The 242,037-nt window shown below is 40.3% G+C and overlaps 5 protein-coding genes across 11 annotated transcripts; 1 reads left to right on the top strand and 4 right to left on the bottom strand.

Annotated features, from left to right (window-relative positions):
• Positions 1–63,839: 63,839 nt before the first annotated feature.
• CD24 (CD24 molecule) lies at positions 63,840–68,722 on the bottom strand. The gene is made up of 2 exons (XM_040060690.2): positions 68,591–68,722; positions 63,840–65,905 (listed from the first exon to the last, which is right to left on the bottom strand). The coding sequence occupies exons 1-2, from the start codon at positions 68,657–68,659 to the stop codon at positions 65,720–65,722; spliced, it is 255 nt and encodes an 84-aa protein (XP_039916624.1). The 5' UTR covers positions 68,660–68,722; the 3' UTR covers positions 63,840–65,719.
• A 12,215-nt stretch (positions 68,723–80,937) lies between these two features.
• Positions 80,938–85,263, top strand: MTRES1 (mitochondrial transcription rescue factor 1). Of its 5 annotated transcripts, none has more exons than XM_040060682.2 (4): positions 80,938–80,997; positions 82,469–82,898; positions 83,725–83,797; positions 84,811–85,263. In XM_040060682.2, exons 2-4 carry the CDS (start codon positions 82,477–82,479, stop codon positions 84,985–84,987), a joined length of 672 nt encoding a protein of 223 aa, XP_039916616.1. In that variant the 5' UTR covers positions 80,938–80,997; positions 82,469–82,476; the 3' UTR covers positions 84,988–85,263. The 5 variants fall into 5 exon arrangements, with proteins under 5 accessions (XP_039916616.1, XP_039916619.1, XP_039916621.1 ...); XM_040060685.1 differs by lacking the exon at positions 80,938–80,997 and adding an exon at positions 81,196–81,309; XM_040060687.1 differs by lacking the exon at positions 80,938–80,997 and adding an exon at positions 81,689–81,857.
• Positions 85,264–92,092: 6,829 nt separating this feature from the next.
• BEND3 (BEN domain containing 3) lies at positions 92,093–111,896 on the bottom strand. Of its 2 annotated transcripts, none has more exons than XM_040059375.2 (4): positions 111,828–111,896; positions 102,547–102,591; positions 101,880–102,100; positions 92,093–96,962 (listed from the first exon to the last, which is right to left on the bottom strand). In XM_040059375.2, exons 2-4 carry the CDS (start codon positions 102,578–102,580, stop codon positions 94,689–94,691), a joined length of 2,529 nt encoding a protein of 842 aa, XP_039915309.1. In that variant the 5' UTR covers positions 102,581–102,591; positions 111,828–111,896; the 3' UTR covers positions 92,093–94,688. The 2 variants fall into 2 exon arrangements, with proteins under 2 accessions (XP_039915309.1, XP_039915308.1); XM_040059374.1 differs by lacking the exon at positions 111,828–111,896 and adding an exon at positions 111,029–111,180.
• Positions 110,027–111,886, bottom strand: LOC120750032 (collagen alpha-1(III) chain-like). The gene has a single exon (XM_040058148.1). The coding sequence runs from the start codon at positions 111,884–111,886 to the stop codon at positions 110,027–110,029; it is 1,860 nt and encodes a 619-aa protein (XP_039914082.1).
• Positions 111,897–123,489: 11,593 nt separating the features above from the next.
• PDSS2 (decaprenyl diphosphate synthase subunit 2) lies at positions 123,490–237,443 on the bottom strand. Of its 2 annotated transcripts, none has more exons than XM_040059624.2 (8): positions 237,217–237,443; positions 187,915–188,046; positions 164,864–165,062; positions 148,424–148,498; positions 140,261–140,434; positions 138,060–138,191; positions 134,475–134,510; positions 123,490–126,260 (listed from the first exon to the last, which is right to left on the bottom strand). In XM_040059624.2, exons 1-8 carry the CDS (start codon positions 237,441–237,443, stop codon positions 126,102–126,104), a joined length of 1,134 nt encoding a protein of 377 aa, XP_039915558.1. In that variant the 3' UTR covers positions 123,490–126,101. The 2 variants fall into 2 exon arrangements, with proteins under 2 accessions (XP_039915558.1, XP_039915559.1); XM_040059625.2 differs by lacking the exon at positions 237,217–237,443 and adding an exon at positions 192,560–192,710 and having other exon boundaries at positions 123,504–126,260.
• Between the last annotated feature and the right edge of the window lie 4,594 nt (positions 237,444–242,037).

Here is a 242,037-nt window from a genome sequence, read left to right as displayed (position 1 = left end):
ATCTATTCTGCTTTGCCTGCTATTTTACATCTGACATTACCCCATCAGTCAAAGAAATATTTTCTGCATGTGCTGATAAGCCTTATGTCCACGCACCTGAACTGATCTGTGCAAAGTCATTGCTCCTCTCAGGAAGGTGAGAAAGAGCATTTCTTCCAACACAGGCAAGAGCAGATATATTGGGGGAAATGCTACCTTTGTACTCATGGTCCTGATCCATGGACACCAGTCTAACCAATAACATATCACTAGTATTTCAAACTGGTCTCATTTCACCACCAGCCATGGATATACTCTATTTAGTTAGTATTTAAGCTATGAAATTTTGAATTAAAGATACCCCGAAATCACAGAAGATTGAGCAGTTAAGCATAATCATGTGTTCTAGTGTTTTACACAGGTTATAGGTGTTTTAGAAATGAAAGTAGATGTAAAGTGTATTTCAGTGTGGAACTAATGATGTTAAGATCCTTTCCAATGTAAACTCTTGTTTGATCAAATTCAAAAGACTTGGTGTTTCAAAAAGTAGTGGGCAACCAACCTTCTGGCATTGTCTGTGACAAGAACTCAGAGAACCTTTCTGGAGGACCAAAATCCTTCTCTGTTGTTCCTTCAGCTGGGCTCTCCAGCCATCAAACAAAAGCCTTCAGACACCCATGGAGCCTCCACTCCTGCTCTTCTGAAGGCATTCTGCTCCTCATGTCTTTCCTGAGCTCCCGCTCAGTTCTCCTCCTCAGTTCTGAATGCAATGCTTTTCTCTTTCCAGTTCCACAACCAAGTTCCACAACCACCAACCTCATTTTATTACTTCCCTGCCTGCCCAGAAAGTGGCAGCGACCTAGTAACCTTTTGCAGGGCTGGTGGTCTCACCTATTTACAGGCTGCGAAATGAACATTTCCAGAGGGCCTGGTTATGACTTGTGCACAGAAATTTCCAGGCCATGCCAGAGTGAAATGGCATTCCATCACCCTCTAGTACAACAAACTTTGTGAAATCCTGGACTGATTTTCCCAATAAAGCATATTATATTTACATAGTCACTACCACTAAGTTTTCAGAAGTTCTCCTCCTCACCTCTTTACCTGGGGTAGAGGTAGAGCACTTAATGCATTGTGCAATACAGTGATTTCATGGGTAAAGTCTGTCATCCTCAGCTGTGGCTTAACACCTTTTTCTTTAGAAGATGGATTTTCTTGTTCTTATCCAAAGCTCCTCACACTACAGACAAGTGCCCACAGAGAGAAGACATCCTGCTGAAAACAGATCCTTAAATTTTAACTGCGACACGCACACCACAATGCAAGTGGAGCAAGGGATGCTCCTGAAAACAAGCAGTAGCTGATCACACCCCCTCAGTGCACAGGAGTACGGACCTTGGCCCTTCCGGACACCTTCTCCTGATCTGCTCCCTCCACCACAGCAACAACCCTGTCCATGTCCTCAGCACCGCACCCACCTTTGCTCAGCAACGCTGTTTCCGTGAGCAAAGAGAAAATGGTGCTACACGAGGAAAGAAAAAGACAGAAGAAGAAAAATTAATCCGTTTTTCAGAAGTTATGAGAAAGTGAGACGCCAGGTTTTCAAAGTTTTTAAATTTTTGATTATTTCTGAAAAGCACAGCTGAACTCTTTTATAAGAGTCGTGCAGATTCTAAAGAACATATTTGATTACCTTAATTCAACGAAGTGTTAATCTAAGAGTTAATTTATCAGGGTATTAGGGACCCTTGAAAGTAGAAGGATCTGGATTTTAAGACCCGTTATTTGGAACATTAAACCAATGTACATCAGACCCTATGAGTCAATGTCAGTAACATTTACCACAAGTAATTATTCACAATACTTTTTAATAGATTTTAAGTCCCAAAGCAACCTTTACATGAATTCCAGCCTTTCCTAAACAGCAGATATTTTACTAAATTAAAGGCTTTTTATAACCGAATAACCACACACGCTTGTGTAAGCATTTTCAATGACCTTATGCATTTTATTTCTGGTATAATTCTTCTAGTTTCAGCACTAAACTTTCTTATGACCACCTTCTAAGATGACAAACTGTAATACAACTATTCATGTCTCCACAAGGTAATGGAAGTTTCTGAACAGTACACTTGTTTAAACCAGCATGCCAGGTGCAATACCACCAGTAGCGTTGCCGGTAATAATGAATTACTAGGTTTTGACCAACTTTAATAACATTATATTCTAGTTTCATTCAATTTTTGTTTCACTGCCCCTATTCTCCAAGAATGGTGGTCCTGTTACACTGCGGAATCTGTGACTATTCTGAGAAAGAAGGTACTGAATATATACGTGTGTGTGTGTGTGTGTGTGTATATATATATATATATATATATAAAAAGAAACCTCCACAGATGAGTAGAATGGTCTAATAATTGCAGAGCAATCTTCAAAATGTCTGTGCACAAGGTAGAAAACAGGGTTAAAAATGTATCACACCAATGTACCCTGTAGGTATGAAAAGATCCAGCTTTGTAAGAAAGTCCTCAGTAACTGAGGACATATATAAAAAGTTAATACAGGTTTGGTATTACTTAGTCATCTCCTTTTCAAGCTTAAAATAAGATTCATAACACTGAACAAACATTTTCCTGACATCTTGGCACATAAGACAAACTATTCTAAGAGAAAAATACATTATGAACAAAGTGAAAAAATACAGATATAATCAATCATGCTCAGTTATAATTTAATTCTCTAGCACTCAGTCTTCTTCTTTCCCTCTCCCCCAATGTTGGGATGATTATAAAAATCTCCAGCACATTTAAAATCAACAGGAGATACTCCGGGTTGTATCTGACCAGTTTAGGGTCAAGGAACAAACCTAATGCACAGAATATTGTTGTTGAAATTCTAACTACTAATTCTAACTCCTGCTTTCTCAGGCAATGTTGGATGTCTAATAGAAAAGAGATTGGGGATTTGATGGGTAAGACAGAGTTCTTGCCCATCAAAATCACCTTAATTTTCCTGTGATTCCTTACTCTCTCCTGGCCAACTGATTTGAAATCAACAAGTGTTTCAGAGAGTATACAAAACCCTAAATAATAGGGATATATATCAAGAATTGGAAAAAGGAATTGACAAAAACAAAAAATTAAGACCACATTTTATGGAAAAAATCGAATTAGGAGACTAATGCATTTTCTTAGGTTGCATCATTTAGTGGATTTAAGCACAGATTGAAAGCACAGTTCTTTCTGCAATTCTTTACAAGATTTCAGTAATTTTACCCCAAAACTCATACATTTTCCAGATTTCAAAATGTGAATATCTAATCTTTTGAATTACTGCCACCAGTGAGTGACTCAAAGATAAAATCATCTTCTGCTGGCCTAATTTGTGATATACTACTTCCTTCATATAGAAGTCGTATGCTCCCATATGACCACAGTGTGGGAGACCCACTGCCCTGCTGGCACGACACAGGAAGGCTCTCAAGTATTTCAAACACTCTTCAGTAATGAAGAGATTAAGACGTGTCATAATTTTGCTTCCAGCCATTTCATGGCAAACTGGTTTTCCATTCAATTCTTTGCCCCGAAGTGCATTCTTCAAGAAGGTTTTGAGAAGATGACTATGTACTGAACTTTCCTCTTCCTGCTTCAGAGAGATAACAAGGGAAGAAGAGGGGTGACAGAGGGTACCAGAAAAGTCCGTAAGATTTTCCAAATCTTGCTGAAATTATTTTTCCCTGAAGAGAGTTTCCAAACTCATTTCACCACCCTTCCAGTTTCCTACAACACTATGTCAGCTAAGTAGAATTGCCTATTTTGCACAGGAACCACCTTTATATCTCCATTTCTGGCACTTTTTGAGTCTGCCTTTTCATGCACTTTCAGTCAAAATATCGTTTTAATTACAAAACGGTCTGAGACATCTTGGGAGATCAGACCCCTCTGTGCAGAAAACTTGAGCCTTTTGAAACAGCTTGTCCCCAGCACAATTCAAATCTCTATCAGTATAAAAAAATATTTAGCATCTCCACCAAAGAACCTTTGCTTGGCCAAGTGCCCCAGAGATGTGGGGCTTGGAAACTCTCAAGGTGCAACACTGGGCTCCTGGCAGAGGAACCAGTGAAACAAATTGTCTAGAGCCAAAATAAAGACAAAAGCAAAGCTGGTTTGCAGACACCCAAGTGTCACAGGCACCCAGGCTTCTGGGTGTTCTCTCCAAGTTCAGCCATGCAGGGGGAAGAGGACACTGTTGCCCAGGATTTTCCTTCCCAAGCACTCCCTCATTCCTTTAAACAGCCAAGATCATTATGCCCCATCCACCCCTTTGATTTACCAGGATTGATTTTGCAGGATGGGCCTTAGGGAGCACTTGATCAGGAGCTCAGCTGGGGTAGCAGCCTCTGGCAGAGGAGCTGCATCAACCCCTTTAATCAAGTACAGTGGTCCCAGGAGAAAATATCTATTTGTGGCTTCCACTGAATCAGAACCATCTCTGCATAACATTTTAGTTTTGACTAAAAATCAATAAATTCTGCTGAGTAGGTGTTGTATTGATTATTTTTTCCCTAACCAGATGTACAATTGCTTAGAAACTGATGCACTATCAGACATTTTGGTGACTAAGTAATGAATAATTGGCGTTTAATTCAAGCAACTGTCACACCAGACAGTCTCTGAAAGCCTGTTCACAGTAAATACTGGGTTTGAGTGGGAAGTTGCAGGTACAAATATTCCCAGTGTGAGTTTCTTGATTCTTTCTGCTTCAATTGCTGCCTCCAAAAAGCTCACCTCTCCTTTACCTACATTGCAGGGTTTCAGTGCTGTGACATTTAAATCCTGTGAGATTTTCAGCCTAAAATTTTAAATCCCACCTGCAGAGGTCTTTATAACAATACTTAAATATTTGATTCTACCTAGAGAAACATGCAGTAATAAGCTTATCATGTGATAAATGACTACCTGTCAGCTCTCCTCAGGTCAAGTTCCATATGCTATAGCCACTGATTTTTTTCCACAGCTATTGCCCACAACCAAATTTGTGGCATCATTTGAAACGCCAAAGAAGAGCAAAGAGACACAGAATTAGTTTTGGCTCTCTGAAGCCTTCAAATTCACTTTCCCAGGAATATATTGTTTTTAATATTCCTTTCCCTGGGTGCACCAGAAAAACTCTTCCAGGACAAAAAAAAAGTAGTATTGTATTGAAATATGAGTCCAAGTAATTATGTGAATTATCTCTCCAGCTATGCCTTGCATGAAGGAAGATATGGAGTAGTAAAAAAAAAACCACCAAAAATCAAACCTAGCCAACCTATCTCTTGGTTGGAATGATCAATAGTTCATATTCATGTGAAAGATTTTGAATTAAATAGTCCCTGTATGCAACAGAGCCAACTTGGTAAGGAAGAAGACTCTCCAAGTTTCTTAACCTCAGACAGCTGTCTGCCGCATATCTCCAATGTATCTTACAACAAAAAGTTTGCCTCTCTCCAGTTTCTCTAAGAATGCACAAACCTCGCTACTTGGAGCAAGACACTGCTCTCACTCCACGCACACCTCCTCATCTCCATTATTTTTACTGCCTATGTTTGCAGCAGTTCATTGTAGGAAAAGCTATTAAGGAACAACTGCTCATTTCCTTTTAGCTTGTAAGGTAATTAGACTAGCAAAGCAGTTACAGTGTTAATTTATCCCTGGCAGATAAATTAACTTGTTCTTTGCAGACACTGGAGGAATGACTCACATCATGAACACAAGTTTATTAACCCGAGTCTTTCCCTCTTTCCTGCCTCCCACCTTCTCCTTTGGGCATAAAAGTGAGACTGGAAGGTCAGTTTCGCTGTGTTTCACAGCGTTTTCACTGATTGTCTCTGTTTTCTATCCCTAGTCCCAGAGTTCAGCCTCACCAACCTGGGGGAGCAACGTCTGCTCCCAGTGCAATTGGATCAGCTCCACCGAGAGCCTTAATCTGTTCATCATTTTCCAGTCATAGCCATCAGCTAAATATCAGCAATACCTTCTACACCACAGCAGCCGGTCTGCCAGGAATGTTATTAGTATCTGATTTTTAGGTGTTTTTACACAAAACACAGCTAGGAAAGTTCCCTACAGACTGAAATTAGAGGGCTGGGTCCTTCCAGCAGTCGTTCACACAAGCAGCCCTTACCTGCAAGCTCTATCAATGGCACTATTCACGTGAGATTTTATGGTTTAGAGGATTAGACACTGTATGTAATGTCTCAGGCTGAGACAGCCCCATAGCCACATAAGGCTGAAAACAGGCCACACAGCACAGTTCTTCTACCTGCTCTCCATCAGCAGCTGAGAGATTCAGAAATGCAAATATATTTTTGAAAGTTGCCCTTTAAATCCTCAATTTCATCATTGCTCAGAAAAATCCAACTGCTTGGGATATGTATGCAGACTCCCTTTATGCCCACCATGATGAATTCAGCCATCAAACAGGCCTGTGTTGTAAATTGTGGTAAATTATTTGCTGCCGGCCCTATATAACCAGTGAATTCATTTTCTAGGCTTGCCAATATGACCTGTTCCAACAAGACTTACATTCAGTTTTTACAGGTATCGTGTTAATATGTTTGTATAATTTTTTTTCTTATACAGTTCCCAGCATATTTAAGGACCTCCATCACTGCAAATTGCCTCTTTATCTTTGTCACGGGATCCCTCTTTATCTACAGGCCCTTTGGCTCAGGAAAATTAACCTCTTGCCACATCAAGAAAATTTGAGGTTCTGTTGTTTTTTAGTTTAAACAAGATGCCATGGCAACCCCGAGTAGAACCTGTTATGCTGGGTCAGGTCTGCTGGCAAGATATGCAAGTTTCAGGTGCTCACTTAAATTAACAGGGATGATGAAGGAGGCACTTGTACCTTAACTCTCTCTAATCCTTGTGGGAATAAAACTCTTAGAGCCTGCATTTTGCTGGTGCTGCTACCATGGAATAAATATTAATTCTCAGTAAGTTAAAATCTTGATTACCGTGTCTGTTGAATGGTGTCTGCACCTCACCTACTCTTGGACAAGCTTCTGTAATAAAGACACTGCAGTGGGATTTTCTCAATCCATACGCTACTCACTGACACCAGTGCCATGCCAGGTGCAGCAGATGTCTCACCAAGCTGCCACACCCTAAATTAGGCCAAGGGAAGGGAACATAAAATCCCCTTCATTATCCACAGAAGGGCACAGAGTGCTGGTGTGGGCAGTATCCTTACCGAGAGAGCCCTTTCCAGACCACTCCTGGGCTCTCTGGGGTGCAGCAGCAAACCAATCGCTTCAACACAAAACAGCCTGATTGTAAATCCAAACTTCCTAACACTCTCATCGCTGCCCAGAGACACTGGTACAAAATTCTCAAAGACAAAGCTTTCTGCCTTACTCTGACACCTAATTCCACCTGCAAGTTCTTATTCTGTTGACCTGGAATGCTAAACAACCCCAACCCTTAGTCCCTGCTGTTAGCCTAACCTGACTGCTAACTCAGCCTGCATTTGCTTTTTATTTGCTCAATAGCATCAACAAGGGAATTGGCAACAAATGAGAAAAGAAATGACACTGACTATAATGACCTACAATTCAATTAAGAAAAAAAAACCCCAAGCCATTAAGCAACAGGCTCCAAAAAGTCACAGTCATTTGGCATACCAAATCATGCTGGGGTAACTGGATTACTGCTTGCACTGAGATTAGGGATAGGTTAGGATTTATTATTTAGGAAAGCAGAGAGTGAAGGGTTTGATTTGTACTGAAGAGAAGTTCATACAAATATGGCATGGGGTAGAAGGTTTTACTTTAGCTTTTAGGTTGAGAAGGGTTTAAGGTTACTTTCTGCCAGTAAGGTCCAAACTTTGCAGGTGGCTCTGGAAATTGCAAGGACTAGTGCTAGACCTGTGTGTGAGGACTAAAGCTTAACTCAGGTGTAAGCAGGTCTCATTGTGCTGGCAGGAGGTAACAGGGGCTGGACAGCAGAGACAAAGACAGGATGAGAAGTATGGGGAATCCTCTTGCTGTTCCCAGGAGGGATGAGAGAGCTCCCAGCTGGCTAATGAATTAGCAAAGGTTCAAAACCTAGTGTGGAAATGGGTCAGGTGGTGTGTTGCCAGGTGCCCTAAAGTAACAGGAATATCAGGGCAGAGGATTGTTGATATTTGTGTTGGTCCGAGTGGGACTTACTGGAGTAGTTCTAAGGATACCACTGTGTAATTCTACAACAGCTTCTTAAATCTGAGCTACAACATGCTTTTAAAATCCAGCCAGTACTCATTCCCACATACCACGCACTGAGCCGAACTGTAGGCAGCTGTGGTGCACGCAAACAGACTCCTTTCAGTCGAAACAGACCTGGAAGTCCCTCTCCAAGTGTACTCCCCCCCCTAAAGGGGCTTTTGGGTCTGTAAATCTGTTTTGCTAATGCCCCAAGGTCTGCAGGACAGTCTGTTCTTGGAGATCCCTAAGCAGGTTTTAGCAGCTGGTTGCCAGCCGCAATGGGAGGCATTGTTATTCACGCGGTATTGTGGGTCCCAAAACAACCTGGCTAGATAGACTGCTCTGCAAGGACCTGAGAAAAAGCTGACCTTGTAGGAGAAAAGGTCTTACTTGTATTTAATCTAGCTCAATAAGAACATAAACTGGACCGAGGCAGTTCAGAGACTGTAGCAAGTTAAAAGGAAAAAAAAAGAGTAAGATATGCATAGTAGATGCGATAAAACCTCTGACCAGACATGAAAAACAAATTTTCGTAGAACAAAGGAACTTGTAAAGGTAAATTGATGGGAAAAGATGGGTGGTTAGGAAAACTAAAGAGAGATTATCAGCATCCAACTTCATGGAGCACTGCCAGAGACTGAGAAACAGCACCAGAACCTGTGATACTCCGTGACCATGCAAAAAATCTGATCAGCCCTCATTTATCTGCGGTTTGTCTGGTTTCTAACAGATACAGAATTAATCTAACATGTCTCCTAGTTGTTGGCAATAAAATTACCCCTGGGGTGACGGATGGCTGTATGATGCTGTATTTGCTCTTTGAAGCATGAGGGAACTGCACCAGCTCTTCTTCCTCCTTCTAGGGATCCTCTTGCCCCCTCTCCAAAGAGCTGGCAGCTCTTGGTTCATCTGCCTGGCCCAGCTGGTGGGGTACAGAAGCTACAGCACGCAGATGCTGATGTAGCTCTGCTTGCCCCTAGCCAGGCACCAGTTGGATTGGATCCCGTGAAAAGCGCCTTTATTTTCCAAGAACTCAAGGAAAGCAAATACCCGCGTAAGTTCTCACCCATTTTCCACTCTCATTTCCCAGAACTAGAGAGTTTGAACAATAGCTTCAGAGATCTTTAACACAAAGACTACCAGGAACTCATTGTCCTTGTCTTCTTCCTGAAACAAAAGGATGTCCAGGAGGTCTGTGAGCAGTTTGTCTTGAGTGTTTTCCTGCGACAGCTGCTGTGTTTAAAGGATTGAGTCCACCATTCTCTCACACATCTTTGGCCCAAGAAAAACTCAGGGATAGGAAAACAACCATGGTGTCACTTGTAGGGCAGGAAAAGAATGAGCTGGAACAGAGATAAGGCATGAACACATGCAGCAATAGAGGCAAGGCTCATTTCTGCATGGTCCACTGATATGGAAAACAAATGTGGTCAAGCAAGGAACAGAGCAACTTACACGTTTGATTTTTTTTCTTGTCCAGGTAGATATTTCTGCATTATTAGGTTTACATCTAGAACTAGTGCTGCAGAGATGGTTGTAAAGTGCAGGCAACGAATTGTTAAAGTAAACTAGAAGGCACTCTGAGTTGGAATAAGGGTGAATATTGAAATTAGATTGTTGTTGCTGTAGCAGGAATCTATCTGGCCCTAAACAAGTCTAAGTTCAGGACAGGCTTAGGTGTAGAGCTCTGAACTGGAAGGATCAAATTGCTAGGACATTTGCTGGGTCCTGCTTGGTTTTTCCTTTATTTTCCAATTTCTAGAACATTTGTGAAAAAAGGTTAGGCTACTTTGTATGGTTACAGTTACTGAGAGCAGGAGCAGCTTTGTCGTGTCACATGCAGAGGAGTGGGATAGAATTCACCTTGGAAAGAAATTGGCTTAAGGTTAGTCAGAAGTTCATCTCTGTCGCTAACATGATCATTATATCTTTAAAAAATATTTACACCTAAGATTAAGACTGGAGAGGGGGTGAGAGTTATGGAAAAGGGACTGAAGATCCCAAGTTTATGATGCAAGGGCCGCTGCTGAGGATGAGACTGGTGGTTTCTTTGTTACTCCAAGTTCAAGGGAGAACTGCAGAGAAGAGGCAGCTCTGGGCTGTATAATTAAGACAAGATTCAACTAAAGAGCTAGTTGGCTTCACAGATACTGAAATGCCTGTGGACTGGACTGCTACCAATAGGAAAGTAAGACCTTTTTTCTTGTTTGGATATGTTGTTTATTATTATTAAGCTTGTGGCTAGGATTTGTGGTTAAGGTTCGTTTGCCGCGTCCTCGTTTACTGAAGGGCTAGGATCTTGTCAGGCCTAGCAGATTAGGATGAGGACTGATACCAAAAAGAAGCAAACTCCTTATACTCCTTATCCATCTGCTACTGGGATGTGTCTCTTGGTACAACTACTCAGGAGTGTGGTTACTGCACAACAGTGGAGGGGAAATTATTCCTCTCTGCAATTCACTGTAAAAGACTCACTGACAAGACTTTGTCTTAGACTAGTCCTGCATACTAAATGTATAGAATTTGATAGATCAAAACTTTTGACTTTATTCCCAATGTATAAAATTAGGGTTTAGTCTTAACACAGAGAGGCTTAGCTGGAAACAAACAAGATATTCCTCCCTTCTAGCAGTGGTTCCTGCTGTAAGAGATTAAGCCTTGAACACTGTAGCCATAAAACGTGAAATCTTCAGGACCTGCTGTTAATAACTGCACCAGTCCTAGCACAAAGTAGATTATTAACCCTTTCCACAAACACAGAAAATCAATTGATTAAGTATACACACACACATGCATCACTTATATATATGTGTATGGCCTTCTGAAGAGGTCAAAGTAATATGAAGACCATCCAAAACCACCAAGGTTTTGCACAACCCTTTGTCCTAGACAGAGTCTTTGTGTTCTCAGATTAAGCCAAACTTGTAAAGGCCTGGTAGCCAAAAATCCAAAATCCAGTTGGAACAGTTATAGACTGGATTATGAGGCTATGAAGGCAATATCTGCTTGATTCCTAGACATGGTGCCTCTAAGGTGTCAAATAGTCAAACTACTATTTCAGGATCTGCTGTTTCCAACTGTAAAATTGATCATATCTTTGAAACCCTTCTATGGACTGTAGAGAAGCATGAAATATCCTTGCCTCCTGGCACAAGCCCGTATCTTAGTCCCCAGTGCTTTCTGTATTGCACCTTTAAACACTGGTCTTCTGGCCCTGCTGTCTATTTCCCTAACATAATGCCTGGCCATAGGTAGAGTTAGGTTCTTATCGTAGCTTGAAAAGAGAGTGAGCTCTTACCCTCTGGCTACCAGACCCAACCCTAAACTGCCAGGAAAATATCTACTTTCCATCAGGCCCTGCTAGCCATAACCTCTGCCTTAGCTGAAGGCCACAAAAAGACACAAAACAGGCTTCTCTTTTGCAACCAGCCCATAACCAAGGCCAGAGCGACATTCCTTCTACAGATTAAAGCCTGTCCAACCCAGCTGTCCATCGCCTTAAGGGGAAGCTAAACTTAACTATAACCCCTGAAACTGCTGTTGCAGCCCCACCCCAGTCTCCCTTCAAATGTAGTTTTTGATACCCAGAAGTACCTAGCATTTGTATCTCTGGCAGATCTGAACTGTAAACAAAGCCAAAGCAAAGTCTCAACTACACTCCGAGTAAACGCAACCCCACAGAAACTTTACATCATTAATATGTCCTTTTCAGGCACCATTCCTTACCTCCAAACATGAGAACTTGGCCAGTCCTAGTGACAAAATAACATCTTCAGCACTCATCTTCCAATCCCAGACCCTGGTCTCAGTTCCAACACTGGCACCAAACAAAGCTCAGTGACTGCCAACATCTTCACAAGGGCTTTTTGTATCTGCTGCCTCCTAGAACCAGCCTTTTATACATCACTGTAAGCCTTGAAAAGTCTATCAGTGGAAACAAAATATTCTGCCTCATACATCCAGAGCCACAGACTGGCAGGATTTTTGGATTATGAAGACGCTATAAACTATTTTATGAAAGCCAGCAGATTCTAACTTGCACCAAAACCAAGGGTAAATCTGTGATTCTCTCAACACCGATGCCTGGTAGAGGGATTCTTTGCACTTAAATATGGTTGACATTGACTTGGCATATGAGGGAGAAGGGGTGTTGCAGGGCTTCACAAACTGGCTTTGCTTCTCTTGAGTTTGCAGTGAAATATAGGCAGTATCAGGGGGCATCTCAGCATTATCACAGTTTAGGTTGTTTTGGTATTTGAACCCAGAGTGATTCCCAAACGTTTTTGTTACTGTGGTTGCAGGCAAAAATTTGAAGTCACAAATGATGAGGCACAATTCACTTTGAGTCAGATCTAGATAATTATGCAGATGTCTAAATACTCTGGAACTCCTTTGTATCTGATAGAGGGCAACAGGTAGTCAGAAGGAGAAATTCCTCTTAAGCTAAATTTAAAAATCTACTCCGAGATGGCATGAGTCATACTCATCAGGAGCCTATTACATTTTCAACTGTATCTCTGTGAAGGCAGCTGAAGGTAAGTAATTCATATGTAGACATCTACATTTAGTCAGATAAATCTTTTAAACTTTCTTACTAACCTGGAAGATCAGGATCTTGAATAGTCGGCAAATTTCCATACATGCTGCCTTTATGACATTATGATTTATTGCTTCATGAAAAGGACTTCAAAGGGTATAGCATGACATGGGACTTCTTGTATCTGTTCTAAGGAATTTTTTTATTATTATTATCTTCACTTCAGACTTAAATCTACCTGTGAACTGAAGGAGAATTCCGTCTATCTGTTTGCAATAGTTTAAAAATTTGTTTAGGTCCACTGGTCAGGTGGCAAAGACTGGCCTAGCAATGCTAAAACCCAGCAGAACATGTAAACTTATGGTGTGTGAGCATCTGGCCTGGCTCTGTTTCCTCTCACCTCTCAAGAAACAGAGGTATGAAACTAGGAGATCACCACTACCAGGAGTGGTTACGTTTCTTAAAGTCACCTTTGGGGAATGCTCCGGCATCTGGGAATTGTAAAATTGTTCCTCTACTCTTCACTAGGGTTTAGTCAACTGCTGTATGTAATACACACTTCTTCCACATTATACTTAATTACTTAGCTGACAAGAGCCATCTGCAACACCAAGATCAGGGCTTCTCAGCTGATTACAGAAAGTAATTTCTTTATGCTCATCCTTTCCCAGACATGGTTGATTAAATGATGAGATTCAACATAATGTATGGGGGGAGCACTGACTGCTCCTCCTTGCAGAGTGTCTGATTACAGGATATGCAGCTGTAAGAGAGAGCAGTTTCTGAATATAAACTTGGTGCCTATTCATTTGCCATGGACCATTCAAGAGGCTGATTCACAGAAATAAGTACAAGCCACACAGAGATATTTCAATTCCATTATTCTACCAATGGCATGTAATTTCACTGCCAGTGACAATTAAGCTAGCCAACTGTATTTTTATTTAGTCTTTAGTACCCCAGCACAGCAGTTTGCTTACTTTGCCACCAATTTAAAATCTACATCCTCTCCAAAGATTATATTAACATTGTCATACACAACACTCCGAGCCATATTATCTTACTGAATATTCAAGGGGGGAGGGTGTTTGTGTGAGTGATTGCCTGTCACTGAAGCCAAGACTCACATTACATTTAATATCCAGGAAGCAGAATTAGCTCCCAATGAATATTCAAAATGCTACCCATAAAACAAATGCTATGACTATGTGAGTTGCTCATGTGCAGCTTGAGTAGATGAGCCTAAGGTGGCTGGATCAGGCAGGTGCCACGTGTAAAACCTCTGAAGTAATATTGAGGACAGCACAGGCTGCAAAGCCTTCTTAGGCCAGGGATAAATTACCTTACTTCAATTCCATGCTGCTTCAGTCATATTATCAGCTATGCTCAATTAGCTACCTTGAAGCTGAATTTATCTTATTTCTGCCTTCCCATTCCAACCTTTTTTTTTTTTTTTCCTAGTTTAAATTGATTAACTGAAAAAAAAAAAAAAGTGAACTAAAATAGTTGTACCATTGCACTGTTAAATCAGGGCCAATGGTAATTGAGGAACTGATGTCCTCTATTCTAAACACCCATGTTTTTACCTTCAGAGGAAAAATCAATCTATTAAGAAAAAATTTTAAGTACCCTTGAAGATAAGATGAGCTTCTCCATGTTTGCTACCTATGAGAGAACTTTTCTGGCTGACAATGATAAGCAGGAAACATTTCCTATTCCCAAACCCTTATTAACCAATTTCAAACTACTCTCCAAAAGTAGGTAAAAACAGACCCACTTTAAGATAACCTGTGGAGTACAGTACAGAGCTCGTGGACCTGATAAACAGCCATTGTCTTAGCTTTTAAGATTTCCAGAAGGATTTTAAATGATAATTACTTTAAAATCACCCTAAGGAAAGCGAGGTTAAAAATAAAAGCAAACAAAATCAAATAAAATAATCTGTACAAAATACAAACAAACAGTACAGGTGAACAATTTGCAGGAGAAAGTACAAAGGAAGAAAATAATGTAAATATCCACCTCGAGTCTGGATGATGCTTAAGGATGCCAGGCCCTTCTAGAGCTGAATGACAACAATCAGCGATGGGTGAGGAGAGGAGCCAGGGCACTTCTTCTACGGGCCAGAGAATGAAGTGTAAACAAAGAGAGGAAAAGGCTAGAACACAAGGAGCTGGCAAAGGTCTGGGCTGCAGAGGGGAGTCTTGCTTCCCTTCTATAAATGGATACTGAATGGTGTCAGACTACTGAGTTCCCCTCAGATGGAGCTGCTGTGAAGCAACCTCCAGATTGTCGACCATGTCACAGAGGCTGTGAGACCTTTAGAGTTAAATCTAAGTAGACTGAGATGTTGCACTAAATATTTAGACTGGGATTTTTCTCTGTGTTCAAGACCCATTAGCAAACCACTTCTCTGTTTTGTTCTGTGTATAATGGAAATTAAATTAACATAATCAGGTCATGGTAACAAACATTTTGGTTTACAGTAAGTGCTGAGGTAGCAGGTTATTACCTTCTCCAAGACAGAGTTCCACAAACATTTATTTATAACGTATTGATTATAATTTTTCAAGGAAGTGCTGATTACAGGTTCAGCAGGTTCCCTTTATTTAATGTTGTGCTCTGAAGAGACACCTTCTATTAAAACTCCATGCACCCAGCTTTCAAACAGTCTGCCAACCTCTTTACTGAATACATCCCATTTCAGTTTCCCTGCTTCGGGGAAAAGCATTGAATTACCAGGGCCCTTGTGTGGTTCAGAGATTATCATAATAACCATGAAATAAATTAATGTTAACTAATATCTCAAAATCACTCTTAGTGCTTGCCAGGAAAAATGCTTTCATTTTCTTTTATGATTATTTGCAGAAGCCAAAAGCAAGAGGGCAGTTCAAAGGTTTTTTTAAAGTCAGAAATGAAAGAAACACATGCTTAACTTGATTAATGTCTATACATCTATCAGATGAGCTGTACATTGAATATTTGTCATTCTCTTGCATCCAGCAAGATAGGAACTCAAGAGGGACTCTCAGGTTCTTGAGCCTATTACTCCTTTTCCTTTCAATTTCCAGGTCCCTTCTTGAAGTTCCCCTGAAATTCTGTATGCAAATCTCTCCCTTTCCCTGGAATGACACTATTCTGCACTTCATTCAGGAGGTAGCTTTGGTAATGTGTCTCCCAAACCCTCGCCTTGATGACAATCAGAGAAACAGCTATTCACAGCCTGACTCCAGACAAGTTTTTGCAGTCATATGAGGGGACACCATTACTGGATCATTGTGTACCCACTTATCCTGCAATGCCTCTACTGCCAGTAACCTGGATAAGCACAGCAGCCCATCTCCTCACATCAGTCAGGACCATTTCTGCTGGGCCACGCTTCAGGTCCCTTACTCATGTTTTCCTTTGGCCTAAGCAGCCATGGAAGGATCTTCTTTCATGTAAAAGTGTTTCCCCCTCTTTACTACGAGCTTTATCATAGCTATTCATCTAGGTATTTTTTATATCTAATTTTAATAAATAAAACAACTTAGTGAGTAGTATAATTTTAAAATTCAAGCAGGGTGTTGATAGAGAAAAAGCAGTGCTTAAAGGCAAAGTGGCAAACTGCCATTAAAAGTTCGAATTTGCATTTACTTTCTAGAGAATTTAATTTTTTAACTATAGGGTTTTAGATCCTACTTTAAAATCCCTTCAAAGTGTGTTGGCTTTTAAATTCTCTCTATGCTTCATTGTCTTATTTGAAGTTTAAAAACTGATAGTATTTGAATTTGTGGAAACACTAATGATATTAATTTTCTTTTTTTCCCCTTTGTACTACTACATTCACATTTAAATATGAGTTTTAAACAAAAATGCATTAGAAGTGAAACACAGCTGAGCATTCACCCTTGAAAACAGAACAGAACTGCTTATAGATAATTTAAAAGTGCATGCATATTATGTTTGGCTTCCTTGGGAGTTATCAGAGAGATGCCAGCTCGTTTGCCAACTATTTCAAAGTAATTTAATACATAATGCATTCTGAATGTATGACACTGTGTGTGGGAAAATTGGCATTTCTGTAGTAAGTTACTATCTAAAGGAAGAGGAAAAAGAAATTATGACAACTGCTTGTCAAGACATTTATTCCAGTGGCATCTGCCAATGTGGAAATGAAAAAAGAGCAGCATCAATGGGGTGTTCTTAAGATGTGATTTAGAGTGTGGGAAGGGATGACAAGTAGTAGAAGAAATTTGCTGCCATTAATATTCCTAATAATTTTTTAAGACCCATGATGCACTAACTTTTACTTTAAGCTTCAATACATTTTATTGAAAAAAGCCTTCTAGAGGCTTCAGATGAGACTTTCAGTCATTCACGCTGACCACCAAATTGTCCTGACCAGCTGCCCTGAGTTACTCCACAGAGATTTCTTGATAGGAATTTTCCAGCATGAGGCAAAAAGTAATGCAAATATTTCTGCACCATTAAGGAAAACACACGGTTCCACAGTATCGCCTGCCTTGTCCCTGCTTGGTGTCTGTGCTGGTCCTGATGATGGCAGTGACAGTGAAGAAGACTCTACCTGAAGAGGTGGCCAGGAAGTGACTGGAATAACTTGTCAAAACCTAGAATATTCAACAGTGAAAGTAAAGAGCAAATGGAATATATCAGCCTCTGCATGGCAGATACAGGAACTGACCTCTAGGAAATGATAGATGGCTGAGAGCTTTGGAAGAAGTGATTGGCAGGTATGAAGAGTGCAGCAGTCCCTGGTAAGTCTTGATGCACAAAGACAAATCTGGCACTAGCTATGCTGTTTATTGTGTGAGAGTCAGCAGATAAAATGTCAAGGTAGAGGGAAATGAGAAAAATTGGACCTGTTCCTATTTCTTACTCTGTGCAAGTTCATCAGCCTTTGTGCCACAATTTCTTTTTATAACAAAATGTAGGGAGAAAAAAAAAAATCTTCCCTTATGCTTCTTTATAAACTGATGAGATTTAGGTAGGATCTTAGCAGTCATCTCAGGGTAAGAATCAACTCATGTAAAATATTAGGAAAAAAAAAGAAAGAAAGGCAGGAAAAAAGGAAAAACACATCTCAGATGGATCTGTAACAAGCTGTTTTTCCAGCACAGCCTGTAACTATCATTTACAGATGACAGCTTTGTATCAAAATTCAAAATCCCCATTCTCAGTTGTTTTCTTCAATCCTCCTAGGTTTCTAGAAATTATGAAAACATTTGTAGTGAAAACCCTTTTTGCTTTTGCAAGGGAAACTGCACTTACCACCTAACTCGGACTCCTCTCTTTTGTAACTCCAACAGGAAAATGAGCCAGACCTCCAGTCCTGCTGTACTGTACCAAGAATCCTCCTTTTTACTCTGCAGCAATGGTCTGATCCATCTGCCACAGGCTCTGAAAATTGTGGCCCTGGTCATGGACCGGGATTTTAATCCCAGGCTGCTATTCCTGCAGCAAAGCTTGGCTGTACATGAGGACACTCAAGGGGAAAGCCTGCAGTTTTCCTCAGGATATGGCTTTCATTTACAGTTATGGGGTGCTCTTTTCAGGTTTGTTTTTCAGCCTCTGTTTCAGGCTTTCAATAAACAGACGCCCAAGGAAGTGATATGAATGTAGTGTTCAGTTTGGTGTAGCTTGTGTGTACAGGGAGTCACTTCGGTGAACTTCATGCTGCTGCCCTCAGAGAGTGTCTGCTGAAGAGGAAATGCACACTTAGGAACTTGTAAACAGCTACCTCAGCTGTAGAGGCTGCTCCACAGGAAGAACTCTCACAGGTAGGATGGTGGCATGTCAATTTGAAGTGCAGCTTGAGTATTGGTTGCTGCAGCTCAAAACTGGTTTCATGTAAAACACAGGTCTGAAGTTTTTAAAGAACAGCTGAATTTTTCCCTCTTCCACACCTGAAAGTATGAAAAGGCAGACCACTACAGATTTGGTGGGTAAGGATAAGGTAAGGAGGGGGAAGGGGAAAAAACCTTTATAACATTTCTTTATTACTCAGCTTCACATCTTATTTTCTTGTACACTTTCCCATAAGCCACTTATTAGTTGAATTTTTATGCTGTGACCTTTTAGCTTTAGCAGGGAGAAAAACAAAAGCTCTGGGCTTCCTCGGCTCAGCCTGTGAAAACTGGTGGACATTTAAGCTTAATAAATAAAATTTCAGTTCCAGAGACACGCTGCACAGTACTTGCCAAATAGAATGCCAAGACAGTCACAGGGAAATTGTCTTTTTGACAGCACACCGTGTAATGCCTGCTGGGGTGACTCCAGTTCCAGCAAGTCATAACTAGAGGTCACACGGTCTGGATGCACTCTTGTGTCCAACGTCTGTTTTCCACCAGGTCTAATCTCCAATGAGAAACAAAGGCAAAACACATTCATTGTTTTGGCATTTTTCATTATCTGAAGACTGGAAGAATGTTAATATAGGAACAGAAAAACAGTCACACTTGGGGACCTCACAGGTTCATATTTTCCTTGTTCTCTCAATCAGTGGCTCACACTGATGTCCAAGAGCAGCTGTGTTAGCATTGAGTTACCTTGGTGCATATACCAGTCCACAATGCAAGGGTCTCTGGGGTCAAACCTGGCACCTCTGAATCTTTTTTTTCAAGAATTTATCCAGTTGCATTTTGAAGAGTTATAAACCTCAGACTCACACAAATTCCTTTGTCAGAAGTTCCCCGGTTTATTTGCATACTTCCTAAAAGTTATCTCTTTTGTTTGTTTAGAATGTGCTGAGTACAAGTTTTGATTGTGGACTTCCAGCTATAGTGCTGCAAGGTACAATGATCATTCTAGACTTGTTCTTCATATCCACTAGAAATATTATAATATCTGCCATACTCAGTCACCTTGCTTGCAGGTTGAAAAGTGGGTATTTAGTCATTCTTTGTCTGCTTTCAGCCCTTCGCTCCCTCTTCTATGCTTGTCCCAGTTCTATTATACCTTTTCTAGGGGCTGGTAAGGGGTTGGTGGAGTACAACAGGAGTGTGCAACAAAAGATGATGGCAAAAAAGTCCCCTAACCTCTTTAGTTCCCCCTTCCTAAGTTTCCTGTCAATGTCTACAATAACCCCAATGTCTCTTTTCAGAAGGGGCAGCTCAGATTCCAACACTGTAAAATTAAAAGTGGGTTTTGCCTCCCTTGATATTTATCTGTGTTGAATTCTGCCTGCTATTTAACCACACGGAATTTGGAGATCCTTCACATTTAGCCCTTACCTTTGCTATCCTGAATGTCTTACTGCTCATTTGATCACTTTGTTTGGATCTTTCTCTGACCTTGAACATCCCTCTCTCCCAATATAAAGCTATATTAATCTCTGCTGGCTGGAATTCAAAGTGAAAACTCTCCAGGACTCCTAATTTCACTTTCCTCTTCATCTAGCTAGTCGTATATCTCAAAGATGAATGTCCACAGCAGCCTGGTTTAAAACCTTGTTGCATGCCTTTTGTTGGCTGAGCAGCTGGATCTCCTAGATCAATATCCCTGCTGAACTCTTCAGGAAAGCAGCTCTGATGTTTCTGAGGAAGAAGCTTTGGCAGTGTTAGCTCATCCCCTATATATCAAATTTACCCATGTGTATTCTTTTCTTTGGTGCAGGTCCTAATGATTTGCCTGCTACAGACATAGCAGATGTATTTATCTATTTATCCATCATATCCCGGATCTTTTCTGAAGCACCTTCAAAAATTGGTGTTATAGTTGAAACCTTCAGCTCTCCAAATACATAAACAAGAGGTCATGAATCACAGTTAATTCAGTTCTGAGCTCCTCCAGAAAACACAGTGTGTTATTAATAAACATAAGCTCCCAAGTTCCTGAGATTTCTTGCAGCACTTCAAAGAAATTTTAAGTTTCTGCTTTGTGCCTTATTGAACACTATTTCTATCACTGTAGATGCCTTTCATTTGTTGTTCTTCACTCTCTGCCACTTTCACATTGGACTGCTTCAAGCTCCTACTTGCCCAGAGTATTTTTCCTAAGAAATTCACCTGCATTAGGGGAATTTGAATACTGGTACTTCCGTCTTGTGCTGCCTCATGCTTTTAGTTTCTTTTCTGTTTTCCTCTTTTTTTTTGGCTAAAACTCAATTAAAACATTAAAAAATATTTAGTGGTTTTGAAAACTGTCTGGCTAAGAACACTCACAATATTTATCCACCAACAAAGACTGCATGGGCAGCACCAGTAAATCACAACTTGACCTGAAGGAACCTGGAGTGGAAAATGAAATCCATCAAGATTTTTAGAGCCAGCATTTTAAGTATCAAGTCGAACTCCTAGCATAACTGATGTTAGCTGGGGTTCTGATTCACTGCAATCTTTTAATCTGAGTTTCTGCATTTAAATGACACTTTGCAGCACCAGGATGATGCCAATCAATCTGCCCTTCCTGTTCTGTGTAGTTCTTGCTCTGACTCAGCAGTCACACTTACAAGTGGGACTGTGTATTTCCCCATCTAAAGGACAGATATCGTAACATGCTTTTTTAAAGGACCCTTTTTCAGTCCTATTTCTCATTTCCTGACCTCAGGGGATTATCTGGTATTCAGGGTTGGTGTCTGGGTTGTTACAACCTTAAAATAAAAAGCAAGGTGTAATTCCAGTAAGACCAGTGGAGCTGACAACCCTACAGGGCAGCTGTAAGTGTGCACAGACTACGTTGCCCAAACTAGATCCACACTCCTCATCCCAAGAAATTCTGTGATTTCCCTCTTCCAAGGTTCAAACCTACTGGCTACTTTTTCTGTACACCTGATCAATAGGAGTAGATCCTGAAAATACCATTAGAGAAAAACAAATGTCAACAATAGAGTTAGGACGCTTTAATTTCTCCCCAGAAAATAGAAAACAAACATTGCAAATTGTCCATCAATCACTGAAATGCTAATGTTTGAAATTCTTTTCCCTGTTGCAATTATAAAAGCTGTTCCATGCAATAAAAGGTTATTAAGGCAGTAGTTAATGGCCTTATTCATAATTCTAAGCAAGCTTCATTTAAAATTTAAACCTACCAGGCTGTTTGAATGTAAATCACAATGCTCTAGAGTAAAAAAAAAAAAAAAAAAAAAAAAAGTGAGAACACCATAAATTTCAAGTATTTTTCAGTCATGTCTCTTCCCATCAATTCTGTTACATCAGCTTTACCGCTCACTCTTTCTCTCTCAATTAGACCATTCAATATTCTTCTTGCAATGCTCTCTGTGTGTTTTTCCCATTCTTGGTTGAATAACTCTCCAAACACTGCCGTAGCAGTGGAGGAGGGGTTGCCTTCCTGGAATCTGCTTACTTATCAGAATGGACATCTAAATGGTCTCAGAGCAAAAATTAATGCTATCAGGCCATTACAAGGGAGCCTTCTGAGATCATCAGGCAAAGCCTGACCGCAGCTCTGCATGCACAGGAGCTCTTGGTTGTACCGCCGCTCTCAGTACAAGCGCCCTTAATCCTTTCCTGTTGAAACTTTGGTCGGAATTACAAAAGAGGTTGAGGTGTTTTTGTTGATTTTGGGTTGTTTTATTTTTTTAATGCTGTTGTGAAAGGGAGAACTCAGTTCATGATTAACTTAGCCAGGCTATACACCTTATCTCAGCTCATAATTAGCATGGCTATTTTTTGGAATACCGCCTGGTAGCAAACCTGCACACACAAGTAAATCATTTCTCCCACTCTGAAGACTTTGCCAACTTCACTTGAGAAGCATCTAAATTATTTGGGTTAAGAGATACCACCATGTGAAAAGGACGTGAAAATAATATACCCCTTAATTGTTTCTTTTGGTCTCAGGAGCAGAAAGGTTTCCAGGAATAGTGCACGATAGGGTTCGCCAGTTCCAGTCTCACATACAGCACATCTATAGTTGGAAAAGGACTTCTGATAGGTTCCATGACAAATCAATAAGAATTGCTCCACGGGGGTTCAGCAAGTACTGGAATAAATCCAATTATTTGCTAGGTAAATGCATTTATCTCTGTCTTCTAAATCAGTTTTTTTCTTTCCTGAATGAACTTTTTGGACAATGAGCAACGTGAATAAACAAATGAATGCTATTGCAGCCAAGGCAATCTTTTGATTAAGGTAAGTGTGGTCTTCTTCTCACCTCTGCTGCTACATACTGGTGAGATGAACTGTGGTGTAAATATCTGTTCAAAATTACTTTTTGTCTCTGCTGTCCATTTCAAATGAAATGCAGAAACTGGAGACTGGCTGCAGAGTATCTCTAGTGTGCACATGAAGAGAACAATTAAGCTATTTTACTGAGGGACCCCATGTTCAGGGCTCAGCCTCTGAAAGAAAGGCCTCGAGGATCCTGAGATGTGTTTTTTCTTCCCTATTTATTAAGCAGCAGAAACATACAGGCAAACAGACAGGGGACAAAAACTATACCCCACTAAGAAACAAAAAAGGACTGCATTATTTTTTACTACTTATAGTTATTATGCTGTAACACAGAAAAAATACTATTTTTACAAGTTAGCTGAGAAGTACCATGTAGGACCTGAATTAATTTAGTTTATCTCTAGACCAAGAACAATAGCTTAAGAAAGTTATTCTAATTCCCCAAGCAAGTACCATGAAGTTGGGTTTGGGAACAGTGATAAATATCTGCTCCTTTCAAATCATTGTACACTGAATGACAAAAGGGATATGGATTGCAGGGGGCTTTTTGCCTGCTATAGTACTGCTACTGCAATCACATTATTCCTTTTGAAAAACCAAGAACTTAATTCAGTTTCTATGAAGAAGGTACAACTGGAAGCAAGCACTAATGAACAAGAGCGTATTTTGCATAGGATTTTTATTTTTCCCCTTAATAATCCATGAGATCCACACAGGTATCCAAACAATTTTAAAAACTAATTGAAATCAGTTGTCCAGCAAGGGCCATAGATCATGTGGGGTCTGGATCATCTCTTATCAGGAGATACCATGGGAGCCAGGCCTGTTTAGTCTGGAGAAGACAGGCAGAGGATCCCACTAATGCATGCAAATATTTCCAAGGCAGGTGTCAAGAGGATGGTGCCAGATTCTTTTTGGCTGTGCCCAGTGACAGGACAAGGAACTCAAGGAGCTCTACCTCAACATGAGGAGGAACTTCTTTACACTGAGGGTGGCAGAGCACTGAAACAGGCTGCTCAGGGAGGTTCTGCATTCTCCCTCTTTGGAGATATTCAAAATCCTACCTGGATGCATTCCTGCATCACCTGCTCTAGGAGACCCTGCCATGGACTAGATGATGTCCAGATGTCTCTCACAACCCTAAGTGTTCTGTGATTCTGTGTTTCTGTAAAATGAGGGAAGTTCTTCAAAAAAATATCCTATGGAAGAGGAAAAGAACTTTCTTTCCTTTGCAGGATGCTACAGCCACTGTACTGCAAACGTTATGTCTTACCTTTAAGAATTTAAAAAGCCATTTTTCAGATGCAAAATTAATGGATATTTGACTCTATAGAGGGATTAGGAGCATTATACAGAGAGCTTTTCTAGTAAGTCATTTTACATTTCACAAAGGAAGACCTCTAAGCACTACGTTCAATTTGCCGGTTGAAATGCAGCCCCAGAGATGTGTGAGGCATTGTCCAGCACATCTGTGACGTAGCCTCACTCCTCTCAATTCTTTCTAAGATCCAGCCAAATTTCAGAACTCTGTGATTCACTGTCCTCAGAGAGGCATGTTTATGTCACGCCACTCCCTGACTCCTTCAAAGGACATTGCCACATGGGCATTGGTTTCAAAACTCTCATTTTCAAACCCCTCCACATCCACTTCAAGCACCACCTCCATCTCACCTTGTGAGATGACAGCATTATGAGAAACAGAGCCAAAAGATGGAAAATAGAGTGACGCTCTTCCTTCCTGTGATGCTCCCGCTCCCAACTGCTACGTACAGTGGGCGAACCCGAGAGACCTGCATGGTGAAAGTGTGGGGATGATGTTTCTGGGAAGGTAATGTTCTCTAAAGTACCAGAAATGGATTTCACTTTATTACACATGCATTGGGAGATGTTACAAACCAGACACCCTAGACACAGGTTTTAAATCATGGTTTATATTGGATGTGACAGCAAAGCTGAAGATTAAGGCAGCTTTCACACCTGACGTATTTGCTGACTTGTGACAGTGAGAGAGGAGGAAGAGGACTCCAGGACATAACATGATACCTATCTCATGCCAGGTTGTTTCAGTATGGATTTTCCTCTTGATTGTAGTGAAAATCCTCCTGTTAACTTGTCAGAGACACATGATACCTATGTGGGGTTGGTCAGAGCAGAGTTTGCCTCCTCTGATTGCACCAGAAGCATCTTCAAGATTTAGCAATAAGGGTATCCTTGCTGTCATTTATCCCAATTATAGGACTACCTGTCCAAAGGGTAGCGTATCTGGCAAGCTAGGTATCAGTCTCACTGCCATCAGCATGGGCTGCATTTTGGAAAGAGTGCTGTACTACATCATTCATGACAATTTGAAGGTCTGGTGGGCTCACTACACACACCAGGACAGAGGAAAGAAATGCAAATGGCTCCTCCACTTCTGTGTCCCTGGACATGGGTAGGTAAGCCCTGGAAGTTTCCTTGTTTACAGGAGAAATCTTACCAGAACTTGCTCCAACTATTACTTACGCCACAGCTTTAATTACTCAGTTTTGCCATTAAGCCATGGGCCATCAAGTTTTAATGCAATCTCACATTGTTGATTAAAACATTGTGTTATTTCCTGAATGTCAAACAACATATGACAATAAAGTAGGCATAAAAGATCAGGAAAACAAATGTTCAGCTACTTCAGTACTGAATGCAAAGCATAAATGACTGATCTTTAAATGCTTTTGTATTTGCTCAAAGCTTTATAACAATAAAATTGACAATAGTAATTAGTTTGCCTTCCAGAAAAATGAAATTTGAATATTCCCGAATTCTCCTGAGCCCAACAGCCTGTAGCTAATGCATATTAACTTGCTTTCATTGGCTCTCCTATTACTATTGGTAATGTATTTTTTTTTTAAATCAAAGACTGAAATAGCCCCAAAACTCTTAGTATTTCTTAAAGCAAGTTCAGACATGCTGATGAACAGTTGTTTTATCTAACATGAACATCTTGAGGTAATCCACATCATCCTAATCTCACATACACGCAGTAGAGAGCTACAGATAGCTCAAGAGAATGACTCACAAAGTGATGTAAATTAAGTGGGTCTGATGAATTACCTTCTCGAGGGGCCTATTTCTCTAGACTGATGTAAATAAAGCTTAGGGTGACTAGCTTGGATTTAGCAAGGTGATGTTGCTCAGATAGACATATTAAATTACATCTATTTTCCAATTTTCTTAAAGTATGTAGGGTTTATACATTAGAGCACTTCAAATTAGAAAACATCTTCAAAAGCATAGGAGAGCTATCTGACTTCAAATTTATTATCTGTCTCTTTAAATATTTTAAGTATATAGTTATCTTTGCTCCTGATACTCTTGCAGTCATGTCTGCCCCCAGCTGAATCCCTAGGTCTAGGAGGAAACAGAGGCCCAGAGGAAACACAAATGCCATTGGTTTCTTTGACTTTGATGAATTTCTGGTTACCATCTCTAACCAGGATTGAGAAAATAACCCCCTAGAGAGCAGAGCAACTCAGGTCTTCCTAAATGAAAACATTTCTGGAAAGGGAAGCTTATGTCATACCTCTCATTTTGTGCCTGCAAGTGGCAGAGCGAAAAGAAAGACTACTAGAAAGGCTCAGCATCTCAGAGAAGCAGCTTTTTTAAAGTTGTGCTATATAGCATGCTACGATCAGCTGCCATTACGAAGCCAAATTCTCCCCTCCTCACTTCTCACATCCCTGAGGTTATTTCTCGTCTACAGCTGGGTTATTTACTCTGAGCAACCACTGACCTTCCCAGAACTGAGGAAGACCTGTCAACTGTTGAAACTCTACAAGACCCTGTCTGAGACATCACCCAACATTTCCCCAGGCTGCTGGTTTTACATGAACATATTTCATTATAATATACCATGGCAACAAAACCTCAAATCACCACCAGTTATTTTCAATACTGTGTGGAAGAGAGGAGAAGTCTGAAGAAGGCAGATTTGATACAAAGAAGGACATGGGAATGCCAGGACAGACTGACTGGTATCCCAGGAAAACAAAGGAACAATCAGTCCACTTGTGCCCACAAGATGACAAAGGGATCAAGCAAAAACCCCAAATAGTTCTACTTTGCAAAAACTTACACCAGATGAATCTAGTGTCCTTTTCTGGCAAGGTAGCCAGCCTGGTGGCTGAGGGAAGAGCTATATACACAACTTACAACCATCTCACATGACATCCTCATAAACAAGATTTAGCAACATGGTCTAGCTCTAACCAGCCCTAGATATGGACAAAAGGAGTTGAAAACCTGCTTTCAGCACAGGGGCTATTGGTAGGTCACTGTCAGATGGGGAGAGAGAGGCTGTCAGCTCTCTTTCGCTCAATGTTTTTATCAACAGCTAAACGATGGTACACAGAGTGCATAACAACAAACTGTAAGTTGCAAATGCCTTGAAGGGCAAGGTTAGAGCTAAAAGTGATCAATAATAGCTTGGAGGGAGGGTATGAAATCACCAGGAAGAAATTCAGCAAGGACAAGTTCTAATGCTACACTGCAGAAGAAGAGAAATCAAGTTCAAAACAAGGACTGACAAAAGACCTGGGCTGTAAAATGGGTCTAGACTTTCTCATGTATGAGTAGCATGGAGCTGTGCCTGGGGCACTCTGAGAGGGTGCCACTTGTGAGAGACAGGAGGAGACATAATTTCATTCTTTCCAGCACTCTATTAAGTCCGTTTTGGAGTATTGCACTTAAAGGCTAAAGGGGAAACCAGTCTGGAGAGATTTAAGAGGGTAATAACTAGTGCTGAGAACGTCTGATCCATGAGGAGGGTGAATGGTGAGGCTCCTTTGGCCCTGGAGAGCACTGTCCCAGGCTGCTCTAGCTGCTTGTACCCTCAGGGACTGTCTTCTTCCACAAGGCTTGGGCTCTTTCTTTACAATTCACCTTTCTACACTGTTCCCGATTTTAAATTGTTCCTTTTTCTCATTTGGCAAGGAAGGACACACTGTATCTACCTCCGGAATAAGGATTTCTAGCCTCATTTGGTGTTCTCTTCTCTGGGCTTCCCACCGGCCTTTCCTTGCTCTTCTCACGCTTTGCTGGAGCACCCCACTGCCCAGAGGGAGCTCAGGTCAGCTTTCATCATGTTCTTGCATCTCTACTTCTAGGTCACCCACCACTTCTCATGTTTCCATGCCCCCCTTCATCTGTCTTGGTATATGAAAAAAAGGATCAGCCAGCCTGTGGCAAAAGCTGGGTAAGGAAAAACATCAGCCTAAGTAACTGATCACCTGAACTGCTTAAGAATTTTTTTCAGTATTTGTGTGGGCATGACTCCAACAGCATCCATAAGAGCTATTAGGAAAAGGGATAAATCTTCCCACTCAAGAGAGTGCACAGAGGACTTTTGCCTCTCAAGTGACCTATATGCTTTTGGATATTACATCTTTCTGGTCAACTTCACAAATATTTTCACGTTTCTAAACTGTGTGGTATGGAGTTTGCTCACATGTGGTGGTGTGGATCCGTAGCTCATGGACACTGTTTCCTGCACCACCTCAGGGCCAAGGGGATGACAAGGGGCACCACCCTGAGCAACAGCTGGCTCACAGCCATGTTCCTCCCTCACCTGGCCCCAAAGGAGACCCAAAGAGAGCCCTGGGAAGCCCTGTGCCAAGGACATATTGGGGACATGGGAATTCATCCTGCTTGTGTAGAACGCTGCCTAGGGATCACTGCTTGCTGTCGTGCCGCCAACGTTTTGGCATTCCTTGACAAGGAGAGCCTGGCATTAGAGGTCCCTGAATGTGGCTGCAGAATGTTGTTTGCGCTCCACAGCCAAAACCACCGCAGCTCCTGCACTCCACACGGGCTGCATATGAGGCAGATTCCCACACCTTTCCCCCAGCGCTGACACCTCTGTGCCATCCCGAGTAGCCAGGGCGCTGCACTTAGTGGAATCCTGCCTGTGATGGCTGTGCCAGGATAGAGATGTTGGGGCTGCAGGAGGCATGGCACAAAGCAGAGGCAGCAAGAGGGTGACATGTAAGGGTCAGTTTTCCTTAATGAATGCCGCCGTTTTCTTTTTGTCACCTTGTACTTTCAGAAATTCAGAGTTTCCTCATTTCCAAGGCCAATTTACCTTGGGGGTAGGACAGAAGTGAAAACAGACTCACGTGTTTGTCACTAAAAGGCACCTTTACAATGTTCCTCATACTCAGTGCATGCGTCAAGTGTTGCTCCTCGGCTGGAGCCTGAACCTCCTGTTCACGCAGCGGAGCAGGGAAATGGCATCCGAGTGGGGAAGGAAAGAATGAATCATCATTCACTACACGAGTCCTGACCCCACCACCTCCCTGGCAAATGAATGCAATGCTTTCCAGGGCTCTTACAGTGATACTTTTGTGAGCCATCAATTATTTACCTACCTGGTCAATAATTTAAATGTCCTGGAATGTGCATATCACAAAATAACTGCCTTCGTTCTTTAAATTCACAAGGATACCCTGCTGGCACTAGCACAATTAATGACTTAATAAAGTCTTAACAGCAACATTGAAATACTGGATTTTACTGCTTCGATGGTAACTAAGCTGAATTCTACACTTTGGAAAACTTATCCTTGAAAGAACATATTAGGCATGCACAGAAGTTTTAGTAAATTGGAGGTAAGGTACCCAAGGGTTTGAATGAAGCTGCTACATCAAAATATATTAAAAAAAAAAAAAAAAAAAAAAAAAAAAAAAGCCACTTTCCCTTAAATAAGTTACACAGAGAGTATAATTTTAATGGAGCTCTTGCTAACATAGCCATTTGTATGAACCTCAGTGACAGTGGAGATGCAATGAGTGCGTTGTGACCAAAGATGATGCTATTCCAATGAGGTAGCATCTGCAGTGGTGCAGGATTGCAGTAGGCTTGGGCTCAGCCCTGAGAGGGGCACAGCCCTTGTGAAGGGTTCCTGCAGCCCCCTCTTTCCTCCTCTCACATCCCCAGCTGGATATGGGAGGTGTGCATGTGATATTGGTAATTCACACCAGTTCACTGCCTGTAAAAAGGTGTCCAGGTGACCCTGCTTTCATTTTAACAAGGCACCTGGACAAAGGCTGGATTGTGTTTGCTCACAAGTCTTCTAGAACTGTTCCATTATGATGTATTACAAATCAGAGTTTCAATGTAATTGAAGAATTAAACCTAGATAAACATTTGCCCTAGAAAACAAATCAGTTTTTCTTCATGAGGGTGTTTGGGACTGTGATTCCTGTGATCTGAACTCCCTTTTCTTCTCAAGGATGCTAATGAATACTAGAAAAGGATCTGTAAACCATTTGTAACACCATCTTTTTTAAATCTTGCAGATGGTAGATCAGCTTTTGATCAGTAAAAACAACCCTCCCCCATTTCTTCCCAGAAAAGGTTATCAATGGAGCAGATGAGTGACCAACCCACCTCCCCAGGGGCATTTCAGGGTACAGTGCTGTAGCATGAGTATCAACAAGCACCAAAAATGTTTACAGACAAACTTAACTAAACTCGTTCAGAAATATTTATCAACAAAATTTCTTCTGTAATGAAAAAGGGTCAGTACAATTTTATGTTCAGGCCCAGGTAATGATGTAAATTAAGGAACAAACAGGAAATTGTTCCATCATTAATGTTTTGATTAAGAACCATAGGATGTGGAATAAACAGAGAAAGAGGCAGGAGTTCTGTGAGGCACATGGGAACCCAATGTACTGTGCTTCACATCATGAAGGTAAACAACAACATGGGCTCTGATGGCTAACAAGCACTGTGCCTGTGCTGCAGCTTCCATCAGACCTGGGATGGCTGCTCACAGCAACTCTTTTGACAAAGTCAGCAGGAGCCTAATTCCTCAAATCTTCCTGTCAGACAAGGTTGGAATTGGTCAATATGTTTAAATTAGCTGGGGCAAGAGGAGGAAAGGGCTGGTTTCCAGGAGAACTGTAATTTCCTGTTTTCTGAATTTCTTTGTAAAACCATTTTTATTACAAAACCAAATTTACCTTAGGCTGCAGAGCTTTATTCCACTAGCATGCTGTTCCTCGGTAGAAAGCACAAAATTACTCTGTTCTCTGTTTTGTTGCCTCAGTAAGGAAGATGAGGTGCCATATGAGGAAGACAACAAGCCACAAAGGATCCTCTTTCTCTCCTTCTCTTCCTCACCATCTATTTATCCCTCCAAACTGTACGCTAGACCTACAAGAAACACATCCAAGGGCTTGGGAGAGAGACCTGCAGAGTGACATTATTCCCCTCCAGGTGCTGCATGATTTCATTTTTGTGTGTTTATCACAATGGATACGTGACAGTAGCACAGTTCCTACCCTGCTGATCCAAAGAACTGCAGGCTGCAGTGCACCCTGAGGGGCTTCTTGGTACTTGCAACACCATTATTCACCTTCCATTGCAAACCTGGTGGTTCAGGTCACCTGCCCCTCAGTGGGAAGCCAACCACCAGGTTGGAGTATTTCCTAATCTCCTCTCCTTCCTGCCCTTCAGTGCTGGGTTGGTTCCCCAGGAGTCCTTTCCCTTCCCGGCAGGAAACACTGAAGCTTCTAAACTCAGGTGCAAACCCTTCCACCCTTGCCTCCTGCTGGCACTTTTCTCTCTCTCTCTCTCATTGGGAACAGTATCCCACAGCAAATAATCTCTCTGCCTTAATCCACATTTGTTATAAAGCAAGTGGCGTATTTTGTACTTCCCGTAATGAGGATCTTTCTGACGTATAAGGTTATATTTAAATCTTTTTTAAGGATACACAAGCAGATTTCTACTAGATGACTTTGAAAGTACAGGACTTTTGGACTCCCATTATCCCTCTGTGAGCTTATACAAATATTCTGTTTCTGTCTTCTATTCAGGTAACTTTGACTTACATCTCAATTTTTTGTCTTGGTTTTAAAATATTTTGTATCTTTTATTTAGGAAGTTAGAGTACAAAAGCTCCTTGCTGAGTTTCCATTTGAAAAAAAAAAAAGAAGCCAGATGGTACAGTTAAACCAGAGGGTGGTGAGAAACTTTTTATTTCATCTGTAACTGAGAAGGATAACAAATAGTTAACTCTAAATAAAATGTGTTTTAAAAAAAATACTAAACCTGAAGTAATTTATCCAAATATTAAAAAGCGTTGGTCAAGAAATTATACAAATCAGACAATATGTCAGTTATCAATAGCTCATTGAATATTAGAGAAGTTCAAAAGGTTGGAAAGAATCCTAATATTGTGCCAAGACTTACCTAAGAAATTTAAAATAAATAAATACTGCATCAGCTGGGCAATAATCCAAGACAGTATAACTGATAACCTGACAGAAAAGACAGTTGTTAGGATGTAAAAGTAGATGAAACAAGTAATGCAGTAATACAGATTTATGGGAAATCAATTTTACCAAATAAATTTGATGACTTTTTTGTACTATTACAAGTTTGGTTGTTAAATTAATAGCACTGATATATTAACTTCAGGTATATGTAAGGTATTTTAATATAGGAAAAAGAATAGGAGGAAAACAGAGTCAACACTGAACACCAGGAAGAAAATTAAAAGCACAGGTTCTATAAACAAGATAGCATAATTGAAGAGGCGGGTTTCTAACAGGTTCATGAAGACATTAAATCTCAAAAATTTTCAGTGGTGAAATGGAGGTATAAAAACTGATACTGACCCAAGGATGTAAATGACTGAAGAACAGAGAAAGAGGGAAACTGGGGGGACAGGGCAGAAGGGTAGAGAGGATAAGATACAAATATTAAGATAATAAAACTTGACATCCTAAATGCTGTGTACAAAGCACACAGCAAGCTGCTCTTCACAGAGAATTTGACAGAAGTATTTTCTTCCTCTCCTCACACACACACACAGAGAAAAATAGTGAGCTCTGCTGAACTATGCTTGCAGTCTCATCAAATTGCTTAATTGGGTTTTCTAAAACTAACTACTGCCAGTCTCCTAGCTCTGTGATTAGTAATGTATCTAAATCCTCTTTGGAACTTTGTGAATCTATTAATCTTCCTAAGAAAGTATATCAAGCTGATTAAATGACATTGAAGTGTTCTGTGAAAAACATGGCAGTAAGACAAAAAACCCTCTGAAAAATTATGATATGTATATACTCACATGTTCAGCCTCCTAGAGCAGAGAGCTAATTCTGGTACACTGAATATCTTAAGAGATTATTTCTCTCTAAAGTTCCTTTTTCATCACAGCATTTTTGTTAAACTAGTTAAGATAAAACCTATCAGTCATGGAAGAGCAGAATGGAAACAGCTTCATTAAGACGAACCCTCTGATAGTTCCCTTATTTCTGAAAGTTAAATTCTCTTGAAAAATTAATCACAGTGAATCTGGCAGAACTAATTTTAAAATGTGAGAACATGAGAGATGCTCTACTTCTAGCCTGGAGTGAGATGAGATCAATATGTTAAATTAAGTCTACATAAAACCATACAGGGGAATTTGTATAGGCAACATTTATTCCCATTCAGGAGAGTAACTGCAATTTAGAGAGTGAAGAGAAATGCAGTGAAGAGAGATCTTGGTGAAAATATCACTGGCTAAAACTAATGACAGAAAAAAACTGCACTGAACTAATTCATTGTCAGTCAGAAGTCAGTATCAGTTGTATTCATTTTTAATCTTCTGAAAAGATCCAAAAAAACAGAGCTGTGAAATGTGAGCTGGCAAGTACGTGAAGAAAAGTTCCCCAGACTGTGATGCTGATTCTGATTCCTAAAAAATTTCTTCCTACATCCAAAAGGAAAATAATAAAAGCCACAGATATTTGGGAAAATAATTACGAAATTGATCATGAATCCTTTAAATTTGATTTGGTTAACATCCCCTTTGTATACAAATTTTATAATTTAATATTTACAAACACACAAAGTGTATACAAATGCACTATTTGGGCTTTCAAATCATCAAGGAGGAATTAATGGCTTGCATTATTTTTTTTGTTGGGAGTGGGAAAAGCAAGCAGACTCATTATTATGTTTTTCCCTACTGCAGTTTTACCCACATTAATTAACTATTAATTGAGCACAAGTGCCATCAACAGCAAAAATGGCAGCAAAAATAGCTCACAACGTTGCAGAAAGCAGCGGTGTTGAGGCTTCCAGGAATTTCTCTTATATCAGCAGTCCAGATATGTTGACGCTTTAACCTCTTTCCAACTGCAATGTCTGGACAAAATTTCCAAGCTTCCTGTTTAGCTCACTTTTCCTCCCTGAATCCAAGTTCCCCGAACAAATTGGAGACTATGCCATGATCTGTGCCCCCTGGGTAGCTAACACAGGAATCACACAGAATAACCCTCCCCGGGTTATTAACTCTTCTGTGCATCCCATCCTGTGCCAAGGGCAGGTTTATGCAGGTGAGGGAATTGCTGCATTATAGCTCCAACCAGATTGGATCCGTACTGACAGGGCAAAAACTCACTTAACCTGGGGCAGCAGAACACCCCAGCTTCACACAGGACTGTGTGTACACTGCCCTGGTCACTGACAGAAGACCCCAGAAGGATGCTACTAATGATTTGTAGTTTGTAAAATGTAGTTTTGAGAGGAGTTTTTATGTGCTACCAACAGATCTTGATTTCATCAAATAGTTCATCATTCTGTTAGCTATATTTGCAATATTCAAATCACTGTAAATAGAATTGGTCATTGTCTGGATACAAAACATTTAAATGGAAGTCAATACAGGAAACAAGCTGTTCACCAGTGAACGTCTGCTGCTGCTGGTGATACGGCATTAAAAAATAGTAACAGCAGAATAAGTTGGCCACAGTTATTCTTCCTTCATTAACTCCATGGAAGAAGTTAATTACATTTCATAGACTACTTTTTCTCTAAAGGTCTGGTATTTTTAGTAATACCATTCGTTAAAAACCACTCCCTCTCTGGTTTCTAGCAAACAAACCTTAACTGCGTCTCCATTGTGTCTCCACTGAGCACCATGCCAAGAGGGCTGTTGCTGCCCATGCCACCACAAGTGCAGCATTTCCGCAGCCTGCAGCCACCTGTGCCAGCAGCCTTCAGCTACCAAAAAATCTAGCTACAAAATCCCTGCCAGTGCCTTCATGGCACTCACTTAGAAAAGTAAGTCCACGTATGCCATGTAGTAGTCCACGTATGCCATGTAGTAGTCCACGTGCAAAGCATTTCCAGCTGATTTTGCACCTCAGAAGGCTTTAGGGGATCTAAGCAAACCAAAACACAGGTGGGAAAAGTGAGTTACCAGGCATCAAGTCCTTACTTTGCAAGAGATTTTTCTTAGAGAAATGTTCTTTAAAAGGAAAGACAGCTTTGTTTTGAGAGAAAGTTGGAATGTAAACACTCTCTTTAGAAGTAGCATCTGCTCTTTTTGGTTTTTAGCATATGCTCTTTCATTTACAAAAGGATTTGTAAAACTTTTCCAGGCTTTTAAAATTTGTATATTCAAAACTTTCAAGACAACCATCAAAATCAGAACAGTTTATTTTTTGTTTCCTTTTTGATTGCTTTGGGCTTTTTTCACAGAAAAAGTTTTTTTTTTTTCTTTTATTCTAGACAATTCAGTAACAAATAGCAGGTTTGGGAACCCTGGGAATTTCTCGTAAGAGGAATAATCAAACTCCTGCCTAGATCTAGTCGTTACCAAAGAGTACAGCCTTCAGCACAGGCACAGGGGATATGAAGGACTGAAAAGATGTTTGGTACTCATGGTTTCAGGCTTCATTCTGGGCTGACAGGTGATACCTGTACTTTCATGACGCAAACCTTCACTTGCAACTGGATGTAAAGACAACACAGAGGGAGGGCCCCGTAGTCAATCATGTATCTCCTTGTAAAAAAAAAAAAAAAAAATAGCAGCCCCCCTAAAATAACACGAATTTCTGTGCTCAGTGAAGTCGGTGAGAGCACTGGCTTTTATTTTGGTGATGAGTAACAGCACAAAACCGTGACGATATGCCTGGCGTTGCTCTTGAGGAGGAGGCCTGGCGCAGGAAGGCGGCAGGCAGCGCACCGGCTGAGCTCCCAGGCAGGCGGGACAGCGGGGGCCAGGCCCACTGCTCTCGGGAGAACAAGAACTCTCCTTCCCCACGTGAAGAAAATCAATTCAGGAGGAGGGGCAGGGCGAAGCAGAACATGCCGAGTATGATTTAATCCATCCAACAGTTACCAAGGGCTGACCAAGGCACTGCGCTCACCCAGGCCCTGTCTTTCAGCCCTTCAGAGCGGTAGGGGTTGCGCTGGGAGACAGTGCGGCAGCAGGGCCTCTACCCGTGTTACATTTATAACAGGTGTTCCAGAAATCTCCATGCTTTCTCTGCGGAAAAAGCTTGGGGCCCTTTTTCACTCCTGATGCCCATAGATGTTTATGGCTTCCTAGCACCATGTCTAGCTGTATGTTCATGGGTAAAATTTACACATGATGCCACAGGAGGAGTTTTCTGACAGAGTAGCTCAGTCCTCTGGTGTTTGCAGGCTGCTTGAAATGGCTGGAAGGAAAAAAAAAAATCTCTTTGCTTTATAAAATGCAGCTGTTCCAGGGAGAGGAGCAATATTTACTGCTCACATGAGAGCAGATGCCACAGTAGGAACTGGTAGCTTGTTTTCAAAAATATATTGATAAAATACAGATAGTTCGGTGAAAAGCAACAAAAACTGTGTAATGCCCTAGAGAGGCTGATTTAACAGGAAAAAAAAAAGAGGAAAAACTCTTAGGAGTATATGAGCAAGGACTGGTAACACTACAAATATGGCAGCAAAATAACCTTTGCCAACACTTAGGCCCTAGTTGAGGAAAGATTATTTACATGCACACAAACATACAAGCAAGCAGCTCTGACTTACTGCTGTTGGCATTTTCCTAACATTTGATCATCTGGTTGCTAAGCGCACTGCTACATTACCACTTGACATTTATGTTTTATTTTCAGTTTATTACTAAAGGTAGGAAATGAAGCACTCTCCTACTCTCTTAAATTATAGTCATCTTGCTAATAATACTGCTAAAAGCCCCATTCCATTTCATTTAATGAATTTAGAATACCTGATAAACATTCAGATACTGACAGGCAAACCTATTGTCTTCTGCCTGAAGAGGCAGGGCCTGCTGAGAGCATTTTCTCATCAGAGAAAAGGGTTCCTGAAGTAAGCCTGCTCTTGTAATCTGCATGGAAACTCACTGGAGCCTTCCAGAAGAGTTAAAACCAGAGAGTAAGCCAAACCCACAAGAGCCTCAAGTCACAACATCAAAGAACTCAGCTACTGTAATCCTAAAGAACTCATAGGGTGTTGTGCAACTAGAGGAAACCAAAGCAGAAATCACCATGTGTTCTCTCTGCCCTCAGCCAGCAGGGCAGTAAATAGCAGAAGCAGTTTAATGCAATGCACTCCTGAGCACCCGGCTGTGAGGCCAGCCTTCCCTGCAAAGGTAGTTTATCCGTCTGATGAAGGATCAAAAGTAAATTTTTGCCAAACTCGTCATCTCTGGAGGACTTTGACTCACTGGTGGCTGCAGTATAAGTCACTTAAGAGCTGAGCCACCTGGGTCTTCTGTGCCAGAGGAAAACATGTGAAACGAGAGTTTTATCTTATGTATAAATAAGTGACTAGGGTGACCAGCTCAGTTTCAGATGTCTGACTTCCAGACTGCCTCGTTACGCATCCCACACCTCAGGGTCCACCCACTAACTCCTGCTGATTACAAGGGCAACTACAACTTTCCAGCCACTGCCAGCAGTGAGAAAAACATTGTACTCTGATAAAGGCCTCAGAAATACAGCTGAGATCTAATTTTGACTCCAAGCAGACAGTGGGGGTGGCAAGGACTAGTCTTGTACCCTGGGAAACTCCAACTGATGTGGGCAGCCAAAGCTAGAATATGAGCATGTGTCCATCTCCAGGAGAACACGAAGGCACCAACTCTTCCCCACGTTTGAGTGGGAAACAGGCAGCAGGGGCAGCCCAAGGGCCATGGAGACTCCCGTAGCCCTCCCCTTGCCTGGCAGAGGTGATGACACAGCTGTAGGGATGGGTGCAGGAGACTGGGGGGCAGTCGTGGTGTGGTTCGAGCCTTCTTCCAAGCACACAGGAGGAGATGTAGGAGCAGGGTCAGTTTGGCAGGGCTGGAAATTATATTGTAGAACAGTGAGTTTGCCTGTCCTCTGTTCCCCTTTAGTCTCTCCACGCTGATTTATCCAAATCAACACATAACTTTTCTAACCCCCTCTTTATCTGTCCCACAAAGCCTCACAAGTCCTGCATGTCCCGGGTGCACAACCACAGCCCTCATTCATCCTTGCCCACCCCCTTCTCTCCCCTGACAGCCTCTGGTTCTCACAGGTCTGACTCTCACCCTGTTTCTGCAGGCAGGGCCCAGCCTAGGAGCAGCCTAGCAGGGAAAGCTCAGGAACAGCTCTCTTTCTTGCAGATAAACAAGTTACCACCTGCCAGCTGCTCTGCTGTGACACACGCAGCAGCCCACACACAGGTTCTTCTCCTCTGCAGAGGAAAAACAGAGTTTACCCCTACACAGGAAAATAAACCTGCAGGGAAAAAGCCTACAGATGGGGCACGCTCCTGCTGCAGCTGGGGCTTGGCACTGCCACTGTGCTGTGGGAACTGGAGCATGAGGAACTGCTGGGTCACAAATGTTCCCTTGGATGGCAAGGAGTGACCAGAGATGTTTAGAAGAGGAGAAGCAGGAGCATCAGCTGAAAACAACAGCACAGACAAGGATTTCTCTGAGTGGGTGGACTATTCTGGAGGGAAATATTCACATATTTTCCAAAATAATTAGAGTTCTCTTGAAAAACAGTTACTTTTCTGGTAGAAAATGTCACTTCTATTTAGTATTAGTGTGCCTTGCTGTGGATCTGCCTGGTTTAGCTCTTCCAGCTTTACAATGTGCAAGCAGCTTAAGCTGTGAGGAGGCCTTGGAAAGTAGAACAACAGGTCTGTGCTCAGAACCGTGGCAGAGTGAGCCATTGCCATGAGCACGGCGAGCCAGGGAGGCTGCCCTGATACCACTCAGGTGTACATAACCAGCATTCACAGGTTTCAGCAGGTAAAGCTGCACACCACCCCAAGTTGAAGACCTGCAGTGATCTGAAAATTGTCGTGTCGCTTCTCCTGCCTGTGTTGCTCAGTGTACAAGCACAGTGTGAAGCACTCGTGTGAGCTGTGCAGAGCTGTAAGCACAGTTCAGTACCTCGTGGTCCCAAAGAGGTGCTGCAGCCATTCTGATTTTCCTGGTATTCACGTGAATTACAACAATGGCCTAAAAACCAATTTAAAAATGAGTTATTGAAAGAATGAACATTACATCAGTTCCTAAACTGCCAAAAACTTCTGTATGTCTATAAATGGGGCGATGTCAAGATCTCTAATTTTCTCTTTTGGAGTTGTAACAAAAAACAAAAAACAAAACAAAACCAAAAAAATCCTTCTTTATTATATGAAGTGGTTTTATTGTTCGGGAAGGGACAGGTGTCAATCAGCTGCAGCTTTGATCTGTATGGAAATGCCTGGTAATACTCAAATGTGCAACTCTGATTATTTATCCTCTAATAATCCAATATGTGTTGCAGTTAGTCCTCATAAACACTGGGTTTTAAGAAATAAAGAAATAGTGTAAAGTTCCAGTATCAGTGTGTATCAATAATGTTGCCTTTGCCTGTGTGAAAAACTGATACCTGAAAATTTCCTATCTAAAGCAAAGAAATTAAATATTCAAAGTCGAGGGTTTTTTCTTAGATTTTTATCTCATGTGGCATGAAATACAGATGGCAAAGGTGACAGTGATTTCCATCCTTCATCCTTTCCATCTAGGGCTTTCTAAATATCTCTTAATTATACGGCACACTTTGGATCGTCAGATTTAAAGAAAAGATTTTGTTCATGATTTTTTCTGCATTTCTGCCTAATTAGATTTGCATGCCAGAGGAATCCCCGCACTTTGCCACTGCAGTAAAGCCAACAACAAAACCCAGATCAAATCCCTGAAGAACTGTGAAGAAGATGTACTTGTGTCACAGCTTTCCAAGGGCTTCAACATGCCTGTGAGGCTCCTGGCTCCTGTCAAGGAGTGGCACTTGGCAGGCCCCTCCAGACTGCACTTTGCTAAGTGAAGCCAGGGTATTGATTCCTACAACAGCAGCCCAGCTTTTCTCCAGTAAATGTTTAATCTGAGAAGAATGCACTGTATCGTACCATGGCAGGTGCAGGAAGCCTCCCCTGCACTCCCACAGGTTTCACCAGTCCAGCTACCGCCGTGAAAGGCAGCAGAGCACTGGGCAGTGCCTTACAGCCCACTTGCTCACCCATGCTGGGGAAACACAACTTAGACACATGAGAAGGGAGCATATCTAGCACCTGTTTGAAGAAAATAACAGATAATTAGGGAAGAAAGTGAAACTTCACTGAAGCCAGGAAGTTTAGCTCCACATATACTGACTCCCCAGGCAAAAGGTTTCTAATTAAAAATTTTGTTGTGGGAATGCATCGCCAGGCACCAGCTGGAGGGAGGAGAGAGTCCCTGCGTGTTCAGTGAGCTCTCATTACTCTTCAGCCTTCCCTCACCACATCCCAAAATAATCAAGGGTGGTGGGTGTGGGGCCCCCTGGGAGCAGGGCTCCAGTACACACATAGGATCCGCAGTCAAATGGAAAGTGGTACCACTTGCACAGCTATTTTTGCCCAGTGATTGCCCACGGGCAACTTGGAAAGCAGTGTTTTTCTAAATTAAGGTCTCATTTCCATTGCAAGTTTGCATTTTCCAAATGGAAGTATTTTACATCAGGGGAACGTGGTGGTGCACTACGTTAGGGATAGCTTCCTTCATTTCCACACTGTCTCCATCTCAAGGGCAGGAACACGCTGTGTGAGTGTCACGCCCCAGCAGTTGTGTCTATCGTGTATCATCTACAGCTTCAACCAGACCATGACTGAACTGTGGTCAGGTGTGGTACAAACATAAATGAGATCCAACATTCCTGGAATGCCCTAAACAGTGACTCTGGAACAGAGGCAGTCTAAAACCCTTGTTTAACATAATGCAGAGAGGCAGAACTAGGTCTAAAGGAACAGGAACACAGTTGGCAGAAGCCAAGTAAATATACAAAGGTTTTGCATTATCCTTGGTTTTGCCTTACCCACTTCTTCCTCATTCTCTTGTTCCCTGGGGTAGCAGAGGAACAGGTGGAGGTAAAAAGAGTCAGCAGAGACTCGCACATAATCTAATGCACACAAATTTGACAGCAGTGTTGTTAGGAACAGACTGAATATTTCAAGCTTGTGTTTAAGACGCATAAGGAAGAAATTACCTTAACAAACCTGTTATTTATGAGTAAGAAAATCTTCTAGATGTGTTCAAGGACATTTCTGGGCAGCAATAGCATTTTTGGGCAGCACCAACAGAACCCCTAAGCAGGCAGCAGGAATGTGTCAAAGGAGGGGACAGTTACTTCTCTTACAAAAAGGTAAGTGCCTGCAGTTTTAGGAGAGGTGATCGCATCCATGGAACAGTGTTCAGAGAAGACCTAAAATGAAATTGATCTCTCAACTGCAATAACAGGTGGACTTTTCATCCACAGAACTAAAAGACAGAGTGCTTGCTGACTTTCCATGACAGTGTATTCAGGGAAGGAGGACAACAGAGAGCACTGCTGTGTGTGGCACAGGAATGGTAGTCAGCATGTCACAAAATACAGAGCTCTTGAATTCTACCAGCTCTCCGTTGTTACAACACATCCTGGTCAGCATGGATCCTCTCACCTGCCCAACACCCACATCTGAAACCTGCACAACACGTCATCACATCACATCATCACAAGCTTTATCAAACCATGCTGCCTCTTGCAGTCTCTCCAGGATATGATCCCATGATCGAGGCACCAAAATCTTCTCACCCAAGACGAGTTTCTATTCGTGAAAACTCTTACACACACAAATAAAGGCACACACTCACTCTTTCCTGTTTCAGTAGAGTCTTGGTTCCTCCTTCAGGTCAGCCATGGACATCTGAGCCATTGAAGCAGCCCAGGTGAAGAAGGCGGCTGTGAAAATTCTCGTGTTCCATTGACTGAGATTTTTGCTTACATTTCCACTTCTAAAATTTCAGACATTTCATTTTCATAGCATGGTTTTAGTTGAAATGGACCATAAAGATTGTCTAGTTCTAACCCTGCTGCCATGCACAGGGCCACCTTCCATTAGACCATGTTGCTCAAAGCCCTGTCCAAACTCAACAGTTTGAACACGTCTGTGTCCAGATTTCTTTTAGGCCCCCTTTAAGTGCTGGAAGGCTGCTGTGAGGTCTCCCAGGAGCCTTTTCTTCTCCAGGATGAAGAACCCCATGTCTCCCAGGCTGACTTCAGATTAGAACCTCCTGATCATCTTCATGGTGTTCCTCTAAACCCTCTTGTTCAAGTACTCTTAGATTTTACTCTTCTGGATTTCATGTTGGGGGCTTCAGCTCCCTATAACCCCACAGAAATCTCATTCTTTCTCAATCTAGCTGTCCTTTGTCACTGAGACTGCCAAGCACTCACATCAATTGTTGGTGATGTTTTCTCTTCACAAACTCAGCATAACTTTGGATCTTGGATGGGAACTATGTGTCCTCTTCACCCAGCGTCATGGCTTCCCTCCTCTATCACCAACCTTTTGTTTGTTTTAGTGATTGTATTTCAAGATCAATCTACACCATTAAAAGATAAGTTCCTCTTTTTTGGATGGTCATCCTCCTCATTAAACACTTCATGCTCTAGGTGGGCTTTTTTGGCAAATTTTGATCAGCCCATGCAGCTGCTCTTCCCTTTCCTTCAGAAAATCTACATATCTCTCTCTGCCCTCCACACTTGCCTCCAGCGTCATGTCCCTAATCCTCTGATCCTTGTTTTCAAGACATGCAGAAGGCCACATTTTATCAGCAGGTAGAGCTTGGCAGAGACTCACTCTAAGGCAGTACGTGGCAGAACATCTGCTTACACGAGTACCTCTGACTGCTTCTGGTCACTGTCTCCCATTAGAGTCTGCTATGCCTAGCCCCTGGCCCTGAAAAAGAAGAGGACAGAAATCCCACCAGACTCTCCTAGGTTTCCCTCTTCCTGTCTCAGAAGAGATGTAGGCACACACAAAAAAAAAAAAAAAAAAAAAAAAAAAAAAAAAAAAAAAAAAAAAAAAAAAAAAAAAAAAAAGTGGCTTACTTATCTGAGTGTGCATCATATTACAGAAACCTAATAAGAAACACTGTCCCAGGCTTCCCTGATCGCTGACATATGAGCCTGGCACAAGAAAGGTGTCAACATTACCTTTTCCCCCTGTTGCCTAAAGGATACTGCCACCTTTGGAGTCCTTTTTGTAACCATCTTCTTTGCAGAGTCTTGCTCAGACCTGGCTTTAAGGTAACTAGAACATTGCCAGCGTAAAGAGATATAATTTTAAGAAGCAGAATAAAAATTAAATTGTTGGTCATGCTTTCTTGTTTAATACTAGCCTAAAACCAACCAAACAAATCAACTACAACTACAACAACAAATCCCAAACAAATTATCCTCAAAATTTTAACAATAGCTTTTTAATCCTACCTTTCAGAATGTGCTTTTTTGGCCGTTTTCACATGCAGCAACTTCATTTAGTTTAGTTTTAAATTGGCAGCCAAGGTTGCTTGTAAATTCCTGTTTGAGAAATCCTGAGCTGTGCTACCAAAACAACAGACTGACTGATGTGTCCCTCTATCCTAGCACCTGGATCTCTTCTTCCTCTTTACAGCTGGCTTAGAATTATTTTCAATCCCATATTATAACAATGAGCTAACAATGTGTTTTGGTGTCTTTGGTTCTTTTTTATTAAAAAAAAAAAAATTTTTTTTGAAATTTGGAGGCTGGGAAGAAAGGATATTATCATTTTACTTCCAGGTTGTTCTCATTCTTCCACCTGAGACTCCCCTATTGACCAGATTAGATTGTATTGAATACCCTGAGCAATACTGTTCAGCAAGGCCTCAAAAATATGGTTTATAGACACTTTCCTTTGCTAACAATTGCTAACAATTGTCTTGCTAACAATTTTCTCCTTTAACTTTCCTCAACGGCTCAGATCTAATCCCTCATTATTTCTGATGCAACTAACATACTCTGTCATACTTCCATAATTTTTGTCTCCTCTCCCATTTTTTGCAAATGAAATTTTAATTCAAGTAGAAAATGGGCACTGAGTATTCCCTTCCCTCTTCGTTTTTCCATTTACTTTTCTGGGTAGTGCTTTAGAGAAAACGTAGAAATCTATTTATGTTTAGGAGCGATGGCCTGTTCAAAGTACTGGAATAGTCTGCCCGGGGAGGTGGTGGAGTCACCATCCCTGGATGTGTTAAAAAAAAGACTGCATGTGGCACTCATGCCATGGTTTAGTTGAGGTGTTAGGGCTGGGTTGGACTTGATGATCCTGGAGGTCTCTCCCAACCTAGTGATTCTGTGTGATTCTGTGTGTGATTCCAGGCACAACTACTTTCATCTCCCTTTGCAGCACTCAAACCTTCATATTCCCTGTCTGCCTTATCAATTCTCCAGCCTGGATGATGGACGGGGCATATTCTGACAAATCTTGCCCCAAGTAGCCACCACACCTCAGAGTACCCTTCTCATCCATTAAAACAAACAAACAAAAAGAGGTAAGCCCTCAGACTTTTTGCATATCAAAATAAATCTTCAGTGCCACTCTCCTTCTGAAATTGAATTTTCAGTCCTTAATTCAATCAGTGGAGGAAATGGACTGTCCTCCTCTGGACAGATGAGAGGGAGGGCAAATGGAAGAGCTGAATATCTGCTCTCTTTCGATATTAGTTAAGGGCATTCCAGTAAGAGTTGTTGCACAATAGCAAGTGGCATTTTGTTTTTCAGATGCTGACAGTTTTCCAGATATTTTGATTAAATTGGGAAGGCATAGTAGTTCTGTACAGCAGCACGGGGCTTGAAAGTTTATTTTGGTTTTGCAGCAGGCTGTTAACTAAAGTCATAAGTGAAGCAGTAATAATATTTCAATTATTTAGCTGGAATGATACTTATTGCACAGACATATCAAAATAGCAGTGACAGAGGCCTGGTTTACAGGCACCATTTGAGATAACACATTCTGAAGGGATGTTGTCAACATCTCGCTCCTTACAGAGAGACTGAGTAAAAAGGCTTAGCCATTTCAATGAGGCTGTGAAAAGATTTTCTTTGAAGAAATGAAGAAAGTCCCATTAGCTCTTTGCAATACCTGTGGCGTCTCAGTCTTTCTTTAAGCCTCCCTTAATCTTCTGCTGCACTCCACGGATACACTGACAACCAGGATAACAGCAAGTTGTTTGGAAACTCTTTCAGTGACAAAGAAAATGCCATGTAAGGGTGGCAAACAGAAAATCTGTGCCATGGCTACTGGTAGCTACAACAAGGTTTTCTACACACACCCATGTGCTGGGATTATCCTCAGAACCCCCCCAGGTGCCATTCCCTCTTTTGTCATTCTGAAATGCTGGCATGAAAACGAGGAGTCTGCTCAATCAACCCCTTGCAGGCATCTCCATGGAGCACAAACAGACACTATTGGAGAGCGAATTCTGGTCCTGAATCAGGCCTTTGCTGAGAGTCCTGCAGGGAGCAGAGCTGGAGATAACTCAATTTCACCCCCAAAAATCTTCCAGTTCTTTCAGAGACTTCAGGTGGGTTCCAGGGTCTTTGATACTCCCGGAGATGTTCAACAATTCTTAAAGCATGTTCCACTGCCTTTTGAGGAGGTCACTGGCGAGGACAAACATGTCCCACTGCCCCACAAAAAATTCCCCGGATCTGAAGTCCTGGCAAGAGCCTGGAGGAGACCCCCGAGGGCAGGCAGCCAAATGTCCCACCGCAATTGTATCAGCGGTTGCACACTGGCAACAAAGGTACATCTACACAGCAGTTTGAATGCACAGAGCTTTTTTTGGACTGTCAATACGCGTTGATAAATAATAATAATAAAATCAATCAAACAGAAACAGACAATCAAACCAAAACAAGATGAAAAACCCAACAGGAACACTTAGAGAAAGATTTTTGCAGACAGCCACCAAGCTTGTTAGGATAAGGGCTGAGAAAAGGCAGACACGGCCGATTCTCAGAAAGAGCTCTAATCAAAATCTTTGGAGCTGCATTCTGCCCCTCTCCACTCTCAGCTTGGATGGTTTAGTCTCTTTTCCCTTTCTCAAAGTGCAACTTTCTTTTTCCTTAGACTGGCTTTAAAAATGCCCTTTTCGACCAGAAGCTATCCACGTGTTTTCACAGTCATAGAAAACCCTGTTCTAGTAATTCAAGAGAACTAACCTTCATGGGTTTACAGTTTTGGGTTTTTTCCATTCAGATTTCACCTGCTCTCTTTGTTGTTTTTTAGTTTACATCATCACCTTTTCCAGTTTTACTTTTCTTCCCCTCTTCATCCTCAGCAAGACAGTAGTCCAAATGTTTTCTTCCTTAAAAAAACCCAGAGTGCTCAGAAACAGGCACTCTGGACTTTCTTTTCTTACTTTAAATGAGTAATTATTTGCCAGGACACTCACCGAACTTTCAGACAGAAAGAGAGCAATCAGCAATGTGCAGGAGAGCTTGTTTCCCTTCTTGCAGCAGAGCACTCCCAGGCAAGTAGATGCAACATTTGCATCTCCATCCTGCCCTGAAACACGTTAATCTGCCCGTTCCCAAGGCACCATTTGCATAAAGAGCAATCTACAGGAGAGCCACCCAAACAATCTTGCCTCTGCATCAGCAGTATAGCTTTTTTTTTCCTCAAATGAGCAAAGCACCTTTATGTGTTAAACCATTTCAAGTAGGAGGTATCCCAATAAAACATTAAAGGTATTTTAATGGGAGGGCAGCCCACTGGAATTTTAACTACTATTCACAGAGCAAAGTGTGTGCAGAGAAGCAAAATATACAGAAGCAGGGCAGAACATTCAGTCAGCTTTTTAAGCGGCGCCTGTATCAATGAGACCTGAAAACCTTACATGACCTGCTCTTATGATAATAGACTAAAAAATAAGAACAGAAGCACGAGCAAAACATCATCAGAAGACTTAAACAAAACACTGTGCATAAAAAAGTACTGTTGCTGTATGTTTTATTTTTACTCTTTGTTTTGTTGGGTTTTTTTTTTAGCTGTTGCTCCCCCTTAGCTCTTTGACAGTCTCTGCCCATCTGCTTCCCACTCTTCCTTTTACTTGTTCAGGAGCAAACCCTGGGTGGTGCAGTAAATCCTTTTCACATTTACTTCATCAGACCAGAGATCAGAAACTGACCCCAGAGCACCAGCCTTAAAAACACTGGCTGTGGTTAAACGGGGAGGAATTTGGAACACCCTGATACAGCCACGGCACTAACGGCATGTAGAAACACAAATAAAGGGTGGGATAAAACTCGCAGGGGAAATACCCCTTTGCATATTTTCTAACAGCCAAACAACTGTCTCAGTGCCCTTGATACAACCTTGGTAATATTTATAAAAGATGAACTGGGGCTTTCTTCTCTCTGGCAATCTACCCTGTGCTTAGGATACAGTTTCTGAACTGACTGCAGCAATCAAGCAAAACATTAATGGGGCCAAAGTAAGTCCAGCCCCAAATACTTCCTCAAACTGTCCACTATTTCTTTATTTATTCTGTTTACAGCCAAGAAAACTTTGAAATCCATTCTCATTTGTGGTTTTGGATGGCTACTCTGCATCACCAGTGGCAATTTCAAAATCCAGTGTTATTTCCTGCAGTTCAGACCTTGACCTGTGTGAACAATCCATACTTGTGGTGTTGTTTTCCTGTATGAAACTTAGGAAGTGTGTGAACAAGAAGTTATTTCTTCTTGGTGGGGGCAAATGTTAGGACTTGTGTCTACTATACATGAAGCGCTTTGACCCATTTCAGCTGAATAACTGTGCAACAAAAATTGCCTTGCCGTGCATTCCGTGATAATACTTCAGCCATCTGAACTTTGTTGTACCCTGAGCTGCAAAATTAAGGGCACGTAGGAATTACCTGTCGCGGCACACAAGTAGCATCTGCCTTTATTAACTTCAGGACCGTACACCTCTGCAAACTGCCCTTCCGCGACACCTCATCATTTCTCTTGGCACAGTAACCTGTATAAACTTGCACAGAGCCCGGTTTACCTCCCCCCAGCCAAACCTCCCTCAATGAAGAATAAACACTTCCCGCTCTCTCCTGCTACTGAGATCAAGTGAAACATCTCCTTGGTTTTCCAAACGGTGCCAGCGCCTCTTTTCGCACGTTTTCTTGGTGAATTTACTTCCGAGGAGCTGAGATTTATTTTTTTTTTTCTCTCCGCGCTGCGCTCAGCGCTGGCCGCAGCCCTGTGTCGGGCAGGGCGTCGCGGTGCCCCTGCCTGCCACCTGGCAGCCCTCCGCACGGCTCCGTCCGCACCGAGCTGCTCCTTCCCACCGCGGGGAACAAAGGAGCCTTTGTGCGGCACCGAGCAGCGGCGTTTGTTTTCGAGCCCTCCGTCCCCCGGGCAATGCAGCCGGTCCCTCCCGGCTCCACACGCACGGCTCGTTTCGCTCCCTGCTCCCCCGGGGCCTCCCGGCGCATCCCACCGCACGGTCGCTGGGATTTGGCTCTGCGCTGGCGGCTGTCCAAGGGGCATGGGCTGCTCTGGATGCCGGTGGTTTGCCCGCACACCTGAGAACGCGATTCCCTGCTTGTGAGCACACCACGTGTCTAGGCTGTAGCACCTGCACTAAAGCAGGGAAATACAGGAGAAGAAGCAGTGACGGCAAGGTATTCTCTTGAATAATGATATTTCTCCCTTCCAAACATTATCACCCCTAGATATGTCTAGGTATGAAGGGATTTCCTTTTTTACAAAATGTTTTCTGTCTAGGTTTTGTTCCTGACTGATTATAAGATTGCAAGGAGTTTGTCAGGCATCAGTGTAGCTTCAGCCTCCTATCTGCACCACAGTGAGGATGCACAGCAGTGTGCTGGAGCAAGAACGTTTTTTTCTGATGAAATATAACTGCTGGAGCGCTTCAGCCAAGGACAGGCCCTTTGATACAACCCCGTGTACTCCTCTGGGCTGGCCAGAAGCCCATGTCTCTGGGTACAGCAGGTGATTCTTTGCTCCTTGCTCTTGGTTTCTATTGATGCTGCTCAAATGCTTTCTCTCTTGCATATATTTTCTTAGACCATATTTCCAATTTTACTGTTCTGTGCCTCTCTCTCTCACCTGCTGTTTGCTCACTGCAGAACTCTGTGTGTACACGGTTAAACAACACCCTGGGAAATTCCACCAAAGCTCCATGCTTTCAACTCCTCTGTGAGCAGCTCAAATCCAGGGCTCACATACTGAACAAGTCCTTTTTTCATTCTTTTTCTTTAATCTGCCTAGCTCTGTGTTTGTTGCATTTATTCATAACAGAAGGGCAGCCACTTCATTCACCAGTTCCAGTCAGTTTAACCCAACCCATAATACCATCATTGTAGTCAGCTTGCTGAGAGCTGGAAAATTTAGACATACCTGTTTGTAATGAATGCTGGTAATTACACAACAAACAAACAACAAAGCAGTCTGCTAGCTCCAATCACTTCCTCAATTTGGAGACATTAACATTGATAATTGCATACTGTGGAAGCTCAGAGGCACTAAACAAGATTGCATCCACCATACTCATCATAAAATACATCACCAGAGCAGAGAAACTTACACTCTAGGAGGGAAAAGACACATGACGCTGCCCCTGCAGATGAGGAACAGAGTACAGAACCAACCACCCAGCCAAAGATGTAACACAGGGAGAGCTGGAACCAAGTTAAATGAGTGCCGTAAACACCTGCCACTAGCTTTGGCATCAAGCCAGCTAAGACAAACTCCTAGACAAAACTGGAAGATCTCATGAGAATGTACAGGATCCACAAATTCCCTATCTATGTGTAATTCTTTTGGAAAAATGGTCTTTTTTAAAAAAAGTCCTATTTTTCTATATATGAACCTTCAAGGGTAATGGAGCTTTTATATTTGACTGTTCATGTGATGAAAATTAAACATTTTTAATCTCTGTGGGAAAGGATGCACCATAGACAGTGACATCTACATCCAGATGCTCCGTTTGTGTGCGTGAGTGGTGCAAAATCTTCAATAAGCTTATTTCTGCATTCCTGATTTTCTATTATCATCAGTGCCTGAAAATGTGATCCACAGAGAGAAGCTTTGCTATTTAGATTATCATACCTGGAACAGAGCCAGGAATTTCCAAACCTTACCAGCTTTGACCCTCTTTTTTTTTTTTTTCTTTTTTTTCCTATTCCGTAATACTGAATTATTGTAATTGCACTAGATCAGAATATGAAAATTCTCCTCTCCAGCTTTTAATTCCTATGAAGACAGACTGATAGAGCAGGGGTTGCTGAGCCTACAGAGGAGACAGAGGTCTTCTAGTACCAAATGGGGGCTTTCAAGGAGGTTGGAGAGGGACTTTTCATGAGGACATTTATGATAGGACAAGGGGGAATGGCCTCAAACTGAAAGAGGGCAGGTTTAGTATAGATTTTAGGAAAAAATTCCTGACTGTGAGGGTGGTGAGGTACTGGAACAGGTAGCCCAGAGAGTTTGTAGACTCCTTGTCCCAGGAGATACTCAAGACCAGGCCGGATGGGGTTGTGAGTAACCTGATCTAGTAGAAGATGATCCTTAAGGTCCTTTCCAACACAAACCATTCTACGATTCCATGATTAACTTGATTTATACCTCCATTTCCATAAGACTGTACTCTCTCAAGTCCTCTTTACTCATGTAATACAAAAATAATGCAATCTACACAAATACAGATACCTTTTAAAGCAATCTCTGCTTTCCACAGCCTGCACTTGCAGCAGGTGAGGTCTCCGTTGCAGTGCGTATCACATCAGCTGCAATTATGAAGACACATCAGCATGTTTGCAAGGCAGCAGCATACAAAAAGCCTGATCTTACAACCACTGATGCTGGGGGCTGAATAATACAGGAACAGATTTGTAATAAAGGGCTCTAATAAAGACCTGACTTCAGTGCTCATTTTACACACTGTCATGAAAAAATCCCATGTGCTTTAGATTCCTCAGCAGGACACTGTCAGACTCACCACGTGCCCAGGAAATCTTCCGGCACAGAATAGGGGTACCTTTCAGCACAAGAAGCAGACAGTCTGAGCCTTAGGCTTTGTGTTCCTAAGACTCAATTTAAGCAGGCTGGGTCCTGCACAGAGCTAGCACCTTATTATATGTTCATGTTCCTTTTCCAGGTCTTTCATAATTCCTCACCTATCAGCTCTCCCCACTTAAGTTCCTCCCATCCTAGCACATTGGGCACCAAAAAGCACAGACCTACTCTTAACATTTTTAAAGTGGTATTTAGCCAAATATCCCACTACATCAAAGATGAAACATCTCAGAAGAACATGAACGTTTCAAGAGAATTTTGCTTGTGACCAAAATGAAACCTTCCAACTGGATACCTGAAGGCTTTGATCTCAAACTAGGCAGGTCAATGGAGCTCTTTCACAGAGGCATTTGAAAGGCTCTGCTTTGTATTTTGTTCGCACAAAAGATACAGAAAGACTTCAGAAACCTCAAGAACTTTCCATGGGATGGAATGACAGTTCTTAATCCATTTCTGCTGTTGCACTTCACAGGGGAGGGAGCGGCTCAGGTAAGGATGCTCATGTCAACCATGTTGGTCATCCAAAAAAAGAGTAACTGGGAACATGCTGCAGGTTCTCCTCAGTTTTCTGGGGAAAAAAACAAAACAAAACAAAATAAGGCAAAAACAAAAACAAAAACAAAAAAACCCACCCACTAAAATTATGTAAGAAATCACTGAACGTTTTGCCTCATTCTCCTAAAAAAGGCCAAATGAAGAAAGAATTCACCGTATTTAAGTAAGGTTCATGATTACAATGTATCTGGGAACCTCTTGTATCAGTTTTTTCTTTCTACACTGCGTCCAGTTAGTCCTTAGTTTGCTTCTAGCTTTTATATAAGGAATAGGGTAGCTTGGTTCATGTCTTTTTAAAAGACACTTAGTAGACATTTTGTGCAAGTAATTACTGAAGTTACAATAGAAGAAAAAAAAAAGGCTATTTCCTACTCCATTACTGTACATTAATATATCTTCACTGACATTTACTGTCAGGACTCAGTTTTTCTTACCATCAATCTACTTCACACAATTTAGTCCCTTATTGGATGGAAAAATTTCAGACTAAGAATATACCACAGTCCTTCTGTTGCATGATGATTCCTACCACTTTAGGTGTCTTTTTTATCAATCACAAGAACTAGAGACTTTTCTGAACAATACAGTCAAAAGTGTGAATAAGATTTGGAAAATGTTGCCTTTGCAAGACGTGCCCTCTCAGGAACAAAGGATTTCCATTGTCTGTCTACCTTTTGGCCTTTCACGTTTCTTGAGTGTAAATTGAGTTTGAAATCAGGACAGAATACAGGTTGAGGCCACGATCTTTTTCATTTTAAAGAGATTACATGTTATTCTTCTGCCAGGTGGACTCATGTATTACTCTCCCAATTCCTCATTACATTGCAACCAGTTTATATGGTCACATGAAATTACTGTCAGGATTAAAAAAAAAAAAAAGGTGTTTCATTCCAAGTCTCCTGAACTTACTCATCAATAGTTTTCTGCTTTGCTTGCATCCAAATGACTCTCTAATGGGAATGAAGCACAAGATGGATTATTTCAGCCCAGAAGGGTGAAGCCAGATTACAGGAGAAAAGCATTGCAGACAGAAGAGTGTCAGTCATGCAGCTCAGGCACCACTGCAGTGGTCCAGGGAGGCCTCTGAGCCTGCTGGACAGACTCAGACCAAGCTGCAGGAATGGCTCTCACACTTACTAGGGTTCCAACCCCGCACCTGGAGCTCTGCCAGTGCAGAAGAATCATTTCTATATCCTCCTTCAGCTCAGATAGCATATTTATGTATCTGCACACAACCAAAAGGGATTACAGTGAATGATGCTCAGAAAACACCTGAGAAGAGCTGTCAGATAAAGGCTCTGTCATTTTTAGCATCCTCAGTTTTCATTGAAGAAAGAAATGGATGCTTGTCACTGGTTGAAGGGTTTACTTCCAGCAGTGAAATATAAGAAGACAGCAACTGAGAGGGTGCTGAAAGTTTCTGATCTTTTTATGTCACCCAAAGATAAGAAGTCACAGTTTTCAAAGCAAAGGGATAATTCTTATTCACAGTATCAAGAAAAATCAAGAATACCCATTTGATAATTCTGACAGAATAATCTGTCACATGTGTGGGATTGAGATTAAAACTGAAGAGTGGAAATGAACAATGAGGTGCAAAAATGCAGGGATCTGCCCCAAAGCAGCAACAGCAAAAGGCAGCTTCTTCAGGTGTAAGGTCTTTGCAGCAGGGGCATCTTGCTTGTTGCTTATGCAAGAGGCGACAGGGTTCTAATCCATGTGTAGTGCTGCTTGTGCCACTTGCCGCATGGACCAGTGACAGAATGGGCTGCACAACTGGCAAGTTTGGAAGGTAAAAGAAATTGCTAGGTTCAGCAAAAGATTGTCCAATTCCTGTAAAACACCACTTCCAAGCCCCTGAGAAATGCTGCTGTTATCTCACCTGATCAAAGGACCTTGCATTCCTCAGGAAATAGCAGGTGAATAATCATACCCCACCTGAAGAGTAGGGACCCCATCAGCAACCATGAAATTTCTCCTCCTTCAACAGATGCAAAGTGGGATTCCTGTGAGGAAATGAGCTTAAAGGTTGTGATATATCCTATACTTAACCTCCAGCATCAGAGGCAAGCTGCTCTGTGATGAATTTTTGAAAAACAAACAAACACAAAAACTCAAACCAAACAAGCAACCAAAAAACCACCCACCCCAATGTTCCAGTTTAGAAGGTGCAAAAAGGAACTGCACCAAATGAAGAATTTTATATCCTTGATTCAGGTCCCAGTGCCTGACTTCTTGGTGTCATTCAGGATATCTCTCACCACCACTTTCCTCCTCCCCCACACAATCTACCCCCCCAAAAAGGCCAGAAAAAGTCTCTGCACTGCAAGGAAATACTATGGACAGAAGCTTAATCAGTCCATTAGTGTGGTGCAATATCTAATAACTGGTAACCTGGCCTTCCCTCATACTCCCATGGATCAATGCAAACTTCTGGTTATTGGTAAGATAAAATACCCTGCCATTAGCAGAAGCCACTCATGACAAACAGCTCAGGCATTTCACTTCCACAGAAGAGTAGATGTTGATTTTTGCTCTAGCTCCAACAAAATAGTGATTAATTGGAAGCTATTCAGCGTTCCAGCACCAGTGTGGGTAAAAAGCACCAAACAACATCTTGTGAACATCTTTGCTCTCTGTTCTTAAAAGCAAAAATTGCACATCCAAGATAGCTGTCACAGTCAGTTCTGGTGACTTCATTTCTGTCTCTCTTTTCTAGGCACAGGCTAGAGGTATTTGACATAGCACCACAGTGCATGTTTCTCTACTCAAGAGTGTCAGAGAGTGCTGCCAAAGCAGAGATAGATATATCATGGGCTTAAACTCAGAAGAAAATTCAGGTGCATGTTCAAGTAGAGCTGTCTCAACTTCTAGCAGTTGTTCCTTGAGGAGAGGAGCAAAAGGAGCCCCAGAGCACTGCCCCATGCTAAGCACAAGCCTCTGTGAGCCCAGGAGCAGCTGGTTGGGGTCTGACCAGAGAAATCCCCACTTTTCCTGTTCTCCAGCTGTCTCATTCTCCCCTGGGCAAAGCTTGTGACACAGAGAGATGTAGATAAAGCTCTTTCAGAATTGCACTAAGAAAAAAAAAAAATCATATGGTTGGAACATACAGGGGGGAAAAGGAGTCAGGCCACATTAGAATTATTCTGTCTTCTGACCTGGCCCACAGCTCCTGTCTTGTGAGCAGCCTTCACTTACAGCTCCCCTTGCACACATTTAGACAAGCCAGAGGACTCATTTGTCTTCCAGGGATGTCTTAAGCCGTAATGAATGTTTTACTATATAGCACCATAAGTCTTTGGGATGAAAGGAGCAACGTAAACTCAAATAATTTACTAATGAAAGTCATTAATAATAAATGTAATTACAGAGCTTTCGTAATGATTCAAGATCTTCAGAATATTTCAACATCTGCATTATACATTTCTGATTTTAAAACAGAGGAAGATAATAGAATTTTAATAGAAATCTTTAGAAGGGATTAATTCTACACAATTGTTAAAAAAAATAAAAAGTAAGAGTTTCTCCTGGAGGAGAAAAAATCCAGGGAATGGAGAAAAAAGGAAGGGGAACAAGTCTTTAAAAACGGTCTCACTTTCTAGGCCACAGAAGTATATTCACAATTTAAGACTGGATGGGAGGAGGACTATGGCTACCTTGAATAGAGTCAAGACCAACCATAGATTATGGCACTGAATATCACCGGGGGAAAAAAATCATCAACATTTAAAACAAAAAAGTAGCTAAGAAAATGAATAAAAAATAAAAGGAGGTTTTTTCCCAAGGAAAATAAAAAGAAAATAAGAAAGGTCACATAAACCAAATAACATATAATCAGAGAATTTTACATCCCATTATGTCATCACATTTTTCCTTACATATGTTGAATGTTCAGCAATATAAACATGTGCAGTGGTGTCGCTCCTCATTAGACAACTTGCAGGACTTTTCAAAATTATTTCTTCTTTTGAGATGAAGAGGTTTGCATTTGTTTTAACCACTGCACACATCATGAGTAAAGACTTATTAAGTAAGCATCCAGCAGTACCAGATGCCAGAACTGAACAATTCACCAGTCCATTTCTTTTCTCCATCACCTTTTCTAGCACTACAGTCTTTACTTATTGCCTGATAAATCAGAGCTTTTTGGAGAGTAAGAGCCACCCCTCAAACAGAGTCTCCTCACAATAAACTTTTATGACACCAGGTTTTTATGGTATCTTCCCTGCCTTTCTTGTCAGGACCCAGCACATATTCTAGGTAGACTTTTCATCTCTGTTGAAGCATTCTAAAAGTGTTAGTAAAATGTAAGCAAGAACAAGATGAATGGGAGGAGTCACAAAAGGTTTGATCAACCCCTACGCATTGCAAATAATTAAACAATTGCTTCAAACAGAAATCAGTGCTGCAATCTTTGACTTCAACCAAAACCTGAGTAAAAATTACAAAACCAGGCCTCAGTAATACAAAATCTTCAGCAATGTTATTTACCACCAGAAATCCAACAGGTATTATTTTAGTTTGAAAAAAACAAACAACCCCAAAACAAACAAACAGACAAAAACCACAAACCAAAACACCCCAAAATGATTTTGCCCTATTTCATTTTTGGAAGGTTTTAAAATTACCACTAGCATATGATGATTGCCACAGGATTTTACAAAAAGTCATGATCTGTTGCTTGTATTCAACACAAGTATTTTCTAGAGAAACTCAAGTTGATATGCCAGCTTGATGTTCACAAATCATTTTGAAGATGAAAAGTAAGGAGTGCTAAACATTAAGCTAGTCTGACCATCTTCTCATTACAATACAGATAGACAATCTCTCAGAACAAGAAAAGCGAGACACAAAGCTGGTCTGGTGAGGATCGTGTTTTGCCTTTGAAAAATGTTAAAGTAATTGATAGTTTCAATAATACATAGTTTCAAAGTATTAAGCATTCCTTTGCTCAGCGCTTCAAAGGGGTCCCCAAATGCCTAGAAATGCAACTATTTTCCTTTTCATGTTTGATAGGAAAAAGTATTAAAAAGACTCTTAAAAATACAAATAAAGAGATCTATCCACATTTTGATCCACCTTTATCTGAAATTAAAAAAGAAATTCGAGTGCTTTACATGTTCCCCTGTAATGAAAAGCCTCACAAAAAGACTCTGATGTGGAACTAATTTGCATTCTGAATGTGCTGAATGGACTACAGAGGCTATAGTAACCTTTAGAGAATCTTTGCTGTGTTAAAAAAAGCAATTCGTATTCTACCTCCTTCTACGGAAAATGAAAGGTTGAAAGACGTAAATTAGACAAAATAAACAAACCTTTCATAGTATATTATGAGTTCCAGGTTTCCTGTGTACTTACTAAAATTTCAGTAACTCCTCTTCCAATTTTGAGCAGAGTAAATTTGAGCTATTTGACAAATGCCTTATCACCATTTGATTTAAGTGTTGCTACATACAGAAGCATATTTCAAGGAATAAACATTAAGAAACAACTTCTTTGAACTTCCTTACTGTCTCACTCATGCCATCAAAGGGATGATAGCTTTTTTATTATTTAAAGCTGACATAATTTCTAGCCTAACTGGCTTTAAGCTTCCATGACCACGTGGTGCATGTACATCTTCACGTTTCTTTAATTCAAGTGTTGGGACCCACTGACCCATGTCAACAGATTTTAACAGGGCAGTCAAAGCCATAAACAGAATTAAATTTCTTCTCATCCCATGAAAAAAGAGGGTTAGGGAAAAGAAAAGAATCCTCTAAAAACCTTAATTAATAGATTAGAAACAACAAACACTCGTCCCATGTGAGAGACAGTGAGCCTTTTTAAAGACTCAGCTCACTCAGAAAGTGTCTGTTAGACACCAGGGTTCCCTTGGCTTCAGTCTTCGTGGGGTTGTCCACTAAGGGGCAATCAAGTTAACTTCAAAAGCAGTGAAATAGTGATCTGATAGCAATTCCTTATCCCCACCATGCAGCATCATTAAAATTATCTTTCATCCATACAAGCTGTCTGTCCTTCCTTATTTACCCTTGTCCTTATAGCAACTCTGTTGTGTCCTATGCAACAAAGCCACATTGCTTCTCCAGATGCCCCAAATCCTTGAATCAACACCATTATCTTGGAACCAGATGGGAAAGAAGGGCTGTGAGAGGCCCTCCAGCCTTCCTCTCGCCCAAAGGTAAGATCAGCTAGATCTGAATCATTTCGAAATGGTGTTTATCTAACCTGCTTTCAGAAACATCCTCAACCTTCCCCAGTAACTTCGGTCAATGGTTATGAACATGACTTGTTATCTTCACAGCACACAGGAAGGATAGGCTCTGTCCCTACATCTCAGCAACTGTCTTTTACCTACAGGTTTCGATATGCTTCTTACTTTTCTTTTTGTGGCTAAATACGCTCTACTCTTTCTACTTTATTTCCATCTACGGCTGTTGTGATCTTCATTGCTCTACTCTGAATTTTACCAGCTGATATCTGTTAACTGCAGTGTCCGAAACTGGACACAGCGCTTCTTATTTGTAGCTTGTAAGACTTCTTTTTAAGGTTTTGCCTTAAGCATTTTTCAGAAGTTTCTTTATTTTTTGCAGTGTCCTTTTCCCCAGCAAATCCACTGCCTGCTGAGCCAAGCCCTGCCCTCTCTCTGTCAGTCGCCCTGACGCCTCACCCTGTCGTGTGCAGGACAGCAATTAAACTACACTTTCCCCAGATGGAACAAACCCAGCAAGACTGCAGGATCTTCAGGGCTGAAAACATATTAAAAGGCACTTAGCTATAAACTATTAGCTGTAATTTGCTATACTATCTATATAAAAATATAATAATATGGATATATCATGTCTATATTAACTATAATTAGTTATACTCAGCTGATAATTAAGAGCAAATAGAGTATTTCAGTGACTCTGGAAATCAAGTTTGAAGGGTCTGGAAAATGATGCAGTTCCCCATATTGCCTGTTCATCAGCCTTTCTCTCAGCCCCTCCTTCCTTCTTGTCAGAGATGGAGCCAAACCCATCATTCTGCTCTTCAGCGCAATGATTGGCTCAGGCACAAAACCGGGGCTGGACTGGGGCCCTCGGCTGTCCCTGGGTTGAAGCACCAAAGCAGTGTGGCTGCTCTGGGAGGGTGCTGATCCCCAGTGCGACACCTGGGACAGGAGTGCGGGCGGACTGCGGACACCAGGCAGCTCCGAGCTCGTTAAATCCCCCGGTCCGGCTGCAGCAGAGATGAGAGACACCGCGTTGGTATTACTGAAGGTATACTCCTTCGGCCATAGCAATCAGAGGTTCTAGAGTATAGGAAGAAAAACAAGCAGGCACACAAAACAGAAGAGAAAAATAAGCAGTGATCCCACAAAGATCTCATAAGAGCTTTCAACATTATACACTGATTTTACACGATTTTACACAGAAGGTCGCCAGACTACAACCCACAATGACGCTGATCCGAACAGGAGTTCAAGTCAGGCACCAAATTACCTTTGACAGACCTGGGGTTTAATGACTGCTGTTACAGAAACTGGTGTAAAACCTGCTGACGAATGGCTAATGTCTACCAGGAGTTTTGCAAGCTACCAGCACACACTGCCTCTGCTCTGAAGAACACTTCATATCAGACTGGAGGGAAACAAAAAAGAACTAAGCAGAAGTTGAACAGTGTCAGCCTGCACTGCTGAGTAAGAACAGACCTGCTAAATGTAAACACATTGAAATACAAATTAAAGTCACAGACCCCCATTAGCTGCCTAGCAAAATCCACCAAATCCCTAGTGGAATGAATCACACATTTTGGGATCAAAGCTGACATCTCAGTCAGGTCACAGGAGTACGTGTGGCTGCTTTACCTCTCATCCTGTTCCTTCACCATGCTGGCCAATGTGCTTTTGCTTACAGTAAAACTGTGTCAGAGGCCTCAGACCAGTGCCAGATGAACAGGGCTAAATTACTGTGGAGTTTGTCTTCTGAAAATGTTCTTTTGATATTTTAATTTCAGTAAAAACACAAACTAGCACGGAAGAAAATACCTTGTCTGTCATCCCAGTAATACTTCCTGTTGGCTCATTTACTGATGGCACTTTGCAAGAGGGCACACCTTAGAGATGCCTGAGAATTTTGGAATGGAGGCTAATTCCAATGTGAAAAATTTGCTGTGTTGCATGTAATTTTGTGTTAGTTTCCTGAAACAGGAAAGACAACAAAATCAGAGTAGTGACAGCAGCCTTAAAAAAATTAAGTTGAAGTTATTGTTGGAAATATGAAAAGACACAAAATGCCAGCAAGTTTTAGAAAGTACGTTTTTAAAAACGTGGATAGCAGATATGTCAATACAAATGTCGTTGTGTCTCAGAATAATGATGCCATCTCTTCTTTGCATTACTCGCACAACCCTGCCAAAAGACTTCCTCATCGTTCAAAAACTTTTTTGTACTTAAGCACTAGAACACTGAAACTGCCATGTTTGAGCAAAGACTCCATCAAATCTATATTCTACATCATGTTTTATGATTCAATGAAGTCCATTTTCATTCTACTAACCTGCCTCAGACCGTCTTTGTAACTGAACAGTTACCAGATAATCTGCTTTCAGAGGAAATTCTTCCTGATTCCAAAACAAGGAAGGTTCTCACAACACGTTTTCTACCCATTTAATTTTTTTTTTTTAATTCTTGCTATTGTGGTTTTAATTGCTATAATAAACTGTATGTACTCAGTTTTGAATCCTGTTAGTCCAAGCAATCACTCAATATGCATTTGTTATTGTACTTGGGTGTATATATCCCTCTGAACACAAGGTTCAGTCTTGTGCCTCAAAAACCATCTGTGCTTTATACAGCTCAGTAAAAAAAACATAGAGAGTTTTTGTCACGTGAAGTTTACATATTCCAGCATAGTGAGCATGGACTTTAAGTCCTGGTTATGCACACTAAGCGATCTGAAAAAAGTCCACGCCGTGCTTTCAGCGAGAGTGGTTGAAAAGCGGGAAACAGAACAATTGCTTCACAGAGCCGTTGCTTCCTTTAATAATTTGTGCCACATAAAGAATACTTTTCACGCTAGGTCATTCAAGAGAGATTTTGGTGGAATGCGATCATTCAGTTTATGCAGCAGAACCAAGCTACCACGATTTAATTCTGCTGTGTGATCAAATTTTATATTGTACACCCATCAGTTGTTGAAGCATAGCTCCTGCTAAGCTGAAAGCATAAAAGAAAGAGTCTCGTTTCACTTCTGAAAAGCCTGAAAATGTTTTATTCATGTATTTGTAGCACATACATTGCAGGGAGTATTACTGGATTCGAGAGAGAATTGAATGGCCCTTCACAGATGAGATTCTCTTAGTTTAGGATTTTGATCGGGCAGTAAAGAATCTATCAGGTTTTTTCTTCAGCTCCAGGTCATTCATTCTGGACATTTTGATGAAGTCTAAACCAGAGCAATTATGCATTCATGAGCAGGATGCTGAGGGTTTCACTTGGAAAACTGAAGGCTGATAACCAAAGTAAGGATCAAGTATCTTTCCTGAGGCTACTGCATAATGATGAAAAGACCACGTCTCAAAGCACGTATTGCAGAAAGCCTAGTGCTGCTGTTCGAGCTGCTGTAGATAAACTGATGGATTTAAAATAACCAGCCCCTTCATCTGTCGGGGCTCAGTAGGGTTGTATCAAACAAACATAATGTGCGTTCTAGAATGAAGAGCTTTGTGCTGCTACGAGGCAGAGCTGACAGCTCCTGTTTCAAAGTTATCTTTAATGCAAAAACAAGAAACGTTCCCAATTGTATCCATTACAATAAAGATGCTGGATGATAAAGTCTGCTGCCTAAATCATTTCAGTCATGTATGGGAAATCAAATCTCTATAAGCCCGAATGCACACAAAATGCAAATCACTCTGAACTGCCTCTGATACAAGCACGTTCACATCCATCCTCAGTTTCAGATACAAGGTGTTATTGTGAGCTCACTGCAGAGCCCGGTGTAACCCGAGTCCAGGGAAATGCTGACTTGGAAAAATGTGTGACAAAGAGCCCAGCCCTGCAAGTGTTTGCTCCCATGAGCCCTTCCAGAGGCCAACAGGCTGCATAAGAACAACTCTGGGGAGAAATTACTCCATATTAAACTATGTACTAACAACATTAGAGAGCAGGCGCTGTCTCCAGCTTGAGAGTGTTTGTGCTGTACAGGCAAACCCTAATTTGATGGATTTGGCTAAGAGTTAGGAATGGTTTGTCAAAATAACCCCGAGTTCATTTATTGAGACATTAACAACGTCCCACGCCCACGTGGACAAAGGGGGACTACCCTTGGTACAACACAGCATTGCCTGTACGCCGTTCTTGTGTGGAGAAAGGCTCAGGGGACAGGGCTACATCATGCTGGAAACAAGGAGGCCACTAGCAGTGGTGTTGGACCTGGCCCAAAATACTTCACCTTGTAGAGATGTTTGCTGAATGGAAGTTGTTCATTCAGAGTCCCTGTGGATTTCTAAACTAGCTGAAGACTGCAATTTGGAAAAATTTAAGGGCTATTCAGAGTATGATGTTGAGAAGGAAGGAATAGTAAGCTGCACACAAACTGCGAGTGCTCACTTTAGGTATTTTCATTCAAATAGTAACACTATACTTTATTCAGGACATATGTGGCTATACCATATGTTTACAACGAAAACAGTGCCACGCATCAAACAGAGCGGTATTGTTTCAGAGTCATTGCAATGTACACTATCCAGACACACTTCAGCTGGACAGATCAGTGAAAGCAAGAGGCACAGGTAAGAGCTGGCTCTAGTTATTGTAGGTGCCGTTTAAAAAAATTAAATAGTTGTGAAGTGCGTAAGCTCCATCCTTCTCCCTCCCCTCCAGCCCCCCCTGCTTTGTTAAATACATCCATCACACCCTCTTTCCCTGGGTGGATTTCTTCATCACTGATTCCATTGTCCTGTGATGGAATGGAACAGAACAAAGGTTACCAGATCATTTTTCTAAATCACTCATCTGGTCTGATGAAAACTCTAAAACTCAAGAGAACTTAAATAGCTTAAATGTTATTAAAAGAGCAATTTGGATCTATTTCTCAAAAAAAAAAAAAAAAAAAAAATTGAAAAAAAGCATGGTACCAATTAAGCCAAGCATCCCCTTTTGTCTGAATATTTCACAAAAACTTCAAACACATTCCTTTACTTCTTTTATTGTACTGGCAAATTATAGAATTAAGGCTCACCGTTGCAGCCTTTTTCCTTGCCTGTCTTTGGAGAGAGGTTATTTTTAGTTTTGTGTTTAAAAAAAAAAAGGTACACAGCTGGGTTTGGTTGGTTTATCTTCCTGCTTTCTCCTGGAGCATTTGGAGACAAGCTAAACAAAGGAACAATGTGCTTTGATACTCCCTGCACGTTCCAAGACTTACTTGAACAGCGAGCTTTGATAAACTTATCCTGCTCCTTGGGTTTGTTCAGCCTACTGGAAAAGGAAAGGAACAGGAGCAAAGGAACAGGAGCAAAGGAACAGGAGCAAAGGCCTGCCACGCCACATTCCCTCTGGAGCCTTGGGAAGCCTCTCCAGGGGCCTCTTCCCCACTGACAAATGCAGATCCATGTGCAGCGTGCCTAAGTGCTTAGGCACTTGTGAATGTGTTTCTCCATGTGTAGGGAGTGAAAATAACCACACGCAGCAACCTTGGGGCTTTAAGGGGTATTAGAAAGCAACATATCTGAAAAACTACACAGACACAGTTTTGGAATGTCATGAACTACGACTATTTGTTTCTGAATGCTCATCTGCGTTAATTTTTGCTTTAAAGCAAAGTTTTGCATAAATTCCTACCTCTTCCAGCCTCTGTCCTTCATCAAGCATGGTTCAGCTTGTATTATTGGGATATACCTGCTGCTGTGTTAGTGTAGTCTGTGGGAGTCAGAAACCTTAAGCAGTTAATTCACATTGCTTGATAGCCAGAAGTTGAGGAACAGGGTTTGCCATTGTAGGAAAATTGCTCATTGCCACCAAAAGAAAGAAAGGAAAACTGTCTAAGCACTGTTTGTCTAACACGGAAACATGGTTATACTTTGAAAGGGAAGAGGCTGTAATAATTATGGAAAACTTACTACATTTAGTAGAGATGCTAATCAAATCTCACTCCCTGGTTTCAAAGTAAAATCCAGATTCACAGTGGCACAAAACCTTCCAGAGAAATAAAACTAATTACACTTCAGCATTTCTAGACCTTGAGGTTTTTAATCACATATACCATCTTGCTTAACAGTTCATTCACTTAACACAGGCAAGGTACAAGTTTTTGTAGAAGTATCTGGAAGTGCATCTAGAATGCATTGCCTGTCCACTGTTTTATTTACAGGTTTTTTCAATGAAAATCAGTAGCTAATAAACCAAAGCATTATTACACAAACACAAAATACAATCATTAACAACATTTTACTGGATACAAATGATAAGCATAAGGAAATGTCCATGTACGCTCACTGATATGAATTTGTGTTAGCTTGCTACTAATATATGATACTGTGAACTGGTGAAAGACAGATGTGTATTAAAAAAAAAATTAGAGAGCCACTCATGTTTGACATGATCTTATACTGAGGTAAATATCTACAGACAGTGGTATGATCATGTACACTCACATGTGATCATATCAACACAGTTAATTTTTTTCCGACAAGGTATCATCATCAAGGTAGTTGAACCTCCTCAACAAAGCTTGCTTTGAACAAGTACCAGATACTATTTTCTAAAGTGTTGGATGATACAGAAACAATCTGTGCAAGTGTAGCAATTTTGATTCGGAAAAAAAATTTAAAAAGTTGTATTTACAAAGGTAACTTTTAAATTCAGTGATTAAATTAAGACTCCAGTCTTCATATTCCAAACACCTGTTCATTTAATTTCTTTTGGGGGTTTTTTTGGCGGTTTGCTCTCCTCTCCCCATTCCTTCTCCCCACCACAAATATTAGCCCAGGTTTAAAGTAGACTATCACAATTAAAACTCTTCAAAAAGCAGTAAGTTATTCACCTTGTGCCAAAAAAAAGAAAAAAAAAAAAAAAAAGGGAAAAAAATGCAGCACTATAACATTACTCACAAGATTTCATAAATCCTTCATAATTAAGGAAAGTTCCAGGAGCAAAAAAACTTACACAGCTTGTAGAACTCAGGAGGAGAAATAAAGGAAAGAGGAGGCATACATCTGTTGACTTTGTTTGTTTGTTCTTTTCTGAATTTCATTTATAAAAAGCTCCTGGTACTTTTTCTAATGTTTCCACACCTCTTTTTGCTGGCACATATGGTTTAATATACAAACAATTTAAATAAAATGTCAAATTCAAATTCCCACCATAAATAATTCCACTCTTATGAAAACTGGTGGGGTTTTAGCTATTTCAAAACTAGCCCTGCCTGGCAAACCATTTGGTTAGGAATCAGGCGTTAAATAAGAGGCTTCTTACAAAAATTCATTATACTATTTTAGCCTTGTAACAATTTCATACAAATGAAATCTAGACTAAACCCTTTTCACTGATGTTGTTTCTTTTTCATACATCCTAATACCCAGAAGTGGTAACCATACAGGCTGTGCAAGAGACAGAACTATTTGAGCTTTTCTGTGTTTTCTAGGGGTTCTCTGAGCCTGCTGATGTTTTTGAATTTAAACAAAAAATAAAAACTCTTAAAGACCTTATTCTAAATGGCAGATAAACTCTCTAGATTTTTTTTCTTCATGGAGTGTTATTATCCATCCTTATTATAAGATGCTTTGTTTCTTCCCAGCTTTAAATTAGGTTTGTCAGTACGGTCTCTTTCTGTTTCCATCTTGTGTTTCAGATTCCAACTCATTTGGTGAAAGAGCTCACAATTTTACCTCTTTGCTGAAGCTGATCTTTTCACACTGGTCAGCTTTGAAAGTCAGAATATTGAGTGCTTCTCTAGGTCAAACTGGTGCTAATTTGAGTATGGAGTGGAACCAAGCTGATTTTATGTGGAGTTTGGATTGATTTCTTCTCATGCTGGGTTGGAGATTGAGCCATCTCAGGTGGTTCAGGAAACAGGGTGGGGAGTGGTAGCCATTTCCATGCCAGAGTCTCTTAACAGCAAAAATACACAAGAGAAATGGAGAGAATGAAAAAAAGGCTTGTGGTTGAGTGAAGAGAATTCCCATGTCCGTGAGTGGTGGTATTGTTCACTGAATTCGTGACAGCTGACAGAGAAGTGGAACTTGCTGAAGAATTGTTTGAAGGTGTTGGACTTGTTTCATTGGCATTACAGTAGATCTAGAATGTGGAGAAGAGGGGAAGTAACAACAAAAAAAAGGTTATATTGTCACTTTATAAAAATCAGAATGTGTGTTAGTAGCAATGAACACTGCGCAGCCCCACTCAGTCACAGCACTCAAGTGATATATACAAATGCACACGCCTTTCATTGTGCAGTTAAGGACAAAGACATTTTGAGTTGCATGTGTGGGATTTATTAAAGAAATAAATCTAATATTTTTCTAAATGCATTTTCATAACTATTACTTTATGGAAATCCTTCACCAATTTAGAAGATATATAGGTTTCAAAAAATCCTCACCAAAAAAAAAAAAAAAAAAAAAAAAAAAAGGAAACGTAGATCTATGTAAAGGCAAATCTTAGGATAAGAAAGACTTTCAAACAACTGCATGAATTGCAGTCTGTGTTTGCAGACTAAGCCGCAAACAAAAATATGAGGAAACAATGATCAAGAATCTATTGATACTGTTTCTGGGATGGGCTTGCTGCTTCCTTTGAAGCAATGGTGGGGCTTTATGTGAGTGGATTTAATACTTCAGCCATCTCTTATCTTGCTGTAGTAGCACTGAACTGCAGAAGTTAGAACAAAGAAACCATACTGATTAAATCACAACCTATTGGCACTCCAGAACATAATAGAACCAAATGAAATAAAAGTGCAGTGAAAAGACTACGTATTAACAAATTTTAAAAATGTTCACAGAAAGAAAACAAACAAACAAACAAAAAACCCCACACCTTTTCCTCTCATAACTCTGCATTATAGGGACAGAACAAAAACTTGCACTCTGTGCAACCTCAATATCAAGTTATTCCCTACACAGGCACAGGAAAACTTTCAAAGATATCCTCAAGTATTTTTATTCTGGTGAAAAAAGAACAAGTGAAACACAGGGATGAAAACAAGAGCAAGAATCACATTATCTCATCCCCAAAAATGAGCATAATACAGAAAGCTTGGCTTCAACTCAATGGTAGCAAACTTGTATTCTACCAGAGCATCCGGGCAAGCTCTTAAAAATTAACTCAAGTAAAACCGTATATTTTTTAAAGAGGTTAGTTAGTTTAGTAAGTAATTCTGTCCACAAAAGGTGTCCTCACTTTCTCATGTTTCTAGTGCTACTGAGAAAATAGATTAGCAGAAAAAAATAAAAACATCGAGCCCTCAATACTGAAGCAATGAAGTCTATGTTAAATTAATTGGAAAACTGCAGAAGCACTTTCTATCAGTGCTTCCTACTAAAAAAAGCATACAATAGAAAAACGTAAGAATGGTGTAAGACTTCTGGTAGTTAGCATTTTTGGCAATCGGCACCATGCTGGAAGCAATTTAGGATGCAGGATAAAAATCGCTGTGTTGAAGTTTCTGTTAAAACTGGTCTGAAAGTGATCAATAGTGAATTGCCGGGTTAATAACATACAAGTCAAGTCCCAGCCTGCCCTGGAATTTTTTTCAGTCTTCATACAAAGACTCCACCACCACTCCACTCTTGGTTTTGTATTTTTTAAGTTTTCTTGGTTAAAAAAAAAAAAAAAAAAAAAAAAAACCACCAAAAAACAAACAAACAAAACCAACAAACCACCACACCCCACGAGTTTCTCCTTTTTTTTTTTTTTTGGGGGGGGGGGGTGGGGAGAGAGTGGGCTTATGTCCAAATTCCCCAACGTCACAATAGATGGGACTCCAGAGATTTTTTTCAGCGTGAATGTGATAAATACCGGTAACCCGAAGAGTCTCTGATCCCGCTCTCATCACTGCCAAGGGCAAGACTCCCCTGAACACAAAGGAGGAGGGATAATGCCCTTCCTTGCAAACAAAGAGAGGAGGAGGGAACACGATCCAGCAATGCCGTTGCTGTTTATTTTTCTGATACTGTGTTATTCGCCCTTTGGAAGAGGTGGTCTCTAGGAACAACGCACCGATGCGGAACCTGGGAGCCCCGCTCGGCTTGGCCGCTTAAAGAGAAGCGGAGAAGCGGGTCGCTCCTGCATCCATTACCTTTGCGCCAAGGGCAAGGCTCTGCCAGCGCAGCAGCCCCAGGCTGGCGCCTTTGCTTCCAGCCCCTAAACCTCCCGCTCCTGCCGGGAACCGAGCCCAGGACGGGACCCAAAGCCCGGCAGCCTCGGTGGGGGGAGGGTCAGACCCGGGTCCCGCTGCAAAACTCCTGCCTTCCCGGAGCTCTCTCGGGTTCGGAGGGATCGCTCCCTCTAATCGGCGGGGGAATGAACGCTGAGCTGCCGCTCACACCACGGGTCCGCGCCTTTCCCTCGAGGATCCCACGGGGGGAAAAAAAAAAAAAAAAAAAAAAAAAAAAAAAAAAAAAAAAAAAGAAGGGCGAACTCCAACTTCATCTTTTTTGATTTGACCGGGATGATCCACGGCACAACCTCCGCCGTCCCAGGGCTCCGGGCTCGGCCCGCCGCCCGTCCGCGCCCACCCCATCCCATCCCCGCCCCGTGCGCGGCCGGGGCTGCCCGGGCTCGCTCGTCTGGCCCGCCGCCGCCGCCCCGGGGCCGAGGAGCCGCCCGCCACCCACGGCCGGGCTCCGGGACGGCGCGTACGGGCCGGAGTTGCTCCAGGGAGAAACGCGCCCCTCCGCCGCTCCCGGGGCGGCCGCCGCGGCGGGGAGGGTCTCGCCCTGGGCCGGCGGAGGGAAAGCGCCCGGCCCCTCCGTGGCTCACCTGCGTGGGAAGGAGGAGGGCGAGGAGCAGGAGCCCCAAGCCGAGCCGCGCCGCCAGCGCCGTCCCCATGCCCGTCTGATGCTGTCCCGCCGCGATGCCGGTGCTGCTCCTGCCGCTGTGGCTGCGGGCGAGAGGGATGCGCGGCTCCGCCGCACCCGGCTCTTTTATAGCAGCGCGGGCTCCCGTGACGCCCCGCCGCCGCCTTCCCCCTCCTCCGCCCCGCACCTCCGCTCCCGCCCTCCGCTCCCGCCCTCCGTGCCCGCCCGGGCCCCGCAGGGCGCTGCCGCCCCCTCGCCCCGCGCCGCTGCGGGCTCCGCTCCCCCGGCAGCGATGTCCCGCGGGACCGGGCGCGCTCGGGTCCTGCCGGCCCCTCTGCGACGGACCCGAGAGCTCTGCCTGCGCCCTTACGGGCCCCTCTCTAGCGCCGGCGTCGTGTTCTCCTATGGACGGACTGGCACACTGGCGCTTGAGCTGTAGTTACTCCAGAGAAACGCTTATGTTTATAAAAAACACCAAGCTTTTTCTATTTAAAAAAAGAAAATTAAATCATGAGTGAGAGAAGGAAAGTTAAAAGCGGCTGTAAATATTTCTAAATGGCGGGAGCAGTGGAAGAAAAGCTGGGCAGTTAAGATCCCATCTTGTTCGGAGCTGCCTCACCATTATTGCTCCGGCTTCAGACCACAGGTTGCAATTTCAAGCACTCTTTGGATCTAAATATTTTATTATTACCATTATTCTTTAAAGAAACCTGTGTAACAAGTGGAACACAAAGTTCTTCCAGCTGTAGGCTCTGTATAGGTGAGGTTTTACCTTCTGGCACAGTAAATGCCGTACTTACATCATATCACCCTCCTTGACTGACTGAAGATTGATTTGGTGAGGCCCAAGCACAACCTTTCAGAGGTCTCAGTGTATGGACAACTGAACAAAAATAGTCTGCATCCACTTTATAAGCTACAAAAAAGAGACACCAGTGTGCTGATCCTATTGTCACAAAGCAGTTATTTCTATTTAAAGAAGAGCAACTTTTTCTGTTGGTTCAGGCAAATCAACAGGTATCAAAATTGGATAGATTTTTGTTTATCTCAGAACAAAGTGTGAGGAGATACCCAGGTCCAGCACTACATAACTCACTGGCCATCTTGAAGGGCTGGACTGCTTTTGAAGAGCTTCCAAGGGCATTGCTAGAACTCAGTCCAAAAGCACAGAATATGTGGAGAGATGCACTATAGAACCGGGTGCTGGGACTTGCTTTGGACAAGAATATTTTGTTCCAAACTATGTCTTACATTCATTCCTTCAGAATGCCTGACGAAGCTATAGTTATTTCATTTTTCCAGAAATAAAGGCAATTTGTAGGCTGTACCACACAATATATCAATCCTTATTCTACATCAGGACGAAAGAGCTTTTGAGAGCTACGCTGTCTGAAGCACTTTTGAAGCAACATTTCCTTCGTTCTGATCACAGTCACAGTCCAGTAAGAGACACAGTCTATCAAGAGAGTAACTATGGCAACAGTCATCAAATTGATGGTCTTATGTCTCTGAATATTCACTGGTTGTCTGCTGAAAGCTGGGTGCCAGAAGATGGGTTTTCATGATTATGGAGATATAAGGAGAGAGAAAAGAGGACTGTGGTGGACTTAAAACAACATAGGAGTGACAAAGTTGAAAACATTTCTGTCGCTACTTTCCCTTGCCAAGAGTTACATTTGGTTGTCATAATTAGATGAATCACAAATGGGGGGGGGGGGGGGGGGGGGGGGGGGGGCGGGAAGGTCACTTTCCATTCAGTAGATGAGCCCAACACTACAGAAAAGTGAAATTCCCTGTGAGAGAAGTCACGTGAATCACAACAATAAAGACAAGGCTCACATGATTCTGACACCATATTCCCTAGAGGAGATGAAAAATGAAGGGAATCCAGTCAGGGCTCTACAATAGCTAAAGCAAAGAATATTCTAGTGTAAAGCTGACAGAGATGGTTCCCATTATTATCTCTTCCATCTTGTTTGGGAGAAAAGGAAGTGATGCAGCTGTTGCACGATTCCATAGGGATCATAACTGGCTGTTCCAGGTTGAAGCAGCAGCTGGGACACTTAAATGTCAACACCAGGACAGATGAGAATGAGAGAATAACAGTCACATGGCCTTTCCCATTCTCCCTACCTGTGCATCTTGCCTGAGGTCTGTAACTGGAAAAAAAGAGGATGATGTACAGTTCTTGTAAGATGACGTGAATCAATAAAGCATTATACAATTGACTTATTATTATTATTATTATTATTATTATTATTATTATTCAGTGTATTGCACTTCTGGTGTTTTAACAAATTTCAGTGAAAATTAGGGTATCTTTCTTTTTGCTAAAAATATTGTAAAGTCTGTTCCTCTGTTTAAAAACAAAGAAAAATGCCAAGGTTTAAAAACATTTGGCAGAAATTGTAAATTTCAGAAATAGTAAAACTCTGTAAAGTTTATGTTTGGAGGGCAAAAAAATGCCTTTCTGAAATATTCCTGAAATACTAACATAAATAAGGAAATGTACTGTCAGCAAGGGAGAAATGCTAAAAATATATTAAGCCCAAGCTTTTCATTGAAACTTCTGTCACTGGAAATTACAATGCCTAACAACCCATTAGAATTAGACAACCAACTTTCCCCATTCAGGAAAGCTGCAATGTTCTTGGTTCCTTCTGAACACATAAATCACCTGCACTCCTAATTCCAAAATCTTTTTGTTACAGCTGAAGTCTGTCATGAAGTTTACAAAAAGATATATCAGAGCAAGAGTCCAGAATCCAATATATGGATTTTTCGACAAGGCAAGGAATGCTGTGAGCTGAGAACCGTACGAAGTGAAGTACTGCTATCTGGTGGCCAAAAGGAGCTTCAGATATTTTTCTTTCAGAAAAGACAACATGCTCCCTCAATCAAACACCCTTTGATAGCAGAGTTATCTTGTTGAGATACATTGTTAAATATTATTAAATCCCCATTGTTCTGCTTCCTTTAGTTTTTTCCATTAGTCAGCACTTCTTGCAGTTGAATGCATAATATTTGATAAGAAAGGTTAGCAAAGAGAAGGGAAAAAATTACCTTGATCTTTTGAGTTAACTGTAGGTTCATACGTATATTCCACCACTGACTTTTAAGCTGATTGAACTTTGCAATAGGCATAGCTCCCAGTTCAGTGAGCAGAAGCAAAATTGTGCTGCTTTGCATAATGCATTGGAAAACAAGATCGGCTAAAACGGCTGGTAGAAAACCCCAACAGTTGCCTATAAAAGGAGGCAGAGAAGTCTACAAGACTTCATAATTAATTTATTAAAAGACATTACATTTAAATAAAAAGCTTTAGCAAAGTAAGTGTATACAGAGCATTAAATGGAATTAAAGAAAATTAATTTTGACTTAAACCATTTATTTACTCTTACCTTTTAGATGCTAACCTCGATCCATCTAAAATATTTTAGGAGCATCAATTGCCAATGAGAATCACTGGATCCTGTGCTCCCCCAACCAGCTCTTCACTCTCCTAGGTTGTGCATAGACTAGAACTTACTACTTATATATTAGGACTTACTACACCTTGTAGATCCTCTCAGTGTCTTCATCCCTTTCAAGCTCAGGCTCCTGCAGCTCTCAGCACTCACCAGAGTCATATTATGAGTTATTTTATTTAATACCCAACTGTGAACTTGTGTATTTATGTGTTAGAACCTGATGTTTTTTCAAAAGACATATTTGGAGAAACCCATTTCTGCGGTGTTCATCAACTAGCACACATATGCTGATCTAAGCTGACATCATCTGGTAATATGTTTCCTTGATATCCATTTTTAGCATATGGTTATGCCTTGAGAAATTCACAGGTCAATATTTCATAATGTTTCCTAATATTTCCCAATATTTCCTAATATTCCCTAATATTCCCTAATATTTCATTGGTTAGGCTGGTCCTTCTCTTGCTGCTTGTTTAGTGGAAAGAACCTGTGCTGCAGCATCTCCAGCCATATAATCAAAATTTGCCAGATATTTTGAAGCCTCCTTCCTTACAGCTGCATCTTCACTATCATTGCAGAACTAGACTGAAATACTGATGGGACTGGTTGAAACTGATTTTAGACAACTAGACAAAGCAGTTTGGCGTGTGTCTTGGATAAGAACTTGGAATATATATTGAGGATTGCATTTCCTCTTCCAGTGGAGGGTTCATATTAAACTTTTATTAGTAAAGCTTTTAATGGAAGGTATGATTGGTGGTAGTGTAAATCTCTGTTTATTGGTAGTAAATGTTGATTAGTTTCAACTCTGCATGTCTTCAGACATGGGCCTTCATATTAAATTTTTATTAGTAAAACTTTTAATGGAAGGTATGATTGGTGGTTTTGTAAATCGCTGTTTATTGGCAGTAAATGTTGATTAGCTTCAATTCTGCATGTCTTCAGACATGGGCCTTGCTGCCACAATACAGAGCCAGGATTCCAGCAGTGGCACTGTTTCCCTCCTGTGTTGATCTGAGACAAAGGTATTGGGCTGGTTAGTTAGAAGTATATGGAAGTAAGCAAAACCATGATTTCCAGACCTGGAACTGTAAGCCTGGAAGTTTGAGCAGAAGGGGAATTGTGATTCCAGAAATAGCCTCAAGAAGAAAAGTATAAGGGTTGCTACTTTAATGTCCATGGATCTTTTGACTTCAAGGGATGGTGTCAGCCTACACAATTAGGTGTGGCTTCAGATCTGCTTGAAAGCACACCTTTCTCCCTAAGTCAAACAAACTCTTGGGTGACATCAATACAAACAAATTAAATGGTAGCAGAGCCTGTTCTTTGGCCTTCAGGCCAAGTGACATGTCTAACCCTGTCCACATTATTAAACTTTCCCAGTCCCCAGAAAATGGAGGCTAAGTGTAAACTGCCTATAGGTAGGTAGCTGTCCCTGGCCTGAGCCAACCCCTGAATCACAGTCAGGAATTGTTTGGGATCATGCTACTTGGAACAGGACAAAACCAAGACAGAGCTTTCCTTCACTGATGAGGCATAATGTCAGATAATAGATCTACAGATACAAAGAAGTAAAAATTATCAAAGGTCATTTGTTCCATCTTCTGATTTGAGAGAATTTTCAATATTATACTCAGGAAAAAAAAAAAAAAAAAAAAAATCAGTGAAAGGTATTCCACAGCCCGTAGACCTTCTGTTTGTTTGCCAAACTATCTTTGCATAATATTTCTCTTAAGTCTTCTTTGCTGCAAGTTTGTATTGCATTGCAACCATTTATTGCATTGCATAGTAAAGTGCACAGATAATAATGATGACCAGATTTGTAACAAAGTGTTTACTGGTTGAAAACATATCAGACACTTTGCACTGAGAGAAGGAAGGGTGGCATGACAGCAGCCATCTACATCTAAGTGAGTCTCCCTGGAAACCCTTGATGGGTGATGAAAGGAAACAAGTGCTTCTATGACGTAATTAATCTCATTTCAACACACATCTGAAATAGATTAATCACTTCCTGGAGATGCTGACATCTCCTCACTGACTCCTAAAAGAGTATAGATGATTCACTCTGACATTTGCCACTATATTCTCCTATAGTTTAGGAACTAATTCAGTTCCTTCAAGCTTTCTTCACAGGATTTTTATGCTTTTTTTGTCACTTTCCTTTGTACTCTCTCAAATCTGTCTTAGTTAGATCATGTTTTCCAAAGCAGCACACTCTGCTCAAGAGGAAGCTTCAGCATGCAACAACTCCATTGATGCAGCTAAGAAAGAATGATTTTTCCCAACTGTTTTGTTTGTGGTTTGATGCAATTTTGAGATTATCTCACTCCAGTTCTTGAGCAATAGTGCAATGTTAGCACTTTTCCCATCTCCCTGAATTTTCCTTCTATGATAAGAATTATTAGTGATTGCAATTATTGCAGCCAAGTTATTCTTATATTATCTTGAGCACTAGCTGTGATTTCTTCCACTGGATTTGATATTCCACATTACCTCTCTTACCTGAGAATGAGAAGTTACTTATCCTCACAATATACTGCTACTTCACTGTGCTTCTTTCCAAACAAATGAAAATATATACACTGAAAATCTCACATTCTTATTAGTCATTTTAATCATCATCATTAGTTTATGACTGCTGGGATTTCTTCTACCCCTGACACTTCACAAGACCCATGTTTTCAACCCTGCATATGAAGCATTTTTCTGATAGCAGTGGAAGTCTTTATCCTCTTTCGAGAAATGTTGAACATTTGTACCTTGCAATTTGAAGCTTATATTCTTCTGCTTCCATTTTGTTTGTTTGCTGTTGTTTCCTTGGTTTTGTGGTTTGGTTTCTTGTTGTCGCTGTTTATTCCCTGCCTTCTCTTTGCCAGTTATCTGGGCAGATTTTTACCCACAGTAATCAAGAAGACAGTCTGTATGAAAAGAGTGTTGTCTTATGGGGTAGCCAGGTTCAGAATTCATTCCTAGTCATGACTGCTGCATGGCATCTTGAAGGGGTTATTCTTTTGTAACCTTTTCTGAGTAATTTCTAGTTTGAGCAGGGGACAGGCAGAGATAACAAAGAAATGAGAATGAACCATGGAGAAATCTGATAAACAGGAAGACCTAAAGTTGGACGGGAAGACACAAAATTATAAACCAAAATAAGAACAAATAGGATTAAAACTTGTGTAAAGTAGATCAGCTCTTCTTCCCATTTCATAATAGGAAAAGGGACTAGTCTGGGATTTGGAAAGAGGAACTGCTGAAAGGAAACATGTATCATGTATCACCAGGAGTGTTAAGACTTCATGTATCTTTTAAATGGTGAATACTTTATCACAGGGTATCATTATGCAAGGTGCAGAGAAGGAGTGGTCACACAGTGATGAGAACACCCAGAGTTTAAACAGCTAGTGTTGCAAGGACACGCTTCCCTGGGAGATAAATCGTCCCTGTTCTTCCTACAGTGTGATTTACACATCTTTTACACCTCTGGAGCTGGACATGGTGAAAGGGCAGGACAGCCTGGACACCATGTAATATTATTCTGACATTCTAGCCCTCGTTATTGCAGGTTTATTGATATTATTTCTTTTTTTTGTGTGTGTACCTCAAAAGCGCATTGAAACAGATAAATTTTTCTGTTTATGAATGCTAATCAAGAAAACTTGGTCCCTGAGTCACACTGGAAGCTGAAGTACTTTGCTTAGCCATTTTTCTGCTTTTAAAAGCAAACCTGACACAAAACATTGTTGGTTTGGTTTTCTTTGGGGCTTTTAGTTTACTTGTTTTAAGGAAACTAATTATACACAGATGGAGGAACAATTGAAATGTACCTGCTGGGAATTAATAATGCTAAATTTGTATGCGTATATCTTGAATTAGTTGCTATCAATTAGAAAAGAGAACATTATTTTCTAGTAACTAAAGACATTAATCTGAGCAGAATACAGAGGAAATACAGAGGTAAACAAATAATTCAAACTACTTAACATTTGCTCATGGACTATGTTGTTTTATGGCTAATAAATAAGGTTCAAATAATGAATGCTTAATGGATCGGTTTTGGTTTTTATTGCATTTGCCACCCACTGTTAGCGTAGCTAGATAAATCCTGGACCAGCAACCAACACTAGCAGGACCTGAACACTGATTCACTATAAAATGAATGAAAGTGTCAAGGCCTGTCTTAGGAAACAGCACAATAATTTTCCTGCCAAAAAATGTGCTTTAGACACAAACAAGTTAGCAAACAAGAAAGTGAGGGTGAAAGAATGAAACAAATCTCATTGCAAACCTCTCTTTAAACTGGAAAATTAAAGAATTAGCAGTGAAACTGCAGAGCTTTTAATCTTGGTGTAGCTGGATTTAATACCAGACTGGCTGAAGGAAGTTACTCACTGTTTTTCTCCCATTTGCTTAACCACTGATGTAACACCACTTTTCACTGGCAAGGCAGCAGTGTATTTCTGGTTTAGGTGGTTCACCACGTTCTGACTGACGGAGTGGCCTCACATCAGTTCTTCAGTGCTGGTCAGAGCAATCTGCACTATCCACCTCCATCTTCCTTCTTATTATGGCTCAAAGTGGCCTCCTACTTTAAAAGACAATAGGAAGACAAAAACCAAATTAGTCAGGTAGTGAACAGGATGGGGGGGAAAGAGAGAATGCTACATTAATAAGTGGCTGTATCTCCATCACTTAAAGAAATACAAAACCACGCCTGAAACTCCTCCCCCTTCCCCTACTCTCCTAATTATCCATCTTTAATGTCTAAGATGGGTTTTCAAGGAATAAGTAAACTGCAAGTAAAGGTGCTTTGTGAAACCTTGCTCACTTCTGGAAAGGGATTCTCTGTGCAGGATGCCAATATGGCTGCAGGAAAAAATGGACAGAAGTTCATAATGCAGTTGTTACTACAACAGATGAAATGGCAACAAAAAGGCTTGGTAAATTGAGAGAAACAGAAGTTCAGTGTACTGGGATAGGAGCTGAACATATTAAAGGTGTCCTAAAGAGAATAAACACAATGTTTTCTAATAAAAGATAGCACAGTAGATTATACGGGCAAATGCATGAGAAAGGGAAGTTTAGAGCAGCGTGTCAATAGAAAAGGCAGCACTGGAAGAGCTAGAAAGGGAGCTTCTGCTTCATGAAAGATTATTTTTCAGAGAGGGGCTTTAGAGAAAGAGATGACAGGATTGTCTGGTCACAGATTGAATGCAAGTAACCAGCTAGAGGAATTGTCTCTGGGCTATGGACTAAGTGAAAAGAACACCTAAGCAGTTACAATATGTGTGACACTGGAAGAGGTAAATTAGCAGTCAGGAAGCTCATTATTCAAATGAATATGGACAAACTTAAAGGTGATGCTCATATAGGAACACTCTGTTCGGCCAGGCAGCATAAATATGCATAGAACACTGTCCAGTCACCTTCTCACCTTGAAATAAGCAGTGTAACTTAAAAGCGTGTAGCCTCCACAACGCAATGCTGAAGCTAAATCTGCAGAGACGAGTAATCTGGTGAGATGTGCATTGCAGAATGTTAGCCAGAGCTGCTCACAGCTTTCGAATGGCAGCATGGGGATCTTTATTTTGAGATGCAAAGAGTGTCAGCAAACCCAGCGCTTTCACTTGACTGACCTTGCAGGAAAACAAAGGTAACAAAAAACTCCTAGGCAGTGGGAATTCCCAGTTACAGATTCAAACATACAGGTCAAAAGCTACTGAGAATTTTCTCTTTGAGCTACCAAACCTAAAAGACTAATCTCCTTGTAAGTAAATGGCATAGGGAGTATATTGAAATACACAAAATGAAAATCAAACAACAGAGGAATTACCCTTCTTGGAGAGGAGATGATTCCACTGGGGAGGGGGGTGGGGCAGGGAATCAATTCTATGAGAACAGCCATGGGAAGAACATGTCTTGGTCAGACTAATTAAAATAAATATACAAATAAATTTAGACCACCATGAATCTGCCAGAGATGAAAATTATTACTGTTTCTTAACAAAACCGAAACTTCTGACTGTATGTTGCTGAGGTGTCATATTTAAAAAGAAAAAAAAAAAAAAAAAGAAAACAAAAACAAAAACAAACAAAAAAAAACCCCACAACATCCTGCTCAGAGATAGACAGGCCTGATCTGTGCTCGAGAAAGCCTCTCGTGCGGGAAGCCCGAGCCCGTGGCAGCTTTGAGAGGAGCTTTCCACTGCCATCTAATGGTAAACTGGGAGAAGAGAAAAAAATCACACGGTGGTCTTCACCCCCTCTGAATATTTTGGTTATAATTACAGCTCCATATAATTAAAGAAGGATTGCTCACTCTAAACTTGATTTTTGCATTTTTTTTTTAATTAAAAAATGCACATACTGACCCAGGCTGGGAGTTCCCTTTCATGGCCCTTGAACTCTGTGGCACGGAGGGAGCCTGACGACAAGAAGAGACCAAGGAGACATTGAAGTTCCTCTACAGTCAAGGGCTGAATGAATCCTGGGGTGGGGGAAATCCCCAAAAACCTTGGCAGGCATCTGCTTTCATGACTGGGCTGTAATAATGACATGATGTACCTTCCAACTAGTACAACTGGAACAGTTGCCCTCATAGCTGGACTAGGAAATTAAGCAAGTGTAACAGAGGTGATGTCTCTGCTTGGGGTTGCGAAATGATGAGATAAATCAGATTCGTGATGCCTGCTCATGACAACCAAGTCACATTTCCTCTGCATCTGATTAATTTCTGCTTCTTTGCGAGATGCAATCGTATCATCATATTTTAAAATATAAAAGACAAGGTGACTTGAGGCACACTCTTTAACCCGCCGTTCAATATGAAGGTGTAATAAGGACGTGTGATGCCTGAATAACACAAAAAGCACTAATACTTATATTTTTGTTTACTAAGAGTAAGTAACTTCACTCTCAGCAGTGTTAGATCATGACTTTAATCCTACATGAGACAAATCAAATTCCAAAAGATTTGAAGAGAATGGGGTGTACGGAAACATAGGTTTGAGGTGGTTTTTGTTGGGTTTTGGGCGTGAGATTTTTTTTTCCTCTTTAGAGAAGGTATCATTTCTGCTCAGGGAATCCACACTGCTCTTGACACTCTTTTCTGTTCTGACTCACTATGTGCCACTATGAATGCAAGAAAGTCACTCTTACCATCCTTTTTCCCCCCTCAGTATGTATGTATGTATGTATGTATATCTTATGATATATAGGGGGAAAGTGCTAAAAGAGTTAGAGGCCATTATTCTCAACTGAAATTGGTCAGAATCTCACAGAACTTGGTGCTGGAACATTCAAAATACATAAAGACACAAAGGTGTTCAGAGATTTCTTCTTAGAGAAGTTTCTAAGGAGGGGAAATAGTTTCGCCCAGGGAAATAGAACTGCTCCATTACCAAATATTCCTGACATAAAAACCTCAAACATTTTATGACAAAGTTTATACAGGTGTCAAATTAAGCAAACACTTATAATGCCCATGCTAATTGCACAGCTGCTCTTCAACAGTAGTTCTGCAGTTAAATCACTTTTCAGATTTGCCACTATTTTTCCAAGGGACGACTGGCCTGTCAGGCGAGGTGGCCGGCATTTTGAAGTTGAGGAGCTTTGCCATCTGCCAAAATTACCCCGAACCTTGTGCAGCCACTTAAATCGGGGCAACATGCTACCAATCTGGTTGCATTCTGTGCCTGTTCTGTATGGATACAGAGAATTGCCCAAATGCTGAGAAATCGGAGCATTCAGAAGCACCAAGAGATTGGTGCACAGCATAGAGAAATCTGGGAGAAGGCAGAAGAGTGGATGGACCTCTCCTAGTTTCTGAGCTCCAAAGAGAAGGAATTGTGAATTTCCACCAGTAATGGAGATGCGGAGTAGAAGAGGGAGGTGTGAAGGAAAGTAAGACAGATAAGGGGAAACGTAGGCCACAGAGGGGTTTGGACTAGATTGTCATGGTGACCAAGCCTTTCAAATCAATCTGTGGTTGGAAAACTTTCGCATCTGCTGGCGGGATTTCCCCAGCAAGAGATTTTCATGTTTTTCTGGTTTGGGCATGTGGTCAGAGCATGAGGGGCTGAAAACACAGAAAAAACTTCCCTAGAAAGCTGGGAAGATTACAATGGGAAACAGCTGCAGCATATCTCGGCGGGGTGGGAGTCCATCGGTGGCTGGGCCAATCTTGCAGCAGAGCAGAGGGCAGAGGTTGGCCCAAGCACAGAGGGTTCTTGCCGTGGAACCTCCCCGTTTGCTGAGGAGGGAGGGATCGGCAATAACACCCGCTTTAGCCGGCTGCCCTGCTGCCTCTCCCAGCTCCCTGCAGCGCCTGCTCCCGAAGCGGCGGGCACAGCGTGCAGAAGGGGACAGGCAGCTCCAAATACCTAGAGGGAGGACGCCAAGAGGACGGAGCCAGGCTTTTCTCGGCGGTGCCAACTATTAGGACACGAAGCAACAGGCAGAAAATGATGCACAGGAAGTTTCACCGGCACATGAGGAAGAACTTCTTTACTGCTCGGGTAACCGAGCACTGGAACAGGCTGCGGAGAGCTAGTGGAGTCTCCTTCATTGGAGATACTCAAAAACTGTCTGGACACAACCCCGTGCTCTGGGACGACCCTGCTTGAGCAGGGAGGTTGGACCAGATGAGCCACTGACCCACTATGGTGCCTTCCAACCTTGCCCGTTCCGTGATTCTGCCAGAGGCGCCTCGGCTCCCGGACCGGCGGGCTCGGGGCGGAGAGCGAGCGGCGGCCGCTGCCCGTCCCTCCGCGGGGCGCGGAGCGGGTGCGCCGGGCCCCGGCAGAGGGCGCCGAGCCGGGCCTGCGGCGGCTCCGGCTCCGCCTCCGGCGGCGAGCGGCGGCGCGGGGACGGCGGCGCGGCCCGGGCCCGAGGCTCCCAGGTAACGCCGCCCCCGCGGGCCGCCCCCGCGCCGGGGCCGGGGCCGGGGATCCCAGGTGGCGGGGCCGGGTCGCGGCGGCGGGCGGAGGGCGGGCCCCTGCGGCCTCCCGGGGCAGCCGCCAGGGAAGGCGGGGCCGGTCCCGCCGGCGCCCAGCGGCCCAGCGGCGGGTCGGGGGCCGGGGGTGCCGGGCCGGGCTGTGCCGTGCCCGCCGCGGGGCTCCAGCGAGGCGGAGAGGGCGCGCTGCCTGTGCGGGCCGGGCTCACGGCCCTCCCGGCCCGCTCGTACCCGCTGGCCAGCGCGGAGCGAACTAAGGTCGAGTGCTAAAAAGAAGCAATAATATTTGTTTACGCGTTCAAATAACTGTTGGAATTTGGCCCCGAACTGAGTAGAGGCCTGTGTCTTCTGCGATCGCTCTACCGTCCTGCAGTTCAAACTATATGTCATATATTTTAAGTTCACATATTTAGAGACAAGAAAAAAAGCCAGCGGAGGTTTGGTTGTTTTTATTTGGCCAGAAATGGCCCTCCTTGTTCAGGTTTTTGTTTGTTTGTTTTTGTGGGGGGTTTTTTTGCTTTGTTTTTTGTTTTTTTCTCAATCGCAAATACCGTCTCATTTCATGTTTCGTCAGGGGTCACTTGTGTGCGGGGAAAGCAAACTAATCTCATAAGGAAGCACGTGTTTCCGTGGATATAAGATGACAAAAGGCAGCGCAGCACTCAGCCAGTAGGGACTGTAAATCAGTCTCTGAGAGCGTCGAAAGACATCTGGGGTGTTTTTCGGGTGTTTCCACCTACTCGTCCCCGGCTGGAGAGAGGAGCAGCAGCTCCGGAGAGCTTTCATACGAGCCTGCTGATGCCGGTGTCACTCCCGCTGTCGCTCCTGTCGCGGTACATAGAGCCGGGTTATTTCTCCCGGGCGCTGCCACGGCGCCAGTTCCCGTTTGGAGAAACAGGGGGGGACATTGCGCAGCGTTTTGCCATGCAGGAGTGTTGTGGTCCAAGCAGAAACTGAGGTTACGCGGCTTTCGGCTTTTCTGGATCTGCTTGCTTGCAGTGTTCAGCAACTTTCTTGTATTGACAATGACTCACGATAAATAGAGACCTGCCTGTGTTTTTTATGACACAGATAGCGGCGTTTCTGTGTATTTTGTGAATTGTGTTTCAGATACAGGGAGGAAAGTGCCACGGATATGTTTGAACAGTTAATGTTGAACACCAGAAAAGGAATTACAAACAGAGTATTCTGCTGGGCTTTTCTGTGCTTGTTTCTCATCTGGTGTCTCAGCTCTTTGTGGTGTTGGCCAGTGTATGAGAAGGTCAGATCACAAAGCCACCTAAAGCCTTGTGCATCGCTGTATGGGGGACTGGATACTCGTCTTTTTGTAATAACTGTTATGCTGTATATTGGGAAATCCTTCCAATCTGTCAAAGCAGTTGCTCATTTTTATGTATGAATGTTTGTTTTATTTTAGGTTGTGCTATGACTGGCTTCAGACTCCCCATCAGCACTTTCAGAAAACTAAATGTCTGGTTCGGACTGTGGGAGAAATTTCCCTCAAATAAACTGTATCCCACTTGGAGGAGAAGCTTACTCTGTAGCTGTCAAGCAAGCACAGTAAACTACAGATGTTTCATTTTTTCCCCAGTCAGACTCAGTGCACTAAGACTCTCACCAGACTACATCTCAGTACTTTCTCTGCGAAACAAAAGCAGCAAAAGCTCTAAAAAGAGCAGACAAAACGTACAAGAAGAGGAGGAAGAAGAGGAGGAAGATGAAAGTAATTTGGAAGATGAATTTGAAGATGACCCCCACGTAGTAAAAGATTACAAGGATCTTGAAAAAGTCGTGCAGTCTCTTCGATATGACGTGATCTTGAAAGCTGGTCTAGACATGGCAAGAAAGTAAGTACAGAAGAAACAGCTTGCTAGTGAGAAAGATGCCATCATCTAAAATTTGGCTTTTGATAACCTTTTATTGCTGGAATAACTCAGTATTTGTGGGGTTTTTTTTGGTGTAGCTTTTTGTGAGTCTATAAATAATATGTTTTGGATGTATGGATGTTCCTGTTTATTTTACCCTATCTCCCTTGAAATAGCCTGAGTTTGCTTTTCCCTGTCTGCAGTATTTCTAAGATTGCTGAGGAGGCATTTTGTATCACTTACTATTTCTTTAAAATTAAGAAAATGCAAAATACTGTACTGAGTAGTATGAAAAGGTCTAATTTGGGTTTGAGAGAGTGAAATAATGCCCTATTTAATGAATGGAGAAGTAGGGGATGGTAAGTATGAGTTTCACAGGTCCACCAGGTAAATGTGCAGTCTAAAAATGTATCACAGTGTTTGATCTAGTGCAACCTGCAGAAGGTTATCCTGATATCACTATGTTGTTAGAACAGAATATTTGTATAACTTGATCACTTACAATTTTTTAAACTGGCTGGTGCAGGAAAGGGGACATTATCCATTGGATATTCAGGAGACAAATCTCTAAAAACAGCGTTTCTGGCACAGAGCAGCTATATGCTATTATTTCATTTAATATGAAAGACCTTTTCTTTACTTCCAGTTCAAGTCTATCCTGACCTTAAGTGAAGGTGTCCTTTACACACAAATTAGAGTTGTGGAAATGTGCCTTGCCCATGAATGGTGGTGTTGTGTTTCTGCAAAGAAAAAATTGCGTTTCATTTGCTGCCCACTGTAACTGCAATAAAATCTTATTTTTCTTCAGTAAAGTAGAAGATGCATTCTACAATAATGAACTCAGGCTGAATGGAGAAAAACTATGGAAGAAAAGTAGAACTGTAAGACTTTTAATTTTTATTTTTTTTTTTACTGTACAAGAAAATAGCTAAGTCATGATCTCTCCCCTCTAGATCACTGCAAAGGTGAATGCACAGCATTGGTAATACCACTTCCACCTTGGGGGGGTTGGTGTGATTATGGTTCCCTGGGTAAAACATTATTCCCTAAGGCAGACAGGAAACTGGTGTGGTTGAAGAGTCAAATCTAAGGCTGAAAGTCAGGAGAAGGCAGCAAGGACAGAACATTTTAAGTTGCTGAAGGAAGCAATGATAATGTATGCAAGGTTGATGGAGTAGGAATGATTAAATCTGAGGTATTGGTGGAGCAGGCACATGATTAAAGAGAAAGTTTGATGATAGAAAGGCATTGAAACTGGGGTAGCTGAGGGAAGGTTGTTGTACCTATAATAGAGCACACAGGACCACAGTAAGAGAGAGCCAGAAGGGTCACCAGACACATCTACCAACCCTTTCTTTATGTGATGGTGATCGTCGGTGGTGACTGCTGTCATCAAAGGGCAATATGATGAGAAGTTTTGATTCCTGATCCCATAGAGTTACGCCTGGTTTACGAGAGGTGTACTGCATCTGTGACCTTTGAGAGGAGCACAGGCAGTTGCTGAGCACTCTGTCCTTTGAAACGCTTTAAACCGTTCTAAAGGCACGAGGAGGAACTTTGCATTTTGCTGTTTTGTGCCTGTGCTGACAGAGTTTGGTGGGAAGCACGCTTCAGGAAAAAGAGACCTACATGAAACCTTTCTCAGAGAGTTGGGTGTTGGTTGTATAACATGGATGGTGAAGCTCTTGGCAGGGAAGGTCATGAGACAAGTCATTGCATATTGCCACGACTTTCCTGGAAGTTCATAGCTGGAGGATCTATAATAGGTCTGGTATTGGCTGCCTTCCTCCTCTCCTGTGAGATAAGAATATTAAGTGGAAAGAAAGGAAGATTGCGGGCATTTGTTTTCCCCAGGGAATGTTCATAATCTCTCATCTTCTCTTTCTGTTTCCAGGTAAAACTTGGTGACACGCTGGATCTCATAATAGGTGAAGATAAAGAAACAGGAACTGCTGTAGTTATGCGGGTAGTCTTAAAAAAATTATCTGACAAAACAGAAAGTGAAAAATACAAAGTGATTTTGAGACGCTGGAAAAACTTAAAAGTGCCCAAACAGGATGTACTTAAGTAACACGAGGTTGCATGTGGCAGCATAAGACTTTTGCAGAAAACCTTATTTTTTTGTTAAACGTGAATTTTGGTTGAACAAAATTACAGTACCCTTTTTTAAGGGCTTGTGTCAGAATGTTATCTCGCTCTGCTGCGTACATCAATAATCATGCAATAAAGCCTGTCACTTTTTGCTGTTAGCTTTGTTTTGTGGTACTGTAAGTTAAAAGATCCAACACTTATATTTCCAAGAAGTTTCTTATAAATAATGAGCCAATAAAGACTGATTTGATCACTATTTAATTGCTGTCTAATTTTGTTAATCAGAAAGGTTACATTAAAGCTGACATCATGTCAAGCAAAAAGGCTTTATCTCTATATTCATAAAATAGGGCTAAAGCCCTCAATTATGTAAAACTGCTTCCTTTTTCATTATTTAATCTTAATTAAAGGTTAACAGTACCAACACTATGCTTACATATGCTGCTGCTATACCAAGAATACAGCAGAATACTGATTGCAGTGGCATATTTCTAAGCAGGAAAACTTCATGGTGACAGAGAATCATAGCATAGTTCATGTTGAAAAGACAAGATCATTGAGTCCAGCTATTAACCCAGCACTGCCAAGCCCGTCACTCAATCCTGTCTCTAAGTGCCACATGTTCGTGCCATTTAAATACCTCCAGGGATGGTGACTCCACCACTTCCCTGGGCAGCGTGGTCAATTGCTTGACAACCCTTTCAGTGAAAAAATCTTCCCAATGTCCCATCTAAAACTCACCTGTTGCAACTTGAGGCTATTTCCTCTTGTCAAATCAGTTGTTGCCTGGGAGAGGAGACCATCCCCATTCCCCATCACTCTCTGGACCCAGACATCCAGACAGGCTTTTACTCAGTGAACAGTGCCCCTGTCCAGCCCGTAAGTAGCCAGTTTCTTGAAGAGAATGCTGTGGAAAATGTTGTCAAAAGCTTTACTAAAGTCCAAGTAGACAACATCCACAGCCTTTCCCTCATCCATTGAGGAGGTTGCTTTATCACAGAGAGTTCCAGCCAAAGCTCTCTGTTTAGCCAGGCCAGTCTCACCAGGTGTGTCAGGAAGTTATGAGTAAATCATGGCAGTGATACTCTGCTCTCATGGAGAAGACAGATCAGTGAGGAGCTCTTCGTAGTACCGCTGATTTTTACTGTTCAACTAACAATGCAGAGGAAGATGAAATCTCAGATTGTCATGTATTAATTTCATTGTGGCATTTAGGTGTTTATTTAATACTTAGGCATTTTAAGGAGCTGAGTAAAGGTCAGACCATACTGGTGTGAGAAGCTCACGTCTGTATTAATTCAGGAAAATACAGTCACTTAGGACAGGCATCTCAGGAATAACCACTTGCACTGGTGACGTGCATTAAACACGTGCTTCCTCCAACAGAACTTGTTGGAAGAACTGTGAAGCGTGCAGATTTTTTGTTGTTTATATATGTTTAGACAGCCACACCCAGGTGTGTGTCTGCAGTAAAGCTGGCCAGTAGGAGAAATTAGCTACTGTTCATCCAGTCTGGGTCTGCTCCGAGTCTAGTCTGGAGATCCCAGAAGGACAGATAGCCCTGAAGAGGCAGCAGGATTTTCCAGGACACTTTTTCATTCATGCCAACAGCTACTCAATAGCTGTGTTTAAGCAGGGTGTACCTCTCCATAGCCTCAAAGTGATGGCTGCTGTGTGAAGGATTTAAAATAATTTCTTGCTTTCTTCAGGCATAGCTGAAATGTGTGCTGTTTTGGTTTTGTTTTGTTGGTTTGGGTTTTGTTGGTATTTTGTTGTTGTTGTTGCTGTTGTTTGTTTTCTGTTTAGTTTTGTTTTTAGTTGGGTTGGATTTTAGCTTTTCATTTTGTTTTGCATGGTTTGGTGTTGTTTCTTTTTTTTTTTCCTGATTGTGTAGATGTTTAAAGATGCAGATACATGTCTAGCTGTTGATTTACAGTCATAGTGACCTTTTAAAAAAAATGGTTCTTAAGAGGACATGATCTTGGAAAGCTTCCCTAGGGGATTTTGGTGATCCTTACTCTGCAGAAGTGAAGGGACTCTGCAGAGCAAGCACCCAGACGAAGACAGCAGGCAGCAGGCCTGTACTTTCATTGTGGGCATTGCTGTCACCACTCTGTTGGAGCTTGCACCAACTGCTATGGAATTAAATAAGATACATCCTCTGTTCCCCAATTCCACTTATTCTTGCTATTCTAAGTGGCTGCCATAATCTCCAGGGGTGCTGAGAGAAACAAGTAGAGAGGTGTGTTGTAATGTGTCAGTGAGCTCCAGCTGCTGGTCAGCAACCTGTCAAATGCTTGTCAGCATGTACACACCACCTGTCACCTCCACCAGTAGCAGCTTACACCAGAGCATGCAGGAACAGAGGAAGACCCCGCTCAAAAAATGCCAGGAATACGCTGGGGCTTGGGAATAGCTAAGGTATGGATGTGAAGAAATTAACTTTCTGAAAGGATCTGGTCTGTGCAGGATAAAAACTCTAACAACAACAAAAAAGTCAACACCATCCTGGCATCCAAGATGAGCAGAGCATCCTGGCATCCCAGAGAGCTATTAACATAAGAAATAGCACTTAGCAGGGTAATTTATTGAATTGGACAGAATATAAATACAGTATTACATCAAAAAGTTAAATTTTTGACTTCTGGAAAAGCCTTTTGGAAACTAAAGAAGATAAGAGCACAAGCAATCAAAACAGCCTGTTCCTAATGATGACAGTGACTTTTCACTAGAGCCTGTAGTGACAGGACAAGGGACACTGGTTTTAAACTGAAAGAGGATAGATTTACATTGGATATATTAATTTTTATAGGATTTTTTTTTTTTTTTTTTTTAATGTTGAAGGTGGTGAGACACTGAAACAAGTTGTCCAAAGAAATTGGGGTTCCCTCATCCCTGGAAGTCTTCAAGACCAGGTTGGATGGGGTTTTTAGCATCTAGTCTGGTGGAAGGTGTCCCTGCCCATGGCAAGGAGCTGGAACTAGATGATCTTTAGAGGTCCTGTCCAGCTCAAATCATTCTGTGATTCTATGGCTGCCACCAAAACCAGGTCAACTGACAGTGGAAGGTAGAAACAGGCTTTCGTAAGTTTTAGGTGTTAATCCACCAGTGGTACGAGCTAAGGAAAAGAAAGGCAGACTTCCTAAGGAGTCTTGTGATGCGTGAGACAGCCCTCTGTGGTTTCAGGATTGAAATGGTTGGAGAGGGAACTGTACCCATGTGCTTCAAAATAGAAAGCTTCAGTCACAAGGCAGGGTGATCTCAGAGGAAAACTATGACAGCAGGAAGGTGAGTAGCGGTTCCGCTTGGCTACATTGATCTGTCCTGGACAAATGCTTCTCTACTGATCAGACCTTTTTATTGGGGTCAGACACTGCTAACCAGGTTGCACTTGTTTCTGCAGCCTTTAAACATCATGTGAGCTAAAACTATGACCCAAAGAATGGTAGGCAGGGGCAGCATGTGTTTTGGGAATGTAGGAAGAGGCAAGCCACATCCAGTTTTTGTTGGCCTTTCAGGGGCCATGCAAAGCACACATAAACTGATCTGGGAATCGACCACTCTGTGTGGTGGAGGAACTATATGAAAGGGCTTCTTCATGGAGATACTGCTGAGAGGTGGAAAGGGGAGGTGTGGACATCTTGAGAAGTGACTGACAAGTTCATAGGAGGTTGCCCAGATGACTGTGCTGTGCAAGCCACCTCTGCATTAATCACAGGCAAACCCAACCATGCTGGATGTCAAGGCATGGACCTGGAATGTCCAGCCTGCCCGCCCTTGCACAGACGGATGATCCGATGCAGATGACTTTGCCTGGTCCCATAAGAGGCAGGCATTGTCAGACTGTGGGTGGAGGATCCCATTGTCCCTGGCACAGCCTGCAGCATTACCTGGCAGCTTTGTGTGTCTTACCTGCTGCAGGAGCAGTGCTACACAGCTGCAGAATCTGCTGCACGTGGGCCAGTCTGCATTATGGAGCAGGGCATAGGATAGAGAGCCCTGTGAGGAATAGCGGGGAACTGCTCCCACAGGAGTTGGACGCGGGTCTGGCAGAAGAGAGCCTTGGCAACTAAAGCAGGCACATACTGACACTCCTAAATAGGTTCTGAGTAGTGCTGCCTACAGAGAGAGGCAGGGTGTATTCCCCAACCCCTCTGGTCACAGAAAATAAGCTATATATATATAAAAAAAAGAAGAGAAAAGCACCAAAAGGTTTCTGGTGGGGAGTTGGGTTTGGGGTTTTGTTGGTTGATTGGTTTGGTTTTTTCGTATCTTGGGGTTGGTTGTTTTTTTCCTGTAATGGCGTGTCAGGACAGTCTGCCTTCAGCACCTACCAAATTACAGTGCTCAGCATGGAAGGGGAAGGAATGCAAAGGGATGCATGTGAGCCATGCACATCTGAGCACTACTCAAGCTCAAATCTATTGGTTTACAGTGCTTCTTCATACAGACAAGGATTACAGGAAGCGAGACCCTCCTTCGTTTGAACTCTTGTAATAAAGAGAAATAGGGAGCAAGAGACGAGGGACATCATTACATGATGTAACACCAAACTCTTGGTTTTATACAAGGGGTCAGATTTCAAATGTATGATGCAATCCTACCAAGTGACTTATTCCCAGTGCTGACAGTTACCTTAGGATTTTCTTCTCACAGGAAACATTTGCAGACCTCGCTAACACGCCACCATATGAGCTAACCTAAGCGGGACATTCCTCAAAGTGTAACGATTAAAGGAATGTTTTGCCTTCCAGAAAAGTGAGCACTAACAAACAAGACTACAAAATGCCTCTGGAAACAAGGACAAACAGTTGCTTTGCTATAATGAAATTTGTGAAGGAAATTGGGAGTGATTACTTGACATTTGTGTGTGTTCTGCGTGTATAGATATAAATTAGTTGATCTTCCTCCAATATCCGGTAATAATTTATTTCCATCTATTAACATCAATTCTAGTGTGATTGGACATGTAGTGATTTCACCTGTTTTATGACTGGGAAGTCAGTTTCACTAAATTCTAAAACAGAAATTAAGGAAAACATAGCTAAAAATTGCTCTATTAAGTTTCATCTTGAGGTATGGGTAAGAAAGGGGAGAACTGGGAAAAGAACAGCTTTATTTCTCTTCTATTATAGTTTTTCCTTTCGCACAGGAATTGAAGTTCTTCCTTCTGAATTGCAATCAGAGAAAAATGCTCAGTGGGGACCACAGTCCCACGACAGAACAGACCAGGAAATAGAGAAAGCAAGTGGTCTGCTCATGTCACAGGCTTTCATGGCCATTAGCTAGAAATTACAGCATCCAGAAGATGGCAAAAATGAAAAGGAATATAGTGGGTAAAAATAATACAGTGTAAGGGCTAATCTCCTGACAGTCAGATGAAGTACAAGGAAAACATGAATGTGATGGAAGTCTGGTTTTGTTAGAAGTCACCTGCTTCCAGCCCTGGTACTGGCAAAACCAGGGCAGCTCCTTCAGCTCGCACTCTGCTGCAGGAGAAATGACCTCTCAGAACAAGATTTATGTGAGCTCTGACAAAGACAGGTATTATGTATTCTGTGAGACACTTCTATATGAAATTAAGACTATTACTACCAGTGAGAAGTTTAGATGAATGAATTTTAGAGCAAAATGAGGATTTGAAAGAACTATTACCACTAAAAATGTATCTGTCTTAACATTTACTACAACAAAAAATAGGTAAGAAAGAATGAAGACAAATGTGTATTTCTTGCTTGTTCTGCCTTTTTTAGCGAAGTCAATTTTAAGAGAGAATTAAGAGGAAACTAAACCATAACTTCATCTATTTGTTTTTATCAGCTTCAGGCACATTAAAAAGGATACCTTCAGAATGTTTCTGAGGAAAAATCTGTAATTTCACTGGTGCTGACTTGCAGTAATAATGGAAAAAAAAAACCAGAAAGTCAAACCAAAGCAGTAAAGAAATGTTTGCAACGACAGCGATGGAGTTTGTTTCATTTACTCAGAAAAACCTGCTACATTTGTTCTTCCATAAATTTTAAGTGCAATCAACTAAAATGTACTTTTGTAAGTAAGAACACTTGTCAATTTATGCCCTGTCCTCAAGGCAAATTTAAGACATTGAATTTTCCAGCTGTTCCACATCACTTTAATCAGCAAAACAAAATCTGAATGAAAATAAATTATAAATAAACCCTGTACATTATTTTCTGGGCTTCTTGGGGGTGTGGAATTCATCTTAGCCCGTTCCAGTATGCAAGTAGACCTGGTGTGCCTTTGTAGAGCTTTGAGCACACAATTCTGTTTCTCACTGCTACAACATAAACTTCAAACTAATTGAAAAGAGGCAAATGACAGGTTTTAAAAATGTACCTAGAAATACATTCCATGCACGCTGAAGATAATTTAGCAAGTCACAAACATTTCTTAGAACATGAAACACTGTTGGCTGTACTGCATCAGCCTAACACAGTGATTTCAAGTAAAGATTTTTCTCATTTGCCAACACATTTGTTGTTGATTCTGTCACCTGAATACACTTAACAGGCAATAAACTGAGGTATACTTCACCTCCCTTTTGATGTGCTGTTTTACATTTTTTTTTACAGAACTTCTATAAGGAAATTTTTAAGTTGTAGAAAATGCATAAGATACAAAAATAAAGAATTATGATACATACTACACTGCTTCTTTTAGAAAGCTTAGAAATGGGCTATTCAATACTTATTGAAAGCTGATCTATTTACACTGTAAGAAGCAGAGACACTTGATACCCACCGTCACTCGGTAGGTAGAAAGTAATGCTTATCCATAGGAAGTCAGTGTGCACGACTATGTATGTGCCCAACACTTCAATAAATACGTAGCAACTCTCCTATCACAGTTTCACTTTCAAAATTATACATTTATTCCTTTAAACAGGAGAAGGCTGAAAGACGGAAAAATCTTTTTAAATGGCTGCAGCAAACTGTATTTGTCTGAATGTATTGAATTTTTATGTATTTGTCTGAATAGCTAAGGTTATCTCAGACCTCAGCAAGAGATTTTACAGGAAAAAAATCCTGCTTGTACCTGAACAATCACCAGACAACATTCCTCTTGTATGAAAATAATATACCTTTAATATATTTACAAGACTGACCAACTGGATGAAGTGGCTGTACTTCAGATGCACTGCCAAGAGCTTTTGTTAGTGAACTATGCCACTATTTATAAGTCTGTATTTTCTTGATATGAGTTATAAATCATACAATCAAATGAATCATGAAAGGGTTGTGAAGAGTTGGACAAAAGGAATGTACACAGCAATAAGAGAAAAAAACACAACAAAAATATTTTTATACCCAGTTTCAAAAATTATCATTTTTATGGTCAAAGTTGTCAAACTGGTTTTTTCACTACTTTTTAGATAACATCAATTGACTGATTTTTTGACTTAATATCAACATCTACAGTAAAAGCCAGTATGTCTCAAACTTGAATGCTAGCTAGTAACACCTATCCCTTGTAAAAAAGTTCAATACATATTGAATTCTTCTGGGAGCTTTGACATCACTAAGTGGTGAAATGCATGACATTAAGATAAGAAAATAAAATTGTATTTCTTACCTTTTGGCCAGCCATTTGCAACCACAAATTAAACAGCCGTTAAGATCTTCTGTTATTTTATATATCCCATAAAAGTGCATGTAAAAAAAAAAAAAATTCACAGAGTTTCTAGGTAGCATACAATGACAAGTGAGTCTTGGTTTCTGATACATTCAATTTGACAAATTTATGCAGTAAAATGAACAGATGCAGACATTGTGGTATCAGTTCTTTATCTTTGGTAAAATGATTTCAATTTATTATAGCCGTATTTGCTCTGATATCCATTTTGAGTATGGTCTGGTATTACTTAAACCAACAGGAAACATTTAAATGGATATAAACAGTATCAATGTGTTATTTATTACATTCATTACTTACTTCATACATTCTCTGAGAATGTTTCTAGCATATGGGCAAAATGAGCAAATGCTACTAACTAAGATTTACTCCCAGTTTAACACAATACGTTTACTAGTTCTTGCCATCAGGAAAAAACATAGTTTTCCTTTTAAAGGGATCAATATGAGTCTAAGAACAATAAATTCTAAAAACCTGAAGTAAAAGTATCAAATATTTTGTACTTCCTTACAAATGCTAAAATAGAAAATTACACTGGAACCGACTTAAAATTTGCTATGACCCATCTAAGTAAACAACAGAAAAGGACCACAGAGAACATCAACAATTGCTCCAAGGTGTTCCAGTGATGCTCTGTAGGCAACCACTGTCTTTACTGTATTAAGAATCCATATTTGACTCTCTCTCACCATTTCTATCAGTATTGAATTTTTTTAAAAAGAAAGAGAAAACTAGTTTTAAAGTAGCACTCTCCAGTGACAAGTCATACAGCAAATTGATACTGGGTTCTGGGATGTCTTTGTTACACCTGAACATATTAATGATGCAAACTTGACCATACGAACCTAAGTTATACATACACAGTTATGTCTCCAAATAGCTACTAATTACATGAAAACAATTTGGCAAAGTGAGGGAGGTCCGTATCCCTACACCCAAAATATCCAGATGCTGCTGCATTCATGGAAAGAATGAGTTACATTACCACAGCTCACATGCCGGGACCCTGAAACACTGGATTTCACCACAAAACCAATCTTTGCACATACCTTTTATGTATGCAATTCAGCATCAATGCTGGAAACCTTTGGAATCATGATTTTGATGGAAAGTAAAGTCTAAAAATTTTTAACTTCTTGTTTCAGGTCTTTTTGATGCTGATGCTGCTTTTGCTGTTTTACAAACAGGGTGGCAAGCAGGTGACAGGAAGACATTCCATGGGTATAGGCTTGGGTCTGTTCTGCTGCCTTTACTCAAAATGAGCAATCCTCAGTCACTCCAGCAGTTACACTGGACAAAACAATAACAGAACTCACAGGGGCAGAATAAAGCTTGTGGTGTCAATACGGGAAAAGAACCCCAAAACATTCACATGGTGTCTATGCCCACATCTCAAATCTTCAACAGGAAATTCTTGATTTTAGAAAAAAAACCAATGCCTCAATCAAAAATGCAAATGACACCATTCTTAGCCACTCTTTGACACAGTATTGTAACTTTCAGTACCTCAATATCATGAAGAACAAAACAAGTGTGAAGCTGCAGTTACTGTAGAAGCAAAGCCTAATATTCCAATGATTTCCAATGAAAATGGCACTTCCAAATTTAAATTAAACTTAGTCTACGTATTTCAAAATCCAAATGAATTAAAAATACTGTTTATAACGGTATAATGAAAAACTGCTCTTGAAGAGCACAACCATTAAAAAAAGAATTCTTTATTATTAGAAAGTGATAGAAAAGAAAGATGCAGAAATGGGGAGTGGAGCAATAGTTTCAATACATGTACTTGCACCAGTGAATATCATGCTCTTAGCGAGTCATTGATAGCTGTCACTGATGGTCCTTACCCATGTACAAATGTAGTCAGCCACTTCCCACTGCTGCGGTGCCAACAGAAATACAACACACACACTGAAACGCTACAGATTTAGTGCCTGACTGTCCCACGTGCTGAGAACCCTCAGCTCCCGACAGGCCCTTCAGTCTAAACCAAAGCATACCCTTGACAATAACTTAGTGGTCAAAGTCTTAGCAGTTTAAAGAGCCTGTCACTTTTTTTGCTTTCTTAGCTTTTTTCAGTATATCACACTTTTTTCTGTTAGGACGCCGGCACCTTTCATCAATGCTTGGTATACATTCATAATGCCACACTTCTTCCATTTTCTCCACAGGATAAACTGCCTCCACATAATGACGGATCAGTCGCAGTCTGATGGGATCAAGCTGTTTTTTATTACAAGCACCTGAATGGTTGTACTGCAGTCTCAGATTCTCCGGAGTAAAGAGTTCAGGAAAGAGTCTTACGAGAAGCCTGGCAGCAAAGTTGCCGACCGACAGGCTCTGCTGCACTATCTCTCTTATCTCCTTATCAGACAGCAAATACAGAGAAGGCACAGGGAAGTCTGGATTAGGAACAACAAGTTCATCAAGTGGTATCTTGCAAAAATCCTTGCTACTTCTTTCTGGTGGCAGTGGCGGCCCTTCAAATTCTTCACGAAATCTCTCAGGGTTTATTGCATAGGTGAGAAATTCCCTCCTGTCGGGCCCTGGCACGTGGATTTTCCGTTGCTGTTGGTACGAGCGCCTTTGCTCCGTGTCTCTTCGTCGACACCTCTCATCAAGCTTCCCAACAAACTCCAATGTCCACACTCTGTCATTCTTTGCTCTAGGGTACAGTATCTGCACATAATGCCGAATTAATTTAATTCTAGTGGGGTCGAGCTGTTTCTTGCCTAAAGATCCGCTACAGTTGTATTGCTTCCGTAAGTTTTCATGAGTAAATAGTTCAGGAAATAAGAGAACAAGCAATCGAGAGGCAAAGTTGCCTATAGAAAGACTGCTTTCATATATGCTTTTAATCTGTTCTTTGTTCAATAGGTAATCTGGGACAGGGACATCAAAATCAGGAGGAGGAAAGTCAAGTTTGTCAAAATCTATGGGTACAAGCCAAATTTTTTTTGACCTTCTGCCAGGCTTTTCATATTCAAAACTGTCCTCCACTTTTATGATTGATACATCATCTGGTAAACTAGAAGAATCGTAACAGTCGTCTCTCATCTGGTCACATTCGCTTCCATCCATATACGTACTTTCAAGCTCATCATTTATTCGCTGAACACACTGCTGCAACCAGGCTTCTTCTTCTTGCACGTCTGGAAAGTAAATTTCAGTGTACCTACGGATTATTTGAAGCCTATGAGGATCCAGCAGTTGTTTTCCAGAGTCTCCAAAGCAGCTGTACCTTTCAGCTAATTTTCTGTGGTCAAAGAGTTCTGGAAACAGTCTGTGTAACAAAAAAACAGAAAACTCCCCCGGTGAAGAAGCTTCATCTAAAAATTCATTGAGATCCTGAGCATCCAGCATGTAATCTGAGGCAATGACATTACTCCTGTCCAAGGACAAAGCTTCTTCCTGCTCTTTATCCTCCATAAAATGAGAGGATTCAACCTGCTCAGTCTCATAAAAACTGGATGATTGCACATTCTGCTGACTGTTTTCCATTTCCCTTTGAGCCCAAAATCTATTGAAAAAATCATTGACTTGAGGCAAACACTCCAACTGCCACACAGCTGTATTCTTCACAGAAGGATAACAAACTTCCACATAGTTACGAATAAGCTGCAGATGAAGAGATTCAAGTTTCCTTTTGTTGAGAAAGCCACACGCACTGCAGCTCCTGCCGAACTCATCATCACTGAAGAGCTCTGGAAAGAGCTGCACGAGCAACCGGCAAGCCAGGTCTCCGCCCGATGTGCTTTGATCCATGATTTGTTTGAGTTCCGTAGAAGTCAGCTGGTACTCCGGGGGAGGCTTGAAGTCAGCAACAGACTCTGCTGGACTGACTTGCTTTTTAATTCTGCTAACCTCCAGAGACAACAGGTCAACTTTGCTGTGAAGCTGAGTCATATTGGTATTGAGGGTGTTCAGCGTGTAAAACATTTTCTGTATCAAAGAATATATATTTGGTTCTGAATCTGCTGTGGCTGCTGCTACTGCAATGGCTGTGGCCGAGTCTCTCTTGCGTTGATCGTTCAAAGTCCGAATTTGCGAGGGACTGTTGGGGTTGATTTTTTCAAACAACTCGTAAGAAGCAAACTGCTCTGCTCCTGGTGGGTTCTTCTTCTCTGTGATTTTGTGTGAGATGCCATAGAGGGGTTTTTTATAAGACGGAGTGATTACATCACTGAAGGATTCTTCTTCGCAGAGCCATGTCACATTGGAATTCTTGTTCTTGTTTGGCTGCTCTGCATTTACCTGAGTGGGTGAGCCAGCATCTCTGTTCCTCATGTTTGAAAGGGAGCCCTTCAAATGAATAAATACTGTATTAGTAAGACTGCCTTAAAGATATTAGCTATAAATATGTGCTCCTTAAGCAGGCATTGTTACATAAATATGCAAAGTAAAATTTTCTCCAGGGGACTTGTGTTAAATAATAACAATTAATAAATCCACTAAGAAAAATAAAAATACAGTAAAGTATTATTTAGGTTTCCTTTTTATTTTCCTTTTTTTGGCTCACGGTTTTCTCCATTAAATAGAAATGCAGCAATAATTCCTAGTACTCTCTGCCCACAGAGCTCTAATTACTCCCCCAAATTAAGTATCATTAGGCTTCACCTTGCCTATGAGGATCTTGGGCTGTAGAGAATTTGGGTGGCAACAAGTCAGCAACAGAGCCAAGAATAGCATCTAGATTTTCTGACTCCTAGTCCTGTGACCTTGCCATTGCCTCCAACAACTGCATTTAACATTCCAGCACTCACTTTAGGTTAGCTTTTGAAAATGTCACAAAGGCTATAAACCACAAAAAATATGCTTATTCTCTTTTTTCTGATATGAAAGGTTTATATACATATTTTAAAAAAATCTTTATAATGGTGTAGAATTGCTAAACAAATCTAGAAATTACTTGATTTTTAAAAGGTATTTAATTTAAATTATAAGAAAAGTGTAAAGTACCTTGGCACTATATCTTTTTAAAAAGGAAGCCTAACAGAAGATTTCTTTATTTCTGAAAGGCAAGGAAGATTAGACTCATGGATTTCTAACTTTCTAAATTATTTAAACTATATAAATGAATATAATTTATAAATAATATAAAACCAGTAATGAATTCTTAAGGACTTCATGTTCTCAATTATTTGTAATTATTCCTTATTGCTTGAAATTGGCACCAAGTATTTGCATCATCCCACAGCAGACATGCAGGGCCCAGGTAATCTGGGGGTTTTTTTTGCAAACACGTGGATATTGCAAATAATTTTTTTAAGTTAAGCAGATACAACAGAATCAAAATCTAACACACAGAATTCAAACATGAGAAAACACTCCCAGATTTGTAAATGCTTCCATACTGAAACAATTTTCTTGGGTTGTTCTATAAAACACTAATTAGATAAAAAACTACAGAATTCGTATTCAAGTATTAAAACAAATGAAACACAGACTTCAGGTCTGAGCTGAGAACCACAAGAAATTTGAAATTCTAGTGAAGACTCCACTATGTCCTACAGTGAAGAACTTGAATTAAGATTTCTTTCTTAAGAAACAGAACCGTAACTCATGAAATCAATGCGGTCCCTATGTGTACTCACACTTGGAATCTGCTTACTGCAGTGACAAATTAAATCTAATTATTTTTTAATTTCTAATGCAATATATACTCAAAGGAGACTCAGAAAGAACAAGTTGGTTTCCACTCCAAGTTTAGAAACCAGCATTCAATTAAACTTCTGGAAGCTGCTTCCAAGTTCTGCTCTCTCTCACATCACTTTACCCTACACACAAAACCTTGTGTTTGCACATCCAAAGCTGTGTGGAGAGATGATCAAATGCAAACGTGATGCCAAGGCGATGTATTTCAGTATGCAGAACCCCTGGCTGTTATGGTGCCTAGGACACCTGACTTCCAGGTCCCTTTTAGAAGACTGACCCACTCCAGTCCTACTCATAATAAAGCCAGAACAGCGACTGCGACAGAACTGCAAGCAGACTGAAATCCACATTGCCCCCACCTAAGTGCAGGCTCCTAAGCTGGAACTGAAGTTGTCATACATCTGTCAGCAACTCCACCTGGACTTGTCAGTGAAGAAACAGAGTAGTTCCAGGTGGTAACAGAGCTCTCTGTCACACAGACATCACCTGAAAACAGGCCATGAAAATCTACACTGACAATAAGCACAATACTGCTCCCCAGTCAGGCAGCCAAAGTGAATAACAAAGCTTTTTACTGTTTTAGTTCTAAACAACAAAGCAAAGCCTTTCTTACACAAGCGGTGAGACCCACCACCTAAGTGACTCTTTCATTAACACTCCTGTTAACTGAGCATACCAAATATTCCTTCAGAAACAGCAGCTGACTCTTTCAATTTCTTCTCTACTACTAAATACCTTGCTACTAAATAGCTTGCCACGGGCCACCAGGTATCTGTCAGTTCTCATTTGACCTCCTGCTGTTTATTTTCCCTAATTAATTATATAATAAAACTTGGCAATACAAGGGTAGCATCTATTACCGCGCACCTCACACACAAAGTCGGGTGAAATCAATGTTAGAATGTGTATAATAGAACATTAATTCCTTATTTTGACAGAAAGATCATCAAGGTTTGCAGTCTCAGTTTTGGACACAGTGCTCTGGAGCTCATGCTAAGAACTACAGCAGATCTTTACTACAATGGCAGCTGAACTTCTGCCTTTACTAATGCAGCTCCCAGTGGCTGGATCTGGATGCGGGATGGATTTGCATTTCAGAAACACATAGCCAGTGCTCTCCTAGCAGATGACAAAACATTTGGGCCTTAAAAATATTGAAGGATATTTTAGTTCAGATACATACTCATTTTCTTTTATTTTGCTTTTAATTATCTTGTCTGTAGTTTCCATCTGGGAACGGCACTATCCACACCATAAATACATGGCTTTTGTAAATTCTCCAATTTAACTAATTAGTTTTCTGTAACACTGATCTTTAAATGTCCGTGAATTTCAGATAATACTGCAGCCATTTAAGATGTACTTTTTAAGTTTCAATGTGCTATCAAAAAAGAAGCATAGATGTTGTTCTATGAGCCTCAATGTATATAAGATAGAGCTGCTTTTTATACTACAGTTGCACAGCAAGTTATGTTCTAAACATTTTATGAACATTTGCAAAGTGCAGTATTTTGCAAAACATGGACTGATACAAGAAATTGTGAAATAGTCTCACATTCTCTCTTGGAATCCTAGGCCAAGTTTTAAAAGTCGCTTAGTTATTGTTGTTAAATGCTTGAGTCCATTTATGACCTTTGTTATGCTTAATAAACAAAGTCTAAATATCTGCAAGAATATAGTGCATAATATTCAAACACAAGAGTCAAGAATACATAAATACATGAGCAAGAGACAGATTCTTTCAGACACATAGGAATATGGAAAAGTCCTGCACATAACTCTTTAAAACTTACCATCTTCTACACTTTGTTTTTTTAAAGAAAATCACGGAAAATTAATTCCTGATTATGAAGTGGCATTCAAAATTTAAAAAAAAAAAAGTGAAGTCTTCAGATAAAAAGTATTTTAGTAATATAATTGCCAGCCCAAAAGAAGTACAGCTTTGTTTATATCATAGATAGATGCCTAGGTGACGTGCAGTAAAAACATACTACAAGCACAACATTCTTTAAAATAATTAAGATTTTCCCACTGTTTAAATAGGAATAGTTAATAAAGTCATCAATTAAAACAACATATTGGTTGTTTTAGAGAAGTAATTAATTTAAAAAATGCTGTTAAGATTGAGGACTATTTCTGGTTGGTTATTTAACTAAACATGCTGATTCATTGAGGTCAGCCAAGAATGAATTTTCATTGTTATTACTGGGTCAACTTCTGATATTATAAATCCAAAGTTATAATTAATTTCAAATTATATTTTAAAATTTAATAATGACAAACAGGAAAATGCAAAGCAAGCACAGTTCAGAGCCCATTATAAAGCTCTTTTAAAAATCTGAATGTAAGGAAAACAATTGTAAAAAGAAAAAGAGAAAGGAAAAGAAAGAAACCGTGTAATAAGATTAAAACCTACCTACCACAGGCATTCAGGGGGAAAAAGCAGCCCTATGAAGTCAGAGAGATGATAGTCAAGAGAAAGAATCACAGAGAACTATGGCTATAAAGGAGACATGAAATGTGCAAATACAACATGGAATAACTGGCTAGGTAGCAGAAGAGCAGAAAAGGATACGTGCATAAGGATAGGTCACAAACTAAATATAACCCAGGGCCTGAAGTTATTCAAAAGAGGATGAATTTGAATCTAGGTTATTTTAATAAAGTGCTGAGTGTGAAAAACAGGAGGTCATTATACTGCCTTAGAGGGTGGCAGGAGAGATGTGACTATCCAACACCAGACACTAGTCTTTCTGGACTCTCAAGTTGAACAAAAATATAAGGTGACTCCTGAAGAAGACCTGAAAAGAAGAATTTTAATCTCGGAAAGGAAGGACCAAGGGTGGACAACATCACATGAATTTTCCCACATGCAGAAGATTTTTATAGGAAGAAATGATCATTGCTCTCCCTACTGAAAAGAACAAGGACAAAAAGAAACTTGCTCAATTTCAGCACAGATTAATTAAAGATCTGCCACTGCTAGAGAGCCAAAACACAAGGTCAGGATAATGGAACAGACTGGGCATCTCCTTCACAGGCTAGAGAAACCTCTGGATTGTCCCAAGTGAGATGCCACAGCAGACGCTGTAATACATTCCAGTCCTGATATGGCTGAAATCTTCTGCATCCCTGTGTTTTTATCCTTCAAATAATGCACTAATTTATACTAGTCTCACTGACATTAAATCTTTATCACAGAAGACAGAATTACAGCCCTGATCCTGCCACTCAGGATCCAGCTGAAGGATTGTGTGACATGAGAGGGACTGTAATCAGTCATGCCCAGTTACTCCATATCACTGCCCCTTCCTATGCTATCTGCTGAACAGCAAAAATATAGTTCACATAAATGAATTAACCTATAACTTTACTTCATAAATAGGATCACTCCCATGTTATTTAGAGAATACCCAGCTGTGTGCAAACTGGCTTAAGATTAGCCACAACAAACTCATTACCAATGCAAATTTACTTGAAAGACTTGCATTCTACTTATAGCAGCAGTGAATTTAGCTTAGGAAATATGAACCAAAAAATCACAGTCACGTATAGAGAAGTCACCTCTTGCGTAAAGCGTCTCTTCTTCACGCTGGGTAAGGCATCCTGCTGGCCTCCTGAGCCATCACAGCCAAGGGAGGTCTGTTTCCGTTTGTTGGAATCCTGTAGGCAAGTCACTGCACCATCCAGTGAGTGTTTCTCAGCAGATCTGGAAGTTACTGAGCAGTCTAGAGCTTCATCTTCATTTTCTGTTTCTACTTTCACATTTTTTTTAGGAATTTTTACTGAAAAAAATAGAAGGATTAGAAAGATAAAGCACCCTCTCCAGAAAACCATGACATCCTTACTGTAATGTTCTGTGGTTTGTTTCTTTTTATGAAAACGTGTTTTGAAGAAGTTCATTATTTTTTATGACTTCTACGGTAAGTGCATATTGGGGCCACCTCAAAGTCAAATCATTCAGTTTTCCAGCAAACCATAGTTTCTTCTCCAAAGAAGACTCTAAAGTATAAACAATGTCGCAGGAGGAAGAAATTTTTTTGGAGGGGAGGAAGGATGTAGAACAGAAATAATAATGACTAACAAAGATAATGCCCAATTTAGTTAAGTTTTTTTAAAAACATTAGTGTAATTTGTCTTGATCCAACTGCATTCTTTATTAGGTGACAAATGCTTTAAATCAACAAGTATTTTTGCCTGATCAAAAATTATACAAAGTATGATATTTTACCTTCTTCATCATCAGTGATTTCAGCTGAATTCATCTTCTATCTCACTAAAGAACAAAACAAAAATACAAAAATAAATATCAGCATCTTCTGGAATCAGGGAATATCTCCTCCTGTAATTACTTTCAATCTAGAAATATTGAGTTAACAGCCCACAGGTAACTCCCAGTCTCTCCAGGCTGTATGTTTGTAGTAACTAGTTATTTTCAACAACCTTCATGGCCATCTATAAACCCGTCAACATGCAAACTATATTGTTGATAACATACAGCAGGTAGAGAACCATTTAAAACCCTATGTCTTTTTCTGGTACAGAAAAAAGTAAGAATCGTTCTAATCTTCTCTGTAAAGTGTCTTGGCAGTATATAAATGGAAATTAGCTGTATTAAAGTCTTTGCCCTGTACAAAATCACTATTATTACAGCCAAATGTTTTCATATTGTCCTTGTGGTTGACACAAAGTCGTCACAGAAAGAAAACTCATCACAAATAGTAACATACATGCTGGAATAAGTTTTTATTTTAAAATCTTTGATCTTTTGATATAAATTGCATCAATTCAAGCAGAAAAATGCACATAGATCTATAGTAAATCCTTTTTCTTTGTCAGCCGCCAAATAATGTGTTTTCTGTAGGGAAAAGCAAATATATGCATTATGCTGGCATGATTCTAGTGTTATTTCTCACATGAAAAACTCAGCTATATTTCCGTTTACTTGAAAACTAACTTTGCAAATTACTTGGGGGCAAACATCAATCTCTGGATATGTTCCTAAACGATATTCTAAATCTTTGGAGATCTACAAAGCAAACAACTTTATCAGATATCACTAACCCTTACAAGGCACAAAGCTGCAAACTGACACTCTGAACTGGTGAGCGGGTGACTGGCAAACTGTCACGCTCTGCTCATGCTCCTCTACACACAGCATTATGCTCACCTGGCCCCAGAACATTATTGCTTTACAAGTGCAAGTCAATAAAACCAGTCAATAAAAAAGTGTACATACAGCCCAGGAGTGGGGATTATAAGGAAATTAATAAGAAAGATAGGGAGAAAAAGAGAATCACTTGTGGGGGGAAAAATAGTCTGTATCTCTCTCCTAAATAATAATATTTTTTTTACATCTCAAAATACTGTTTAAAAACTCTGTAAACACTTGAATGCTGTGTAAATATGAATTTTAATTTGTAGGCAATTTGATGATTGTAATGGTAACTATGAGGTTCCATTCTGGATTACAGTTTTTATGATTTACAATGGGTGGCACTCAAACAAAAGATGCACAGATTTATAAAATCAGCTTATACTGGGCCACCCCTGAAGCCAAGGTACTCTTTGATATGCTGATCTTCCACATGGCCCCTTACATACAGCCTTGTAAAGGGCATCCTCAAGGGGACAACATGAGATTGTCTTCATCATCACATATAAAAATAAGTCTCTGTCACTTGGATATAGAGCTATTACAAACCCCTCAGATACCTACTCCTTTTACCCACCGCAATTCCCTATTTCAGGACTTGCATTTATGAATTGATCCATATATCAATTATGCCAGCGTAACAGTACTATAATCATGTCACTTAAACTTTTGCAAACTCTCTAGAGACATAACAGCATGAAACCAAGTGGCCCACCCCAACTTCTAAGCCACTTGATACGGGTTAATTCCAGGTCTTACTAACTCAACAGTATTTATAGATTTAGACAAAGCCACTACAGCTCTTCATGAAAAATCCTACAGCAGCCTACTTCTCACAGCACCATCAAAAAGCTCTCCTGGACTAACAGTCATATTTTGCTCTGATATCCCACATACATTGCTAATCACTGCCTGGATCTTCCTTGCACTTCTCCATCTGCACTAGGCTTGGCTCTGGGGGCTGTGCTACAAGACCAACACGTGCCAGCGCCCAAGGAGTGTGAGACGGAGTGTTTTTGCGAAGGCCTGAGGCGACAGTAAGCAAATCTACCAATACCGCTACAGAATATTCTAAAATGGAAATCAAAATGATTTTTCAGGTAATCCTAAGCCGCTGTATCAGAGCACAAAGGCAGAAGAGAAGACTAAAAGGTGGCAGTGGATGGAACAATACGAAACATTTAGGAGGAAATATACGAGGAGGGAATTTCTAATTCCTGCTATTACTACTATTCAAATAGGAAGCATGCTTTAGAAGAATTCCTATCAGAGAATAAAATCAAACTGAAGGGAGAAGATAAATGAGATAATATCTGAAGAGCCACTCTAACAGTGGGAAAAAAAATGAAAATTAAAGCAAAGCAACAGTTAACTTTCTGAAGGAAACAACATCGGGAAGGCCAAAGCTACCCTGAATTCAGGTCAATATTGAGTCAAAATATCGTTTCACAAATTTGAAGTAGAGATAGAGTGCAAAGTTTTGATATTTTTTTTTTTAATTTGAAAACTGCCAGAATACAATTAGAAGTGAATAGTCAAAACCAGTGTCAGAACCAATGAGGCCTAGAAAGACTGTGTTCCATACTTGAGCTCTCTGGTGCCAAAAAAAGCATGAGCTCCAACTTTTTTCATTTTTGGGCACCTTAGTAATAATCTCTTTCCTTACCTAGCTTTCTGTCTTCTTTGTAAGATTTGAAAAAAATTAAAATGACGCACATCTAATGTATAACAGCTTCTGTTGAGAGACAGGATTCAATTGCCCCTTTGATTTCCTGCCTCAAAGCCCCAGCTGCTCCCTCAGTCAAGCATGGGCGCCCACCTTAACCTTCCATCTTGATAAACCGTCAGAAAACAACTCACTTCTTTTTTTTTCCGGGTTACTTCCTTGTAATTCAGAGGTAAAGGGCCCAGCTCAGGAGTATGCACAAGGTTTGGGCTGGAAAGGAGGAATTAAAATCAGGATTTATGGAAAGGGGGAAAGTCTGTATCTGTTCCTGAGAGTGTCTGTGCATGTATGCCGGTATATGTGAGATTAACTAGAATTTTGTTATTTGTTTCAAGTCCACTAAAGATGAAACATTTCATAATCGTTAAAATACTATTTGCTGTGCATCAGTACTTATGAATAGTAATTATTTCCTCTTTAAAAGAGGTAGCAGTGTCAAAGTCTGATTTGAGGTACCATTCTGGCCCAGACTGTGAGAATAAGCAAAGCTGGAGTGAAAAAAAAAAGTCTAAAATATCTTGGGGCAAATTACTGGAAAAAGTAATTGAGTAAGAAACACATACAGTAAAGCACACATCCAACAGTTGTTCCTTGTCATGTTGAGTAAGAAAAATGTATTTCAATCTTATATGTACAGTTTTCAAAATGTAAGATAAATATACTTATCATCCTCAGCCTAATAATAGCTGTTAGCAAGTTCTAGGAAAGAGTGAACACCCTGTGCTGAAGCTGGGAGCCCACACCTGCAACTGCGACTGGCAGAGCAACCAGCCTTGGCAGCTTTATCTTGCTGGGATACAGACAGATGCTGCACTACATCCTGTTTTCTGGTGAATCCTCTGGAAGAAAGATTCCAAAACAAACCAAACACCTACAGCAGCAGCCACGTCAACAGCCAGATCCAAGGGAGTAGGGAAAGAAGAGGGGGTCCTGGCACACCTTGTCTGTCACTCTTGGACAAATTCCCTTCCCACAGATGCAGATGCACTGCTCTCCCTTCTCAGCAGACTAGGCAATGAACAAGACAGTTCAATGAAGGGACTTAACACTCCCTACTTAGACTACTCTCACTTAGACATCTGCCTCCATTCCAAAAATGTACCAGGTCATGACACTTAACTGCACTGTTGTATCACTTTGGTAATGACATTCCACACTGAAACGGTATTACCCATGGTTAACAGAGAAACTCAATGCATAGGGCAGTGCTGGCAGTTCCAAAGTATGAAAGAACACCTTAAAAACAGGGTTGTGCAATGTTTCTCTCTGTGCATTTAGTATTAACAACCACCCTGATGCTGCTTTTGCATGTTGAATGAAGCATGCAATCCATTTACCAAAAATGCACCTACCCAAAATACGTGCTGAAGCCTTACGGATTTAAAGCATGGGGGTACCACAGATTTTGTAAGTAACAGAGGAAATTGCAACTCATACTCGGAATGTATTTCACTCTCCTATCGTCTAGTATAACACATATTGCTACTTAAAAGTAGCATACAGGTGTATCCAGTTATTGATACACAAACCAAAACTGAATCCTAAGTGACTTGTAAGTTTAATCTTCCCACAATGTGCATTCTCCTCCTGTTTACCACCTAACAATTACTTACATGTGTTTGCCTTGGAGGATGCTTTCCTGATCCCTCTAATGATTTTGACCATTATAAAAGCAAAATGCCAGGAGAAAAGATCCTGCTCATAATGTAAGATAAAGGCAGTTATCTGCCTTTGCAATCATTCTTAAGAAAGCCTGACTGATCACTTTCACATCCTGACTTAAAAATGGAACGAAAAAATTCCACCAGAAAAAAATACTGCTATTCTGCTGTTTGTAACTAAAGAAGTAACTGTACTCTTTGAACACCCATATCAAATATACTAAGTTCTGACAAATGAAAAAAATATCGTGTGAAAACCACATAGGAAAGTATAAAGCTGTACACACGCTGCATGTGGAAAGCAATTCGGATTTCATCACACTTGTTAATGGTAATCATAAATGAAAATTAATCACTACCTTAAACAAGATACTAAATAACAACAACAACAATAATGATGATTATCAGTTTTATAGAAGCTTGCTGTTTAGAATTTAACTCCTCACATAACACTGTACTGTTCAGTTCACTAATGCGTGGTAAATTGGTAGAAGTTGATTCTTGGATGCGCATCGTCCCACTAAGTGTTTTAGCTTCTTCATGTAAGTTGGCAGGAATGTCCCTAATTCTTCATTACTGACTACAAGATTGTCATTAAAAACACACGGATTGAGACATTGTGTATTAAGTTTATTCCCTTTAAAGCCTCACGGTGGTACATTGCTTCATATATAAAACTCAGGTCATAATGAAAAGTGTTTTTGAGTGCTGTTTCTCAAGAGATCAACTGTTCTTTTACATTTTGGGCAAACATTAAGACATACATGTTTGCTAGTAACAATAAATATGTGTTTGATAACATATGTGGAATAAACTGCTCATTTTCCTCAGCTTTCAGCATGTGGTGAAAGATACAACACCCTCTTACAGCATAGGTATCCTAATAAAGTTAAATAAATGAGAGGAATGCCAAAAAATTGTTCATTTTTTAAGGAGATGATACTAGCAAAATTTTACAAGATGTGTATATTGAACTGCTGTTTAACAGCCAAAATTAGCACCTCCTCTTACACATACCATCCTGTAACAGGAATTTACCAAAAAATTGCAATGGTATTACACTATGAGCCAATCAAAACCACTGTATATGTATTCTCAGCAAGAGACAATGATTAATTAGTCTCAGCAAATACTTGAGTGTCTGAGATCCTGCTACCTGTGTCCGAGTCTCTCCCTATATTTCATAACATGCACTGGGTGAAACACAGAAAGCAGCCAATGCTTCCCATGGGAAGTCCAGAGCCCTGAAAGCTGGTGAAGGTAGGTGGAAGTCCCGTTCCACGCAGCAGATGAGCAGAGGGCTGCTCTAAGTGCCTGGCAGCAGTGAGGAACTCTGCTCCTCGTGACATTTTAGAGGACTGATTCCTACAGAACAGTTGGAAATAATGAGAGGAAACAACAATTCTCAACACCCAGCCATACAGTCCCAGAGTCAAAAAGGACTTGGAGGCGTGTGCCCTCTGCTCAGGCTGCCCAGGAGCTGCCTCCTGTTCAGGGTGTGTGCTCCTTTCCATGCTGTCTCTTGTAAAGTTCTCCTGCTGGGCTGAGAAACAAACCTAGAGAACTGAGAGTTCTGCATTCTGCTTTGGGTGCCAAGTAATCTGCATCTTTTATTTCCTAGCTGTAGCACTGGGTTCAATAATTTCAATATTGCAATTATCCTCAGGGTAGATTTGATTCCTCCAATTTGTAAAAAAACAATGCAATTCAAATTCAATTCAACTAAATTAGACATAAATACCACTCTAAGACTGAGCCGGAAAATGTATTTCTTTTTCTCAATGTTTGCCTTTTGTTCAGATCTACGGGCCAGTGATTTGACTTTAGGTTTTACATCATTTTGACAAGGCCTTATAAATTTTGAAGAAGCGGAGGGTTGAATAAGTCAAATACCTGAAACCCCCTTAATAAAAAACTCCTACCAAACAAAAACCAGGCAACTTATTTGAAACTGACCACCCATCTTAAAGAAACTAATATCTGAATGCTGCCTCATTTGACTCAGCAAAGAGCAAAATGCAAGCAGACAGTATATCAAAGACTAAAAGGCAATGCTTTCTATTCTATTCATTTTGAGGTATTAGGGTGCTGCAGCATTATTTCTCAATAAAATTTGTTCTTGATATCCAGTACCGACACTTGTAGTGTTAAGTACTGTAGAAAACAGTACTCCAACATTACAAGCATTCTGTCTACAAATACATGAATAGTGAGTTCTAAAACTACAAAGAAAAAGATTTTAAGGAACCAGCAGATGTTGTTGAAAGTACTGTTCTTATGGACATTGAAAATCCCTATCCTTAACATAGTTTGAAAACCTCTTCTGCTGCCCTGTGGAGGACATGAAGCCTCAAGTCTCCACTGAAGCCAGCCTGCAACAAGGATATTTTTCCAGTAGGACTTAGAGGGCATGTTCTTAATTTGGGTCTTTCATATTTTGTTTTAATTAAGTTGAATATGCAGATTAAATAAATTTTTTAAAAATAAACCCAAATCACTCTTCTCAGTTTTCTCACAATTTGCCTAAAACGGAAGTTTTTTCAATCTGTCCTCTGTACTTTTACCAAACAGCGATTTAATCTTGCAGGGGTCAGCAAAACACTAACCTGGTTTATTTCCAGCAGTAATGTGTGAATTTGTCTTTTCTTCAATCACGTGTTTTCCACTGGTCTATTAAAAACATTTTGCTTTCCTCTCTCCCCTCTCACTCTGCTTTTATTTTAAAATACTGTTCCATCTCAACTTTGTGCAGACAGTTTAAATTCTCCTCCAAAATGCATTCAACTAACATTTATTTTTATCCACTGAACTTACCCAAACTATGAAAATACTTAGCAAAGATAAAAAATCAGTTGGTCCAATGCCGAGTTTGATTTAGCAGGAGAGGGGGGAAAAAAAAAAAAAAGTACCAGCATATATAGGCAATTATTTGTTTTATGAGATGTAAATATTTCAAGCTAGAAAGAGGGAAAAGGTTTCTCTTCTCCTGCTTAGATGTCTCTGCCCCGTGGGTCAGGCATATACCCATGATCATAGGTGGCAGCGACAAACCCTACTCACACTTCAACCCAAAAAAACTCTGGGACTGCGTCAAGGCTATGTGGGAGCCGTCACATGGCTGCTGGCCTGACGCCGGCTCGCATTCTGCTGGTTCAGAGTTTGTTCCCTTCTATTTACAAAGGGCTGTGTGGACACACCGCAGGGAAAAGTAGGGTAGAGGCAGCGGGCGACCGGGGCAGGGGAAGCGGGCGGTGATGGGGGCAGGGGCAGCGGGCGGTGATCTGGGCGGAGGCAGCGCAGGAAAGCCGCGGGTGACCTGGGGGGAGATGATCGGGCCAGGGGCGGCCCGTTCCCCCGCAGTGCCCTTCACCGGGCCCCTCAGGGCGCGACCCGGCAAGGACCGCCACGAATTCCAGCGCAACCGCCCGACCGGCCGCCCGCAGCTCCTCCCGCCGCGTACGATAGGACGGGCGGGACCCTGGCTCCCGGGGAACGCGTGGCCCCGGGAAGCCGCGGGGCGGTGCCGGTACCGGTGCCGGGCAGCGCGCTCACGGCCGGAGCTCCCCCCCCGCGCCCACCGAGGGGCGGCGGAGCGGCCGCCACGTGGGAGCGGCGCGCGCGGCGGCGGCGGCGCGAGGCCCCGCCCGGGGGCGGGCGCTGCGGCGAGGGACGCCCCGCGCGCCCCGCACGCGGCGCGGCCGCGGCCGCTTCCGCGGTCAGACCCACGAGCCCGAGGCGGAGGCGGCGGTTGGTGCTTCCGGTCCGAACGCTGCCCGGGCGGATCTATGTGGCCGGCGCGCGGGGGAGGCGGGGGGGGGAAGGGGTTAAGGTGAGGCTGGAGGTGACGGCGGCGTGACCGTTCCGCTGCCCCCCCCCCCCCTTCCCCCGCTCCCCGTTGTCCCCCTCCCCCCGCCCCGCGGATGGAGGCACCCGGGTCGGGCGCGCGCGACCCGCGCCGCCGCAGCACCGTTCGGAGCGGCGAACAAAGAGCCCCCCGCCCGCGCGGCCCCGGCCCGCGGGCGGCCGGGGGAGGGGCCGGCCCCGCGCCTCCCCCGCTCGCGCCCCCCCCCCCCGCCCCGTTCCTCCCCCACCCGCCGGGGCGGCGCTCCCCGCTCGCCGTGGGGTGCGTGGAACGGCGCCCGTCCCCGCCGGCGGCGGCAGCGAGACTTACCTCTGCTCCGCGCGGGGCCACGGGAGCCCCGGGGCGACGGGGGCGGCTGCAGCGGCCGCCGCTGGAGCCCGCGCTTCCCCCCCCGCTCTTTGTGTGCGAGGGTCCGCGCGCTGCGCTCTCGCGTGACGTGACGGGACCGTGTGTCATTTCCGCACAAGGACACCGAGCCCCGACCCGCCGCGGCCAGCGCCACCCGCCGCCCCGGGGCAGGGGCAGGGGAGGGAGGGAGCGGGGGTGGGGGGGGAGAGCGGCCCGCTCCTCCCCCGTCCCCTGGCTCCCCACCCCCCGCCCTCCCCGGCGCTGCCACTGGGAACGCGCGCGGTTCCCACTGGAGACCCCGCGCGCCCCCGCTCCGCGCGCGCCCCGCCGCTCGCTCGGTGCCGCGCGGGCAGAGGCCCCGCTGCCGGGGGGGGGGGGGGGCACGCGCCCGCCCCGCGACACACCCTCCCCGGGACCCCGCGCCCGCACGCGGGTCCGCCGCCGCTCGGGGACACGGCCCCGCGTGACGGGCCCGGGGACCGGCGGGGACGGGGCGCTCCTCGCCGCCGGCGGCCACCGCCGCGTAGGAAACGCGCTTCCCCCCCCCCCGCCGCCCGCCTCGGCCCTCGCGCGGCCGGGCCGCTCCGCGCGGTCTCGCGTGGACGCGGCGCCCGCGTGCCCCGCAGAGTCAGGCGGCGGGCCGCGCACGTGCGCGCGCGGGGCGGGGGAGGGCGCGTGTCCACGGCAGGTGGCGGCGAGCACGTGGCCGCGCGCGGGCACACGGTCCCGCATCCCCCCCGCGCGCCTTCCCAACACCCACCCGCCACTCGCGTCCCGCCGCCGCCGGGCTGCGACAGAACCGGGGGGGATCCGGGTCATGCCCAGGCGGAGCCGGGCTCCGGCCGGGGCGGCGGAGGGACCGCCCGGCAGTTCCCGGGACCCCGGGCGCACCGATCCCGTAAATCCGTCCCCACGCCGGCGCGCTCGCGGGTCAGCCCGGGGCAGCCCCGCGGGCGGAGCCGGGGAACGCGCCCGGAGCTCCTCGCACGCACGGGCTGCGACACCCGCATGCAGCCCCTGCCCGGCCCGGCAGGCTCCGGCCCCTGGCGCTGCCCGGAGCCGGCGGCACCCGTGGGAGCGCTGCCCGCCCGCCTTTATGTGACCTTAACGCGGGTTTCTGTGCATAGCGCCAAGTAGGAAACGCCGGTGTTTGGTGCTGCGTTAGGCTTAAGCCTGTACTTAAAAGAAGAAGAAGAAGAAGAAAAAAAAAGTTGTTTCAGTAAGTTGGTTTAATTCAGATCCAGGCTTTTTCCCACGCTGGTTAAACACAAGACCGCTTCCATGCTCCGCGTTTGGGGGGCAGATGGCAGCAGTGATTTATAAAACAGACATCGCATTCTTTTTTAATTAAGTATCCTTGTAGATTTTATCTTCCCTGAAATTGACAGGAGCACATAAGACATTACATTAGTAATGTCTGCCAAATCATACGTGCCCTTTCGACTAACAGCTTGTAGAAAACCAAACCGTTTCCCAAAGATTAGAAAATAAAATGTGGGAGAGTGAAGTCTGGTTTTGTAACCTATGGCCAGTTCTGGCAGTTATGTTTTTTGGCTATATGTAACATACCTTTGGAACTTGGCAGCTTTGTGTAAAATGTTTAACTTACACAATGAACTCGGCCAGTGCTGCTGTTCCTAATAAATAGATTAATCTTGCTGTTAATATAAGCACACAGCCAAGTGCTCTAATTATACTGTAATTGCTTTTTTTTTTTTTTTTTTCTTTTTTTCCCTCCAGAGTAGAAGTTCTATCTAAAGATGTTTGTGAAAGGTGTTTATTATAAAGTAAGTAGGTGAGGGCTGATACTGCCATGAAAGATGATGGATTCTGTGTAGCACGGAGGATGTATCGGATAGAAGTTACAAGGCAAGTACACACCATCAAGTGGCAAAGTCAACCTGAAGGTAGAACTCGAGCTCTGAGCAGTGCTGTGAATGTAACAGATAAATAAACCTTTCGTTTGTTATTTCAAACTTTTTTTAAATTCAAAAGCAATACAAAGACATGTAAATCAACTGAGAAATAACTGGGAAAAAAATCTCAGATAAATCTTCTGCCCCATAAATAGCTCAGCACTTTCCTAGTCACATGCTGTTTCCTCCAAACTGAACAATACAAAGAGTGCCTCTTAAAATAAAAAAATCCTCACCATTTCAGATTTTTGGCGCTTTCTTTAGAAGCAGTTCTCTAAAATTCTGTTCTTCCACTTGTGTCGCTCTTCTAAATTTAGTATTTGGGACTTTTGGTATGTTTACAGTGTCATATTCCATGAATAATCCTAAGAGATAATAGTTTGTTGATTTTAACTTTGACTGCTCCTTTTATTATTGCTGTTGATAGACAGCTGTTAAAAGGAGCCCTTAAAAGCGGGAACTACCAGCATTGTAACTCCTCCGATGAATCACTCCGGCTCCAAAGGATGCATTTATTAACAAGTGTTCTGCCCTTAGCGCATCATTCTCTCTTTGGAGATAAAGAGCACTTCCCGCTAACTTTTTTGAGCCTGTTAGCCCTCTGAACAGGAAGTTTACAGTATAGTTTGCCCCCTCCCTAAGAATAATTGAGGCTTTTCTTCAAGTGTTTTACCACCCGGCCCAGCTGCTAAGTAGTGCTAAAGCTCAGCTGGATTTTACTTGCATGCTTTACTTAGTGGGACTCAGGAAAGGCAACCATAAGGCAAGAGCAAGCCAGTGGAATCCCAAACTCAAATTCAGAGCCCTTGAGAAAATACCTTGCCAGTTTGAACTCCACCTCATTTCTGCTCTATAGTGCTGGCCTGAGGCATTGTAGCTACTAGGGACTCAAGCCCAGGAGGAGACCTGAAGGCCCTCAGCTAAGCATAAAGTAGTAGCATGAGCATATTGTTGCAATAACAGTATTCAATGGAAAGGGAGCGAGCCAAGTTGTCTCGAGGCAATGCAGGTAGCGAGCTTAGATTGGCTTCCCAGCCAGACAAGTCCCATTTCTTTTCACCATTTGAACTTGTGCTACACACGTCATTTACTGAAATGTTCATCTTCCCCCCACTTTGTGCCTTTGGCTCAAAAGCCACTCTGTGACACTGCGGCAAATCTCTGAAAAATTCCAGGTCACCGGGGAGGGGAGTGGTGGTGCTCTAGCAAGAGAACTCTTCAGTAAAAAAATCACCACTGCTCTCAAATACAATGGGCCATTATAGACTTGACCAAACTGCAGTGAGACTTCAGTCATGCCACCAACACCGACGTGCTCAGAAACCCAGGGAAGCTGGAAGCACTGCTGGCACTTGTATGGAGTTCTCTATGGGTGGACTGTAGCAGGTCCCTAGACCTTTACTTGTGGAAACTCTAAGGTGCCAGCCCTCCCCAAAGAATGCCTTCTCTGAGTTAGTTCAAAGGATCTGGTCAGCTAGAGGTTCCCCTGGGCAGGGGTGAGGAACCACGGGGGCTGGCAGGGAGGTGGCAGAGCTGGCAGTGCTTGTCCCTGAGCTGGGACTCAGAACAGCTCCGTGTGCCTGGTGCTTGGTATGACAACAGGGAGCAGAAGAATGAATCTAAATTTAGAAGCCTTTTTGTTTCCTGTGCTGCAAACATTTGGGATAAGCAAGAATCCAACTCAAAACCTTCAGCAAGGCCTCTTTCTTGTAGATCTTTGCAATAGCCTACAGCACCCAGTAGGCAGAGATGTGGCATGAGATGTCAAAAGCACTTTCAGCAGGAAATAATTTTGGCAGTTTCATTCTGTAAAAAGTTATTGCTATGGTACTAGTACATCGTCTATCACTTCACCACATCTTGAAACTAGGCCACCTTTCAGCCAGACACAAGAGTCATGGAGCCCGGAAAGAAAGGAGATGAGAAACAGGGGGGTGTGAAGCCAGTTCCTTGAAACGTATATTCATTTTGTGTTGAGACTGTAATCGGAAAACAAGCCCCTTGTGCAAAAAGACAAGCCACACTGGTAACCAGACTTCTTTCTGCTGCTCTTGAGCTGACTTTCATGGATTCCTGCGTTGCTGGCCACACTGTGTGCAGCCGGCAGGGGAGGTGCCCCTTCTTGCAAGGCAGCCCAGAGCCGACCGGCTGTCTTCTGGAATACAGTGCAATTTCTTAACCCGAGTGTGGTTCCAGCCTTTGCTGGAAGGGCGCTTGTCCCTGGGGACAGCCGGGTGGATGGAGTCTCGTATTTACTGCGGGCTGGCTCGGGCTCAGCCGGGCTGGATGGAACGGGCAGGATTGCCCTCTAGAGGGACCGCCGGCTGGACTCGGACTCCAGCGGTGTCAGGAGTCAGGCACTGACTCACCCAAATCGGGCAGAAACTTAAGTTAGGCAGCTTGGAATTCACCTTAAATTATTTAGGAATGTATTTGATATAAATAAACTTCAAAGAGACTGAATGTATTAGGGGAAGGGGGGAAAAAAAAGAGAAAAATAAAGAAAAAGGAAAGGAAAAAGAAAAAGAAAGAAAAAGAAAAAAAGAAAAAGAGAAAAATGCAGGTTCCAATATCTTCTGCCTTGAATTAAAAGGGTCTGAAAGGCACTATTAAAATTCAGTCCTACTAACTCATCTGATTTGCAGTAAAATGTGTTCTGCAATTCAAAATTTATAAAACTAAAATATTTAATGGCAAATAAAGCAACTTGATAACAAACTTTGCATACCTCCATGCTCTTCACAGCCAGTCCAACTGAAAGGACATGTATGGACACATTGCACAGGAATATTTGGAGCCTCTGTGGGCCCACAAGCAACAATACTGAACAAGTAACATGCTGTGGGCAATATCCATATACATTGCTGTAACCCAGGCAGAGATAAACAGTAGCAGTCATCTGAACTTTATTTTTAAACTTCCTGTGGCTGCAAGCAGTGTTGGAGGGTTCTGCCAGCAAAATACTACAGTAGTTGGGAAACACTGGTTTAGAGTGCCAGTTAATATAATTGCCTTTTTAAATTATTTTTTTTCCCCCTCAAGAAACAGAACATGATACTCAGTGGGGTTTTGTTTGTTTGTTTTTGTTTTATTTTTTATTTTATAGCAACACTGTTTCTTGTTCTTGCCTATAATGATGGATGTCTGTCCTAGTTTACAATGTAAGATGTGCCCAAAGTATGTATTCTATCACCATCTACATGAGCTGTTGAAACTAGGTTGGGCAGTGTTTCCCCTGCCCCCTCCCTCCAGACTATCTTCTGTTAATGGCCCATCAATGCCCTGCTGCATGACTCATAGATAACTCCCTCCAGGAGCTATCTCTGTTTAATGGGCAATCAAGGACCCATTGCAAGACTGATAAATTGATATCAGCCCATTGTGAGATGCTCCACCCAGGGGGAGGAGCCAAGCATTCCCACCTGAATATAATCTGGCATTTGGGACCAATTCTTACCCACTGGATTCCCATAGGACAAGAGCTACCAGACCTTTCTGTGGGAACACTGCTTCAACAAGACCACTTCATCTGGACTGCTACCACCACGGTTTCAGGTCACATTCTGACTCTGTCAGTGATCTTTTGTACTATTGCATGTGTTTTATTTTATTTTACCTTTTTTTTTCTCTCCTATTAAATTGTTTTTTCTGATTTGGAGTCTCTCACTGGTTTTGCCTTCAAGCCAGCACAATGTCACTGGAAACTTCAAAATTTTCTGTTTAGCTAGACTTTGCAGAGATGGGCAGAATGTGTAATTGTGTTGCTCGCTGAATCAAGGATATCAAAATAGAGAATATAAATGGCATCTGTGGATTTTAAAAACAAGCTGGTTTATCTCCAAGTGCGTGTGGGTTGGAATTCTTAAGAGTTTACCTCACAGAGAAAAAGTTTCAAAAAAATGAATACTCATTATAAGAAAACCCTTTTCTAGCCTGAAGTAGTACCAGAGTGTACTGGCAAGACAGCAGATACAGAACATTTGAGCACTAAAAGAAGAAGAATTTTATATTAAAAGCTTAAAATAAAAACCAGATCGAAGCCAAAGTGGAAGAGCAGAACAGAAATGTGAAGGAGCTTCAAGAATAGAGTACCTCAACCCAGTGAGCAACCTAAATTCTTCTGTGCTGCAGCAGTTTACTTAGGCATCAGTTGCACCCATAACTGTTTAAAAACTGACAAATCTGAGCAACTTCACTCTTGGAAGCATAAGCCTCTTTTAATCTCTTGGAAATGAAATCACAGTTCTCTTTACTCAATGTCAGTTCAGCCAAGAACTGTGCCATGGTGCGCTATTTCACAGCTTTGCATTTAAAAAGAAGTAATGCCCACTTAATGCACTAACTCTGAATGATCATTTATCCCATAAAGGTCTGTTTGACATCCAGAAGGGGTAAATACAGCCTGGAAAGTCCCTTCTCCCAAAGACGACTTCTTCTTCTTTTTTTCCCTTTTTTTTTTTTTTTTTTTTTTTTTTTTTTTTTTTTTTTTTTTTTTAATCAAAGTTGCAATATTCAGATTGTAGGAATCCTCTTTGTTTCAGGTCCCAAAACTGAAACAGCCTTTCTAGGTTTTTTGAGGTCCAGCTGCTTCTGTCAAGGCAAATGTGTTATACAGTCCTTTCACAAAAAAAAAAAAAAAAAAAGGCACTGTCTTAGAAACAGCTTGGGATCCTCCCTTCTCAGTCTTTATCCTCACTGCTCTTGGGAAGCTACTCCTGAACCTTGCTCTTTGGGTGGCTAGGAATCTTCTCTTCTGAATTTGCATTAACATGGATCTCTGGCTCATGGCTACTCGATGCCCTAATGCACCTAGTTATAACCCATCTAGTATAACCTAGTCATGTCCTACAGTAGTGCCCTAGAGAACAATCATGAATTTAAAAGGTGAATGTATTTTATCCAACAGGAATATCCCTTTGATATTGGTGAAAATTCAATCTGGGTTGAATTTTTAATAAAAACTGTAGGCGTGGGGAGCTGGGTTTACAAGAAGAAAAAACCCACCTGCTCACTGGTCATTACTACAATAGAAAGTGATTGAAAGCAATTACTTTTCATAAAAGTTTATGTAAGAAATACTTCTAATCATTACTAATGTGACCACTTTTAGCAGCAGCAGCTATCTTTAAGTAATACTAGATGTTTAAATCCTATTTATTTTTCTGCAAAGATATCTTGGCATATTCCATCTAAAAGCCACGTATACTGCTTGTGGTCTTACATAATGTGAGCAGAGGTAGAGACATTCACAGTTTTTATACTTTGGATATAAATAAAATTGTTTGATTAAAAATAAATCTTACTAATGCAGACATTTTTTCTGTAATGGTCTACTGCTAAACCCGTTTTTATGAAAATAATGATGCAAGCAACTAAGTGTAATTGTAGAAAATTATTGCTAGTGATTTGCATATGAAATACACACCTTTTACAGCCTCTAGTAGCATTGTTCAACGAGCTTATAAATAGTACAGCTGAAATGCTGCAAACAGAAAACAGTTTTCAATGGGCACATGCTATGAATGAAGAAATGTTCAGACACAATGTGCAACTTGGAGAGCTTTCATCAAAACTAGCCAAGAGGGAAAAATGCCTCATTTCCTAACCACGCTGCGCTTCGGATAAACTGGTCACATAGAAAAACCATCATGCTCCTCTGCAGAGAGTAAAGCTTTTTAAAATAAGGTGGTTTTTTTTTTTTTTTTTTTCCCTGGGGGTGGGGGGGGTGGAAATAATCTATTTTAATCTATTTGTACTTGTTGAAATTTTTCTAATGGCTTCTGCATAACTTTTAATTTCGATAATTTGGCATTTAATAACTGCTAAGATTTGAACTTTGCTGTTGAGGCTGGCCATTTGCTGTATCATTGAAGGCATAGAAAAGTCTAGCTTTAAGGTATTGTTTCTGTTGCAAGTAAAATATTCACTTTTGTGTACAATTTTCAAACTAAAAATGATGAGCATTGTTCTGATAATAAGGGAGAGTATTTTCAGTCTTTGATATTTGGGGTAAGGGGTGAAGGGAAGAAGACAAAGTGTAAGAGGGTAGAGAAGGAAATATCAAAATAAGATTTTTTTATAATGTTGCTGCAAAATTGCAGTTCTCCGACACAATGTATCAAAATATGCCTCAAATGAAATATAGAAATTTCTTAAAAACCAGATCTGAGAACTACTGGTTTAGTTATCAGTGGGACACCTGCCTGTCACTCTTAGCCAAGAGGAGTGTTCTTGTATGATGTGATCCCTCTTTTCACCTGCAGACAGACTTGCAATGTGAAATCGGTAGAACATTGCTTTCCAGTTTAGTAGGGAAACAGTCTTGTTGCTCTTTCTGTCTTGGAGGAAAAGGTTGTCTTTCCTCAAGAGATGCACACTGACTAAAGCATTTTGCAAATAGGCATGAATTTAAGCCAATTCCCGCACTGCAGAGAAGGAATCTCCTACACAGGGGGGAGCCCGAGCATTCTCCGGCTGCGGCCGGGGGCTGGGAACACGGCAGCGACGCCAGGAGCTGCGGGCAGAGTCACGCACAAGTGCCAGTGCATGAAGGGCTGGACAAAGGGGACTGCACGAGGCTTTGGTGTATCGATGCCAATTTGTTTGTCGCCCTCTTCTCCCCTTCAGAACTCAGAGCAAGCTCTGTACTTTATCTTTCTGTTTATTTTAAGAGCATTTGCCAAAAGAATTTTAGCTTAATGGCCACTTTCTCTTAGCTTTAGAAAACCGGGCTTAGCCTAAAAGAGAAACATGTGAATGCTAATTAAGTGAATAATTAATGCATTTTAGGGATTTGTTTCTGAAAGGTGAAAAAAAAGGATCATTTAATTCAAAGACCGTCAGAACGGATGACTTACAGAACTGGAAATATTCTTTCCTTTGAACTGCTTTGAGAGACTGAAAAGCCTTAGCTCTTTATTTTTTGTAAGACGCTGTACAGGTAAAAGACTTTGAAGACTATAAAGAATAAAGAAAGTTTGAAGCCTCACTCTTCTGTGAGATTGAAGTAGCTGATGAGAGTAGTGACAGCCAGTCCTCTGACCCAGCAGCCACTTCCTTGACAAACCTGCAGCATGGCACAGTTGCCTGAGTTAGCCTTTTATGCTGATGAAAATTCAAATACTGCTCAGAAGAAAATGCCACGGGGAGATCTCACCAGCAGGTGTACCCCTGAGAACACTGGTCTGGGATCCTTAGCACCGCTTGGGGCAAGAAGCACTCCTCATCAGCTCCAGAGAATGCTTCCTTAATGTTTCCATTAGGCCAAGAGGAGCTTTTCAATCTTTCAGCTACTTCTGTCAAGTTCAACACTAAGTCAAATATGGGCCACGTGTGCATGCTTTCTTGCCAATAAAGCAAGGCACATGGAGGGTTACATTAAGAGAAGCACAGCCAGCTGATCAGGTGTGCCAGGCCATCAAATCCATGCAGTCAAATAAACTTGGTAATCCTTTCTCTTCTCCTGGCCAGAGGCAGGGCCCCTCAATTCCTGGATGGTGTATTCATTACCTGATCCTTTTTCTGCTAACCAGAAGTTCCACACTGGGGTCGAAGGCAGTATCAGTCCTTCTGCACTGTCTGGGGAACTGCTCAATAGCACCCAGAGAGGAAATTCTCCTGTAGGGGCCCTTTTTGGCCACCAAATTCCTTGCAATTCACATACCGCAGCTTCTCCATTTGAGGCATCCCACTGCCCCGTGCTCTCCTCTTGGTAATGCAGACAGAACCACAGGGTGGCTCACAAACGTGTACACGTTTCCTTCCCCCCCAAGCAGAAACCAGCTCCCTTGTTAGACTAGATGGTGGATGGCAGGGAGGAGCAGGAAGACACACGGTCTTTGAATAGCTGCAACTGTTGGGACAGTCTCTCCCCAGCTGAGGCACAGGCCTGCAGGGGTGGGTGGGAGAGAAATTCTGTTTGAATTGCTGCAGCAGACTGCACAGCTGGGGCCTTGGTGCCTGGCCAAGTCACCAGCACCAGGTGCTGGCATATGATGACTGTGCTCCATACAAACTTCCACTGCATGGACTGGATTTCATCCGAGTCTTTAGATGCCTAGTTGTTGTCCAGTCTGTTGTAGATAGATAGATAACCTCTATCAATGCTAATTCCCTCAGAGAATGGATACTCTCAGTGGTTTTCCACTCTTACCTTAATAATTTACAAGACCTTCTTCAAGGGGATACTTCACATTCAACACAAGCTGCCTCCAGAGGCTGCTGATTTTTGCTACTTTTCCAATCCTTTTGTTGATGCCCCCTTGCCTTGTGAGGGATCCCAGCTGCTGGGCTTCTTTGCTCTCTAATTCCTGACTGTTGGCTCCAGTACCACAGCACTGCAGCAGCCAGCTGATAATTACCTCACCAGGTTGATGGCTCTATTTATGTGTATCTTGACGATTTTTGCCTTGTTCATGATTTGTGTCTCTTTCCCCTCCTGTTCTTGTGACTGTTCAGCTGCACAACAGGCTGCCTCTCCAAATCCTCCTCCTGCTCCCACTTGGGAGAAGCTTTCTCCCTGACTGAGGCAATTGCCTTCTGCCTCCATTGTTTCTTCCTGACTGTAGGGGTAACTGACAGAGTTGAGAGGTGGGTGTCTGGCTTAGCCATGGTGCTTTTTGTGTGACTTCAGAGAGAGAGAGACCATCTCTGCCCCTAAGGGTGCTGAAGGCCAGGCCCAGCACAGTGTGAGAAGCTGCGTTCCTTTAGCGCAGCCAGGGCATCCTTTTCTCGAGTGTACTGTCACTTTTTCAGGATCCTGCACATGTTTGGCAGTTGGGTCCCACACCATCAGAGGGAAAAACTGTTCTAGATACCTTGCCACTCATGACCACACAACCTCAGGGCACATCCCTGTGTGATATTCCTAAATACTCAGTTAATCCTAGGAAAAGCTGGATACAGATTCTTGCGACACATTGATGTGAACATTCTGATTACCCAGGTGTCTTCAAAATACTGAAGTCATTGTAACAAGATGGAAAGCAAATACCCTGCAGGAGGCGAAGGGGAAGGTGCTGTTGTTTCCTCCACAAACTGTCTCTCAGATGAAAAGAGAGAAAAGGTGTAATTGTTAATTATTTCCACGAGATGGTTCCCAAAGTACTGGGACAGCAGCAACGCAGAGCCCAAATACCAGATTAGGCTCAGGGCTAGTGCTTTCATCATAGTTCTCCAAGGGAAAACACAACCCAAGTGCTACATAGCACAACAAACTGTGTAAGACAAACCAGCCTTCAACAAGAACTCAAACTCATGTTTACTCTTCAGTAAACATGACAGGGAGTGGGTAAGGGAACAAATAAACCTGCGTGGAGACTGAGTAAGTCAACATCACAACCAGCAACAACTAAACAGGCATAAAAGGTTCCCTCTAGCACACTCTGGTAAAACACCTTCTTATCTTGAGCCCTATGTGTCCCATCCTGGGTACCAAAAAGTATTGTGCTAAACACCTCTGAGCTGCTCAATCAGTGCCCCCCACCATGGGATGTAGGGTGGGGTTTTAGTTCTGTATAGAAAAAGGACGTATACAGTCTCTCATAGAGGTATTTTCTGGGCTGAGATAAAGCATATCTGGGGTTAGACATGCCCAATCAAGTTCATTGCTGCTCCCAAGTTCTTACAGCACAGAGGAACAGGGAAAAGCATTCCTCTTTATCCAGCTGAGGCAGTGTGAGGCTAGAGGCAGGCAAACAAGGGGTTTTTGTATTTGCATGACTTGCTCCTTTACTAAAAGTAAATGCAAAATCATTCAGAAAGTGTTTACAAGCAGGTGATGGGGATCTGAGGAGTATAAAGGCAGTCTACTAAAGTGCCTTATGATGTCGGCCTATTTCCCCTTGGTATTTAATGGTGCTTCAGCTCAGTGGGCATGAGTGGGGGCAAGGAGACTCTCAGACCAGAAGAGAGCTTTTTACTGAACTTACTCCCATTTCTGGAACAATTTGAGGCTACAATCCTAAAGGGTCAAAAATATTGTAGGAAACTGAAACTGATGCCACCAATAAAAGATACAATTTTAGTAGATTCTTCTAAAAATCCCTAACCATTAACAGAGAAGTGTCTCCACACTCTACCCCAGAGAAGGGCAGCAGTGAGAAAATTTGTGGGTTGAGTTAAACACAGCTTCATAGATAAAAGGGGAAAAAAATGGAAACAAAACCATGAAAAACAAGCAAGGAAAAAGCAATCACTACCAGTCGACTGATGCCCAGACAGTCCTCAAGCAACAGGCCCCTGGAACATCCCCCCTCCCCATCCCATTTTTGTTGCTGAGCGCGATCTTGTACAGCACAGATTATCTCTGAGGTCAGCTGTGCCCCCTCCTGCCCCTTGCCCACAACCAACCCCTCACTGGGTGTCGGAGTGAGGAGCAGAGGAAGCCCTGGCACCATGCAAGCACTGCTGAGCAAAGAGGGTGAGCAATGCTGTTTTAGTTACACATCCAAAATGTGGGACTGTATAGGAAACAACGACGAAAATTAACTCCATCACAAGCGGGATGCAGTAGATCAGGGTAACTTTTTTATTTTAATTTGGTTTAAAAAGCAGCTGGGACCTTATCCTGTACTTTGTGCATCTGTGGAATGCTGCAGCAATTCCATACTGGTGATAAGTTCAGAGGAGCAGCCACCAGGAATGTCTGGTTGAATAGCTGGGCGACCAAAGTAAATGGTGTGAATACCTTCCTCAGACCACAGGCCTCCTTCTCCCTGACCTGCTTTAGAGGTAGGTGGGGACAAGGAACCAAGGAAACAAAAATAAAGACTATGACCAGACCAGAACAGCCCTAAGGCTACACGTTGCTCAGAAACTGTATGAAGCATGAGGAGTACATCAGTACACAGCAATGACTAATTCACCCAGAGTCTGACAGAGGGGTACAATACCTTGCTCGTAGTTTAACTGGAGGACACAAGACAATAAAAAATTCTGAAGAATTACAGGCAAAGACCTTAAACGTAAGATTACTTGACAATATTGATAAGGGACAACTCACATTGCTTGTTTGGTATTTTTTTTAATTAAGGTTGAATTACTTAAGAGCAATCAGAACATTCTAGTGATTATAATAAAAAGTAATTTTTGGTGATTCCCCCTTTATTGGTAACAAGTACAAATAAAAACTTGTACTTTTGTGAAAAAATGAATGTGTACATAGTTTTGCAGTATGTTTGGTATTTCTTTCACACAGCTGAGGTGAAGTGATTCAGAATATCTCCAGCAACCCTAAATATTTTTGCAGCCCTATATCATTATGAACCAATTAACATAGATGTAAGACAAAGAAAAGATGATGAATGGCTCTTACTTTATGTAATATGTAAAAACAAGAGCCAAAGAAAGCTGAAATATGACTCTGGTTGAACTTTGGTAGTTCTCTCAAGCACATTTTTTATTAGGAGAACTTCAGGGAACTTGATGGGTAACTGCCTGGAATAAACCACGCTTCTCAGTGCTTCTCTTCTGTCTTCAGCCTTCCTGCTGCAGTAACAGAAACTCAGGGAGAAGTGCAAGAGTCTTGGGAAGAAAGAAAATACCAGGAGAGGCAAGAGAGGAAGTGCAAGTAAGAAGGGGTCTGCTGTTGAAGCCATTCTCCAGAACAAAGTGAGTCCTGAGTTCTGGATGCTGCTTCTAAACAAAGATTGTGACTCAAGCTTGCTTATTGTACATTGAAGATCATGGTATAGTGTGGGCAGAACGTACACAGAATATTATGTACGTTACACACGATGTATTTTCAGTATATTTTTAGAGGATAGAGTTTTTATTTATATTTTGCATTTGGTGGAATGCAACACGCTGATCTATGACAAACAAGCTGTGCGACGGGGACAGAGTGCAGGGGGAAAAGGAGGGAGGAGAGAATTTAACAGAAATAACTCCACTTAGTGTTTGAGTGAGGGATGTAATGAAATCTGTTTGCTGTGCTAGCTGTCTCCAGATTGGGCTGTAATTACACCACAGAAGGAAGAAAGGTAGCTGAGTCTCAATCTAGATCATTTATGTAAACTCAGCCTTCTTGTCAACGGCATTCTCAGATTGCACGCGTGCAAACCACAAAAATCATCTCCTATGAACAAAACAGAGACGGTCTCAAATTGCAGGCTCCTGATACACCTTATAAGCTGTCTATAATTGGACTTGAAAATCCAACACACTGAGGTTCAAAACTTCTCCAGTATTTTCTGCACTTTATTCAGTGCAGTGACTACTCACAGAGGAGCATTCCTGCGACCTTTCTGCCAAAGGCTGATGTTTAGCCTTACAAATTAACATTTATTTGGCTTAAATTAACACGAGTGTCACAAACATAGGAAATTCTTTTGTGTAGGACTGTTGAAACAAACTGCTGGATCTGAGGGAGGGATATTCCCTCCCCCAGAAGAGCTGGAAAAACCTCTCTCTTTGACCCAGAGCAACATTTTACATAGGCACAGTATAAACTCCGGGCACTCAGTTCCCTTAACAGAGCCAAATTAATATTTGATTAAATATTTTAAAGCTCCTACTAACCATGCTTAACACATTTTCTCAGCAAGTTTCTCAAATACAGAACTCATTAGGCACAGGGTAATTTTACATTTGAATACATAAAAGTGTGAGGAGACATAACTGCATGCAGACAGAGAGGGATTTTCCCCCATTAATCCCCCAAACTGCCCTTCCCTTTGGATGAGGGTATGCTAACTCTCGGCTTCGGCAGCTCACTCTCTCTGGGCAGGTTTGAGCGTGTTTCTTGTGACACCTGGATCTTCACACCCTTCCATCCCTCCCTCCCTCTGGCAGGAAAACCACCGGCCTCCGCCCTGGCGCCGTCCCCGCTGGTGCCCAATCAATACCGACTTATTTCCTGTCCATTTGCTGAGGTCACGGAAACGGGACTCATTAATTATTTCTGCCGGTGCAGCCTCAAGTGCGCTTCTGGCACGACAAGCGAAAACCGTCTGTGACCTTTTTTCTTTCCTCTCCCGAATTTTGCTGGTGGCGGCGGCGGCGAGCGCGCGTTCCTCTGCCGGGACGGGATGAGGTGCTCAGAGGTGCGAGGCAGCGCTGTGTCCCCGCCGCGTTGCTTCCACCTGTGGAGGGAGAGAAGCTCCTCCCGGAGCGGCAGGTCAGGGAAACCTGGTCACGGCGTAGACAATGTTGGCCAAGGCGTCCCTGGCCTCCGAGGGAGGGAATCGCTCCAGGGCTGCCAGCGCTCTGTTTCCGTGGCAGCGGCAGAGGTCGATGGCAGAAGTCACACCTTTGCCAGCCTTGATTGCTTCCTGCAGCTGTTGGAAAACACAGGCACATCGGTGTGGGGAGGGTTTCAGCCTTGCACAATTATCTCTGGGAGCACGGGCTTCTACCGCCTCTTCCCGAGGTTAAGGCAAAGCCATCAGACAAAGCCCTTAAACCCTCTCAGCTGCTCCGCTTAGCTCCCCACTGCAGTGAAACTGTGTGTAACGTAACCCACACCACCCGTTACTTCATCACCTGAAAGATGCTGGCTTTCCAAAGGGCACACTTAAACTAAAAAAAAAAAAATAAAATTAGATTTTTACATATCTGAACATTTCATACCTCAGCCACTGCCTGAGAGCTTTTGTTCAGAACTGGCAAACCAGCCGTTCGCTCACACGCCTGTTTTCTGCAGTGAAAACCTGCATTTTATGAACAGCCATTCCAACTCCTGCTTTCGGAAACCCGCATAGGACGACACAGGTGGAACAACTGCATTTTGTAATAGGGGTTTCTATTTGTTGACCATGTGATTACATTGGTCACAGAGGACAAAAGCAACTTTTGTCAGTAAAATGGCAAACTATCATACTGAACTCATGCAAACTCCATCATATCAGTAAGGCTACTGAATTTGACAAAGGTTTGGTGATACACCATATGAGAAAGAAAATACTTTTATGGAACAACTGACATTTCACAGCAAGTTGCTGGAAAGATTTGAAACCTAAAAAACTTGGGTAAATGATGGGTTAAAATTTCCTATGAAACAATACAAACAAAACTGACAAAATAAAACATGTTATTTTACTCATACCTGAACTTAGCAGAAGCTCTAAACAGCTTTTAGTAAGGGCTTTTTTATTTTAATTAGTTGTTTGGGTTTTTTTAACAGCATCATGAGACTGTCATGAAACACTATTATGTTTTCTACTCTAAAATACAGATGTTCCCAGACCAACTCCAGCCTGATGCCTCATGCCAGAGCCTGGGAACAAAGGCCAGGTGGATCTTTGGGATTTGATTTTTCCAAAAGCATTACAGCACTTCATGATCTTTACCATGCCCCACATGGCTTTCATACCTGTCTTACATCACTGCACCAGCTTTTTAAAAAAATGGCTTTTCTTGGATACAGGCAATAACAAATTATAGAGAGCTTCCTAGGTCATGTTTTTCATCAATACACAGCTCAGTGCCCAAATTATTAAAAAAAATATATCAGTATGACCTTACATATCCAGTTCAAATCGTAGCTTAAAAAAAAATTCCTAGATATGACCAAATTGTAAGTCACACACTTTCTATACATACTTGCATTCACACAGCATGAATGATGGTTCTTATCTCAAAATGGATTCATTATCTGTAGTTAAAGATGAAATTAGCTGAAAGCATATTACAGCACTTGAGTGTTCAAGTCCCAGTTCATAAAAATTTTATTCTCCTCTTCAGCTGGAATCCTCCTGCACTGTGTGCTGGAAAGGAACTTGCCCTGAGGCATAAATGCATCACATAGCTAATTCAACATGTCTTCTAATGAGTGGGAATCAGCCATATTTCCAGAGCTCTGCAGTAAAGGTGAGGATAGGTGAGATGAGGGACTCTAGCAGCATGCAAAGGTGTCCCTTCCTCTTCTTTGAGACACAACCTTGTGGGACTGCAGAACCCACACATCTTGAACTAAACTCTGCCGATTTTCTAAAGCTTATTAAAAAGGATTAGCATAACTCTTAACACTCATGGAAGTACATACTGGGATGTAAACAGGAAAGAAAATAGCTCCTAGAAAGTCTTCAAATTGGTCAAAAGCCAGAGAAGCTTAGCCTAGGCGTATATATGCTCACATATATGTACCATGACTGAGTTGAAAGAGCAGAGGCTGGAAAGGGGGAGAGCCTAACACAAGGACACAATCCATTTACACGCCTGTCTTGTGTAAGCCCTCAGACACATGCACTGCTTTGAAGCCAATACAATCGCAAAGCTCGTGTCAAACCATAGGCAGAGCAATCAGTACACAAAAATCAGACTAATCCGCTGTTGAATGGTTCCCAGCAAAGTTCAAGGAACGTCAAAATGGAAAATGCCTGCTTATATGGCAAACTTTTCAGTTAGAGATGAGCAGTTTATAGTGCTCAAAAACTTACCTCTTTTATATTCATTTGCAGAAGCAGCCGGTCAACTCAAATAAGCACACACAGAGGCAAAGAAGTCTGAACTAACCAGACTGCATGCTAGCTCTATCTCAACTGGGGTTGTAAAAGGGAAGTACAAATATGGATTTTTGTAGTGGGATAGTTCTTAAAGAAATACAGGAAATAACTCCATAACAAACCAGGCTTCAGTAGACCTGCTGTATGTAAAAGCCCCCTAATTTAGGACTTCAGTTGTACTCTTGGTTATATTACAATTACATTTTCAGACTCTCTCTCAAATTTTGAGCTTCAATAATTTTATGTAATGAGCTTCGCAAACTAAGGACACAGAAGAAAAAACCCCAATGTATCCAGTATAGATGAATTATTTTTAAAGTTGGATAGAAGCTGCTAATTTTTGCAGCAAATGAACAGAAGAGGAAAATTAACTGCTTTTATTTTTTACTTTATAAACTTTATATAAGCTGCCTCATTAATTTATTCTAAATATAAGAATCTGCTCTTTTAGTCTCTACTTATACGGCATATTTAATTTTGTGCGCATTTTCACTTGTAGGAACAATTTAATCCACACAACCTTCTTCAGAATGATATTCAGTAATTAAAACTGAATACAAGTCAAAACACAGATTGCTTAGCTACACTTTTCTCCAGTTGAACTGCTAGATATGCTGGAATACTGCATTTTCACTTTTAAGCTTTTGTTCAGACCACTGGCATTAAAGCCTTACTTCATTCTAGAGGTGCCAAGACTCTGCAAAAATCACCAACTGGGTTTTGGTTATTTAAATTCAGCTTAAAGAATAGTCTTGCAGTAGCACAGCCAAGTTGAGGCTCAGATGAGACGTGATCTCCTCCACAAGGTATCTGCACCATTCTGCAATCTGTGCCGTTGCAGATACTCAAAACTTAACTGAGCAAACCCATACTGGCTCTGCTTTGAGTGAGAGGCTGGACCAGACATCCCCCAGAGGTCCCTTCCAACTTCCATTACTGTATGATTCTGTGAATAGAGTTTAAAAGTACCATGTTTCTCCGTCTGTTTGTTTCAAAAAGGCAAAGAGAGGATTTCTCATCCATACCACAGAAGTGAAGGATTTGCCTTTCAGACCAACTGCTCTGGATTGCTGTTGGACAGAACAGCTGGTCTGAAGCAGCAAGAGGTCAAAGAAGAAAGCTAGGAAAGTACTGACGAACTAAAGGAGTCAAAAACTAAGCAGGTGTTCAAGTACAAAGTCTACCAATTTCAGATCTTCTCTGCTGAGACGTTTCTGCTTCATGAACCAAAGGAAAGAAGATTTCTTTCACACAGTGCTACCTGTAGGGAGCAACACATCAGGGGTGGGGTGGGGTGGGAAGGCTCACTGAATATGTGGTGAATATTTAGGCTGTAATAGACTTTATATGCAAAGGCAGAAAGCGAGCACTGAAATTCCTGATTTTTTTTTTCCATAGTCCAACCTAGGATTAATTATTTAAAATATCAAAAGTAACTTCAGATTGTTTTGTTTTGTTTTAGAAGGATTATCCTAAACGAGATAATTTGTTATCTATTGAAATCTTTGAATGGCACGCATTCTCTCTGATCCTGAAGTGAGCTAAAATATTCCACATTTCTGAATTGCACAGTACTTGCTGAAACAAAGAGAAACCCCCAAACCCAAAAATCTAAATTGATCTGCAACTGAGTGACGGAATAATGCTCAAAATGTCTGTGGCAGCTTTCCTTAATTTTCTGCACTGGCTTTCCTAAATTTGTTTTCCTTTTAGTGGGAACAGCATGCTTAATAAACACTGGTGGTTTAGACTGCTGAAATGTTAACCTTAAAATGTATCAACATTCTTCCTAGGTAGTAGATAAATTCTGTCAACTTTTTCCTTTATTTTCTAAAGAAGTACTTTGGAATGTTTCAGCATCCATTCTTGTGGCTGGATATAGGGTTGAGCTCTTCCTTCTCCAAAAAGCCCTAGACAATCACTTATTTGCATCACATCATAATATCTTTTTTTTTAAAGTTTTTGTTGGCTAAATGCAACAGGATATGCCAGCTGAAACTGGGGCAGTATTTATCAAATATTCTCTGAGAAACATTTTCTCTACAAAAGCTAAAGAAATGCATCTTCAAAGGACCCAAACACCCTGCAGAAGCTTCTATCAGTAGAGTAGAATATATTTTCTTTATTCATCTGACAAACAGAAAAATTTTCTTTTTACTTCAAACTGAAACCCACACTATATACAGTATGAGAACAAACGTGGGGAGGGTCATTCCCAACAGGAGAGGAAAGATGGACTGCTTACAGGAAACACTGCTGTTACACAGCTCTTATAACACTCTGCCAAAAAATTACAAGCCACCCCAAGACACTGATTGATTGTACAGATTCATTATTACCTTAGAAGGGACACCAAAGCCTTTCTATGTCTTTCACAATGAACTTAACAAGACCCACTAGCTTTTAAATCTAAACAATGGAAGTTGTGAACACTCTTTACCCAAAAGCATAATTTTCTTAAATCCCACTAATGCAAACAGTGATTGTTAATTATCATCTTAGCACACAGAAGCAATCAACTTCATATTTATGTTAAAACATGTGATGATTATTTGCTTTAATGAAACAAAAGTTATGCTGGATCCTCACCCCAAAGAAGTGGGAAAATACCCACTGATTACAAACAAAGATGCAACTGATTGTTGGTACTGGATGTATACCTTGATAATTCAGATATTAAATTCACAAAATAAGAAAATTGCTTCATCTGAATGGTGTGGATGCTTTTGTAATACTACTAACACATCTAAAAAGCTCCATCTTCATTAAATCACTGACTATGCTGTGTTTTTCATCACACATAACAAAAAGAACTAATGGCAGTGGTTGCTCCAAAACAAACAAGACAAATCTCCATGCAAAACCAACAGGGGTCAGAAGCATCTACAAACAACAACCCTCTGTTTTTAACTCTTTGCTGCATTTCAGGAGCAAGAGGGTGAACAGCCTGTGGCCTACAGTCCCATGACACATGTCATGACAACTCCCTAGCACGTTAACAAAGCCATGGAGTGACTGTCCCTTACACCAAGGGGCTGCAGACCTGCACAGGCTGGCTGCGCTCACCGTGGCAGCCAGCAGTGGGGTGGGCAAGGGCAGCCTGCACCTCTGGCTGGCGCTGTGCTATTGTTATTTATTAGGGACATGGCAGTAGGCCACCACTGAGAAACCTCCTTGAAGCCAAATGTCACCTTTCCCATTTTTCTTCTCTCTTTCCTACCATATGGGAAGTAAAGATTTTAGTGCCATGCCGTGTATGAACAGCTGGATCTACCCCATCCTGACTCATCCCTTCCAATACTGTACATACTCAGCTCCTGGTGTTGATGCAGTGCACAATATTTCATATACAAACCAAGAAAGTATGTCACAGCGTACTATGCCAGACTATGCCACGCTTTCCATGCCAGTTTGGGTGAAAAACCTCTATAACAGACAGCAGAGCAAATGGACAGGGCTACAGTAAAAAAAAAAAAAAAAAAAAAAAAAAAAAAAAAAAAAAAAAAAAAAAATTTTGCTATGTCCTCTCTCACTTGACTTATCTTTTCTGAATATTGCATTTAGAAAAGTAACAAATCATTGTCATTGGCTGCAAAATACAAGATTTATTTCTTCATTTAGTATTATATTATAATTTTTCTAGAGCCTTGGACAGAAAACAAGAATTATTCCCAGCTTGCTCATTTCTGCTGCTAGTTGGGTCTTTGTTACACTCCTTTAACAAGCCCGTATAATGCCAAGCACCATTAAGGCCTCAACTTTAGCAGAGAGTTTTTAATCAATATTGTCAAGTGGTAACAATCAAATTGAGAATCCCAATTTGTTGTTTGAGAATTACAGAGCTTATCTTGCCTGCAAGGTATATGGACAAAAGCTTCTTGATTTTAAGAAGTCTGAAATTTTTGCCACATACAAATGAGGGGGACAGGAAGGTTCATGTTTCTTTCAATGGCAGTCATGAAATTTGTCCCTCACATGCACTGGTACTTTCCCTTTTGTTATCTGAGAAACACCACAAAAACAGCTGGAACAATTCTTTCATCTCTGGGAGAGACTTTCAAGCACCACAATGATGGATCAATAATTTGTCTTGATGAGGTGTGATAGCATAGGAAAAAACAGAGTGAAACACTCAGATACTAATGTGAGAAAATGTATTCAGAACACAGAGCTTAATGCTTTTGTGATCAGAAGGAAAAATCCTTCTGATAAAAAGATTGAGCAAAGCTGGGATGAAAAACCCCTAAAAAATTTTGCAGAAATTCACATGACCTTATTGACATGGCAGTCTCAGACCTATACAAATTAACAGAAAGCATTTCACTACTATAAGTGTGTCAGAGACCTCACTAAACTTGCTAGTACAATGCAAGTATTTTTTTTGTCAGTGAAGAAAATCAGGGGTACTATTTTAATATAACATGCATCAAAACAACAATTCCAAATTCTTAAGCAGTCTCAAAATTGAAATAAGACTTTTGCCTTTTAAAGAGGCAAGTGTGTGGATCTCATTTCTTGAATTTACCTTGAATTTTTCACTATAATTCACCTCATAATATCTGTGCTTGTGCAAGAGATAATTACCCAAAGCCAGCAGAAATCATGTGCCTTCTGGCAGAAGTCAATTGTTCAAAATACAAAACCTGAAGGGCTTTCTCTTCTTCTTTACCTTTTATTCAAGTGCCCAAGCTGCCTAAGCATAATGTAAGTTTTAAAATTTCATGTGAAGGATCCAAGATCTGAAATAATTTCTGTCAAAATACAGAATACTCTGACAAATGTTTGATCTAGTAAAACAAATTTAGATACTTTGCTTTGCCTTTTTTTTCCAAAGTATGGAAATGACACTTTGTGGATCACAATTGTAACAATTAAAAGGAAAAAACTCATTCTGGACTTGCCAAAGTAACTAACTTAGCTTAAACATTCACAGGAGTGTCCCCGAGACACATCTGAAGAATAAATTTTTTGATCTTACTGGTGATTTAGAAGAAAGAAAACTGATACATCTGTGACTGGTGTAGAGAACAACCTAAAAGCACAGTGATTTTAAATAGCAAAGTAAGTTGAGATCCTTCTGACGTTCTAAGAGGAAGGAAGGGCAAAGAGGTTTTTTAATAATCCAAATTGCAATTTTTCATAATACAGAATAATTACAATAATCTGACCTGTACTTGTGTGTTAGCCTTCCATATGAGCAGCAATCAGAGCTGTAACACTCTTCAGGCCCCACTTCAAGAAGCAATTCTCAATCATGCATGTGCCTCAGTAATTTATATATTATTTCCCACTGATGGTGGAGATAACTGACTGGACTTCATGATCTGCTTAAGACTCAGAACAAGTCAGGCTCATGCTCAGCAAGCTGGGGACACAGTGTCATCTCTCTCCACCACAAGCATGCTATGCTCCAATATTTAACCAGAGGAACCTTGCCAGCCATCTCCTGCAGCCCTTTAAGAGTTTAAAGGTGTCCCAGCTACTTCCAGTAAAGCCACTTAGTTCAGGTCTGCCTTTATTATAGAGAAGTAGCAAAGACAGTGCTGTGAAGCTAAAAGTTGTAATGGGGACTGGAAGAAACCAAATTATTGTATGTGTACATTTTTTAAGAGATGGCATGGAAATAAAGAGAGATTAAAAAAAAAAATTAGCAGTGTACTTTACCAATAGAGAAAGACCACTGACAGGATCTAACCTGCAAATGACTCCAGGAAAAAAAAGACAGCCAAAGCTATCAGAAGCCTGGTTTGAAAATCGAGTTTGGGGAAGTAAATGGGAGAAATGACAGTAAAAATGATTATTCAATAACCATGTTATTAAATTACTATTATTAGATACATTATTAAAATGTTGTTATTAAACAGCTACATTGTATAGTTACAGTACAGCTATCTATTAGTAGCTTTTTAACATCAATAAATTCCCTTCATATACACAGACACAACTTACAACCTAGCTTTAATAAGAAAGTTTCTCTCAACTGTCAGGAATATTCTTGAAAATATTTAAAAAGATATTAAAAATTAGATATAAATGTAATTTACCAACCTTCTTATAGTCCACAATGTTTCCTTTTCCTTGTGCCTTAAAAAGAAAGAGATTTTATATCAGACGCTACATACTACAAACTAGAGTTGCAAAAATAAAGAATGCAATTAAATGAGCTCCTACTTTAAACATAACTTACTTTCTTTAGGAATCTTATACAGAAAACCCTAAAATACAACCAAATGTGTTACCAGCTTACACTACATGGTTCTGTTTCAGATGAGAGCTGCAGATACTCAGTGTAATTTTTAGGCTTTTTTATTATGACATGTAGTTAAAACATTTGGTGAATCCAAAATGTTTTGGTCTTAAGAAATCTTGCTGTTTGCATTAACTAATCTCTCCCATAAGATTCTGAAATAAACTATGCTTCCTATCAACAATAACAGGATTTACTTTCTTTAAAGAGAACTCTGTATACTTACACTGACTTGCATGAGGCAATAGTCTAGAGCTCCCAAAAGGAGCTGTGGGATACTGTCAGAGCTGTTACACCCAGGCTAGAGGTGCTCTTGATTTAAGCATCGGCATCACCTTTTGAGTAAGCAATAGATAAATACAGCCTGTAACTCCTAATACATTCAGAAAGAAACACAAATAAATTTAAAATTTCTTCTTGCCCAGATGCAGGCAAATATGTAGTCCAACTTCCTGAATTTTGTCACAAAATGATGTAGATGTCTTTCTCACTTGGTGGCAGTGCTCTGGCAGAACCAGAGCATTAGCACTTAACCAACCTGAAAACCCTTCCCTGAGAGCTGATCCAGATGTGCCATTATCACTTCATCCCACTCCAGCTCTTCTCTTTCCAGATTCATTGAGGAAAAAAAAAAAATCTCCTGTTTCTTTCTCTCTAGCTTCCTCAAGGGAAGACCTCAAACCTCAGTTCTTCTGCAATGTGTCTCCTGAAAAGATGTAGATCAGGACCACAACCTGTCCGTGTCCTCTGGGGACTTCAGAGATCAGCCCAAAGGAACAGACCAACTGGGATAATGAGAAGAGCTGAGACCTGCACTGAAGAGGAACACTATGTAGCAAGCACAACAAAGAGATGTTGCCAAGATGGCACTGACTTGAAAAATGAGTTAATTTTTGTAATGGAGGAAAAATGAAATAGAAAAAAGAACTGATGAGAGACTAAACAAACTGAACATGAAGGAGAACAGTAGATAACAGAACTGATTCCTCTAAAGGAGAAAGGGGATTGATCCACAAAACCCTTTTGCTTCTCCCTTTAGTCTTCTCAGAGCCAGCTTTTCTGGAATGCAGAAGAAAGAAGACAGCCTGATAGCATTTGGGAGTAGCAAAACCACTGCCAGTTACTGCTTCCTTATTCGTATATTCTCATCTTCTTTGATTTGTCAGCTTTTATTCACCTGATTGGATCTTACAGCTTCTTCAAAATATATCTAGTAGTTGTATGGTATATTAGAACACCAGAAACATGTTCCTTAACCAGGGATTGCCTATATGCAGATTCACACTGCAGCAGAGAATCTGACGTGTCTGAGGAAGATGCTTTTCAGCCGTAGCAATACCAGGAGAGGTGTGCTCAGTGTGCCTCCTCCTGCGCTTGTTCTCATTACCAACAGCAAGAATATTTACTCATGATCAGGTCCTGTCAAGCATTCAAGTCAATAGCTGTTGTGCTCCTCCAGGAAGCAATCTCATCCAATCTGTCTCCTAAGCCTTCTTTACTACAGCTGCACCATTGCTCTTTTTCTTTTATCCTCACAGTAGTACTTTGGCTCTCTAACTTGTTCTGACCCCCATCTCAGACACACAGATGGTTTTTTTACCTTTTACATCAGACTTGCTCAACTGGTTAAGCTGCTGACAGGGTGTGAGTGCACTGTGAGTGCTTTAGCTATCAAAACCATACAAATGACACTGCACGAGGGGGTGGCTTTCGAGTGCACCCTTACGAGCACTGCCAGCTGAGGAAATCTCTGCTTGAGTGCTTGGCCTACACTGAATGTCACATGGTGAATGTGACTGTGGATAATGTCTCAAAGAGCTTGTAGTTAATCAAAGACAACTTTCCTCTCTAAACCAACGTAAGTCAAGAAAGGTCACTGGACTTAGTGTTCCATATTGTAGTTGGTACTAGTGGTAGCATAGTAAATATCACGTATAAAGTATGTGTATAATAAATGAATGTATGAGGTACAGTAGTACCAGCAGATAGCAAATACTTTTGCATAATACATGTCACTTGGCACCCCCACCTTTTTCCCACAGAACTGCTTCATTGTTCCTATAATGCCCATTTTTGGTATGAAAATTTAGAAAGCAGACAGACGGCACTCCTGGAGTCCTGCAACCTCCTCTAGATTCTGCAGATGGGAAATAGTTTCAAAGCTTTTATACACTGTGCCATGGAAATGCCATTATTGTCCAACTGCAATATCCAAATCCATTTACATTCAACTTGCATATGAGCCTTGTGTTGTGACTGTTGAGTTCCAAAAAGCCTCATCATGCTTTATGAACTACCAGTCCCTAATTCCAAAGTGACAAGAGGTTTGCTTCATTTTAAGCACATGAAGCTTATACCCCCACTCTATACCACTGTAGGACAGTAGATTCTGCATACACCTCCCAAAATTTCATGGCTGAAGAGACCATGCCTCTCACTTGCAGTATGTGAAGGCAGGTGAGAGTGCAGAACTAGGCAGAGGTTTAGACTCCACATCCTGTATCTGATGCCTGCTTTCAAACCAGCAAAGAAAGGAGTCACCAGCAAGCACAATATTCTTGAACGAATATTCTTGCACAGAGCCAGCTTCTTATTGAAAGCAGCAGCCTTTCTAACAAACTGAACAACAACAAGCGTCAATTTCCAAACAGCAGTCACCACTGTTGTTTAGACAGACAAAACATGTCCAATTGATGCAGGAACTCAACAGAATGCTTAATTTTGGCCATTTTCGTGTTTCCCCCTCCCCTTTTCCCTTCTTGTTGTTTTCTACAGTTATCTACTTGTGCTTCATCAACACCCAGGAAGCTATTAATGGACCTGAATCCTGCTGTGGTGACAGTTACCATGTAGTTATTTTATTCTTATTGCCTTCCTCATGTAAAAATTAGAGGAAAAAAATAGGTAAATAAGAGAGTTAAGAACAAAGGTATCAGGCAGCTAGATCTCAAAACTATTTTGTGGTGGTCAAAAAGTCAAGCCCCACAGATCTTTTCCCTTCCATTGAAAATTACTACTCCCAGCGTGGTGTTGGCAGAAGGAAATGTGTGCCTACCTTTCAACCACTGTGATGGCTGAAGTTCTCTGCTTTCAGCTGACAGTGAAAGTAGCTTTACTAAGATGTGGGACCGCACAAGCAGCGCAGAGGAACACGTGCTCCACGCAAATGAATCTGCCTGTTACAGATATACAAAAGTCTGACAGAGCTTGACTGTCAGGTCCCTAAAATTCCCCTTGTTCAAGTGTGGATGAGAAAGGTATTAAGCACTGGAGAGCACAGGGAAACTGCCTGTTAATTTTTAAGTTCCTTTGCAAATTCAAAGTATAGACAGGAAGAAATAAACACATGGCAAAACCAGAAAATCCTAAACAGTGCTTTATTTTACCTCTCTAATCTGTTTAAGCCATGCCTCCCTTCCACGGAATTCCTGATGAAGGATTGCAGGAGCAGAATTCAAACTGAAGGCTATGGTGTCACTAGAACTTTCTCTAACAAATGGCTGCAGGTCCGAATGTAGCTGAAAAAGAAGAACACACACACATTCAGTCCCCAGGAAAAGTTGATACATATCCACCCACTCCTCAAATTGAGGTCCACGTCCTGATTCTACACCTACACAACACTTCCTACTGCAACACTTGTACTCTAGTTGCACTTTTTCAAGTTTTGGGGGAGGGATAGAAAGATGCTGAAAGCCTTGCAGTGGTGGAAAGATGTGGTAAAGAGAAGCATGTAAAGATTCTGCAGATAGACAGAGATAAAGGACAGCTTGCAGAGCTGGGCAAGCCATGGGACACAGCCAGGTAGGAGACTGTGGAGTGGCAAGAAAAAGAGAAAATATAAAGGAGAGAATGATCCAGTCTTTGGTGGGAAGAAGATCAGGTTTTAATCTGTGCAGGTACTACATTCTACTTTTGAGTACCTGAGGAAGCAGATACAGTGTGACCTTCCTTCTCACAAAGCTAATGCTACATAGCTAAGAGCTTTCTATGAAAATTATGCAATCCTTAATACACAACTATGTGTCAATGGTGAATATATTAATACTAAAGCATACACAAAATATTAAGGATATAACTGCACTTGAAGTAATTTACTGGTAGAATTGTACCTAGTAATAGCATATAGTGGCATTTCTGTGGCAGTAAAACTGTGCTTTATAAAACCACTTCCTTCTCCTGTAGGAACTAGAAACTCCATAGATCAACTCAGCTGAAGCAGATGGGAGATCTGTCTGCCTGTCTCAAGCTACCTCTAACCTCACAAGTGATGCAATACAGCAGAAAGCACATCTGTGTTTTCCTCTGGACTAACTCTAGCTGCAGACCCAATGTCTTCTAGTGGAGGTCAGAGACGTTGTCCAGGAAATGCTACTGCTGTAGAGGTGCAGGATGCTCCTGTCCAGATGTGGTGACCTCCCTCCTTATCCTCTAGCTGCCCTCCACAGCAGGTTATTCAGAGGGGATACGGCTCAGCCCATGCTGCTGTGGACAACCGAGCCGCACAGTACAAATCTGAGCATGGCGGCAGGGGAGACCCAACACATCACGTACAGACTGGGGAACGAAATGCTGCAAAGCAGTGCTGCAGAAAGGGACCTGGGGTCCTGGCTGATGACAAGTTGAATGTGAGTCAGCAGTGCCCTGGCAAACAGGAGGGCCAGTGGTGTCCTGGGGGGCACCAGGCACAGCATTGCCAGCTGGGGAAAGGAAGGGATTGTCCCACTCTGCTCTGCACTGGGTCAGCCTAACCTCAAATGCTGGGGGCAGTTTTGGGCACCACTACATAAGAAAGGAATTAAACCATTAGAGAGTGCCCAAAGGAGGCTACAAAGATGATGAAGGGTCTTGAGGGGAAGCTGTACACCAGTGTACTGAGGTCACTTGGTCTGTTCAGCCTGGAGGAGACTGAGAGGAGACCTCATTGCAGTCAATGACATCCTTGTGAGAAGAGGAGCAGCAGGCACTGATCTCTTCTCTGTGGTGCCCAGTGAGGGAACGGCCTGAAGTTGCACCAGGGGAGGTTTAGGTTGGATTTTAGAAAAAGGTTCTTCACCCAGGGAGTGGTTTGGCACTGGCACAGGCTCCCCAGGGAAGTGGTCACAGCACCAGGCCTGACAGAATTTAGAAGTGTTTGGACAATGTTCTCAGACACAGGGTGTGACTGTTGGGGATGGTTCTGTGTAGGGCTAATAGTTGGACTAGATGATCCTTGTGGATCCCTTCCAATTCAACATATTCTGTGACATGTTTCCTCCTGCAACTCCTGGGTTTAGAAATAATGTAGGAGTAGAGAAGGTAAAGTTTTAAGCTGCTGCAGAAAGATACGCTAGAAGGAAGTTAACAGAGTCTTTAACGTGATGAGCTCCATTGGCAGAAGTGTGATTTTGGTAGTTCATAGGTGCTGTTCATACCAACAGTTTCTGCAAACATCTCACTCCATACAGCAGTCAAATTTCTCAACAGTCACCTGCTGGCTAAAGTCTACAGCATAAGTCATGCAGTATATGACAGAGCTCCCAAGGAACACATCTTACAAGCCTTTCCTTCTACATTGAAGCTCCAAGAACAAAAGGAAAAGGTGTACCTTGTGACTCATGGACATATGCTTCCCATACTGGAATGCCATGTCCTGGATCTCAGCGCTGTGCTTTGCTAGCTCCATCGCAGCCTGGCAGCTCTTTGCCAGCAAGGCACTGTGTGACAGGAAAACCTGCTCCTTCCACCTAGATATGCCAATATCATCTGTGAGGCAGTTCTCCTGAAAATGAAACAAAGGCTAACATGAAAACACCAAAACTGCACGTGTCAGCTCACAGAAGTTAATAGTGCAGCACAGGTGAGTTATGTGTGGTAAGTAACAAGACAAACAAAACTCTGGGTGCTGTGGTGCCAAATAAATTCTTTCAGGGTTGAATAGAGGAAAATACCAGAATAAATATATTGGCAGCTTCAAACAAAAACCTTTTCCATTTTCTTCTCAAAAAGTACAATGCAAAATATGTGGAGCTGTCAACAGATTCAATATAAATATTTTTCTTAATTACTCTATCATCACACTGAACATTAACAGCCAACTATAGCCCTCATGAGGGACTGAGGAGAAAAAAAAACCCACAAGCAAAACTCCAAAACAACCCCAAAAGGCAACCCCCCCAGAGTACACCTGCACTTTAGACCCTTCCCAGTTACCAAGAACCAATAATCCCAAACAAACTTGAGAAGTCCCTACAATCTGTCCTTTGTAGTCAAGAAAAAAAACTGTAACAGGTGTTAAAAATTCTTATAGACTGCACTGAAGAAATGAAGGGCTGTGAGAGAGGACTTGTAGCTCTTCTACTCCCATATTAAGGGTGAGGAGCGACTGATAGTGTTAAAAAATAAATAAAGTTGCGATTTAGAAATGTCAGGGATTAATTAACTTTCTCAGAGGCTGATAGAGGCATCTCAGTTATGCCTCTACTGAACTTTCCTACCTTGACTGTAAGGTCAGAGATGCTCAACCCGTCTTAAAATCTTTTGTATCTGAGGTATCTATTTGGATTACTTTCCACAGTGTTTTAATTAACACAAACCAAATACTTCCTCCCAAAATCCAAATTCAGTTGCCATTCCTTTGACTCATACAGTGTTAATATGCCACTAATTCACTGATGTCTTCAAAGCTAGACATTACTTTAATCTGTCTCACATACTGTCATGCCTTTAGGTACTCTTTAAGGAGGGGAAGAAAAAAATCCCCAAACCAGAAAAGATCACAACTGTTTTGCTCAGAAAAAGTAAAATCAGTAATGAGAAGCTACAGAGAAAAAAAAAAAAAAAGTTAAAGCACAAAAATGTTAAAAATTTTGTAATTTCTCAGTTGAGCTAAATCCGTAACATACACTAAGCCAAAATATATTCTTTAAAAGAGTAATATAAAAAACCCTCTCATACAACAAACCTTTTCCCTCAAAGTGATGTCAATTAAATTACTTAGAAATGAGCAAGAATACTGTGTGACCCTGTAGTTTTCTAGCAAGGTATTATCTGTCATGAAATCAGTAACAAATGAAATAGAATCCATCCGTTGAGCTCTAATTTTCCTCCCTTATGGATATCACCCAGAAGTGCTGTGTTACAAGGGAGAGGATAATTTGAGACTAATGGAAAAAGTAGGAGAATTCTGCAATGCCAAGTAACACAGAGCTGTATCAAAATGCCTTTGCTTTCAGACATACTATTAAGTTATACAAGGAAAGTGAAGAACAGAGAAACCACATGTTTGCTATTATGCATATGACAACTTACAAAGTCAAGCCTAAACTTCCCTCTGTTTCTGTATTTTTGTTTTAATATCTTAACTCAGCCCAGAGCATGTGCAAATTCCCATGACTGGCAAAATGTCAAAATGAGCATTTAATTCAAGTAGTTTCCCATATATCAAGTCTCTTTTTTTCCGTTTAGATATAGGTCAATTTATTTTAAATTTAAAATCAGGAGCTGTTGGAAGACGAAACACAATCTTTTCCTTAACAACCAATCTGCTCAGTGAAAAAACAGTATTTACTAAAATTCTCTGGATGATACTGAAAATTGGCAGTGATTTTTATAATTGTTTGTTTTACATCCAAATAAGAAAAAAATACTCTAGAAAGGTATCCTGAAACAATTTTGAAGTTAACAAAATCTTTCAGAAGACCCATGTTGAAAATGATTGCTTTCTGGAGTCCTTGAGCAGCAAGAAAAATTCAGATATTATCCAATATCTACTGAAGGAACTGAAGAAGCTTAAACAGTCATTGCTACTCAATGTATAGAAGAAAATTAATGCTATGACTTGTTACAAAAATATATCCCTAAACAAGTTTGAATTTCATTAACAGGATTGAAAACAATGACAGAAAAAGTTACTGTCTGCTACGTGAACATTATGTAAAAGCTTCAAGCATCTAAAATGAGCATCTAACTTCAAAAAATCCACAAGAATTGAAGATATATTTGAAGATTGAAATCTTGAAAACATAAGTATTGTAAATCTCTGGGCTAAAGAAACAAGCCAGTTGTAAAAAGGCGTTATGTCCATATGGATGTGCTTTAGCATATGAACTTGCATGCCCAGAATATAGCTGATTTTAATCACAGAACTTCTTATGACCACATAGCCATAAAGCTTCTGCTGCTTAAGACAGAGGCAGGCATATCCTTTCTTCAGCAAAGTTTTCCAAGAATGCCATTTTTTCCCAAGCTTAAGTCTCATACATAAAGTGCCAGCCAACCACACCGCATTCTTACGAGGGTATGTAGGACAGTATTAAATAAACACTATTTTACAAACTAGTTCTAGATTGCAAAGGCTATAAAATCTGATATCATGACAGCTCTTACTACTTCTAGAGAAATTTTCACTGCTTTGTAAGCTTTGCTTTGTTAAGAGTGGGTATAAAAGTGGACATTAGCTGGCCCAGAAGGCTCCTAAGACTTTCTTATAAAAACCTCTCCAAAGTCAAATGAATTCTAGTTGTAGTTGACAGTGCTCAGATGTTTGATTAACCAATGCCAAAGGTGTTTGAACTGACCTCATTCAAACTCTGTCACCAAGAAATGGGTGCAGATCACAAGCACCCCTGATGCTGTCAGGGTGGCAGGTGGTGGTGGATGAAGAGAGCTGAACCCTTCACCCATCAGTGGGTGAAAACAGGCAACTCCAGAGACAGTTTGCATAATGTCAGCATGAGAGCACAAGGAAAATATCCAAATCCAGCTCTGTTGATCATCACTTCCAATGGGAAATGAAGAACAGCTGAGGGTGCTCCCAATTTACTATTGGCAAGGTCAGCTACGGCTTTGTTAGAAATTGTCTAGTTGAGATTTTTTTTTCTTTTTTAAGAAAACTACTTCCATAATTTAAACTGTGTTTAAAACAATCACTTCAGGAAACAAAAAACTTTTAGAAAATTAAATTGTGGGACAAAAAATGCAATCATACCCATCAGGAAGGGCAGCTCTCAGTGACAATACCAAGGATCCCCAGTACAAAAGCAACACTTACAATAGCACAGTTTGATTTATCTCACCAAAGAAGATTCTTGTATGAGGCTCAGCCAAAAATGTATTAAGGAAATATGAATGAAAAACATTTCTTGAAAGTGCACAAATCCATTTGCAAAACCAAGAAGGAGTAGAACTCGGAGACTTTAAACTTCAGGTATAGCTTGTAACAGAGCCCTTCATTTATTTCCATACCATGGCAGCTCTTTCTTAACCATCTGCTGTTGCACAAAATGATCCAAATGTCTGAATCATTTATATCAAACTTCAGTTCAGTTCTCAATGGGCAAATAATCCACAGACCAACACAGAAATAATTTTACACTGCATATTCAAAGTTTTAAATTAGGCAGTTGAAGAACTTCTATTTTACCCAAATAAAGTCCAATGCAACTATGAATCACTCTACCAGCAGCAAGACCCTGTGAAACATTTTACACATGGTTCACATAAGCTTTCGGCTGATGTATTCATATTTGCTGAACATGACAGGGCATGTTTTATTGGTCGATTAATACCTGTCTTCACTGCTTTTGGAGGAACAAGGGTGTCTGCAAATGGGTCAATAAAGCAAGCTACTGACTACTTTTATCATGACACTGTGAAAAAACAACATCCAGGTTTAAAAGAAAAGTTTGTAAATGATCATAAAGATAAATAACTATTCACATCTGTTACATTTAAATCTCTCTGGAAAAACTTAGTATTTAAAAGAGCAAAAGCAGTAAATAAATAACACTGGCCTTCTTTCTAGCTATGCTCTTTTTCCCCCAACACATTTTCCCATTCTTTTCACGGATGCTTTTTACTCAAATTCCTTATTTTATGCTTTTCTTTTGTCTCGCAACAAAAACATTTGTTTAAAAAAAGTGAAAACTCTGGCTCTGCTGCCATGCTAAAAGGTGGTTTACAGGACCCAAATTATATTTGATTTACCTCCTATAGTAAAATTATAAATGAATCCCTTACTTATAATACAGACTCACAGCAGTCCAGTTGATGGACACATGCAGTATTGCAAAACATTACTCCTCAAAGCAGGGCCAGGGACCAAACATCAAAGAAGTATAGGCACAGCTCACTGCATGTCGCCCATCCTTTCCCAGAAAATAAACTAATTTTCATTAAAAAACCCTACAGTGGTCTAAAATAAATACCTGTTAATTCGCTGCTTGATACAATGAGTACTTGCTACTAATGCCTTTATTGTTTAAACGTGTTTAACATATCAGTTATGCACAACTTTCACAAAATTGCATCAAAAATTCCTAACAGCTCTTCTGGCCATCAGTGGAACATGTTGGGAATGGTCCTGTCTTACATAATAGCCCCACTTTAACACTATAGTGAGCTTTGCTAATGCACATTTATCATCAGCTAAATATTCTGAAGACAGGAAAAAATTGCCAAAACCCAACCAAGTTATTTCCCCTCAAAGTCCCTCACACTTTAAGATTACAAGAGGATTCTGGAAGGTTAAGCACAAGAGCCAACACACTGAAGCCCCTCTTCTGATTCTGCTGTTTAACCTTGAGCTTCCTTCTATCTTTTACCCCTGGTTCAGTGAATTGACAGGAATATTAAAGTAACCCTCCCCAGTATTTGTTAAATCATCTGTAATATTAAAAGAGAGGGGGTTTATAAATATGAAAAGTTTTCTCTGAGTTAGTAAACATGTTAGAAGCCTTCAGCCTCCTAAAAGTTGGAAACAGAGACGCAGAGCAATGGGTTTTTGCTGTTAAAAATAGAAAAACACGATCACAACTGAAGGCCAGACTAGACAATTTTCACCTTTTCACCAATTTGCACTCATTTAGGCAGAATTTTTACTCCCAAATTAGACCTAGAATTAGGGAAGGTAAACGAGAAGAATGTCCTTCACTTGCAGAATTTGGGCTGAGTGGGGATTTAGCACAGAAAATTGCAGTATCACCCCTTTCAGCTCCAGGTATTAGCTTAATATTGCTAATGAAATATCTTAAAGCACAGCAGCTGTTTGTTACTTTGAACATGAGTGACAAGTCTTAACCTTCAGGCTGTGTCAAGCCTACACTCTGTAGTTCGGATTGTCACTTCAAATAATGATGAAAAGTTAAATATTAGCTTTTTCTTTCCTGGTTTCACACAGATCTAATGATTTACCTATGCAGAAAAGATGAAGAATGATCAAACAGAATGTACTAAAATGGGACAGCTGTAGGATTGCACGTGGCTGCGCAGAGGGAAAAAAGTGGTAATGGAGCTGTCAAACAATTATATCCATTATATGTATTCAGGAGTAAATCAGGTCAGTCTTGTTAGGTCAAATGGCTCTTTGAACTTTCCTACTGGGTTATCCAAATGAGGAAGACTGAAACTTTTTTTGGTAAACACGATCTTAGGGTCTCAGAGAAGAAAGGTTAAGTTTGCAGAGATATTTTTGGTTTTTTGTCTACCATTCAGGTAGACATTCAGCAAAGTTCAAAACAACCTGGTAAAAAGTTAGTTTATTTTATGGTACTAAAGAGTTTTAAAACAACTGCATTAAGGACATTTAACATATGAAGAAGAGTTTTCTTGCCTCAGGTTAAAAAAAAAAAAAAAAAAAAAAAAAAAAAAAAAAAAAAAGTGAGAAGATATCCTTTTGCTTTACCAAAAAATTAAGGCATTTCCAGCAATGAAAATGCCATTACTAGCATCCCTATGCCCTATTCCTATAAAGAAAAATAAGTCTGACATTTGAGATTTAGATGTGGAGCAGATTAAAGGATTTGTCTTACCTCTGGGAAATGCAGTTCACAATTTTGTTTCAATCAAACTGCAATTAGGGAAAGAGGGAAGATGCACAAAGGACACAAATAAGACAGACCAACAATCGAAAAAGTCTATTTGCCAGTCTTTGCTAAAGAGATATTCAGGACATGAATGGGACACTGCCTCAGCAGAAGACTGTGAGGAGAGCAGCAGGGATATGTCTCAGCACAATAAGGAACTAAATTTCTTAGAGAACTAGACAGAAAAAATTAAAGCAGGTGCCACACCTTGTTGTAGGTTGCATCAGAAGCCACACACTACCCATTTATAAAGACTGAACTTCAGACACTGTCATGTAAATGTCTCTATTACAGCACCACACTAATTGTGTTTTGAGTTAACTGGGTTCCCCTTAGGAAGGGTACAGTGTACTTTCAACTCTCCTTAGACAGAAATAGTCACTGAAACAAAATAAGTCTTTGCTATTTGTAACTGGGCCAGGGCAGGGGAAATGTCATGCAGCTGCGCTTAGTTTATCTCACACTTCCCCTTGCAATCCACACGTGCGGAGGACTTCAGTAAGGCAACAGAAAATACAAAAAGAATAACTAAGAGAGAAAAGACTAAGATCTGCAGTGGCAGGAACCCAGTGAGTCAACAGGATTTCTCATTTGCAGAGGGGCCATTGTTTCAATAAAATGCAGTTTCATCGCTGAGATGAACCTGTAGAACCTCTACACATGAAATAGTAGAGAGGAGATGAGTGTTTTTTAAATATACCTGCAATCTATTTGTACTTAGAAATCTGCTGGAACACGGAAAACAACATTTCAACTATTCTTGGCAAAAAATCTCAAAGATGCCATCTATTTTAGCATATCACCCTGGCACTCTCCACCTGCCCATTGGTGCATAGGCATCAGGGCAGACAGGCATCTACTGCAGCACCAGCCCATGAGAACAGTATTTTATCACAGTATCAGTTTTGTTACATATGACAACACAGCCATAGTAAACCAGAGCTCCAGTTTCAGTGCACAACACCTGCTGAACCGTAAGATTCAGGTCTCCAAGGCACGTGAGACAACGCCAGTAGAAGTGAATCTATCTACCCCAGTGGATTTCAAGATCGATACTCACGTATACTCAGTGCTCAGCAGTGACTGAAAACTTGCTATGATAAAACCTGTAAGAGGTCATGGCAACTTAAAATTACCGATTTTATTGCATGTGTTAAGACACAGTCATAGCAAATGAAAAATAATCTTTTTGCTCTAACATGCAAGACTACTTCAAGAATGGCCTCTAGAAATTCCTTTAAATATTCTAGTAAAGATAAAAATACCTATAGCTAATTTGACCAATTTTCATTACCATTCTTTCCAAACAATAACAAAGAAAATCTGCAATTGCCTTTGACGAAATACAAGATAATTTGTTGTGAAATGCTGACAGCTATTATCTTGGCCCTTGCTGACTTCTGAAATATGTGCACAGTGACTTCTGATGGAGAAGAACACAGTGCTACACTCCTACCACTCCAGGACAAAACTCAGAAGAAACAACATGTTATGAGTTCGGGAAGAAGCACTCTGTAAACCTCTTTGGGCTTGGAAACAAAAGGTTTGACATGGAAATATTAATGACGTTGACAACATTGTAACGAATACCTCTAACAGAACCTTGAGTAGGAACCTCTGGAAGCATTTGGGAAGCCTATAGTAAGATGTGCCTAGAGCTCCTGGTAATTACACATTGTAGTATTTTATTAAGCACAAAAACAAAACAGTTCCTCCTTGAGCATTTCTAGAAATTTCTGTCAGAGCTTCCAGGTGTCATAATGATGTTACTTCTGAAACCTTCTAAGACTAACAACTCTTCCTCCCTCTCCCTCCTTTTAAACAGGTGGAAAAGCAATTATATTTACAGTAGTCACACATAAATATCACCAAATGCCTCGGGTACATACATTTAGTGAAATTCTTACCTCAGATGATTTTGAGTTTTCATAATATATCCCTTGAACTAAGTCACCAATAGCACTTGAAATGAGTTCCACAACCTGTAAAAGAAAAGGAGAAAAAGACTTACATCTTAAATTATCACCAAATTGACTAACAAAGCTACTGCCAGATTTCCAGAGAGATAAACTACTAATTGTGAAAGACTGTAGGATTTACTGAGATATATTCTGTGATATGTCTCTGCTAAAACCTCTACTACAGTAACTCTTCTATCAAAGTTTTAATACAAATGAAAAACAAGACTTGTTTTTCCTACAGTGTGAACTATAGAGTGTATTCTCACAAGGACGTTCACAGAACTAATAAATCCCAGTTCATGAATATGAGACAGTACCTCATCTGGGCTTTGTTTTGTTTTGTTTTTTTCCTGCCAAGTAAATACTTCACAATACCTCTCCTTGGGAGCTGTTAAAATTCTAATCTTCGTGGCTAATACAGAAAAGTCAGAATCCATAGAAAGGTAACCTTTCAAACGTGATCATTTGGTATTCGGGTGCCCTGGGAATGCACTGTGGATGTATTTAGTGCATGGCCTGAGGCTCAGCTGTACCACATACACTGAAAGTCTGCAACACGGGAATGTTTAAATCAGATTTATCAATCTGTATTATCTTCAGGGTTCAGACTTTTTATTTTATTCAAGCGAAGCCTAAAAATCTGAACTCAATCCAGAATGTAAAACAAGTAGTCCATGGTCTCCCTGGAACTACTGTAAAATTTGAAGTTGTGCACATGAACTGTCTTAATTGGAACAAAATACTCAGAGTTATTGTAAAATTAAATGCAGGCATTTCAAATAAGCACACCTTAAGGCTACCTCTTTGGTTGCTCACAAAGTTTTAATTTCTTGAATGCTTAATTTCCTATGCGTATGAATCTGTATCTGATTCCTCTTTTTGCTTCCTAAAATTCAATGTAGTTCTTATTGAATTAAAAGATTTCGTTTCAATTTTTATCATTCTTGTAACCGAAGACAAGAAGTCAAATGATAAAAGCCCTAATGGAAAGATATTCTAACATTTAAACATGCTTTATTTGATAATAAACCCACATTTGTATGCTAGTTTTGAGTACTAGCAGAAAGGTTGTGTTTTCTTTTTTTTAAACACTGGTTCATATACATATTCATATACACACAGCAAGCGCTAACTTTAGAAATGGTGCTGATTAAAAGTCATGGTTTTTCTTGCAATGCATATGGGTTAATTTGCAAGACCTACAAAAACAGCCTGGAAAAAAAAAAAAAAAATCACATTGCCCTTTAGGAAACTAGACACCGAAGAAATATTGTAGCAATATGAGCTTTGAAGGAACTGAAAGGACAATGATCCTACAGTGTTACCAGATGTGTTGAGTTATTTAAGGGGGGAACAGAGAAAATTTTTTTTTTTTTTTTAAACAACAACCCTCCCCCCACCCTTCATTTTTTTAAGGTATCAGATAAGCCTTATTCCCAAATCCAGGAGGACTGAGTATCGCCAATAGGTCTATGAAAGTCTGTAACTAAATGCCCAGGATCAGATTGTATTACAGTTTATACAAGCAACATCCCAAGATTCTTCTGATGGCTAGGACACATAATACAGATCAATCACTCACTCAAAAATGTTATGGTTTGTGAAATGGTCTGAGCTCAGAGACTTACACTGGTAATACGAAGAGGAATTTACAAAGACACAGAGTCCTACTCTAAATGTCAAAGTGATAGTATGAACTTTTAACAATGCAGCTGGCTCTGGATAACTAGACCTTTTCCTCTCTTGCCTGAAACTCTAGACTGAGCAGGACCCTGTTTTGAGGTTTCTTTTTTCCATCTCTCCTCCCTCTTTTTAGTGCAACTCTACTCTCAAAGGCAATTTTAACTGACTTAAGCTTGGTGAAACATTTGTGAACAATTGTACATCTTCCTCTCTGAGTTTATAAAACATCTTAGGAGAATTACACATGAACTATTTAGAAGAATCCTTATTATATTAAATGCCATTTAGTGACATATTGAACACTATATGTTAGTGAGAATTTAGTATCAATATTACCTCCCTTCTTTCCAAATAAATATATATATATAAAAAGAATACTTTTAAGGCAAATGTAAGGCTATACAGATCACTACCAGGAATGAAATTCCAGTTTCAAGAGCACAGTGGGATGCTTGCATGAGGCTCTGTTACCTCACCAACCCTTAATCTGATCTATGAAAAGTATCTCCTGCTTAACATCAGTGGCCTGGGGTCCTGAGCACTGGGGAAAGAAATGAGAAACAAGGAAACCAGGCAATTTTCCTCTGCATCCCAAAACGACAGAGGAAGAAAAATTATTATGGATTCAGTAGGAATCATGAAATGATACACTGTCTAGCTCTTATGTAGCACTTTTCATCAGAAAAATTGAAAGCAATCAACATCTGTTAAATTTATTCCCTACTGTTTTATATAAGGGGAAAATGGCAACAGTGAACTGATTTTTCCAGAAAATCATGGAGTATGCCAGCGTAAAAGCAGAAAACAGTATCTGAGCTGTCTTCATTCTCATTGCTGCCTTTCTGCCTGACCAGTGCTGACATTTCTGAGATGCAAGTCTGAGGAGAAAGAAAGTTAGATGAAAAATGAAGTGCTCTCAACTGCTTCTCTTCTCATTTGACAGTTGAGCTCCATTTTAAAAAGGTTCAGAGATGAGAAAAGAGAAGAAAGGATTAGTGAAAGGATTAGAAGAAAGCAAGACAGAATTAGTGTTTGAAAACCGCATCTTAAAAGAGACCAAGGGCAGCCTATTCATAACTTCTCTTCCCACTGTTTTCCACTCTCCAACATGTTTTTGAGAAGTCTGGTCCCTCATAGGTGCTCGGGATGAGCAGGAGCAACCACACATTTACAGAAAACAAACTTTCACTCTATTTTTCATTTTCCACTCTGCATCAGCATCTTCCAAAGTGTTGTTTTCTGCTCCTACAGTGTCCCCATGACTGGCTACAGCCCCAAAATGACGCATCACTTGCAGGTGACAAATGCACATTTAAACGCGTTTTGCAATAGTTCTGCCAGTGTTTTGTTTGTTTGTTTGTTTTTGTTTTGTTTTTCCCTAGGGAGGCCTTAGTCCTACACTCTTGGTATGGATGTGATCTCTTTGGCATTTAAAAAGTCAACCCAAAGGCCTTCAGCTTAGGATGAATACAGGGAAAAGAGAAGGACTGTTAAAACTAAAATCTCTCCTACTATTTAGGCAGACTAAGTGTATAATGATGTAAATTCCGGACACAACCATCTGATTGCCCATTCCACAGCACAGCAAGGTAGAACATATGCTCTGCCCTCTCAAATTCATTCAAATATGAAATAGTCCAAAAGACTATGCTGTGTTTCAGTCCCAGAAGAGTTCTGTAGGGTTAAAGATCAGAATTTGGTGAAACTTAATGTACCCTTTTCTGGTGTAGTAACTTCTTTATCAAAAAGGCACAGCTTTAGCCCTTCAAGACTCTTTAAATGTACTTTGAGTCTAATTATTCAAGCTCAAAAATTCTATATATTACTTGAAGAAATAAATTAAAATGTTGATAATTCACTTAGTTCAGAAAATTACTCAGGACATCCAATCAATCACTTAATGAATGCCCTCCTTGATTTTCTTGAAATCAGAATTTTGTTTAGTTTCCTGAGGCCTTATCTATAAGAGTTCAGAACTCCCAAGCTGTCATACATGGTGTCACAGAATAGGGCCACATGTTCACTGTTGCAAGTACAGCAGCCCAGTTCACGACTGCAGTTGACTGTTGTGGAAGATTCAACTCTGTCTATAGAAAAAGAGATGTATTTCAATGGAAGTGAAACTCTATGCTAGAAGGAGTGCAGGGAAATCACAGAATAGAGGAAATCTTGGTAGAATACTTTCTCCAGAGTTAAAAGATACGATTCAGACTCTATAAAGCACAGTAAAATGAATGGATTCTGAGCGCCACTCATCCTTCACAAGGTTTTTAAACAACCTGGATGAAAACACAACATTGGTGCCATCAATTCAGCAATTCAAGTACTTTGCTCTCTTCACTTATCTTCAAAATACTTTGTTGAAAATCTACTGCAACATAACACCACTTGATGGTTTTTTTCTCCCTGGTTTTCCTTCCAGTTCACAAAAGGAATGAATCTGAGCTCCATTCAAAGAATGGCCATTTTATTTTAAATTCAACAGCTGAAATGGAATTGATTACACACACCACTCTGTTTCAGAGTAGTAACGTGGTGCCTCTCCAGACTCTGTTGGATATTTTCAAGAGAAACATCACGGAAAGGATGAAACTCTTGTGGGAAGACAGGAAACAGCACTAGGTAGAACACAGCAATGGGTATATCTTTGTTCTTCATCCCTCACAATTTCTATTTGACAAACTTCCTTAGCTTTGCCAAATTCCTCCCAAGGAGGACCACAAGTAATTCCTTCCATCCTTATGTTGAAACAATATCCTTTCCTCACACATCTGCTATGACAGACCCTAATCCTTGCTGCTGATGAGTAGATTTGAAAATGTGTCAGGACTTCTCCACACAAATAAAGAAGAAAATTAGATGGTTAGGAACCATTAAATATACAGATAAAAATTCTTTCGGCTTGCACATCCCTCCCCGAAAAAGCACTAATTCGGGAAATACTCCAACACTCAAAAATTCCACAGAAAGCCCTTAAATATTCTCCCTGCATTTGACCCAGCACAACATTGCAACACTAGGAAGCTAAAGACAAAACTCAGCAAAGAGCTGATTTTGGATTCTGATTGTTCAATAACGGCTAAAAAAACAAAACCAAAAAAAACCAGCAGGTGCAAGCAAAAACTGTAAGGAGTTCCAAGAACAGTGAAATTCAATTTTCTTTCCCGGTAATCTCAAACATCATTAGTCATACAGGTAACCAAGTGTGCCAGCCTACAGATTTTTTTTTTAAATCGAATGTTTATTGAATCCTATTTGATTTATTGTTGGAAATTGTCTTGAGCTTTACTGTTTTTTGGATCTGGCTCTCTCTTAGTAGTAAACACACAGGATGGACAGTGATTTACCTTTCCACCATGCTTTAAGTGGCCTTGGAAAACACAGTTATGGTTTTCTTCATTCTGATAATGATGCATTAGTAGCAAACTACAATATAACAATATGGTGTAAACACATCACCCAACCCCACTATGTGTTAGAAAGATGCTTCTAAGACAAAAAATAACCAGCAGCCATCAGTCTTAAAATTGCTAATACTGTTAAATATCTACCTTAAGGTCAGTCTGCCTTAGGAATTTTCACCAGTGCTAAGTTACCCCTTTTATGCTGATGCAGCACTATCTACAGAATTGGATTTCATCAGTGTAAAGACTTTTAGTGCATAATTCAGTCATTTTCCTTAAGGACAACAACGAGCAGAAGAAATATAATTTTCCTTGTCTACTTCCACATGATACCTTACACAGATTCTTAACATTTTTGCAGATCCACAGCAGCAGATCCTTGCATTAAAGTACTCAACAACTGTTGCTGAGTGACCCAGGTTAGAGAAATACCTGATTGCTTCCGCTTGACCCTTTTGGATGGGTAATTTCACTACAGCTTTCTTCTTTATAAAACAGTGAATGAAGAAAGTACTGTGGTTACAGGGCTCTGTAAATATAAAGCCCTCCCCATCCATAAGTGATACAGGGTTATAAAACACTACCCCCAGTCGTGCTGTTGCAGACAACCATCAAACTGGGATATGTTCACAAATGAATTGAGGATTAAAGTGAATAACACAAATTGTACCTGCAAGTAGCATTTACTGTTTTGAACAGTCTGTACTTGAACAAATGCAAATCAGAAGTAAGACCATTTAGCATCTGACAGATGGAATCAATTTAACAAAGCTGCAAATGTTTGTTAAACTAACAAATCAACAACCTCCTTTACCAGGAGTAGCAGCAATCAGATTCTAGACTCCAAGTGAAATGCTGTTGAATTTCAAAACACTGATATTAACAAGCAGTCACAGTCCATCCAGAAATTTAATATTCTTGCTAGCCAACAAAAAGTCAAATACATCAGCATTTTGATTAAAAATACAATTAACTCATTTTTATTACTGCTAAAATTTTATGCATTTTACCATATTGTTACACTGAAACCACTCCAGATGTTAAGGCATTTTTACAAAAAAAAAAAAAAAAAAATAGCATGGAAAAGTTCATTTTAAAGACAAGATTTACATCAGTGAAAAGAGAGGGGAAGACATATTATCTATTGCCCTACTCACATGGCACAGCTAATTTATCCTCTCCTACAGTACAATGGGTATGAATACCTGATGGGAAGGAAGGCAGAAGAGGGAGCCAAATCCTCCTCAACAGTGCCCACTGACAGGATGAAGCAACAGGGACAAATGAAAACACAAAATGCAATCTGGATACAGGAAAAGCGAAGGCATCCAATAGTGGATCAGGTTGCCCAAAGGGGTTACAAAGTCTCCATTTTTGGAGACATTTAAAATCCATCTGGACATAGTCCCGGGTAACTGTCTCTAGCTGACCCTGCTTGAACAGGCTTTGGACTACATGATCTCCAGAGGTCCCAGTTAATCTCAGCCATTCTGTGACACCAGCAGCTGCTGGAGGAGGACCACGGCTGGTTTTGCATATTTACATCTGCAGCACCAATAACAACTTTCCTCATCTTTGAAACAATACAATCAAGATTACAGAGCTGGTGACAAATACTCTCTCAGGCAAGAGTTAAATTACTGATTGTACTAGGAATAGATTTCCCTATTATAAATAATTACCTTCTTGGGAGACTAAGAAAGGCCATGCAGACTAATCTTTGATTGTTATCACTCTTGCTAACAGCTTTGAATTGGAAACAAATCATCACAAAAGTACATTTTCACTTTTTAAAAGTGTATTGTCTGTTGAAGCCATACTACAGGTGGACAGCTGACTATACACTAACCACTGTAATCTCCCTGCCTGCAAAACTGTGTATTAACTGCCTTGTCACGAAAATTCAACTCTAGAACCAAATACACCAAACATCCAAAGAGGAAAGTTAGTATATGTTAAATACTTACACACAAAAAAAGGTCTGTTTCAAATAATACTGGGATGGCATTTCTCCCAATACAGATCTGATTGCTTTTCATCCTTCTATGCACTCTCAATAGGAATCCTACTATGTTTGAGAAATAGGTTTCAAATAAAGCCATGAAAACAAAACTTGTGATCTTCCACCCCAGCTATAAAGAGCATGAAGCTAACATTGCATGTATCACTTCTGGAGGACATCACCTTACAATCATAGAATCATTAGGCTAGAAAAGACATTTAAGATCACCATTAAGTCCAAACTAAACCCAGGACTGTCAAGTCCACTGCTAAATCATGTCTCTGTCACATTTACACATCTTTTAAAGATCTCTGTGCATGGTGACTACAATCACTTCACCGTGCAGCCTCTTCCAGGGCTTTCGCTGAAGAAATTTCACCGGTACTCTCATTTCTTGTGCCTGTTCTGTGAAGATTCATTTTCATTTTAGAACTTGTGTAAGGGCTAGAGCTATTTAGCAACAAATTCCTCCATGATGATTATTCACAGTTGTGAAAAGAAAAAAAACTGTAACAAATATCTCTATTTAAGAAACACAGGCAGTGCCAATAACTACTCTAATTTAGCGGTGAATGAAGCAGCAGAACCGCTGGCCCTTGAGAGCACTTTCCCACAGTACGCATCTCACGCTGAATAAAACATCATATATCCAAAAGTTTTCATCACTTCCATGTCTTAGAATAAATTTTGCTTTCTTTTGGATATCTATTTGCTACATATGCTGGCACTGATTTTGGATGCATATTCTTGTTAACAGTCACAGAAATATTAAATACAGACAGTTTTTAATGTTTGTCTTAAATCTTTCAAAGGCAATTTCTCTGAAAAGTAAGGGGGTTTGACTTTAAAAAACCGAAAAAGCCTTTCTTCCAAAATTTGGCTTTAACACAAAATTGAATTTTATAGAAACACACACACATACACACATATATATATACACACACACATACATACATAATACGCACATATATATCTCAAAACCTGTAAATACTTTTGACTCTTGAAGTATTTGCATTCACCACTACACAACTGCCAATTCAGTGCTGTACATTAAGAGAGCAAATGTAAGAGGAGAAGACCCCAGCTACCCAGAACTCATTTGCCAGGTAAAGTGATTGTCTTGAGATGATGAATGACCTTTGACTTTCACCATATTCAGCCTTTCTTCAGTTTCTTTAGTTTTCAACTTCTCCTTCATTGAGATTTAGTCGTCTCTGAGAAGCCCTCTCATACAGATCATGGCAGATCTGTATTTTCCAGACCATTCTGTTAATTATGAGGCAAATAGCAGTTCTATAAGAAAAAGAATTACTAAACCAGGTGTTAGAAGCAGCTGTGCAGTTTACCTCTGTGGAAGACAACATTTACCTGGAATAATGACAGGTATTTGGTTCATGAACTCAAGCAGTAAACATTGACTCGGGTCTGCTGGGCAGACAAAAGAAGCAGAAAGACATGTTTGATTGCTACTATGAGGAAGGTAAATTCAGGTGTAAGTTGAGGAAGTTGTTACTGAGATTATTCAGAGGCAAGAATATTGCATGGACTTTATGCAAATTGGCATAAAGATCTTTGGTAGGCCACTGAAAAGTCATCAGAACTGATTGGAAAACTTCCTGAGACTGTCAGTTGCTTGGTCAACGTGACAATGAGGCAGAATCTCAAACACTTAAAACTCTGTTCTCAACAGCACCATGCCTTGGTGCTTTAAAAATATTCTTGCAGCGTATTTTTGAGAAAGACTTTAATCTAGACTTGATGATACAACCATACCTATGATGACATATTCTGCTATCAGTCTCAGTTTCCGTCTTTCCATGCAATCATTCTGCTACAAGGCACTGTTTGTAATTCACAGACGTCCATGAGGGAAGTGACAGAAATCACTCTTTCTTTTTAGAAATATTTTTTCATGCAGAAGTGGGAGGACAGAAACCAGATTGAAATCTAAACATAAAATTTTCCAGTAGTGCCATGGCCAAGAATTACAGAAAAATATACTCTTTCCATGCAGACATATATGAAACCCCCGTGGAGTCTAACTTTGGGAAAGCTTTTTAAAGCATTAGCTTTAAAAACCATTACAGGTGCAAAAGGCCACTAAGGTAAAAGATAAACCTATCTGAGGAACGCACTGCTTAGGAATGAAGGCACAGTTAAGCAGTTTTAATCTCACAACTGACATTCATTGCAACGCAACAGGACTCTCACTGATCTAAAAGGAGACTGTTCCTATCATTAAGTCTTAGTTTTAGAATTTTAATTGAATTAATAAGTTAATAAGCTGTGTCACCTAATCCTCTAATTTAACTTCTCTAAAGGATTACTTTTCAAACACATAACCACAGCCATTAAGGCAATGAAATTTTGCAAATATTCAATTATATTACTGGTTATACATAGCAGAAGTGAAATAGAAAAAATCCTGTGAAATATTCAGAAAGCTGATTGCTTCATTTGCTCAGGTGTTATTTTAGGGGCTACTTCTTGAGAACAATGGCAAAAGATGCACTTGCTAAGAAATTGTTCCACAGACATAAGCATCAAAAGAGACAATGAGAAGAGTACAATGCAGTAATCATCTAACATCATTCTATAGTTTTATCGTCATCATCAATATCATAAAAGCTGTTGCCTCTAACGACAGCAGAAATGCTAGACAAAAGTTTTACAGCAGTAATGTGGGAAAAAATTGATTATCAGGTACTGATTCCAATGGATTTTAAGCTTTTATCTCTAATATGCAAGATATTTTTCTCCCCTAATGCTTCAATTCTTTTACCAACAATTACAAAAATTGCCTTTTTCCTACCAAAGGAATTTCACATGCTTGTCAATAAAACTTCAGTAAATAAATCTTATTAAAAACCCAGTGTCTGCGAACATTTGGAAGAAAAGGCAATACATGTCCATTAAATGAACATAAAGTTTGTTTCAATTACCATCTCTTTTACGCTTTACTTTACAGTAAATGAAATCTAATTTTACCTCTCAAAGGGTATGTAAATTAGTACATTTTGGTGCCATGTAAATATAATCATTATAACAAATAACACTTTTCTTCATTATGATTCATATATAATTACAAATTATTATGTGTTTCTCAGTACTTAAGAGAGTGTTTGCATCCTCCAATAAAAGCTCTGCTAAGTTGTATGACAATATTCAGTACATATCTCAGTATTTTAAGACACAGAGCTGCTTATTCAGGATTGCCTAAGGAAGAGCTTTATTATGTAATAATACAATCATGTTAGCTGTGTTGCCCTGTGTCATCTCCCATTAGTTTAAAAGTTCAAAAACATTAGACTTCTTAATGCTTTTTCTCTCCCCCAGTATACACTCAAAGCAGTGTTTCTTAAGTGTACTTTTCCATAAATCAGAGCTCTTTAAGCTTATCTCGATTTTTCGGTAGTGTCTCGTTTTGAGCCACACCCCTGTGGCACTCTAAAATAATAAATTAAAACAAAAGTAATCAACAATATAGATACTGTCCTACTCCCTATCTTGTCCAGTACATCATCATCGAACAGCACCTCATAGGAAGGTACAGCAAGACAGATATGGTAAAATGCTTCAGAAAAGCTCTTTATTCAGCTCTCTACATAAAAATTTGAAGGGGGGGGGGTGGGGGGTGGGTGTCCTTCTTTTTTTTTTTTTTTTTTTACCCCTCAAGAAAACAAGATCACTATCTAACTTTATAAAGTGTCACTTAATCTAATTTGATTAAATCTGATCCCTGTTTCTTACCAAATTCCTGTCACCTATCTGCTCTGTAAGTTGATAATTTTAAAGATACTCATCTCCAACAGCAGCTTGTATTAGGGAAGAAAAACAAAGTCAATATGTGAGCAAAGGCAAAGAGTTAAAAACAATTAAAAATACATAAAAGTTTTGAAAAAGGTTTTATCACCAGCTTCAGTTTTCTGTATGAATACTTTAACTGGGAGCAAACACATTACTTCTGGTTCTCAACATTTTTCCACCATTTTTTCATTCTGCCTTCTTTGATCAATAAAGCTACTGAATCCTAGTCAGAAAATTCAGATTATAAAGGTCTCTCTGTTTATTTTATATAAAATATGATAAAAAGATATGCTGTAAATATACTTTGCAGATATTTACAGCCCGTATCTTCCACCAGAGATAACAAAGAAGAATCTCTTTCAAAATAAATTTCATTGCTCTGAAAATAACTCATCTCAACTACATTTATGAAGGCAGACCTTCTACTTACCTCTAACGAAATGAGGCACTGTTCTGAGGGATGGTAATTTGAATCCATCACAAGTCAGTAGCTGCTAATGGTTGCCTTTACACTGAAAACTATTAACATTTAGTTTCCATTAAAAAAAGGGTATTTCTTGGCATGGATCTTTTTTACAAGTTTATGTTCTTCTCTTGAAATTGTTCAGGGAAAGAAAAAGTCTGATACAAGTAACACCTTCGTTAAATGACATGTAAAAATTAAAACTGTGTATTTTACCCGACTTGTTTGTCAATGCCCAAAATGTCAATTTGCATCAAAAGAGCAACTGGTGTAATTTCAGAAAGAAGACTTTCTCTGTATCCTTCACTGGACACCAAGGAACCAAGTTGCTTAAGTTCCAAACTGAGCCTTGCCCACAGGGGCACAACTGGTGCTACAGAAGTAGAAATCATAGTTCATGATAAACAGTTCCTATTTGCAGGGCACCTTCAGGTGGTTGCAACAGGAAGACTTAGGAAGACTTAAATGAGTAACTTATTGATGTTTATGTACACACAAGGCTTATTTGATAAACAACACACTTATGCCTCTAGGAATACATAAATTTAACATAAGGAAATGGAACCACTACATAAGTAGTACATCTGTGCTACTGTTTATTTATGAACAAATAATACTTAATAAAACAATGCTCTACAATGAGGTCTTCTGGCAGAGCTCTGCATTGACAGACAAGATTCTTAAATCCAATTCCAAGCTTTCAGCCTGTAGATTTTGAAGTGTTTCCCTGAAGAGTTTAATAATTTCCAGAAGAATGTACTGAATTACAGTGGGGAAAATTGAGTCAATTCTTAAGATTTCAGTAAGAACTACAGAGAACTCTACCATAACATGGACTTCAGGTTTTTGGGATAGGCTTTTTTTCTTTTTTATTTTTTGTTTTTTGTTTTGTATATGTTAGATTTTGGTGGTTTGGTTTTGGTTGTTTGGCTGGTTTGTGTGTTTTCTTTCTTTAAATAAAAAGGGATCAGTTATCAATTTATGAAGTTACAAGAAATGCATTTGCAGATTATTTTATCATTTTCTAGTCATTGCACTAAAATGCATCATTTCAGCCTTCTGAAGTTCTATGTGTCACTCTCTTTAGAGTGTAAAAGCATCAAAACTGGTTTTAATTATGTCTTTTAAGCACCTCCTCTATAGTTTCGTAAGACAACTGATGATTCAGATGCTCAAGGAAGCACCAACTTTAATGCTGTGACAGACATCTTGCAACTTCTCTGTTATAAACATTGAAAAAGAAGCACTTTATTTGATAATATCATGGTCAGTGTATCCACACTTCACTTGTGGTAAAATGCCCATATCCTACATCCACATGACAGGTGACAAAAATACCAATTAATGTTTGTTACTTTTGTTATGTTTGCATCTGAATGCCAGCCTAAAAATATTATAGGAAGTGCAGGCTACTTAAACAGAAATCAAAGACAAAACTAACACTTTTTGCTACCAGAGTCAAATCTTTCATGCAAAAGATTTGCTTTTAGCAGTTTCATCCCCACATCCTGGGCTAGGCAAAGCAAGATAGCAAATGTTGAAGACATAGCGTCTTCAGATGGCAATGAAGAACCACCCATTAAACAGATAATTTTACACTTCTTAATAATTTATTAGCACATTTATTTAAAACTGCTTATGGCCCACATCCCACAGAATAGCTGGGAGGTACCCTATTTTTTAGGCAAACATAATTTACTTTTCCTTCACTCCCACACCTACATTTTTACAATGACTTCCACGTATATATTACACATATCTTATCAGGATCCTAGTATCAGAACATTGCAACCTCAAAATGAGAAAAGCTATCAAAATAACCCTGTCATCCCATATAAACACACCCCAACCCAGTAAGTGAGCACATTATCACACACTACTGCACTGTTAGTTAAGTAGCAAACCAAAAACATCCCCCTCCTTGCCAAAGGTTCACCATTCCACTGCTGATATAACAACTACTAAAAGATCCCAAACCAATTCATCTTTGGGCTCAATTCTGTTCTAAAATCCATGCATGAGCAATAAACAATCTGCTACAGGATGCAGTTCTGAAGTAAGGTTTTATCCATACAATTTTCAATCAACAACATCATTTATCACTGCAATCAGCAGGCCAAGAAGAGCCACCAAAAGGTTAGTTTATACAAGGTGATCAAAAAGTTAATGTGAATGTACAAAATAATTGTTCACATGTGATCTGATCAATTTAACGCCTTCTACTGTAAAGGCTTTTGAAGAAATTTCATTTTCAACAGTTTTTATTAACTTAAAACATGTAGAGCTTTGCCATGATTACAAAAATGTAGCACACACATGCATCTGCCCTTCAACATTTTAAGCCTCAGTTAATTCCAACTTTGTATCCATAATTAATGCATCATGATTTCACAAAGCAGAAAATAGGAATGCTTTCTGCTGAATTGTTATGTGTTCAAAAAACAAAACTTGCAATGATTTTGTAACAGCACAACAGCAGAATTTACCTTACAGGAGGCTAACTGACATTTCAAGAAATGTGGAGTCCTTGCACCTCAGAGATCAAAAGCCATAAAACCCAAAACACCACCCCAAAACCTTCTTTGGCATAACTTTAGCAAACTTATGAGAGGTACGAGCACTAGTTTAAAGGAAAACCCCAAACCCACAAACCCTGAGCCTTGATTCTTGTTAACATCATTACAGTTATATTCTATAACAGTAGCAAGAAGAAAATTACTATGAATTAACAACAGCAATTCCTATATTTAATGTTATTTAAAAATCAAAGTGTTACCTAAGGCAATTACCTTGCAGCCTTTTAATATCTACAGGGAAAAGCCTAAGGGAAAATAATTGACTTTGCTAATTTTACCCTTGGCAATTATAAAATAGCTCTGCATTTCATTACGACTACAGAATTTCACATCTAATTGTCAGCCCCGAGAGAAGCAGAGAGATAAATGCATCATACACAAGCTCAGACAAGAACTGAACAGCACAATAAAATTATCCTGGTAGCAGTGAGTTCAGTTATGTTAAAACCCCCTTTAATTTAAATTCTAGTCTATACAATAGCTGTGCATGTCTGTGGAGGTTATAGCTACCACGGTCAGTCCCATGCACAATAAAATGCTGCTCATTTCATTAGCCAGTTCACTAAATGCTAGCAAAAAAAGCAGTACAGTGATTTTTACTTTTTACATCAAAGAACACAAAACATTATGAAGGAAAAAAGTCACAGTTATTTCACACTGCTAAAAAACAGATGCCAGATTTGAAAATTCATCATTTACAAAAGAATAAATACAGTATGTTTAAATCATTGCACCTGTCAAGAGATTTCTATAGCTTGCACTTCAATTTTTCTAACTTTGCTAGTATGGTTAGACATATGAAAAAGAATAATTTACTAAGTCAATCAGTTTCCATAATGGCATCCCACTTATCGTATGTAGAAGCTATGAAAGTATTTAGATGTCAGAAAAATGAAAAAAAGTGCTAAAATGTTTTGGCAGAATTTTCCAACATGCAGTATAATGATTGCTCTAAAAAAAAAAAAAAAGTATTTCTTTGCACTTGTGCTTCATTTCACTGTAGGCTTGTTTCCTGGCAAGTCTTCAGGGATTATACATTCCTGCTGCAATACTTAATGATGTACTAAACGCAAAGTAATAGTTGCTACATTTTGTAAAAATTTCCTCTTATATTGAAACAGAAAATTGATGTAGGGTTAAATCCTTTGGTCTGTCTTGAGAAACATACAGGGTACTAAAAAAAAAAAAATGAACTGATACAAATTAATAATAACTACTAAAATCAATTACACCCCATTTTGGTTATGGTATACACTACTTAATTTTTTTCCTAGTACTTACTACAAGTTAGCACTATAATGGCTTAACCCACTATTCCAGTAGATTGACATCTAATTTTCTGTCTCTTCTCTTGAATCTCAGCTCTGTGTTAGAAAATGACACCACTTCTGAGAGAAACTGTCGTACTCATGATCAAAGAAGTACAGAAATATTCAGCTACCACAAGAAGATTTAGCATGAGAATCTAAAAAAGTAGACTCTTTAGGCTCACAATTACAACTCTGCTGATTATTGAGAATTGCACATGACAAACATTTATTTTACATTACAACATGGCAGCAATCTTCAAATGTGTGAAAAGCACCTCTGCAAAAAAACTACTGTTTCCTGTTTCCGCTGGAATGGCACACTTAGCTCTTCAGCCACACACAGAGTTAGGTGTTACACTGGGCTGGCACACGGATGCCCAGGAATCCCTCTCCACCACGGGAGGATTTAAGAACAAGCTCAATAAATGCGGGCCAAGAATGATTTTGTGTAGCTGATCCTATCTGGCAAAAGAAGAACCAGCTAGAGGAAGGATCTCCTAATGTCTCCATCCGTCTCATTTTCTCAGATAATACATATACGTAACTTGTTTCTCATTAAAAACATCTCCCTGTGAAGTTTCAAACAGTTTGGCTAAGCAGCTGGATGGCAGCTGTCCTTTAGAAGCCGCTACATCCACGTTAGTAGGGCAATCCAATATTCAGCACATACAAATCCCTAACAAAACTGAATGCAAAAAGTTTTGGCAGTAAAGCCTTCTGCTCCCCAAATTATCTATGACAGAAAACCTTTCACAAAGCACAAAGTAAAAGAAAATAACAGACCAAACATGTCTTCAGCTGGCAGTTTATCAGAGGTGTTGTAGCCTGACACATCATGAAGATGCCACTGCAGATACCTTAAATTCACTAAATTAATTTGGTGGCCAATCCACCCATATATTACTACAGTGCTTCAGAATATATACTAAAGACCTCATCATAGTAATTCCATAGGAGAGTGGTAAACATGCTCAAGGCAGCAGCCTGTCAAATTTACAGCTATAACATAAGCATGTTGATTTTTAAATGATGCTCCATATATACATACATAACTGCTGATTTTTTTAGGGGGCCTCTCTTTCAAAATACTTGCTAATATTTACTTGCTTTGGCAGTAGAAGAATTTTTTTTTTCTTTTTACCTTGGTATTCTGCAACTGTGCAAGGCTTGTGCAAGCATTTGCTAGAAGAAAATCTCCACTCAAAACAGCCATTTTATTCCCAAACTGCATATCCTTCAGTGGGCCATCGCAGGACTTGAGCTCACCAATGTTTACTATGCCACGATGCACCAGAAAGGCAGTGTGGATCAGCTCTGTAATCTCAGCCAGACTTCTTTGACTGAAAGGAAGAAAAAGCACAATTACGTTTGATGCTATAAATAGAACAGAGGTTCTCAGTGAAAATAAACGAACTACCACATGTGCTAAATAGGTATTTTATTAATTATCATGTAGCTCTTCTACGTACTTCTAGAAGCCACAGCCAGGAGGTGTTAAACACAGAGAACTGTCACTAAGTATTTCCAGGCAAGCCACAGGTACCACAGGTTCCACTTGGGAGAACGCTGCCCTTTGTTTGAATTCTTTCACAAAATAAAGCAAAATAATCAATATAGTCCTCATGGTGCTTTCTTTTTCTGTTTTGTCTGCCAGAAGCTTGAGGGACACTGACACGAAGAAAATGCCAAGCAGAACGTAATGATGGAAAGAAACAAAGGACATATCAGCAGGGGAGTCCTGAGCAAGCCAATCCAAACAACGCAAGAATGCTGCAGTTGATGACTGCTCGTATCAGAGCTAAATTCATAACAGAATACCTTGCAGTTCAATACTACCAAAGGGGAAGGGTTCAGGCAGGACAGGAAAAACAGCTGAATGTTTTAGAACTGTGTACTAATGGTATTTCACTGATGGTTTTAGTCAGAAGCAGAAAAGGTGTCCGTGTAGCAAAGGGGTCAGTTTTATTAGGCTTACAAGTCACTTCTTACTGCAACACATAGTGTGAAATATTCTGGGTGTAGGGGTTACAAATCCCTATGAGAGGCTTACCACAGAGGTTATTCCATAGAGGCTTGCTCTCTATTTTAATTTTTTGGAAAAGGCAAGAAAGGAGTCATTAGCACAGCCTTCTCCTCCCCCTCTCCTCCCACAATTCAACCCTGTAGCCCTCAACAGCGCCTGTCACTCCAGATGGAGCCCAGAGATGTCACCTTAGCTCAGAAGGACAATGGGGTGTTGAACAGACATAACAACTGAGCGGGGACAAGGGGACAACTGAGGGGAAAACAGAGCAATGCACTGGAGCATATTTTTAATGCTAGATGCACACAGGACTCATTCTTACAAAATTTTCAGCCCATTCACATCTTTTCTGACTCAAGCAGTTCCCTTTATGCCATGGAGATTTCACATATGAACAAAGATGCAATCCATGCCGTCAACCGAACAGATGACCAAAGGCCCTCAAGTTCTAATCACTTCAGCGTAGTACAAAGGCATGTTACGTTCTCTGTGCTTATTCAGAAGTGGCCAAACACGGATTCACTGAGTAACCAAACCGTTCCATACCTTCATGTACAAATACACCTGCTGGTACATGCTCAGGTTAGATTCTGCCTCAGTATTAGCACAGTGCTGAGCAAATTAATTCTGTTTCCTCTGGACAGTGCACATGTGTTCCAACTGCCCTGAACGATATTAATCTAAAGTAACCTTCTGCCCCAAATACATGTGACCTGTGAACAGCCCCAGCAGCACCTGTTTCAGGGCAGAGGTCAGTGCCAATTAGCAAGAGAGAAGAGCTGGGATAGTGTAACACAAAGGGCAGATGAGCTGCAGGGAGAGGATAAATAGAGGTTCCCAATGTATTTTGCCATGCGCAAAAAATTGAAGCTGTTTTAAAAGCTGCCTTTATAATCCGCAATTTGTTGGCTCCATGCAGAAAAAAACAATTAAAAAACCAAACAGTCATTCTCCATGTAGACAATAAATCTGGAGGTTGAGGCTGCTTTTCAAAGACGAGAGGGAAAAACTCATACAAGCCAGTTGCAGTATTGTAATCATGCTTGGCTCGGCTCTAACAAAGGGTTAATAAATTTTCAAGCTCACAGAAAAAGACTAACAAGACATCCCGATGCTCCTGCTGTCATTGTCAGGGCAGCCCTTGGAGGAAATGTCCGTATCAATTCGGTTTATCAGATGGACAGCTGATCAACATTAAACAGACTTGCTCTGGGCAGATTGAGCCGAGCTACCTGTTATGAATAGCAATGAGAGCCCTCTGCTCCCCGCTGCCGAGCTCTGCCATTTCCGACTGCCGCCGATCCCAGGACATATGGGGATCCCTAGTGACGAGCGCATAAAGCTGCAGCTAACTCAGGCGACGGCTCATTTCCCCCAGCTGAAAGCAGGCATTAATATCCTGAGGAGACCAGGCCCGCCTCTGTGACCCCCAACTATTGAAGCAAAACAACGACTGTCCTATTTCTTCATTTAATAAGCTTTTAATGAAGGAAATCAAAATCCCCTCTTTGACTTCAGCATCGCTCTTCATGAAAAGGTTACACAAATACATCAGTGTCACGCTTTCCAAATGCTCAGGATCTGGATGTTTTCATTTCTTTTCCTGTAATCCGTTTGTTCTTCAAATAGTATTCCATTATTTGTGATAACAAGAACCATATTAGGCAGATAATCTATGTCTAATTCTGATCTTACATACTGCTCTTCTCCTCTCTCCCTAGCAGACTAAAAATACAAGAATCAATGCTACTGCAGAAATCCCAGCCAATGAATTTTTTAATGCTTTTTGTGATAATCTCTAGAATACCCAGGCACAAGAACAAGTCCACAGTGCCACAGATGCAGGAAGATCCTTGACGTGGCTTTGTAAAGACCAGTATCCAACAAATAAAACACTGCCGTTGTGAAGTTACTGCTAAATGGCTGAAGAAATACTATACACAGCTTTCTCCACCTGGAATATAATTCAGTGATGACATAATTTCGTATTTGAAAACAGCCAATCCCAACATACAAAAGAAATAATGTTTTAGCCATACTGGACTTGGAAACAGGGAAATGGGATGACAAACTCTGACCGCTTCCATCCTGGTTTTGCTTCAGAGCCCACAGTCACAAGAAAAAGAAGTGTCTGCCTCAAGAATTACCTTCACTTACCTCGGTACAAGGCAGTACTGATAAAAGAGTCAACATTTCTAAATACACGAAGTTCCTAAATGGAAGTGTGCTAATAATCAGGAAAGCTTTATCAACAAATGCTAACGCACTTCCACGTCTTTCGCCTCTGAAGCAAGGACTCCCTGCAAACCACTACCAAAGCTAATTTCAAGCCCTAGTCTAAAAAGAAATAATAAGATTCTGTAAAACATATGATAAAAGAGACATATTAAATAGTACAGTTGTATTGAACTTGAGTTAGTTTATCTTTTTTTATCAGCTAACCATTAGAACTACACTGGGCTTCTCAAGAAAGAAATATGTAATAATTTAAATGTCATTTTTAGGCATGATATTTCACAGAAATGGGCCAAAGACTTAAATTAGCCACTAAAAATCATATTTGAAAATTTCTGAAGTAACTTCAATGAACAAAGATAATGAAACTGATAGATCAAAAATTCTTTAAGAACTCTTATCATTGAAGCTTTGAATTAAAGTGATTAACAGTACACACCCAAGATTTGAACATTTTCTTTGTGATTGTCAATTCAATAGATTCCCTTCAATACAAAAAGGATTAATTTTGATGAAGAGCCTTACATTCAGGATTAAAAAAAAAAAATTAAAATATCAGCATCTATTCCATTTCAGTGACAACTATAATAATCTTTATATACACACACTTATGAATTTGAAATAAAAAGAAATAGTGTCTTTAATGGAAAATTACATATAAAAAAGCATTAACTAAAGAATTAAAGTAATTATTTCAGGTACTGGCTATGTATTTGGGCAGCACTTGGTATCTGATTTTACTTTTTTTGTGAACAGTGAACACAAAGAAAAGTTCTATGAAGACAAGAAGGTGCTTAAATTACATTCAAGTTGATCTTGTATGCTCTGGGTACTAGCTGGTGCTGCACCAAGACAGTTCACTCAGTTACACAGCAAAAAATGGCAGTGATTTTTACAGTTCTTTTTCCCATTCACCTGTCAAGGTCAATGTCATGGTTAATAAACCCATAATTATAGGAACAATGCAGTGAGTAACAACTAGCACCATAGTGATAGAAAGTCTCATTCCCACCTTCTGTGTATAGTCTCTTTTATAAGAAATTAAATGGCAGGGGTGCAGGTATTTAAGCCAGTCAACATATATGGCAGATACTGTGACTTGACTAACAGGAAAAACTTTCAGGGTAAAGCAGCAGAGGAGAGCACCAAATATTCACCGCATTACCATGATTCCTGTATCTGTTAACCAGCAGAAAATATCTACCCCTTCCTATCCTTTAACAAGGTTAAAGACCAAGACTTCTGTGCTTCCTTCTATCTTGATTTTAAGATGTAGGTGTGTCTTCTACCTGAGGGATAAATCAAGTGGAAAGACATCAGTCTATGAAGTTTGTTGAGTGGGCTGTTTAATTGCATTCCTAACAACCAGTTTGTTTTTAAAAAGGTTAAATATCCTACCACTTTCATCTCCTTCCCTTCCTAGTATCACAAAGTTTTTGAAGTGAAATTTCTACCAATGCTCCCTCATGTATTTTTCTTTATTTATTTTTGAAAAGATCTTACATTTTCACTCTCCGTCGCCCCCATCACTGATTATTGCTTAGGTTCTTTTCCGTAATTTGTCTAAGTAAAATCTCCCCTCAGCCCATTATGGGATTTGAAAATGTTTTCTGATTTTTAGTGGGCAGACACTCACTTGAACTCGGCAAGCCGGTTTCCCTAAGCATTGTAGGTGGTTGGCAGCGGAGAGTGAGAAGCCTGACTTTAAGTCTGTGTCCTGTTCCCTTCCTTAGTGCAGGAATTTTGAAGAAAGGTTTTTGCAGGTCTTGGCTTCACATTTGGGGCCACCACAGAACAACAACATGCAAGTGAACCAACTTGTATCTGTTTCCAACTAGTGCCATTGATGTGCCAACATGGCAAGCACTGTGTCACCAGGAGCCCTCCAGCCTGGGAGCCAGCTACCTGTACCAGAGAGCAAGAATCCACATTTGCACCACCATCCCTAACAAAACAAAGCTCTAACTCCTGAACTTGTGTCTGGCTTCCTGCTATAATGAACATCAGTGGCCAAAGAATAGTGATCACAATCTATAGCATATTTTCCTTAGGCTGGACTGCCTTATCACAGCACACCTCAAGTCACACAGCCTAAAAGAAAAATAATCCCAGCCTGGAAACAAAAGCATCAATTATGGAAAATAGGTGAGAGAATTTGAGACCTGGTAGGGATCACTACCTTAAGCTCAGTTTAAAAGGAAAAAGCGTTAATCTGAAAAGCCAGGAGGAAAATACCACCACAATCACTAAGTCAAACTGATGTTTTCCAGTTCCCAGAGTCAGGCACGCAGGCTGGGACCAATAAAGAAGGGAATATCAAGAGGAAATCAGCTCGGTAAGAAGTACCTAGCTCGTGTAAGATCCAGAAACCAGTGACAATGCAGCTGTGTGAACGAGGAGCAGGTGAGCTAGGCTGATGTGGTAAGAATCCAAATACACTTGCTGTAGAAACAAATCTTGTCATGTTGGGACTTTATTAGCAAGAATACAAAGGACATTTTGCAAGGGACAGGTATTAAAAGAACAGTGATACGGGGTGGCAGGCCTAGGTATGTTTTTTAACCCCCACAAACCAGGATATGTGAAACTTAAATAGCTTTGGGTCTTATTTCAGTTATTACAGATTTCATAAGCACTAGAAACTGTTAAAAAGGGAGCTATCAATTACTTTTCCTGTTCTCAGAGATCCTTCCTACACTGCTAGAGAAGAAACAGACTCGAGACATGAGCCAGTACTTATGTAAGTATTGTTAAAAAAAAAAAAAAGCTTTACAGCTTAGGTTTTATGACTTTTTTATTTTTTAAAGGAAGGATGTCTTGCTTAACCTAACTGATCAAACCAAAGGAAAAAACATGAGTATTCACCTAAAGATAGAAAGAAAAAAAAATAAGTTATCTGGAAAAAGACTTCTTAGATTATTTGAACACTGATGCCAAAAATCAATAATAAAATTTAGAGCTACTAATTTATAAGCATATTGTCAAATTTATAAAATCACTTATCATAATCACATTTCTAAATCCCTGGTTATCCCTATGGGAAGATTCACATTTCCAAAATGAAGTAAAGCTGTCAAATGCAATACTGTGTTTTTATAAGGCAGTTATCAAGATTTAAACTTCTAATAAAAAGCAGATTGAAATTCCAGTTGGTATCTGCTATAGACTATCTGAACAGCTATGCAGATTATATTAAGTACTTCATCAAGTAACAGCACGAGCTAAGATGTTTACTTCTTCAAAGGCCTACTTCTCTCATTTTGTAAATAATGATGCAGATATTGAGTGTTCAGTATGCTCATACAATAATGTATATCGGCAATACCTGGGTATATTGACAGCGTATTGACACTAGGTAGAATTTCTAAAAGGAATTTTGCTAGCTCAAGAAATCTTGCATTTAACCTGAATTCTCTATCTGATAGATTCAAATTGCTACAAAGACCTCATATCAGAAAAATTTAGGTACAGGTGAACGTGAATTCAATACATTTGTTATATGAAAACAATATAATCCAAGCCAGTATACAAACATTCTTATAAATATGACAGATAATATTTACAGGCATATATTATACATGAGCAATATTTTCAATGATAAAACAAGCTGAATCAGATAAATTAAAAAGAAAAATGTGAACACTTTTTGGAAATTCCTTACGAACATTTCACTATATGACCAAAAAGCCATAAATCCCCAGTTTAAAAGTCTAAGCTGATTAAACAAAAAGCAAATAATTTGTGGTTTAGACAAAGCTGAATCAGCTATACCTCCTTCCTTATCTAGCTTAGATACACTGAAAAACTGATAGAAACAAATACAAACCAGAGAAACCAGGCAGGGAAGAAAATTCATAAAAGACTGGATGAGAAAATGCAGAGATAGACAGGGAGCTGAGCAAAGGCAATTTAAAAACAGATGTAGGAAAAAAGCCTCAAAACCAAGAACAACTTGTAAGAACTGCACTGGTCCATTATGTAAGGTTAGGCAGAAAGAGAACTGCATAAAGGCAAGGCACTGTAGAAAGCCTGTTATATTTTAGGCAACATATTTACACAAGCACAGGGTGTTTATATCTCTTAGCCCAGAAGTGAATATTGGTCATGAACAGCAGCAGTGGGTAAGATTTCACAGTTAGCAGGTCCAGAGAACTTACAGTCAGGAGAGAAGGCAACAGAAAAGGAAAAACACAGTTAATAAACAGCAAAGAGAGTGAATCGTCCTCAATATGGAGTCAACTGAGCTGGTTCAATATGCTTTACTCAAGTTAAAACATGCAATGCAAAAAAAGAAAAAAAAGATTAATCAAAAGATCTCCCTGTAGACCACATACATACAGGACCAGAGAATCTTTCAAGAAGAAAGCACACAAGGTTTGGAAAAAGGTGGAAGAAGGGTGAAAGTCCAGGTCATCCAAGATAATCAGCTAAGATACAGAATACAACCATGGTCAAATAGACCAGTAGGATTCACAGATGATTTAAGGGAAGAATATCAGCAAAAGTAGTGTTTTTGTTAACCCTGAGTTTCTGATACCAGTAAAATTTATCACTTGAAAAGTTCAGTCAAGAAGAGTTTGAGAAAGTATGATTCTTCTCACATTTTTGTCCTAACAATCAAAGCAAAGAAAACAGATAAAGTGAGGAACAAAAGTTATTTTATGCATGGAGAAGGCTGATATTGAATCAGTAGATTTGATCACAGATATTTAAAGTTCAAGCATTTATACGACAGAAAACAAATTCAACAGAACATGCTGATTATCAAGCAAACATAAAATAAGATCCAGTAGCCTGAACCTAAGAAAATTGAAAAAGAATCAAGGGAAGGCACTTTCCAAAATCTCTTACAAAGAGCAACAATGGACTCTCCATCAACAATGCCACTGAAGGTAACATCTGATGAACATCCATTGCACAAATATTAAAATTTATTAAAGCTGGGGAAATCCTATGTTTTGTAAGGCAGCCAATATGACTACTAGAATGATATCTCTTAGTTATTCATCTATGAATGAACAGTAAAGGCAAGGAAAGGAAACTTTTCAGATAATAAACAGAAGATGACTAGATTTAGCAGCCTATGTTGGTCCTTCTATCTGGAAACTTACCATTGGCCAGAAGCCCATTTTCGTGTAAGGAGGTATAAATGTTTTCAGCCCTGAGATTTACATATGCATTTATTTCAGCCACGTTCTTCAGGAGAAACACCAAAACCAGAGCCATGCGGACCATTAAGAGTTACCTCCCATTCCCAGCACAAGAGCACACAAAGCCACCATCAGGCAGGGAACCCGTTCTATTATGGGTATATTAATTCTGTCTTACAGTGCATAGAAAATAAATATTTCAAAATGTATTTGAAGGAAGTTCTGCAAGAGGAAACAACCTGCATTCAAGATTCATGTCTGTCTTTGCATATTTAAGTATCCACACTGGTAATGCAGTACTAACTTGGGAATACATACAAATATTCCCACTAAGAACAGGAGATAAAGAAAAACAGAGACCTTCTACAAAATTATTTTATGGATATAAGGGTGTGTATTTTACATAAGTATACATATTTTATTTAATTACAGTTTTCCATATAACCATTAGGAGGTTCTAGCCATGCAAGTCACATTTATTAAAGGCAGCATGTCAAATAAGAGTTGACAATTACAGGCTATATCAATACACATTATGCCAGATGGTAATGAGCCGTACACAGAGGGCCAGCCATCCAAAATAATCACACCATTTTCCACAGAAATGTTGAAGAGGTTATGGTTTATTACACAGTGCTCATTAGATATACAGTGGCAGCATTAGCAATTTTTCCTTCATTTGTGTCTCATTTAAGACTCTGCCCCCACAAGCCCATTCAAATTAGTACACAAGGTTAAAATCATTACGGTCAGTGGGAAAGAAAGAATAAGTTTTATTTTTATTTTACAGTAATGGTAGATCAAAGGTCCCTGGAATCTATTATTCTCTCAACTATTATCTAACACAGGATAAAAGGAATGAAATTCACTGTGATTTGCTGTGAAGAAAGATAACCAATTTTAAATGGGTAAACTTGGTATTTCTTAATTAATACCTCTAAGTGAGAACAACAGTTAGGTTGTGACACAAAGCAACAAAAGTCAGAAAACTAGAAGTTGAAACTGAACTTTCAGCCTTGGCTTTGAACTTTCTCATCTGCTTTTCAATATGCTGCTTTAACAGCATGGAAATATTTAAGTGTCCAAAAGGCAACTCATCCTTCACAGCAGGTGGAAAAAAACAGTTGTCTCAAATAACTAGAGTGTCATCTCTGAGAAAACACCTATAAGATGATTTAAAGTACCTTTCTAGTCAGCCGCATACGTTGACTTCCAGTTAGAAAATTACTGTTGGAGACATTTATTTTCCTGCCTTTTTGTGTTTATAGGTGGTACCAGGGGTGAAAAGATGCAATAAGGCAAAAGTAAAAATTTGTCAGCACAAGCAAGGATATGTTTATTGCTAAGAAACATGCCAGTGTCCCCCAAACTCCAAGCGACAGCCAGCATTTGAAGTCATGAAACTGTGAAAGAGAGAAAGAACTTATGTACTGGACATGCCACCTGACAACCTGACTGCAGAGAATTGTCTTTCCAGTCCAAGGTCCTCTTTTGAAGCATGCAGTGCATCACTTGGAAGTCTGGGTCTCCCATCAGGCAGCCACCCAGCTCTCAAGGCCAGGGCATCCTCACACCTCCTTCCTCCGCCACGCCTGCTGAGTTACTCTGCTGTTACACAAAACCTTGAATTATTCATTCAGCCAGATGGCAAAAGAGTGAAAAAAGTCAGTATGCAAGAGATTACGGGAGAGAAAGGTGGGACACCTGGACTCCAGATCCTGCTCTGCTAAGTAAGTTACGGGGAGGGAAACAACATTACAAACTCAGGCATTCCAGACCTCGATGTCCTATATATCCCTGTGTTTAGAGATTTTTTCTGAAAGTTCAGACAGAGGAGTACTTTTGCACCCTTTCAAATTCTTGAGACTGGACTTCTTGCATCCTCGGTGAATGCTTAGCCAGTGGCTAAAGAACACAAACCAATGTTAACAGCACATTTCCAGTCTGAAAATCCACTCACAAAATTTCCTAGTTAAACAGACCAACAAATTTTATCTGTGTTTTGAAATAATTTGAAAGACAAAAAGCAAGTTTTACTTAATAGAGTCTTAAAAAAATGCTTACAAAATTAAAAAGAATTCCATTAATTCCAGGCAATGCCAGTCTTATGACAACTGAACAGGTACTCTGGTAAAAATACTGTTTACTACATTTAGTTAACAATATTTCGCAAAAAGGTCATCCTACTACCTGCCCTTTGTACAACTCATTTTATTACGGACAAAACCATTTACCCTAACAAGGTGGCACTTTTGCAGGCAGACACCAGCAAATATGAAGCAAATATGAAACCCGTGCAATGTAAAACAAATGCAAGCCTTGATTCATTGTACAACTCAAAGCGCATCAGGCTAATTTAAAGGTCTAAACAGAACACAGTAAACATCATACAGAAGTTTTATAATTATTTCCATGCTATTATAGTTATTTCCAGACAATCCAGACTAAGTTTAAATTGTGCAATGTTAATTCAAAAGTGAACACCAGCAGCCAACTCCAAAAAAACTGCTCACAAGAAAGCCTACCTCTGCACAACTGCAACTGGTTTAGAAACAACAAAACAACCACTGTTTCTTTAAAACAAATGTATAATATTTCTAATAGTCAAAGATAAAAATAAAACCTTTAAAACTGATAGGGTGAAAAAAGAGCAAGCCAAGAGAAGAGTTTACAATGGAGTTAGCATGAAAGCTTTCCTTTTGGCTTGCTGAAGTGAGCAAGGTTTAGATATTATAAACAAGAGTCAAAACATGGCAAGACAGGAGGTGAGCAAAAGCTTTGGCAGCAGCTGCTGTAGTATGGCTTTGGGAAAATGTGATGGTAGGATACACAAAGCAAAGAGACAGTAAGACTCAGAGCTGAACAACGTACGTTGACCAAACCCTCAAAAGATGAATTACGAACCAAAGGATTCATTTGTAGACTGGATGACCTTGCTATCACCACAGAAGAAATCAAAAGGAACATGATGATGGAGAAAATCACATATTTTGTTATGGAAATGACCAACATTCCTTCCCATATGATGGCAGCGTGTGTCAGCCAGACTGCTTGTGGGCAACACCCATCCATCCAGGACTACCCATATTTGCTCTACAGGCCCTCAACAACCTGTATCCTCCAACTACATCTCATGAATCTATTCCATAAGAAATTTCACGTCATAGTTTAAAAATAGTTTTGACTACTCTGTGGTTTATTTAGTCAAAATATTTAAATACTTGCACTAAAACCAGCTAAAAAGATATGGAGAGAAATAAAAGGCCTCGCAGGTAAATGCAAGAAACAGGCTAGTTAAGATTAATTTGATCAACAGACCTTTCCCTTCATTTTATAAGTTGCTTCTCAGCCCTGCAAGACTGAAACATGCCTATAATTTTATTTGCAATGACTATGGGAGACAGTTTGAACCACTATTAACAGAAATTCCTATTCCTCTGCACTCTCAGCTGTTTTGAGACCACCAGCTTGACTTATTACTTCCAGTTTTTCTCTGAAATCTCTCTGAAGAGTTTGTCTGTAATTGTATTCAATGTAGCTGAAAGATAAGGTGCACTAACCTTGACATTAAATCTCTAGTACTAATGACACCTGAAATACATGGAACCTTTTTATGTGAGAGCAAAAAGAAGGTAACCTTTTTTATGCCATGAAGAATGAACACTTGATAAATGAGCAGTCCTGTTAAGAGAATAGATTGTTCATGTCCAACTGCACAAGAAAAAGGCATTAAAAATAAAATGTGAATCACCAGAATACAGTGCACCAGACAGGGTTGAGGTTTATTTTATAACTATATATATTTTTTTATCATGCTTATACATCAATTAGTGTGAAATGCCCATAAATATCTAAGATACAGAGGGGATAAAAAAAATTCCAAACATACTGGTTGCACAACCACAGATAGCTCATACTATGAAGTAAACCGGTCATATTCTGAACAAGCTGTAACTACATTTCTGTTAGTCAGCAATTGAAAGTACAGTTATCACAGGTGCTCTTCTCTCCCCTCCTGAACTTTCAATGTTTATAATTGGATAGGGACATTAATACCATACATTAAAATGTTTTTTAGAGGAATACTTTTGCGTTTCACAAAGCAGAAGTATGCAGCAGATGGGTATTGCCTGCCATGTACAAGGAAAGAGACTAATAGCTAAAGGGAAACAGCAGACTTCTCAGAGACCTTGCCCCTTACACCAGGTGTGTTGACAGAATTGCCAGCAGGGAAAGGATAATAAACCTTTTGGAGCAAGGCAACGACTGCTGCTTCTGGGACCATACCAGCATAGTAACAAGCATTTGGTGCTGTTGAGCTCTGCAAAGTTTTGTCATTATTATTCGTATATATTTTACGCAAATGGCATACGGTGTGATATTGAGAAAAATGTGTCTTTTAATTAAAAAAATGACTTACTATTATACCATTGGAACAATTTCCCTTGATTTTTACCTTATTAAAATATAAGGTATCTGAAAATTTCATGCTTTCATTCTTTCATCCCATAATGATTCAATCTACACATTTTAAGATGGGATAAAATGACATCAACCAATTCAAGCAACATTAACCCCAAGCAAGTGATGATGGAGAGACAGCTTTATGCTAATAAGACACCTTGAAGAACAAACTTTATTTCTGCAGAATTCCTACCAGAGTCCACAAAACAGGATCCTTTTCTGACTGCAGCTAATACTGGAGCTTTGCTAAAATTTAATTTGCCTACTGGAACAGCTATGAATGTAGCTGAACTTTTTGCACTGGTTTTGTTGCATGGATATCAAAAGACAGAATGAAATTTCAGACTGAAGCAAGCTTTCCACAAAACAGTGTCTAGGTGAAACATAGCAATTATGAGAAAGAAATCAGAAATACTATACAGTATAAAATAGAACTTGTTTATGTTTCTTCCCTTTAAGGCAATAATAGATGCATAATTTATTTGGCTGCATCTTCTCTTTCCACAAAAATTTACACAAATTTGGCCAAGTCTTTGGAAAAATTAAAAACTACAATTGCAAATACTTTAATGGACTTCAGGAACCAGGTAATCAAGCTCACGAAATCTCACGTACACCAAACATGCTCCACAATCATGCTGTCACTGCTGATCTTAAGTTTTCAATTGCTGCAAACCCTATAAAAAACCCATGGTCTTTCTGATGTCTCTTTTGACTGCATAAGCACCTTCTCAAATACAACACAGTGAGAATACCATATTGCATTCATATTCTCGAAATATTTATCCCTAGTTCCCCAACTCCTTATTTCTCTTCTCAAATCATCAATCACTCTTACCTGTGTACTCATACACCCACCTTTATACTGGAATATATTAAAAATAACCAAGTTTTGCTGTCCAGGAACACAGTGCCCTGTCTACACTGCCAGCATATTATGGCTGCCTTTCTTTTTTTATTATTGTTTGCTCTAGAAGCATCTCCGAGCTGTCAAATTGCACATGAAAATCCACTGAAGGTTAAAGGCCAGATACCAATGAAGCCACAAGAAATATTCATTCACTTGATGTGATTAGGGTCCAGAACAATGTCATTATTTCAAGTGGAAGAGAAAGAACACTGCGTAACCTTTATACAGTCTCATATTTTCATATACATATACTCATGGAATTCTCAACTCCACCCCAGCAGATTAAAAATGTTATGTCTTCAGTTACATTGTATCAGAGTACTGACTGAATCATACTAAGAAAACAAATTAATTGGTGCAGTATGCTCTGTAATACTTAACTTCATATTGCTACAATTTTCCAAGAATTGCAGAAATTTGTATTGAAACTGGATAACTGCATTGCAAAATTTGTGAAGGGAGACATTAATAGGACAGAAAGAGGATCGGTGGTACCTCAGCAGGTAAAAAAGCAAGGGAAATATTTTGGGACTGTAGGACAAATGAATCATACAGATGCAGTTATTTAAGACCTTGGAGTGAAGCAATTGGTCACACTACTGTCATAGCTCTGATGGATAAGCAGTCCCCAAAGCTGTCGTGTGCTTCCATCACAGCACTGCATTGTACCTAGGTGATGGAAATTTCTCTTCACAAATACTATTATATTTTTTGTAAAGGAAATGTGCAAGTTCTCAAGTAAGAAAATTGTTGCAAGGGAAAGGTTTTACAGCAAAAACAGTTCTGGTGAAGAGCTCTGGTGTGTGGCCATGCCATGTCCCAGGAAGGCTGTGCCAGACCTTGTTACACACAGATCACCTGGCCTTTCTTTGAAACGCTCCCACTGGGGTGAAAGCGGGGCTTTGTTGTTCCCACAGCTGCTCCTGACCCACTGCAAATTTCCTCCAGTGCTGCTCTGGTTTTGTATGCTGTGCTGCACATTGTGGCAGTCCAGTTCTCACTTCACAAGCAGTGGGAGGAAGAAGCTGCAAGAAAAGGGAGGTCTGGACAGACAGACAGAGGCGACATTACAATTTCTCCAAGGTAAGCCATACCTGCCAGGCTTTCTCTGATACTGAAAATTACTTCCTTTTTAAAATGGAAACCAAACACACTTATGTACATGTTGAGTTTACCTTGCTCAGCTATCTAGTGCTATAAAGACTTATTTTGAATTTGATTTGAGCCCATATCTCTGAACAGCCTTTGATCAGATCTAATGCAGCGCTTTTTTATTTATTCTACAATGTAAGGAGAAGACCTTTTCTTATTCAACATATAATTGCTGTATTTGCACATGCTAAGTATGCAGAAAACAATAAAAGTTAATGAAGAAAAGTACTGATAGTAATGAATTAGTAATATTGTTAGATTTGTATTTGGAGTTGATTTTTATTGTTGTGGATGGAAGATGATCAATAGGAATATGTAATCAAGTTGTATGTGCTTTTCATCTCCTGAGACTCATCTTGTAAATGAGATGATGAATCTCACAGGATTTATCCTGGAGAGAAAAAACTAAATAGAATAATTTAGAATAACTGCTTGGATTTCCTCTCACCAAAAGCTATGGCAAAGCTACCAAGGACTGGGAGACAAAATTATGTATTTCTTAAAGATTATAAAAGACATCTCTGCTCATATTTTGACATACTTTTCCCATTATCTTTCAAACAATTTTGTCAAGAGCATTGTACTTCTTAATGTACTTAGATATTGAATATTTTAGGACCATGCATTTTCTCTACCAGTTAATTAGCTAAGCTGCCAAAGTACGTGCTAGTTGGGATACTGTACCTTTGCTGAAAGCCAGCCTTCCAGAAGATGGAAATAAGAACAGTAAGTCCCAAAGGAAATCATTTTTATGATAAAGAGTCCTAATGTGCCCCAGTAAAGGTGAGGATTGATTGTTATGGCCTATTGTTACTATAATTAGAAGTCAAACACCAATTAGCAGTTCCATTAATAAGATGAATCTCTGCAATATCTGCAGCTGAGACCCAGGGCTTGTGTGCAATTTAAAGCCAGTGTGAATTTAAAGTGCAACAGCTACACTGTACTAAAACTTCCAGGCTGAATACTTATATCACACAAAAGATAACACCTCTGCTTTCTTTGAGTTTTGAGTTTCTTCTTACACTATTGGTCTTACTACATTTCTCTCATTTATTACTTTTTATTTTGTTTAAATTTGTTCTACCACGATTTAGCAGTCACTGCTGGGGATAGGTGCAGTGGAGCATGAGGTCTTCCAAACTTTGGTTCATAGCCACTCCCTCTGCATTGCTAGGTCAAGGTAAATTTAATTTAGTTTCTATTACTAGTAAACCCAGAAAAGTAGTAATGGAAAAAATTCTAAACTCCTTACAAATATGAAATCTTCACATGATAGAAATCCATTGTTAGGAATCATTGTTTTACTTGAAAATATGAAGGTAAGAAACAGTCAAATCCAATCTCTGAAGTTAACACCCTATGCAGTTCAGAGTACAGAAATTAAAAGAAGGGCAAGATCTGCAATGAGGTGAAGAGTCACACACTTGTGCTCTTTGTATTTTTATACGTATCGAAATCATAATTTGTATGGTCTTTCTTTGTTTTTATTTAATTTGTGTTTTACCTTTTACAATAAATCTCAAAGAGAATTTGTCCACAGATATATCTACACCATGCAACGTAAAAAGAAAGCTTTTGTAAAATTTAATAGCAAGCAGGTCAAAGCAACCTCAAAGTGTCATTTACACTCTAGCAATACAATAAATTTCACCACCTTCACCAAAATTTACTCATGTCTCCCATGAGATTTTCTCTTTACTTTCTTTCTTTTAAAGGGGGACTATCTAATTTATTTCCAGAGATTCCACATATAATCAAATATATATTAATGTGGAGACATATTTTCAGTTGGAAAACATTTAAACAACTATTTAAAATTACAAACATCTTTAAACTTGTCTACAGTAGAAAGAATCTGTTGACAAAACTTCATTGGTGAGCTGAGCAAGTAAGGATACAGCTTACACAGTAAAAGACCTGTTTTGCCAGAGAGCATGGACCTGTTCCTAAAGCAGAAGGCAGCCCTTTGCTACTGTAGCCACCTACTCTGACTGGAGATGTGACAGTCACCTGAGCATTAGCATCTCTCAGCTGTTTGGCTGCACTCTCGAGAACAGGACAGAAGCTACTTGCCAATAACTGGAGCTCTCAGGGAATGCAGAGCCAAAGGTGCACGTCCTCATGCAGTATTTATTCTGTTTTTCACTCAACATGGAACACCTTTTACATTTTCTCAATTTCCAGAGAACATGTGCTCACACCTCATATGCTGTTATGCTAAATACATAAAGCAGTGTATTGCCATTTCAGATCCTCCTCACCCATAAAATCCCACTGCTACAGCAGTCCTGGCCATAGGCATAAGTCAAGTCAACCAACCAATGTTCATTAGTGCATATTTTTGCGGACTGCAAGTCTTAAAAGCATACTATAATCAGCATATTACCCCTGAGCTTTTGACTACACTAGTCCATATTTATCTTTGCAGACTGAAGTTGTCCAAGGATCATCATTCACATAAGCTTGGATTCCCTGGAAGCAGCTTGAGTGCTCCTCATGCACACAGCGATTAAAGACTGCTCTAACAAGCACAGCATCACCTCTGTTACGGCTGCCATGGCAAGGGTTTCGGAGAAGAACAGATAGAGCTGCAGATGGTGAGCTGTCACCTGTGAGAAATAGCAGAGATTCCTAGTGTCCCCACTAATACACAGCAATTTGTCCCTAATACACAGTGGCATATCCCTAAGACAGATGAGACCTTTACGCTTGTGTTCTTACAGTAGGCCTTGGCACAGTCACCATTTCTAATTCTGAAAGCCCTGGGATGGAAAGTTCTTTGGATACTTCAGCTGCCAAATGACCATAAAGACACCTAACAGGCTAAATTACACTAACATCAGCATAGCCTCTTGTGAGCTCCACAGCCATGAATGCACACCAATGACAGCATTAGATACAGAGCTGAGGCTACAGGCCAGGGGTAGAATGCTCACTCATCTGTTTAAAACACATCTTGGTTATCACCTTGCGAAGAAGACTCTGTTCTTGAAAGACCTGACCTTCATGAAGAAAGCTAGATCAGTCTGACCTCATTGCTGACTCTGCTTTCGGAAGGAGGTAGGTCTACAGATCTCCTGATATCCCTTCCAACTTGAATTATCCTGTGAACCTAGATGTACCATCAGCATCTGGAAGGTCAAACTTTCTTTGAAGATGGCATAAAGCTCTTCAGAATACAGGGAAAGGAAATTAAGGCAAAGCTTTGTTCTCATATCTAGCAAGAAGCCGGGAGAAAGCTAGATAGAACTGCAAAGGGACAGAGCAGTATGTTCTCTGTCCTTATAGTCCTTAGAAAGACACCCACCCCCACTGATTTCTTTACAAAGAAACATCAATAGAAAAAGAAACCTAAGGGTGAATGAATCCTCTGGTTAAGATCTGGATTTAAGTGCTCCTTAGAGTAGGTTAGAACAGGATGACTGTGATATGGCCACAATGACCAAGAGCATGTAAAATCACTCTGTGACCCATGTGTGTGTTTGCACCTCCAAAAAGAGGTACTCGAGACATCTTTGTATTGGAACATGACAAGCAAAAGACCAACCATCATCTCAAGGAGTCAGCATCTGCTGCCAATTTACTCTTAAACTGAGCTTTTATTGGCAGCATCATCAATGCTGGTTTCAAAATAATTACTGTAACACTAAGGAAAAGGAATCTATGTTCAAGATTCCTGTCACTACATTATTGTCACCACTGTTCAGAGCAGCAAGAAAAATTCTGATTCAGAGACAAGTTTATCCAGTGAGTACCTTCTTGTAGTAAAGCATGTTCATCTTGCAAAGTGATGAATTCCTGGAGCTGTAAAGGTCAGCTGCATCATCCTGAAGAAGGTGCAAGGACAGAGCCCAGTATCGATAGTCCAAACCTAGCAATCTGCTGGATTTACCAGGTTTTAATACAGAACTGTAATAGTACTCTCTATATTCCAATTTCAATATTCCACATTGATTAAAAGGTCTTTGATTGTCAATGACCATAGGATCCATCAGTGTGAATGCATGGGCAGATTTGAATGGAAAAAGGATTGTTTTAAACTTCTGACGAGCATCCAAGGAAATCTGCAGAGCTGACTCAATGGATGTCAATACTAGAGGGTATTTTTAAAATTGGCACTAATAGGGAAAAAAAAAAACAGAAGAAAAAAGGCAAAACAGAGAGAAGAAAACAACTTGCTGTGTTAGAGCCAAGGATACTGAGGGCTGAAGAGATGGCCCAAGTTTGTTTTTTGGTGTCACTTGCATTTTAAGGTGCAATACAGAGGCTATGTCAGGCATTCAGTACTCAATATAAAGCCAAGGAGATCCCTCAGTCCCCAGGCAGTAGTGTCTGGCAGTGCCAGACGTAAACAGAAAAAGATACCCCTTTGGGTACTTTGAGAGAGGACCCAAGCCAGTCTTGGTATCTTAACTGTGAGAATGTAGCTCCACCATGAAGCATAAAGCTGTCAGTGTTCAGAAACCACATGATCCTGGAGTTTCAATTACAAACCCCACTTCCAGCAGCAAAGTAAAATAACATCAAGCTGCATATTTCACTATCCAAGTGAGTTTTGCTCTGAGAGAAGGCAATGCAGTGTCAGACTCTAGTATAATCACCAGTTAGGAAATGGATCTCAAAGCCCTTACGAAGCTCTAGCCTCCTGTGTCACATCTGAGGTACTCTCTGACACCACTAGGGTGATAAATCATCGTTAATTCCATTCTGCCTAAACCCAAATGTGAGTTCTGCTTTCTCTTTAGCACAGGAGGAAGGAGTTTCAAGGGAATATGGGATGCATGCTTTGCTTGAGTACAGGCAATGACATCAACTCTTACATGATGCTGTTTGCATACTCTGTAGTGAGCGCTACAACTCATCTTTATATTTGCAATGCTTCTTGTAGCCAAGGAAATATTTTCTTTAATGCTAAGAGACCAGCAGAAAGTTTTAACTTAGGAAATCTGTCCAGCAGCTGAAATTGAGCTGTTTATCATGCTGCTACTTCTCTTCATCCTCTTTTGGGATCACTGGTGCTGAGCTGGAAGTAAAGCCAGGTTCTTTTCCCCGCCAATAGGAATAAAGTCAGGTTGCTGCCAACACAACAGGGAGGTGGCTGTACAGTGTAAAGCATGCCAGGCAGGCTTTTATAACACTTCCTCCCTTATCCTCAGCATGGCTCATAAGGCAACCAGCAGTTACTATGATACCCTTGCACACAATGACCCCCACGGCCCCAGATTAATGCAGGCAGATCACGACTCTTGCGAATTATGAAGTGCTAAAGCTGAAGGCAATGCTGGCCAGAGGCAGCACCATTTAACTACACTAGCCCTGCTCCTGTAACTACCTAAATTGTAATCCTCATTATTCAGGAAAAGATTGTTCTCTGGTAGCAGGCATTGGTTTTGTTCCATTGTGTACCAGTGAAAAGCAGATGCCAGCTAGGAAGCTAGATTATCTATTTTTATACATTTAGGTCAATTGTCCCTTGAACTGACATATCTAGAGAACAAGAGAATAGGATTTTTTTTTTCTATTCCAAATTCAGCTCTTAGTATCTTTCTGTTTTAATTTTAATTTTTGTATGGCTTTGTTGTGATCTAAGAATATGAAATAATGAAAAGAGGTTATGCAAAACATGCCAAATTCCAGGATGAAAAAGTCCACCATGGTTTTTCGTGGTTTTTTTTAGGCTAAATGGTTATCACAGTGTTACATCTTCCTGGTCACAGATTGTACATTTAGTGTAGTACCAGTTACAAAGGACTGATGTAACTGGGCTACCTAGTGCAGGACTGAATATTTAAATACAGCACAAGAACTGGTTCCAACACAAACACTGGGAAAAGAAAGACTGGGCTGGTGCAGCTGCTGACAAGTACTGGAACAACTTAGCTCATGCTCAGATTTCAGAAATGCAATTAATTAATCACTACTAAGTATCCTAAAATCAAGTGAGCCATATCCCAGCTAATAGTCCACAATATAATGTTCACAGCACGTAAGTATCAGGCAATGAAGATGCTCATTACAGTGCCAGAAATAATATTTCCAGTAAAACATTATATATAAAGATGAAGTAATTATATGGCATGGCAACAAAAAGAGCTGTATAGATTACAGCTGAGCTGAAAATCTCTAAGAATCTATTTCCAAAAAATACTATCCAAAGCTGGAGACATATAAGCAATAAAGGATTAAGCATATTTCTTCACTTCATATCACTGAGAGATATACTTTGCCTTTGATACATATATCCAACATACACAAACCATATATAATTACATTGCAACCAAGATAGCAGACAAAAATGCACTAATGGAAAATGACATCCTTTTGTTCGTCTTCAGGAGAGGGCAGTTTGTAAAACACTACTTACAATACATGTTAAAAATATCACAAAAACCCTTTAAGATGACAAATTTACAAGCTGCCTATTTTCTTAGCTATATACAACAGAGAAATATAAATCAGAAATTAGACTCACATTTAAATAAGTGTTGTTGGAAAAGTACCTTAAATAAAGAAAGAACTCCAAAGCCCACAGTGACTTCAGCAGAGGGCAAGAACTGACCATTATGACACAAATTGAAACAGTGCAGTGGCATATTTGCTTGTATTTACACCATGCTGCAGGACTTAAAGTGTCACTGAAAATCTATTTAAATTAACAACTCCACAGTCATCACTTTTGCAGACCGTAATGAACCTTAAGTGAACCTGTGTGGGCGTATTCAGAACTGCTTGGTTTTTGGCGCACCTTTGTAACTCTGAACTAGATATCATAATGGCTATTGACTTGCTCAAACTTAGATTATTAGGCTAGATTTTCAGCTGGTTGAACTGGCATCAGTCCAATGATGTCCATTTACACCAAATGGCTCATTATTAATTCAAGGTCTTATTTGCTCCTTAATGAATACTTCCACTAGTCACCTTCCCAATGGCAGCTTTAAATGCTCAAACTTTACCTCCATGGTCAGAATCATCATACTCAGGAACTTAGTTATCAAAAAAATAATGCTTTTTCTCTCCTTTAATGAGGCATACTTAAGGTAAACTTTTTTAATCATTTACAAAACAAACTAAAATACCTCCTGTGCCATAATTAACTAACTAGAATTATGCTTTCATACTGCGCCATTTGCATATAAATATAAAAATTTTACCACCCTAAGGGGACATTACGGATGAAGCAAAATAAGAATGGAATTAAACAGCTAAAGGGACAACACAGCTTTTCATAACAAGCCCGCTTTATAGCATTGTCCTTTTTCTTACTTATTGTTATTTCTGCCTGTACTAATTCATACGTATTTTCCTTCTCTGGTATTTTAAGATACTACACTGAATTTAAAATTTTAATTTGTTTCCAATTCTATGATACTTCCTCTGCATTTTGAAACAAATCAGGATGTAAACATGTCACTAAGCTTGTGCATCTTCATTTAGTATATTACAGAGGTCAGAAACACAATTAACAAAAAATACAAGAGTCTTGTTTCCTCAACCAAGCAATACAATTTTTCAAAAAGGACTTTAAAAAATCCAAATTTTACAATTTTTCAACAGATCTCTTTCCTTACTTCAACGGACTATTTCACTATCAAATATACAAAGGAGAGCAACTACTGATTTTCATTACTGCTGTTAGCAGTATTAAGAAATTTAGTTTAAAAGCTTCAAAATATTTAGGAACTCAATGAAGCTGAAATATCTCAGTGAGAGCCTAAGGAACCATAATGGCAGGCTCAGTAAATCTGCTGTGACATGTGGGAGGTAAAAACTTTATTCTACACTGCTGTTGCATGGGAAAACACCCTTCAAACAGGCTATACAAAAACTTCTGTGCTCAGTGAGACCAACTGGTGTCCCACAAGGCTGGCATATCACTCTAAAATTTCTAGTAAACAGGTATACCCAAATAACATTGGAGGAAATCAATATGAAAATAATCTATTTAAAAATATTTTCTAGTATTGGGGATTTTTTATTATGAGTACCTCTTAACGTAAACTTTCAACTAACTACCTTGACCCAAATGTTTTCAATTTGGTTGTGCCCCAAACCCACAATTAAGATACAATAAGAGTTATACAAAGAATAGGAAATGGTTTTCAGTGTGGAAAGCTTATAACAAACCTGAGGAACAAAGGTTTGTGATTGGGTAAGTACTGATTTTCCTTAACAGGTGAACAGACCACTTAGGATGCTTTGGTATCACCAAGAAACTGCCCATCAAATGTACTTTAGCATACCATACAACATACCTGGAATAAATTCCACTGACCATGTCGTGCTGGAAAGAGAGTTCTGCTGTGCTGGGTCCAGCAGCTTTGGAAATAAGCAGCACGACCAAACCTCGCATCTGTAAATTGTTCCGGCTATCGTACACAAAACCCCTAAAACAGGAAGAAGAGAAAAAAAAGGCATATTTTCACAATCCATGTTCAGTGTTTGTACCAAAGTGGAAAAAAATACTTAGACCTCAGGCTGCCATCCATTCATAATGTCTTTAATACTCATGTTATCAGGGAAATACGTTGCAATTATGAATCTTGACCTTTGTCACCTTTACCTGACACTTACAATGAAATCCTACTATTGCAGAGAAAAACAAGTATTCAGGATTGAATTAAATCTTGATTATTTTCAAGGAGCAGCACGTCTCTTGCATTTCATGTCATGTGATGACAGGAGTATTTCAGAATAATTCAATGTAATCTACTGTAACAGGAACGTAAGAGCTTTCAGTTTCTTGTCTGAAGTGCAAAAAATAAGCCAAAAGAAGCCTCCTACTTCATGAGCAGAAAGGCAAAGGAGAAAAAGGTACAGTCAAAATCTATAACATGCTGGAAGAAAACTGTTTAGTGGTTGTGAACAGGTCTAACTATAGTAGGAAAATAATGAAAATGCAGAAACTGATGGAAGATGTACAATAAAAGTTAGAGATAAATGAAGTAGAGATAACCTGGTTTAAACAAAAATCTGTTTCAAATGCTACAAATTTAAATTTGGGGTCAGAAGGAAACTGACCCCAAAATCATATTTGTTGAGAGCAATTCCCAATGACCATGTTGATATAGCACCTCAGAAGTTAATTTGTTTTAAAGTGAGCTTAGTTTTCCTTTTTGACTGAAATGTCTCCAGTTGTATTCTTCCTGTCCTTGTCAAACTTGTTTTCTACTTCCTTCACTCATCAATACAGCTAATTAGCTAAACAAAAGGATAATACACTCCAGATGCTATTAAATTTGTAAACTAATTTCCGATAAATAAGAGCCAGTATCTCTGATATAATTTTAATATTTGTTAAATAAATCACATGAACTACATCACTAATTACTAAGCACTTTAACTCATTTTATCCCAGAGTATAATTTAAGCCCTAATAACTGAAGGAAATCAAAACGGAACTATCTTTAAATCAGCTGAATGAAAAAAATCTAAGATGATGATCATGCAAGTATGTTTGAATAAAGAAAACAGTGGATGCAATCTAAAGTTTCATTTGGACTTTTGTCATTACATGTACACTTCACAATGCAAGTGTACCTTCTGTACACTACTTCATCAACACAGACACAGTATATGAAGAAGAATCATTTAAATAGCACCTTTCTCTGTGAAAGTTCCTCTGCTACTGCAAATAAAATGACTTCTTGAGTCTTTACATCCTGTTTTACAGTGATGAGGAAATGGTCTGAACTATGCTCAGAGAAGAATGAGCAGGACCACCCAAATAGCTGGTGCTAATCAACTTCTGGGATCGATCTTCACATCCACGCTCACAGGACCAATTCCACAGTAACACTCCTCCCTCCAGAGATGTCCAAGCTCCCACTCAGTGCAGCTACACCCTTCAAATGCCACGATCAATTAAGGTAAGAGGAGGCCAGTATGGTTTTTACCACAACCCACAACACTTTTAGCACTGGTGAGATCTAACTAGCCAAATAAGGCCATGACTTCAGCGCCTTTATAATCTGCCCCCATCGTATTTGCTTCACCTGCAGGCTGGCAGGCTGACACAAGTCAGGTGTGCCCAGTGCGCCTGGCAGCTCCGCATACCCCATGCTCACAGCAACCCTGACCAGAACAACATAAAAAGCAGTAGAAGGGAGATTCTATATAACTTCCCAAAGCAGAAATTCTATTTTTTTTTTTTTTTTTTTTTTTTTGTTAAGTCCCCCAGTACTTCCCAGCCACTCAAACCCATGAAGATTGCACTGCTCAGATCTCTGCTCAAGGGCACACACGCTGTAGTCATGCAACACAAACCTTTATTTTGTTTACGGGGTACAGGGGTAATGCAGTGAGGGATTTTAAAGAGGAGGGACACAGCTGCTTGCCTTCAGCATTCTGCAAATTTGTAACCTGCATATTCTCACCAAACACACAAATATATAACTTGTTTCTTACCATGCTCCAATACACAATGCAGAATGCAGTTACACACTTAAAACTCTATAGATTTCCAAAGTCAGAGCCACAATGAACATTAAACTACCCAGGAAAAAGACAGAAAATACATATAATGAATAATACATGTGAGTGTATGCATCCTGTACACAGAATTAATAATCGTTTGTGGTAGTGTAAGTACTTCTCTGGCTTCAACTTCAGTTGACCACATTACTCACAACCACAGAATTTACACAGATGATGCAACTGAATTAAAATATATTTCCTCAGCACTATTTAAAACTCCATTATTTTTAAAGAAAAGTGGTTTTAGGGAAAAAAAATGCTTTTTTCCACGTATGCATGTGGTAAAAATCAGAGTGTATTACTAAAGGCAGAGATGTTGTGAAAAATGAATAATGCTTCCAAAAAATAGCAAATTATAGTGATACTCTGAACAATCAGAACACTTTTCTTTTCATGCCCTGTGCTCTACAGCTTGTCAAGTGACCGGATGTTACAAAAGTAGACATAAAAAGTGTTCATCACAGGAACATGGAGCACTGGCCTTTAAATAAACCACTGCCTAGACAGACACTAGAAGTGAAGCACTTTTACCTGATTGAGACTAGGTGATGAACAGAAGATTACCTGTGTTGAAAATATTCAGTCTGCAGCAATAGCAAAAGCAAGCGTTATGGGATGTTCAGGTGTTTGCAGCACCACTAGCAATGAATACCTTACATTCTTAGCAGAAAACTGTTAATGAAAAGTGCAGCTGTGGGTGGGGGGAGGAAGAACAGAACATAAAAATCAAGTAATAAGGGGCAATATGTCTATCATTGCTACACCTAATCATACAGCCTCTACGTTACATATGGTTTGGATGTAATTTTAGACAGGATTTTCTATGAATTACCAAACCGGTAGTCAAAGTTTAACTCCATTTTCAAAACATGTTGTGTTACTGACATGTAACATATCCACACTAAAGCAAACCGCATTAGACTTGAAACAAATAAAGCCTCCGGTGATCATGCTTTAGACACTAGAAACTGCTGCAGCTACTTGACATGGCTTCAGGGGTCACATTCACAATCTGAATTAAGCTCCCCAGAGATGGCCTGCACAAGTAACAGCAACACAAAAGTCTTCCAGATGGTGCAATTAGTCTTGATGGGTATGTGGCAGGAGACAGGTGCCTCCAGGGAAAAAAGTGAACTAAAAGCAACCCAAGTGAAATTGCGCACACAAAAAAAGATACATCAAGCTGACACTCTTTTGGAAAACCTCTGCTGAACAACACAAGCGCACGCATAGGGTACCCAAAAAAACCCCCCCTCAGTCATTAGCACGATTTTGCTTCCTCTTAAGTTCGCAGGCTGGGGATCTGCGAATGACATACTTCGTCCTCGAGGGACTGCATATCAGAAAAAGGTAAGAAAGTCGAACACTTCCACGATTCCGTTTTGGAATTCAGAATTTGGGGGAAGGAAAGGCATTTACTCTAGGTATTATGCGCGTGACAGAGTAACCCAGTTGAAAACTGGCAGATCCACAGCTTTAAATACCGCACAGTGTCCACAAAATAAAATTTTAAAAAATTTAAAAAAAAATTTAAAAAAATAATAAATAAATTTTAAAAACCCCACAACCAACCGGCCGGCTCCGACACACGCGCGGTGTGACACTGCACTGGCACAAGCGCCTCACACCACCCACTCAGGCAGCGACACCGGCTAATAGCTAATGCGCTGCAGATGACACCTCCCGCTACCGGGTCCGTCTGCCGCACGGAATACACCAGGCAAACATTCCACTCAGGGCTTTCTGCGCCGCTCCGCACGTGCAGGCATTGCAGGAGGATTTTAACCTCCAAGAGCCTCCTCAGGTTTAACTCCATCCGTCATTTACACCTCTGTTAAAATAAAAAGCCGCTATGCACTGCAAGCGTCATTTGTATTTAAATATTTAAATACCACAAAGATTTTTAACTCATTTGCATGAGAAGAAACCACGTTCTTCGCACCTTTTTTTTTTTTTTTTATTATATTAAACTGCGAATTTAAGCAATAGAGAGGAAACATGGCAACTCTAACAGTTACTGTAAGGAAGAGCTGAACATAGGGGTAATTTCACGGTATCGAAAGGCAGCAAAAAAAAATCACTTCACGGGCAACTGTAAAGCAAACTGACTCTTCAAGCGGGTGTAGAAGAGACCATACTCAGGGGTACCAGTGCTAATTCAAATTTAATTATGAAGAATGCAGAACCAATTTCCCAACAAAACTGACGTGATAAGGTGTTTTTGGAGGGACAAAAAGGGGTTTAGATAAACGTTGCTGGTATTTCCCAAATGTTCTGCTTATGAGCCACGCAAGCAGGAGCTGTGGGGCTCGCAGCCCTTCATCAGTTACCCCACAGGGTAACTGGGCAGCCCCACCCAGGCGTGTCTGGTGGCCACAGGACTGCTGGTAGGGGCTGAAGTGGACAGATTGCTGTCCTCCTCACCTCCTCTGATGTTTTTCATCCTTCCTTTCCATGCATTCTGTTGAAGGTGTCTCACTGACAAGATCAATCGTTTCGTTTCAGGCCGGACACAAGCCCCATGTAGTTAACAAGAGAAAGAAAAACAGAGAGGAATTCCATTCCTCTACCTTTCCTGTTCAGCTGTCAAACAAAAGGAGGAGGAAAAAATGATCTGTTCACACAGCTCTAATAAAAAGCAGCTGGGAAAGTCTATCACACAACCAAAATCAATTACACTGATAAAGAAGATTTATAAGCACAGGATAGTGTCATTGAAAGCCCAGGCTGGTTTTAGGCTAAATTACAAACTGTTCTGAAAAGGAAAACCCTCAATTCAAACTGACAATCCCAGATGTGACAATATAAACAGAGTTTTCAGTCTGTAACATCTCAGGAAAGTACCTTCCATTTTGCTCAATATAAAAGGGTTATTAAGATGCACTCATAGTTACAGGCGCAGGCACATTTTAAAAATAACACAACCCATTTTTTTGAAATTAATTATAACAGACAATTCTAAATCTATCACTAGAGGTAAGGCATGGAGCTACTTGGCAAGATTCTTGGCTTCCTTATTAGAAATGTAAGAAATACCAGCCTCAGGGCTTTTATCCAATTTGCTTTATTAATGACTTGTCAGAAGTAAATAAGAGAAAACTCTCTGACATACTCATTTTTTAAATGGATGTTAAACCACTGTATTATTGATGTCCATATCTGAATCACAGGATTCACCATCTGACCACATGATCACACTCAAACATGCATACATTTAAATACTGAGAGCATTCAAAGTTATACATTTGGTATATGCTAACAGCAATCTACAGCAACTTGTTTTCACTTGCTACTCAAGTTTCAAGTATTTATTAAATATCCTTCTGCATATCTCTCCAGGAGACATTAAAAATCCTGGCTCATTCCAACTTCCACAGCCAGATCTGTAGAGGAGAATTAGCCTTGTCATGACATGTGCTTTGAGCATGATTCAGAAGGGGAGAGGAGACAAACTTACTTCACATGGAGAGAACAGAATTAAAAAATGGGATTCAAATTAAATACACAGCTGACAGGAAATGACAGAAGGGGGGATGCTCTGCAACCCACATGCCACCTCAACTCAAAAGCCTGCAGAGGCTGCAGATGAGAATGTTTGATTTAGAAACTTATTCTTGGATTTGGACAACTAAACATCTCTTTGCATATGGAAAATGAGTATTGAGGTTTGGGAATTTTCCTTACCTGAAAAACAAGCTTGTGGAAAATGGGATGGGGCTCATCACCATTATGTAAGTGCCTGGTAATTAAAGGGTTCATTCAGTAAGGGCAAACTTGTGTAATGAGTCACACCAGGCTTGGAGGAATTGATGCTCCTGTCCCACTGTGCAGGAATATGCTCCTAAACCAGGTTACAAGGGAGTCTTTAACAGCCCCCCTGCTCCACCTGTGTCTGAGAAATAACAGATCTCACCCCATGAGCTTTGTGAAGCCAATCACAAAGAAACACAAGATTTCACAGACAAAACGCCAAACAAAACTCTGGTGTGAAGAAGACGAGGACCTGTCCCTGCATTACCTTTCCATCCAAAGGCAAAAAAAAAATTTAAAAGGTAATTTAGAAGTGTGGCTTTCATTTATGACACAAAGAAACTTTTTAATAACTTCAACCATTATGTGGTGTGATGCTTGGAGATTTAAAAGTAGGCCAAAACAGTACCTTGGTTGTGTGCAAAACAAGAATGCTTGTGGTCCAGTGAGGAAGTATTTGCCTGAAATTTATGGGTTCATAGCTACATTATCTACAGGCAGAATCACTGAAAAACTAATACAGAAAATGTTGTATCTGTGCTTTCACTTGGCTGCTCTTAGACTTAGGAGTACTTGGGAGTGAATTACAACCAAGGTCTTCAGTAAAAAAAAGGCCTTAAAATTCTCAGTTCCACAAAAACTGCAGCAGTTTTTGGGATGCAAAGAACTGTATAAATTTGGGTACCTTTTCTTCCATTTATGAAGTCTCAGACATCTACTCGGCTGGAGAAAGTGACTAAAGATCATTTAAAATACAGCTTGTACAAAATTCAGGTGCTCAACAGTCCCAGAAATCCATATAAAGTATGCCTTTAAAATATTAAATATATTTTTCACAAAGTGAACAGAAACAAAAATGATCTTCGTTGCTTTATGAAGGATTGCAAAAGTGCAGAAAGCTCCTAGAAGAAAACTCCCAAGGTCCTTTCCAACCCAAGTGGAACTTTAGTAACTATCCCAAATATTGCACTACTTTCGAGAAGAAAATTCCAACAACTTCTAAAACACAGCAATGATTACAAAAGATGGAGCCTTCCAGGAAACTCTAAAAGTCAGAAGGTTAAATAAAAGTGTGGAGATTCAAACAGGCAAGATCCCACAAACCCCAAATCTTATTCTTAAGTTTAAGAAACTACAGGTTTTTGATCAGGCACAAAAAAAAACCAAACAAACAAAAAAAACCCCAAAAAACACACACACCAAAACAACAACAACAACAAAACAAAACAAACCCCCTAAAAAAAACCAACTCGGCCATGGCAACTTGGAGTTAATTGTAAGTGAGCACTTGTAGCTCCTAGAAATCAATACAGGGTTCGAATTCTTGAAATAAAAAACCACAAAGTTTCCCCTGGAGTCTGTAGAACCCTATTTAGACACTTCTATCAGTCTACCATTGAGTGCTACTAGGTTTATTTGATTTCCCAAAAAGGCAGAGGTTATTTGAATCATTCCCCCACGAAGATCAGATACAGAAATGCATATTATTTTCAGGGGGTTTGATGCACTTATTTCCTTTAGGGTAGGATATTCCCAAAGATCAATGGGAGGAGTTACTTTTAGAAACAGAATCCATAAACAAAGAAATAAAACCAATCAACTAAAAAATCCAAACCAAACAAAAACCAGCCAAAACCCAACAAACAAAAAACTGCAACATCCACAAAAAAGCCCACACTTTAACAACTCCCATTTTTCTGCAAAATTTATGACCAGATGAAGACAAAGAGGAAAAAAGATTTGCTTGGTGAGAAGAAGAAAACCAAATGCACAGGAACAGTTGTACACTTAAGTTTGAAAAAGGCTGTTTTGAGGTTGCATAGTCATCTAAGATCTGAAAAATACTATGGACACTGCAAAAACCACATGGTAAAAATAAAAGGCAGCTATAATCAGACATTTGTCTCAGACATTGACTATTCACTTAAAAAAAAAAAAATTACTACTATTATTAGTTTAAGTAACTCTGCCCTCCACCCATGAGATCCTATGAGGGCTAGAGGCAGAGCAAAAAGGACCACTTTAAGGATGACAATAAAGGCACCACACAGGAAACAAACCACCAAAATGTATTTTTAAACCAGCTGCCAGTCTCCACTGTTTTTCCTGGTCAGCGACTTCATTTGGAATGTGATGTAGATAGCAGGCAAGCTAAGATCAAAAAATGCAGTTAGTATCTGAGTGCAATTACTTTGACGAGGAGTAGCTTGCAGGTCTGGCTGCCTTATTTTTCTGACCACAAATACTTAGACAGAAGCCTAAATTTTGTGTGTCTGATTTCTCCATCAATATTCGCTTTATTTAAACTTCGTGGGAGGTCTAACACCCCCACTGCCAACCAGTATCAACAGGTGGACTCAAGCACAAGACTACTTTTCTAGGAACAGACTCTCTCAGATGCAGGAATAATCTGCTAAGTGAAAGGAGTAAAAATATTTTGGAAGAGTTCAGTGAATGACAGAAAGATGATTAGCTTCAGAAGGCTAATGAATTCAGACACCTCTGGAGGTCCAGTGTCACTTCAGCAATATTGTAATTGTAGACCTGTCATAAAAATGCATTTTGCATTAAATAAACTTTACTAGGAAAATGTAACAATGAAAAAGGTCAACTCTGGGCCATTATCTCAGACTGCAAATGCTCACAGCGTGTTTTACAAATGGATGAAACATAAAAAGGCAAAAATGTTAGGTTATGTATTACCACGACAGAATGATATAAAAAGTTCTTTTAACCTTCCATACTGAGTAAGATTTCTAGATAACAACTTCACTGATTTTCAGCATTACTCAGATGAACTAACTACAAATATTTCTTCCCTAAAAACACTGAAGGCTCTTTACTAGTAGTGAGAAAGAGGTTCCAAATTTTGTGCTTCAATAGACTGTTCTCCCTTCAACTAGCTCAAGCCAAATATATGCCAAGAGCACCATAAACAAAAAGCTTTCTTCTAGATAGAAACAGAAGTTAAGTGGTTGAAACCCAATCGACAGCATTACTCCAAATGCAGCACCTCTACAGCATCACTGTCTAGTAGAGTTAGGTGGTTATATACAGCTGAAGCCTTTTGTAAGCCAGTGGGGGGAAAAGCACCTTAAAACATAGTGGATGATTAGCACAAAGTGCAAGGCAGCCATATGAACATACGGTCTCAAACGAAAAAAAAAAAAAAAAATTACTCCCAGATTCTATGACAAATGTATATAATTCTAAATACTATACCTGAGGGTTTTTCAATAGTTCCAAATAATCAAAGCAAAATTAAAAAAAAAAAAAAAATTCAAGCCAAAAGTGGAGACCAGAGACACACTTAGACTGTAACTCTTAACAGGATTATCTTCATTTGCTGTTTTTGTCTAGATTTCTGATTCTAGAGAGTCCTTCATTTTTCAGTGAGACCCCAATGACCAACTCTGATAATTGAGATGAATCTGGGTTTTTACTTCGTTTAAGGAGTATTTTCAATGTGACCTCCACCCAAATTCCATATTTGTCACACCACTGTGTCAATATCACAACTGGGCTTGTTCATCTGAACTAAAATCCCTCATTTTACAAAGATCAACCTAAAACCCAAAAAGTATCTGTCACCTTTTTGTGGATGATTGCTAAGCATCAAATAAGCTCATTAAGTTACCAGCAGCGTGCTTTAAATTTCTCAAGTCCTGAACAAAGATACAGCGCAAAAATACTGGAAGTATTTTTCAGCAAAACAGCTGTTAGGAAATACAAATCATTAGAAAACTTTAGATATTTTCTAATCCGCCCCCCCCCCCCCCCGAAAATACACGACTTTAGAAGGCCTGAGATTTTAAGCAAACACTGGTGGTTTTGGAAATGCTGGTTTCCATGGCAACCAGTAAGGTCTTCTTTATATAGCATTATAAACAGATGGTAAAGACCGGTCATGTTTGCTTCTTTGCCAACATATCAATAGAACTGCTGTACTACTCTATCTCTTGTATTAGAGTTATTAAGTAACTTGGGTATTTGAGCAAGAAAATCTACAAATCAGACTTGCTCAACTAGTATGGGTTTTTTCCATAAACACATGAAGATTCTCAACAGTAAAGTCACTGTAGTCTATATAGGCAGATTTCTTTGGCAAAGCTTTTTATAAATGTTTTCTCAGCACTTGCCATGTAGGGTACATTACTACCACAAATATGAATCTGGCAGGGATTAAAATAATGAATTCAAACAAGAAATAGAAATATGTTTACATCCACTGGTGTTAAAATGTACTTAAGAATTGTTGTATTGCATTAGGAATTATTCAGAGAAGACATAGTGAACTGTAAACTCATCTTCATTATGTCATAATAAGCAGAGGTTATTCTTGCAGCTGATTTGTAAAAGAAAGAAAATTTCTTTGCATTTAAATCTTTCCGTTATAGCCACAGCACACGACATACAAATGACTTCTTTTCCACAGATGGTTGGTAGTATCAAGAGAATTGATTTGGTACAACATTCAATTTGGTACCTCTCTGGAAAAGTCTGAAGTAGCAACTCCTGGCAGTGCAAGCTAGCATAGATTTTTGCTAGAGAATTCAGCAGATTCCTCCATTTAATACATTTCATGCCAAAAATGAGGGGAAAAAGAAGAAAGTGAAGGTAGAAGCAGAACTGGCACCTGGTTTTGATCACATATTTCAGATCCAACTATCCCCCTGTATTCTAACAAGATTAGAAATTATTTCGTTATCAAAATACTCTAAAAATATCAGTATTTCTAACCCAACTTCCACTGAAATTTGTGTCCTTTTCATGAGGGCTGGCACATAAATTGTCTATTGCTTATTTTTGTTAACTACTTTGTGGGAACTTCGTGGTTTGGTGGGTTTTTCTCACTGAACAGCAGCATCTCAAGGACAAATGTAGTATCTAAAAACTTATCTTTATAGCAAGTACAAATTTCCAGGTCCACTCCTATCCAATCTGCTCCCAATATCACACCACTTATCACTAATAAGCGAGATTAAAAAAAATCACCGCGCAACCCAAAGTTCTCAAAACCCACTCCACCTCATAAAACAACCAATAATACATTTTGGAAATGTGTGAACTACTAAAGATGTGAATATGTTTGGCAAAGATCAAGAGGATAACAAGCATTCAGTATGCACAGAGAAGCCAGAAATGTGCTAGGGTATGGATGGGAAGTCTTCCTGCACGTCAAATGAGACCGATTTAAGCAACAAGTTCTAGAGATAGATAATCACACACAATTTTTGTGTTGGTAGTTGTACGTTTTTCTGTTTGGTATCAGGCAAATACACAAATACAATCTAACACCAAAATACCAAGAGTTTCCAACAGTGCTTAAACTGTAGATAACTAACACTACTTAGCATAAAATTCCGAGGGTGGGTTGGTTGCACAGCCTGTTCAGAAGCACACATTCAGATGACAGGAAGTCCCTATTCTTATCTACGTCTTCAAGGATCAATCCACTGGCCACTGCCATGGTCAACATTCCAGCCATCCCAATACACTTTTATAATTTTAGGATACTGCTGCTCACCATTTCCATGTTCCATGTGATTTAGCTTCATAAAACATAAATCTAGTTTGATTTTTGGTGTATAAACTTGGTCCATAGCAGGTGAATGAGGATAAGGTTAGGGAACTTTTAAACAAGTTAGATGTGCATCCACAAGTGCTGAAGAAACTACCCAACATTATTGCCAGGTCACTCCACAATCTTTAAAAAGTCATGGTAATCAGGGGAGGTTCCCATGGACTGGAAGAAAGCATCACTCCTATGTTCAAGAAGGGCAAGAAAGAAGCTGGAAATCTACAAAGACAGTACACAGGTAAGGTAAAACCTTTAACTAGTGTTCCAAATGAATCAGGTTATAATTTAACAGAGCCCTTTTAAAAGAGGTGGCAGTGCAGAACAAGCACTGTGTAAAGGACCTGACCTTAAGTTTAGCAAGTGTATGGAACAGCACTAAATTCAGAATGGGGTGGGGAGTTTGGAAAGGCCAAACCATGTTTTTATCACTCAAAAAGACTGCAAGTTTCCCCTGTAACACGAGACAACTTGGTCCTCACACCGACTGCTTTATTTGTGTCGGACATGATACAAAAAGATGGGTCCCAAGTCCAAGACAGAACACCAGGACAAAGAAAGGGAGTTGCTTTACCGTAAGTTGCGAACTTGTACAGGAAAGGTGTTAGTGGTACTGACCACCCCAGTTTCTCCTAGACTGCATGATGCCAGAGTCTCGAACCCAAGTTAAGAAACCCAAGTGTGTAGGAATATCTGGAGTCCATGAGAAAAGACTGGCAAGAGGAACTAGTGCTGGAACGTGAAGCAGGAACCTAATTTCTCCCCACAACTCCCAACGATTTTGACAGCATGGCAAACAAGTATAAGGCAGCACTGCTAACAGAGGTGTAAAAAGAGCCACTCTTGAACTGCCAAAAGAGAACACCTTACTGAAATGTCATTCTTGGAGTACAAGCAAAAATGAGAAGAAAAAACAAAAAATGGATGCCATGCCATCCTTTATCAACTTGCTTCGAAGAAGCAAATCTATCACTTCAGGTACCTACAGTACAAGGAAAACTGTTATTCGCTATACATGTCAGGCAGCCTTGGGAAAAACCTCCAAGTAACCATTGTAATAAGAGAGGTGAAAATAAAGGAATCTTCTTTAGGTAATCTGAATAATAAAGATTTTCCAAGGTCCACCACCTAGGAAAAGCTAGAGAGCCCAAGGTGAAACTGCCAGAAGCAAAACTGTCCCAGAATTAAGAGTCATGAGAAAGGAAATTTAAGTCAGAGATCTGATCCTGCCTCCAAGAGATACAGAAAAAAAATAAAAATGAACTGGCAGGTTCTGACAAAGGAATACAGTACTGATATTAAACATTTACTGAGACAAAGTGCAATGGGAGAGAGGAGAGAGAAACCCGAGACATGCACAAAAATAACTATTTTTTTTTTTTACATTTAGTTTACATGTGGGTTTTTTATTATTGCGTAGATTATCCAGGTATTTTACCCCAACCTGGCACACATCTTGGCATGTAGCTCACAACAGTAATAGTTCCTGCAGAGAGTAACTCAGAATAGCACCTGCATTTTCAGCAGTAGCTTAAACAAATCTTAAATGACGATAGAATTTGTTACATGAAAAATGTCAACTCAAACTGCTATAGAAGTCCATTTTATTTTGAAGAGTATCTATTTATTTACAGATGTAAAAGCATCTTTATGCTTAGTATTAATAATCTTAACTCTTAGAATCTTAAATCTCAAAAGATTTCTAATTTTTCTGGAATGAAGATCAACAAAATGCTGCTTTCAGTCATGTAATGTAATATTATCCAAACCAACAACACCCTACCAACAAAAGAAAACAAATCTTCTGGAAGTAATTCTGTATGTATTTTACATATTCTTTAGTTATACTAAAAGCACACTGTTATTATTGTCAATGGCAAAAGGCATCCATGTAAAGCTATAACTCACTTGAAACTGTGACAATTCCCAGGCTTTTTATTCTCCTGGGTGTACTGACATTTCAAGGGGAAAAAAAAGAGCAAATACAAGGATGGAAAAAAAGAGACAATGATTTCCAGCGTCCCATTATTTTATCTTTTCGTTTTCTAGTTATATAAGTCACCTCTGGAATGAAATACAAATACTCTTTCATGACGACTTCTTGCAATATTCTCAAAAAATTAAAGCAGAGCCTTAAAATAAAAAGAAGTTAAAAGGGGGTTCAGATAAATCACCACCACCCTATGAAAAACCAGAAGTGTTCCAAAAAACCTGTAAAGAACTGTGGCACAGATCTGGCAGATCTCATCTGAGGAAAAAATTACACAAATGTCAGATTTCAGTATCTTTTTTAAACTTCCACCCCATATTTATCAGGTACTATGAAACAGTTTTTCCCAAATGATACTTTGTCAATATTAATAGAGTGCTGACTTGCAGAAACAAGTTAACAAGTTACCTGTTAAAATCGGTTTTTCCTCCTCCAGTTTTCCATCTAATGCTTTAGCTAAATACCAACTATGCCTGACCTCCCTTAGTTCACATGAGACCATGGAAAAGAAAACAAAATCCAATATACACATTGCCCCATGTGCTGTGACTTGATCAATCACCACAACGATGCTAATGACATTCTGCTTATGACCTGCAACTACAAATGTTCCTGTAAGTAAACATGAATGAATTTAACAGAACTACCATCTGTGCACAACCACACAGCCTTGAAACTCCTGCTTCAATTTCTACATCATTCTATAAGATTTCAGCAACAGCCATTTTGTGCTTACACATAAAATAATTTGCTTGAGTTTACACTTGATATGATGAATGAAAACCTTCTATACATAATTTCAGTCGGGGGGGGGGAAAAAAAACAACCCACCACCACCAAAAAAAAAAAAAAAAAACCACCACCACCACCACCAACAATAACAAACAAAAAAACCCCAAACAAACCAAAAAAAAACCACAAAAAAACCCCACACCATTGATTGCATGCTCAAAGTTTTAAATTTATGATGGGTGCCAGCCTGTTCCATTCTTCTACTTGGCTATCCTTCGCCAAAACAATATCATGCATTCAAATAAAATTTTCTTAGTACTACACTTCTTGCAATAGTGCTGTTTATTAGCTCTAATGTGTAGATGCCTAATTACTGAGTTTCATTTACAACACAAACATCAGGGCAAATACTTCCGAAGAAAATATATTTCATACACTTGACTTTTAAAAATACTATACTTTTTAAAAATTAAGAGAGGGAGCATGACAAAAGTGGTAAAAACCTTTCTTTTGTTCTGTTACCTTACATCTGAAGGACAGAACTTAACTTTGGACCATAGCTAAAGAACTTCTAGCAAAGTTGCTAAGCTTTCACCACAAATCCAATAGTCCAGTTATATCTTTCCTGCAGTTTGCTGGCAAGTTCTTGAGTATGGTAACTGTGTTCCCTACCATGCCAACAGCGGGATACATTTTAATACTTTTGAGGAACCATATGCACTTTCCTTGGGATACGTTAGCACAAGAAAAAATGAAAAAGGTCGTTCTCATAAGTGAGCCTAATTTGCACATACAAGCTTGCAGCCAAGGAATATGTTTGTGTGCTACAACATTTTTTCCCCCATTCCACTAAACATTTTTTTTTCTTTACTCAAGCGCACTTCATCTGTGATTTCAATTTGCCATTGAAAAAAGCGTATGTAAGATGAGCTGCAAAATTACAGGATCGTAAATTTAAATGTCAAAATGTAAATGAAAAATGAACAGATATCCAAGAAGCATGCCACTGTGCCACTGGAATTATACAGAGCTCTATAAAAAAGAAACCCTAATCCAGTACCGCTACCATTATAACATACAGCGCTCTCAACAATTTTCTTTGCATATCAACTTTGCTTTTGCTAGTTGGCAAATACTGCTTTTTAGCATTGTTAGATGCCAGTCCAAAAAAAATCTCAGAGATCTCATTTCCTCTCCTCACCAGACTCGGATGTAGACAGCTAGGATGCTAGAACCTTTCAGTGCCTCTAGGTCTGTGCTCAGACATCTCCATCCTGCCGAAGAGGCCAGCCACAGCGGATCCTGAGGTTTCTAAAATGAAATGTGATTAGTATTTTGTGGGGAAGTATGAGTGATCAAAAATAAAGAATAGGCAGAAAACTAAGATATTAAATTCTCCACTAAAGCCCAGTATCTGTTTCTCTGCTTTATTGTATTTTCACTACTCATTCCTCTAGGAAAAAAAAAAAAAAAAAAAAAAAAAAAAAAAAAAAAAAAAAAAAGTCCTTCCTTTCACGATAAACTTCTGCAGAGACATGCAAGCCTGCTGTGAGGAAACTGAAAACACTTTTACTTCATTGAAGAATTAGGAACTGTAAAAAAAAATCTCCAGACACAATGAACAGTCTGACCTAGAGCAAGATATAATTCACAAAAGTGTCTGTATATTCACTTTTGCACCTCTACATTCTTTAACACCCGAGCCTCTGGAGAGGTGCTTATGTGGAAAGACAAGTGTGGATCAACAGCTTCCTGCCACAAACATTATTCAGTCTCTCAGAAGGTAAAAAACACTGTTTTCTATAACCCAGATAATTCTTTAGATACACCTGCAAAAGTCAGAGATAAAAAAAAGGCTATTCACTATATATCGAGGCTTAGCCTGACTTTTCTGTATAGCCAGCAAGGCAAGCTTTTGGTTCAACCCCAACACTCCAAAAGTACCTTAGTACAACTTTAATGTGAGGCTGATAACACCACCGCAAACTTTATTCCAGATTTCACAATTGCCATCCTTCTTAACTTTCCCAAAATTTACAAATTCAAAGAACAAACTGGTTCTTTGCACACATGTTCACTCCAAATGGTCTCCACTCCCAAAGTAAAATTATGAGAGCTTTGTTGTGTCAGCAGACCAGAGGCCAGGCTTTTAGTAGCAAGCCACAAAGCAAAAAAAAAAAAAAAAAAAAAAAAAAAAAAAAAAAAAAAAAGCAAACCAAACCTCCATTCCTGAAACCTTAAAATCTTGAAATCAGACTAGTCAGGTCTCCTACTCTTTCAGGACTGGAGCAAGACAATGAAGCAGATAAAAATCAAATGACCCTGCAGGCCAATGGTAGGGTTTGCACACTTTTGCAAGACCAACATCCTCACTCCAGAGATAGACTTCTGCCAAGTAGTGCTACAGAACAGAATGATAGTACCCTGGTGACGCTTTTCAATAAGCAGGATAACTCCTAACAACAACATCTTTGGAGAGAGTCACAGTTTTGCCCATCTTGGACAGAGAACAAACTTCAATCTACTGACACCTATCACAGAGAAGACTATGTGCTTACTTTAACTCACACAGAGCGAATATACAGAGAATTATATCCTTAAGCAAAAATATTTCACGTTCTCAACCACCACAAACACATACAGAATCATCCACTGCTTTGAAAACAAAGGGCACTAAGTGCTAACTAAATTTAAGGACAACAATAGTTACTAGTTATATTCACTGAGCAGAACTTAGAATCAAATTAAAGTGTGTAGTCTTTAAGTAATCCGATTCTTGCTCTAGACTTAATAACTGCAAATGAAAATTCAACTGTCAAGGGTGCATCTGACAGCTATAGGTAAGTCAGTTATCTGAAAATAAGAACTCGCAAATGTTAATAGACTGCATAGAAAATGTCAATCCTGGTACAAACTCTCAACAAGTAAATTTTAATTAACTCCCCTTATTGACCTTCTTAGAACTGACTCCACAGAGCCTATCTTTTGATAAAAGAACAAAAGCAGTATATTCGTCCTTCATATCAGACAGAAATTAAATGCCTGTGTTAAGAGGAAATTTCTAATGCCATCTAGAGACTCAAATGACAATGTCCTGATTTAATGTACATGCTTCTTCCAGGCAACGGAAGAGAGGACATGCTAATTCCTGGTGTGTTACATCTGCTAATTTTAATGTAAAATTGGCTAAAATATATTGCCCTCAACCTGAGTTACAGTGTATTTTCATGCATTAGAACAAGCTCTATTTCCAAGACTTCCTGTTAATATAAGCCAAATATTCCACCATCTTTAACCTGTACTTGCAAATATCATGAGTGACAATGATTTTATAGAAATGGTGTTCCAATCTTGTCAGGTCTATAATACTTGCAGCAGCACGAGAACCACAAAATTTTAAAATATTCTTTCTGTAAAATAATGCAAGAAGCATATGACAGCATTTATATTATAACATCTAAATATGGAACATTTCAATTCTTTTTTGTCAGTCATAATCCTGCATGAAATTTACCACACACATCTTCAAAATCCATAAAAACAAAGACTTTGGAATTTGTAACACTTTGAGTTCACTCTGAAGCAAAGGAGCATTTGAGACAGCACATCAAGCAGAAAATTCAAATGAGCTGGTATAAATGACAAGTAACATACATAATATGCAATTCCAGGTATATTCAGAGTCATCAAAATGTCAGACTCTGATGACTTAAATTACTTCAATTGAACAATTTATAAAACAGCACAAAGTCTTTCTTTTTACATAATCTCCCTTTTTCATCATATAGAAATTATGTAGTATTTTTGTATCTACACAGACTATGCTTGTTATATTCAAATATAATAGTAGCCATGAACATAAACACTTAGAATAGAATTTTACTCTTGCCCTATATTCTGTTTTTAAAACCACTGTAGTAAATATACAGCATGATAATGCAAAAATAACTCATCTTGGGACTTAAATTCTTCCTTTGAGTCAATAATCTTCTACTAATTTCACATGAAAAACCGTTTATAGTGATACTAGCTTTCCAGTTTTAGGCTGAAGTGCTTGCGACAGTCTCCTGGAATTCTCTCTTTTTAAGGAAGTTTTCCATGTAACTTGTGAGATGAGCAGAGACAGGAACAAATACTCCCTTGCTAACCTTGTATTTCCTTCCAAATTTGCAGAGACAGTAGCTGCATCCTGTAACTCTAATGGAGTGATGAAGCCTGTATGGTTGTACTTCTTTGCAGGACTGATATAGCTAAAGGATAAAGTACCATTAACGAAAGAAAATGAGTTGTTTCCTCAAACTGCAAGGACTTGGTGCTTCTGGTACACTTTCTTGTTCTTGGGGATCTGCTACAATCCTATTGTTAGTCTGCAGCTAAAAAGAATACCAAAAACATTTGTTGCACTCTATTCTTTCATCTAAGAAGGTAGCATGACTATTCCAAGAATTTGTACAGTTTCACAAGCACAACATCAGCAACTCCTGAATGTTGAAGGTCCAATCAGGAATCTTACTACTTACTCATATTAAAAAAAAAAAAAAAAAAAAAAAAAAAAAAAAAAAAAAAAAAAAAATCACACGGAATTTTTCTGAATGGTAAAGATAGAGAGAAAGGGAGAAGAAAGACTTATTTAACTGCGCATCAACAGGATACTGTTCTTGTAAATAAGATGTAGTAAAGCACACAGCAACTCAGATCTTGCCGAACACAATCTGAATTTCTTTCCTGCCTCTAGGAAAGTGCCTTTTATAAGCAAGGGTTATGAATATCCAAGGATGTTACAAGCCACTGCAGGTCAGTGATCAGCAATCCCATTTCTGTGCAAAATAATTAAAATGCTAGTGATGGGCAGGAAGCAAGTGTGTTCTTAAGCCCCACTGGTGATGTGGGATGCCACCATCCACACCAAGGAATCAGGCAAAGAGATTTTAAAGAGAGTTTTGTTTTTTTTTTTTAAGGGGACCAAAACATCCATTACACATAGGCACAGCTGATGTTTCAATGGCTTTCCTCCTGAACCCTATTCACAGAATTCTCTATTCATCAGAGCTTCTTATACTGGAACATATACAGAAAGGATTAATTCAGTTAGGCATAGGGAACTACACACCACATCCTGAGCATCATCGGGCATCAACTGAAAAAATGACAACTGTTTTCTCTTACAAGAAAATGGAGTAAATTGAAAGATGAAGTTTACCACCAATAGCTAAAGAGCAGCAATACAAAACATTTGCTGCCCCAGGAAAAATGTTCAGCAAGCTGGCCTGCAAAGTGTTATCACAGTAACTTGCTCTCCATATCAGTATAGCAGTGGCAGCATCAGTTTTGACTTTTCCTTTCCCAGGGCTACAAAGAATCACAAAGGCAAGACATTCACAAGATGCTGCTTTGGGGACCACAGCTACAGGTCTTTAAACTACTACATGTCTGCATGCTAGAGGCAAACACCACTTTAGAGAGCAATTTTAAATAATTGGTCTGTTCAGCAAGGACCAGAATTGGTCTAGAATAAAACCACTTTTATTCTGTAAGAGAATACCCTACTCTATACCCTACTCCAAAATAGCTGCTTGCCCTGTAGTTATGCCAATCAACTGCCTTGCCTAGAAAAAGCACCACTGCTATGGAGGTTCCAATTAAAAACCCAACAAAATTCTACTGCCAGGGAAACATGCTCAAGGTCTTGTGTGTTAGTTTGATGTGGGGAGTGGGGATTTTGAATAGGTTCGTTTTTCATTTAAGCAATGGATAGGCTGATCCTTCTGTCTCCTGGGCCAAGGGCAAAATACTGGTTATTACTGGATGTACTGTACATTGCTACACCAGCTGCAAAGTACAACAGAAATTCTTCCTGATGTAAAAAACAATGCGCAGAATTTGGATATTGGAAGTATCAATGAATACAACAGAGAAGGAAAAGCTCAATTAAAACTTAAATTAACCACTTCTGTAAAGGAAAATAAAAAATATTCTTAGAAATACATTTATAGCAAAAGGAGAGGCAAGGAAAACTTCCATTCTCTACTGGATACAGTGGGGAGTGAAGTTATCAAGGATGAGGAAAAGACTCAGGTACGTAACGCCTTCTTTGCCTCAGTTTCCAACAATAAACCTGTCATCCTCAGGACAATTGGCCTCCTGAGCCAGCAGATGGAGATGGAGAGCAGAAGAGTCCCCTTGCAATCCAGGAGAAAGCAGTCAGTAATCTGCTGAGCCATTTGGATGCTCGCAAGTCTATGGGACCAGATGGGATCCATCCTCGAGTGACAAGGGAGCTGGTGGAAAAGCTCGCCAAGCTGCTCTCCATCGTTTATCACCAGTCCTGGCTCACTGGGGAGGTCCCAGACGACTGGAAGCTGCCCAGTGTGATGTCTATCCACAACAAGGGCCAGAAGGTGGATCTGGGAAAACTACAATCCTATCAGCCTGACCTCAGTGCCCAGCAAGATTCTGGATGATATTACCTCGAATGTGATCAAACAGACAGGACCCACAGGACAGCTGTGGCATCAGGCCCAGCCAGCATGGATTTAGGAGGGGCAGGTCCTGCCTGACCAGCCTGATCTCCTATTATGACCAGGTGACCCCCCTGGTGGATGCAGGAAGGGCTGTGGGTGTTGTCTATTTGGATTTCAGCCAGGCCTTTGACACTGTCTCGCACAGCACACTCCTGGATAAACTGGCAGCCCGTGGCTTGGACAGGAGCACCCTTCACTGGGTAAAGAACTGACAGAATGGCTGGGTCCAGACAGTGCTGGTGAACGGTGCTGCACCCAGCTGGTGGCCAGTCACCAGTGGTGTCCCTCAGGGGTCTGTGCTGGGCCCTCTCTTGTTCAACATCTCTACGGATGATCAAGTGAATCATCAGTAAAGTTGCAGATGACACCAGGTTGGGTTTGACTGTCAATTTGCTGGGTAGGAGGGCTCTGCAAAGGGACCTGGACAGGCTGCATAGATGGGCCAAATACAACAACACGAGGTTTAACAGGACCAAGTGCCACGTCCTGAACTTTGGCCACAACAATCCCCTGCAGCACTATTGGCTGGGGACAGACTGGCTGGACAGTTGCCAGGCAGAAAGGAACCTCGGGTGCTGACTGACAGCAGCTGAACATGAGCCAGCAGTGTGCCCAGGTGGCCAATGGCATCCTGTCCTGTGTCAGCAGTAGTGTGGCCAGCAGGAGCAGGGAGGTCATTCTGCCCCTGTACTCAGCACTGGTGAGGCCACACCTTGAGTGCTGTGTCCAGTTCTGGGCCCCTCAGTTTGGGAAGCATGCTGAGGTGCTGGAGCATATCCAAAGAAGGCCAACAAGGCTGGTAGAAAGATCTGGAGAACAAGACCTGCGTGGAGCAGCTGAGGAAGCTTAGGATTGTTGAACCTGGAGAAAGGGAGGTTTCAGGGCTGACCTTATCACTCTCTACAACCAACGGAAAGGAGGGGTGTAGCCAGGTGGGGTCAGTCTCTTCTCCAAGGCAACAAGTGACAAGATAAGAGGACACAGCCTTAAGCTGTGCCAGGGGAGGTTTAGGCTGGACATTAGGAAGAAGTTCTTAACAGAAAAAGTGATTTGGCATTGGAATGGGCTGCCCAAGAAGGTGATGGAGTCACTGCCCCTGACAGTGTTGAAAAGACTGGATGTGGCACTCAATGCCATGGGGGGTGTTTAGTCATAGGTTGGACTCAATCTCAAAGGTATTTTCCAATCTAGCTGATTTGTTATTCTGTGAATAGGGTTACACTGCTTTTTCTTCAGCTATAGACCCTACATAAGTCTCAAGAGGTATTGAAAATACTTTCAAGTAAAGCTGTTTCAGATGAAAACAGAAGGCTGGGGTTTTTTGAGTTAAAAGGAGAAAAAAAACAACAAACCTGCAACAAAACTACAAGTGTTCTGTAGTTCAGACTTCACCTACATTTTTACAGAAACACGTTTCTTCAGAGTAAAACTGGTTCTTTTCCAGACCAAAACTATGTTTTCAAAGCAAAGTCAAGGAACAGGAGAACATGGATGGGATTCTGGCCATAATCTTAAAAAGAAAAAAACCCCAAAGCTAGAATGTTTTTCTGAATCTTTTCAATAATTCACCAGGGATGCTGCACACATAGCAAGTGTTTCATTAAACCATCCATATCACATTATGAAATATATGTCCAGAGATACAAAGAATTTTCAAATAATTCATGGCTAACTTGCTAACATAGTTTTGAAGTTCCAGCTACCAATGAAGACTTTCTTACCTCGCTTTTCACTTTGTCATGTCTGCACCAAAAGCTATGGCATAAATCCATTCCCATTTGAAAGCAGTTTACTTGGTGTATTTATTCCTAGCTACAAAAACGAGATTGAAGTGTTGGAGATTTTGAACCACATTCAAAATAAAGGCATAAACATACTGAGACTACCTGGCACATACCACCACTAGCTAAACTAAGTTATTTGCATGTGTGGGGTTTAAAGCTTCACACAAGGAATTTTTTAATAACTTGTGAAACCAAATTTCATGCTAGCTACATGTCATTTTGCAAATCTAGAATGTAGTAGTATAATTCTTAGTTTCATTATGTTACACATTAATTGAAACAAGGTAGTGAAATTCTTGCTTTTCAGCTACACTGGCGAAAAAATGAACTTCAAAAATTTGCATGAACTTCTGGATGTGACTTGACAGTATAAGCTACAAATTTTTCAACTGGTATCTCAAGCTGCAATGACCTCTCACTGCAAAACACACAGTAAGGAAAGCACATATCATGGGAAAAAAAAAAAAAAAAAAGAAAGAAAAAAAGCTGCTGCTCACATTTTGAAAAGGAAAGCTCCAAAAGTGCATTGCTACAATCACCTCAGCATACAAACAGACGGTTTATTTCTTAAGCCTATCTAGAGTACTCTCCGAACAAATTAGCAAATCTATGAATTTACAGAGCACAGAAAAAAAACAAGTGTCTCAAAACTGGATATTTCTTTGTCCTAAACTTTAAGCCTGGAGTACTGAATCCCCAGTTCAGTGACCTTATTTGGAGTCAGTGAAGGAAACAGATGTACGAATTGAAATCACTGTCATAATGGCTAATAAATATTACACAAGCTTAAAGAAAGAGATGTGAATTTAAGATGCAGTTCACCCAACACCACAAAGGCAAACAAAATTAAAACTTAAGAACTTCACTTTAGACACTAGTATAAGTTTTGAACCTGCACATTTACAATTCAGCTTTATTTTCTCAAAATGTCAAAAAGGGTAAAAAGCAAAAAAGCCCCCAGAGCAGTTGATACAAAGTTATTGATCTCTTTTTATTTTGGAGATTGTTCCTAAAACTGTTTGGACTGTAAGTTACTGAAGCCTCTGCACAACACTGAGCAGTGCTGAACTTCAGTTTCAATTTCCAGCATTTCTAGTGGTGACTACCACTGCTGCAACAAGCACTTTTGGGTTTGTCCTCCTTTGTTTTACCCACAGTTCCTTGCTTCCCCCCTTAGAGCACAGGATGTAAACACAAAAGCAAGTTACAAAGAATTAAAAAGTTATTCTCAGCCAAGCTATGATTCCTCCGTCCTTTTAGCCTGAGGCAAACCTAGGCTAATTTGACTCAGGTTAACCTGCAATGAGAAAAGGTCAAGCTACATTGCATTATTTTGCATTTGCTTTGGGCTACGTGAATGCACATTATTCAGTGTTCACAGCTCATCTTATGAGCAGTAACCTCACTGAACAACCTTTATAAACAAGTCCGGTTTTAAGACTCAATCCCATGTGTTGAGATAAAATACAGTTACAGTACACTACCACTGGCAATACAATGGCCAGAACCTGAAAATTTAGCATGTGGGTTTGCTTTCCTGGCCCTTAAAAAAACCACAAACAAACAAACAAACAACCCCCCAACATTATTGTGCAGCTAAATATATACTAAAACCATGGAAGGAATTAACAGAATTTTCACTGTAAGTGCCACTGGGAGACCATTTAACATCTGCCTACCTCTTCTCATGTAGGATTTAAATTTACTTTGTTGTTGAATTGCTAGAAAAATGACACTGTTTTTGTAAGTGTAGTATTCAAGTATTTCAAGTGAGATACTACTACAACCTGCACCCAAATGAACACTGAAATTAATTTCATGACAACTTGGAAAGTTCCACTTACTTAAAGAGAACAGACTTTTTTTACATTAAAGCATCCCTCAACTCTACCAGATTCAAATCTCCATTTTATAAGTATTTTATTCTATATGAATCCACACATGTCTTTAGAGGTCCCAAGATAAGCTCAGTAGTCCACATCCAGGAAAAATCTCCTCTGCTCCTGGTCAGAGGGCTTCATTTTTTCATTTTGGAAAGCTGTTGCAGAAACCCTTTGAACAATATGCAACTGTTGAACAGCACAAGGTGCTGCAGGAAAAAAAAAAAAAAAAGAAAGAATGGGAGGAGAGGAAAAAAAAGTGAGGAGTAGAAAGTGTCTTAAGGGAGTTGTTTCTTTGTCTCCAAAAGAAATATCTCTTTTTACAAAAATGCATCAAAACACCATCCCATCAGGCTACAGTTCTGTATACAGGATCTCTTGGAGGGTTCTAGTGAAAGTATGAGAGTGGCTCAATTTACATTTTAACTAGGAATCCACACAGGGAAAACCCCCTGTCTCTCTGGTTCCACTGCTTTCTTGACTGCTGGCCACAGAGCAATCTTCCACTTTGATCAGCTGGTGTTTCTCTCTGCCTGACTGAAAGCTGCATGTCAAGAAGAGTGGTCCTACACTAGAAAAACAAATTCAACTTTAGGACATTCACTACTAGCAGGATTCCTGCAGACATGAATAGAGTTAAAATAACAATTAAATAAATATATATATATATATATATATATGAAAATATATAAAAGGCACTTCACCTAGTTAGTTCTTTCTTTTACAAGAAAAGACAAAGAGCAGAGTAAAGACACAAAGAAGCTAGGAGATGAAACCAAAACCCTGAACTCAGTCCAGGTAGTGTCTTTCACAGCTATGAAAGGAAGAATAATTCTTTTTTGTTAAATTATCTTACCAGAGTTGAAGAGAAAAATCTTTTATCTCCCTCTATGCTCTTGCTTTGGAAGAAAAGTATCAAAATGTTGACTAAATTGCTACAAAAGGACCCTACTGCATGGATTTTTTAAAATATCATTTCATTCATTGCTATCCAAGCACAGCACTGAACAAGTAATGACTATATATGTATAGCTCACTTACAGAACTAATTATTGGTCCCAATAATGTCTAGAGCATCTCTCCAAAATTCTCACAGCTTGCCCAGTAGGTTCATCCCTTAATAAGTGACATGATGTGACAGACATTCAGCACAACACGTGAGGATTTGACTACACCGTTCCCATTGTGTACACTAACTCGCTGTTGCACTCTTGCAGGCTGCACTGAAAGCCTTCCCCACCTCGTCATTGTGAAGGACTAATTATGTCACTTAAGACTGAGAGGAAAACTCTTCTAATCAAGGATCAACTTTGGCACCTGCTTTTAGTTCATACTAACCTCACTTTTCAGTATGCACGCATTCATAAGGCAAATTCTTTTCAAAGAAAATAATTCAAATTAGAGGAGAACTTGGTCCAAAAGTACATCTGTTTTCATTACAAAAACTTGCCTAATGGAATTATTCTCTTCTCCGCAAGCCCTTGGAAATTAATTGAGAGAGAGCTTATATAGACACATAAAGCTAAAGAACACTAAAGAATAATACACATATCCTTTAACAGCACAACACCTTCTGCTATGCCCAAACTGCTTTTAAACCATTTATGATTTCTACTTGGACCTAATAACAACAAATAAATACTGATTTCTTTTAGACTTTCAAAATGTTTGAAAGGACTTTTCTTTCTATAATGAAGCAAAACAGATGTCACATACTACAACAGTTTGAGACTGTTCTTTATCCCTGCATGCTCTCCAAACACCAATAATAGTCTAAACAAAGATGGAATCAAAACAAACAGGACACAAGTGGCAATGAGAGTCAGCATTATCCTGCAGATTAAAATACACAGTCACAAGAAATGGACTGGTGCTCCCATATGGAAACACCTCACCACTCCCACTCTCTGCTTTTCAAATGTGAAGAATGACAAAGAGCCCAATGGCAACATTCCCATAATTTGTCCGTTTAGCATCAGCACCATTTCTACACATCCTTGCTTTGTGATAATGCTCAATCTACGTGAGACGTTCACTTTCACATGTTATCATGTTTTATTCTGTATCAAAAAAAAGGGCAAAATAAAAATGCATAGCATTCCTTGGAGAACTCAAAGCCAGGAGCATACTACCTCAATATGCTTTACCTGTACAAAGACTGCACGTACAATACAGCTAAGATTTCTATTTGCTTACTTTCCTCCTTATTGTAGGAGCAGTAATTCACTTCAGAACTTCATATTTAGTCTGGTCCAAGCAAAAGAACTGCTGCAGAATTGCAAAATTCTTAGAACTATGAAACATAATACTAGGTTAATCAGACCAGAGAAGCATAGTTTTTGCATAACATGCACATGTAGTTCTACTACAGCTGTTTTTCTTTCTTCTAAGCAAGCAAAGGCTTCCTTCAGAAGAAAGTTCTTACAAAGTAAGGCCTTTCCCTCTTCCTGATCCTGCTACCTTTCTGGCTTTCATCATCAGAACAGCTTCACGAGTAAAGATACTCTTATAGTGCTGAAACCACTTTACCAAGTGGTAAACCCTTACAAACCACTAACCCAGCTTCTGTTCTGCAGGCCTTGGTGTCCCCTCTGTGGTGGTGCATATATCTGGGGAAAAAAACACACTTTCTTTTTTTAAGATAAAGATTAAGAGAATCTCTCAATTCAAGTTCTCACAAGACAAACCCTGTATGCCTGACATAAGTCTGATCTCAACTTCTATAGCAACAGAGTCTTCAATGGACTTCTGGTATTTTCCTCCCATATCCACTTCCCAACACTGATCCAAAACGATTCGCTCATACAAATAAAGTGACTACTGAACTCAAGATTCAGTAGTGATGCCTGTAGACCTGAAACACTGTCAGCATGCATCATTCATCTCCCTCCTGCATAGCTCCTCAAAAAGGCAACCACTGAACTTACATAACATGGGATACCATGGTTCTCTCCGAAGCATTCATTTCCCTATGCTCATGACACCGTAAGTATTGAAACTAATGGAGATGAATGCCTATGGGTAAGAATTAAGGGGAAAGCCAACAAGGCTGACATCCTACTGGGAGTCTGTTATCGTCCACTCAAACAGGAGGAAGAGGTGGACAACTTATTTTATAAGCAGCTGGAGAATGTTTCAGGATCATCAGCCCTTGTTCTTGTAGGTGACTTTAACCTGCCAGACATCTGCTGGGAACTTAATACAGCAGAAAAGAGGCAGTCCAGGAAATTTTTAGAGTGCACGGAGGACAACTTTTTGTTGCAGCTGGTGGGTGAGCCCACCAGGGGAAGGACAATCTTAGATCTGTTGTTTGCAAATAGAGATGGGCTGGTGGGAGATGTGGTGGTTGGAGGCCGATTGGGGCAGAGTGATCATGAAATTATAGAATTCTTGATATTTGGTAAAATCAAGAGGAACACCAATAAGACTCTTAAACTGGATTTCCAGAGGGCAGACCTTGGCCTATTTAGGAGGCTTATTCAGAGAGTTCCTTGGGAGGCAGCCCTTAAAAACAAAGGAGTTCAGGAAAGCTGGGCATGCTTCAAAACAGAAATTTTGAGGGCACAGGAACAGACTGTTCCTGTGTGTTGAAAGATGAGTCGATGGGGTAAACGTCCAGCCTGGATGGGCAAGGAGGTTTTGGAGGAACTTAGGAATAAAAGAAGGATGTATCATTTTTGGAAGGAGGGTCAGGTCTCTCAGGAAGTATTTAAGGGGGCTGCTAGAGAATGTAGGAAAAAAAATTAGGGAGGCCAAAGCTCAGTTTGAACTTAAAATGGCGATTTCTGTAAAGGATAAATGTTTCTACAGATATATTAATGGTAAAAGGGAAGGTGAGGCCAACCACTGTTCTCTATTGGATGAGGGAGGGAATTTAGTAACTGCAGATGAGGAAAAGGCAGAAGTGTTTAATGCCTTCTTTACCTCAGTTTTCAGTGGGAAGACAACTTGCCTTCAAGACAACTGTTCTCTTGGGTTGGTTGATAGTGCTAGGGAACAGAACAGTCCCCCCGTTATCCAAGAGGGGGCAGTCAGAGAACTGCTGAGATGCTTGGATACCCATAAATCTATGGGCCCAGATGGGATCCATCCCAGGGTGATGAGGGAGCTGGCAGATGAGCTTGCAAAGCCACTCCCCATCATTTACCAACAGTCCTGGCTCACTGGTGAGGTTCCAGATGACTGGAAACTGGCCAATGTGACACCCATTCACAAAAAGGGTGGGAGGGAGGATCCTAGTAATTATAGACCAGTCAGCCGGACCTCAGTACCTGGAAAGATAATGGAACAGTTTATACTGAGTGTCATCAAAGAGAATTTACATGATGGCCAGGGTATCAGATCCAGCCAGCATGGATTTAGGAGAGGTAGGTCATGTTTGACCAACCTGACCTCCTTTTATGACCAGGTGACCCCTCTGGTGGATGCAGGAAGGGCTGTGGATGTTGTCTATTTGGATTTCAGCAAGGCCTTTGACACTGTCTCGCACAGCACACTCCTGGATAAGCTGGCAGCCCGTGGCTTGAACAGGAGCACCCTTCACTGGGTAAAGAACTGACAGAATGGCTGGGTCCAGACAGTGCTGGTGAATGGTGCTGCACCCAGCTGGTGGCCAGTCACCAGTGGTGTCCCTCAGGGGTCTGTGCTGGGGCCAGCTCTGTTCAATATTTTTACTGATGACATGGATGAGGGTATTGAGTCTTTCATGAGTAAATTTGTAGATGACACTAAGTAGGGAGCATGTGTCAATCTGTTGGAAGGTAGAAGGACTCTGCAGAGAGATCTGAAACAGTTGGATGGATGGGGAGAGTCTAACAAGATGAAGTTTAATAAGTCCAAGTGCCGAGTCCTGCACTTTGGCCACAATAACCCCCTGCAGCATTACAGGCTGAGGACAGCATGGCTGGACAGTGCCCAGGAGGAAAGGGACCTGGGGGCACTGGTGACAGCAGCTGAACATGATCCAGCAGTGTGCCCAGGTGGCCAATGGCATCCTGGCCTGGATCAGGAATGGTGTGGCCAGCAGGAGCAGGGAGGTCATTCTTCCCCTGTACTCAGCACTGGTGAGGCCACACCTTGAGTATTGTGTCCAGTTCTGGGTCCCTCAGTTTAGGAAGGACGTTGAGATGCTTGAGCGTGTCCAGAGGAGGCAACGAGGCTGGTGAGGGGCTTGGAAACAAACCCTGTGAGGAACGACTGAGGGAGCTGGGGTTGTTCAGCCTGGAGAAAAGGAGACTCAGAGGTGACCTTAGCACTCTCTACAACTTCCTGAAGGGTGTTTATAGACAGCTGGGGGTTGGTCTCTTTCTTCAGGCAGCAACTGACAGAACGAGAGGACACAGTCTCAGGCTGCACCAAGGGAAATATATGTTGGATATTAGGAAAAAGTTTTTCATGGAAAGGGTGATAAAGTACTGGAATAGTCTGCCTGGGGAGGTGGTGGAGTTGCCGTATCCGGATGTGTTGAAAAAAAGACCGGATGTGGCACTCAGGGCCATGATCTGGTTGAGGCGTTAGGGGATGGGTTGGACTCGATCTTGAAGGTCTCTTCCAACCCAGACATTCTGTGATTCTATGATTAGAAAGGAAGCCCGCAGCAACAAGCTCTGATACAGACATTTACATAGTAAAAATGTAACTCCTAACAGACATGTAAACACACCCACTGAAGCTTTTGTTCCCAAATCCATAATACTCCAGAAATCTACAAGATTCATTTTCTACGAAGAACAGATACCTACTAGAAAAGTGCCAACAAAGGCTTAAGAATTCCTTAGGCCCAAAAGGACCTACCTCTCTGGTGAGACCAGTCCTGGAGAATGTTCTGCTGCACACAACTTTCACTCCGATGGGCTCCAGCATGCAAGAAAGCACAGCCAGCAGCCACAGCTTTCCCTCTGCAGCTTCCTGCAGCCTTTTACACAGGCTGAACCCCAAACGGCAGGCACACGGAAGATTAAGAATAGACACCTTAGCTTGGTGTTTTGCAGAAAGTCAACATAGAAAGATCAGATTCAACTTGTGGCAGCCAGTGCTGCCGGCATGACACACAACAAGACCCTAAACCAGCTGGTGCTCCAAAGGAACTGCAGGCTTTGTGCCCAGGAGTATCACATTACAATAGTCAGGAGAAAAGTGACGAATAGATAAGTAATTGAGGTCAGGTCAGCCTCTGACAAGGGAGAGTTTTCTGTCTGCAAGGGGCAAGAGAAAAAACTCTTTGTGAATGCTAAGCTCTTGTGGAGCAGATGGGGACACTCCTGACAAAGCCACATGCCAAGCACACAGCAACTTTGTAGGGCTTAACAATTTTCCAGATACCATCGCCATTATCACCTCCATGTTACCCACATTTGGTTTCAGCTTACACTCCCTCTATCCCAAAACCTCAGCTTTGATTCTTCTTGGTTGTTACTTATATGTTATCCTTTCATGTATACGTCATTTGCCTACTGCCACCACACATGTCTACAGTCAGCTTGCCTACTGGTCTGTAGAAAAAAGAATTTCTTTCTAGTACCAGAGACCTAGCAGGGGAGCTGCAGATTTACATCTTTATTTCTGCTATGCATCTTTACACAAATGCTGATTGAAGGAATAATAGAAAAATATTTAGGGTCCACCACTCCTCTCTGAAGGGATGGCTTTCGAAAAGGAAGCACAACCAGAGACACAGTCATTCCAAAAATGGTTCCTAATGGATGTGTGTTTTTACAGGATGTTTCTTTTAAGAAGTGCAAAGAAAGAAAGCCTGGTTAAGCCACCTGCTACTGCAGAAGCAGAAAACAAAATGTGTGTAGAAACCTCATGACACAGAGTATTCCCACCAAACCTAATGCTGCTCACAGGCTGAAAACGAATTGGCACATATATTGTTACGTAACTCAGCATGACAGAGAGATTGTATTTCTTCAGGTTTTTGTTAGAGGTAACACTTTCTTATTTTCTTACCAAACACTGCAAACTGTCACTCCAATTTCTGTTCCTCTGCTCTCCCTGCCCGTTCCAGTAGTAATCCTGCAGATGGCACTGGGGACTAAGAAATTTCTCTTTTTTTTTTTTTTTGTCGGAGGTCTTTTACTCTGTATTCATTTCTTGTTCATTGAATTGTACCACAGAACTCATCTTTTAAGCATCTTAATTACTTCAAATCGACAAAAATTACCCTGTCCTCCTGTTGGACCTTTAAGATGTGTTCAGAAATTAAAAAAAAACCCAAAAAAACCCCTTTATTCACCAAATATTAGGCATCTGTAATAGACAGTTTAAAGTAATGGATGGATAACACCAGTTATTTAAGTATAACGGCATATTTAACAGAGGAAACAAAGCCTATTATCTACACATAAGACCGAATAACAAATAAACTCACATAGCAGACAAATGTGACTTTAAACTTAGGATAGTGCATTGCTGTTCCTTAGAGACACTCAGAAGATGAATTCATTCAAATTTCATCTTCCATGTTGTCTATGAAGCTATTCCTATAAAATTTAAAATTCACTGTTCCCATAATCATCTGTGGGTTGATTATCTCACAGGATGCAGCAGACTCATCTGAATTGGAAAGATACTTTTCTTCTTCCTCAGTGCACCTTTTTTAGCTAGACAGATGGTACAGCAGTTTCAGAGCAGAAAGTTAAGTATCTGACAAACAGCTGGAAGATTTTAAGCATCTCACTTACCCTGTCTGGGAGGGCAGCCATTCTCATCTCAGCTTATCTGAGATTCTTCAGACAAAGTATTTTAAAAGGAGCATTGAAATGTGTTCAGCTCCTAAGGCAAATTAAATTTCAGAAAACATACAGAGGTGACTGACCATGACCTCAACTATGCTTAAAAAGAAAAGAGATCTGTAATCTTCTCTTTTTATGTCCAAGACAAAAACCAGTTGCTAAAATATTCAAGGTATATTTTGCACCTATTCACCTCACAAGGCTAGACAGCTTGTGAAAGACAAACACATCCTTTCCTACACTGATCTATCTCTACATTAACACAAAATGATCATGAAATAGAGAAGGATTGCCCCTGCCAGATGCCAACAGTTGAGCTCCCCTACTGTCTCAATTATCAAGTGAGGGGGTGAACAGAGAAAATCTAGACAGAAACCGGGGTTCATTATTTAGAAGTCTTCTTCATTGGCTGTTTGCAGAACTACATTCATAAATGAAACCAATGTGTAGTAACAGCAAAAAAGGGCAACTGCAGAATGCAAGGCCATTCACCCATCTTTCGGAATTAAGGAGAGAAACAAAGCTTTTTCCATTTCGACTAAAAGAGAAACTAGCAGAGAATTGGAGGAACCTCAGGTGGTGCCGCAGAGTTTAGAAGCTCAGCTGCTACTTCAGATGCCGATACAAGAGTATCCTTACAAACTGGCAACACAAAGGAAAGTAGTCACTTCTCCAGAACAAGGCAGCCTTGCAAAAGAACATAAATATCATGCACTGAGAGTGCACAATAAACCACCTCCATCAGTGAATTAGAGCAAACAGAAAACACACCCAAAATGCAGAAAACACCTGGGGTTATTTTTCCTCCTGGATTAGGGAGTTACAGTGATTCACAGAAAGGTCAGACCAAAATCATACACAGCCAAAGCAAAGGGGGGACAGGCAAGACCAGGGAAGAAAAGAGCATCATCTCTCCCTTCCAGCAGCAATGGCCAAGCAGACCAACTCAGCTGCTTGTGAAACCACAGTCCAAGACCTCTCTGGCCAACTCAGCTTCTCGAACTCAACACAATGAGCTTTAAGCCTCTTGTTAAAACTATCCTACAGCATCACTTGAGAGCCAACCAAAACAAAAAGATCTCTTGCGTACTTTCTATGCAGTATTTCCAGAGACTTTCTACAAGTTTCTCCTGAATTATTAAAAAACAAGCTCACAAAAGTATTAATCATGTTCTTGTAGATGCAAAGATATTTTTTTTGCCTTAATTTTTTCTTCTCTTTTTAAAAGAGGCAATTAAAACTCAAACAACAATAATACAGCAATAATAAATATATCTTATGTATTAATCCTATACAGAACAAATGGTCTTGATACGAAACAGAGAAAAGAGAAAAAACTGGTTTATTTCTGAACTCTAGTGTTTATATTGACACAGTGATAGACACAATGACCTGACACAAACAACATTTTCCATAATAATCCTCCATTTCAGTACAGCTCTCATTTGTTGTTCCCAAGAATCACATTTATTTGTGGTTTTCTTGCTCTCTCCCATTTCTCCTCTTCCACTGAGTTGTTTTGAACCAGAAGACTGATAAGCAAGAATGCAATAACTAAGGCAAAAATAAAAAGGAACAAAACTTATCAGAGCCCACTATAACCAAGAAATTCCCTTTCCAAAGGAAAAGCTTTGCAAAAGTTTTAAGTGAAAGAATTGTTACAAGAGCCAATACAAAGTTTCAGATGAAGTATTAAATCCCTCAGCAAATCATGAGTCTAAAACTGAAATCACTTCACTACAAAATAGAAAGCCAATGCATTAAATATTTTTAAGTCTCCACCAACTAGGAAAGCACTTTCAATTCCTGCATAAAAGTGTATATGCAACATGCTAATGCTTGGTCATTTGCACGTTCAGACACTACCACGACTTCTGCATTTTTAATTAAAAAAGTTTCTTCTTCCCTATAGTTCTTCTAGCATATTACTCATTTCTTTTGAAGTAAAAAAAAAAAAAAGTTACATTGCATTCCTTTATGTATCATACATTCTCTGAAGATTAGTATGAAAAACACTAAGTATTTCCAGCTTTACTTGACAGGTACATGCTGATACTGGAGAAAGGCTGTCAGACTGTGTATGCACAATTCAGACATGCACTGCAAGACAAATGAAGTTCATGAACTGCTGTCCATAAGGGGAGCTGCTCGTCCACTGAACTACACCTTTCTGTTGTTTCCAATTTAAAGCTATGAAAAGAGCATGCATGGTTCTTAGCTTTCAAAAGCGCTATACAGCCAAAAACCTCTTGGAACCGCTGGAAGGCTCTGGATACAAACTGGAATTGTTTCATACATCTTTAACAAGCTCACTGTGATGAGCCCTCAGTGTGCACACACTCCACCCTGACTCCTCTTCAGTCTGACTTCTGTAACATACACCTCTTCCTTTTCCTTCTGAAATCTGTGGGTTTCTTAGCCTCCTTGACTCCTTCCTCCCTCATTAACTGTTCCTCTAATGATTTAGTGGTAACACTCCAATTCCCCACTCGCTGGGAAATCTGTCAGGAGGCTTTTCCTTTGCTTGAAAATCTACCTTGCCCCTGGCTTTGCACATTTCATCCAAACTGCCTGGTGCTCTTTTTGCCATTATTAAGCAATCAGCTGAACCAACTTTTGCCAAAATTGAGCATCAAATTTCCTTCCCAGGGGACCTTATGCTTTTTTTCTTATTCTAAGTAATATATTTCAGGTGTTAATTGAATGCAAAATCATTAACAGCAAAATAGATACCCGTCACTTTAAAAAAAAACCCAAAAAACAAAACCAAAAAACCCAGCCAAACAAAAATAAAACCAAGCACCTTTTCAACACTTTCATCAGCAAACAGAAGTCTGCATTCAGTGCATTCAGACAATTTGCCTCAGGCAAGCAAGACCTCTGCATGGTATGCCATCATTATTTTGTGCTTTAAAAACCATCAGTGGGGCATGCATCCTTAAAATAGCATAGAATATTGTTACCTGGAGATTACCTTCTGCCTCAGTCTGAAAATGTGTTAGGATCACTTGTGCATGAAGTAAAAAAAAAAAAAAAAACAAAAAAAACCCAAAACAACAAAAAAAACACAACCAGGTTGGATGCAACTTTCTTTACATATGAAATAATTTTTTTCTTCTTCTTCCAATGTCATAGGATGCCAATAAAAAGTTCCCATTTACTTAGCATTATGACTTTGAACATCTCCATAAATAAAGTTTCCCCTACTTTACATCCCAAACTGCATTTCTATTAGTAACCTATTAATATTGAGTTTGTAACAGCCAAAACAACCTTACATCATTTGTAGTGAAAAAAATAAAGCATTTTCCAAGTCAGTTGCCAGTAGTGTTTGAACAGAGGAATTCACAACAGCAGATAGTAAAAATGTAAAAAACAAATCACCAAAACATGATGACAAAACTGAAGTTCATCAGTTGTACAACGTCATAGTTAAGTTCCAATCACATGCAATTACTCACATTTAAGTTTGCCCTAAGCTTTTCAGTCAATATTTCAGCTCTTGCACCCTGCTAAGCAGAGGCTCCGGGCTAGGACACTGACTTCTTTTGGCTCCCCTGGGGGATTTCCACAACACGCGGGCTGAGAAGCAGAACATGGACACATCTCAAGGTATCTGGGGCATTATGCTCCTGTCATGTTCTGAGTCCATATCCCTATGAGGTGCTGCGCACATCAGGTTGCCACAATTTGCCCATGAAAAAGGTTTGCCAACAGCCACACAGACAGAATGAAGCACCCAGCCTGGGCCTCTCCTGTGAGCAGCCAGCACTTGAACCATTGAATGCTGGGAGAGCACAACAAGTTCAACAACTGAACTCATCTAACTTAGCATCCCGCTTTCAAAAAATACCAAAAATGAAAATATATGATAAAATTTTAATTACAGGATAACTTTGCTCTCTACTATTGGCTGCAGGCATTGAAATCTGGTATTCTGGAAGATTATTAGGAAACTAAAAATACTTGTATATTAAAAAAAGTATAAAGATGGGGATTTTAAAAGAGACTCTTTTAGTGATATCTCTCCCATAAGATACAATAAGAATGTTCTCACAAAAAAAGTCTTTGCTAGAGGCAACTTCTCCTCCCTCTTGTTCTTCAACAAGCCTACCAAAAAATTCTTTCAAGCAATTAACACAATTAAAGGCACAATGATGAAAGCTAACTTAAAAAAAAAAAAAAAAAAAAAAAAGAAAAAAAAAAGGTTTAATGGCTGAACTCTTTACCCTACTTTATTTTGTGAATGTATCTTTTATTGTAACTTAAGACACTACAAAATAAATTGCAGCTTGGCTACAATAGTCACACACGGGAAAACACAATTTAGGTTTGTTATTCCCCCTTCTTCATAAATCAGTCCCGGGCTCAGTTTAAACACGTGCCAAATATGACCTAAATGTATCACATCTTCAACAAGTAATCATACACGAGAAGATGAAAACAGGCATTGGTTCAATCCCCGCAGCCCACAAGCCAACTATTAGGTTACCTTCTTGTAATCGTATCTAGTTATATACATACATGAGAAATAGTTTAAGCAAAGGGAATACATACTGAGATCAGGATGTGAAACTAACACCAATAAACCTGGCTCTGTATTTTGTACATTTTCTACAGAATTTCATACATTCAGTCATCAGTGCCTCGTTTAGTTTTACATCAAATTTCTGTGGTCCTCAACAACTTCAGAAAGCAATGTATTTCAATGGGTCCTAATCTCTCTCTTCCACAGCAGACAGGAAAACATGTTTCTGTGATATCTTCTAACTGTCCAAGCTGATCCCTGAAATGCTGGACACAAACCAGAAATCAAGAGCAAAATAGCAGACTCGTTCAATGGAGCCTGTTAGAGAATTATGCAGCAAATATTATCCCTTTCCACTGCTAACATAGTAAAAGCTCCTCAGGGAACAGCTTAACTCACCTGTAACTTAATTCAGAATTTAAATATTTAAAGTCTAAAGTAATTAATTAAAATAATTTAGATCTCTTGTGAAAGAATAATTCATCATTCACAGGAGAAGAATTTCAAATTCTTTGCATCAACAAATGATATTTTTTGAGGTAATCTAATACAAAATTCAATTTTTAAATAAAATTGTATCAGGTATGGAAACACAATAGGCTACCCATGCCATAGCAAGCCTGCAGGCTTCTGCCTTTTGTGTCTCAGTAGCAAAAATAAATAAATATTCAACATTTTGTGAATTCATAAAAATCACAAAAGGGAAATTTAAAGCTAAAAGAGAGAGTAAGCTCACTCCTCCTATAACTCTGTCTAGAGCTAGATATCTCTGAAATGCAGCACACAAATGAGGAAAGAGGTTTCAATTCTTGATATGAAAGTGTAAAAAACATCTCCAAATTACTCATAACAAAGCTAAGACTAAACATGTATAAGAGCTGCGTATCTCCTGTCTTTAACAATACACATTTGAAATTATAAAACAGATAAAACTTGCACAACATCACCCCCTGAAGTGGAGGGGGCTTTTTTGATGGTTGGGGTTTTTTAAACCATACAACTACACTCTCCCAGATATTAGCAACACCTTCACGGGTTTCACGTTTACGTTACATTTCACAGCATGGCAACATTCATTCTATATAGATTTAAAGTATTAATTTGTCTTCAAACTTCTTCAACGTATTTTCTGGTTTCCCCAATGCTTACATTTATAAGAAAGGCTTATATCTGTTTGTCTCCAGATTGAACACATGGGGAACAAATCAAGAGAGCAAAGACACTATACAGTATCAGAGACTTTTGCTTTAGAATGTCTTTGAAAAAAAAAATTGAGAATTGTTTTATGAGTATTAGTGACAGTAGTTGGTAAGTACTTCAGTTATTTATGAGCGCAAACAGATTTTCTTCACAATGTCAGGACAATGGTTCTTCCTGTCAGTAACAATCACTGTTATGGGTCCTTGTCTGCCACTCCTTTTACTATAGCCAGTGAAAATCAGGACAAAGGCTTAAACAGCAGATTTCCTAAGGCAAAGCAGCGTGTACGTGCTTCCCAAACTGCTCAGTAAGACTTGTTTACCCAGAGCTCCATCACATGAGAACATGAAAACAGCTTTCAATATTTAATACCTACATGCACACCAAGGTAATCTGAAGCACTGGTACCACCCAAGGACAATATATTAATCCAGACTTGATACTAGGAAGTAAATCACCTAGCACTTATAACAGAAGAGAAAGATTATTGCTATGAAGACACCTCAACTCCTAGTTGCAACGCATCTTTACATTGTAGCAGCTACCTGAAAAAGGTGGTTTTTTTTCTAAATTCACTATTAGGAAGATGGCATATACGAAAGAACACTGGGGACTGAGGATGAGACCTGTGGAAATTGGAGATCAAAGCCCTCAGATGAAAGCATATTCAAAGGAACTAACTGCAGAACATCTGTGCAGGCAGAGCAAGACATCCCATTTCTGCATCCACGCTTTGAATCCGACACAGAGCTATGCTGCTGACCGCCTGCATTCACAGAGTTATGGATGTACACTGTGATTGTGAGCTGCCTCCTTAGAGAACAGGCCTGGCTCAGCCCCAAGGAGCAGCTCCTCCAGGCTGGGATCACCTTGCACATGCAAGGAAGTTGAGGGATGAGGGATGCACATACTCCCGCTGTGAATCTCACCGTTGCTCTGGGAAGCATCAGGACATTATGTTGCAGGATGGCATCCACCAACAATTCTATGTTTGCATTAATTAGAAAAAAACCTCAGCCTCTTGAAGCTTCATTCATGATTTTCGGCTACTAAAATTTTATCAATCCCTGACAAGCCCTGGTAAAAGACTCAGAGAGATTCAGGGAACTCTTAAAGTCTTAGAAATAGAAAAAGCTATCAAGAAGGTGAATTTTTGGTTGGTGCTTTATTTGAAAATAAATTCAAACCAGGAAAAATTAACTTCAGCCCTCTCAAACTGTCACAAAAATGAGGATGACAAAAAAAAAAAAAAAGTATAACCTCACACATCCCCTCAAACAAAAACGGTGTGTTAGGACAAATTCCTGCCCTGCTCCTCCACAAAAATCCACAGGCAGAAACGTGATCCCAAGTGATTCGCAAACAAACAAATAAGGCCATGTTTCTGTTGCTATAACATAACACATTGTATTTCTTTTCCTCTGATGTAACTTATAACATTATTTTGGAAACTGACTATTTTAAAACTTGGTTGCTACAACACGTTATAGTCATTACATGGATTCATTTCCTACTTTCCAACTGGCAACACTACTCGTTTCAGTTTTATGAAGTTATAGCATGGACAAAAGACACATAAAATATACTGTAAATTTTAATAGTAGAAACTCCTTTACTGCCTTTCATTCCTTGCACAAATGTGAATTGGAAAGAGGGCTTCCCCCACAATCACTCTAAAGGTCTCCATAATTCCAGCTTTCTCAAGTTTTCTGAGCCTTATTTCTGAAAACAGTCTTTTCACATTATTACTCCTACTGAGAGATGACATCTGATTTCTTTCAGAGGCTGTCAATAACTCCCATACTACCTAAACTTACAAATAATCAGAAAGCGACAAGTTCTTCCAGTGGACAGTAAAACATGGAATACAAATCCTCCCTGGGGATGAAGAACAGATGATGAATTGGCCCATTAATGCTTCAGCTTCACTTCCATGAGGCAACACAGGTTTGGGGAAGACTTGTTTTTCCTGTAGATTAATTTTTAATTATTGAAATATAGTCATACCAGACAGATCACATTCAGAAGCCAACTTCTAAAAGAAAACCAAGTATGAACTTCGTAATGTAGCATTAACATCACCAAAATCCTTTTAAAATGTGCATACAGTATACCTTCATCTTCACAAACCATATTAAATAGAAAGCATTTGGGAATCAGAGACTGGAAGGTCACTGGGGCAAAAATTTTACCCTTTTATAACAACCATGAACATAAGATGCACTGATATATCAAAGGAACCTTTAGTTTCTAGCTTATGAAAATATTATGAATTTCCATAATAGGAAACACAGTGGCTCTGTCATATTCAATCTCAGAGTTCAACACTAATTTAACAGGAAAACAATGGGTCTTTAGGAAGAAAACCACCCACTAACAAGTGTATCCTAGCACAGTCATTTTTCAAATGCGCAAAAGAGGCGATTTTGCCACTTGTGGCTTTGCTTGTGTATGTGGCCTAACAATTTTCATTTAGCTCTTAACAACCTGAACTTTCTGTTAAGTGTGACACAAAGCAGTCTTTCCAAATCAGCTAATTATGGTGCTTCTACTACTGGCTAATCATTCAAACGCCAACCAGCCACAAAGAGTGTTGGCACGGACAATTTACCCTCAAATTGCCTTAATCTGGACTATGCATTTGCAGGATGGGTCTACACAAGAATAGCCTGCTACAAACCCAGTCCTACTTTATGACTGAAACACAGAATCTTTCTTTCTAATTTTTTTTTTTTTTTAAGGTGCAATAGGCAAGCTACTTCCAGGAGCAATGACAACAAATAGATGTATCAACCCTTTGATTCTGATTATTTCATGGAGAGTGCTGAACAGGCAGTTAATGAAAAAGATAGCTGTCATACAATTAACTTTGCACCAGCGTGAAGATCTAGAAAAGAAATAATGGGAGCTGTTAGGGAGAACGATTTTTTTTTTCTTTAAAGAGCTCAGATTCTATAAAACTAATTAATTGTACATGTTTAGTGGCAGCTATCAAGTCAATCAATTCACGCCTATAGGATCATTTAACCAACAAATAATCAAAAATAACTTCCACTTGATCTCGAAGAAATCTACTTTTAAAGGCAGTACTTTTTGAAACAAAATGAAGATAAAGTCTAGAGGGTTTGCCTGTTCATGTTTTTAATTAGAAAAATAAACCTGAATCAGTGGTGCCAAGGTGTATTACTTCCTTCATTAGCAGGGAAAAAAGAGGGTAATAAAACAAACTAGACATAACAAAGTATAAACTTCCATTTTATTAAGAAACAGAGGATTACCTTTATGACTTACTTCGTTTTTCCCCAAAATGGACGAGATGCCATAGAATAGAACCAACTAATGTTATTTTGAAGAAAGGAACTGGAGGAATGAGAAAGGAAATGGGAACAACCATCACTTGTAATTTATGTGGAAAAGTGAGAAAGATGAATGCAAAAGCTGGAGCTCCTGATGTTTCTTTAGGAATACCTGAGGACTGAAGAAAAGATGACTATGGCTCACCTCAAGAACCACCAGCAGGCTGAAAAGGTCCTAGAGTTTCTCAGTAAAATGAAATATTGAGGCAAATTTCTAAGCCTTATTTATCATTATAAGAAAAATCTAGGTAGTTCACAGCATGTGTTTGATAAAAGCTCATATATATAATGAGTCTCAACAGTTTTCCTTTATGATCAGGTTTTTTTTTCCTTAAATGAAACTCTTTCATACAGCAACTGAGAAGAAAAATAAAAAAAAATAAATCAAGCTAAAGTGATTGTCAATGTCAGACAATCGGCAGGGACAATTCAAGGACAGCAAAGCAGCTGCTACAGATTTTAAACTTATTTTTTGTAATAGATCAGATTTTTAAATTCACCGAGTTCCTTTATAGTCTGCCAGGTTTGTCTCTAGCAGGAGTTCCTTTAGGGCAAGCACTGCAGACAGCCCACCTACCCTAAGGGAAACTAAGGCCCTCAGATGAGGAGTAAAGGAAAGATATTAATAATTTAAGACAGTGGTCTGCCACACCTAGGACAAAGCAATAGTGTATGTATGGAAACGTCTAACCCCTGAGCTTACATTTGTCCGCCCTGAACTTGTATTTTCCTCAACAGATTTACAAAGTGCTGCAGAGGATACAGTGTTACCCACGTTTTTCTGAGGAGCTCTGAAAATGCTCACGGTTAATGATTACCTCCTGCCACTGCCAGGACCTCCAAGGCAAGAAGTCATCTTGGAGGCTGCATCAACATAAGAGGCAGCACAGCAGGGAAGAACACTACTTGTAAGCTGCAAAACACAGACCTCAGAGAGAGAAAAGACCCTGGGTAAAGCACTTTTTCCATTTTTCCTGTAAGGTAAAGAGGTTTACTTACCACTGCCAAATAGAAGATTCACTGAATGAAAACCACTTCCAGTAACCCAAATATTAATTTTGATTGTTCTTTGACATTGGTTCTCATTTTCATTTTATAGAAAGGCATATTTGGCAAGTCTCTTCAGGGTTACAGAAGGAATTAGTTTGAAACTATTTCCACTCATTCAGTACTCTTTTCCTGTGCTGAGCAAACATTGACCTAACAGTCATTCACTAGTACGTTAAACTTGGTATTCAATATTCACACGCATTATAAATCAATTGTACTTGAAAGCAGGAAAGAACAGATGTGAACTTTAAAAATTACCTTTATTTTAGGTACTGCATGCCTAAAGTGAAGCAAAGTTTTCTCTAGGTGGGGCATACTACATCCTTTCAAGACTGATTGGCACTTGGATCTGGACATTATACGTTCAGTTTCTTTGTGCTTGAGAACCCAAGCTTAAGAACTCCCACAGTCTTTCATTTAATCAGACAGAGCTGTACTGGAAATTCTGCTGAAACCTTCAGACTCCCTATGCAAAATACCAGAAATTATCAATATCACAACACCATATTAGTTTTCACTGTAAACAATTTCATCATAAAATCCCAAACATAATCACCACCTACTGAGTACACTTTGTTTACAAAGACCACCCAACATGTTGAAATAATACCTTCTTCATAAGCACAGAAACCTGGATTCAACATAGATATTTAAATGAGAATCACTGCAAAATCCCAATTAGTCAAGAGAATTTAATTTGCAGCCTAGCTTTTGCATCTTCATACTGCAGAGTTCCTACTCAATCCAACTTTGCTTGTGGTGGCAAAATATTCTGCAAAACTAAGTGCTGTAATGTACAATTAAACAACCTTTACATAATTTTTTCCACACAAATACTATGAAACATTGACAAGACAAGAACTCAGCACCACTACAGCTGAAAACCTGACAACAGCTACCTTGACTTCTTGAGCTAAGATTTACTAATAAAATGGGTGTGTGTATAGATAGATAGACAGACACACAACTGGCTAATATATTTTACCTTCCAGAATGAGATTATCACTGGCAAGCCCAACAAAGTGCAATGTTTAAAAGAACAACAAAAAAAGAAAGTTAAGATCCCTTAAACATGAATGGTGAACTTGAAGCCCAAGTGTACAAATACTGATGCAACTCTCATCTACTGACAGCTCTTCAAAAGAGCAGCAATAACTGACAGATATGAGCATTTAATTATATGAATGCAATATTTATTGTTGGTGGAGAAAACTAATAAAAAACATGCACTAGTGAAAGTAATGCAGGATGAGAAATGAAACACATTTGGAAGAGAGAACAAACAGCACATATCTGTTCCTCCCATTCTACCTGATTATGGCATACAGGAAGAGTGGGACCTACAAAAATGGATTCTCTCTTCCTCTTAACTGCACAAGATGGTATTAAGTGGTGGCTGACTAAGAAGCATACTGAAGGCAAGAGGAACAAGGAATAATATGGAAGTAATCAGAAGCAACTTTCAGTCCATATAGGAACCTGCAATGGTTTAATTTATTTCACGTCTTTTTACCTTCCAAAGTTAACTTTACAACAACAGCTCTTTGTGAGTTCATTCAGCCAAAGTACACAATAAATTGGTTTTGGTGTCTAAGAAATGTTTACTTGATGGTGGGTATGGTAACAGAAAACCCTAGGGAGTACCAACATTTCTAAGTCATGTAACATGATGTTTTTTCAAGTCCATCACAACTGACTAGGAGATACTCATAAAAACTAACTTAGCTAAGAGGTGCCAGCATTCCTTGAAAGACAGATGTTTCTTGACAGGGTGAGTCAAACCAAAAATTTAACTCTGGTGCTTCAATCAGCTAGAGCTCTCCTGAAAAAACCTCTGTTTCCATCAGCTACACACAATGTTTTGGGAAATAGTCTTCCTGGACAAAGCCAGACTTCCTACAACCCCTGGTATATTTTGCAAAATCATATCAAACATATCAAGCAGAAAAAATATTTCTACATTTCTAACATCACTACTAATACTTTCTGTAGAAGTGTCCTGAATGCCAGTTGTGGAGGTCAGTGCTTCCAGGAAGTCAAACAGATTTCTGTAGTGAACACAGGAAATGACACTGCTGCCGTATCATAGCTAACTTCACAGGCAGTCTGACCATAATTATAAAAATCACATCTCTCTACTGCAAAAATGTTTTTTACAAAGTGTTATAGCAGGCTGAAAATAGAATAAAATTTAGTGAAAGCCAATGAGTTTTAACTTCTAATCTGGCAATTGCAGGACAAGGACTTTATGACCCCACAACCATGATAGATTAAGCAACTTGGTAAAACTTAAAAAAGATGGGAGCAGAAGCTCAGCTTTGGCCAGACCTTCTGCTTATCACTTTGAGTGTCCAGCTGCCTGCTGTTTTCAGAGAAAGGTACCTCATTTGCTACTGTCAAGTAAATAGACACTATAATTTTTCTGGCTCAGAAAATAAAAATTAATTAACATTTGAAACAAGTTGCTAAAAAGCTACTCCTAGTCACTCACAGCACCTTCAATTATAAAAAAGAAGATGATTTTAAGGTCACCATTCTGTTAAGACAAAATATAAATTGGCAATAACAATTCCATCAACAACAGGCTGGAAAAAATGCCTATGTCTCGCCTGCACAGAAAGGCAGATGCATGCAACACCTGGAGTTACAAGATGTGTTACTGAACTAACCTATCTCAGGATGATAAAGAAATAGAACTATCAGGAAGCCAATGTTATCAGACATTTTAAACAAAAAGCATGTCATCTTGAAAGCACTCTGGATCACATTCTTGGGCCTTAAAATGTCTAGAGATCTACACCGAGCGGGTGTAGATCTCTAGACACAGAACAAGGTCTGGTCTAGCCAGTCTTTTTATTTCTGTAATAATCCAGGAAAACTGTAACCATCTACTTAAGCATTTATCACCAACAAACAATTCTGACAGAACTAAAATATAATCATTCCTCCCACAGGCTAATGAAAGAATGGCTGGAACTAAATGGTATCCCATAATAATTTTACGTGTATGGAGTGTTCCATTTCATTTAGTGATATTATAAAAGTGATGCATTGGCCATAACATTTACTGTTTACAATGTGCAGCAAGCTATACCCTCCTCAAGGGAGATTAAGTAATCAAGAAAATGTTATTCACGCTATGTATTTGAGAAAAATAGATCACTCTGCCAACTACAGACTCTTTCCTACACTAAGAAGGATGTATGCTAGCCTAGAAAGGAGATGGGAAAGAGAAAAGACAGGAGATTTGTTTGCTTCTCAGGTGAAAAGGAGGTCATACAATCATGCATTGAAAAAGTTTTGCTTTAGTCCAACAAAGCCTGAAGAGAAAAAAACTAAGCAATGTTAGTTTTGAGTAGCTGCTGAAGACACTTCATTATAGCCAATCTTACAGCTCTGAAAAACCATACAGTGACTCACAGCACTACAAACAGAAAGATCCAGAAGTAGTCAAATAGCAATTTTCTTTCCAGAGTATCCATTAGAGGCAATTTTGTTTTTTAATGATAGCATTTCTTTAAAGTATTCTTTGTTAATATTGCTTATACACCATTTTCCACTGAAAGATCACAGTGATCGATACAGGCTGCAATGAATGAAGTGCAACATCTCCAGAAAACAGATGCTATGTTATTCATTTCATAGATAAGTAAATGCAAGTATGAAAAATTAAGTGACTTACTCTAGTCAGAGAGCCAAAAGCACAGCTGTGAATCTAATCCAGATACCCCAGCCTCCAATGATCCATTAACCACTAGACATTAGCCTTTCTTAAATGAAATGTAAGCTTTTCCTCAAATTTTGCCCTCCTTCTAACAAGTCTGGCAAAGCTAGTACAGAGGGTGTTCACTTCACGTGGATGACTTTTAAGAAACCAAAATCTAAGACACAAACCAAAAATCAATAAAGTATAAACTCAACTTTACTGCACGGATTACAGAACTGCCAAATCCGTCACTGCAGGGCTCAGTTACCCGTCTCTGCCCTCTCTAGAGGAGAGTCACCAAATGCTCTCAGATTTAAAGCTGCCGGCCAGACACAAGCTTGGAAGGGGGTATCAGGGTCACACATCATCCCAGAAGAACACCTGCTGCAGTCCTGATTCACAGCAGGCACTTACACCCAGGAGCTGCCAGCGCTGCATCCAAACAAGAGGTAGAAATGGATGGGATCATCAGGGAAAGGTATACTGGCCCTACAGCTGCTTCTCCACATGTCCTGTCTCACACGCACAGATACCTTTCAGCTGCCTTCTCCAAGGCTCTCAGCACAGGCATTGCATTGCAACAGCCTGGTGAGCCAAAGCTTGGCAAAATGTTAAAAACACTCATCAACACTCTGGTTACACTAAAGGCTTTCAGTGTGGTGGCAATTATGTCCGATGCTGTCCCAGCTCAGAACTTATGCCATGCAGACAAGCATTGATAGAGAACCCTCTGCTTTAAGAAACCTCTTATGTTCTCAGGAAGACTTCAAAAGTTAGCAAAGCCTTTAGGCAGGAAGGGAGGGGAGACAGAACCGCTGATGACAAAATGCCACCAGTCAATGACGGTTTAAGAAAACTGTTTAGACCTTACAGCAAGCAATCGATTTGATTGCCACCACTTATAACCTCAAAAATAAATGAGTAGAAACTTGAGAAACAGTACAAGCAACTAATCAATTTTACAGCACCTATTTTTCAGTTGCTTCCACAAATGCAAAAATTTCCTTAGATGTTGGAGTACTTCTCAGGTATACATAGCACTTACTCAGAGTCTCAAAGATTAGAGTTCCAGAACATACCAATCACTTAAGTATTAAAAAAAAAAAAAAAATCACAAAATAAATTATTTTAGATACCCATGCTTTAAAACATTTTTCTGAACACGTAACAGGAAACCTGTTACTTTTTAGGGATGAGTAATGACACAGATTTAAAAGTATTAAAAAAAAATCCTAGTATTGAAAAATCACAACGTGTTTGCTAAACTGCTATGCTAAGTCAGGGCATAGATCTCAGACCCAAACCTAAAATCACATTTACATTGAGACATACAACACTTAAATTTCAGATATAAATTATCAAGATTATTGAGAAAGAACATGGTCAAATTTCACCTCATTGCAACATCACATCATAAAACACGGTGAGCAAAGTACAAGTTGTGCATTACTGTGGGTGTACTAAAACTTATCAGCAGGATATTAACTCTTCTTATAACACAAAGGTCAAGGCCATCGGAAATCCGTCTGCAACAAGGCCCTTGGAAATACCAGTGAAACCAAGTAAGATCCAAAGTAAGGGCACAGAGTTTGTTTTATGTGAGTAAACACTTTTTCTTTCCAGCACAACACATCAGTTTAGTAGTGTACTCTGAAATGTATATGAATTTTAAAAATTGATGTATTTAATCCGGCTGAGCCTGGGCATGACTACATTCCTACTGGTGTTCCACAAGCCACAGGCTTACAGAATTAACACTGAAGCAGCCCACTTAAAATAATAAAAAACCCCAACAAACCTTTACATAAAATCTTCACCATGCCATGGATTTCCAATGCCATGCCAAAATTTCCAACCATGCCCCAAAATACTGCATTTAAATTTATTTCACAAACAAACCAGCAACTACCACACATTGAACAGGGACTCTAAAGTTCCACTTTAGCACTGCAGGTCTCTGTGACACTTCTGAGACCGCAGTGCAAACTTAAGAGCCCAAACACATTGTGCTTCGCTCCTCCTATTCTCTTCATTCCATCAACCGACCTTACAAAGACAAAAGAACATCTTCTTCTCATCCCTCCTCTTTATCATAGTATCACAATCTTCAGTTATAAAAAGTTCAACAAAATCCCCTCCACCACCATTTTCTAAAGTCAGGTATTTTCCTTTTTTGTTAACAATTTAATTTGTTTCTTCCAGAAAAGTCAACTTAAAGCCAATGTCTAAATCCCCCTTTCTGAAAATTGTGTTTCTTTAAAAAAGCTGTTTGTCCTCTGTACTCATTTTGTTCACTCAAGACAACCAGATTTAAAGACGGAGAGCTACAAAAACAAATCTTGTTTTTATATCATTACAACACTGTGGATTTGCCAAGGACCACTAAAGAGCTACAATTTCCATTCCTTAAAAGAAAAGCTGAACATCCACTTTAAACAAATGCTCATTTTCGTCTTACACCTGTTAAAAAATACTGTGCATACTAAACTTGGATTCTATTAATGTTGCTATAGCTGCAGTTATAGCAAACACGGATCTAGCAAACAAAAACCACAACCAAAACACTCAAATCCACAAACAAACGTCTTCGAAAAACTGCACTTTTATTTTTTCATTCATTTTGGTAAGCGTCTGGAGATTTATTTTATAAAAAAACCCACTGTCAATCAGTTCTTGTTTTACAAAGAAAACCCTTGCTCAACCATCCCGATTTCTGCTTATTGGCAAGAATGCAAGACTTCCATTAATTTGCCTTAAGAATGAAAGAGTGGATAAACAGCTTAGCAACCCTAAAACTCTCAACAATCCACAAAAACTGGCAGCTCCCAGCTGGATATTCCAAAACCCTTGGTAACAAAAGAGCTCCGAGCAGCGTCATTTCGAGCTTTTAAACTTGTTAGTCTCCCTGCTTTTTTTTTTTTTTTTTCCCCTTGTTTTCCTTGCAATATAGTTCTTAATTATAAAAGAATACATAACTGTTAGCGAGGCAGCCGCACTTTCCAAGGGATATTTTTTTTTCCCTCCCCGCACCGCACGGGGGAAGCGCCGCACGTGGCGTCACAAGGAAGCAACTTCCGAACGACAGCGGATAACCGCAGGGAAAACCTGTTGCGGCAAGGGAACGAGGATCCCGGAGCGGAGGCGAAACCTCCCGCCCCCGGGGCAGCCTTTCCCTTACGGCACGAAGCCCAAAACTTTCCCGGGAACCGTGCCAAGGCTCCCGAGGGCTGCGGGCGGCCCCAGCCCCGCCGTGCCCCCCCCAGCGCTCACCGGGCGGTGTCGAGCAGCGGGTGCTTGGTGCCCACCAGCTTGCGGACCTGCATGGCGATGTTGCTGAGCTCGTCGCTCAGCAGGCACCGCAGGCTCATGAAGGACGTCGGGTACCCCACGATCTTCTCGGCCTCCGACACCACCTGGCTCCAGGGCGGGCCGCCCGAGGACAGGCGCCGGAGCCCGCCGGCGCCGCGGACCCCGCGCCGCAGCAGGGCGCCCCACATGCCGCCTCCCCGGGGACGCTCCGCTCTCCCGCTACGAGCCGCGGCGGAGTCCCACGCGCCGAGCGGTCGCGGACGAGTCCCGCTGCCGGAGGAGCGGCCCGGCTGTGCCCCGGCCGGCGCTGCCCGTGCCCCGTGTCCCCCCCGGCGGCGGCGGCCGGAGCGGGCTCATTGTGCCCTGGGGGCGGCCATCTTGGGCGTCGCAAAACACGGCGCGCCGTAAAGCGAGGGCGGCGAGGCGGAGGCTGTGGCGGGTGTCCCCGGGCCGCGAGCGTCGCCCGCTGTCCTCCGCCCTCGGGGCTCCCGGGGTGATAAGCGCCGCCGCTTCTTTCCCCATTACTGTACTTGCTGCCTACCAGAGCCGTGGCGGAGGGTCCCGCTGCAGAGGGAACGCTCCCCGCGCCTGGTCCGCGCTCCCGGCTGACTGAGGGTACCTCACAGAGCGGGATACGCTCTGCCTGCGCCCGGGGTCGCTGCAGGGACCAGCGGGAGAGGTCAGGGTCCCGCCTAAAGTGTTCGGCCTGTAGTCTTTAGCTGCGCAGTCATGATTTCTGTGCGTTTGTTTCGCTGTTAGGAGGGTCGGGCATTGGAATAGGTTGCCCAGGAAGGTGGTGGCATCACCAGCCGCGGACGTGTTCAGGAGGCACCTGGATCTGGGTGATGTGGTTTAGGGCGACAGTGCTGGTCTGGTGCTCGGACTGAACGGCTGATGTTCTGATCTTGACGGTCTTTTCCAACCCTGATGATCCTATACGTCTATAATTGCAGTGTACGGGCGTTCTTTTCCTCCTCTTCCCGGAGTTGTCTGTGGCATGGCATCAATAGCCCCTATTTACTGCATGCTCTGCCTTGCGCTGTAGCTGTGTTGTACGGTGCTCTGCGGTGAGCCAGCTGAGTGGGTTCGGAACAGCCTCCTTCTGAGCTGAGCAGGTTCTCACAGGCAAACAGTGAACATCAAAAGAGACAGCTAACTTTGAGTGCCCAAGTGAAGACTTCAGGGTCCCCGAATTCTGCAGTGTGGTCTGCTGTATATCATGTAGTCTTTCCTTAATTCTGAGCACAGCCATCACTGATGCCTCTTTCTAGCTACCTGCCCTGAAAAGTTCAGAATTCAAAGAATAGACTTAATAGAGGAGAAAAACACTGGCCATCTTCAGAAATTGTGTTTAAGTGACTTCCTCACACCCACAGATACTTCAGCAAGAGTATGAGCTGTTCTGTTTTTACCATCACTGACATGCATTCCTTCTATATTTTCAAGGCTTTGTTGCAACAAATCAGGCAGTTTTGAGGAGAAATCCATCGACTTCATTCATGTTGAAAATGAGGGTGTTACATTTCTTGTCTTTGGAAATACAAGAAACAGGTCACTTTATTTTGTTTGCATTATTCTACATGATTTAAAGAGAGTGATATTGAAGGATACTGTAAAAGAAGATGCAAATAGAAAACAATCCCATCACAAAGAAAGATGCCCAGAAAAGCACAATATAACTCTTACAGCTACAAGGGAGAGGCTGCTAAAAAGGAACACCCTTATCTGGTGTTCGGTAACAACGACAAGATTTTGTCGTTTTGGTACCTGAGACAACTCCAGCACTCTAAAAGGTACTGTCCTCGGGAAGGGCTTTGACAGTGGAGTCAACAACACCTGGACATGCCTGTGGTGTCTCATAAGTGGCTTCTCTCAACGGAGAGGGGAAAAACTAGGATAGGAAAAACCTGTGAGAACTGGAAAGGTAACTTAAGAGTTAAGTTTCTGGTGTCAAATCCTCGATTTCTCTGCTGCCTGTCTCTGAGAAAATAAAGCTTTGCTTTGAAGGAGCTGCCACTGAGGCAGTTTAGTTAGCTGATGTCACAGAACAAACTGTTGCTAAATAGGGAGTTTCAGCTCATAAACACAGTTTAGAAATGACAGAATGCAGTGGCATGTTTCTGTGCAGAAAGCCTAAGTTAATGAAAATTGCTGGAGGGATGCACTTAGAGAAGCTACCAAGGCACCTCATCCTGTAATGGTGACAAGTTCCTTGATTCATTTCCTGAGCCATATCCATTCTTGCACTTAATGTGGTTAGTGTTCTGTGAAAAACTTAACATGATTATACAATTAAAGTCTGCTTAAAATAATATGTATAAACTGGGGAGAATTAGGATTCTATGGGCAGTAAACCTACCATCTCCTAATGCATGAGACTTTAACTTTTTTTAATTGCTTTTCTTTATGTTATTCTAAAAACCTGAATGCCTCTGTACTCTTCTTGTAGAATTCTTTTAAGTCCAAATGGTTTGAATGAGGGCAAGACCCCTGATATCCACAACACTGCACACTATCACTAGGGCTTCCTCAGGATTCACCAGCAGTGGGTTGATGTTCTTTAAAAGCAGTAATCCCTAGAGGAATAAAGCAAATATTTTGTCAGTCATTTTCCAGGGTGGTTTTTTTTTTTAATTATTTTTCTTGACTACAGAGATTCTCTGAGGAGGTTGTACTGTAATACCTAAGGACTTTCTAGCTCTCACTCTCAGCCCAATGCCTTCATCCCTTTCCCTTCTCTTAGCAACCACAGAGTCTTACTTCATTTTTAGTAAGTAAGTAGTAGTTCATTTTTTACTCCTGGTCCAAGTTCATAGTTTCTTTCTCCCAGTCTCCTCACTTCTTTACTTCAGTCCCACACACCATCCCTACAGGCTACGGTTTTTTCCATCTTGTCACAACCTTCTCATTTCACCCTCCAATAACCCTCTCATCTGCATAGCCTGCATCCTAATCATAGGCTCTTCTTATCATATGTTTGTGGGTGGGACCCTCCAAATCCTTGGCAAATCCTTTGCCAAATTTCAGGTTTAGAGCATGGAGAGTTTCTCAGTCATGCAACCCAATGGTATTTTTTAACACAAGGAGAATGTATTTTTTTGCTAACCTAATTTTTCAAATGGAGTGAACTATTTTAAAAATCAGCTTCAGGCTGGCACACCAATCGCAGGAAAAAAATCATTACAAATTAGCTGATATTTGACAGTTACAGGCATCAAAAGCCAGGGTCCTATAACAGGCAATGATGGACTAACTTACCCATAGGCATTGCTGTTTGCACTGCCTGTCTCTGAAGCAGAGCTTCTCAGTTTTCCTCTCAAAAAAAACCCCAAAAAAACGAAAAAACCAAACCCAACAAAAAAAAACCATCAGAAGCAAAAGTATGATGTGCTTACCACATCATAAGTTGTGGACAAAACCACATGATTTTTTTCCCCCCGCTTTTCTCATTTCCCCCGCAGGATTGGAGAGAAAAATCCACACTATTTCAAGAGCTTCAGTGACTGTACAATAGATATGTCTCTTTCTATAGAGTCTTAAGCAAAGAAGAAAACTGTAGCTCTTCTTTTTTCTGTATCAATTGACTTTTAAAAGCCTCCCTAGGAGAAGAAAGAAGCCACTGGACGGGGCCAGTATCAAAGCTGAAGAACAAAGACAACAGGTCAAGAGACACTTCTGTTTACATCAGCACGCTCTGGACCAATGTACCAGAGAATACATCAAAGCCACTACTAATGCCAACTCTGGATCTCTTTTCTAGCACATGAAACGAGGAAATATTTTCTTGACTGCTATCTAAAGTAAAACAATTGCAAAGCACTCATTTGATTGGGAGCATTTGAACTTTCAATTTTTCATGGTTACCCTGGCCTTATCCAAAGTGAGTGATATCTATAGGAGAATGAGACTAGTGATGTTAATATATTGTAGTAACTATAACCTGTCTACGTGACCAAATCTTCCAGATGCTGCCTAATATTTTAATGTGTTAAATACCAAGTACACTCTAAGACTGTTTACAAAAATAAAAGTAAAGAAAAATATGTCTGTTCCTTCCAAAGCACCCATGTAGTTGATGTTCCCAGACACGCCTATTCCCCCTCCCTTTACTTCCTCCCAAGAATTGATTTGCTCCATGGCATCCTGGGAAAGCAGAGAGTTATGATCATTTCCATTTTGGACGTCAGGAGGTTTAACGGAGAGGTTGTGTGATTTGTCCAAGGCTTTGCAAAAGCCCTAAGGCAAGCTGAGAAAAGAATCCACTTCTCTTGACCTCATTGTCTGTTTCTTGTCTACGAGGCTGCCTGTCTTCCTAGCAGCTGACAGAACTACTGACGGTGGCGAAGGCTGTATTGATCCTATAGTTAGACACTGAAAAAACACCATCATTTAGCATCAGTTGGTTTCAGTAGGAGTCACGTCGCTTGGACAGATTTTGACACTTAGAAGTATTAGTTTTTAAGCCTAATTGTACCTACTGTGATACCAATATCAGAACATGATATGTTGCTGGTTAAGAAATGATAACAAATGCAAAAGATTTTTTTCAAAACAAATATAGCTGTGATACATAGGGATGCTTTGACAGAGAAGGTGTATGTAACTCTTTCCTCTCTGCACAGTGGGCTCAGGGATACAGCATCTCATCGGTTCTTGGCACAGATGGGAAGCCAAAGATCCCGTTGGCTCTTAGCAGTGTGGCACAGGCAGTGGGACAAACCCTCCGTGTGCCACATGCCCTCAGAATGCAGCTGCCTCCTCACTGGCTCATCAGTCAGCACT

Source organism: Hirundo rustica, chromosome 3, assembly GCF_015227805.2.
Source record: "Hirundo rustica isolate bHirRus1 chromosome 3, bHirRus1.pri.v3, whole genome shotgun sequence".
Taxonomy (NCBI): domain Eukaryota; kingdom Metazoa; phylum Chordata; class Aves; order Passeriformes; family Hirundinidae; genus Hirundo; species Hirundo rustica.
Note: the sequence above shows the minus strand (reverse complement) of the source record. Positions and strands in the feature narration are given on the sequence as shown.

Coding starts and splice junctions, on each gene's coding strand:
- CD24 (XM_040060690.2), bottom strand. CDS start 68,659: ATGGGGACGGCGCTGGCGGCGCGGCTCGGCTTGGGGCTCCTGCTCCTC. Junction 65,906..68,590: donor CCCTCCTCCTTCCCACGCAG/GTGAGCCACGGA, acceptor TCCACATTCTAG/ATCTACTGTAATGCCAATGA.
- MTRES1 (XM_040060682.2), top strand. CDS start 82,477: ATGACTGGCTTCAGACTCCCCATCAGCACTTTCAGAAAACTAAATGTC. Junction 82,899..83,724: donor GGTCTAGACATGGCAAGAAA/GTAAGTACAGAA, acceptor ATTTTTCTTCAG/TAAAGTAGAAGATGCATTCT. Junction 83,798..84,810: donor TATGGAAGAAAAGTAGAACT/GTAAGACTTTTA, acceptor TTCTGTTTCCAG/GTAAAACTTGGTGACACGCT.
- BEND3 (XM_040059375.2), bottom strand. CDS start 102,580: ATGAATTCAGCTGAAATCACTGATGATGAAGAAG. Junction 102,101..102,546: donor AATCACTGATGATGAAGAAG/GTAAAATATCAT, acceptor TATTTTTTTCAG/TAAAAATTCCTAAAAAAAAT. Junction 96,963..101,879: donor AGAGACGCTTTACGCAAGAG/GTGACTTCTCTA, acceptor ATTCATTTGAAG/GGCTCCCTTTCAAACATGAG.
- LOC120750032 (XM_040058148.1), bottom strand. CDS start 111,886: ATGACCCGGATCCCCCCCGGTTCTGTCGCAGCCCGGCGGCGGCGGGAC.
- PDSS2 (XM_040059624.2), bottom strand. CDS start 237,443: ATGTGGGGCGCCCTGCTGCGGCGCGGGGTCCGCGGCGCCGGCGGGCTC. Junction 165,063..187,914: donor GTCAGTGGAATTTATTCCAG/GTATGTTGTATG, acceptor TCTTCCTTTCAG/TCAAAGAAGTCTGGCTGAGA. Junction 138,192..140,260: donor ATATGTCCATGAGTCACAAG/GTACACCTTTTC, acceptor CTTCTTTTTCAG/CTACATTCGGACCTGCAGCC.